Source organism: Chiloscyllium plagiosum, unplaced genomic scaffold, assembly GCF_037043375.1.
Source record: "Chiloscyllium plagiosum isolate Xiang-an unplaced genomic scaffold, Cpla_swu_hap1 HiC_scaffold_5, whole genome shotgun sequence".
In the NCBI taxonomy this organism is placed as follows: domain Eukaryota; kingdom Metazoa; phylum Chordata; class Chondrichthyes; order Orectolobiformes; family Hemiscylliidae; genus Chiloscyllium; species Chiloscyllium plagiosum.
In genome coordinates this window covers 29,297,197-29,538,734 of record NW_028270143.1, presented here as the reverse complement: position 1 = coordinate 29,538,734, position 241,538 = coordinate 29,297,197, and the positions used below count along the sequence as shown (strand labels likewise).

Sequence of the window (241,538 nt, the reverse complement as noted above, 5' to 3'; positions counted from 1 at the left end):
TTAGGACATTACCCCAAAGAACTCTTGAAGTGATATTCCTGTGGCTGAGACAATTGAACTCCAACAACCATAACAATTTCCTTTGTGCAAGTGTGGTTCCAACCAGTGAAGGGATTTCCACTTGACCACTACTGATACCAATCAATGCCTTGATGCCATTGTTGATCAAATGGTGTCTTTCTGTCAAGGGCAGTCACAATCACATATCCTCTTCACAGAATTTTTATGGTATGGGAGGGCATTCAACCCATTGTATGTGCACCACCTCTGAACATTTTGTGTCATCCTCCTGCCTCCTCCCAATAGCCATACACAATGTTTATTTAATCATCAAATGCCCTTTTGAAAACCTCAATTGAACTCTATGCACTTTCAGGCACTGCATTCCAGACCCCAACTACTCACTGAGGGGAAAAAGAGTTTTCTCTATTCACATTTGCTTCTTTTGCAAAGTACTTTCAATCTATGGCCTTGGTTCTTGATCCTCTTACAAGAAGCAATGATTTATCCTTATGTAGACTGCCCAGAGCCCTTGTGATTTAAAAAATATCTATTAGATCTACTCATGATCTTCTCCTCTCCAAGGAAAACAATCCCAACTTCTCCAGTCTATCCACAAAACTGCAGTTTCTCATGCCTGGAACCATTCTCATAGGTCTCTTCTGCACTGTCCAATGTGTCCACATCCTTGCTAAAGTGTGATACCCCAGAACTGTACTCAATATTCCAGATGAGGTCCTACATAAGTTCATGATAACCTTCTTGCTCTATGCCTCTGTTAATGAAGCCTGGAATATTGTAAGCTTTATTAACTGTTCTCTCCATCTGTCCTGCCCCTTTTAATGACTTACATATAAATACACCCAGGTCTCTTTCTTCCTGAACACCATTTAGAATAGTATCCTTTATTTTATACTGTTTCTCCATGATCATTGTACAAAAATGTGTGATGACAGTGTCTTATTATTTTGTGTGTTTAAGAAGAAACTGGATGCAAATGAAAAATAAAAGGTTTTAAATCGATGTTTGAAAGGGAGGCTGCAAATTTTGAAAGCAAGTAATCTGATACCCATGCCAAGCATCATGTTTAAGAACGTAATTGAAGTTTGAGTTTCTCACAATTCTGAGCAAAGGGGATGTACAAATGCAACTCTTGTTGGCAACACAAAGTTGATTGGTCTATGATCTATGGACTGGTGACCAGTTATTGATGACAGAGAACGTTTGCCTGTCACTAACTGTTAGACTGGTAACTAAACATTTTAGAACTTGAAACAAGTCACAGGCAGAAAGAGAAAGGTGTTCAGTTCTTTCCCAGCTTATTGGTCGTCTCTCTCTGTTCTCTGCAGTTAAAACTTACTGAAAATCTGAAGAAAACCAGTTTATCTTTCCTGTACCAGTTGTTGTAAACTAAGATTTTTAACTGATAAGTCAGAGACTTTTTATAAGCAGACTAGCCACCTTGCGTCTCTTACAAAGAGTGGTAAAAGAGACCAAAGAATGATGACTGGCCAGAAGAGTAATAAGGATCATCTTAGCAAGAGAACCTGAGAACAAAGACAACCAAGCTGTCTTTTCAGTTGTTCCCCAAAAGCCTTTTGTCCAATAACCTATTTTCCCTGTCCTTTTGTCTCTGTGTGTGTAATTGGAAGTTTATAAGGAGATTAGAGTTTTATTTAATAGTGTTCTATGCTAATGAGTTATGTTTACTTATAGCTGGAATCTAATTACTTATAACAAGTACCAATTCTTGACAAGTACAGAAACTGGGTCTGTGCTTTCTATAAACCCAAGTCTTAATGTTAGGTAAACTGGAGATCTTTCCATACTTGATAAAATGTTTTAACTTTTGTGACAACTCTGTAAATAACTGGACTTCATTTCCACCAGTGCTACACCAGTGAGTCATAACAAAGTTTGGGGCCTCATTGGGAAACAAAGGCAACAGATTTGGATCTGTTACTGGTAAATACTACAGGTGAAGGAACACATCGGGTTCTGTCCTGCACTCAAAGCTTGGCACTGCAATTGACAACAGACATTTTGTGGGTGGCAGAGATATTGCTGGAATACTTCAAGGAAATTTCAAAACCAAAGATGATTGTCTTGGTGGATAAACTGGAGACAGTATTGCCTAACAGCTAAAAAGGCCAGAAGTGAAGATAATTGAGGTGTTAGTATGGCATTTGAGTTTAAAGGAAATACAGAAGAGGCTGAGTACTTCAGATAGTGAAATATCAAAACCAGGTGATGTTCAGTTACAATTACAGCAGCAGATATATAAGAGAGAATGAACAAAACATTTAAATTTGTCTAGACCCAACCAAAATTTGAGGAAAAGGATGTGGAGTATTTTCATGTATTTTGAGAAAATAACCAGGCAAATGAGAACTGGACTTTGCTAATGCAGAGTAAGTTGGTAAGTAAAGCACTGGAAAATTATATTTTATTGTCAGATGAGGTTTCTCAGGATTATGATGCAGTGAAAAAATTATACTGGCTATTAAAGAATTAGTACCTGAGGAATATAGGCAAAGGTTATTGGGCGGCACAGTGGCTCAGTGGTTAGCACTGCTGCCGCACAGCACCAGGGTCCCAGGTTTGATTCCAGCCTTGGGTTACTGTGTGGAGTTTGCACATTCTCCCCGTGTCTGTGTGGGTTTCCTCCCACAGTCCAAAGATGTGCAGGTCAGATGAATTGGCCATGCTAAATTGCCCATAGTGTTACTCTTCGGAGGGTTGGTGTGGACTTGTTGGGTCGAAGGGCCTGTTTCCACACTGTAGGGAATCTAATCTAATTTAGGGAAGGAGTGTATTGAGTTTGAGGAGATTATGCCAAGTAATATTGACAGGTCGAGAAGAACATTAGAAAATGAAAACACACAAGAAGCCCTTAGAGATTATTCGACAAAAATTTAAAAACTCACAAATGTCCAAAATAAGAACTTATGTTGAGGATTGAAGGATTGCAGCTGCTAGACAGGGAGCAATTATGAGTTAATCCATAAACTAAATTATTTTGTCATCATCCTCGTAAATCTGAAAGGGATGGAAAATGGGAGCATGAAAGGAAGACTAATAGCCAAGGTAAAGAGAAGAGAGTCAGGAATGCCCTCTGGTCTCCTCCTCAGGTCAGGAAGGAAAGTACTAACAGTGGAGGTGAATTTCAAAAGCCAAGTGTTTCCATTGTAACAAGGAAGAACACATTAATTTAAAATGCTGGAAATTGAAAAAGAAAAACAGGGGGTTTACTGGAATGCGAATCCAAAAATGAATATCAGATGTAAAATGCCTTGATCAGTTTGTAGCTTTAACTACAAGTAAGCGATTGGAGGTAGGCATTGCTGTGAGTGTAAAAGTAGTACAAAGTGGAAGTGAATGAGATGAAGGGTTTTTAATCAACATTATCCCCCTTTTCTTCAAAATTAGCCTCCAAGCCCATAAATATTCTAAGAGAAACAGAGGTAATTCAAGCAGATGCGATTGAAGAATAAGGACAATTCAAAGAATGTATTTGGTATGTCTTCAATGCTCAGGAAGCCCATCTGGAATTAAGTAGTACAGATAACTCTCACTGAAGCTGAGGCTAAATGAGTTCCAGAGTGATATTAAACCTCAATACTGATAAAGAAGTGGAGACATTCTCATCGAACTGCAGAAGAAGAATAGATGGTTGTTCATCCAATAGTGGTACCACTTAGATACCATAAGATGATGTTGTGAATAGCACAAGAAGTTTCAATGGCAGGGTAGACACGAATACAGAAAATGCAGACATTGACAAACAAGTATTTTATATGGTCATGACTTTATAGAGACGTAGGGCAGTTCTGTAAAACATGTCATGCATTTCAGGTGGTAGAAAAACCTTAACCTGTAATTAGACTAGCACCTGTACCAATTTGTGAAGACCCACTGAATCAAGTGTTAGTGGGTTGTGTCAAGACACCTTATGTCCTCACATTCATGGATATGACAAAGGAATAACTGATGGGAACCAAGTTGAGGACAATTTCATTAGTGTAGTAGTGGAAAAGTTAAGGCAGTTCTTTAAGAGTTTTGGACTACCAACTGAGGTACAATCTGAGTGGGGTTCTAACTTGACATCTAAAGTCTTCCAGGAAATCAGTAGTTTGAGTGTATAACAATTGAGGTTGACTGCATATCATCCACAAACACCATGAGTTTTGGAGAAACAAAAGCAGACTCTCAAAACTACATTTGAGGCATAGAAATTGCTGAAGAAGCTCACCAGTTCTGACAAGATCTGTGGAGAGAAACAGAATTAATGTTTGAGTCCAGTGTGACTCTTCCACATTAGCTATGTTTATTTCAGATTTCCAACATCTGCAGTATTTTGTTTTTACAAGATTAAGGCATATTATCATGATAACTCATAACATTGGTAGAAAGGATTAGATTTCTTACCATTTTCCACAAGAGATTCCCCAAATGAATCCACTAGATTTAGGCCATTTGATTTGGTTTATGATACTGAGATTAGAGACCCATAAAAATTGATTCGGGAGAAGTTCTTGAATGAGAAGGATGCATCCTCAAAGTTGGGTAACATGTTCATGTTTTGACAAAAACTCTCAATTATGTATAGTAGCATAGGAACATTTAAAAGTTTCACAGGTAGAAATGAAACAATGAGCAGATAAACATTCAGCAACCAGAATGTTTCAAGTGGGTGATGAAGTATTGGTTTGTTGCTGTTATAAGTGAACCTCTGAAAGTGAAATTAAGTTGTGGGGAAAATCACCAGCCCTCGGGGTCAGAGTCAGGGTTCAACGACAGAGTTTATTGTACAAGGAAATACCGGTGATCGGGGGAGAGAAAGACACCAACAGCACAGTGGTCAGCTGCGAGTCCCCTCTCAACCTGGAGCACATGTCAAGATACTTATATTACAAAATGTATAAAATAGGTCAATGATGACGTTACTGTCTTTGTAACATAGTTTATTGTAAACATTGCAGAATCATTGAATGCCGTCATTATTAATTTTTAATCATTGTCAGTTTCAGCACAGACATTGTCAATTGCAGCACCTGCGCGGAAGTCCATTGCTGTAGTAAGTCGCTCTTCCTGAGAAGGACGATTATGCAGCCCTGGCTATCAGCACTTTGTATTGAGTCCTTTGACGGGCAGTATACATTATGCATGTGTATTCTCTCCCTCACCCGCCTTAAACTAATCAACTAAGTTGTGAGTGCATTGTGTTGGCATTCTGGTGACCCAGGCAGTATCTGTGTTTGCTCTGCTATCTTTCTCCATCTTGTGGTCCGGCAGCCATTTTGTGTGTCAAGTGGCTAACTTATGGCTCAGCAGCCATCTTGTGTATCCATGTGCCTAGTGTCACCCTGCCCCGTGCCATCTCCCACTTAAAAGTGATCCATATAAAGTAGCTGGAAGGTCTAGTAAAGTGACTTTTCTGACAAATACTGCTGATCAAAGGAAGAAGAAATAAGTTGGTTGCATAAATATGTTGAAATATTTATTATAGGGAAAGAATAAGGAGCAAGTGTGTCAGATGATAGTGATAAAAAATGACAGAAATAAGAGTGAGGTAGATTAGGTAGACAGTTTTTAAAGTGAAGTTCCTACATTTCAACTAGCTAACACAGAAATATTGTGATGGTTAGATACTGTGTTTTCAACTTTAGTGAAAGCTCAATTAAAGGATCTTAAGACTTCTGTTAAAGTTGAGTAATCTGTAGGTAACCTGGATGTACATTAGCTAGATTTTATGTGATGGAAGATCCACATGATTATGAACTCAGATATGAAATTATTTTTTACTACTTAACTGTTTTGGTTTGTAAAACAAGTTTTGAAATGTGAAATTTAATCTGTTGCCAACAAGTTACACTTTGCAGATGAAAATCTGTGCCTTACTACTTCAATATTAGAAAAGATGAGTTATCAATTATGGTATCATTACTCTTGGAAGACAATAATATATGCTTAGATGTTCTTCTCCCAAATGATTCAAGGGATACTTTGAGAAGTTATGAAAATATCTAATTATATTTCTCAATATTCTCAAGATGAATGTGAGATTTTCATCTCTACACTGATATAATCTTGGACAGATTATCTGCAGCAGGCAGTTCGGGGAGGATGAAGTCAAGTGTGTATTTCCCTCGTGTTCATTCCCTCATTGCCTATTGTAGACCTTTAGGACTCCATCAGTTTGATTTGTGGTGCTGCTACCAGGCTACTGTTCGCTGATGGATACCCTCAGTACTTCAAGCAATGCTCAAAATGGAGGAATACTGATTCAGCAGGTGAGGGCTTCCCTGCCTACGTTTAATGTGATGACTTGATGGCATGTGGAGGACTCCTAGGGCAACTTCCACATGACCGTACTCTGCTGCCATCTCTGCTGTGTCTATCTTGCCAGTGGGACAGGACATGGTAAGGGTGACTAGGTCATTGTCATACTTATGGAGTCATACCTTATAGACAATGTTAGGCTGTTGCTTGACTAGTGTATATGACAGCTCTCCAAATCTTGGCGTTAGCTCCCAGACATCAACAAGTAATTTGCAGAGTCAACAGGACAGTATTGCCTTTGTTGTTTCCAGTGCCGAGGTCGATGCTGGTTGTTGTCTGGTTTCATTCCTTGTTTGAGATTTTCTAGTGGTTGATAGAACTGAGTGGTTTGTTAGCCATTATTGTGGTCTTGCAGGCACATGTAGGCCAGGCCAGGTGAGGAAGGCAGATTTCAATTAGTGAACCAAATGCGTTGTTCCCAAGAATCCACAATGGTTGCAAAGTCATCATTCGAATTTTAATTTCAGATTTCAAATCTGCCATGATGAGATTTGAACCTGAGTTCTTAGAACACTTCCTGGCTCTCTGGATTCCTAGTCCAGCAATAATACTGTTACACCATCGCCTACCCTAGCAGTTCAATAAAGTTAGTGCAGAAAAGATTGCTTTTCTCAGCTTGTAATACAGAAGTCTATTCATGACTGGAATATTGATGGGACATTGTCTATTGTGTGCCAATTAAATCCGGATTCAACCCGATGAGTAGACAATGGAATGCATCGATACTGTTGTCATCGGATTGACACTAGCTGAAGAAAGCCAATATCACAAATCATAAGGACACCCCAATCAGTTAATCTGAGATACAAAGACTGGACATTTCCCACCCAGCACAGAAAAGGACCTTGCATCAAAAGCCACTTTAAGCATACAATAGGGACATATTCGTTTTAGCTGCAGTATTACATTTGTTCACTATAGGAGCTTGAACACCTCCATTTGGAAAGCGAGATGCTTGCTGTTTTTTGGGAATACATAATCAGGAACATCTGACCTTCATTTTCCTTTGGTGCAATTGAAAATCCTACAGGTCTACAACATGTCTTGACCAGAAATAAGAAATGACTTCTTTTTACACTTTCGATAACCAAATATATGCCACATCTTTAAAACTATTTATCTACATATGTAATTGGTATGACTGAAGTGTAGATGTTTGTTATACTTAGATTGCTGATCTTATGAAAAATAAATATTTCTCCTTTGATTTCATTTAAACCTACATGAAAGCCTATTTGTGAATATTCTTACGAGTCAAAGTACTCCAGGGGTTAGACCACACCTTCCAAAAGACATTTTTTTGCAGTCAGCTAAGAGGTGAGGAAAAGGAGAAATTATCCCAATCTCTTCCCTGTCCCTAATATTTTGTTATTCATTTAATGCTGATTGTACTTCAGAATAAAAGCAAGTTGTCATGTAAATTTTGTTTCAATACAACTATTTCTAAACAAATCGTAAACATTTAAATGAATGTGATAATACAAAATATGCAAGTAAATAATGTTACACGTACTCATTTTGCTGACAAGAATGACGTAAAACAAAAAACTTACCAAAACTGATTTTCCTGATTTTTACCCTAATTCAATATATGCACTAATCTCAGACAAGAGAGCATGCAGGTGATCCATTTGCTGTCCTTTTCTGATTTCATGTGCATTGCTATATCATAAAAATGCATATCAGACAATACAGATCCACTTTCCATGTTAAATATTAAGAGACACAAACGCAGTAATGTAAACTGACCCTTTTACAAATAACGTTTCCATTTCTGGGAATAGGTTGGCCACTGACATCCAATGTAAACCTACAGACTCCTACAATTCCCTGGAATATACATCCTCACACCCTGCTTTCTGGACTCCACTCCACTCCCTCAGTTTCTCCGTCATATCTAATCAGATGGTGTCACCTTCTGCAGTAGGGAGTTAAGAAATATCCACTTTTTTCCCTCAACTAACAACTCTCCACCGCTTTGGTTGACAAGGCTCTGAGTCTTGTCTGACCCATTTCCTGTACTTGTGTCCTCACCCCTTCTCTTCACTCCCACAACACCAATAATGTCCCTCTGGTCTTCACTTTCCACCCCACCAGCATCCACATCTAAAGGATCATGAGCTGTCATTTCTGCCACCTCAGCCAAATGCCACTAGTAGACAAATATTACCTTCCCTCCCTTGTCAGCACTTAGTCGTAAAGATATACAGCACGGAAACACATTTTGGTCCAACTCATCCATCCTGACCAGACATCCTAAATTAATCTAATCCCATTTGCCAACATTTGGCCCATATTCATTTAAACCCTTATTCACATATCTATCCAGATGCCTTTTCAATGTTATTGTACCAGCTTGTACCACTTCCTCTGACTGTTCATTCCATACATGCACCACCCTCTGTGTGAAAAAGTTGCCCCTTTTAAATCCTTCCCCCCACCACCTGTGCCCTCTAGCTTTGGACTCCACTACCCTGACTATTCACGATTCACTCATGATTCCATGAATCTCTATAAGGTCACTCCTCAGCCTCCGATGGGGGATGGAGATGTACAGGGACTGGATGTCCATGGTGAAAATAAGGCGTTGGGGACCGGGGAAGACCAGCCATGCCCTCCACCTGCTCCATGATTTTCGCTTCCCCGGTCCCCAACGCCTTATTTTCACCATGGTCATCCAGTCCCTGTACACCTCCATCCCCCATCACGAAGGACTCAAAGCCCTCCGCTTCTTTCTTTCCCACTGTACCGACCAGTACCCTTCCACTGACACCCTCCTTCGACTGACTGAACTGGTCCTCACCCTGAACAACTTCTCTTTCCAATCCTCCCACTTCCTCCAAACGAAAGGAGTAGCCATGGGCACCCGCATGGGCCCCAGCTATGCCTGCCTCTTCGTAGGATATGTGGAACAATCCATCTTCCGCAACTACACTGGCCCCACCCCCCACCTTTTCCTCCGCTACATCGATGACTGTATTGGCGCTGCCTCGTGCTCCCACGAGGAGGTTGAACAGTTCATCCACTTCACCAACACCTTCCACCCCGACCTCAAATTCACCTGGACAGTCTCAGATTCCTCCCTCCCCTTCCTCGACCTTTCTATTTCTATCTCAGGCGACCGAATCAACACGGACATCTACTACAAACCGATCGACTCCCACAGCTACCTGGACTACACCTCCTCCCATCCTGCCCCCTGTAAAAACGCCATCCCATTCTCCCAATTCCTTCGACTCCGCCACATCTGCTCCCAGGAGGACCAGTTCCAAAAACGCACAACCCAGATGGCCTCCTTCTTCAAGGACCGCAATTTCCCCCCAGACGTGGTCGACGATGCCCTCCACCGCATCTCTTCTACTTCCCGCTCCTCCGCCCTTGAGCCCCGCCCCTCCAACCGCCACCAGGACAGAACCCCACTGGTCCTCACCTACCACCCCACCAATCTCCACGTACAGCGCATCATCCGCCGTCATTTCCGCTACCTCCAAACGGACCCCACCACCAAGGATATATTTCCCTCCCCTCCCCTATCAGCATTCCGTAAAGACCACTCCCTCCGTGACTCCCTCGTCAGATCCACACCCCCCACCAACCCAACCTCCACTCCCGGCACCTTCCCCTGCAACCGCAGGAGGTGCAAGACTTGCGCCCACACCTCCCCCCTCACCTCCCTCCAAGGCCCCAAAGGAAACTTCCATATCCGCCACAGATTCACCTGCACCTCCACACACATCATCTATTGCATCCTCTGCACTCAATGTGGCCTCCTCTATATTGGGGAGACAGGCCGGCTACTTGCGGAGCGTTTCAGAGAACACCTCTGGGACACCCGGACCAACCAACCCAACCACCCTGTAGTTCAACATTTCAATTCCCCCTCCCACTCCACCAAGGATATGCAAGTCTTTGGACTCCTCCATCGTCAGACCACAACAAAACGACGGTTGGAGGAAGAACGCCTCATCGTCCGCCTAGGAACCCTCCAACCACAAGGGATGAACTCGGATTTCACCAGTTTCCTCATTTCCCCTCCCCCCACCCTGTCTCAGTCAAATCCATCGAATTCAGCACCGCCTTCCTAACCTGCAATCTTCTTCCCGACCTCTCCGCCCCCACCCCAGTCTGACCTATCACCCTCACCTTGACCTCTTTCCACCTATCACATTTCCGACGCCCCTACCCCTAGTCCCTCCTCCCTACCTTTTATCATAGCCTGCTGGACAAACTTTCCCCATTCCTGAAGAAGGGCTTATGCCCGAAACGTCGATTCTCCTGTTCCCTGGATGCTGCCTGACCTGCTGCGCTTTTCCAGCAACACATTTCCAGCTCTGATCTCCAGCATCTGCAGACCTCACTTTCTCCTGATGAAGGTGGGTGCCAAGGGGTGTGAAACTCCCAGGAGATACCTAACCCTTCATTTATGTGGACTATTGTTATTTCCTTTGGCAACAAAAGGGATTCCAATACTTGCTTTACCAATTCCTCATGAGCCAGTTCTTTACCCCATGGTGAAAATAAGGCGTTGGGGACCGGGGAAGACCAGCCATGCCCTCCACCTGCTCCATGATTTTTGCTTCCCCGGTCCCCAACGCCTTATTTTCACCATGGTCATCCAGTCCCTGTACACCTCCATCCCCCATCACGAAGGACTCAAAGCCCTCCGCTTCTTTCTTTCCCATCAGTCGCCTCTCCTGCCATATGTTCCCAAATGTGTGTGCCACCCCGAAGGCATTCTTAGAATCTGTGTATACAGTTCCTTCTTTGCCTTCCAAGGTCTTAAGGGCCCTTCCTAGTGCATAAAGTTTGCAAGTCTATGCCGACCAATCATTGGGTAGTCAACTAGCCTCAATAACACTCCCCCCATTCCATCCACTACCACATATCCATTGTGTCCTTTACCGTCAATCACTCTGGAGGACCCATCAATTAACAGTCTGGCCCCTGCATGTAGAGGGATATCTCTAAGGTCCATTCTTACTTTAGTCTGATATTTTATAATGTCGAGGCAGTCATGTTCTGGGTTTGAGGGAGCTCCATCCTCCCCTTTCCAGAGAAAGGTAGCTGGATTCAGACAAATGTCTGTGATCAATGTAAGGTCATTCCTCTCTATTAGAATTGCTTCGTAGTTTAGAATTCTAGAATCCGTAAGCCACCGCCCTGCTTTCTGATTTAATATGATCCGTACCTGTTGTGGGGTGCTGACTATTAAGGCTCCCCCAAAAGTAACTTTCTTCTACCAATAAGGTTGTTGCTGCCACTGCCTGCACACACTCTGGCCAGTAATGTAGCTTTCCATTCTTTAATTAACAATAAATTAATGCTGTCATGTTTTAAATTAGCTATGAATCAATATGATAGGTCACTGAAAGAGTGTGAAGGAATCCTGCCAATTAGTATTGAGTCAGGCTAATACAATTGATTTATTATAAATATTAATTATATAAATAAAATAATCATTATCTGTAATTCAGGGTGGAAATGCAACAAGTGACATTTTAGAAACTGTAATTGCGTAGTTCTGTTTATTTACCAGTCACTTGTGACTTCTCATTCTGTTTCTGTAATTGTTTTGCTCGAGCACATTCATTTTTAAAAACCACAACAGATTCCATAGGACCATTTGCAGTTAATTCAATCCCAATTTGGTGGCAGTATCTTACCATGAGCACAAAACTTCGTGCCTTTCATCACAAAACTGTCGCCATAATCCAATTAACTCTTTCGTTCCTGCTCCCATGTTACGTTGCCAGATCAATTGCTGAGCTGATTTGACCAACTGAACAGCTTTAGGGCCACCTAATGGCCATTCTTCTTCACCCAATGTTTTGTTTAAACCTTGATTTTTTTAAAAGAAATATTACAATACTTCTTGCTATAGCTTCAAATACCAATTTATCAATTTGTCTAACTTTAAAGCCTGTTTCTAAGTATACATTTTGGAATCTTACTTTTAAATATATATTTATATATTATAAATTCATTTATTCAGTATTTAATATTTAAAATGTAAAATGCATACAGTTCCCAACTTTGAAATCCACTATTATTATTCGGTTTTAGTCCCTCAATTTAAATTCAAAATTAGTTTTCTTAAGTAGTCCTGACCAGTCATTGCTCAATTACAATGCTATAGGTCATGAAATAAAAGGATTTGTCTATTCAAGTTAATAAAAAAACTTCGAATGCATGAATAATGGCCGAATCCAAGATCACAGATATTAACCATAGGATTGATTTATTACAATCTAATGTTGAACTGAAACTTCAACTGTCATTGAGGGAGGGAACTTTCTGAATAAAGCTATGGCTTAAAATTAAGTGAAAACAAATGAGTCTGAAACACAAAAAATGGTTATTATGTTGTTGTCCTCCGTATTAAGCTGATTTGAAATCGCTTTTATGTAAGGATAAAAGAGATGAGTTAGAAACTGATAGTAAGGCAGTCATGACCTGTAAAAAGAACAGGAATTAACATTTTATTTCATAATCACTGTAAAATCTTTAACCTTAAAAGAAATCATGTTAAATTTCCATAATAGAAATCAGATTCAAAACAGTCCCAGATCTCAAGCTCCACGGAACAAAGTACAAACATTCAATCACCAACAAACAAATGTGCATTCAAACCGAATCACAAAGGGTTAAACTTTGTATTAGCTATACAGCTTTTTTCTCTCTCTCTCTCACACACACACACTTTTTGAGCTTCCCGCAACAACAACACGCGAGGCTTTTCGCTCCACCCCTCTATCTTTTGAATTTTTTTCTGGTGTCTCCACCTCTGTCCTTGTCCCTGTCGACTGGACCCAACGAAAGGTCCTCCTTGTCCTCTACCCCTTCCTCTTTGTTCTACGTGCTGCCACCCTCCACTCCGGTTGCTAGTCACATGTTCAATTCTTTTCTTGACTACTTTGTCAACCGTGGCTACCATCATTTTGCCTTGTTTTTGCTTCTCATCCTCTCTCTTTACAAACACTTTCTGTGCCTCTCTTAAAAATTCATCAAGTGATTTCTCACTCCACCCATCTATTTTCTGAATTTTGTTTGGATGTCTGGCCATGATTTAGTTACGAAGTGTACCCTCAATAGCTACTAGTCCTTCCGACACAAAGCATAATCTGATCCCTCCTGACTGAAAGGCTGTTTTCTGTTGACATATAAATTCAAATATTTACAAACACAGTCTTTGTCCGACCTGTACTTTGGCCAGAAGACGGCAGGACGAAGAATGGATTCCTTTGTCCATACACAGCTACAATATTTAATCATCTTTTTCCTTTTTTTTCCCTTGTACAAGTATTATTTTTTGTGCAGATTCCTGAAGAAGGGCCTGTGCCCGAAACGTCGAATCTCCTGTTCCCTGGATGCTGCCTGACCTGCTGTGCTGTTCCAGCAATAAAGTTTCAACAAGTATTATTTTTCCAATTCCACAACATCCTGCCCAAAGGACTTTCTGGAGGTATGTTGTCAGGGATCCCGCCGCCATTTCCATTTTTTTTCCCCAGAGGCCCATATTGAGTACCTTCGTTAGACACTTATTAACTACTAGAACTCAATCCCAGCCACCAAGGTAGTACTTAAAAATCTCTTTTCCTACCTTGGTGCATGCACGGAGTTGCCTGGCTCCCTGTGCCTACTTACAATCTTTCGCCTGGTTCAGATAGACCCTCATCGGATTTCAATCAGTCAACCAGAAGGGGGAACAAACCACCGAGGAACACAGGACCGTTCTAAAAGGAACGGGATGCGCCTTCCCAGCCGTTGACGGTGCCCACCCCACTGGTGATGATGGATATCCCGGACGAGCCCCCACATTATGTAGGGCAGCACGGTGGCTAGCACTGCTGCCTCACAGCGCCAGAGTCTCGGGTTCAATTCCTGCCTCAGGCAACTGTTTGTGTGGAGTTTGCACATTCTCCCCGTGTCTGCGTGGGTTTCCTCCGGGTGCTCTGGTTTCCTCCCACATTCCAAAAATGTGCAGGTTAGGAGAATTGGCCATGCTAAATTGCCTGTAGTGTTAGGTGAAGGGGTAAATGTAGGGGAATGGGTCTGGGTGGGTTGCTCTTCGGAGGGTCGGTGTGTACTTGTTGGGCCGAAAGGCCTGCTTCCACACTGTAAGTAATCTAATCAAAACAAAACTCACATATTAATAAATTACAGTCCGAGTCAAATTCTGAAGCAGCGAATTTTATTGATATGAACTTGCAAGAACGGATGCCTAACGAGTAAGCATCCCGATCTAAGAGTTACATTCTGATTTATGCTGTTCAGCTGTATCTCGGTCCTCCCCTTTCACCCCATTGGTTACTTTTGCTGTAGCACGTAGCCTCTCACAAGCTCTAGCTTCACTCCACCTTTGTCTAGCTTCTCTCCGCCTGTTTACTTCTCCCATTACTCCAAGCCTGTCGCCCCTTACTCTTATTTATCTCATTCCTTATATGTGACTATTCTGGCATAGTTTGCTGTCTTCGTGCAATCATCCTGCCAAACTAAATTCCATCCGTTAGCCACATCCCTCCCGCGACTGGCACACTATTCTCCTGTTACTGGTACATCCTGCTACATGGTTGCTCTGCCCTATTAGTCATAGATAATTCTATCTGTTTTTGCTTCTTCTGTTTTCCTAGGCCTGGTACATCCTGCTGCACGGTTGCTCTGCCCTATTAGTCATTGATAATCCTACCTGTTTTCGCTTCTCACTGTTTAGCAGCCTAATTTTATAATGTAAGCTTTTGCAGAAGCAACACCTGTTCCCTTATTCTGCACAATTTTAATCCTATACCTTACAGGTACACTACATTGCAAGTATAATTTGTGGAGAATGAAAAACATAGCTTGAAATTCCATGTTCAGAGTTGCAAATCTACCAAATGAGTGTTTTCATTCTGGCCGTTCAAAAACCACTGTGCCTGTCTGCCAATGGATTGAGGATAAAAACAATGACTGCAGATGCTGGAAACCAGATTCTGGATCAGTGGTGCTGGAAGAGCACAGCAATTCAGGCAGCATCCGAGGACGGGTAAAAGCCCTTCATCAGGAATAAAGGCAGAGAGCCTGAAGCATGGAGAGATAAGCTAGAGGAGGGTGGGGGTGGGGAGAGAGTAGCATAGAGTACAATAGGTCAGTGGGGAAGGAGATGAAGGTGATAGGTCAGGAGGAGAGGGTGGAGTGGATAGGTGGAAAAGGAGCTGGGCAGGTCGGACAAGTCCGGACAAGTCAGGGGATCGAGTTGCTGGAGGTTAGAAGCTAGGATGAGGTGGGGGAAGGGGAAATGAGGAAACTGTTGAAATCCACATTGATGCCCTGGGGTTGAAGTGTTCCGAGGCGGAAGATGAGGCGTTCTTCCTCCAGGCGTCTGGTGGTGAGGGAGCGGCGGTGGAGGAGGCCCAGCACCTCCATATCCTCGGCAGAGTGGGAGGGGGAGTTGAAATGTTGGGCCACGGGGCAATTTGGTTGATTGGTGCGGGTGTCTCGGAGATGTTCCCTAAAGCGCTCTGCTAGGAGGTGCCCAGTCTCCCCAATGTAGAGGAGACCGCATCGGGAGCAACGGATACAATAGATGATATTAGTGGATGTGCAGGTAAAACTTTGATGGATGTGGAAGGCTCCTTTAGGGCCTTGGATGGAGGTGAGGGAGGAGGTGTGGGCACAGGTTTTACAGTTCCTGCGGTGGCAGGGGAAAGTGCCAAGATGGGAGGGTGGGTCGTAGGGGGGCGTGGACCTGACCAGGTAGTCACGGAGGGAACGGTCTTTGCGGAAGGCGGAGAGGGGTGGGGAGGGAAATATATCCCTGGTGGTGGGGTCTGTTTGGAGGTGGCGGAAATGTCGGCGGATGATTTGGTTTATGCGAAGGTTGGTAGGGTGGAAGGTGAGCACCAGGGGCGTTCTGTCCTTGTTGCGGTTGGAGGGGTTGGGTCTGAGGGCGGAGGTGCGGGATGTGGATGAGATGCGTTCGAGGGCATCTTTAACCACGTGGGAAGGGAAATTGCGGTCTCTAAAGAAGGAGGCCATCTGGTGTGTTCTATGGTGGAACCGCTCCTCCTGAGAGCAGATACGGCGGAGACGGAGGAATTCCTGATGAAGGGCTTTTGCCCGAAACGTCGATTTTGCCTGTCCTCGGATGCTGCCTGAATTGCTGTGCTCTTCCAGCACCACTGATCCAGAATGGATTGAGGATATCAGCCATCTCTGAACCAATCAAAACATAAGCGAAGAAAGTTATTAACAATGTCAAGGGACTAAGACAAACTACTATGTCTAATGCCTTGTAGTTTGCCTATAGGGTTCATCAATTATTCTGTATGCTATATATATCTGCGTACATCTTGCATTGGCAACCATCTTGTTTAACGATGTATCCTCTAAATCCCTATTTCGGAACTCTCGGTCTTCCATGTATCTTGTTTCTCCTCTTCAATGCTTCCTCTTGCCAACATTGGCTTAATCGAACAGAGGGGAAAAACAATACTGAATATGGATTTAACAAAAAAACTAAAGTACCAAATACATTTCGTTTTACGTCCTATAAAACGAATCTAGTCTCGACCTGTGTCTATCAGAATGCATAATTTATCCAGTTCTGGACGTCAGAATATTGGCAAAGCTTGAGAGCTGGAACCCAATGTCATTTTACTCCAATTAAATTCTGCTCACTTACTTTCACGTGTAATATTTTAGCCTTAATGCTGCAACCAGGGAAAGGCAAACAATCTGGAAAGGGCAATATAGGTGAAACAAATTGGGCGGGACGGTTAGCTGTTAACACGGCGCCGAGCCGCCTCCATTTTGCCTTTCATTGAGCGTCTTCCATTTCCCGCTCGTGGCCCTGAGGGTTCAAAAGAAAACCGACCGGGGAAAAGGAGCGTCACGCGGGACACTGAAAACAGGGCGGGCGTGAATAATTTTTAAAAACGCGTTCCAACATGCAAACTACATTTGCTGAAATCGGGCGGTACCCCTCTAATAGGGCTTGTTTTATAGTGCCAAAATGAAAAGCAATTTTAAGTTTTAAGACTAGGGCACGCGCTTGCTTCCATGGAGATGGACAGTTGGTCGGTGACGTCACAGAGGCCGGGCTCGAGCTCGAGCAGCGCCAGTGTCGCCGCCATATTGTCAGGAGAGAGCGGCAGAGGCATCAGACAGGGAAGGTTATTGCTCTCACATATACGCAAAGATATAGGTTAAACTTCCATAATTCATAGCAACAAAGATGAGTGACATTGACGAAACAGCCTACGAAGGGAGGGTGAGTGCAGCGAACTGTTTTTGGAATCTTTTTTTGAAAAGGGTTTCAGTAGTATTTTATGTAAGGGGGTGGGTGTGGTGGTTTTTATTTTATATCTACGTACTCATAAAACATTGAGGATTGAGGCTGCTGCGAACATGAGATTTAGGCCTAAAGTGGCGCCTTCAGTATGCGGGCGGGTGACTGTCGTCGATCAAAACCTTACTCACGAGCTTCAAGGCCAGAGTGGGAGGAGGGGAAAACTAGTTTGAGATAAATTGACAGCGTAAATAGAGCAGGCTGACCGTTTTAACTTTTTTTTTGCCCTCCCTTCCTAAAGTAATATACAGGTCACAAACTCGGTCACGCAGAGTAGCCTCCGATTGATAGGCAAAAGCGAGTTGTCCGGTCTCGCACTTGGCGATCTTTCGTCTGCGTCTCGATTGCTCTCTTTTCTTTTTAAAATTTCCCTCATCGGTGTCGGGACTTTGTTTTCGTTAATAACCGAGTTCTGTTTTTGGCCTTTTTTAAAAAAAAAACGTTTTTGAACATTCATTTAAATCGGGAGAACAAACCGCCTGGCCGCGTGCCAGCAATCGACGGGCCGCTCGCCCTCGAGCACCTTCCGGCGCGCGCCTTCCCGCCCGTCAGCTTACGCAGACTTCTCGGGCCGGCGCGCTCCAGTCGCCTGCTTCCGTGGACACTGTTCCCTCGGTTTCCTTTTTCTCTCTCTTCTCTTCCTTCCCCCCCCCCCATCACGCTTTCATTGTCCTGCGGTAGAGATTCTTTTCACCGCGCTTTTGCTCCGTTAGTTCAGAGCGAGAACTCATTCTCTTTCACCTCGCAATTCCCGAATTCCTCTGAAAGAGCAGTGATTATGCCTGAAACAGCTTTGAACTCGAGTTGCCTTGTCTTAATTCGTTGTAAAATATTGTAAGCCTCGTTCTGAAAAAATGCATTTAGTTTATTTTGGCTGTGGAACCTTTCTAGAGGAGAGTAAGCAAAATCTACCGTACACCATTTTGAAGTGGTCAAAATTAAAAAAAAAATCACACACCAGTTTATAGTACAGTAGGTTTATTTGGAAGCATTAGCTTTTGGAGCACTGCTCCTTCATCAGGTGTTTGTGAAGTGTTAAGTCGATAGGCAGATGCAGCAGTAAATTTTAAGGTGTATTATATATTGGTTTTCATTATAAAGAGGATTTGAGTTCAGATGTAGGGATTTCTCCCTGCAGTTCTGCAGGGTTTTGGTGAGGCCATACCTACAGTTTGGTCAACCTATGTGAGAGGATAAAATTGGGATAGAGGGAGCGCAGCAGAGGGTACTGGGGATGGCAGGATTGCACTGAGAAGAAATTAGTTGGTTTGACTGGGCCCAAATGCAGTCCAGTTTAGAAGGATGTGGGGATCTAATGGAACGTACAATATTCTAACAAGACAAGGTAGACTAGATACAGGAAGGGTGTTTTGCATGGTTAAAGTGAGGACTGCAGATGCTGGCTTTAGAGTAGAGTATGAGTATGGAAAAGCACAGCAGGTAAGGCAGCATCCGGAGAGCAGTAGAATTGATGTTTTGGGCAAAAGCCCTTCGGCAAGTCTAGAACCAGGGGTCAGAGTCTCGGGGACAGGGTTGACGAATTGAAGTGATAGGATATTTAAGCTAACATTTTATTTCTTTTTCGCTTTTCTTTCTGAGCCATTTTTATCTCCTCCACTTAAATTTTTTTTTCTAATCCTGTGAAGGTAGTGGTTTATCCTGGGTTAGAATTCCAATGGTATAGACTCACGATTTCCTTAGAATAGTCCAGTTTGATGTTGTCCTCCCTCATCCAACTATGGGCTTCAGTTTGTGATTTGCTACTTCAGGGACATTGCTATACAGTAGTTGGAATATAGTGCTAAGAAATGCAGCAGTATCTCTACAAGATAATTGGCTTTTGCAACGAAGATGTTTTATTTCATGTGAGTGTAGTGCTCTAGGAAATCATGGCTCAGGTCTGCAGTTCTTAAAAAGGAGTTGGATGCTAATGTTCTAGATGAATGTGGTGGCAGTGACCATTGAGATACCACAAAACCTCAGCGTTTCACTATAAATTCATACGGTATATCTTGTAAATAAAAGAATCAAAAACAAGATTTCAAAGTGTGATTAAACAGTGTGGAAAAACCAGGGGGACAGAATATTTAAACTTTTGCTACATCGTGGAAAGTGATTTGCATGTTCTGTACACCACTCAATGAAAGTAGGTAGGCAGATGCAACAATAAATTGGAAGGTAAATTATATATTGGTTTTCATTGCAAAGAGGATTTGAGTTCAGAAGTAGGGATTTCTTACTGCAGTTATGCAGGGGCTTGGTAAGACCACACCTGGAGTATTATGCAGCTTTGGTCTATCTATCTAAGAAAGGATATAGTTAGGATCAAGGCAGTGCAGCAGAGAATGTTGGGGATAGCGTGATTGCTCCGAGGAAAAATTAGCTAGTTTAACTGGGCTCGAATGTAGTCTAGTTTAGAAGGATGTGGGGATCTAATGGAAATTATAATAGTCTAACAGGACAGGATAAACTGCAAGAAGGATGTTTTGCATGGTTGGCAAGTCTTGAACCAGGTGTCACAGTCTCAGGGTGCAGAGTAGGCCATTTAGGACTGGGTTGACAAGTTTCTTCACTCAAATGGTAGTGAACCTATTGAATTCTCTTCCACTGAAGATTGAGGCAAAGTCGCTGAATTAATTCAAGAAAGAATCTTTAGATGTTAAAGGCATCAAGGGGTATGAGAAGAAAGTAGATATATGGCAATGTAGGGTGAATCAGCTATCATCACTCTAAATTTCCAGAGAGGGTTTGACGGGCCGAATGGTCTACTCCTGCGCCTAGTTTCTGTTTCTATGTTGAACTTTCTCTGAGTTTAACAGCACAAATCCAAAAACTTAACCTGGGACCATTCTGATCAATGTAGGCGGTACTCTACAAAATGGTGCGTTTACTTGTTGAATTATGCCCTCTGATATGTTAATTCTCATGGAAAATTTACAAAAGTCATTCTTGTTCAAGTTAAATTAATATGGGCTTCTTTCAATGTCTTTATTGTTTTATAAGATAGTTATTGACCTTATTAAAGCCAGTTTAGGCCTTGAAACATTTGCAAACTTACTGTTATCTCTTAAAAAGAGAATGGACTTGGAAATTCTAAAATGCACTTGAGTTACTTATTTCATTTATATTTTTCAGCTAGAAAGTTGGTCTTGAGACCTATCGGGCTCCTTCTGAAAAATGGGTTCAAAGTTGCCAATACATCATACTCTTATTCCTGGGATTGGCAGGGAACTGCAAGCTACTCTTGGTTTTAAACTAAACTAATATTGGGGATGCAGAGTTTAGATAATCATAGTTGAGAAAAGCTTTTGATTCTTGTTTTGTTCAATGATAGCATATCCATAAGCATAATTTTGTTTCAAGAGAAAACAATAGCTGGTATATTGTAACTTATTATCTAGTTTATGCACAAGGTGCTGATTTTACGATCTTCAGTATGACCAATCACATTTTAAAAAGATTTGAACTTTAAAGTAAATAAGATTTCAGCTTAGTTTTAGCTGAGAATGAAGCATTTATGTTTAAAACTTCAACTATATCAAATAACTGAACATTTTACTAAACATAATTTCCTTTGTAGGCAACTTTAAACTGTAGAAGTAAACAGTTTCTTGTTGTGTATCACATCACACTGTACGCAGAATTAGCTCTTTATGGCAAAAAGGTCACTTTTTTCATTTTGAATGGTTTGTTTCTTTCCCGTTTTCCTAATTGATTAACTTTTTAACCCCAGTGTTAGCTGAGGGCTACTAGCTGCATCCACCGTACACAAATCTTCCAACCTAATTTTAACTACTCAGACTCTGGTCCCTGTCTATATAATGAACAATAGAATTTTCTCTGCTTAAGCTGCCAGGGTGGCTAGTTCTTTTGCTGCCTATTTTTCAGTTGGCTACAGACCTCACGACTAAACTGCCAGCTACTGCGTGAGATATTTCTGAGCTTATTGAGAGGCGAGATGGCATGAATGTTTTATATATTAAGATATTAATAAGTAAAATGTTTGATTCCAACTAAGAAGTCAAGGGAAATTGGGAATCTACACTCCAGCCATTCAAAACTGTTCTCTAATGCCACGAGCTATGTATTAATGCATTGGTTGGAGATAATTTGACACGTTTGTTAATCTCGAGTCAAAGTGTGTGGTGTTGGAAAAGCACAGCCGGTCAGGCAGCATCTGATGAGCAGGAGAATCAGCATTTCAAGCAAAAACCCTTCATTGGGTCCTGATGAAGGGCTTATGCTCGAAACGTCGATTCTTATCCTCAGATGCTGCCTGACTGGCTGTGCTTTTCCAGCACCATGCTCTTTGACTCTGACCTCCAGCATCTGCAATCTTCACTATCTCCACGTTTGTTAACAACATGATACAGTTTCACTCATTTTTGTTACTGGAAGAATAGTAGAGAGGGATTTTTTTTGGAACTTAAATACAAATCCTTCCATCTCAAATATTGCCAATCCGTTAGATTTTTTTGATTAAAACTTTAACCTGAGTTCTAGAATTCTCTCTCAAACTATCTTCTCTAAAACACCTCCCAAAAAATACATGCGCATGTACATATTTAACCAGATTTTGTATGTTCTGTCCTCATATCCTAATAATGGGCTTTGTCATTTTTTGTCATATTCCTGATATTTTATTGTTAAATGGTACTATGTAAATATAGGCTCTTGGTAGCTGTGCTTACTTCTCATTAATATTAGGATACTTGTGCATTAAGGCAGAGAGTGTAAAAATGTATACATGCACCTAATATCTTTGCTGTTTCTTCCTTTCACCTGCAATTTTGTTTTCTTTCTGCTTGTTTGATCTTGTGACATTTGCCATGAACTGAGCTGTTGATCACTAGATCTGCTGTTGCTGGTCTTCCCACCTTACTACTCGTTTTGCTTGGAGATTTTTGAATACTTTTCAAAAAAAAAATTCTTCAGATTGGCATTACAAAAGTTCTTTCCATACTGTTGTTAGAAATTAATTTGAAGTGTAAATGGTAAGCATTGTCCTAACTCAACCATTGGCAAATCACTTAATATAAATTGCTACCCCAGTTAGAAAAACAAGTCATTATTCTTATAGAAAAGTTAGTTTGTATGTATTAAGAAAATAAGTTACAACTGGGCTACTGAAAAAGACTGCCTTCTAAATAAAAAAAAAGTACACTTTTCATAATAGTTTATACATTCTTCTTTGGCAAATGTCTTGTGCGATGAAAGTAAAGTTGGGGCATTTGGCTAATGTGTAACCAGTGCGTGCAAGCAAGCAAACTGAATTTTATGGCTAGATTGTACAGAGTGGTATGTTTACAAGGTTTAGTGTTTTTTTTGCTATAAAGTTCATACCGCAACATAAAAACTGATTTGTACACATATCTTGATATAAACTGAAAGATAAATTGGTGATCTCGTTTTGTGAAATGGGAGACAGCTAGCTGACTTAAGTCTTTAAATAGTCAAGTTAAACTTATGGATTTAAATCATGAGATGCAATGACCTTTGTTTCCATCCCCATAACTGATACTTTTAATTGACTTTTAAATTGTATTCCTTAAATGGGAATCTTGATTAGTATTTTAGGAAGCTTATTCTACTCTTGCAGTTTATGAAGTTGCATTGAATTGCGTGTAAAATCTTTAGGGGCTGTCTGCCATTGCAATCCTAGGAATCTCATAATGTTTGGGGCCTTAAATTGAAACACTGACCAGTCTACAGTAAATGAAATTTGGTCCCCAATTTGCTGGGGTTGTGGGAATGTCCATGCAACTGCATTAGTATGGTTTCTTACAATTAGTTGGGATAGAGAAGAAATTTCATCTTGTATCTAACCTGATTATACTTTGACTTGGAGGTCCTTGGTACTGTAATTTTAGCTGCAAAAGTTGACCAGGGTGGTGGTGGTGGTGGGGGGGGGGGGGGGCTGCAGAACTTTGTTGTGCCATTGGATCATAAATTCCCCCTAAAGTAACTAAATATCTGGGCTGGCATTTTGTGCGTGGTCAGCTATGTTCTATGTGCATAGTGATTGCAACTGGCATGTGTTTTCCAAGCAGTTTTATTTTGCATGAATCATTTTAGCCACCAACTACTGGTATACTTATATTCCTGGAAGCTGTTGAAAAGGATTAGTATTTGTTGGTTAATAATTTTTTTGTCTTGGACATTTAAAGAAAAGGTACTCGTTCTGAATCAGATTGAGAAGACACCCATGCCACCCCCAGTCTTAGTACTTTGCGGATTGCCAGCTAATGTTAAAACTTGGAATGGGAGCTGGAATTTAATACTTCACCTTAAAGTTAGAAAGGCATGATTTGCTTTTCTGTGATGAGGAGAGACAAATTAGTTTGAATGTGAGGCTGGGTTGCAGTGTTGTAACTATCTGAGCACCTGTTGTACCATGTTTGTTCATTAAGGATAATAGAATTCTTGTGTTCCTGGCAAAATTTAAATTAATTCCATCCATGCATTTTTAGGTTAGACATTTTTATGCAATACTTAGCTAATGGGGAAAATTCATATTCCAGAAAGTGTTTTAAATATCAAATCATCATGCTTTATGCCAGGCAGTACTGCACTTTAAAATTTTTCCACTTTTTGTTTGGAAGCGAAGAGGGGAAAAAAATAGAAAATCAAGGCTGATACTGGCATTTTCATTGTAGCATTTTTAAAAATTTTACATACTGAGTAAACTAAGTAAAACCACAGGAATAATATTTGATTCAGGCATTTTATCAAGGAATTTTTAAAATTAAAAATAATGGAATTATTCCACCTGCTGGTCTTTAGTTAGAAAGATGGTAGGCTGTAGTACAAATCCAGCAGATTGTAACCCCATGCTTCATCCTACTGAATGTTCTTTTTCCATTAAGGTTAATATTGAAGAAATGGAAGAGTATTTTCCAAGAATGTGGAAGAATAATCAAGATAACAGAAGGCTAATCACAAGTATTGCAGATCAGAAAATAAAATTTGAATGGGAAATGAACAGAAGATTGGTCAGATAGAAGAGCTTTTATAAGGCATTAATGAATTGTTTGAATTGGGAAGAATACACGGAGTATGAAAACTCTGAAAATGAAGAAATGAAGAAAATAGAAAGCAAGAGTGAACTAAAATTAAAAGAATCTGGAAAATTAAGAATCTGGAAAATTAAAAGAATCTGGAAGATTGAATGTGTCCTAGGTTAAGTAATGTATGGTTTATGTTCACGTGTCTGTATGCTCAAGTTTTAGCATAAAATGCATGATTATTTATGAAAGTTTCATAGAATGTTGGTGATTAGGTATATATGTAGGGAATGTGTATTCTTTAGGAATGTGCAGTACTTACTATGGGCTGAACTTGTTTTAGCAGGGGTCAAAGTGATATTAGTGAAGGATACCTAACCATTTTGGCCCTCTGCTACTTCCTCAGACAGTATCTGAATTATAGTTGGAACACTGCTAAGGTTTAACAATTCTATATTTTGTGTAGTTCAATAAATAACTTTGTTCTGTCGTGCCAGGAGTCACGTTCACCATCCAAATCTCCAAGCGGGAGTGCTGGCCGTGTAAAATCAGAAAGCCGCTCTGCATCTCGCAGCCCATCTAGGGCATCGAAACGTTCAGAATCCCGCTCCCGATCAAGGTCCAAGTCAAGGTAATTATTTATTTAGTGGATAGGTATGATATGCAGTTTGTCTAAAGTATGCATTTGGTCTGTGATACTACAGTAATAAAAAAGTCTTAGGTTGCTGTTTGACCAATATCTGTATGGCAGGAGTTTTTTTTATTAACTGTTGGTCCTAGTTTTTTGTTTCTGCTTTCCGTTTTTCATTTCCTGAGCCCATCTTTAATCAAGGCCTAAGCTGTCTCCCAGGCTAACAGCTGCATTTTTCTGCGTGCCAAATCCAAAATGCTATATGGTGCAGTCTGCCCAGTAATACTCACTGACTTTCATGGAAGGGTCAATGCATTTGTTTCACGCTGCAATGGAAGCCGACAAAAGAAAAAAAAAACTGATTTTGGCCAGTTATCTACCCTGTGGTGAATTTATTTCTTGATTATTGTTTCATTCCCTGTCTTGGAATACCTTTTTAGCATCTGATGAGTAATAATCTTAGAATCATGCTGTCTTCAAATGCCTGTTAGTTTTCCTGTTGCACTGGTACAATGCGGAGTATTTTGAATTGTGTTGGAATTGAACAGACTAGTTATTAGAATATTGCATTGCGTAAAAAAATCAGTATGGCCATTGTTAGCCAGGATGCAGGCTTACTACTGTCTACCGCCATATTATGAGATACTTTGAGGGACAGTTCTGTTTAAATTTGAGACAAAAGTTGAATATAATGTGTGTTTAGGTTAATGTAGTTTCTTCTGATTCTTGTGGTCAAGATTGGTCAGTACATTACAGGAGAGACGATATCTTTATTTTGCGATCTGCAACATAATGTTCTACCCAAGATATTAAATCTTGGACTTTAGAAATTAAACATACTGACCTTGCTTAGTGTCTGTTTTCCGGTGTGACAGAAGGATGGTAAACATGCCACCTCCATGGCTGTGTGATTGAGTTAACAATTTTTGGTTTGTACTCAGGTGGGTTAGCTTTGACCACTTGAAAGAAAATGTTCTAGAATTAATCACTGTTTAAATCTTTTATTAAAGCAAATGGAGCACAGGAATTCCATGATAGATTAACCTTAAATTTGCATGCTACATGTTTATGGAAGGTACTAATTAAGTGTTTTTGAAATGTTACCACTAGATCTCACTCAAGAAGACATTCGCATCGGCGTTATTCACGCTCCAGATCACGATCCCATTCACACCGAAGGCGATCTCGTAGTAGGTCTTACACACCCGATTATCGATCACGCAGAAGGAGCCGCAGTCACTCCCCAATGTCCAGCCGAAGGCGCCATGCAGGAAGTAGAGTAGGTTATAGCACTGCATATATAGTCTCACTTTATTCCTTCACAAATGGATATGACTTGTGAAGTTCTGAGAAATGGTAGCATGTTTGGAAGTAACTGTCATCAGTTGAGTTTTAAGCAAATTCTGTTTCGATCTGGATATGATCTACCAAACAGTTCCATTTCTTGGAAGTGTGATTTCACTGAATGCAAAACAGTTCTTGTGACTTTCTGGTGATTCACACAAGTGAGTGGTCATTTGTAGACAATTGTGTGCATCTATAGAATAAAAATGTAATTACTTTGCTAATGTATAAAATTCTGGGACATTAATGTAGCAAAAACTAAACTTGAAAGTGTTGTAATGCAGTAGCATTTAAATTTCTTGCATTGCAGTTTTTTTGGGATGTTCATCAACTGGTGGCCACTGTTAACTATGTCATCTTAACCCCTTGGATCTCATTTCATGAGCTGTCTAGGAGTTCAGTCCTTTAGCCGTAGTTGTGAAGTTTTCAATCTTGTCTAAGTTTATGAGCAGTATGCCACCTGATAGTGGAGCGTTCCACCTTTATGGGAGGGGGGAAAACTCATTCTGTCCCTCTTGTCCTACAGACGGGACATGTGTCAGCGAAACACGGAGCGTTGATAGTAGATGTGGAGAAGTCCGCTGCCAGGACTGCCCCATCGTCCCAGATGAAGGATGATTCCTGGAGGCGAACAGGATATGGGAAGAAAGAAGGGAAACTCGGTTCTCAAAACGTAAATTGAAAACTTACTTTCAAACAAGTTAATTGTTTCCAGATATCTAATGGATGTGTTGTGCATTCAGTCTCTTTACAGCAACATGTTCAATAAACTGTTGGAGATCTCACTATTCTGATCCTTAAAAATCCACAAGTGCATAAAATATCCATCAAGTTACAGCTTAGTAATCTGCTGTGTCCCTGTGCTGTCACTCCTTACCCATGTTGATCATGGGAATGTTTATAGGATCTTTGCAAAGAAGGAGGCTTTTCAGCCCACTGTTTGCTGTCATTCTATAAAAGCGTTTGACAAGGTTCCCCATGGGAGACCGATTAGCAAGGTTAGATCTCATGGAATACAGGGAGAACTAGCCATTTGGATACAGAACGGGCTCAAAGGTAGAATTAGAGGGTGGTGGTGGAGGGTTGTTTTTCCAGACTAGAGGCCTGTGACCAGTGGAGTGCCACAAGGATCGGTGCTGGGTCCTCTACTTTTTGTCACTTACATAAATGACTTGGATGTGAGCATAAGAGGTACAGTTAGTAAGTTTGCAGATGACACCAAAAGTGGAGGTGTAGTGGACAGCGAAGAGGGTTACCTCCGATTACAACAGGATCTTAACCAAATGGGCCAATGGGCTGAGAAGTGGCAGGTGGAGTTTAATTCAGATAAATGCGAGGTGCTGCATTTTGGGAAAGCAAATCTTAGCAGGACTTATACACTTCATGGTAAGGTCCGAGGGAGTGTTGCTGAACAAAGAGACCTTGGAGTGCAGGTTCACAGGTCATTGAAAGTGGAGTCGCAGGTAGATAGGATAGTGAAGAAGGCGTTTGGTATGCTTTCCTTTTATTGGTCAGAGTATTGAATACAGGAGTTGGGAGGTCATGTTGCGGCTGTACAGGACATTGGTTAGACCATTGTTGGAATATTGCATGCAATTCTGGTCTCCTTCCTATCGGAAAGATGTTGTGAAACATGGAAGGGATCAGAAAAGATTTACAAGGAAGATTTACCAGGGTTGGAAGATTTGAGCTATTGGGACAGGCTGAACAGGCTGGGGCTGTTTTCCCTGGAGTGTCAGAGGCTAATGGGTGACCTTACAGACGTTTACAAAATTATGGGGGGCATGGATAGGATAAATAGGCAATGTCTTTTCCCTGGGGTCAGGGAGTCCAGAACTAGAGGGCATAGGTTTAGGGTGAGAGGGAAAAGATATAAAAGAGACCTAAGGGGCAACTTTTTTATGCAGAGGATGGTATGGGTATGGAATGAGCTGCCAGAGAATGTGTTGGAGGCTGGTACAATTGCGACATTTAAGAGGCATTTGGATGGGTATATGAATAGGAAGGGCTTGGAGGGATATGGGCCGGGTGCTGGCAGGTGGGACTAGACTGGGTTGGGATATCTGGTCGGCATGGACAGGTTGGACCGAAGGGTCTGTTTTGCATGCTGTACATCTCTGACTCTATGGTCCGTTTCCCCCTGTATTTCCTGTTGTCCTATAAGTCTTTTTTTGAGATAATCTTTCTCTTGAGATAATCAAATCCCCTTTGAAAAGAATACTTTGCATCTACTCCACAATCTCAAACAGTGCATTCCAGATTCAGGCCTTATATTGTATAAAAGTTTTCCTCCTAATTTTGGTTCTTTACCAGGCTTGAATTAAGTCTGTAATTCTTGACCCTTCATCTGAAGGGGACAATATTTCCCCAAGTACTCTGTTCAGGTAGCTCATAATTTTGAAATGCCTTAAGTCTTCGCTAAGGAAAACAATGTTGAGGAAGAAGCTGACATAACAATGTCTCTGGATTGATAATCCAGAAACCCAGGCACCTGCTGACATTTGAATTCAATTTTTAAAAAAATCCACAATAAAAACTGGTATAGTGATAACCATTGTCATTTTCATAATTCATCTGATTCACTGATGTCCTTTTTATGGAAGGAAATCTGTTGTCCTTCTGGTTTGGCCTGCCTTTGACTCTAGATCTGTTGCAATGTGGTTGATTCTTCACTGCTGTTTTGTGAATTAGGGGTAAATAGCAAATGTTGACCTAGCCAGTGACACCCACATCCCATAAAGGAATTTTTTTTAAAAAACCCATCCCCTCAAGTCTCTCAACTCAATGCCGCTCATTGATCTGAGCCAAGAGCTCAGACCTAGTTCATAAGTCTGAGTGGCTTATTCCTGTGAAGTTCTTGAACCATATGACTGAGCTTGGAATTAACTTGTAACCTACCATTGTTGCTGCACTGTGAATTAACATAAATAACATTAGTCAATTTCTGTGTGGAATTACCCTTGCTCTTGCCTATTATGTAATTCTGCATGTTTACATTAGGTATCATCAGCTGCAGTTGATCATGCAGTTTTGATTCCTTCAGTCACTTGTGAATGACTTGCTCACAGTTAAGTGGGTGAGTCCCCAATCCAGCTGTCTTGCTGCTAAATGCTATAATTTTGTAAAGTTGTTTTTAGCCAATTCACTTATCAGTATTGTGGTAGAAAGCCCATTTATCCCACTTTCTCCCCCCCCCCCCCCCACCAAAGCCTAATCATAGATTACCTAAGTGACTAATACTGTGATGGAAGGGTAATACGTTAAAATCAGTCCAATTCTAGCCTGAATTTGATCTGCTTGTGGTTTGATGTGGCAGTATGGGAACCGTGGCAGGGCGAACCTAGACATACAGTTGTAGAGACACTGCACTGAAGAAACCTGGATTAGGGTGATATTGAATTTGTGGAGTGTGGTCATTGTATTCTGTTACCAAATTGATTGTTCAGACAGGACCAGTGATAGAACTTATTCAGGTATTTGAAATTAAAATTGGTATAGTTCTGTTCAAAATAAATTGCATTTGGCAACACAGGGTGGGGTTCTGTGATAGTAACCCTCACTGCCCTTGTTCTGTTGAATCTCCCCAAGTATTCATAATTTTCTGTGTAAACATTACATGGATACAGCTATCAGTACAAAAGTGTTGAAATTGCACCAGGAGATTGAAAGGTAGTAGTGTGGGGACTTTCACACCAATTTGGAACCAGTTGGGGGGAAAAGTAGATTTTGAAAATATTAACTTGTCACAGTGGGATTTAATTCCAAGTTGTTTTTCTGTGGATTAAGACATGTAGACAGCATATTGAACATATGCAACAGTTGTACTTGGCCCAAGTTGAAAGTTTGAAAATATTTCTGTTGAAGTTGGGATAGGCAATTTGAGCACTAACAGGTAATCTTTAAAGGTTTATTTTTAAAGCTTCAGGTTTCATGTACATAATTCCTTTAATGGAATATTTACTTTCTTCTGGGTTTTCAAGTGTGGTTTGTTGGCCAACCACGATGGAAGATTAGATTTTCATTAAATTAAAGGATAGGTATGACATTATTAAATGAGCATTGAGTGCTAATGTATTCATATAATCCTAAAATGATTCTCTTTACAGGTGACTTTATATGTAGTCGAACCTGATTTCTGGGAGATGAAATTTATTGAAATTGATCTTTGGAGGAATCAACATCACTAAATTCTTCAGAGCTATTCGTGCATTGTTTTTTCAGGCTAATCCAGATCCAAACACTTGCCTAGGTGTTTTTGGTCTTAGTTTGTACACCACTGAACGTGATCTTCGTGAAGTTTTCTCTCGGTATGGGCCATTGGCTGGAGTCAATGTTGTCTATGATCAAAGGACTGGTCGTTCACGGGGATTTGCGTTTGTTTACTTTGAAAGACTGGAGGATGCTAAAGAGGTAATCGGAAAGTTCTCCAATAACACATTAGTTTTTTGTTAGTGCTACTTTTATGGTACTACTGTCTTAATTTTCTCATGGTTGTTTCTTGATATGAAATTGCAAAGCAACTTCTATTGTATGTTTGAGAGTTGACTTGGCTTGCTTCAGTATGTTGTGTTTATGCACTAAGGCGCTGGGAACTTGGTGTTATTTGGATATAATTTTATTAGGTGGAGGCAAACTCAAACTAAAGTTTGGATTTTAAAATGTCTTTCTGCAGGCAATGGAGCGTGCAAATGGAATGGAACTGGATGGTAGACGAATTCGTGTTGATTATTCTATTACAAAGAGGCCCCACACTCCCACTCCTGGGATTTACATGGGACGACCTACTCAGTATGGATAAGCAGCTTCAGCCATTCTTTAAACGTTGTTTCAGCTTGTTTTATTTTTACTCATAGTTCCTTTTATTCCATATTAGCAGTAGTGGTGGAGGTGGTGGTGGAGGACGTCGCCGCGATTCTTACTATGATCGAGGTTATGATAAATATGATCGATATGATGACCGGGACTATGATTATCGATACAGGTAATGTATTTTACAATATATAAATTGTTGTAGAAGGTCAAATCATAAAGCCTAATGTGTAATGTTTTTGAAAGAAAGTGTTCTTGCAACCTCCTCTACATGTGTAGTTTAATCAATTCGTGGTGGGAAAACCATCTGTACATGTGATATAATTACTGGTATTAGTGATTGCTGGCACATTCTATTCCCGTGTCATGCGTGGAGCCTGATGGCATTTTTATTTATTCATTCATGGGGTAATGATGCTACAGGCCAGACCTAATTTGTTGCATGTGCCCAGTTCACCTTGAGAAGCTTGTGGTGAGCTGCTGCCTTGAACTGTAGTAAACTTTGGAGTGTAGGCATGGTGTTGTTAGAAGGGGTGCTCCAAGATTTTCACCTGGGGTTATGAAGGAGTGGCAATGTAGTTCTATATCAAGATGGTAGAACATGAACTTGTCGGTTACCCCCCCCCACACACACACACACTGTTTTTAAACAGGGATTGATGTTTGCACATACTAGTACTGTCTGTAGAATTTCAGCAGGATCTCAAACAGTGTCTGCACAGTTTCAGCAGTCTTTGCTTCTTCTGTAACCTAGAGTATATCCTGTCCAGGCAGGTTGACTCCTACTTGGAGATCTGTCAATCTTTTAAGAATCCCTAATGTCTTTTTGTCCTCTCTAATATCACTATTTTCTACTTTTACTCCTACGTAGGCAGCAGCCTCAACTCTTCTGAAACCGGATGCTAAATACTTGTTTCGTACCTCCGCTGTGCCTTGATGGGGTTGCTATTTGTTAATTTTCATACCAAATAATTTGACTCCTGAATGATGTATGTTAATGTGTGCAGACATTAGATAAATGAAACTTAAATGTTCAAATATCACAGAGTAAATCCCTCTCTTCCCCCACAGTGTTCCAGAGATACTATCTATACTGCAAATGTTAATAGATAAGTTTGATCACCAAAATGACTATTCTTTGATATGAGTGAAAATCATATACTGGAGCCATCCAGTAGACAAAGATTTCAATGTAGTACTGTAAACTTCAGTGTGATCATTCAGGAATTTTGTTTCTAAATTTTAGTGCCATAGCAGCTAAGTCTTCCAATCTGTTGTTTCATTATAGTAGACGACGATCACCATCACCCTACTACAGCAGAGGATACCGATCACGCTCGAGATCTCGATCCTATTCACCACGTAAGTACTAAAACAGCGTTAATTGCATTGCAGCTGACTTGAAAATATGTGGTAATGAATTGTATGTCGAATATTAAAAATAGATGCAGGGGTAGGTCATTTGGCACCTTTTAAACCTGCCCAGCCATTCGCAAGATCAAACCTGATCTGTTGCAAGCCTCAACGTCACTTTCGTGCCAGCTTGTCATAGTCCCCAAACTCCCTGATATCTTAAAAGTCTATCTATACTTGCTGTTTTTTACTTTTGTGATATAGCCTGAACACCGAGGTGAGAATTCCAAACATTCATTGTCTTCTAGGAGGGGAAATTCCTCTGTTTTAAATAGCTATCCCCTTATTTTGTCTCTAAGTGTTCCCTCTGATTTCTTATGCCTCTGAGACTCATGTTAGCAATGACTCCTGGAGCCAGAAGTTATTGCTGCGATCAATGTCAATTGCTGTGTCCATGCAAAGCTTAGAGGATTATAGGTCATGCATGTCCCGGGTTTGAGATTCTCGCACGAGTGTCTTCTCAACATCTACTCTATCAAGCCCCTCAGAACCTTGTATGTTTCAATAAGTCACCCATCATCCTTCTAATCCCTAATGAACAAAGACCAAATGGGTTAGCCATATTTGATGATGCGTTAATCCCTTCATCCTGTGAATCACCTGGTGAATCTCTTTGAAATCTCTTGAATGCTCGTGTATCCTTAAATACTAGACTAAGAAGGCATGGTCCTCCAAGTGTAGCTTTACCAACACCCTGTACAGTCGTAATAAGAATTTGCTATTTTCAATCTCCAACCCATCGCAATAAAGGCTGAAAGTCCATTAGCCTTTTGATTACTTCCTGCAACTGCATTCTAACTTTGTTTTTCATGTGCAACAACCTAAATCTGTCTGCATTCTTTTGGGGTGTCTCCATTTAATTTATTTGAAATAGTTAGCATTTTGATTCTTTGTGAAGTGCATGATATAACTCTTCACCATTAAACTCCCATCTACCAATTTTGTTTCCCCTCTCATTCAAACTATTTATCGCCTTGGAGGCTCCATATGTCCTCAACACAGTGTGTCCTATCACCTATTCTTAAACTTACCCCATTGGTGGTGACATTAGTATGATCAAGCAATTTTAACATTTTTTAAGGGCAGCCAGCAGGGCTGTGGGGGGAGTGGATCTCCTGGACATTAAAAATTATTAACACTTCTGTCCTGCGTGAGTGATTATGGTTAGATATCGAAACCACTCGGCAAAGTTCTCCCTTACTAGCTTGCTGGTCTTGGACACAATGAGGACAGTTAGGGAATATTGCCATAACCCAATAGTTATCAATACTGTTACTATTTGGCAAAGGGAAGGCAATATGACAAAACATCCTCTCTCACACCTATTGTGGGTAAGCCATGTTTTTAACCAGGGATGGTAGATTCAGGATTCAAACATTGGGCAGCTTAGGGCTGTGTCTTGCGTGGGTGATTTATTTGAGGGAGACACAATGATATCCTTTGACCAGTTAGCACAGAAATATGAGCTATCTAACAGGGACCTCTTTCAAGGTAGGGGGTTTCATTTTTTAAAATCTATGCTTTTGACCCCTACAAATCCGATATAAAGAGGAGGGTGCTCAGTGCTAAGAGTACACTTTCTGTCAGCACTTGATATCATCAGTTGGAGAGCGGCCCCTGAAATGAGTTTGTTCGACTCTGCCGGGCGTGGGAGAGAGAGCAGGGTAGCTGAGGTCTCCTCTGAAGCCTGGGGAAGATATTTGAGAAAACACAAGAAAGATATCAATTTGCAATTGGACCCATGCTTTACAGTTGAAGATTCTCTACAGGGTCCTCTTGGCTCTGGAGAAATTTAAACTGGGGTATCTTCATGTCCCAAGTGCAAGGTTGGTCTCTAGTCTTGTGGTGGGCATCAAACATACTGGAGCGCTATGGTGGGCGCAATTATGGGGATTTTGGGTGTAAGGGTGGAGAAGGGCCGGATCGCTCCTCTTCGTGGCCTGTCCAGTGTGTTCCCTAGAGATGTGTATAAAAAAATTTCAATATCCTCACTTTCTGTGCAAGAAAGAATATTGTTAAGTTGGGTATCTGAAAATCCCCTGGACCTGTCTGGTTGGCAGAAGATTGTTAAGGAGCATATCCCCTTGGATTTTCTCCCAAGTATGGTACACCACAAAACTGAGAATTTCTATTAAGACATGGCGATCCTTTTTGGAGTACCTGGACACAGATTTGCCTGCTAATGCTAATAAGGGCTTTTATATAGCCGTAACCGATGTGCTTTACGAGCCTAATATCCAGAGAGGGGGAACTGCAAATGTATGAATGTGAAAATTAATGCGCTTGATATTTGAAAGTTAGTATTTTGTTTGGCTGAGCTGTATTATTATTGCTTGTTATTTAAGTAGTTGGAGTTATATATTTTTAATATACATGTTTATACATTTGTATGAGGAGGTCTGTTTGGCTTTTTAACTGTTTTGGTGTTCTTTTGTATTTTGAATTGTATTGTTTTGGATGTAATAAAAATCTATTTTTTCAATAAGTATGTTTTTAAAAGTTACTAATGTAATTATAATTGGATGGTAATCAAATTACTTAATTCTACAATGTGTTCACTTTGCAGGTCGTTACTGACCAGACTTCTGCTTGCTGGACAACTGTCTGAAGATTTTTAATCACTGTGTTACAGTAACTTTTTTGGGAGGGTGGGGTGCAGAGGGAGGGGAGATGGGTGGGGTTTGGGTTAACATTTTGGTAGTTGTGCATGATAGTTTCTGTGCCTGTATACTGCTTTGGAAAGGCCATTCTAAAAGCTACTTGCTTGAACTGATTTATGTAGTTCATAACCTGATGTAAGGAAAGGACAGGGCTGGAATTTCATGGTAATCTCTTAATTACCAAGTACTGGTTGTTTTTGAACATGCAAATGCCAACAGTCATTAGTTTTGTGATGGTGTTTGATTTTTTTGTCATGGGGTTGTTTTTGCTGTTTGAAACTGTCCTAGAGTTCTGAGGTGTATTTTTTTTATTCAAAGAAAATCTGATGTAAACCTGGCAAAAAAAATCAGTATATGCATTTTACAAAATAACTATTAAAAATGTACAGAAAGGTAGTCAGTTGTGTCATGTCCTTCTGAAAGATTCTAAAAAGATTTTGCAAGTTTTGGAACCTATTGATTTAGATGAGTACAAGTGGAAAATTGACTTTCTGCATTGATTGAAAATGTGATGTGACAGAACTCTTTGTCTTCACAATTGTAAAGGATTACAAGGATTAAATTTTTTTTGTTTTTAGTTAATTGTGTATTTCTATATTTTGACCTGCAAGGTAGATCCTGCACATCAACCAACTGCTATAATGTACAACAGTTTAATAAAAATTAAAGATGCCTCGGAGGGCGATACTTGGGGTGTTTCATGAATTGCTGTTGGAATATCTGATTTGACTGTCAATAGTGGGAACAATTTCTTGAAATGATTTGTTTCTATTTGGAAAAGGAAATACCAACATTTCCTTTTGCTTACTTTTATAAACTTGCATACAAAAACCCGGCCACAAGTGTTTAATGCTCTGCTTTTAGACAGAAGATACCTCCAAGTCTCTGGTAACATAGAATCAAATGTAGGGATACATTGTCAACAAACTTCATGACATGTAGAGTTCCCATTTACATTGAGAGATCCTGTAACAGATCATTGTGTAAAGTTAATGTTTGCACATATGCTACCACAAACACTTAATACTCTCCAATTTTTGTAATCAACTCTTAAAAGTTTAGTGCACGTAGAAAGGGGAACAAAACAAATGGTGAAAAAGGGATCTGCTCAACAAAAGCTCGTGTTCAACTTCGCTTCTGAGTGGAGATTGTCTGGTGTATCTTTGTATGGAGAAGCAACACATACCCACTGTTAGATTTCACCAAGTGCACTCAATGGATTGTTTAGATATGCACTTACCCATACGTTAAAGCTTGACATTTTAAAAAAGACATGTAAAATCTGTCCTGTTTATACAGAAAATGTAAATTATTTCTTCAAACTTTTAGTTGATAAAGCACTAGTCTTATCACTCTAATTTCCCTGTACACTGCTGCAATGAAAATGTTTACTTCTCTTATGTTGGGGTGCAGGTTTATTCAATTTTTAGAAAATGTTCTGTAATGTAACATTGAGGGGGGACAGGGAAAGTAGTCTGTTGGCTGGTTTGTGATGCAGAATGACATCAATGACAGGTTCAAATGCCACACCAGCTAAGGTTGCCATGAAGGAATCACCATCTCAAATGTTCCCCTTACCTGAACTGTAAATGGAACTTGCATATTAAATAACCAGTTATCTCACCAATGAGAGAGCAGCCCTATGGTTTTGTAACACTGGTGACTTTACAATAAATGTGCAATTAGAACTGACTTTTGAAATCCCTATGTCAAGTTTCATACTGTGTACAATGTTGTGCTACAGAGTCTCTAATCTTGTTTCTAAATTGTGAACTTGCTTTCTAAATCCTTTAATGATTTAAGAGGGAATCACAGACTGATCTTCAGTGAAACTCAGCTGTTGATTAATGCTTGGAACCATATTTGAAAATAATGAACAGTGTGTGCATTCATCTTGCATTTTTGTATCCTTAACTTTTTTTTGTTTCGTTGTATCTTTTTCCCCCACTAGCAGCACCAGGTTTGTTCTCTTTTGAGTCGGACTTAATGCTGCCATGTATTTTCTTAATATGATTTACAACTGTAACTTTGGAATGTGCTAATTTTTATAATCAGCTCATACTTTTTTAAGGTTGTGTTTGCACGTGTATAGATTCGTTTTCAACTCTGTTACCGGATGTTTTTTCTCCTGGAATTTTCACCTGCTTTTGACCACACCCGTGGCTGGTCAGATGCTGTAATGCAGATAACAATTTGTTCAGCTCTTATCGAATTCTTAAAAATTGCACTGCCTCCATATGAGTAGGTTTCTTAAATAAACCAGTATTTTTGCATTTACCATTCTACTGATAAGCACTTTTCAGGTGTTCGTCACTCTGAATCGGTCTATAATATAAATGAGAATGAACCAGAACCTCCTACCACCTCTTAAGAATGTAAGCACAATTTTACTTCTATCCAGTTTACTGATCATTTTTCATTGTGCATTGTGCAATCAGTGACTCCCATATTTCCTTGATCATCACAACTTTATGGGATAAATGACACAATCTTGGGTATTTCTGTCTCATGTCTTTTAGGCTTGTCATGCTCAATCTTTCTTGGGTGGGGAGGTGTTAATTTTATGTTCCCACGTGATTACCTTTTATTCTCAGTGTTCAAATACATGAAGTAGTTTCAAGTTCTGATCACTGATACAAGCTGGCACAAGTCAGGAATTATTCTGCTGACAGACTTGTGTACAAAGGAAAGAATACTGAAATTTCTGCATTTTTGACTTGAGGGCACATACTGAAGGGAAGTTTATATAATACAAACTGGTAGGTATTCATTGTTTCAAGGTTCAAAGGATATGGTTGAGTCTTATCACTAAGTTCTTGACTATACAATATGTTTTACAAAGGAGGAAGTGCTGGATGTCTTGAAACTGGTGAAGGTGGATAAATCTCCAGGACCTGATCAGGTGTACTTGAGAACTCTGTGGGAAGCTAGAGAAGTGATTGCTGGGCCTCTCGCGGAGGTATTTGTATCATTGATAGTCACAGATGAGGTGCTGGAAGACAGGAGGTTGGCTAACGTGGTACCTCTGTTTAAGAAGGGTGGTAAGGACAAACCAGGGAACTATAGACCAGTAAGCCTGACATCGGTGGTGGGCACATTGTTGGAGGAAATCCTGAAGGACAGGTTGTACATGTATTTGGAAAGGCAAGGACTGATTAGGGATAGTCAACATGGTTTTGTGCGTGGGAAATCATGTCTCTCAAACTTGATTGAGTTTTTTGAGGAAGTAACAAAGAGGATTGATGAGGGCAGAGCAGTAAGATGTTCAACAAGGTTCCCCATGGGAGACTGATTAGCAAGGTTAGATCTCGTGGAATACAGGGAGAACTAGCCATTTGGATACAGAACTGGCTCAAAGGTAGAAGACAGCATGGTGGTGGAGGTTTGTTTTTCAGACTGGAGGCTTGTGACCAATGGAGTGCCACAAGGATCAGTGCTGGGTCCTCTACTTTTTGTCATTGAAATAAATGATTTGGATGTGAGCATAAGAGGTACAGTTAGTAAGTTTGCAGATGACACCAAAGTTGGAGGTGTAGTGGACAACGAAGAGGGTTACCTCAGATTATAACAGGATCTTGACCAGATGGGCCAAGAAGTGGCAGATGGAATTTAATTCAGATAAATGCGAGGTGGTGCATTTTGGGAAGGCAAATCTTAGCAGGACTTATACACTTAATGGTAAGGTCCAAGGGAGTGTTGCTGAACAAAGAGACCTTGGAGTGCAGGTTCATAGCTCCTTGAAAGTGGAGTCGCAGGTAGATAGGATAGTGAAGGCGGCGATTGGTATGCTTTGCTTTATTGGTCAGAGTATTGAGTACAGGAGTTGGGAGGTCATGTTGCGGCTGTACAGGACATTGGTTAGGCCACTGTTGGAATATTGCGTGCAATTCTGGTCTCCTTCCTACTGGAAAAATGTTGTGAAACTTGAAAGGGTTCAGAAAAGATCTACAAGGATGTTGCCAGGGTTGGAGGATTTGAGCTATAGGGAGAGGCTGAACAGGCTGGGACTGTTTTCCCTGGAGCGTCTGAGGCTGAGGAGTGACCTTATAGAGGTTTACAATATTATGAGGGGCATGGATTGGGTAAATAGGCAAAGTCAGGGAGTCCAGAGCTAGATATAAAAGAGACCTAAGGGCCAACTTTTTCACGGAGGGTGGTACGTGTCTGGAATGAGCTGCCAGAGGAAGTGGTGGAGGCTGGTACAATTGCGACAATTAAGAGGCATCTGGATGGGTATATGAATAGGAAGGGTTTGGAGGGATGTGGGCCGGGTGCTGGCAGGTGGGACGAGACTGGGTTGGGATATCTGGTCGGCATGGACAAGTTGGACCGATGGGTCTGTTTCCATGCTGTACATCTCTATGACTCTGTCTACAATGGAAGTGTTTCAAAGCAAATGACACGACTTTTGCTCTGAGTGAATGGATGAGGTTTGATTTTGTCAAAGAATATTCCAGCCACATTGGCTTTTATTGAAAGCAAGCTTCCTAATATGACCAGAATTTAGTGATTTAGCTATTTTCAATGAGAGAGGAGAAAAATACTTTTAAAACTAAACTGCCATAAGAGTGGGAATGTTACTGGTTTCTACCAAGATTAAAATTAATTTTTAAACTTATTCAAGATCCTAATTTACTGGTGCAATTTCAATATTCCATTGTTCAGAACAAAGATTTTTTTTATTTACTTCAGTGTACAAATGGAGACCAGAATTGAATGCAGTATTCCAAAAATGGCCAAATCAATGTCGTGTACAGCTGCAACAAACATCCCACCTCCTCAACTCCAATAAAAGCAAATATTCCAAACTCTCTTCACTACCTTGCCTACTTGCAGCTCCCAAGGAAATATGAGCCTACACCCTAATGTCTCTTTGTTCAGCAATACTCTCCAGGACATTACCATTAAGTGTGTAAGTACAGGCCTGATTTTCAGCAAAATGTATTACCTCACATTTATCTAGATTAAACTCCATCTGCCACTCCTTGGCCCATCAGCCCATGTGATCAAGGGTCCATTATACCCCGAGATAACCTTCATTGTCCATTACACCACAATTTTGGTAAAACCTGCAAAGTTACTAATCTTACCGTCTATATTCTCATCCAAATCATTTATATAAATGACAATCCTTGCAGCATACTACTGATCACAGGTATGGTGTCTGAGCACCTTGAAAATTTTCAGCTGATGAGAAAGAACCAACATGAGTTTGTAAAAGGTAAGTCATGCCTGTTGAATTTGATTGAGATTTTTGAAGTGATGATAAAAGAAGTGAATATTCGATTGGATGTTTTTAATATCGCCTTCAAGAAGGCATTTGATAAAGTACCTCTTGAAGTATTGTTTAAAAATATCATGGAATTGAATGTGAACACTTTATCTAATTGAGAAAAATTCACTTAGTAGACGGGAGACTTTGGACTGAACCTAATGGTTTTTTGGCTGAGTCCAAGACCTGTTAATTTTGATGGAGTGATTCTTGCCATGAGGCCAGTTGAGGTTTCTCACTATGTCTTACCAAAGCTACTATATCCATTAACATTCAGCTCTGAATGCAAGTATCACAATGCAAGTGTCCCATCTTACCATACACCATTTCCAGAATAACTCACCGGCTAATTCCAATTTACCGGCAACCCTTGGCCCCATGCTATTTTTAAAAGCCAACTGTGGACCCAGACAAAGACTGTCAGTCTATCACTGAGCCATACAGCTCCTGACATTTGCCCCTGTCATGGCAGACAGGCAAAATTGGGTTCTGGTGGTCCTGCTAGATAGGGTAGTGTACTGGCAGGACTTCCTCTTCTGTCAGGCCTGTTACAGGAGGCCATGATATAAACCCAGGATAAAGCATTCTCATTCATCTGGAGGAATGCACAGCACTGCAGGGAGAAGGAAAATGTCCTTCTCTAGTCTGTCCAAGGTAATGACATAATCTTCAATCTGATAGACCTCGATGAGTAGGGGCAATCTTCATCCTACTCTCGCTGTTGCTTGCATCATCTTCCTCATTTACCATTATTTACTCCAACCACTGAAACTAGTAGCCCTGCATGCCCCTGCACATTCTACTCACTTGTTCAGGCCACCTCCTCCCTTAACATAGTAAAAGCCGTGCCACGCACTTTTTGTCTTCTGTATTACCTGTGTCTCTCTCATATTCCATAAGGAGATCTGCCCACAAGAGGGCAGAATGAGTCAAGGTGGGCAGTGTGGGGAGGATCCTGACTGTACTGAGCAAGCTGTCCTGAGCAACCAGTCCTGGACTGGTTTCGCTCCTGACTTACCATGCGGGGGATCTCCTGTGCATGTTGGATGTCAATATCTGTGTATGTGGGTGTTGTGGCGACAAATGGATTTAAAAATCGGCAAATATGAGATCATTGACTTTGTAACCATGAAGTTATCAAAGTCTCAGTCATAGATTATAATAATGTAGAGATAAGAAAACCAGTTGAAACAAAACATTGTCCCAAAATTCAGTCAATTTTAGCACAACTGGCATTCTAAGGCAAAGTAGCGCATGCTCTGTCGTGCAAATGGCTTTATGGCAAGATCGTTTAAAACACAAATTATTTCAAACTGCATTAAAAAAAGTAGGCAGCAGATCATGGAAATTGTGGTGGATTCAATTGATTGAACCTGTAGTACTGATTCATAGCGATAAACACTGAGAATATTTTGAATTCTAAGCTATAGTATACAACAGTCTTTAATAAGTCTTCTGCTGTTGTTACCAGTTGTCAGGTACAAATAGAATGTAAAGTACAGATGCATTCACATCGATTTTTTTTTTGTATTCTTAAAACTATTCAGAATGGCACTGGATCGTGGCAACAGTGGGAAAGCTTTTCACTGTATTTTACTGTTTTTCTCACTGTAAAGTACACATGACAATAAATCATTCAAGTATGTCTGGTGGTTTTTAAAAAAAATATAACATATTGAATTACATTTCACCAGGGCAGATTTATCAGACGGAATGTGCAAATTTACTTTTGTGAATAATCCTAATAAAGTTTGTTTGCACATGGAAAACTTTAAGCATTTGCTCTGTTCATTCAAACTCCCATAGTTCTGGACAATCCTTCTTTACAAAGGTGTGATGACCACACTGAAGGCCTCTGCTATTCAAATGTTGCTCCTCTTCTCATTGATTTGCTTTAAGATTCTCATATAAGCATTAAAGTCACTGTGACCTTTTTTCGTTCTGTGCAATAGTTTCTTCAGTAGATTCCCATTTAACAAAAGATTGAGTCTTTTTGAAAGGTCTGTTGAAAGAGGATTACATGTCACATTCTTTAATTTGTCTATCTCCTTCAGATTACTTCAAGTAACATCCTAGTTGATGTATTTACTTTCAGGCAAACCGATATTGCCCAAGCTCAGCGTGCCATTAGTATGTGCACATTTATTCAATGTGACAACAAATATTACATGATCACAAAGAAAGTAGTTTTAAAGAAGGACTTCTATATACTGACCACAAAGTTGTTTTAAATCCAAATTATTTATTTTGAATAACATAGATTAATTTACAATTTCATTTTGCTGACTGCTGTATTTCACAATTTTCATTAAGTATGCAAGATCATGAATTGCATAAACTCCTAATTAAGGGATATGGGACAAATGCATATATATGTGGATTTACATTAGCTATGATTTTGTTGAATAACAAAGGAATTTCAAAGAGATAACCAACCTACTCCCAATCCTTGGACTTGAAATCCAATGGTGTTACCCCACGCAGGCTCCTGCTCGTAGCATAGAAAGTATAAAGCACACACTAGGGACACGGGTTCGATTCCACCCCTGGGTGACTGTCTATGTGGAGTTTGCACATTCTCCCTGTGTCTGCATTGGTTTCATCCGGCTGTCCAACTATGTGCAGATTAGATGGATTGGCCATGCTAAATTACCTATCGTGTGCAGGTTAGGTGGATAAGTCATGGGAAATGCAGGGTTACAGGGATAGGGTTGTGGGTTGGTGGGATGCTCTTCAGAACATCGGTGTGGATTTGATGGGCCAAACGGCCTGCTTTCAAGCTGTAGGGACTCCTATGATTACTTGTCAAAGTAGGCATGACATTGTGCACAGGGAGAAAGTGAGGAATGCAGATGCTGGAGATCAGAGTCAAAATCTGTGGTGTTGGAAAAGCACAGCTGGTCAGGCAGCATCCTGATGAAGAGCTTATGCTCTCAACTTTGACTCTTCTGCTCCTCGGATGCTATCTGACCGCCTGTGCTTTTCCAGTACCACACTTTTTGACTCTGACTTTGTGCACAATTTGTGCCAGAATGGCTAGTTTCATCCGAAACAGAAACATGACCCCACACTGAAAAATATGGCCTGACATCACAGGAGTGAGTAGTGTAAGGGAAGGTAAATACTATATGCAAATACAATTGCATTGAGGAACCTCAGAATCCAACATGCTCACAGGGAAGAATTTGGAACATTATTGCATTTTCTATGTTTAATTTAAAATGTTATTGAATGTGCTTTTACAAATGTTATGAATAAAGTGTATTTTGTGGGGGGAAAGCAAGCCACGTCTCATAGCTATGCTAGGGAGTAACAGTTTTGTCTGAAACGACATGGAGTTTCTTAATTCTGCTTATTTTTTTCAAAGCACTGTGTAGACATAAAATACCAGAGATTTTTACATCCAACAAAAAGTGGATTTGAAAAGAAGATGGTATAAAGAGTTATAGTGTTTTTACTCACAAAGTTTCCCGCTCCATACTATATATAAAACATTGAATTAGAAACAAACTTGCAATATAAAAATAACAATCTGGCCTCCTTTCATAGCGGGTTTCCCATTTTATGATTAAAATGCGCATGAAAACAACTCAGCACCTGCTCTCCTAATGACAACCAAAATGGCTGTGCTACAAGATAGTCTACTTATAAGAAATTGTGATTTTCATAGCCCTTATGAGCTGAAACATACAATTTAAATCATGATAAACAAGAGTATATGTCTCATGATAAGAATATATCATTATGTTACTATAACACCCAGATCACTGCAATAGGAACAACAGATGATTATCCCCATTTCACCCACTCAGCAGCCTGGTTGTTTGATCCGCACCTTGCCTGAGTTCAGAGCATCAACATTTTTATAGCAGCTCATGTGCCAGTCTCCCAGCTCCAACCCACCTAAAAGCTAATTTTGAGGAGGTGACACTATTGAAGAGAGGTCACATCCTTGCTGAAATTTCTTTTATTTCAGTGTCACAGTAATTGGCTGCTCCTCTCAGGTCGCAAGGTTGTTGATTGACCCTCAAGTATCGAGAGCCTGCCCACTATCCCTAATCAGACAGGCAGCCCTTCTCCATGCCATTTAAGGGGCATTCTGGTAATAATTCCAATAATTGAATGCTTCAGCATCCAGAAAAAGTCCTGATTTCTGTTTCTCCCCACCCCAGTATTGTGTAATATGGCAAACATGGTCATCAAGTGCCAATGACAAATCCTTTGTTGCCTGAGAAACAATATACCATTTTCTGCCATTCACTTTGTAATTTACAACAAAAACCAAGTTTTAAAACTTGTGAATGTGGAATACGAGTTCTCTCCATGTTTTTAACTAAAAGTTGACTTTTTTTGCAGCCTGTCTTCATTGGCAGTGCATTGGGACTAGGAGTTGGAATGTCATGTGGCTGTACAGGACATTGATGAGCTCACTTTGAGAAAACTGCTTTCATTTCTGGTCTCTCTACTATAGGAAAGACATTGTTAAACATGAAAGGGTTCAGAAAACGTTTACAAGGATGTTACTGAGATTCAAGTTATAGGAAGAGCCTATGCTGGAGGCAAATTAAATTGCGACTTTCGAAAGTCTACTGAATGAAAAACTTACAGGGCTCTGTGAGAGTGGGACTAGCTGAGCTACTCTTTCTTGGAGGTGGTTTATACATGACAGCCAAATGGTCTCCTTCTACGGTGTCATCATTTGATACTTTTATGGATGCCAACTCCATTCATTCATTTGTGGACATCAGCATGATGCAGAACCTGATGATTGATGTTGCATTTAAATTACAGCAAAAGCACATGATGTTGGAGTATTCAGTGAGAGTTCAGACTTGTATACATATCCAAACTGCTGACATCAGGACTGTGTATTAGAGTGCAAGGGATGCTTGGATATTTTCTTTTAAACATGTCCATGAGATGTAAGTATTGCCCATTTCCAATTGCCCTTGAGAAAGTGGTAGTGAGCCACTTTCTTGAATCACTGCAGTTCGTGCTGAGTAAGTTTACCTACATTATTGTTAGAAAGAGAAAATATTTGGCCCGGTTATACTTCCAAGTCAGGATGATTTTTGACTTACAAGGAAGGAACGTACAAGTGGTGATGTTCCTGTATATTGTCTTTCCTTCTCCATGTTGGTTTGCTTTGAAAGTGCTGTTAGAAAAAGCCCAAACCAGTTACTACAGTGTATCGTGTAAATGGTACATTGTACCATTACACCATTGTGTGGAAAAGGGAGTAAGTGTTTATAGAAGTGAATGAGGTACCAATCCTGGTCCTGGATGGTGTTAAGCTTCTCAAGTGTTATTTTAATTTAGATATATGGAGTATTCCATTACACCTGACTTGAGCATTGTAGCTGGAGGTAAGCTATGGGACCCTAGTCCTAATGAACACAAGATCCTGCTGAATATGGTCAGAACAGTTTCAGTAACTGTGTAATGGTTCTGAATGATGTGCAAGCATTGACAAATATCCCTACATTTGGCCTTGTGGTGGAAGAAAGGACATTTTTAAAGTAGCTGAAATGGCTGCACTATTTCAGGACAATACCTAGGGAGGAATGCCTGCAGTGATGTCTTTGGAGCAAGGTGCAGGCCGCCAGCAACACAACCATTTTCCCTTGTGCTAGATATGATTCCAACCCGTGGAGAGTATTTCCCCTGATTCCTACTGATCTCAGTTTTGCCAAACTCTAGGGCGGCACGGTGGCACAGTGGTTAGCACTGCTGCCTCACAGCGCCAGAGACCTGGGTTCAATACCCGACTCAGGCGACTGACTGTGTGGAGTTTGCACATTCTCCCCGTGTCTGCGTGGGTTTCCTCCGGGTGCTCCGGTTTCCTCCCACAGTCCAAAGATGTGCAGGTTAGGTGAATTGGCCATGCTAAATTGCCCGTGGTGTTAGGTAAGGGGTAAATGTAGGGGTATGGGTGGGTTGCGCTTCGGCGGGGTCGGTGTGGACTTGCTGGGCCGAAGGGCCTGTTTCCACACAGTAAGTAAGTAAAGAAGTAATCTAATCTACTTCATGTCAAGAACTCTTCCCTCTGGATTGTAGTCACACCCATGCTTGGACAAAGGCTGCAATGAGCTGTAAAGTTGAATGGCTTTGACTGAGTATTGATGATCAGGTTATCATTGAGTAAATGCTTGATATCATTGTCACAGCAGGCTATCAATCCGTTCTGCAGCGGATTACAAGGATTACAATGGGGCTATCCTGAAGGATTAGCAATGCATCTGAATTACTGTTGTCACTCAGGAAGCCTGTATGCATTCTGAAAAATCAGCTTTCCTGTACCCTGGCCATTTCCTCTTGGTTGATGGCACTGCCCACTGCTGAGTTGTTTAGCCCCAGGACATCATCTTAACGAGCCATCTGCAGTCTCCTCCACTTCAACTCAGCAGGCTTCTTCAAGTCATGCTGCATTTACTGGTTGACACTGCATAAAGGTAGTTGGGCATACAAGAAAAAAGAGGAGACAAATCCTAATGGAATACATGAAGATGGCAAGTTGACTTTTGTATAGAAATTGGCAAGGTAGCATTTACAAATTTGGTTTAGAATGTTTGCTTTATTTCTGTGGTCAGTTACTGAAGGGAAAATGAGGCATGGGAATGTTGGAGAAATACAGAATTAGATTTGTAGCAATCATATTACATCTCAGGACAGTGAAAAATTAATGATATCCTATAGGTAATAACAACCATGAAATTATCATTGATTGTTGTAAAAGAAAAGCTTCTGTTTCACAAAGTTCCTTTAATGACAGAAATCAGCTATCCTTACCCAGTCAGGTTACACGTTACTGCAGAGCCACAGCAACTTGGTTGACTCTTAACTATCCTCGGAAATGGCATAACAGCTCAAGGGCAATTAGAGTTACCAGAGATGCCTGCAACTCAAAAGTATAAAGGGAAAATTAACTGACTTTCATATTAAGTTTGGAGCAACATATTATTTAAGGCCAAGATAACAAGGCATGAAGAGGAACTACTTAAGGTTGTAGACACGATGCAAATAACAGCAGGAAGTATTTAAAAGCTACAAATTTAAATTTTCAACATAATTACATTTCATTAAGAAACAAAGACTCAGCAAGAAAGATCCCTCTGTGGTTTTTCAGAGAAGTTACTAATGAAAAAGATGAAGTTTGTAGTGTTGTCTCTAATATATTAAATGTGAAATGTAATAGTAAGCCAGAGGAAAGGAAACACATAATAACTCGCAAAGCTTGTCCAAACTGTAGTTATTGTAACAATGTCAGCAAGGTGGACCTCAGAGAATAGGAGTTCCCCAAGTGGACCAGATTAACAGCCCCAATCAGGGATCCCTGGCTGACAGATAAAAGGAGCAGTGTCAGACATTCTGACATTCAGAGCTGGCTCTGAGGGAGCTGGATCAGCGTCAAGGATTTTCCACATGTAATTGAAGGGTGATTTGTGACTGAAACTGGCTGCTGTCGAGTTATTTCAGTGGTGACAAATGTACAGCATGTTCCTGAAGAAACTCACTCGCAACGTCCATCTTTGAGTTGGGGGTAAGCATTTCTTAGACTTGTTCAATCCTGCCAAAGACTGGGTCCAGTTTGTGGAAACGTTTTACATTTTCTGCGCAAATGGTGTTGGGGCAGACATAAAGCAATAAGTAACTCTCTTGACAGTTTGTGGACCCGCAGCTTTTTCGGTTTTTAGGAGCCTAACTCTCCCTGAGGCACAAGATACTAAAACCTTTCAAGAGTTGACAGATTTAATTAAGGCATATTACAACTCCAAGCCTCCTCTAATTCTGAGATGCTATTGTTTTTACCCGGCAATTCGAGAACCAGGGGAATGCATATTGAGATATTTAACTAGGTTAAAATGATTGGCAAAGGTGTGTTACTTTGGTGAGATTAACGAGATGCTGAGACACCAGTTGGAATGTGGAATAAATGATGTAACCATGCAAAAGCGCCTACAAGCTGAAGCCCAACTAGACATCACACAGGCACTACAACTGGCTTTATCATTGAGAAAGGCAGCAAGTGAATCTAGAAGTTGCACGATATTCCAATGGAAGTAGACATCCTTGCCAGTCCAACTGAGCTTGGGGAACACAATTTGAGTGAATGCAATTGCATAGCCTCACTCAGGATATATCCTGTATAGATGGATCCTCGGTCAGCCCATGGCAAAATCCCAAAACAATGTCAAGTCATGCCCAAACAGTTAAAAATTTCTTAAGGATCCAGGTTGGCAAGCCAGGTGCAGCTGCAACTGGTGTGTCGACTCGAGACAGCAAAGGAGTCCCTGACCTAAACTGAGTAACAGAATTCATAGGCTGGTATACAGGACAGTGTACACCCTGGAAAGCCCACCTACACCTGGTTTGAAACAATTAGATTGCTTAGCAATATCCAAATCAGAACCAAACAAAGTAAACATCTGGTTAAATGATCAGCCAATTCTAACGCGGCCATTTCAGTGATCGGAGAGCTAGTCTTTAACAAAAGTCGCTGTGGACTCCAACCCTTATGTTGACACAAGATCTTGGCGAGACTGAGAACCTATATCGAGGAACCTTTACAAATTAAGGGTACAACTTCAGTTCCAGTCTCTCTTATGAGAAGCAGCTTGTTCAGTTACCACTGATTGTAGTAAAAGGCTCAGGACTAAGCTTGATGGGGTGGAATTGGTTGGCAGAGATTTACCTTGATTGGCTGAACATTTTTCAATTAGAAAACTATTGCCTGAATGAGTTCCTAATTAAATACCTGAACGTATTTCAGGAAGGTCTAGGGACTATCAAAAGATCCAAGGCCCCCTTGCATGTTGACTTGGAAGCATTTCCATGATTCTGTAAGGCCCACACCACCCACTGCCATTTACCTTATGGGCAAACGTAGAGGCAGGAATCAGGAGGCTGGAAAGCGAATGAATCATCAAATCAGTACAGTTTGTGAAATGGGCTGGGCCAGTCATATCAACTGCGAAACCTGGTTCACCCTTGTGGGGCTTTCAAACAAATGGTAAACAGTTTTTTGCAGCTGGATTAACACCCAATCCCTCACATAGAGGATTTATATGCAAAGCTGGTGCACGGGGTGAGGCTGTCTTTCATGAAGGTGGACATGAGCTATGTGTACTTGCAATTGCGGTTAGATGATGATACCAAGAAGTATGCTACAATTAATTCCCAGAAGGATTGTACCAATATACAAGGCTGCCACTTGTGCTATTGTCACCCTGTGCAATTTTTCAGTGGATGATGATGAATATTTTGCAAAGTCTACTCCAGGTTGCCATTTATCTAGATGTTGTACTAATAACAGGGAAGCCCAATAGGGAGCACTTGGAGAACTTGGACATGGTCCCTTGATGTTTCTCTTAGGCAGGTGTACACCTTAGAAAAGAAAAATGTATGTGTCACAAATCTCAAGTGACTTACTTGGGCTACAGAGTTATGTTACATTTATTGGAAGATAAAGTAAGAGTAATCAAAGATGTCCTAGATCCCACGTCTGTACCAAATCTTAGGTCTTTCCTTGGGCTGGTAAATTATTATGGAAAGTTCATACATAACCTGGCCTCCTTCCTGGCACCTTTGCATCAACTCCAAAAAAAAAAGGGCCAGCCTTGGAGATGGTCTCATAACCAAGTCATATTTTCAACGAAGTGAAAGCTCAGCTATCATCCTCTAAGGTGTTGGCGGACTACGATCTCAAGTGAGATCTGGTATTGCCATACGATGTCTTCCCATAAAGGATCAGGGGGTATTGGCTGATAGGTGGCCCATTGGAGAGGAATTCCCAATAGTGTTTGCATCCTGGACTATGGATAATGCAAAAATAGAGAAGGAGGGTTTGGTGGCCACACTTGGAGTCCAGAGTTTCCATCAATACCAATACATAAATTTGTAATAATAACAGCCCACAAACCCCTACTAGAACTACTTAAAGAGGTCAAGGCAGTCCCACCCACAGCTTCAGGCCAAATTCAATGGAGAGTTCTAATACTAAATGCATATAATTACAAGTTGGAACACCGTCCGAGATGCCAAGTAGCAAATGCGGATATATTGAACTGCTTTCCACTGGTGGTGCCACTGCTAGAAGACTCTGCAATGGTTTTAAATATTCTGGACATATTGTCAGCTATGACTGTTAGTATCAGACTTTGGACACAGAAAGATCCAATCCTGGTCAAACTGAAGCAGCTGGTGGTGATGGGGTAAACCAAAGGGCTGCCATATCCAGAACTGAAACCTTTTTGGACTTCGAGAGACCAGATTACATTAGAGGACAGCATGTTATTGTGAGGAGGGGGAGGACTGTCATGAACAAAGGTTGCTGCCAGATACTGGCTGAACTCCATCAGTGCCATCAAAATGAAGGTGTTGCAAGAAGTTACGTCTGGTGGCAGGGCTTGAATGCAGACATAGCTGTATTGGTGGGGATATGCCCAGATCACCATGGACAAAAAACTTATTGCCAGCTGCTCCCCCAAATTCATGAGAATGGCCAGGTAAACCCTGGAATTGGTTACATGACAACTACACAGGTCCTTTCATGGGCTCAATATTCTTAGTCACTGTAGACATCCACTCAAATTGGGCGTGCGTGGAATTCATTCATCAAACACAGCAACAATGATAGGAAAACTGCATGCATGTTTTACAATAGAAGGACTCCTGCAAGTGTTGGTCACAGGTAACGGGCCATTGTTTACCAGCAGGGATTTTGAGTATTTCTTAAAGTCGAATGGGATTTGATATATAAGGACAGCTCCATACTATCCATCATCCAATGGCCTGGCAGAAAGAGTTCAAACTTTGAAGATGGGCTTGAAGAAACAGCCTACAGCTTCATTAGATACCAAACTGTCTCAGTTCTTATTTGAGGACCACACCTCTCGCAACTACACGGATAGCTCCAGCAGAGTTGCTAATAGGTGAAGACTCTGCACCAGGGTAAATCTGACCTTTCCAGACCTGAAGGTGGTGGTTGGAGACCAGCATCAGGAACACCAATGCCAGACACCAAATTCCACCAAGCAAGAAAGACAGTTTACTTCAGGCGACGAAATCTGGTGTAGGAACCATGGGAATGGTCCTACATAGGTAAGAAGCTCGGTCAACACAAGTTCAGGTCCAGAGACATTTAAAGGTCTGGTGGTTGCAATGGTCCTGAACAACATAAAAGCTGCAAACGGTGCAGGAGCAAGACGTGCCCTGTTTCTCGGAACAGTCAGAAAGGCTGTTTGAACTTGTTGGCTCTCCCTTTATGTTAAACGTTGAAGAGAATATAAGATGGACATGACATATTTCCCTATATTGATGCCTTTGCCACAGAAGAGGAGAGTGAATTTCTCCCAAGATGCTCTAGGTGCAATAGGCGAGCTCCTGTGCATTATGCACTGCCTGTATCTGAGGCAAAGTCAGAGGAACATGACCTGATGCTAAAACATCTCAGGAGGCGCTGCAAGGAAAAGGACTGGCCTATGTCCTCAGACTCAGAGGGGGAGGGATTGCATCAAGATCAGCTGGGTGGAAATCATAGAAAATGAGCTCCTTGACGGAGCTGTTAATCTGATCCAATCAGGAGCCCTGGCTGACTCTCAGAGCTAGCTCTGTGGAAGTTAGGCCAGTGTCAAGGACTTTCCACATGCAAGTAAATGGTGACTTGGTGATGGGATATCAGCCTCTGTGGAGTTACTTCACAAACCATCGATTGAAATGGATAAAAATAGAATGAGCATTAACTCACCAGGAACATAAAATGATATAAGAGACTTTACGAGTACATAAAAGGCGAGAGAGTAGGTTAAGTAAATATTGATTCCTTCAAGGCAGAGACAAGAGAAGTTATCATTTGGAGGGAAGAAACAGTAAAGCAACTGAACAAATATTGTGTGTCTGCCTGTCTTCACAGTAGAAGACAAGAATTATACCCCAGCAGATAACCAAGGGAATCATGAAAGTTACAAATTTAAGTTAATTAATAGTAGCAGAGAAAAAATATTAAATAAACTTAAGGGACTAAATTTCCTAGGACATGATAGCTTGCACCTGAGGGTTCTGTAAAAGGTAATAAACACAGAAAGTACCGAAAAAACTCATCAGGTCCAGCATAATCTCTGGAAAGAGATAGAATTAATATTTCGAGCTCTATGATTCTTCCGTTCTGAAGAAGAGTAATTAGCTCAAAATGTTAACTCTGTTGTCCTTCTAAAGATGCGGCCAGACTTGCTGAGTTCCTGCAGCACGTTCAGTTTTTATCTTGGATTTCATGCATTCACAGCATTTTCTTTTATCTTCCATAATAGGTAGCTGCAGAAATGCCTTCTGAAGTATCTTAGATTGTAGAACAGTCTCAGCAAATTGAAAACTAGCAAATTTAACATTCCTATTCGAGAAAGGAGGAAGGCAGAAAGGAGATCTACAGGCCAATTAGCCTGACATCAGTGACAAGAACAAGCTGGTATCAACTATTAAGGAAGTCATCGCAGTACGTTTCAAAAATCATAGGATGATCATGAAAAGTCCACATGGTTTTACCGAAGTGAAATGATATTTGATGAATTTCTTAATCTGATGAATAAACCAATAGGTTAGGATTATGATCCAAGCTGATATTACCGGACAAGTCAGTTACCAGACTGAAATTTGGCTTGAACAATTACATTTGGGTTTTATTTAACAAGTTTTTTTTCCCCTACTGAAACACAAAAACGAAATGCTGCAGATTCTGTTTTAACAATAAAATGAGTTATAGAAAATATTATATAATTATACAAACTGGAATGAATAAAGCTATTTACAGGGGATCTCCGGTTTACGAATGTCTGACTTACAAATGCTTGTACTTAAGAATGTGATCTTGTACAGGGATATAATTTTAAACATTCAACTTTCAAACATTTTCTGTATTTACAAACAGATGCTTTACATTGTCTTGCATGGTGTTTCGACTTGTTTACAAATTGATTTGTAAACCTACTCCAGAATGGAACCCTTGTGCAACCCAGGGACTGCCTGTACGTAACACAATGTGAAAAATATTTAACACAGTAAAATACAATACCTAACACCATTACTTTACAGTACTCGAGCAGAAAGAATTCTCTTCTCTATCACATCTACTTAACTGTTTCTTTCAATTCCTATTTTTAAGAGTTTGAGAGCCTTTATCTTGATTAGAGTCATAGAATCATGAAGTCATACAGCATGGAAACAAATCCTTGGGTCCAACCAGTCCATGCTGAACATAATCCCAAATTAGACTAGTCCTACCTGCCTGCTCCTGGCCCACATCCCTCCTATTCATGTACCTATCCAAATATCTTTTAAGCACTGTAATTTTGCTCCCATCTACCACTTCCTCAGAAGTTCATTCCACATGCGAACCACCCTCTGTGTAAGTAATTTGCCCATGTCTTTTTAAAATCTCTCTCCTCTCAGCTTCATCTTGAAATCCTCCATCCTAGGAAAAAGACAACTACCACTAATTCTATCTATATCCCTTGTTATTTTATAAACTTCTATGAGATTGCCTCTCAACCTCCAGTGTAAAAAGTCCAAGTCTAGAGCCTTTCTTTAGAACTCAAACCTTCCATACAGTCACACAATTGAGCACAAAGCTTTCTTAGCTTCAAATAAACCCTTCAGCGTTCTCACCAAACAATTCTGGTCTGGTGTTTCCAACTAAAATCCTGAGCAAGCGGGAACCCATTTCCTGACTTTTCAGAACTACCTCTTTTCTACAGGAAGAACTGTTGCAAACTGCTTCAATAAGGATTTCTACAAACCAAAACCTGAAGCTTTCCAAATTATGGATTTCTCTCCCATATAAAAAAGGAAAATAATTTTCTCAGTTTAATAACTGAAAGCAAGTCTATATATAAATCATACAACTTATGTTATACCATACACAAAAGAAGAATGAAAATATGTGCTTACAGAGTCATAGAGATGTACAGCATGGAAAAGGCCCTTCGTTCCAACTCGTCCATGATGACCAAATTTCCTCACCTAGTCTAGTCCCATTTGCCACCACTTGACCCATATCCCTCTAAACCCTTCCTACTCATATACCCATCCAGATGTCTTGTAAATGCTGTAATTGTACCAGCCTCCACCACTTCCTCTGGCAGCTCATCCCATACATGTACCATTCTCTGCATGAAAAGGTTGCCCCCAGGTCCCTTTTTATATCTTTCCCCTCTCACTCTAAACCTATGCCCTCTAGTTCGAGACTCCCCCATTCCAGTGAAAAGATTTTGTCTATTTGCCCTATCCTTTGAGTAGCATTTTTGTGAGTTATCAAAAAATAACAACATTTTTACATCACATAAACTGCAGTAAGAAAAACATTAAAGACACAACGAATTACACAGTAATCATATTTTACCTGAGTCCACAGTCGCCATTGTCCTCAATGTTCTTCATATGTGCTCTCGATAAAACCTCCTCTATAGCATTTTCTTTTCTTGACTCTTGAATGAGTTTCAAGTTCTTTTCTTGAAATTTTACAAGAAAATCAAAGGGTTGTGGTTCATATAAACAAGTTTCACCCACATTGTTGGTGATATATACAGTAGTTCAAAGTACTATCATAATAACTTAGACTCAATGTCTCTTTCTCAACTGCTGAATATATTTGCTGGGATGCAGTTTCTTTGAAAATGTAACTGACAGACCATTCAATCCTCATCTTTTCATCTTGCAGCAAAACAGCCCCACCCAAAAGCACTAGCATTAGCAGATAGTTTGATTGGCTTCTCATAACTCAGCCATGTTGAGTTATCAGAATAGCTTTCAAGTTTACAAAGGCACTCATGCACACAAATCTAATCAATTGTTCTGCCTTTCTTCAACAAATTCATTAAAGGTGCAACATGATAATATTCTCATGAAGTTCAGGACAAATTTGCAATAAAAGTTTCATTTGTTGTTCCAGGCAATGGGAAAATCCAAAATAGCCCTTATTTTCACTTCTGTATGTGTTACCCGTTCCTGTCTCACAACGTGGCCCAAGTAAGACATTTTTACCTTGGTAAGTTCATTCTTAGCCAGATTTATAACCAGAATGTTCCTTTTTGATAGCTGATTAAACAGTTCAATCAAATGGTAAATGTTCTTCCCAAGTTTGGCTAACACCAAACTGTTAATGTTCCAATATAACTACATAATTCTTCAATATCATTATTGTTCAGTCATTAGAATATTAGTGCATTTTGTATCCCAACTGGCATGATTTGTATTGAAAAGGTCCACCTGATGATACACTAGCTGATATTTCCTTGGCTTTGTACGTTAACAAAACTTGTCAGTCTCTTCTTCGTAAGTTGTTTTTTTGTGACAAATTGTGCAGGTCCAATTTATGTAGTGCATTTCGTCATCACACAGTCCTTGTGAATTAAGTATTGACTTCATATTTAGAATACCCTCCAGTGTGTTGTGTGTCACTATCACTGTGCTAAACAGGATAGACTTTGAACTGACAGAGGAACTTAAGATTGGGTATCCATAAGGCGTTGTAAGCCATTAACAGTAGAATCATTCTCCTGCAATCTCATAACCCAGCATATCTTCCATTCAACAATTACTATCAAACCTGGTTCAATGGGGAGTGCAGGAGGGCATGTCAGATGTGCCACAAAGCATACTTAAAAATGAAATGTCAACCTGATGAAGCTTCCAAACAGGACTACTTGCATTCCAAACAGCATAAGCAGCAACTGATAGATAGATCCCTCAACCAACAAATCAGATAGATCTAAGTTCTGCAGTCTTGCCACATCCAGTCATAAATGGTGGTGGACAATTAAACAACTCACTGAAGTAGGAGGATCCACAAATGTCCCATCCTCAATGATGGAAGACCCCAGCACACCAGTGCAAAAGATAAGGCTGAAGCATTCACAGCAATCTTTAGCCAGAAGTGCCAAGTGGATGATCCATCCTGGTTTCCTTGAGTAGTCCCCAGCAGTACAGATACTGGTCTTCAAAAAAATTTGCTTTGCTCCACATCATGTAAAGAAAGGGTTGGAGGAACTGGATACCGTAAAGGCTATGGGCTCTGACAACATATCAGCGATAGTACTGAAGATGTACGCTCCAGAACTTGCTGCTCCCCTGGCCAAGCTGTTTTAATACAGCTTAGCATCTACACAACAAATGTAGAAAAATGCCCAGGTTTGTCCTGTACACAAAAAAGGACAAATCCAACCTGGCCAATTACCGCATAATCAATCTGATCTCATTCATCAGTAAAGATATTGACAGTGTCATCAACAGTGCTTATCAAACAGCACCTACTCAGCATAACCAGCTCAGTGATGTCCAGTTTGCATTCTGTCAGGGCCACTCAGCTCCTGACCTCATTACAGCCTTAGTTCAAACATGGTCAAAAGACCTAAATTCCAGAGGTGAGGTATGAGTGACAGCCCTTGATATCGAGGCTGCATTTGACAAAGTTTGAAGTCAAGGAGCCCTCACAAAACTAGAGTCGAAGTCAAACTCTCCAATGGTTAGAGTTATACCTGATGTATCCATAGATTATTGTGGTTGGAAGTCAGTCATCTCAGCTCCAGGACATCTCTGCAGGAGTTCCTTAAGGTAGTGTTCTAGGCCCAACCATCTTCAGCTGCTTTATCAATGACTTTACCTCCATCATAAGTTCAGAGGTGGGGATGTTTATCAATGACTGCACAATGTTCAGTACCATTCAAGCATCCTCAGATACTGAAGCAATCCATGTTCAAATGCAACAAGACCTCAACAATAATCAGGTTTGGGCTGACAAGTGGCAAGTAACATTCAGGCCACACAAATTTGAGATAGTGAGGGTTGCAGATGCTGGAAAGTCAGACTCAAAGTGTGGAGCTCGAAAAAGCACAGCAGGTCAAGCAGCATCAGAGGAGCAAGGGAGTTGACATTTCAGGTCAGAATCTTTCATCAGGATTGGTGAAAGTTTCCAACTTGAAACATTAACTCCCCTACTCCTCTGATGCTGCTTGACCTGCTATGCTTTTTCCGGCACCACACTATATCAAAGCCACACAAATGCCAAGCAACAAATATCTCCAGTAAGAGGTAATCTAACCATCGCCCTTAACATTCTGTTAACATTACAGAATCTCGTGCTCCCGCAAGGAGGTTGAGCAATTCATCAACTTCACCAACACATTCCACCCTGACCTTAAATTTACCTGGACCATCTCTGACACCTCCCTCCCCTTCCTGGACCTCTCCATCTCCATCAGTGACGACCGACTTGACACTGACATCTTCTACAAACCCACCGACTCCCACAGCTACCTGGATTACACCTCTTCCCACCCGACCTCTTGCAAAAATGCCATCCCGTATTCCCAATTCCTCCGCCTCTGCCGTATCTGCTCCCAGGAGGAGCGGTTCCACCATAGAACACACCAGATGGCCTCCTTCTTTAAAGACCGCAATTTCCCCTCCCACGTGTTTAAAGATGCCCTCCAACGCATCTCATCCACATCCCGCACCTCCGCCCTCAGACCCAACCCCTCCAACCGCAACAAGGACAGAACACCCCTGGTGCTCACCTTCCACCCTACCAACCTTCGCATAAACCAAATCATCCGCCGACATTTCCGCCACCTCCAAACAGACCCCGCCACCAGGGATATATTTCCCTCCCCACCCCTCTCCGCCTTCCGCAAAGACCGTTCCCTTCGTGAATACCTGGTCAGGTCCACGCCCCCCTACGACCCACCCTCCCATCCTGGCACTTTCCCCTGCCACCGCAGGAACTGTAAAACCTGCGCCCACACCTCCTCCCTCACCTCTATCCAAGGCCCCAAAGGAGCTTTCCACATCCATCAAAGTTTTACCTGCACATCCACTAATATCATCTATTGTATCCGTTGCTCCCGATGCGGTCTCCTCTACATTGGGGAGACTGGACGCCTCCTAGCAGAGCGCTTTAGGGAACATCTCCGAGACATCCGCACCAATCAACCACATCGCCCAGTGGCTCAACATTTCAACTCCCCCTCCCACTCTGCCGAGGATATGGAGATGCTGGGCCTCCTCCACCGCCGCTCCCTCACCACCAGACGCCTGGAGGAAGAACGCCTCATCTTCCGCCTCGGAACACTTCAACCCCAGGGCATCAATGTGGATTTCAACAGTTTCCTCATTTCCCCTTCCCCCACCTCATCCTAGCTTCTAACCTCCAGAAACTCGATCCCCTGACCTGTCCGGACTTGTCCGACCTGCCCAGCTCCTTTTCCACCTATCCACTCCACCCTCTCCTCCCTGACCTATCACCTTCATCTCCTTCCCCACTGACCTATTGTACTCTATGCCACTCTCTCCCCACCCCCACCCTCCTCTAGCTTATATCTCCACGCTTCAGGCTCTCTGCCTTTATTCCTGATGAAGGGCTTTTGCCCGAAACGTCGATTTTGCCTGTCCTCGGATGCTGCCTGAATTGCTGTGCTCTTCCAGCACCACTGATCCAGAATCTGGTTTCCAGCATCTGCAGTCATTGTTTTTACCCCATTACAGAATCTCCCACTATCAACATCCTGGGGCTTATCATTAACAAGAAACTCAGCTGGACTCATCATATAAACACAGTGGCTACAAGACAGATCAGAGGCTAGGCATACTGCAGCGAATAACTCACCTTCTGACTCTCCAAAGCCTGTCCAGCATCTGCAAGGCAGATGTCAGGAGTGTGATGATATACTTCCCACTTAGCCAGATGAGTACAGCTCCAAAAATACTCAAGAAGCTCGATACCATCCAGGACAGAGTAGCTCACTTGATTGGCACCATATCCACAAGCATCCACTAACTCTTCCATTGGCACTTAGTAGCAGCAATGTATAGGATGTAGCTACAGAAAGTACTGTAGAAATTCACCGAAGATCATAGACAACACCTCCCAAGTTCATAACCACTTCCATCCAGAAGGACAACGGCAGCAGATACATGAGAACACCACCACCTGCAAGTTCCACTCCAAGCCTTTTATCATCCTGACTTGAAAATATATCGCTGTTCCTTCACAGTTGCTGGGCCAAAATCCTGGAATTCCCTCCCCAGCAGAATTGTGGGTCTACTTACAGCAAACTGACTGAAGGAGTTAAAGAAGGCAGCTCACTAGCATCTTCTCAAGGGCAACTAGGGACAGGCAATAAATGCGCTGGCAAGGCAGTGATGCCTATGTCCCATGAATGAACAAATAAAAAAATTCCTTTCATCTTGGATTCAGATGCAAGTAGTACCATGTCAACCTTACAATCATCAATCTAGAATCTTTTTGACCTATTCAATTTCAGCACAATCATGATAGGCAAGCTCTGGCTATTTATGACTAGTTCAATAATGTTGTTGTCCATCATGAACTTCATCTCTTCACTCAATTGACCGATTCTCTTTGGATTGAATCTATTGTTTAATCGGTAGCATCTCTCACATTAACATCATGAACAGCTATATTTCCTAGGGTCAGCCCACAAATTGATTTATGGTTCTGTCATAGACTTTGTAAATTACTTCAATAGTTTCTGGAAGATAAAATACAATGCTATCTAACCTTTTAAGCAATTTTTTAATGCAATCTGATTGTTGGAGGATCAGCTCTGGAATCTTCAATTTCCAATTATTTCTCCAATTGTTCTGATATTTCTATTTCATTCCCCATTGCTTTCACTATAAGTATATTTTTTAATCCCTGACTATCGACTATGTTATTATCTATTTGACATGTTAACATGATAAACTCATGGATTCTTTTTTCAATCTTGAGTATTTATTACAAAAATAACATCAAGTTTCTTTTTGATTTGGTACTGTCCCGTATACCTTACTTTCCCCAAAAAACTGTCAACAGGAACACTTGGTATCCAACAACATTTTAGACTTTGATCATTTTATCTGCTCTAGTTTTCATTGTTTGTTGAACATACTTCAAATGCATGTGAGCCAATTCATATGCTTTGATCTATTTCTCTCTGGAATTTGAAACATAGGCTGAAAGCATAGTCTCTAAACTAATCATTTTTTCTTTAGATTAATTGTTCCTCTCGTCTCATGTCCATATGTCAGTTATAGAGTCATAAAGTCATAGAGATGTACAGCATGGAAACAGACCCGTCGGTCCAACCCGTCCATCCCAACCCAATCTAGTCCCACCTGCCAGCACCCGGCCCATATCCCTCCAAACCCTTCCTATTCATATATACATCCAAATGCCTCTTAAATGTTGCAATTGTACCAGCGTCTACCACATCCCCTGGCAGCTCATTCCATACACGTACTACCCTCTGCGTGAAAAAGTTTCCCCTCAGGTCTCTTTTATATCTTTCCCCTCTCACCCTAAACCTATGCCCTCTAGTTCTGGACTCCCTGACCCCAAGGAAAAGACTTTGTCTATTTATCCTATCCATGCCCCTCATAATTTTGTAAACCTCTATAAAGGTCACGCCTCAGCCACCGACGCTCCAGGGAAAACAGCCCTAGCCTATTCAGCCTCTCCCTGTAGCTCAGATCCTCCAACCCTGGCAACATCCTTGTAAATCTTTTCTGAACCCTTTCAAGTTTCACAACATCTTTCCGATAGGAAGGAGACCAGAATTGCACGCAACATTCCAACAGTGGCCTAACCAATGCCCTATACAGCCACAACATCACCTCCCAGGATCTGGACCAGATGGGCCAATGGGCTGAGAAATGGCCGATGGAGTTTAATTCAGATAAATGCGAAGTGCTGCATTTTGGGAAAGCAAATCTTAGCAGGACCTATACACTTAATGGTAAGGTCCTAGGGAGTGTTGCTGAACAAAGAGACCTTGGAGTGCAGGTTCATAGCTCCTTGAAAGTGGAGCTGCAGGTAGATAGGATAGTGAAGAAGGCGTTTGGTATGCTTTCCTTTATTGGTCAGAGTATTGAGTACAGGAGTTTACTGAAGTCCATATAGATCACATCTACTGCTCTGCCCTCATCAATCTTCTTTGTTACTTCTTCAAAAAAACTCTATCAAGTTTGTGAGACATGATTTCCCACGCACAAAGCCATGTTGACTATCCCGAATCAGTCCTTGCCTTTCCAAATACATGTAAAAGGATTAAATCCTGTGGACTTAATGAGTGTCCTTAATGGCAATCAGAATCAAGGAATTTCCTGAACCAAACCATTAGAATATTATCGAATCATACAGCACGGAAACAGATCCTTTGGTCCAACCAGTCCATTCTAGCCATAATTCCCAACTAAACCAGTCCAACCTGCCTCGCTTGGCCCATTTCCCTCCAACATATCTTTATTCATGTACTTATCCAAATATCTTTTAAATGTTATAACTGTACCCATATCCATCACTTCCTCTGGTAGCTCATTTCACACACAAACCACTTTATCTGTAACAAAATTGCTCCCAGGTCTTTTCTCCTCTCACCTTAAGAATATGCCCCCTAATCTTGAAGTTCCCCATCCGAGGGAAAAGACATTTTCATTCACTTTGTTTATGCACCTCATGATTTTATAAACCTCTAGAAGTTCAACCCTCAACCTCCTATGCTTCAATGAAAGAGGCCACAGCCTATCCTTATAACTCGAACCTTCCATTTCCAGCAACATCCTGATAAATCTCTTCTGAACCCTCTCCAATTTAATAATATCCTTGCTATAACAGGGTGACCAGAACTGGACACAGTACTCTACAACAGACCTCACCAACATCCTGTACAACCTCAACACAACGTCCCATCTCCTATACTCAAACGTCTGAGCAATGAAGGCAAACATGCTAAATGCCTTTTTAACCAGCCTGTCTACACATGATGCAAATTTCAATGAATTATGTACCTGAACCCCAAGGTCTGCCTGTTCTACAACATTACCCAAGGCCGTATATTTAACTATATAAAGTCCTACCACTGTTTTCATAGAATCTCTACAGTGTGGAAACAGGCCATGTGACCCTCTCCCCTACCCTACATTTCCTCTGACTAATGCACCTAGCCTACACATGCCTGAACACTATGGGCAATTTAGCATGGCCAATTCACCTAACCTGCACATCTTTGGGAGGAAACCGCAGCATCCGGAGAAAACCCATGCAGACACGGGGAGAACGTGAAAACTCCACACTTGTTTGACCAAAATGCAATACCTCGCATTTATCCAAATTAAACTCCATCTGCCATTCTTCAACCCATCGATCCAATTGATCAAGATCTCTATATAATCTTAGATAAGCTCCTTCACTGCCCACTACTCCACCAACCTTTGACAATAAGCCCTAATCACAGTATTGAAATGGACGGTGGCCCCATTGCAGCTCGAGACTGTGGGCAGTAAGAAGAATATATAAATTGTTTTATTCCCGAACTAGTCATCATTTCTTTGAAAATTTTGATCATAATATTTGAAACTTGATGATTGCATTGCTTTGACTAATTCAAACTTTGTTTAAAAAAGTTGAACTTTTCCACTACCGTTTTTTGTCACTTTACCTAAGGCACTGCATCCATAATTATTATTGATTCCCACTCTTGTTTTAGGTAGGGATCCAGCACAATCTATTGATTCAATAATTGGGAACAACCTAATTCTTCAACAGGTGGTATCGGAATTAAAGGCTTATTTTAAGTGGTTTAATTGACGGTTGGGGTTTTCCCACTACCTGATATTTTTGGCATGCCTGGCAAAATCTTTAAGTAATTCTGACCAACAAAATATCTAAATATTTTAGGTATTTGGAAAATCCAAGCGAAGTGAGCTGCTATTAAAATCTCATTATGATTTTCGGATGGAACTGAATTCAGATGGATCACTGGCTATTCTTCATCAGCTGGTATTTGAAGTAGTCTCCATTTCCTCATTAATATTCTATCCTTCAACTAATAACATTCAACCACTGACTATGATGTCTGGTATCATGCTTTCAATTCAGAATCAGTTTGTTGCATTTCTGTTAAAGAAGATGAACTAATCATCACATCAGCTTCATTTTCTCTACCTTTACCTTTTTCAATTAGATTTTCAAAAGACATTGCATCGATAACTAAGTTCTACTGTTCTTCCTCTCGAATTCTACAGGGTACTGAACTAGCCACAACATCGTCAGGAAACCATCCTGGATTTCCTCCAGCAGCATTTCAGTTCTTTTTACCTCCACTGGTTGTTCCACCACCAGGTCATTTTGCAAAATAATCAATTTCTTCTACAGGAATTTGTTTCACTACCCCCACTACAACATCTCCATTTAGTGGGTCACTCTTTAGTCCAATTCTTATAATGAGATTGGTTTGTAACCTTCAACTTCCAAGTAATATTTTTTCCTTGAAGGCCAATAATATCATCAGCAAGAATGACTTATTGACTTGCTTCAGTCTTTTAACTCCTTTGCTGGTTTTCCTCTTTGATTCAATGCATAAAGGAATATCTCCCCTTTTCAATATAAAATACTCAGAACATCCATTGATCTGACCCTGCTAATCAGTTTTGGGAAAGAATCTTTGAGACTCTCCTGAGTTATTTCATGGTAAGGACATGTGCTCTTTATACCATCTCAACAGTTTCCTTTACATTTCTGAAGAATTGTTAGATATTCCTACTACTGGATTGGTCTCCCAATCGCTTGCATTGATTAGTTTTTGATATGTACATTTTTATTAGCATTAGAGGCATGTTAACTTCTTTTTGTCACCTTTTGGTTATAACCATTCTCCTTTACTACTTTGGCATTGTTCCGTCTTTTCTCTAAAACTAGTACCTCTTGCATCCACAATTTTTTCTTTTTCATCATTCTTGTGGATTTCCTTATGAACATCTACCTAACTCCAAAGGTCAATGCAAGATATCATAATTATCTGCCAGAACTGCTGTTTCTCTGATCTTTAACACTTTATAATCATCTAAATGCATTTTAACTTTGCAAAAATGTGACATTTCAATTCTTCCATGATTATAATTTCCACACATTCTCAAAATATTTCTCTAGCTTTAGAGATTTAAACCACTGATCTCACACCATTTCTTTCCCACTTATAAATTTCACAAATTAGATTTCTTTCTTACAGGAGAACATGCTTAAGAAAATGGAGTAGGCAATTCAACTTCTCAAGTCTGCTCCAACATTTAATACAATCATGGCCGGATCTCAACTCTACTGTCCTGCTCGGTCTCTGTACCCCTTCAACACATTACTAAATAAAGGTATATATTTACTCAAAATCCTAGCATTTATCATACTCTGGGATAGCAAATTCCAGATTCAATCATAAACCTCAAGCATAAGCTCATAAACATTGAGAGGTCAAGCTGTTCCAGTGTAGCTACAACATTGGCATCCACCTGATAATGTGCAAAATTGCCCAGGTATATCCTGTACACAAAGATTAGAGTGAACCCAGCCATTTACCACTCTTTCAATGTATTCTCGATCATTAGTAAAGTGATAGCAGATATCAAACAGCATTTGTTTTTAGCAATGACCTGCTCACTGATGCTCAGTTTGTGTTCCACCAGAGCCACTAAGTTCTTGAACTAATTACAGCCTTGGTTCAACGTGAACAAAAGAGCTGAATTCCAGAGGTGAGGTCAAAGTGACTGCCCTCAACATCAAGGTCGCATTTGACCAAGTGTGGCATCAAGGAACTGTAACAAAACTCAAGACAATGGGAATCAAGGGGAAAATTGACTTTGAATAAAGTCATTCCTGAAGAAGGGCTTATGCCCAAAACGTCGATTCTCCTGTTCCTTGGATGCTGCCTGACCTGCTGCGTTTTTCCAGCAACACATTTTCAGCTCTGATCTCCAGCATCTGCAGTCCTCACTTCCTCCTCCTTTGAATGAAGTCATACCTTGCACAAAGGAAGATGGCTAAAGTTGTTAGCGGTCTGTTATCTCACTTCCAGGATTTCTCTGCAGGAATTCCTCAGGGTAGTGTCCTCAGCCCAATCATCTTCAGATGCTTTATCCATGATCTTCCCTTCATCGTAAGGTCAGATATGTGGATGTTCACTGATGATTACACAATGCTTAGTACCATTCAATACTGAAAAAATTCATATCCAAATTCCAAGTAACATACACACCACACAAATGTCAGGCAATGACCATCTCTAACAAGAGAGAATCTACAATTGTTTCTTGACATTCAATGGCATTCCCATTATTGAATCCTTCACTATCAACATTGATCATTGGTTCACAATTGGCCAGAAACTGAACTCAATGAGTAATACAAGTACCATGGCTACACGAGCAGGTCAGAGTCAAGGAATACTGCAGTGAGTAACTCACCTTCTGATTCTGCAAAGCCTGTCCACCATTTATAAACACATGATGAGTATGAGGGAATACTCCCCACTTGCCTGGATGGATGCAGCTCCAAAAACACTCAAGAAGTCTAGTGTTGTTGGAGATGCATACTATCCAGGATGAAGCAGTTCACTTGATTGGCACCATATCCACAAACATTCACTCCCTCCAAAACCAGCTCTCAGCAGTAGCAGTGTGCACCAACTACAAGGTGCATCACAGGAAGTTACCGAGGTTTCTTCAACAACAATGTCAAACCCCACAACTGCTACCATCTTAGGAAGACCAGGACAGAGGATGCATGGGTACACCACTCAACTGTCCTAACTTGGAAATACATTGCCGTTTCTTCAGTGAGCCTGGACCAAATTCTGGAACTGCCCAATGGGCATTGTGACTCCACCTACAGCACTCAGGCTCCAATGGTTAGCACTGCTGCCTCACAGTGCAAGGGAATCAGGTTCAATTCCAGCCTTGGTGACTGTCTATATGGAGTTTGCATGTTCTCCCATGTCTGCACGGGTTTCCATCGGATGCTCCAGTTTCTTTCTACAGTCCAAACATGTACAGGTTAGCTAGATTAGCTATGCTAAATTGCACAGAGTGTCCAGGGAGGTGCAGGCTGGGTGGGCTAGCTTTGGTAAATGAGAGATTACAGGGATAGGCTAGGGACTTGGGTCTGGGTGGGATGCTCTTTGGGAGTGTCATTGAGGATTCAATGGGCCAAGTGATCTCTTTCAGCACTGTATGGATTCTATGATTCTATAAGTCAGCTTATCACCACCTTCTCAAGGGCAACACAACCAATGAATCCCTAAAAATGTATATGTTTTGATATAGTCATCCCTTTCAACATTTCTCCGTCCCCATTTTGTAGATTTTATTATGTGTTTAGTGATCATTTTGCTGTTTTTGCATCATCCCCATTCACCACTATTCATGCTAGATTTTATGTGTTTTTAGTTTCATGGTGCTTTCTACCACTTTAGTTGTTGATATCTGCCTTTACTGGCAAGTAAAGCTCTTGCCTCAAAGAAAAATATACACTGTTTTATGTTAAATTCTTTTACAAATAACTCTCATTTATCTTGTATGATTTTACTCATTAGTAGATATGTCCAGTTTACTGAGGACCATCTCTGTCTCATTGCATTGAGATCCTATTCACTCAGACTTAAACTTAGTTCCTCTAGTTTGTGTAAGATAATAGGAAACTAGTTGTAAGGGATTCAATGAATGAGAAGACGGAATATATTCTTTTGTGAGCAGGATAGACAGCCCTAAATGAGATGGTATCTACCTAGTTACAAGGTGAGGACATCTCAAACTGGCTTGAGAGAATACTGATGAAGAATGGGTATGATATAGTCATTGATAACAATGCCAGTGGTCCTAATCCATTGCATCTCTTATATGCCAGCTCAGGTGGAATCTTGCTCTTGAAGATCTTGCTCAACATATTTCACCCGATCTTTTTCGGTCAGTTCATCTTTTTCCCATCTGGTAGTGTGAAATCAGCCTTCCTCAAATCTAGATGTTTGTAGCTGTTTTAATGTGATGTTGAACTTAATTATATTATGATTGCGATTAGATAAACGCTCATTCACTGTAATGCTGATAACTGCTTGATCACTAACAGTAAAATGGTGTTCCCATTTGAAGGTTCTATGATTTATTCTTCCAGTAAACAATCTTGAACACACCCAAGAGCTTACTATCTTCCTTATTTATGCTAGTTTGCTTACCATAACCTCTACAAAAATTAAAATTCATTACTACAGCCATTCTGCCTTCATTACATGTTTACTTAATATAAATCACCACTTCACTGCTGCTGAAGGAAAGCCTACATACAATGTGCATTATGTTTTTTTCCTTAACTACTTACAGATAATCACAGTCCTCTTGTAACGTCCTCTCGGATCAATGAACTGATGTCATCCTTAGTCATCAAGGTCCCTCCTCCCACAACCATTTTTCCTATAATCCCAGTAGGTCTTATAAACTGATAATCTTTAAATTAGATATCTTACAGTGTGGAAACAGGCCCTTCGGCCCAACAAGTCCACACCGACCCGCCGAAGTGCAACCCACCCAGACCCATTCCCCGACATTTATCTCTTCACCTAACACTACGGGCAATTTAGCATTGCCAATTCACCTAACCTGCACATTTTTGGTCTGTGGGAGGAAACCAGAGCACCCAGAGGAAACCCACGCAGACTCCAGAGAATGTGCAAACTCCACACAGTCAGTCGCCTGAGGCGGGAATTGAACCCGGGTCACCGTGCCGCCAACAATTTAGTTTCCAGGCCTTCAGTCTTGCAGTCATCTCTCAATGATGGCTACCATTTCATACCATCTACGTTTGAACTTCAGCAAGTCAGTCAACTTTTCATTACATTCTGCACATTCTTTTGGATAACAAATTCTAACCTATCATTCTGTACTACACAGTTTATTCACACATTCTTTATTTTTCTTCCTGGTTTATTTAATTTACATATTTTAGTTTTCCCTTTTCCAGTCGACTTGAAAGCACAATTTTTGACTAAACCTAACACTTTCTCTCTGCTTGTTTTGAAATATTCAGGTACCTTCTTTTCCCAGTACTGAAGCCAATGTTAGGAGAATGGACCCCTTTTTTGTTTTTTAAAACCACTAGGGTTTCAGCCATGTGTTCAGTTCCCCAAGTCAATTTGCATGCAACTCAGGTTAATAATAGATGATAACCCTCTAATCCTGTTCTTTAATTTACCTCTAAGTTCTTCATCCCCTCCAAAAAGAACCATTTTGCAATACAGTGTTCTGTTTTCGGTCTCAACATTGTTATCAATGACTAGATCATACACATTCTTCATCAGTATCCTCTCAAGCCAGTTTGAGATGTCCTCACCTTGTAACTAGGTAGATACCATCTCATAAAGGGCTGTCTATCCTGCTCATAAAAGAATATATTCCATCTTTGAATTCATTGAATCTCTTACAACTAGTATGTTTGACATCCTCTCTTCATCTTCTTTCTCTGCCTGGGCACAGCCTTCTGCTGCAGGGTGCTATGGTCAATATTCCAACAACCTTTATCCTTCGCCTCAAAAGGCAGCAAGTGCATTGTACCCACCGGACCTTAATCTACCTACCCTACCATTCCTTCTCATCTGGCTTCCCCTTCTTCTGTCCACCAGCAAACACATTCCATTCCTGTAATTAAGTAAGCAAAGTTCTGTATTGAGATTTCTCCCCTTCCTAGGAGCATTAGAGTGTCTCCAGCTCTCACTTAGCATGATTCTCAGCCAAATTTGAGACAGACAGGTTTTCTCTAGAAGGAGAAAGTGAGGTCTGCAGATGCTGGAGATCAAAGTTGAAACTTTATTGCTGGAACAGCACAGCAGGTCAGGCAGCATCCAGGGAACAGGTTCCTGAGGAAGGGCCTGTGCCCGAAACGTCGAATCTCCTGTCCCTGGATGCTGCCTGACCTGCTGTGCTGTTCCAGCAATAAAGTTTCAACTTTTCTCTAGAAGTCAGCACTGTCCAGAATCTCCCATATATTGCAGTTCCAACAAACTACTTTGCTAGCAAACTATTTCCTTTTACAATTTGTGATTCTATTGAAGAAAATGGCACCCTAAGTACTCTCTTGTCTCATGACAGAGTCCTTGTTTGGGATTTGTTTCTGAGTGACAAATGCTGCTCCCTGGAGTTCAAGTTTGCATGGTGGGATGGAATTAGGCCATATTGAAATTCTGGTAGGTGTGAACTGTTATCACCTTCTTTGTCTACATAATCAATGCTGACATTCTTTTATGATTTGGAGACACCAGTGTTGGACTGGAGTGTACAAAGTTAAAAATCACACAACACCAGGTTATAGTCCAACAGGTTTATTTGGAAGCACTAGCCTTCTGAGGGCTGCTCCTTCATTAGATCACCTGATAAAGGAGCAATGCTCCAAAAGCTAGTGCTTCCAAATAAACCTTTTGGACTGTAATCTGGTGTTGTGATTTTTGACATTTTTAATTCTCATGACTGCTTTTTTAAAAAAAAACATTCAAATCTTGTGAATCATAATTTTTATTGTAAAGAATAACTTTTGAATAATAATTTCTGAAGTGTCCCTGCCACCTTAGCCCATTTACATCCCACCCATCCTCTATCTTCATCTCCTGCAATTCCACCCCTGTCATTCTATGCTTCTCATGCCATGCCATTCTTTTCAGTCCTTTTATATCATCCTCATCCCATTATGGCCATGCATATTCTGCCCATAAATCCCATTCCTTTCAGCTCCAAGGTAGCAGGAACAAGAAGGTTAAACTTATTTTCATGGTCACCTTCACAGCCACTGACAATGTGCTTCTTGACCTGTTCTATTGTTGTGGGTGTAGATGGCAACTTTAATGTGGTAATCCTTGTTAAAGTGCAGATGTCTTAGACATTTTCTGATCAACCTATTCAGAGGTATTATTACATACCATTGGAGCATTTGGGTCTTGAATTTGGTGCTTAGAATACCACCACTGTATCACAAGACTCCTAAGTGCAGATGTCATGTACTTTTACAATAAGTTTCAGAGGAGTGAGTTCCTCTCTGAGTAGATAGGGCTCCTGATAAGAGTGCTTCTCATCTTCTTCCAGCTCTCATCTTCCTGTGTGCGTCCAATATTTGTAACATACTAGATATTATGGGAAATAGCTTTACTGCATCAACATCTAGAGCAATAGGCTTTTGGAAAATCCTTCAATTCCACAAAACTTCCATCAGAATCTGCCACCCTACAGCCTCTGGATGTTTTTGAAAATTTATGTAAGGCATCAAATACCGCTAGAATCATTGCTTCTTTCTGGCTATTGCTATCAGTAATAAATCTGCAAGTAGTCGCTGATTCCTTCAAATAATCCCAGTGAAGAGGCCATAGCTGCTACTAAACACACGTTTGGTTAGGCAAGCAATTGAGAAAGCAGGAGGTGGAACTTTGATGCCAAAGTGTTACCACTAGTTCTAAATCAGTGTTGCACTCAGATGCACGTCATGGTCTGCTTGCACTGCACATTTTTGATAGGCGTGCACTACTCAAGAGCTGGCCCATGCACAACTATCATGTCTAGTGGCTTTTTGCCTCTGAAATATATGCACATCCTACAGTCACCATTTTAAGCATGAAGGGTACTCAAAGTGTTTAAACAATAAGTGCTCCGAAGCCCAATTTTGTGCTGAATGATTCTTTTTTAAAAAGCAAAACTATTTCAATTGTTTCTCTGTCTAAATGCTCATAAATTTTAATAATTTCCTCAAGCCGATCACAAATTTGGTCTAAGGTTACATAAGAAAAATAGCGTACATAATGAAAATCAGAAAATGCCGGACATACTCAGCTCATCAGGCATCATGATCCAGGGGAGTGGGAGGGGGGGGGGTGGGGCGGAAACGTTAATATTTCAACATTGTCATTAAAGTTGAGATAACTTCTCTCTCCAAATGTGCTGGCAGCTGTGCTTAATAATTCAGGAAATTTTTTGTTTTGCTTCTTTTCCTCATATTCAGAAGCTTTTTAAATCATTAACAGAAGTGTTTGATGCTGTTAGTTGAGGATCATATCTAAGAGTGAAGTGTGATGCAAAATTCCCAGTTTTGTATTTCTGCCATTTCTTGAGCATCTTTTAACAACTCCCCACTTAAGGGGAAAAAAGCTTTCCAATTGTTTGCACAGTCAGTTGTCTAGCAGCCTCTTTTCTATTTATCTTTTGGCTAACCTAGCAAGCATTTTAAGAAAATAAAATGTTGTTAATATTTTTGCTTTGCTGTGTATTATGCACTGCTAATATATATTCCGAAAAAGATTTTACATCTTATTTGTCTTTGTACATAGCAAATTAACCATTCTGGCAACTTCTCACCATTCATCTATCTTTTGAATTTGAGCAGGGGGATGCAAGCTCTCTCTATCTCTCTCTCGATTAGAATACTTGTATCTTTCATAACTTATTGAACAAGATGATAAAAGAATGTAAGGTTTGATACAGCATTGTAAATTCAAGTCATCCAATTAGTCTCATAACTAGGTCAAAAGGTTAAGTTAGTTGGAACCTTTAGCATTTATATATTTTAGAATATTATCTATTGATGAATATTAAATTACATATTCATATAAATAAGGCTGTTGAAAAACATTTTTGATTTTTTTAACCTAAAGAAGCATTCCTGATTTAAATTGTCCTATTAGTGGCCATGTCTTCAGAGATCTTGGCTGTGAGCTCTGAAGCTCCTTCCTTGCACATCTTCACCTCCCCACCCTCCTTTAAAACAAATTTCTTTCACAAAACTTTCATTCATTTGCCTTAATATCTCTTTATGCAGCTTGTAAAACCTTGCTTTATAATACACTATTTGGAGGACAGTGCACAGTTAATGAGTAGGTGCGTTCAATTTAACCTTTCTCTCAGAGTCAATTGGAATAGTGCTCGATGGAAAATTCTTACAGCAATTGCCAGTAAACATGTGACAGTAGGTAAAGGGCATACAAAGATGCATATTAATTTCCATTTGCAATCTGAATAAAACTAGGACAATTAACTACCTTTCCCCTCACTAATAAGCATCTGAAGCCTTGAAGCATAATTTCCAAAATGTGATAACTTAAATTTAAGTAGCAACCATAATACAATATCTCAAACCACTTCACAGAAGCATTTGTAAACATTGTTTTGAGTCAGGTATTGCTAGAGGTGGTAACATATATAGTTTTTATGATGACAATTTAGTTAGAAACTCATCTGAGTGAAATGCAATAAAAAGGTTGTGAACAGTGCGACTCAGCTTCAGATATTTGCCGGGAAGGGGACAGAGTCACTGACTGGGAAACAGAGAACCGAGAAACGTGTTTTTGGATCTTCCCACTATTCTACAGGATGAAACTTACGTTCCTCCAATACAGAGTGCTATGCGGGCAGTATGATAACTTAGTGACAATGCAGAAGACAAGACAGATGGCAATGTCTCTATGAAAATCAAGACTGGCCTTTAGTTGACAACAAGTAGATGAGAAACAGGAGGGCACCAGAAGTAGTATGCAGTAACAAGAAGAAAGGCATTTCAGATGTAGGCAGATAAGAATTAAACCATTCCGTGCAGTTCCATTCAGCTAGATGACAGTGAAGAATATTGATAAATATCATATTCAACCATGTCAAACTCTGCAGACATGTCAAGGTGGGATAGTTAATTAGTTACATGGACGGCTTGTGACATTGACAAAAGCCATATTGATGGTAGGGCTTCGGCAGAGACCCAATGAAAGGATTTGAAGATAGAATCCTAAGAATAATAGTATGGGTGTGAGAGATGACTACATGTTCGAGAACTTTGAAGAGGAAAAAGAAGTTGGAGATGGCATGATAGTTTTCCAGAATGGTCGAACTAATGATTTCTTTTTAAGGAGAAGGGAAATGGTGGCAGATCTGAAGGAAAAAGGGAGCAGGAGAGAGAACCATTCATCTTATTTTTAAAATGTATTATAAACTCAAATGGGAATCAGATCAGCAGTTTGTATGAATAGGAATAAGGAAGCAGGAGATGGGTATAATGGACAAGATGAGCTGAGACTATGAGGGGAAAAAGCAGACACTAGGGGTGGGTTAAATCCAGGGCTAGGGAGAGCTCCAGAGGCAGTTTACTGATAGTTTAAATGTGAAAAGTACACATTAGATGCAAGTTACAAGATAGACAACAATTGTTGTTAACTACATTAAGTAAATATAAAACAATATATAAAAGTAAACAGAGATATGCTAGATAATAAGCAAATTGATTGTTAAATCCATACATTCTGATTAGTCCTCTACTTACAAATACATAATACAGACAGAGCATATATATCCAATAGGAGAAAGTGAGGACTGCAGATGCTGGATATCAGAGTCGAAAGTGTGGTGCTGGAAAAGCACAGCAGGTCAGGCAGCATCTGAAGAGCAGGAGAATAGACATTTTGGGAATAAGCCCATCATCAGGAATATATGTCCAATAGTCTGAAATCCAGACTGCAATATACTTGTGGATATTTAGGTATCAGAATTTTTTTTGTGCGTTGCGAATACAAACTTGATTTATCAACATGAATTGGTTTTCCACTTAAAGTTTGAAAGTTCCTCCTTGTACTATGATAGAAATCACAGGCTTCCATTTGAAACAGAATAGTCTCTCTATACCTAAGAGTACATTTTTTCTTTGTCATTAATGTTCTTAATCCAAGTACCTTTTGTTACTTCCATTTAATTTTTGAAACCCTTATACAGAATTCATCAATCCATCAGGAGTTAAGTATTGCTTCTCCAATCCCCAGTTTCTGTTCTTAATCTCAATATATGGTCAGCATTAGTGTAAACATATAAAATTATTAGACTATTAGATACTTGTATCTTCCTATTTTTAAATGTTATCATCAACTTCGTGGTCACTACTTTCTCTACAGGAACAAACCTGGGAACAATTTTTTTCATTTGATGTTTTCTCTCTCCTTTTCTCTTCATTTCTAGTTTAAATATTACAATTTTGGTAAATAAAATATCATCCAATTGATTAGTTCCAATTCCTTATTTAGGTGCAGTGCATCTGTTTCAATCTGCTGCGTATTCCCTGAAATGCATTACAATATCTAATGCATTTAATTATTTTTACATCTTTCTAATTATCCAACAAATCTTCACAGATGCTGCTAGACCTGAACTTTTCCAACAATTTGTTTTGTTACAGCACGCATTTTATTTTTCAGTTTAAGTCTGTCAACTTATTGCTTAGAGTATAGCACATAATCACAGAAATATTTTCTTCTAATTTCAGTACATTTCCACCATATAGTATTATCATTCTGTCATATTCTTATATAGGCATTCGTACATCCTGCAGCTTGTTAGAGAACAAAGCCATTACCAATTACTGAAGTATAAGATCAGACTTTTAGGAAAACTATAGTGTTTGTATGTGATAATTTTTCAACTTTTAAAAACTGTTGCAAGCGTGATTCCACTTTGATTTTAATGCCCACATTGTATGAAAAAAAAATTGAATGCTATTTTAAAAAATAAACTAAATTCCTGCATTTCTTGGTACATAGTGTCATACAGCACGGAAACAAACCCTTCAGTCCAACCGGCCCACTAAATCCCAAATTAAAATCCAATCCCAAACTAAACTAGTCCCACCTGTCTGTGCCTGGCCCATATCCCTCAAAACATTTCTTATCTAAAATGTCTTTTAAATGCTGTAGCTGTACCCAAATTCACCACTTCTTCTGGACATTAATACCACAAATTTTGCCAAACTTTTCTTGGTCTCTCCCATTCTCCTGAAACTTCAATCCCTCCTTGCATTGCTGGCTGCATTCTCACACCTTGACCACTAACCATTTTTCTAGTGAATAACTAGAAATGTGTTGGCAGGTAGCTCAACATGGTGGGCATCACTGCTGAATCCAATCTTACTCTGTCAAGATCAAAAATTTACAATCAAATTTTCTTTCCTATGCAGTAATTTTGAAGTCAATTGTAATGTTTATATTGCAAGATCATCTGAAACCAACTAAATTGGTACAAACTGGAGGTCAAGGGCAAGTTCCCTCTGGTCTACATTAATCAGTAAAACCATCAGCACACTTTATTTTGCAAAAAATATTAAAATTCCTTGATGCTATTTAATAGAGTATTTGATGGCCAAAATCTATTAGCATAAAGAAAATCAACATATTTAAGAATAAATAGATAATCATTTAAAGAAATATGGCTCGCTGAAGCCACTCCTCACCCACAGGTTTTCGGAGACTCAAGTGGAGGTAGAAATTGGTTATGGCTCATTAACGGGTGCATAATCAGCATTATGATGATGATGATGATGATGCAACCAACAGAGACCAGAGTCTGACCCACAAATGGGATTCAAGTTTTTAAAAAATTATTTGGACCTCTAAAGCCACCAGTTGCAGTTGAAGCAAATGAATGTTAGCCAAGTCCCGACAGGCTTGCAGTACCAATGGAGAAGGAACCATTACAATTGTGAAAGTCAGTCAAGCATCCTTGTTCTTCCTGATTCCACTGGGATAATTTTCCCTTTTTGTTTCAAAAACAAAACATATGGTGCACATAGGGACCCAACGGGAGCAGGCAAATTTCCCAAAAAGTTCTTAAAACAGGTGTGACCACCCTACCACAAAGTTTTCATTGTTGATACCATTTTTATGCCCCAAAACAGATACCAAGCTTCCCACTTATTGTCTTTGGGGGTGTTCAAAGGAAAATTTCAAAAGTAATCTATTCAAATTTGTGTAGCTACTTCCCTGAAGGCATTTACTTACAATAGAAACATTCTAAATTAAAAAAAAACAAAAAGACTGTGGATGCCAAAATCAGAAACAAAAACCGAAATTGCTAGAAAAGCTCAGCAGGTCTGGCAGCATCTGTTGTGAGGCAGGATCACTAGACCTGAAACTTTACCTCTGATTTCTCTCCACAGATGCTGCCGGACCTGCTAAGCTTTTCCAGTAATTTCTGATTTTGTTACTGGAAACATTCTGCTTCACGAGATTTAACCTTTAAGCCTCTTTCTTAGTTGGATAGTGATCAGCAATTTTGAACAAATTAATCAAAATTATTTGATTTGGATGGTGGTGCGTTCCAGACGTCAACTTGTATCGGAAGGAATACATTCTACTAATCTCTAGTTTTGTTAAATTGTATTAATTTCATAATTGACCTTTTATGTTATCATTTTACTTACAGCAATTCTGTTTCATTCTCAGCCATTTCTCCTGTGCTAACAAATTCAATTACTTCAAAATATTCTATCGAGAATCATACGTGATTGGTTTCAATACTTTGATGCAGTCATTTTGATTTTTTAATATTCAAAATGTCATGAAATATTCCATATATATGATATATTTTAACTCTAACGAATACAAAATGCCAGAGAAATTCAGCAGGTCTGGGAGCATGTGTGGACAGCATTAGAATTGAAGAGGCGGCATACCAAACTTGAAATGTTAACTATTTCTCCCCACACATGGTGCTGGATTTGCTGAGTTTCTCCAGAATTGTTTGTTTCAGATTTCCAGCAACAATGCCATTTGTTTTTATTCGATGATTTTAAGTGTTGAATCATGCAAAATTGAAATAATCTATTTAATTTACAGCTCTTGAATATATAACTAATTTATTAGTCTGAGAGCCATAAATTAAGTGAAACTTCAATGAATGGTCAATAATCATCACCTCTATTTTTTTTTGCAGCTTTGATGACAGATGCCAAATTATTTGTATGCATTCAATGGCTAACATTCATTAACTTACATGATATATTGTTCTGATCTGTAGTCGAAAGGTTCAAGCTCAGTACCATACTCTACATCATAGTTTAAGATAATTACCTACACATTTTAAGACAATTAGGGTGAGGTATCATTTTTTTGTATAATTAATTGATTCAAAACTATATTAACCTTCAACAAAAAGGGTGCAGTTATTAAACATACAATTTTTTTTCTACTTCCATTAAATTCACATCACAGCTTCCTCTCCAATAGTATAAGCAAAAGTTTAAAAGTTCCATACTAGTAATATAAAAACTAGTGACTCTCTCCTCCAGGCAACACCATCAAAAATGGATAAATTCCATCGATGTTAGTGAAATCCTATGTTATACAAAGCATTCCCAAGTTTGACTAAGAAATAAAAAAAGTGACGCAGTACTTATGAACAGGATTGATAGTTGGTGGAAGCGAAGAGAATAAAAAGGATGGAATTAGAACTATTGCTCTTATGGAGGATAGACGTCAATGTGGATCTGTTGGGTTAACTGGCCCCTTTTCCTAGCTGTTATTTCTATATAATTCACTGCATTAATTAACTGAATTTAAAGTCATTTGAGAAATTTTATTTTCCATCCTTCTGCATCAAAATGCAATTGCACTCCTTTCACAAGTTTAACCATGTTGTGGATATACAAACTAAGTTAGTTGGTAGATAAGCTTGCAATAGATACATTATATGCACAAGCTTACCATTTAAAGAAATAGATGTTATGGCTACACTTTTTAAAAAGAAAGCAATAATCTCAATTCAATTCTTGATAATTGCAGCAAATGAATATATAAATAAAATTGTCAAAATGAGGGGTGAAATCAGGTAAATGACTTGAGATTTTCAGAAATTACTCAAGCTGCCACAAATTCAAACAAAATTCATTTAAGTAGTAATCAAGTGTTTTACCCAAGTTATTCACAGTAGAAGTCATAAATACAACTTTTTAAATGTTCAGTTTTACATATTGTAGGATTAACTTTAGGAATGGTTTTCCTTGCAGACCAGACCAAAGTTCTTCAATAACTTTATAAATTTAAAGGTTTTGAATAATTTGCAAAATTAAGTGAATTTTTGATATTTTTAATACTAAAATGTTTACCTGTCTACTTTAAACATTCACAAACAATAAACAAAACTGCAAAATCCTTATTGTTCCAGCTTTCTTTTTACATAATCAAACCTTCAGAATGTTCTAGAGGATATCAAGTAATTACTTTAACAAAACTCATCTTTTTATCAAGTTGCAATCCAAAATTCAAACATTGTTTCAGCAAGTGTTAACTATTGGTTGAATTGAAGGGAAGTGTTTGATGTTTTGTAACTTGTAATGGACTGTTTGAAAGAATGGGGGAAGCGGATTCAAAAATAATTTTTAAAAGGGAACTGGATATGGAGCAGGGGGATCATAACTAATTGTATAACTCTAAAACAGCTACCACAGGCATGAAGGGCTGAAAGGCTTCCTATATAATTTTAATTAATTCTTAACATTAATTAAAATTGTGAACATTCTATACAAAATTGAAAGACAAGATCATTCTTAATTTTAAACAAATAATAGAAGGTAGTGTCATGGCACCTAATTGTTTTAACACGTGCTTTCCTTGACAATAGGTAATGATGTTTTTAAAACAAACATATAATAAACCCCTTCATCAAACGGTCTCATTTTAAAGAACCAAATATTTTGTCATCAATCTTTTTGATTTGAAGAAAAGTTATTATTGAAGTATTAACACCCAGCATGATACAAAACTGGCGTGGCAAACTTGAACCTGATCTCCGAAGTCATGTTTTATTGAAAAAATATTCAGCAGAAATAAAACTCTTTCCCACACAGGGGATGAGGAATAGCAAAAGGGAAGTTATTAGTAATGTTGGCTATCACCCGAAAGCTACCTTTAGGAGTCTTTGATGAAACTCCACATTTAACAGTATTTCAAATGCAGATGCAAATAGTGTCCAGTTAAAAGAGTCACATGCACCCTAAACAATCAAATGTACAGTTGAAATTTACCATCATAACAACTTGGAACTTAAGAAAAACATTAATCAAATACTTCAAAAAACACATGATAGTCGTGAAGACTCATGTCAATTGCTCATTCCCTTAGGAGGTGTTTTTAAACTGTTAAACTTGCTTTGTGCTCTTCATTAATGAAGCATCATCATTCTGGGTTTTCTGGCAATTATCTTCAAGACTGTTTTTCTTCCCTGCAGTCAGATTTCCTTTGTTAGGTCCTGCTAACCTGAACTTATCTTTGGGCATTATTTTCTATCTTTCTATATATATCTTGTAACATAAAAATCCCACTTATTTGTGCTATTACTTACCTCGTGCATATTTGGTCTCCCAGGAAGCCATTTTCCACCACCAGACTCATCCATATGTGGACATTGGCATTACTATTGCAACATTTCAACAGTTGCTACTGTCTCAGCATTTTCATATCAAGTATTGTTCACATTTTAAAAAAAGCTATGATAAAATGAATCATTCTAAATCAATATTTTGTTCTGCATTTGTTTTCAATTGTGTTGAAATAATTAACATTGATACAGATGAATGAAACTTGATAATCGGTTATTTTAGCTTTTCCAAACAAAAATAATTGAGAAATTAAAACAAAAAAAGACAATGGAGAATCACCAGAAATAAGTAGCATAGGAATGTGATCAAGTTGAAGAAAGTAAAATGAAAACAAAGAAACATATTTCAACAAAAACAAAAAACCTGACAGACATGGGAAAAAACCCAGCAATAAGTATTAAAAACAGAAATCAGGGAAGGGTTCAAAAGTAAATACATAAAGAATGGAATGAAAACACTACTTAAAAATTGACAATTCAAATAAAGGCACCAATTAAATGTCATTTTTTTAAAGAGATACTCACAGAAGAAAGCATGTTTTGGGTTTATTTGAAAGCTGTTTTAAAATTTAAAATCCATTTTCCTTCACCATGCGAAAATGAACAGAATTTCCTTCCTCTACCCCACATGATTTTCATAATGGAAAGGCATAATACATAAAGGTTGATTTTCTTTTTTGTTGGATAATCAGACTTTTCAGAATCTTGTAATGTCCATCAAGATTATTAATAAAGTAGATTTATTCAGTCTTAGGATTGAACAATATGGAATATCTCAATATTTATTTCATTTTACAAAAGAATTCAACTTCTGGCTGATGGCATAAGTTGTGTTTAGCATTTAACATTTTATCTCAAATTTTAAAATTGATGTCAAAATTCAGATTTACAAATGCCGTTGCATTAGAATCATCTTTATTCTCAGAATGTTGAAAGACTTCATATTTTGTGAATAGCTTGTGATCATAACATTTTCATATTTTGAATCATTAAAGTCAATGATTTCATATCCTGCTTTTAAGCATTAATATACTATTTTCTGTAAAATGCTACAGATAGATAAGATCATAGAGTCATACAGCCTGGAAATAGACCCTTTGGTCCAACCAGTCCACACCAACCATGTTCCCAAACTAAACTACTACCACCTTCCTGTGCTTGGCCCACATTCCTCCAAACCTTTCCTATTTATGCACTTAACCAAATGTCTTAAACGTTGTAACTGAACATGCATCTTCCACTTTCTCTGGAAGCTCATTCCACACAACCATTAAGTAAAAAAGCTAACATGCATGTCCTTTTTAAAATCTTTCTCGCTCACCTTAAAAATATGCCCTCTAGTTTTGAACTCCCACACCCTAGGTAAAAAGAGACATCATCCACCTTATCTATGCCCTTCATAATTTTATAAACTTCAATAAGGTCACCCCTCAACCTCCTATGCTCCGGTGAAAGAAGTCCCAGTCTTTCCAGTCTATTTTTATAACTCCAATCCTCCATTCCAGGCAACATCCTGGTAAATCTTTCAGAACCCTCCTATACCAGGGCAACGAGAACTGCACACAGTACTCCAGAAGAGGCCTCACCAACGTTCTGTCTAACTTCAACATGACATCTCAACTCCTATTCTCAAAAGGTCTGAGCAATGAAGATAATTGATTATTACAGACTATAATGTTCATTTTGATCTCTCAGCTCACACAGCTCAAAAGCACATATAAGCTGCCTTTCTTTTTAAAATTTATTAGAAACTTCCAGAATCTAGTTTATAGTGAGCAATTAAATAATTCAAGTTATGAATTATGAAGCAACTTAGCAAAAACATAAACTTAACTAGATAAACATTCTTGATTAAAGGTATGGTAAGGAAAGCAAAAGTCCCATTAGACAACAAAATAATTATCAGTTTTGGATAATGTTGATAAAATTGTTTTGGACTAAATGAAACCCCTATTTTTGATGACTCCAGTATACAAGGACATGACCCTTTGTTAATTCCATGTAGTAGTTTTAGTTTTAATTCTTAAAATAATTCAACAATCTAATTTGAACATTTAGACTTAAAACTAGTTCATGTAGTTAACAATGTACCAGTTGCATTGTGTTTACATGCCCAAACAATAATTTAGAATGTTATTTCACATTTTTAAAATAGTTTTTAATTGCATTCTTGTTTTATGTTTTTACAGAAAAAAGGAGGCATAAAGGAAAGGGAAAGGACATAATCTGGTTAAGAATATTCCAAATAGCTTTTAAATTACTTTTCCCATCAGATTCTTTGGGAACATTCCCTAATATTATGAGTTTTGTTTAAACTATTTTAATAATCTATTATTTGCTTTGCACTAAATATATTACTTGTTTCAATTGTAGTGAAAACAAATATGCCACAGTATACAATACTTTAAAATGACAAAATTAATTTTTGTATTGAATGTCTATAATCATGACTAAGCTACATTTTAATATATATTAATTAACCCATTATCAAAATTACCTTGGCTATAACAAATTTGTACAATATTGTTAAATCACAAATATAACTGTTTATAACTTGCAAATAGTTTGATAATTTTTTTAAGTTTCGATGTATATTTATCCTTGTGGAATAATGGTTTTACTCAATATTAAATAGTTTCAAAAAAGAGTTAAGGAATTGCATTTTTATTGTTAGTAGTGACTATAGTATTGACACAAAGAATGAAATGTGCAACGTGCAAAACTAAGTGAGATTTGTCCTCACGAAAAATAGGTTGATCAGTTCAACATTAAAAAAAACAAGTTTCAAGGATAATGAACAAAAACTCAAACCTTACAAGATTTTCAGAAGTTTTTATATGTTTATAAAGGTGGCATTGCTTTATATATTTTTTAAATCAGAAACTCTCTGTACTACTTCTCATGTTTTAGTTTGAAAACAAAATTTCAATGTATTTATTCAAAGTACTTTACCATTTTGAATTCATGTTTTCATATTAAAACATTAAAACAGTACATATAGGAATTTAAGATAATTGAAAAGTCAACATAAAGACTTTTCACCAAAACACCCAGTTGATATTTTACATTTTCATTTGAAAATGAAAAATTTATAGTACTAGTGAAAGTGCAATGTTATTAAGACTTTAGATTTGACATCAGTTTTTGATCATTTCAAAATGAACGACATTGACACCTCTGGTGTTTGAAACTGATTCAAGTAGAGTTGGATGATTATGGGGAATGCAAAGACAGCTTTAAGGAACAGTAGAAAGTTTGAACTTTGTTCTACTACAAAGATTTAAAACATTCACAACTATACTGGAACATATTAAGTTAGTTTTTCTATTCTGCCATCAAATAAGTTTCTATAATGTGTCAGATCTTGGATATAATAATTTGTTCATACTGGATTATTTTTCTAACAGACATTTTTTTGGATTTTTTAAAACAATGCAGCTCTTATAAAGTCCTACGTTCCAATTGCCCCTCCCCTATTTTGGATCTTCATTTGAAGTGGAGCTTCAGTGCTCTAATTGATCATTTTAAACATTGTAATCAAATTGAGTGGGTATTTTAATCTTTCAGTAAACTGGCAAAAAAATTTTGAAACGTTTTATTTACTTACACCACACTTTTCCCCAATGAGTCCAACTGGGACGGCATACCACACAATTAAAAATAAATGTTCAATTGAAACACCAATTTAACAATTTTTTTTTCCTTGGCAGGTCCGATTCGAAAACACATTAAATACGCAGCAAATACAATTTTAAAAGTAGTTTGTAACTCAATTACATCAATTAATACGGTTTAGGACAAAATGCAAATCCTTCACTTCAATCAACATACTTTAGCTTCCCGAAGATTGCTACAATTTTTCAGGAAAGATGATAGGCAAACGGAATATGCAATCGGAACAAAAGATTTCAGTCGCAGTTAACATAAACGAAATAGCACGATTGACTTCAATTTTGAATTTATTAAAACGTGCTAAACACGAGTATGCTACATATTATCTAGTCCATTAAAGTAGACAGCTAGAGTCATTAAGAATGATCGCAAGGCACAACTTCATTCACTAACGATTATTTTATTTTCATAACGAAACTACCCCCCCACCCCCCCACGCCGGGGGCAATCGTTAGCTGTGTCCGTAACGAGCAATGTAGCTTCGAATAATTTTGAATCGACAATACCGAACTTCTGACATACGCGTTTGCCAACAAAGGAAACGGGTTTGAATCTCGGATGTAGATTTTTGTCCATTCTGAACACTTCCGCCAATAAAGTTGTGCAATGTGAATTTGGTTGACTATTTTTCCTCCATTCGCAAAAAACGAAAACGTTCCTTTTTAAAGAAAAAAAACTGCACCAGCGACAGCTCAACACGAGTTATTTAAAAATAAAATTCTGATGCGCTTTTATTTTACAATTTAAAAAAAACTTACAAAACTCGCCTGCGGGCAAACATTAAACCAAACGACCTCTCAAAAAAAACCAAAGACCTGGAGTTCCAATATTTTATAAAGGTAACGTTGCCTCATGTGAACAATAGTGGAGTTGCCGAATAGAATAAGAAAACGGCGAAACTGCAATAACTTTCAAAAGATCACTTTCGACTAACATTTCAATGAGATAATGTAGTTACCCATTCAGTGGATCCCACCAAAATCAGGGGGCAAAAACGTCCTTTAATATTAAAAGAGTAACGTCTCCGTTATTAAAGAGCAGCCATTGCAACGTATCAGTTTTGGTGCGACCCGATTAGACATCTCCTGAACATGGTATCCTGACCACATTATTCAGCTTAAGCAGGGAGGGGACGCACAAGATGGGCAGATCACTGCGAAAATACACTCCCTCCCCCCTCGATTCACACAAGCAGCCCCAACCCCCATCGCTCAACAAGACCAATAAGTCGCATAACCATCACCACATTGGGGAACTGCAACAGTCAGGAGAATTTTCGCGCCATCGCCCTTGTAAATGGCAGCCTGATTTAAACCAATGAATGAAATTTGCAGGCAGAGAGGGAGAGAGAAAAAAAACTTGGTCAATGGTAGCGAGGCTGGAGACTCTTGATAGGATCCTAGACTCAGGCTGTGTGCGAATGAGAAGATGGAAAGTGGGAAGAGGGAAAAAAAAGGGAGAGCCCTCCAAACTACTATTATTCCACAATCAATATGTTTTTCAGATTCTTGAAGCACAGATTGTCCCTCCCTCCCTTTCTCTCCCAGAATCATTGAATAGCTGGCATTCCTCACGTGAGAAGTTGATGTATAGTTTGACCACGTGGCTCATTCAGCCGGAATATTCGGGGATTTTTTGGAGCTGCATTTTATTCAGAGGCGGTGCTAGTAGTAACGTAGTGTGACATTTTTACAGTCTGTTTGCGAAAGGGGTTTTGGGGGAAAGACAAAAAAATAGTTTTTTTTCCCTCTCTCCGCAGCCCGCCATTCTTGACTGCTAACGCTACTTCTAGAGATTTATTTCATCATTGATTCTCCTCAATCCCATCTTTGTATTCAAATCGACCGATTATTTCTCCAAAGGGGAAGATAAAGGTGGAAAGATCTTTGTCTTTTTTTTGCAGTTTTTAGCAACATGAACAAGCTGTATATTGGGAATCTTACCGAAAACGTAACCACTGTGGACTTGGAAAGTCTGTTCAAGGAATGGAAGATTCCCTTCACTGGACAGTTTCTGGTGAAATCTGGTTATGCATTTGTCGATTGCCCAGATGATAACTGTGCCATGAAGGCTATAGATACTCTGTCAGGTAAGCAAGTCAATCCCTTCTACTCCTAATATTAACTCAAGTTTTGAAGCGTAAACCTTGTTTCGTGAGAGGCCTAAGGCAGCTCCTTGCGCACCAGTTTCGCACAAACTGACTAGGGGGGCGAGCGAGAGGAGGCTGCTTATTCCCGAGTGTTTTGCAAATATCCATTCCCAGTATCCACCCCTAAATTGGACTTTCTTCTGACATTCGCAGAAGAAATCGAGTTTCTTTTTTTAATAGCCTTTAACCTAATCTAAACAATTTTTGGACACCCTCCACCCCCCCGCTCATTTATCCTTCTGAATCTGCACGCGGTCTTTTCTCACCCCCCCCCGAAATTGTCACATTTATAGCGTTCATTGGCTTGACAGTTACTGCACGGAGATGCATTCTGTACAGGATTCTTTATGATTTGCAAACTCTTTATTGAGCCAGTGCAATTGGACTGGGGTCGGAGAATTCGGCCCGTGTTGGTGTGTACCTTTTGTTGTTTAGAGTGTAGGCCTTTAACAACTCCCAGCGGCAGCTCAGAACCACCATTCAAATCAATGTGCACCAGGAAAGGAATATACGCTTCAATTCTTATACTTCTGTCGGAAATAAACACAAGCGAAAGCTCACCCATCCCCAAACTATTGACGGTATCAATTTTTTATTTTCGTTCGTTCCGTCCGCCGACGCGAACGCGTTTGTAGTCGGCCATACTGAGTCGCAAAAGTGTCCTTTAGGTCTCGACCACTAGAAAAATGGCAGAGAATTAGAGACCAGAACAATTGAGTTCACGTTTCTTAATTCATTTCAAATTATACTTGTTTACATCAGGTTTGTGACTACTGTTGACCGACTTCTTTATGCTTTTGCGCCGAACTTTGTTGTCGACACCATTCCGAGATTCTGTAACGTAGGTGCCCAGCAAGTGGTTTCAGCTACAAACCTAATGCTTAGGATCAAATGAAGATCGTTGAAAATAATTTCGGCCCAACGGTCAATTTTAAATGTTTGTAAGTGTTTAATACGCATTGTATTTTTGTGCTTTTGCTTCAGGTAAAGTGGAACTGCATGGAAAATCCATAGAAGTGGAGCACTCCGTTCCTAAACGACAAAGGTAAAAACTAGCTTTAAATCGTATCGGATTTCTTTCCCAATAGGTAGCATTAAACTACAACTCAATAATTAGCGATTATATCTATTTGTAATTAAGTTATCTAAATCGTACGAGTCTCTGGAATTCGTCTACTTAAGTTAGCAACTAATTATCGTTTGAATCTGGGATACTTTTTAATGACCTTTTTGTGCTTTTAGTTTGGTTTATAATTGAACTCTTGTATTTCTTTTATATATTACTGGAGTATTTGCCTTGAGAAGATACCAGAACTTGTTCTAGTTTTAAAATTAGATCTGGTGCAGTGTTTTTTTTTTGAGAAGTTTGGGCGTCAGCAGGAAATGATCTGAGATGCTTTGCATCATGCTAATCGACAAACACGTGAGAAGTTCTCAATTTAAGAGCTAACAAAAACGAAAATCACGATCCAACGTTTCCTGTGTTGTCCACGAAATGTAAGAGATCATTTGATGTGGCGGGGAATTATTTGCTATGTATTTAATGGTTCATGTAAACACTAACGTGCAATCGATTGTTCGTCAAGCTTAACAATTATTGTGCTGGACAATTATTCAAAAATATTGTTGCCTAAATATATAAATGTTAGACTATGTATATGGTGTTGTAGTGAAACATCAATATTTCACTCTGAGACTAATTTGACATTTCTAAAACAGGATTTAAAAGCTTTAGACAGCACTATCAACTGTTGGCTTTCAAAAAAAAGATCATTATTGGTTTGAACGTTCCATATGGATTTATCCAAGTCGAATTGTTTGTCATGGGATGCTTTTGTTATACTAAGTTACTGGTTTTGTTTTTGATCTATTTCCCACTGGCTGTTGAAGTTGCCTGTAGAAAGGGAACAAATTTTGAAGAAAGACTTTAAAATGAAACTGTTTTCATCCAGTCTTCAAAGTGTACCTCCATTCTTTGTGTTGAAGCTTTTAGTTCAATATAATTTGATTACGTGGAGTGTCATGATGTTACATCTTCAGGTCGCTGAAAATAGTACATTTTTGAGAGGCAGAAATGCTTGAAGGGCAAAAATTGTCGTGGGAGTTACTTTAGGTTACTTCCTGTGTATTGATTCTTCCCTTCACCCTTTCTTTCACTTAAGTTTGTTTGACCTCCATCTATACAACTTTTATTCCATGTGCTCTGCAGTTCATTAGTACAACCTGTCTTAAATTATTAGTCTTCAGCCCTCTTTCTTTGCAAATCAAAAAAAAATTTAAATATTTAATGTTCAGTAGGATTAAGATTTGAATCAAAAAGTTGAATGCATTTTGTAACTTCGCACCATGGCATTTAAAGCTGGATGTACCATGCATTTATAAGTTGCTCTACTTTTTAAAAGAAATCTGAAAATTTTCTCAGTAAAAGATTTTCCCTGTTTTAAAGCAAGTTATTAAAGAATGAAAAATAGAAATTTTACATCATATTGTTAATGTTCTTTAATCCCAGCTTTTGATCTTTCATAACTTCAAATTATTTTATAACTGCAAAGAGTGAATAGTTGTGTACCAAATTAGTTTCTCCATTCTTTTCATTCTTGCTTGCTGGGATTTTCATTTTAAAACTTCCATTTGGAACTTGAAGTTTAAGGGCATATTACCTTTGTTTTCTTAAAAAAAAAACTTTTTAAACGTGTATAAAAAATCTTATTACCAAGGTTTTGTTTTAGAAAATCCAGATCTGCAATATCAATTGACATTTTTGTTCTTAACATCACATCACTAATCAAAAGTTGGCACAAATTTTAAATCTAATTTAGAAAGCCATTGTTATACATAAACTTAAAAGCAGTAAATATTCTGAAACTTAGAATGTAATTCACCCCCTATCGAAAGCACAATTTTTGTTGTTTTCTAAACTCCATTTTCATTTTCCTTCATTGCTGGTGCTCAATTGAAATATTTTTGCACAGATATGACGGTGGAAGTATTATTCTGGCATAATCACCAATGTGACTCCTGTACATTACAAAAGGGTGCAGTGTGCAGTCTTGTTGAGGAGGCCATCTTGAGTTTCACATTGGAATATTATACTTTGAATCTTGATGCAAAGCTGGCTTTAAAATTGCCATCCTTTAGATCTTCCTAGTGCTTTATAAGTGAAAAGAAACCCAAAAATACTGGAGACATGGGGAAACAGACATCAAAGTATGTAGAATTCTAACATAGACTTCATGCTAAAAGTGAAAGTTTACATATATGTAAAGAGGCATGTATACTACTTTTTTTTGGCAAGTATAGTATATAGTTTTTATTGCATTAAGTTGACTTTCTACAAGTATTAAATGCTTAAATTAGACTGCAGTTACCTTTTGAACACTGTCTTCACACTCTGCTGTTTGTTCTGGAAGCATTGTTTTGTTCTGAATTGTACATCAGCAGTAACTTTATATTAGTGTGGTGCCTTTTAATGTAAAAATGCTCAAGCACTTTTAAAGGTATGAAAGGGACAAAAAGAAATCTAAAGGAGAGGATGGTGCATGTATGGAATGAATTGCCAGAGGAAGTGGAAGCTGGTACAATTACAACAGTTAAAATGCATCTGGATTGGGTAGATGAATAGGAAGGTTTAGTAGGATACGGGCCAAGTGCCAACAAATTGGACTAGATTATTTTTGGATATCTGGTCAGCATGGATGAGTTGGACTGAAGGGTCTGTTTCTCTGCTGTAAATCTTAATGACTCTACTGTGTTTGTAGTTTGCAAAACAACTTTGGTCTGTCCATGTTTCGCATTCTGTAACTACAATTTTATCAGTACTGCAGTACAATATAAGGGCCGTTGTTGAATCTGTATTATCCTTAGCAGTGTCCATGATGAAATTGGAACAATTATAACAAAACTTGTTGAAGTAGGTTAGAGAATTCATGTTTTTTTTTTAAAAAAAAGCTGGCATAGTGACTTGAAAACTCAGCCTTTTACAGGCCTTGAGGTCAAAACCAGTCTTGTTGACCTCAAACTCAATAGTGTGAGTTCCTTTTTTCCACCGTTTTGGAGCAATGGAGGAAAACTTTATCTTGACTAGTGGTGAATTTAAGGAAATAATTTTCAGTCCCATCTTAAATGTTAGTATCATTTTGTGGAAGGCAGGGTGATGGGCATGGAGAGGTTTTTAACTCAAAAGCATGTCCTCGACTAAATTTGAGAGGCAGTTGTATTGCACGTTTCAAATATGCTGAACTTCATCTCGATACATCAATCACTAGTCCAAAACTGATTTTAGTGCAACTTTAATTTTCTGCATGGTATTTATATAAATTCAGTGTTTTATGTTCAGCAGTATAGAAGTAACAGTTGTTCATCTTGAAAGAAATGTTGATTTGGTGTTTTTTGTTTTTTTTCAAAAGTTGAGCTAGTCTAGGTATACTGCTGAAATACTGTAATAGTTTATGTAAATTCCTTGTGACCATTATGTTTTGAGCGTAATAAGGTTGATCGGTTATTTAGCTTTTTCGGTGAGTTTTGCTTCTGAATTTTTTGAAATCTTGCTGACTTACCAGCAAACTGGGTGGGCTTCTGTACTGGTATGTGAATTCTGTGAGCTGTGTACTTAAGCTTTTCCCACACAAATATTCACGATGGTCCAAAATGAATGAGTGTACATACCTTTTAGTATCTTTGTTTTGTATGAGGTTTTTTTAAACCCTACCTTTATGGGAGTTTACTAGAATTGGTCAGCGATTCTCAAATTGTGGACGGGGGAGGGGGACAACTTGCTTTACTAATGACAATTGATTATATGTGACTTGTTTGTTTGTTTCACTCTGGTCTTCCTGCTCAGTTGATCAGTGCATAATGTGCGTTTTTTATCCAAGTGCCTGAGTCCTGTTTTCCTTCTGTTTCACATTGGGGGAAATTCAGTTTGAATTATCCAGTTGTTTTTCTCTTGTGACTTGGTGTGCATAGCTAAGCAGTTAGTAGCTTCCTTTATCCTGCTCACTTTGCCATGAGGTTTGGAGGCAACTGAGTGGGGTACTGCTTATCCATATTCTCCTCACGTAAAGAAAGGTCAAGAGGTGGTGTTAGTAAGGGTTTCCATAAAGTTGTGTTGAGGCCAGAGGACCAATCAGGACAAAGTGTGCTTAATTTGTTATTCAAAGTGAAATTCTTGGGCCTAGCAGTCACTGCATTCCAGCTCGCGTTGGAACGTTCAGAACTGATGTGGGTACGCCCACCATTGCAAAAGTGACCTTTGTACCTGCTGTGAAAGGCAGGTTGGGAATATGGTGCCATAGAGCACTTACTGAAGCGTTAAAAAGATGAAAGACTGCACACACTGTTATTGGAGAGGGTTTGGTCAAAGCTTACATGGTAGAAGAGTTGGGATATATAATAGGGGAGGGTTAAGCCCCTTTAGGACTTGTGTTTAAATATATGCTTGTTCTAACTCAATGTACAACCAAAGTCTGCATATTTGTCAGTTTTACAGGGTCTCTTCAAATCTGTACATTCAATAAAAGTTGTTAGAGGAAAAAGAACTGAATTATAAATTAAGGTTGCTTAAAATGAATTTCTAACTGAATTTAGCTAACAAGTTTTTGATGATATCAGAAATATTTGCCTCTTGTCTCTCTCTTCACATTCTTGGCTCAAACACTTGTCTTCAGCTAAATTTGTGAGGCACTCAATACCATATATTTCAAATAAGCTGAACTTCATTTCTATACATCAATCACTACTCCAAAATTGATTTTAGTAGCAGTGTTCCATAGGCTTTCTTGATATCACAGCAGCTGGTGTCCAGTGGACAATGTACATGTTCACAATCTGGTTTATGCAAACAGCCTGTTTGTTGTGCAATGAACAGTTTAGTTTTGGGGGATGGGTACAGATCTGACACTAGGGTTAAAATCTGTTGAGAATTTTTACAATTTCCATAAACAATAGGTGAACAAAACATTCTCTCAACTGGTGTTGTTTTCCTGGAGAGAAATTGTAAACACTTCCTCCCTTGTGCATCTTGGTGACAGAAGTTTGAGGGTCAAATTGATTCTGCTATGTGCAAAAGAAATAATTTTAATTGTTGTGAAATGGGTGTTCTTCCCTCTCTCTAGTGTTACTTCCTCCTTAATGTCAAACTATAATCAGTATAGCAGGTAGCCTTTGCATACTAAAATAGGCAGGCAGGAGGCTGGAAGAACACAGCAAGCCAGGCAGCATCAAGAGGTGGAGAAGTCAACGTTTCAGATGTAATCCTTCTTCAGGGCTGGGTGTGGTGGGGGCAGGATGATGAGGTGGGTTTAAGTGAAGACAGGTAGAGGGTATGACCTGGTTGGTCAGTGGGGAGGAATGAATCCGGTTGGAGGGAGGGGCTGGGAAGGGATTCAGGGGATAGGGATTCGGGGGATAGGGAGAGAGGTTGCTTGAAATTGGAGAACTCCATGTTGAGTCCTCCAGGCTGTAAGACACGTAGGTGGAAGATGAGGTGGTGTTCTTCCAATTTGCGTTGTGGTGCGTTTTGGCAATGGAAGAGGTCAAGGATGGTCATGTCAGAAAGGGAATGGTTGGATGAATTAAAATGGGTGGTGACTGGGAGGTCTGGTCAGTCCCTATGGGCCTGGCTGTGATGCTCAGTGAACTGTTCCCTAAGTTTATGTTCGGTTTTCCCAAAGGCGAGAAGTCCACACTGGGAACACCTGATGCAGTAAACCTAGGTCGGTAGAGAGGCAGATGAATATATGTCTCGCCTGGAAAGACTATTGGGGGGCCCTCGACAGAGGTGAGGGGAGTGGAGTACTGACAGATTTTCCGTCTTTCCCAATTGCAGGGGAAGGTGCCGGGGAGGGGTTGGCACAAACTAAGGTCTGTCGAAGGGAACAGTCCTTGCGGAAGGCACAGAGGGGTGGGGAGGGGGAAGAAGTTCTTGGTGATGGGGGGTCTGGTTGGAGTTGGTGCAAGTGTTTGAGAATGATGTGTTGGATGCAGAAACTGGTGGGGCTGTAGGTGAGAACCAGGGGGGCTCTGTCTTTGTCTTTGTGTTGGTTGGGGGGTGTGGAGTTGCGGTTAGAGCAGTGGAACAGGGAGTAAAGGTGGTGTGACAGAGGGCTGTCTGGACGACTGGGGAGGAAAAGGACATTGTACAAAGTAGCTGGACATCTGGGAAGCACGCGAGTGGAGGAATTGGGAGAATGCACTGGAGTTCTTGTAGGATACTGGGTGGGAGGTATAGTTACAGGAGAATGTACAGAAGCCTACACACACACACACGCTGGTTTCCTAACAGTTTCTACACTCCTTTGTTAGAATACTGAATGGACTCTCAAACTCTTAACATTTGTCTGTACCTGTGTTTTTGGTTTTTGGCACTGTTTACCTATTATTTACTATCTATGCTACTCAAATGTGATTTGTCTGTGTCGCTCGCAAGACAAAGCTTTTCACTGTACCTTGGTACATGTGACAATGAATTCAATTCCATTATGGGAATACGTAGGTTTGTAATAAATGTTCGTCTGGAGACTGTCGCCGGAAATGGTGAGGTCGAGAAAGGGGAAGGAGGTGTCCGAGATGGACCCAGTTGTAGACTGCTTTTGATTGTTGAATGTATTAGCAGGATGTCTGTGGTTTCTCCAGCTTTTACCTTTTTTTATTTTACGTGTTTTTGGGGTTAAAATTGTGGAAATTATTAAGTCATATAGCAAAAAGAACAATGTGTTGGTTGTGCAAATCAGAAGTAATCTGTAAGTTTGGTAAACCTTGCATCTGATTGAAGTGCAGCAATTTGCTAAATGTAGCAAAAATGGTGAGTGCAATCTGACAAGTTTGTTCAGTATAGTAACTCAAATACGTAGCAGCTTGTCATTGTATTTTAAGACCAGTTTCATTTTTCATGTTTTAATTTTTCAATCTATTGCTATCTGTTACAAATTTTCCATAGTTAAGTGTCTTTGAATTTTTAAACTGGTGAACAACAATGAGACTTGTTTTAGGTGTGTGTATCAGGCATTTCAACATTATGCACTTTTAACCATGTCTTGGATCTAATCAAAATTTATTTCTATTGATTAGGCAATAGAAATTGGATCTCACTTCTGTATCTAGTCTGACTATATGTGGAGAGTGATTGTGTGGACTTATGATTTAATTTTTCCTGAAACCCCTTTATTTAAGAAAAGAAGGGTCAAACATTTTTTTTGAGTAAATTTCTGTTTGTGCAAACTGCACTGGTACAACCCAATGTGATTTTTTTTCCACCATGTAAAAAGAGTATGACTCACACTTTTTCGTGACTCAAAGGTAGCTGTAGACATACTTTGAGAAGGTCCTTTTGAGTGACCGAGAAATTTTTTTTTATCAAAATGCAGGCAAAAGCAGATGTAAATTATCTTTTTCTGGGTACTATTGAACTTTGACTACAATAAGTACATTGCATTGTGATGCTGTGCAGAAATGAGGAAATGTCTGCTCTTAAAATAGCTTTGATCAGTGAAAGTTCTGTTTACAACTAACATGGAGTGGCTAGGTGCATCAATGGCTTACTGTTACAAATGTAGAAATGGCTAATCTGTTACTAACAGCAAGATGCCATGCCTTTTTTTGATTGCACAGACAATGTGAAAAGGCTAACATCATGATGAATTAGATTTTACTGTATTTCAATCAATGATAAATGGTCTAGAAACTATAAAGGTATCCAAATGTTTACATTGAGTATCTGGTAAATTTACTGTGGGAACTCACATGATCGTACTTCAGGTGAAGTGCAGTTACCAACAGACTTGTCAAAGTCTCACTTGTGTACTTAGTGCTGGAAATGTCTGGGAGATGAAAGAATATTTCTAACTATTTAAACAAATGTGGGGTGCAACATCTGTGATCACTTGATGGGATTGCATATCAATGTGGCTTGCATTTTCAATTCTCAAGACATTTTAAGATCAGTTAAAACCAACCATATCTGTTATGATGCTGACAATAAAAACACGTTAATGTATTTTCCTAATTGAATATCTTTTATAAAATGGTTAAACTAATGGTGCATTGCATAAAACTTTGTGATATTAAGTGGGTTTGAACTTAATTGCAAAGTTGAAAGGCAAAATTTAGCAAAAGTTAACGTCCGTAAGTTTTGAAGGTCTTAAAAGAAGTGGTTAGTGAGATAGTTGGGTGTATTGGTTTCAATTTTCCAAAATTCCTTTGATTTTTGGGATGGTTTCACTATATTGGAAAATAACAAATGTAAATACTTCCCTTCAAAGAGAAGCAAAGCTGGAAACTACAGGTCAGTTAGCTTCTCTTCTTTCATGAGAAAAGATTTGAAGGTATTTTAGCCAGGTAGTTAGGTAAACTCCAAAAATAATCTGGTAGAATTGCCATACTTTTGTGAAAGGAAAATTTGTTTGGGAGTTTTTTTCTGAGGAGGCACCATGTTCTTTGGATAGCAGGGAACTGATGGATGTACTATATTTGGATTTGCAGAAGGCAGTTGATAAGCTAGCATATCAAAAGTTATTGCAGTTTATGGTGTAGGAGAAAGCCTATTGGCATGGCTAGAAGACTGGCTAGCTTATGGAATGCAATAGGCGTAAATACATAATTTTCTAACTAGCAAGATGCAACGAGTAGTGCACCACAGGGATCATTGCAGGGGCCTCAACATTTTACAATTTAAAAAAATGGATTTTGAAGGAGCTAAAGGTATGGTGGCTAAGTTTGCTAATGTGATAAAGATGAATAGGAAAGTAAACAATTAGTACAGAACTTTGCTAAAAGGAGACACAAAGTTGAAGTCTTTTTTTTTGTCTTCAGCGTTTTAGTTTAGAAAAACAGATGGGGCTGGATGGGGTGGTGGGAGGTGGGCACGAATTCCTATAGTATGAGAAGTTAAGTGCATAAATTGGTGCCATTATTTCAAAACTATTTTTATGTCATAAGTGAATGCAAAATTAAAAGCTTCAACTTACTTTCATACACCTTTTACAAAAAGGAGACCGTTGTTACTTTAGGAGGCTTCAAAGGGAAGTAGGTTGTCAATGGAAAAATCAGCAAATAGAATATTCTGTTGGGAAGATGAGAAATACACTTTTTGACAGGAAGAACAAAGAAGCATATTACTGGGAGTCTTAATGCATGAATCACAAAAGGCTAATATGCAGGTACAGCAAGTAATTAGTAAAATTAGTAGAATATTTTTCAGTTATTAAAAGGGAAATTGAACACAAGTATGGAAGTTGTGATTAAGTTATATGCAGAATACTGAGACCACATCTGGAATATTGTGCAATATTGGTTTCCTTTTTTAAGAATGGAAACGTGTTGGAAGCATTTCAGAAGTTTAAGGTAATATCTGGAATTGGCAGGTTGGACAGGTTAGGCTTATCTACTGGAGTTTAGAGTAAGATGTGACTAGTTAGAAACAAAAGATGCAGAGTGATCTTGACAGAATGCAGAATCTAGGACTGGGGCACACCGTTTGGAACTCTTCCTCCAAAAAAATAGTGGCAGAACAGGCTTTAAATATTTTTGTGGCATAAGCAGATTTTTGATAACTTAATACAGTTAGGCAGGAATCTGGAGATTTCAGACCAGCTGTGACTTTAACCAGTGTTGGAGCAGCATAGAGGGGACAAGGGGCATAATTTTGCCCTTGATTCTTATGTTTGAGTTCATTTTATAACTGGCTCAGCATAGTGTTCTGAACATAGCTACTTTCTCTTAACCACTGAAAACTGTCTGGTTTCTTTTTGCTTTCCTTTCAGCAATTTATTTATACTGTGTGTGCAGTAAACAAGAGCAAAATTCTAAGGTTGTCGAGCTGGTTCACCTGTAATGTAATAGTTGGTGTTTAATCAAATTTGAAAAGATTATAATACCACCCTCAGTATTTAAAACTAGTAATGTAAAATGTCTTTGACTTTATTTGACTCATCTACTGTTTTTTCAAAACTTTTTTCCAGTCAAATAAGTATGAAGCATAGTTAAGTGGCATTATGTATCAATTACTGTACATTAAAAGTTTTCCCAAAAGGCTTCATTGGATTGTGTAGGTGCATTCAGAATTCAACTGTGTAATTTCTTGTGAAAAATTGATTTTTTTTTAAATGAATATAGAGGTTTTCAATTCAGTCTCTGAATGTAATGGCTGTTAACAAGAATCATACTATGTACAATTACTGTACTTTGAAATGTTTTGTACTTGAGAGGCATTTAAAAATGGGTGATATGGCTGTGGGTTAAAATACAGCAAATAATGAATCCTGCTAGGAAGTGATAATCTCTCAGACAATTTGGTTATAAACCAGATGTTTTGATTTACAAATATTTCCCTTAAATGGGGGCCAATTTACTAACTTCTGCCTATGCACAACCTTTGCTGGGAGTATACACAGTATACAGATTATCCAGACATTTTAAATGCCTAAAATATGTCAGTTTTTTAAGAAACGAAAACAAAAATTGCTGAAAACAAAGCTCAGCAGGTTTGGCAGTATCTGTGGTGAGAGAACAGAAATAACATTATAAGTCTAGTTATCCTTCTTCAGAATACAGGTCACTTGACGTCTGACGTTAACTCCACTTTATCACCACAGATGCTGCTAGACCTGAGTTTTTATTTGAGCAATCTCTGTTATTGGTTCTGATTTCCAACGCCTGCAAGTTTTTAAAAACTGTTTGAGTTGTTGTAATGTTTGCATACGAAGAGGAATTTTACAATGTTGCTTTAAAATTGACAATGCTGGATCTTAAAATAGATGCTTACTAAAACTATTTTGAAATTGTGTATCCATTTGAAGTTTTTGATTTGTGTAGCAAGAAAATCTCTGAAGCACTCAAAGGTATCGGTTTACATTTGACAAGTTGAATAAAACTTAACTAACTTTTCACTTTTAACTCTAGCATCAGGAAGTAAGATGCTTACTAGGTTTGAAAATTATTAAATTGAAGGCCATTATTTTAATTATCTATCTTGTAACTATGGAAGTAAACTGTGAACTTTGTTATTTTTTTTGTCTCTACTTTTTGAATTACAAAAATTTCAGGCAATATGCAGAATGTAGAAGGTAAAGTGAGATTATATAGGTGAATATTATAAGCCTGTCAGTTTTACACAGTCCTTAGTGCAGTTCCATTAGTAACACTTGTTGAGTCTTAAAACGTTACAAAAGGTGATTAGCTTCTTTCTTGAATTTGGATTTGTAGAGAATTCATCTGTACGTTCTAACTGTGAGAAATCATTTGAAGTTTACTTGCATTTTAAAAATTCTAAAATCACAATTTTGATTTTATTGCATAGGAATTGAATGTCAGTATATGCATGGTACTTATTTTTATCAAGCAATACCCTGATCAAGCTGACTGACAGTGGAAAAATAGTGTTGGTGTTAAAACCACCTTTTTGTCTTTTTGTCAAGTTTGTTCATGTGCACAATTTCTCCCTCTTTGCTGAAAAGTTTTGGTATTCCCTTCCCCAACCTTTTGCTCATTTTAGATCCTACAAGTTCATCTGAGCTTTTGGTTGACTGTCCTATTTCCTTGTGTGGCACATAAAGTTGAGGTTTTTCTTTAATAAACAGTTGTAACATTGATAACAAGTGCATCGTAAATATGCTGCTTTTTGTTTTTTTTTAAATGCCAGGGTATGATTGTACTAGGCAGCTTTTAATATGTCAATATTGTAAGAATTGATTGGCTATTTAAAGTAGAGGAATTTGAGTTGAACTTGATATTGCTCCTATCATATTTTCAACAACCGGTTGCCAAATGATTTTTGGGAGCTAGCTTGCTGACTTATTTCTCCTCTTTGAATTAGGGACATTGAGACTAATTGTAACACTTTCTTGTTTTTTAAAAAAACTACTACTCTGGCTATTTAGGCTACTGAAGTTCTCAACTTCTATAAAAATTGTTTGTTTGGTTTACTGACTTAATTAATTATTAATTTAAATTAATAAAATTTTACTCTAAACTTTAGTTCACTTTAACAGGTTAAATGAATCTGTTAAATTCTCAAGATGCTCCAAATTTAATTACTGATATTATACAGAAATGTTAACTAATTAGATTCGTCAATTCAAACTGCTCCTGAATGATGAATTTTTGAATTTAAAATGGCTGAATATATATTTTCTTTTAATGTAAAGATAGCTTTAAACTTTGGTGAAAAGTTGATTGTGTACCGATTTTATTAAATTCTTAGCAGAAACATACATGCAACACAGCTATAAATGCCTTGTTGAAGATTTAAAATTGAATACATTTGTATAAAAGGGTATTAATTTCTGTGCATGGTACAAATAAACTAGGCATTAAAAGATGGCTAGGAGAAAGTAAGGGCTGCGCAAACGGAGATCAGAGTTGAGAATGTGTGGTGCTGGAAAAGAACAACAGGTCAGGCAGCATCTGAGGAGCAGGAGAATTGACGTTTCCGGCTTAAGCCCTCCATCAGGGATGGACCCAGATGAAGTGCTTATGCCCGAAACGTCGATTCTCCTGCTCCATTAAAAGATGGCTTTCAATAATATGCCTTTGCTAAATGTTCAGGGTTTTTTGAACCCTGTATAAAAATAATATGCCAAAGTTACATTTTGTCAAGTTTTAGCTTGATCATGCTCATTTTGAAGTGCATTAATGTTTAAGTGTGCTATATAAATGTGTAGGTTTGCCAATGTAAAAAGTGTTGCATCTCAATCAAAATTTTAAAGTTTGCATTATAAATGTGATTTGCTATTGAAATGGGCAGGAACATCTTTTAATACCCTACACTGGTCCTTCTATAAGTTTGCCTTTTCAAAAAAATTTATTTTTGAAATTGTTAGTTTCTTGAAGGTTTCCCAAGTGTCTGTCACTCAACCTTGTCTTTTTTTCAATCCTATTACAATGTTTATCTGTAGTGGTGGGAGGTAGTTAGAAACATTGGTCAACTCACTTTGTGCCATTGCTAACTAACACACTGCCGCTTGCACTGCAAGTTGCATGTTAATAATGTTCTTTAATATTGTAAAACATCCATGTAACTTTACAGGTTTTTATCATGCAGAATTTGATGAAAACTGAATGTTTCCAAAGTCTAATTTCTCCACATTGGTGACATTCCTTTTGTGCATGTAGTAGTGGTGATTTAATCTTCCATGTTTATGTCAGTGAATCAATCTCCTATATCATATTTTGTAAATTGGATTATAGTTCTGCAAACTCTCCAGCCCATGCTATGGTGCCATGAACACATCCCAAGAGCTGTGCATCAGTGTAAATGGAATATTTGACTTTTTTTTCTTCTTGAGGATTAGAATGCAAAAAAGGAAGTGATAATTTTATTTTATTCTCCAAAACCCTGGTTTAACCATATTTTCAGTAATGTTCAGCATTTGGTGTCAAATACGACCGGGAATTTACAGAGATTGGCAAAAGATGCAGACAGCTGGTGAACAAGATTTATACAGTAATTAGTTACTAAATTCACTGGTTGAAAGTGCATTGGAAATAAAATCTGGAGTTGAGTCTAATGATGATTAATGATCATAAAACATCCTTTAGGGAAGGTTACTGCTGTTCTTACCTGGTCTGGTCCAAATGTGACTCCAGACCCATAGTAATTTGTTTTGACTTTATTAAACTGCCCTTTGAGTAACCAGGGATGGGCAATAATTATTAGTCTAGTTGAAGTGCACATCTTGTGAATGCATTGAAAATGAAAAGCTGCAATTGTGGCTTTGAAAGGGAATATGATAGTTATCTATGGAACAAGATTTGAATGAGGAAAAGTCAGATCATGGGATTAAAGTTGCTCTTGCAGTGAGCTATTATCAGTGCTGTGGGCTGAATGGCTTGCTTCTGTACTGTAACTGTTAGATAGTTTTGATATTCAGCTCAACTCAACTATGGTCTAACCTCCGTGGTGGAAGAGGCTTCAAGGATTGTGTGGCAATCTCCTGTTCTTATGACTGATTTCTTGTGGATTTCAACTTGTTTCACTGCAGCAAAGGTGGCAGAAGCAGTCTTGGCCATGCACTTGAACTCACAATTAATCACTTTACATAACACTGTTCAAAAGGATCTTTTGCAAGCATGGTCAAAGAGATTTCATTCACCTCTAAAACTGACCAAGAAGCCTACCCATTCTGAGGGGGGAAAAAAGTGAAAGTCCCTTGGGGCATTTTGTAAGTATGCTGTGGTCTTTTATTTTTCAGGTTTCTCCATTAAATTTAGCAATGTGTGAGAATCCTGATTTTTTTTTTTTTTTTTGATCACCCTCCCCCTCACTTGGCAGACTGAAGATTTCACCTGGGGTCTATTTAGCCTGTGAGAATCATCTATTTCCTCAACTATAATTTTGCGGGTTGTACCCAAGAAAATTGTCTCTACTCATTCCTTGTTACATAGTTGAACTTTTCACAGTTGACTTTTGAATGTATCCATTTTTTAACGCTAATGTAAATAATTTCCTTTTTTTTTCAAGAAAAATTGTCTATTATGATAAGAAAGCACTAGCAAGTATATCTCATCAAATTTCAAGTCAGTGTTTTAAAGTTGAAAGCAAACCAACCATGAAAAAAAAAGTGATTTATTTTACTTTGTTGGCTCAGTGATTAGCACTGCTGCCTCACAGCATCAGGGTCCCAGGTTTGATTCCAGCTTCGAGTGACTGTGCAAACTCCACATAGACTTTCTCCCAGTGTCCGCGTGGGTTTCCTTCGGGTGCTCCGGTTTCCTCCCACAGTCCAAAGATGTGCAGTCAGGTGAATTGGCCATGCTAAATTGCCCGTAGTGTTAGGTGCATTAGTCAGAGGGAAATGGGTCTGGGTGGGCTACTCTTCGGAGGGTTGGTGTGGACTGGTTGGGCCGAAGAGCCTGTTTCCACACTGTAGGGAATCTAATCTAATCTAAAATCGTTTGTGATTAACTTAGGCAAACTTGCAAGTTAGAAAGTCTAACACATTAGTTTTGTTCTTTCCAATGTGTGACAAATTGGTCTTAACTTGTATAAAATTTGACAAGTATGCAGATCCTTAATCTTCATTCAGATTGAATTTTTGTGATTTGCACAATCAGAAGTTTCAGTGCCAAATTGTTCCTAACAATTTCTGTTCTGCAGTTTCTGAACAAACCTGTTTGTTTGTAATTGGTGTAGATTTAAAACCATTTAATGGGCTGTTTTTTTTTTAGTTTCATGAAGTTGCAAATTAAAATATTCTGATCAAGAATATTTGATGGTTTCATATTAAATGTAAAACAAATTTGTTAAATTGGCCGGTTAGTCTGAATTTTTGAATTTGCTTAATTTGAATTTGAACATACTTGTATTGAATGCTTAATACTTGAAGTTGCTTGTGAATTGCTCAAGTCTGTGGGCTGAATTTGAACCAAATGCAGATCTGCGTCTTGGCCAATCGTAAAACTATAAGAAGGCAAGCAGGAAGTAGTGGGATCTACTGCATGTAACTTGATCAAACTTATGGAAACTTCAATTGAAATTTTACAAAATGTAAGTATTACAAGACTTTGTTTCTAAACCTTGCATAATTTGTTCTGTCTGATTTGAGATCTCTCAAAAAAAGAAGTTAAAGTACACCACAATTGAATATGATATGTTTGGCTGACTGTTCATAGCGGGGTTATTTTTTAAACTTCAAGGTGCTTAACATAAATATTAGGTACCAAGTTCAATAATTCAAAAACATTTTAAACTTAACAGTTGTTCCATTTCCAAGTTAAACAACCTATATAGAATTGGTTCCAACAGCTACAGCAATTATGTTGATTTAAATAGTATTTGGTAGAATATGCTTCTACTTTAAAGATCAAAAACTATTTTTGTATACTCCTTTCTCTACAGGGCAGGATATCAGTGCAAAGCGAGAAAAGGTAAATTTCCTTTCTCCATGGTGCTAAGTGCATTACAAATCTATTGACTAATTGAAATGGAGCATTTGGAGATCCTAAAACGTTCACTTAAATTCCTCCATCCACTATATTGACAAAAGAGTTTTACGCAGCTTTTTTGTGTTCGGTTTGGTATTTAAGCAATATGTACTGTCAATCTAATTTTAAGTATGATAACTATTCAGATCATATCCAGAAAAAAAACTTTGTACTAGGACTGTCTATTGAGAACAGATTTTTATCGTGGATGTAACATAGGCAGATTAGTAGATTAACTTCGGAGTCATTACTTCAATGTGTAATTATGCAGGCATCTCTTTTGGGAAGAGCAATAGAGAGGATGTGCACCAGTTTGCACAACCTTATTAAAATGACTCTTGGACAGAAAGATTTGAGGATTCATGAATGAAACATTAAATGTAGATTGGTACAACACTTTTTTAAAATCCAAGATATGTAAATTTATCTTTATAAGGGGCTAGAATACCTTTTTTTAAAAAAAAAATCATTATTCAATTCCATTTTCAGTTATGTCTTTGTGGTGGCTGGATTCCAAGGCAGTTTGAGGCATGTGAGAGCAATTCACAAATATGTTGCTCAAAGAGAAACTTTAATGGTCATTTAATTTTTAACTTTGCACTTTTCGGTCAAAACTACTTGTACGGATTTAACTTTGTATCCTGGGAGCAGAAAGAATAAAGACTATTGTTGAGAAAATCTTTATTTCTGGTGGGACATTCCATGCGTTTGCTCTGTTTAAAATGCATTTGGAAGTAAAATGTTTAGACTTCAGTAGTAAAGCAGACACTGTTTTGGAAAAAAATAAAGTTAGGGTGAAGAGCATGTGTATAGTGATTTATATATGTCCATTGCCATACAAATTGTTTTTGAAATATTGAACAGGCTGGATTTATTACAGGAAAAGATAAGACTTGTAGAAAATTTGGATATGGGATTTCAAATCTTTTATGAAGTGGTCCAGTAGAAGAGATATGGAAAAAAATGTTTCCACTTCTAGGGGAGTCCAGGCAATAGGAATAAGTAAGCTAACCACAAAGACCAAATAAATGAATTGCTTGTCAGCGAAGGACGTTAAACTTGTTTCCACGTTAAATAGTTGATAGCATTTGCAGTAGGAGAGGCTTGATGTATACAGAAGGGTGACTGGGATAGGGGCTAGCTAGGAAGAGGTATGAACCATTTGGCTCAGCTAGTTGGGCTAAGTAATCTAGTTCGGTCCTTTTTTTTTTTTTGGAATGTATGTCATTAAATTTGCAGTTGGTGGGAGAAAAACTTGTGATCTGGACTTCCTCAAAAGTGAGTAGTCTTTGGAATTGATGTGAGATACAGAAGACCGAATGCTGCTTAAAACTGTCACCCAGCTTTGGATGAGTGACGTGAAGAGTTGTGATCTCCGGATTATACAATAATACAATACAGCACAGGAACCGGCCCTTTTGGCTCACCAAGCCTGCGTCGATTCCTAGTCCTTTATTTAAACTGGCTCTGTTTGCTTTCCATTCATGTCTATCAAGATGTGCCTACTTCCACCACCTCCACTGGTAATGTGTTCCAGGCCACCCTCTGAAATTTTTACTCTGAGCTTTTGTCCTAGACATTCCCCCCCGAATCTCTGTGCTATTGCTGCCAAGGAAAAAAGCCTCTGACTGTCCACCCTATCTCTGCCTGTACCATAATTTTGTAGACCTTTAATCAGGGCTGCTCTTCAGCTTCTCTCTTTCCAGTGAAAACAATCTGAGTTTATCCAACCTCTCCTTGTAATTGAAACTCTCTGGATCAGCAACGTCACAGTAATCCCTTGCATCCTTTCCAAAGCATCCATGTGCTTCTTGTAGTGTGGTTGACCAAACAGTATGCAGTATTCTGAATGTGGCCTCTCTAAAATATTAGAGACAAAGAAGACTGCAGATTCTGGAATCCAAAGTAGACAGGTAGAGGCTGGAAGAACACAGCAAGCCAGGCAGCATCAGGAGGTGGAGATGATTAGTTTAGGGAATATAAAACAAGGGTCCCCAACTCTCGCCATAATTTATGGCGAGGCCGAACAGTTGGTTGTCCGTGGCACGCATTAATGTGAAGTCTCCTCTATTCAAGACATAACTTTTCCAAATTTAATAGGTGCTCTCGTCTCTAGTCATGGTGAATTAATTTACTGATGAAAAAATTAGGCCTGCTTTGTAGAAACAAATGATTGGGCTGAGCATGTAAGTAAAAGCACAATCCTGTGGTTGCTGGAAATTTGAAAGATAATTTGATAAGGAAGCAGCAAATGAAATGAACAGTCATTTTGATATGTCTTCATTATAGAAGATACAAAATATATCCCAGTCATAGTTTTGATTCACCAGCTTGGAGCAAGAGAGAAATGTGGTGAATTTACAAACGCCATGGAAGGGATTCTGCGCAAATGATCTGCCTGCAGCTCTATGTTCAGGTGGAATTTGTTTAAAGCATCTCAAAAGGTTGCTGCTCAGTTATTGGACTCATTGGTGTTAATTTTCTGAACTTTCCTAGATTCCGGAAAATTCCACCAGACTAGAAAGTAGCAAATGTAACTATTCTTCAAGAAGAGAGGGAGACACAAAACTGGACAGGTTGTTGCCTGTCAGAGGGCTAGGTATAATAATCTATCATTTAAGGGGTTTATGGCTGGACCTGTAGAAACCTTCAATGTAATTGGGAAGAGTCAGTACGGTTTTGTGAAATAGAAAGTATTTTATCATTTTGTTGGAATTATTTACAAGTTCTGAAAGATAGAAGGAAGCCTGTAGATTTACTGAAATGTGAAGAGATAGTGAGAAAAGAGGAATCTGAGGCTGATACAGTAGAGAAGAGGAGCAGGCTAAATTGTCAAGACAAGCAAGAGCATGGCAGAGAATGATGTGAGACTGATGAATTAAACTACAATAATCTCAATGCAAAAGGCCTGATAAATAAGGCAGATAAACTTTGGGCATGCTTGGGAATATGGGATTGGGACTTCATAGCTGTTACAGCTACTGCGGAAAGGTGGCTCAGGGATGGATATGACTGGCAGCTTTAATGAACCAGCATATAGATGTGATGAGGGATAGGGTGGGGGTGCGTTTTGGTTAGGGCTAACATTGCTATTGTACCCAAGTACAATATTCTGGCGAGTACATTCAGTAAAGTTAGTTATTTGGTGTAAGTGAGAAATAAGAAAGGCATGAGTGCTTTATTGGGGTCAAACTGGAGGTATCCCAAAGGTCAATGGGTAATTGAAAAGCATATATTTAAAGAGACCTCTGATATCTCTGAGTAATAGGGTTGTAACGGTAGAGGATTTTAGATTGGGTTTGCTGTGAGGAATTTTAACTATGTTCACAGCAGCACAGTGACTCAGTGGTGAGCACTGCTGCCTCACAACACCCGGTTCCCAGATTCGATTCCAGCCTCTGATGACTGTGTGGAGTTTGTACATTCTCCCCGTGTCTGCATCGGTTTCCTCTGGGTGCTCTGATTTTCCTCCCACAGTCCAAAGATGTGCAGGTCAGGTAAATTGGCCATGCTAAATTGCCCATAGTGTTAGGTGTATCAGTCAGAGGGAAATGGGACTGAGTGGATTACTCTTTTGGAGGGTCAATGTGGACTTGTTGGACCAAAGGGCCTGTTTCCACACTGTAGGGAATCTAATCTAACATTTTCTTACTCGCTATATAGGTGTGCCTACTAGAGAAGGAGCAAAACTTGACTTGCAATAAGGCAAGGCATGTGACAGGTGTCAGTGGGGGAGCACTTTGGGGCCAGTGACCATAATTCTATTTGTTTTAAAATAGTGATGGAAAAGTAAAGACCTGAATTAAAAAGTGAAGTTCTGAATTGGAGGAAAGACAATTTTGATGGTATTAGGCAAGAACTTTCATAAAATTGGGTGACTATTTGCAGATAAAGGAACGACTGAAAAGTGGGAAGCCTTTAAAAATAAGGTAATGAGAATTAGGGACAGTATGTTCCTGTTAGGTGAAGGGTAAGACTAGTAGCTGTTGTGAATACTGAGTGACCAGTCAACAAAAAAAGAGAAGGCATATGTTGGGTATAGTGAATCCTAAGAACCGTTTTAAGAGCAAATTTTGGCAGATGCTGGAATCTGTACTGAAAACAACAGATGCTGCAGATCATCAGAGCTCCGTCATCTCGACTCAAAATGTTGGCTTGCTCTCTCTCTTGTTTTTAGTCAAGAGTATGAGTGGTAGGAGCACACTCTAGGGAATTCAGGAGGGCAGAAAGAGATGGCTTTGGTGAATAGAGTTGTTAAGGAGAATCCAGAGATTCTATAAAGACATTAAGGACAAAAGAGTAATTAGGGAGACAATAGGTCCCTTTTAAAGAACAGCAAGGTTGCTGTATGTAGAAACACAGGAGATGGGGGAAGATCCTAAAGGAGTGTTTTGCATCAGTGTTTACTGTGGAGAAGGATATGGAAACTCGAGAACTTGGACAAGTAAATAGTGATATCTTGAAAAGTGTCCATATTAGAGGTGGAAGAGCTGGACATATGTTAAAATGCATAAAGATGAAGAAATCCCCAGGACCTGATCAGGTGTACTCCAGAACTTTATGGGAAGCTAAGCAAGTGATTGCTGAGAGATTTATATCACCGATAGCCACGGGTGAGCTGCCAGAACACTGGAGGTTGGCTAACGTGCCAATATTTAAGAAAGGTGGTAAGGAAAAAACTGAATTATAGACTGTGAGCCTGATTTCAGTGGTGGGTAAGTTGTTGGAGAGGTTTCTGGGGCCAGGGTTTACATGCGTTTGGAAAGGCAAGGATTGATTAGCCATGATTTGTTTGACTGGGTGGACAAAGGTTAAAAATCACACAACAGCTTTATAGTCCAACAGGTTTATTTGGAAGTACTGGCATTCGGAGCACTGCTCTTTCATCCGCTAACTAGTGGGACAAGATCATGAGACACAACTTATTGCAGTGCTCCAAAAGCTAGTACTTCCAAACAAACTTGTTGGACTATTACCTGGTGTTGTGATTTTTAACTTTATCATTAGGGATAGTCAGCGTGGATTTATGTGTGGGAAGTCCTATCTGACTGATTTGAGTTGTTTTTTTATTTGAATAATTGAACATAGAACAAAGAACATGGAAAGCAAGTGGTGGACGTTGTCTGTATAGACTTCAGCAAGGTGTTCAAGGTTTCGCATGATAGACTGGTTACATCACGTGGAATCCAGGGAGAACTAGCCATTTGTAAAAGAGAATTGGCTTTAAAGTAGGAGAGTCAGGAAGTGTGGTGATAGAAAAGCACAACAGGACAGGCAGCATCTGAGGAGCACAAGAGTTGATGTTTTTGGGCATTCCCTAACCTTCCTGATGAAGGGCTTATGCCTGAAACATCGATTCTCCTGCTCCTCTGATGCTTCCTGACTTGTGCTTTTCCAGTGCCACATGTTTAGACTCTGACTGTCTAGCATCTGCAGTCCTCACTTTCTCCTTTTTTAAAGTATGCGACAGAGGGTGGTGGTGGAGGGTTGCTTTTTGGACTGGCGGCCTCTGACCTGTGGTGTGCCATAAAGATTGGTGCTGGGTCCTCTGCTTTGTGTCTGTCTTTTTATGGTTAGCAGGATTTGTACACTTAACAGTAAGGTCCCGGGGAATGTTGCTGAACAATGAGACATCAGGGTGCAGGTTCATTGTCCCTTGAAAGTGGAGTCATATGTAGACAAGGTAGTGAAGAATGTGTTTGGTTTGCTTTCCTTTTATTGGTCCGAACATTGAGTATAAAGAGTTGGAAGGTCATGTTACGACTGTACAAGATATTGGTTAGGCCACATTTGGAATATTTTGTGCAGTTCTAGTCTACCTTCTACAGGAAGGATGTTGTGAAACTTGAGAGGGTTCAGAAAAGTTTTAAAAAAGATGTTGCCAGGGTTGGAGCTATTTTCCCATTCGAGGCTAAAGAGTGACCTTTTATAGAAGCTTATAAAATTGGGTGGGGATAAGGTGAATAGCCAGGCCTTTGCCTCAGGGTAGGGGAGTCCAAAACAGAGGAGAAAGATTTAAAAGGGAGCGCGGGGGTAATTACTTCATGCAGAGGGTGGTGTGTGTATGGAATGAGCTGCCAAAGGAAGTGATGGAGGCTGGTACAATTACAACATTTTAAAAGGTGTCTGGATGGGTGTATGAATAGGAAAGGTTTGGAGAGATATGGGCCAATGCTGGCAAATGGGACTAGACTAATTTAGGATATCTCTGTATGGATGCGTTTGGTTGAAGGGTCTGTTTCTTTGCTGTAATAACTCTGACTCTATGGCTTTTGTGACACGTTACCTCTGAACCAGGGTCTGTCTACCCCAGAGGTGTGTAAATTGAGCAAGTTGATTTGGAACATATCTATGAACATATTGGAGGCAGTTCGGAAAAAGTTTACCTGAGCTGGAATGAATGGGTCATCTTTGGAATGGTTGGTTTTGATCATCTTTTTTTGTTTTCACTGACATTTTAGAAGCTTGGGGGTTTACTTGATTGAAACATCAACTTATTGAAGTCTAGACTATAAAAGCCAATATGTTTGAAGTGGAAAGAGAATTTAAGGAGGAGTAACCATTGCGTTGGGCCTGCCTCAGCTGACCGACTGAAACATATCGGATGCCTTGTTATTTCGATTTGATAATTCTATTGCTCACCTAGTGGACCTCCAAACATTTGAAAACTTGAACTACTTCAAATTCTTTGCTTGAAGCTTAACTCTGGCCTCTTGAACATCTTTGAGAGAAAGTGAGTGCTGCAGATGCTGGAGGTCAGAGCTGAAAATGTATTGCTGGAAAAGCGCAGCAGGTCAGGCAGCATCCAAGGAACAGGAGAATTGGCTTATGCCCGAAACGTAGATTCTCCTGTTCCTTGGATGCTGCCTGACCTGCTGCGCTTTTCCAGCAACACATTTTCACCTCTTGAACATCTCCAATTTTTATTTGTTCCATGGTGTGGTGCTGAGGGCACAACCATCAGAGCTCTAAGCTTTAGAATTCCATCTCACTTGTTTTTTTCCCCTTTTTTAGAAAATAGATTTTTTTTAAAAATTAAAGCTCTTTAATTGACAAAGTATTGGACCTCTATCTCAGGATCTCCTAATGTGATGTTTACTTTGTTTACAATATCCTTGTGAAGTTCCTTTAATGTTTTGCAGCAATTTTATATTGGACTTGGAACACCCAACTTGGATTCATTGTGTTGGCTTTGCGTAATTGCCTAGAATTCACATCTACATTTCTTTTGGGTCTTCAAATGCAGGTACAGTCAAATTTGATGTTGATTTAAGGTTGCAGTATCGGCATCAGTTGGTCATTGTTTACTGCTGTGGAGGCTACTGCTAATTTTGTCTTTGCTTGTGTTTTTTTTTGTGATAACCTGAAAATTCTATTTTTCAAATTTTTATGCTGTTTGTTCTAAAGGCTCCCAATGAACAGTAGATACTTGGTCACTGAATATATTCAAGATTTGAATTTTTTCTTGCTACGAATGGAGTCAAGGGATGTGGGATTAGTGCAGAAAGGTGGCGTTGAGCTGGTAGATCACCTATCATCCAATGGAATAGGCTTAAAGAGTCAATTGGCTTACTCCTCTTTTATTCTTGTATTATATTACCTTAACTGTGCCTTCTCTTGAGAATTGTTTGTATCCGTTGAATGTCTTTGCTTTCAAATGAATAGAGATGAAATGTGAGGTTGAGGGATTCTTTAATCAAAATGCTGATGTGATTGTTTGCTTCCTGAAGTAGTTCGCATTTTACACCCCAGCTCCCTGCTACTCTTGTCCTATTTTCTATCATCTTCCATTTCACTCACCTTTATCAATATTCATATTTTGTATTGTAAATGCTGTTTCTTGTGTCTCATTTAATATCTCGTCAGCCATTTAACTGTGTTTTCTGCTAAAGCCATTTTCCAGGCCACTTAATTTACGTTTGTATCCCTTTTCTTACCTTTGTCTGTTTGCTTTAAATCTTTTTTGTTCTGTTATTATTCCTATGCCAGTAGTATTAGTTTGCCTGTAATCTCCATTGATGCTACATGTTCCAAATATCCAGAGTTTGTATTTCATTGACTTGTTACATGACTTTACCATTTAGATGGTTACCTCATTGCTGTACAGATGTATGCAGTTATCTTGATATTTTAGCAAATGTTCTGCTTTTAAATAACACAGCTAGTAAACTTTAACACGTCACAAACAAGTCAATCTAGCTATGTTTGCTTGTATATGAATGGCTGAGTTTTTTTAAGTGGTTTGCTATGTTTCTTGTATCACTCTGACCTAATGCATCCTCAAAATTTTACATCATTATCTGACTTGAGGGTTAAAAGCTTGTTTTTGCAGGGTTTTTCTCCCCAACTCCGATGTTAAACAATTGGATCACCTTCATGTCTCTTCCTGATTTAACTCCGAGGTTGGTCTTTCACTGCCCGGAATGAGATTCTATTTTTAAGGCTTGGATGCTGTAAATGAAATAAAATCAGAGTGATGGTGAAACTAAGCAGGTCTGGCATCATCTGTGGAGAGTGAAATAGTTAATAGTTAATGTTACAAGTCCAATTTGATTCTTTTGGAACTGTAAAGAGTTGAAAACCAGGCTTTCCACAGAGCTCTGGATCAACGAGATTAGGGAGCACAAATGTCATAGCCCAAAAGGGAATGTTAATGGTGGTAACCAGGTTTCTTTGCCTGACTTTGTCCTACCTACAGATTTAGGCACATCTGCAGCTGCATGTCAGTCACGTGATATCTTACTCTCTTTGTTTGAAAGAACACATCACAGCTACCTGATGAAGGAGCAGCACTCCGAAAGCTAGTACTTCCAAATAAACCTGTTGGACTAAACCTGGTGTTGTGGTTTTTTTAAACTTTGTCCACCCCAGCCCAACACTGGCACCTCCCCATCTTGTTTGCAAGAGGTTTCACTTTTATTTGAGGACATGGGCAAATGACAGCTTGTTAGAGTTGCCCTAACTTGTCTTCCAAACATTTTTGACGATAAGCAGCTGCCCAGACGTGTGGCCAGCAGATGTCAAAGTCCTATCCCTATACTTTTTACCAGAAGCAGTCATTGTCTGGTGTTATGAATCCCAGCAGATGTAATATGATTTTAAAGGGAAAAAATTCCCACTTCTCTTTGTTTAGAATTGGCATGTCAGCTAGATATAAAATGTTAGTTTACTCTTTCCAGCATTTTTTGCTTTCTGTTCAGATTCCAGCATCTGTCGTAATTTGTTCATAATCTTTAAGGGACTTACTCTTGATCTCACCACATTATGATGTGACCTAACACTCTCAATCTGATTCCATCTTATTCAGCTGTGTCCTCTTAGAACATAATATGCTGAGGGAAACATGTGACAGTACAACCAAATTGCCTAGTTTGAGACCAGACTTGCAAGTGTCTGCAACTTAGTAAAATGTGTAGTTACTAAGATGTAATTACAAGTTTATTTGAGTTCTTCAGTACTTTGTGATCCTCTTCTCATGTATTATAGCAACTAACCGGTATCTCAGCGTGGTAGTTGCAAACAGTCAGTGTTTCATGCCATATGACATTAGTCAGGGTGACGCACTCGTCAGCGTGTCAAATTATTTCCAATGATCTGTGATCGCTTTCCACAGTGAAAAGCCTACTAGATAAGTGCGTGAACACTAGAACAAGTGTTGAAATAATTGACTTACGTTAGACTTTTGGGACCAAATTTTGTTAGTTTATACCGTACACATGACATCCAGGCTGATGATCTGTCTTGGAACATAGTAGAGTTGGATACCAGTTTCTGTTGACTGTGCTTTGATTCGAACATTTGATAATGGCCCTTGTGCCATCCAATGGTACATCTTGATGAAGAGGTTCCTTTTAAGGTAATGCCTTGTTGGAAAAGGGTTTGGAATGTCTGGTGCTAAAACTTAACCTGCAGAAATGTCTCAGGTTTTTCTTTTATGTCTTGGGGGCTAGGCATATGTTCTACATCATTTGATTTTGTTTGACTTGAAATGGATCCCAGAACCTGAATGGGTAGAGCGAATTTACTTTCTATTTAAGACAAGTCCTTCAAAATTAGCTGCTATCACCAGTGAATGAGGACTTGGTCATGCTCATTTTTTGATATTGCACCATTAGGCAGAACCATCACCATTGTACAAAATTATTCTTGGATGTGCATATAATTCTATTCATGTATTGCTGAAACCGATCTTGACAAGGTAGTCTCTTACGCGGTATTTTTCAAATGATGTTCTGAAAAAAGTGACAACTTGATGTGACTTCAAAAAGTGAACCAACCACTATCCAGCTTGGAAAATAATTTTGGTTCTGATGAGTTTAATATTCAGTTCTATAACATGTTGGAGTTTTGTGTGAGCCCATTTTTAGAGAAGGTTAAAAATCACACAACATCAGGTTAGAGTTTAGAAGTTGGGAAGTCATGTTGCGGCTGTACAGGACATTGGTTAGGCCACTTTTGGAATATTGCATACGATTCTGGTCTCGTTGCTATTGAAAGTATGTTGTGAAACTTGAAAAGGTTCCGAAAAGATTTACAAGGATGTTGCCTGGGATGAAGGGTTTGAGCCAGAGGGAGAGGCTGAATAGGCTTAGGGCTGTTTTTCCCTCCAGTGTCAGAGACTGAGGGGTGACCTTACAGAGGGTTACAAAATTATGAGGGGCATGGATAGGGTAAATAGACAAAGTTAAAAATCACACAACACCAGGTTATAGTCCAACAGGTTTAATTGGAAGCACACTAGCTTTCGGAGCGACGCTCCATTAGGTGATTGTGATGAAGGAGCGTCGCTCTGAAAGCTAGTGTGCTTCCAATTAAACCTGTTGGACTATAACCTGGTGTTGTGTGATTGTTAACTTTGTACACCCCAGTCCAACACCGGCATCTCCAAATCGTAAATAGACAAGGTCTTTTCCCTGAGGTGTCAGAGTCCAGAACGAGAGGGCATAGGTTTAAGGTGTGAGGGCAAAGATATAAAGACCGAAAGGATGACTTTTTCACGCAGAGGGTGGTACGTGTGTGGAATGGGCTGTCAGAGGAAGTAAGTGGTGGAGGCTGGTACAATTACAGCATTCAAAAGGCATATAGATGGGTGTATGAACAGGAATGTTTTAGAGGGATATAGATTGGTTACTGGCAGGTGGGACTAAATTGGGTTGGGATGTCTGGTTGGCATGGACAAGTTGGACCGAAGGGTCTGTTTCTTTGCAGTACATTTCTATGACTCTCTATCACTGTATAGTCCAATAGGTTTATTTGGAAGCACGAGCTTTCCACGTACTGCTCCTTCATCAGGTGGTTGAAGGAGTGTCACTTTGAAAGCTAGTGCTTCCAAATAAACCTGCTGCACTATAAACTGGTGTTGGGTGATTTTTAACTTTGTTCACCCCAGTCCAACGTTGGCATCTCAAAATCGAACTTAAAATGACTAAACCGTTCTTTAAAGATTTAAGTATATCCTGATTGTGCCATTTCTCTTCAGAATTCGAAAAAACACAAGTGTTTGTGTTGATGGGCATGACAAATTTATGCCATGTCCAGTTTCTCTTTGTATTACAAGGCTGTGCTTGAAGCTGGTTAGTTAGTGGACTTGGTGCACTACCACCTTTTTCAAACTTTACATGGCATTGAAGCTATTTGGTACATTTGTTGCAAAGTTTGGACTAACTTGATGTTATTCTTTTGACCTGTTCTGCTACAATTGGTATCTTGTGAATGGTTACAATGTTCAGTTCTGTTGACACAAGATGTTATATTATTGCTGGTGCGCTTGTGTTCACCAGGCAAAATACATTTCCGTGGAGAAATGCCACAGCTAACATATGTGTACCAATGTAAGGAATAAATATTCCACTTATATATGCAGTCAATTTAACTGTTGTCTTTTTTTTCCCTGCATCATTTTGGTGGTTAATGGTACATATTCTTCAAGTAGGATATTTCTACAAGCTGTCTTGCTGACTTTAGTCTTGAATAAGTTTACCTATTTTCTTCAGACATGATATTAGCATCAGTCTCTAACTGAATTTTATCACTTTTTGATTCATTCAACATTCATGGGATGTAGCCTCATTGGCTTGGCCAGCACTTATTGCCCATCCCTAGTTGGTCTTAAGAAGTAATGGTTAGCTGTCTTACCGAACCTTAGAAGGTATGGTGTAAACACAACCACCGTGGAGAGTGTGAGGGGGAGTTTGATGCAACAACAATGAAGGAACCGTTGCAAGTCTGGATGATTGGCATGGAGAAAAACTTGCAGATGGTGGTGTTATCCTGTATCTGTTGCCTTTGTCCTTCTAAATGCTCATGGGTTTGGAGAGGTGACTTGGTGAATTTTTGCAGTATTTCTCATAGATAGTACTGAATTGCTACTTTGCATTGTGTATACATCTTATACTGTTGCAGTGTCACTGGAAAACTAATCTGCTTTCTTATTGTAAGCTCTTCCATTGAGCTGTCACCCTTTACAGTCCTGCTGCTGAACTAACGTATGCACGTGATTATGTAGAGCTCTATTGCACACTCAGATATTGCTGCCTGTATATGTTTTCTGTATTGTTGCATTCTATTGTAGCCTCTCATTATGTCTTGAGAACCAGATTTTCTTTTTGCACAGGTGAATCCAGCGTCCCTTTGCACTGAATAAAATTGCAAAGATAGAGTCATAGAGATGTACAGCATGGAAACAGACCCTTTCGTCCAACCCGTCCACGCTGACCAGATATCCCAACCCAAACTAGTCCCATCTGCCAGCACTCAGCCCATATCCCTCCAAATCTTTCCTATTCATATACCCATCCAAATGTCCCTTAAATATTGCAATTGTACCAGCCTCCACCACATCCTCTAGCAGCTCATTCCATACACGTACTATCCTCTATGTGAAAAGGTTGCCCCTTAGGTCTCTTTTCTATCTTTCCCCTCTCACCCTAAACCTATGCCCTCTAGTTCTGGACTCCCTGACCCCAGGGAAAAGACTTTGTCTATTTATCCTATCCATGCCCCTCATGATTTTCTAAACCTCTATAAGGTCACCCCTCAGCCTCTGACACTCCAGGGAAAACAGCCCCAGCCTGTTCAGTCTCTCCCTGTAGCTCAGATCCTCCAACCCTGGCAACATCCTTGTAAATCTTTCCTGAACCCTTTCAAGTTTCACAACTTTCCGATAGGAAGGAGACCAGAATTGCATGCAATATTCCAAAAGTGGTCTAACCAATGTCCTGTACAGCTGCAACATGACCTCCGAACTCCTGTACTCAATACTCTGACCAATAAAGGAAAGCATACCAAACGCCTTCTTCACTATCCTATCTACCTGCGACTCCACTTTGCATGAGCTGTGAACCTGCACTCCAAGGTCTCTTTGTTCAGTGACACTCCCTAGGATCTTACCATTAAGTGTATAAGTCCTGCTAAGATTTGCTTTCCCAAAATGCAGCACCTCGCATTTATCTGAATTAAACTCCATCTGCCACTTCTCAGCCCATTTGCCCATCTGGTCCAGATCCTGTTGTAATCTGAGGTAACCCTCTTCGCTGTCCACTATACCTCCAATTTTGGTGTCATCTGCAACCTTACTAACTGTACCTCTTATGCTCGCATCCAAATCATTTATGTAAATGCCAAAAAGTAGAGGGCCCAGCATCGATCCTTGTGGCACACCAGTGGTCACAGGCCTCCAGTCTGGAAAAACAACCCTCCACCACCACCACCCTCTGACTTCTACCTTTGAGCCAGTTCTGTAACCAAATGGCTAGTTCTCCCTGTGTTCCGTGAGATCTAACCTTGCTAATCAGTCTCCCATGGGGAACCTTGTTGAACGCCTTACTGAAGTCCATATAGATCACATCTACTGCTCTGCCCTCATCAATCTTCTTTGTTACTTCCTCAAAAAACTCAATCAAGTTTGTGAGACATGATTTCCCATGCACAAAGCCATGTTGACTATCCCTAATCAGTCCTTGCCTTTCCAAATACATGTACATCCTGTCCCTCAGGATTCCCTCCAACAACTTGTCCATCACTGAGGTCAGGCTCACAAGTCTATAGTTCCCTGGCTTGTCTTTACCACCCTTCTTAAACAGTGGCACCACATTTGCCAACCTCCAGTCTTCTGGCAACTCACCTGTGACTATCGATAATACAAATATCTCAGCAAGAGGCCCAGCAATCACTTCTCTACCTTCCCACAGAGTTCTCAGGTACACCTGATCAGGTCTTGGGGGATTTATCCACCTTTTAACTGTTTCAAGACATTCAGCACTTCCTCCTTTGTAGTCTGGACATTTTGCAAGATGTCACCATCTATTTCCCTACAGTCTATATCTTCCATATCCTTTTCCACAGTAAATACTGATGCAAAATATTCATTTAGTATCTCCCTCATTTTCTGTGGCTCCACACAAGGGCCGCCTTACTGACCTTTGAAGGGCCCTATTCTCTCCCTCGTTACTCTTTTGTCCTTAATATATTTGTAAAAACCCTTTGGATTCTCCTTAATTCTGTTTGCCAAAGCTATCTCATGTCCCCTTTTTGCCCTCCTGATTTCCCCCTTAAGTATACTCCTACTTTCTTTATACTCTTCTAAGGATTCTCTCGATCTTGAAACATTGAATAGTTTCAATATGGGTGCAATAGACTGCTTATCCTATACAGTTTGCTTTTTTTTTTGTTTTCTGACACCAAGTGCATCTACTGCTTGCCGATGCTCTCGATTGTGTGTGGCTACAATGGTTTCCTATTTTCTACTGTTCCTAAGCATGAGCTTCTGAAAACAAAAAACTCTTTTGCACGAAAAGATACGCATTATAACTATATAACCATTTGAACTTTCTAGTTAGGCAGCTAAGCCTTGGGGAAACTCTGTTCTTGCCTTTGTCAAAGCGCCTGCTGAGAAAATGATTTTAGTTTACATGATTTGGATTACTTAGTGTGGAAACAGGCCCTTCGGCCCAACAAGTCCACACCGACCCTCCGAAGAGCAACCCACCCAGACCCATTCCCCTACATTTACCCCTTCACCTAACACTACAGGCAATTTAGCACGGCGAATTCACCTAACCTGCACATTTTTTTTTGGACTGTGGGAGGAAACCGGAGGAAACCCACGCAGACACTGGGAGAATGTGCAAACTCCACACACAGTTGCCTGAGGTGGGAATTGAACCCAGGTCTCTGGCACTGTGAGGGCGGCACAGTGATTAGCACTGCTGCCTAACATCTAGGGCGATCAGCTGACATCTAGCCACAAGAATCAATTGAAGATGGTAAATTCCAAAATTTACTTCTCGGCAAAAGTGCTTTTCTGGCACATCCCATAACTTAGGGCCAGAAATCCCACTCTCAAGATGGCCTGAGGTGTTGAATGTGTGACTTCTAATTTCCAGTAGTAATGTTTTAAATTAACTAAATCTAAAAAGCATAGGCCTACCATTTTAAAAATCCTAAATTTTGTATAAGATGCCTGTGACATCATAGAATTCCTAGCAAAACACAGAATTTCCTTTGATTATCGCTGTATTTTGCAAATGCTATCAGTCTTGCTACTTTTAGGGTTAGTTTAATGTTGGGGTTGGTTTATGTCAGGATACTGGGTGGTTGGTTTGCGAAGCAGTGTGATGCCAACAGCATAGGTTCAGTTCCCCTTACTGGCCTGAGGTTACCGTGAAGGACACTTCTCAACTCTCCCCTTGCCTGAGGTGTGGAGGCCTTCAGGTTAAATAGACATAATTCGACCCTTTCTTATGAGATCTCTCAATCTCGCTCTTGCTATCGCTCTCTCTCGCTCTCATTACAATTCCAGGAGGACTTGTACCCCTATAACCAGGCGTCTGACTTGATTGCCCAAAGTTGACAATTTTTTTTGTCTTTTTTACTGTAAATTACTACGATACTCTTTCAGCTTTTCAATAAGCTCACCATCCTTATTGCATAAATATTTATTCTTTGTTATCAATCAACCCTCTATGCCAGTTAAACTCCTTCTTCCACCCCCCCCCCACACCTGTTTGCACAAATTCTTGTTATTTGTTGATGTGCAGATTAAATAGCAGAGATTCAGTTTACTTGAAAATCTCAGACAGATTTATTTAACAGCTCAGATTACAACTTGCCTATTCCGAACTCCGTATGCATCGCTCTCTTCCTCATCCTCCTCAGAATAGTCTGTTGGGTAGCCCAGTGTAGTTGATCTCTACTTGAATCATATTTTTTTCCCTTTGCATATTAACGTATCTATTACTGAAAGCAAAACGCCTTTTTGTAGGTGGCCTCCATTTAAAGTGCATGTGTCCATTGATCGAAGGCAAGCTGCCTAAGCCATTCAAATGCCAGGTATGTCTGATTAGGTGGATTCTTGAGGGTACAGAAACCTAAAGCCTGTCTTGTTTCTCTGCAACAGCAGCGTCCATTGTTTTACTGCTGTGCTAACTACTGACAAGATGTGAAGATGCCCATCTGTTCCTTTTGAGGATTAAACTTGAGTACTTCAGCCCATAAGTCTGTATTTGATGGCTGCTTTATCAGGATTATATTTTCTTAGCTTGTGCTACCTCAGTTTGAGCTCCTTTTCTCTTTTTGTTTCTTTCCATTCTTGCTCCTAGAAACCTCTTTCCTCTTTTTGACACCATTCTCGTTCTTACCTTGATGTTGCAATTTTTAATTTCTGTTCTCCAGTCCTTGATTTCCGCTGCGTTTGTAACTTGTCATCGGTTTTGTAATTTGTTACTCTGGGTGTAATTACACTTCCAAGTGTCTTGGTACCTTTTTTAAAAAAAATTATTCCAAGGACAATGATTTTAGTTCTGTCTTTGTTTTTTTAAAAAAATGTCTTTATGGGACCATTAACATCAAAATGTGGAGAATTTTAGCACTTATTTCACACTGCAGGTAAAATCTTTTTGCAGCTTCTTTTTGATGAGCTTTTTGAAGTAACAATTTTTTTTTTCTTCTGCTCAATCCTCTCATTTTTACCTGTGGGAGCTTCTGGCCAAGAAACCAAATTTGTTACAACTGAGGAGAGGTGAAACAGCTCCCCTTCAAATGCTGTTGGTTTGCAACAATCTTTTATGACATGCAGTTGAATCATATTTCAATTAAAATTCAGAATCCAATCGTGAGGCTTTCATGAGTGCAAGATTTCTTTACCTACTAATTCTGAGAAAATAATGCAACACCAAACCGTCTCAGATACAAAGGGTAATGTAGTTTTTGTGTTGGGAAGAGAGTCTTCCATTCCTTTCTATAAGAAATCATTTTTCTCTTCTCCCAAAAGCTGTTCAGCTCCATATACAATGTATTCATATGTTCTTGTATCTGGCTTGATTGCTTTATAAAGCTGAATAATCTGCAGGTGACTAAAATTTCTAAAAAGCTGCAACTGTACAATAAATGGAAGACCCCAGATTTTTTCCTGTGACTGACCTGAGTTTCATTACCTTTTGATTTAAATGTTATTTTAGTTTCCATTTGATATTTTTATCTTGCACTGTTTTCATCAACCTGGCAGCCATCTTAAGTTTTTTTTTGTCTTCTTTTTAAAATCCCTCTTGTCCATGAAAGACTAGATCAAGATCAAATGATCCAAGTTGAAAATTGATAGTCCATACTTTATTGCTATTATGACAATGCAGCTTCTAAATTAAACAGATCTGCTGTCAACAATGACAACCTTTCATTATAACCATGGCATAAAGATTTTGAATACGTATTATGCTGCTGTAAAATGTGGACCGAACTACATATATATCCCCCTAGTCTAATTATCTCACTTTTACTGGAGATTTTCTTTGTTTCCTGTATGCGGTTATGGTGCCCCATATGAAATCCATGTGTCTTTCTATCCTTCACAAATCAGACAATATTTCAGTGGTTGACTGCCACATTTATGTTTTATTGTAGAAGTGCCCGTTTTAGTTTCCCCATTTTTTGTTTTTGGGAACCAGAAATAGCAGAGAGCAACAGAAATGGTATGAGGGGACAGATATGCAGTCAATAAATGTCACATTAATGTGGCAGTGACCAGATTGAAGAAATTAAGAGTTAAAAAGAATGTAATGTGTTAAAAAGGAGAATCAGAAAGGTGGTGGTAAGCTGTTTTCTTGAACTGTTTCAATCTAGTTGGTGTAGTTCAATTCAATATCATTATGGAGTTCTCGGGTTTTGACCCTATGAAACTGAGAAAAACAGCAATATATTTCCACGTTGGAAGGGTGTGCCTCTTGGAGGGGAACTTGCAGGTGGTTGTCTTCCCATGTATTGGCTGCCCTTGTGATTCTAGACTGTTGGTGATGGATTTGGAAGGTGATGGCTCAGGTCTTTGAAATTCTTCGGTGCATTTTATAGATATTAGCAGCAGTGTGCACTAAATGTTAGTGGCGAAGGGAACGAATGTTTGTAAATGTAACTAACTGTACTTCTGTCTGTCCATGCTGCCAGACCGGAGTTTCACCAGCACCTTTTGTTTCAAACCTCCAGCATTTGCGGTTCTACTTTTTATTATTACATTTGTATGTTTGTTGGTGTAGTTTGTAATTGAGTTGCAGGCACAGATTGTTACTTTTGAGCCGTGTTATTTTACAATGTAAACACAATCAAGACCAGGTGCTGATGAAAAAAGGTGAAAGAGGTGTTGTAATCAAATAGGTTGTCATAGTGTTTATTAGATGGTTCAGTACCAAATATCTCTGGTTTGATTTGAGGAAGAGCGACTGTTTTATACTGGGTGCTCTAGAAATCGAAAGATTGGGAAGGAGATGAACAAATTACAACAATGTGTATCAAAAGAATATAAAGATAATTGAAGTCTTCTAATTTTATTACTACTTATAGACTGGGAAAAATAATCCCTGAAAGAATGATCAGTGTGCCTCCCTCCAGTCCAATAAAAAAGAAAACATGACCAAATGGATTGTCACAGTAGAAAATCATCTAATAGTCGCCACAACTTAGCACTAATTGGATTTAAAATAATTTTGGAAATAAACCAGAAACTAGCAAAAGTAAAAATACACACTTGCTCACTTCACTTCTGCTTTTACAAGTGCCGGTGCAATGGATTGAGGGAAAGTTTTTAATTCCAGATTAAAGGTGGAATGGAGCAATTTGAGTATTATAAAAGAGCAATTTGGCCCAAATTGGGCATATTCCATTTGAAGGAAAAGATTTATGAAGAAAATAAGTTAAATATTGGAGAGAGCAGAATCTCATTCATTAATAACTAGGAAGATTATAAATTGTACAGGCAGGCTTTGGAAAGGTGGTTATGGAGACCAATGCAAGAAGATTAGCAGGTAACATTTAACGAGTGTTGAGAAGAATTTGTAGCTCAGGTTGAGGTTTTGGATGTAGGTTTGCTCGATGAGTTGAAAGGTTCATTTCCAGACATTTCGTTACCTTACTAGGTAACATCTTCAGTGGACCTCATGCGAATCAATGCTAAAAAGTCCTGCTTTCTATGTATATGTTTGGGTTTCTTTGGGTTGGTGATTATGTCATTTCCTGTGTCACTTCCTGTGGTGAAGTCACTTCCTGTTCCTTTTCTCAGGGGTGGTAGATGGAGTCTGACTCTGTTTATGTTGATAGAGTTCCGGTTGGAATGCCATGCTTCTAGGAATTCTTGTGCCTGTCTTTATTTGTTTTGTCCTAGGATGGATGTATTGTCCCAGTCGAAGTGGTGTCCTTCCTCTTCGGTATGTGAGGATACTAGTAAGAGAGGGTCATGTCTTTTTGTGGCTAGTTGGGGTTAATGTATCCTGGTGACTAGTTTTCTGCCTGTTCCTACATGAACCCCAACTAGCCACAAAAAGACATGACCCCCCCCTCTCACTGGTATCCTCACATACGGATGAGGAAGGACACCACTTCAACTGGGACAACACATCTGTCCTTGGACAAGCAAACAAAGACATGCACGAGAATTCCTAGAAGCATGGCATTCCAACCGGAACTCTATCAACATAAACAGAGTCAGACTCCATCTACCAACCCTGAGAAAAGGAACAGGAAGTGACTTCACCACAGGAAATGACATCACTAACGCAAACATAAATAGAAAGCAGGAATTTTCAGCATTGCTTTGCCTGAGGTCCAATGAAGATGTTACCTAGTAAGGTAACAAAACGTCTGGAAATGAACCTTTTTCAGCTCAGTGAACAAACCGACATCCAAAAGGTAACATTTAATATGTTTAAAGAGTGCACCCCAAAATGCATTGACAGTATAAATTTATAACCAAGTTGGGAGCACTGAATCCTCTTTTTCTCTAGTCCCACCATTTCATGGGTCACAAAATAAATTTAACTATTTTACCCATTTCTCCAATGACCCAAACATGTACTTTATTAAATGAAAGGATCCATCAACCAGGTTCAATAAAAAAAACAAAATTAATGATTTATGAAGCAGATTGGTTTAACAAAGATACAAACCTTGATAATACATTATTATAAAATGGAAAATATTGCAAACCTCCCAAAATGGCCTAGAACAAATGTGTGAGCTCACATCAAAAGGAAAACCTAATCTGATTTCTCTGCCACTTGGATGAACATACTAGCTTTGGCCAATAAATGTTTGTTGAAGGCAAAAGTAGTGAAATTTGAGATGTCCAAGTTTAACTTTTGGTCCACGTCCTGGTGCATGAAGGTGGATGTTGCTGAATATGGAAAGAAAATTGAGGAAAATGCCTTTTATAAAAGCTTGTTGCAAAAGCATCTGAATCAAAGTTCCAGGTACAACACAGGTTGCAAAACTCTTTTATCAGAAATATGAGGGCTGAGTTTGGAAGCTTTGCTTGGGTAGTTTGGACACCAACTAATCAATTGAAAACCAAAACAATCTCCGATGGCTATAAGCACTGTTCAGCAGATAGACTAAAACTTAATCAGATGTACTCCAGAAAACCAGTCCAGCAATTGGCTGACACCATGTGATTTTTCAATCTTATTTCCTTAAAATTCCAATAGACCTTTCATAGACCTTCCTTAAAACAAAAAAGGGGGTTTATCTCCACACACTTGAAATCAATTTTTCACAGCCCTTTAAATAGTCTAGAACTAAAAGATGATTAAATATGAAACCTTCAGAACAAAGTGTTTTGCTCGGAGAAATGGTTAGACCTATTAAGGACTCATAGGAAAATTTCAAGTACAGTAGAGAACTGGGCTAGTGAATTGAGTACTTTTGGAAACGTTTGTTTCCTTTGATGAAGATCGATGCAATTTGCGGGAATTGTGATTTTATTTTTTGTGTAAAATCACCTGTCACACCAGTGATGTCCTGAGAGGACATCAAAATTTTGGAATTTTCTCAGGCTGCGCTTTCATGGACAGCGATCCTGATTCAGTGACACTAGTCAAGTGTTCCAGGATGGGGCATAGTGGAGTATTGTGAAATGCAGTGCATTTAGGCTGTCTGTCTGCATTAATGTAACCTACAACAGGGTGGGTTTGGCAGCTGCTGACCCAAGCAGCAGTAACTGGTTTGTCTGTCTCTTCTGGAAGTGCTAGAAAGAGGTTATTGGACTTTTCCCTGTTGACCTCTGGATCCTGGACTCTGGCGATAATATCAAAAAAAACAAGCCATAATCACAGTCCTATTTTTACTGAAGGGTTCCAGTCTCTGATTAAATTCAAAAATTTCTCTCTGGCTTAGTGTACTTAACACATCAGTCTCAGTACCTTTAGCAAAGAGAGGAAATAACTTAGTTTGTGAAAAATTTTTCAAACCTTTTCCGGAATTAATTTCTGAGGCGAGAGATGTTCGGCTCAAAATGAGTATAACAGGCAAGCTGGAAATAGAAATAAATTTTGATAGGGTTATGATTTTTTTAAAATAACTAACTTTTTCCTTTCCAAAGAAGTAACATTGGCATCTGTTTAATCTGGCTGACAGTAGACTTGGGCAACCATTTAAACCAAAGATTCGAATGTAAGGAATATTTGTCTTGTTTTCCCCCTCCTCTCTCTCACGTTTCTTCCCCCCCCCCACACCATTTCTTTGAATTTAATTTTCTTGAAGACCTATTTAATTAAAAAAACCTTTTTATTTTTTGTAAGTGGACTGAAATGGGCAAAGGACGAGTTTAAAGCCAAGGATTGCCCTTTTTATAAGTCAGTTACCTAACACTCGCTGTAAATGCTAGTTCAAGGCCTGTAGAAAACCTAGTTTCAGATGAGCTGGAGCAGGGGGGCTGTGTATGAATGCAGATTTGGCCAGCAGCAAGTAGCTGATTGGTTGGTTGTAAAATAGGAACCAGTTGTTAATGCTACAAGCCTCTTGCCTGCTAACAATGTGACTGGTTCCCAGGTCACAATAGCATGCAGGTGTGTATGTTCAGGGCAAACTCCTTAAAGGAAGGGAGCTGCCTTTTCTCTGCAGTGAATAGTATCTTAAGCTTGAAGAAAGCTACTTTGTTTCCCCTTATCAGTTGCAATAAGCTTGACTTTTTAATTGGTAAGTGTCCTTTGCTATACATGAGAACCTGTTATCCTGCGCCTCCAGTAGGGAGTACCTCGAAGGAAGAAGCAGGGTTGTGCTCTGCAAAAGGACCATTTTAGCAAACCCCTGTGTGCTGAAACTATTGAACTGCCTCCCAGTCTTTTTCCCTCTGCCCATAACACCTATTTTTTTTATTACACATTTTGTCTATCTACCTATCTCTGTAGAGAGGGAGGTTTCATATGGATTAGAGGTTAAACTGGTAGAGTGGATTGTTGATGGCTCATAATTGTTTATCTGTATTGAGAATATATTTATTTGTGATAGAGCTTCTTAAGTACAGGAACTTGGTCACTTTAACCTGGGTCTAAAAGACTGTAGATCAGGAAATTCTGGGTACTTTTTATAAATATTTAACTGTGACTATTTGGGACACAGTAAGGCTTGTTTTTTTTTCAGCACTCTGCTCCAATGTGACACAATGATCTCTCCTGATATTTACAGCTGCGATCTTTGCCATAGCTTTTCTTAGTGCGTGGGTGATCTCTGTTCAATCTTGATTTCTCACTGCAATTATTTATGACTTCAATCCCTTCTTTCCCACTGATCTCTTTTCATTTGAAATAATGTTCTGTTCATTTATTTAAATCTGTTGCAATGTTCACTTTGTTTTGGTTAATAACAAAAACTTTTGCCACAACTTGAACTACTCCTCCTGGAAATTTTGTTTTCTCTCCATTCATCAAAATTGTCAATAGATGACTGCTGGAGAACTGGCTACTGTGTCTATAGTTGGTGGTCCTGAACACTGTTTTAAGTGGAGAAAGTGAGGAATGCATATGCTGGAGGTCAGAGTAGAGTGTGTGGTGCTGGAAAAGCACAGCAGGTCAGGCAGCATTAGAGGAGCAGGAGAATCCTGATGAAGGGCTTATGTCTAAAATGTCTATTCTCCTACTCTGATGCTGCCTGTCGGCTGTGCTTTTCTAGCACCACACTCCTGCATGCTTCTAGGTGCACACTTTGTATTTTCTTGGATGCTTTTAAATTAATTCTCACACAAAAGGCCAATTTTGGTGGTAAGAATTTTCAAAAGCTGATTTGGGGGCAGATGTTTGCAGGTAAAGGGACGGCTGGAAAATGGGAAGCCTTCAGACAGGAGATAACAAGAATCCAGAGAAAGTATATTCCTGTCAGGGTGAAAGGAAAGGCTGGTAGGTAAAGGGAATGCTGGATGACTAAAGAAATTGAGGGTTTGGTTAAGAAAAAGAAGCAAGCATATGTCAGGTATAAACAGGATAGATGGACTGAATCCTTAGAATATAAAGGAAGTAGGAGTATACTTGAGGGAAATCAGGAGGGCAAAAAGGGGACATGAGGTAGCTTTGGCAAATAGAATTAAGGAGAATCCAAGGGGTTTTTACAAATACATTAAGGACAAGAGTAACTAGAGAGAGAATAGGGCCCCTCAAAGATCAGCAAGGTGGCCTTTGTGTGGAGTTGTAGAAAATGGAGATACTAAACATGTATTTTACATCAGTATTTACTGTGGATATAGACTGTAGGGAAATAGATGGTGACATCTTGCAAAATGTCCATATTACAGAGGAGGAAGTGCTGAATGTCTTGAAACACACAAAGGTGGATAAATTCCCCAAGACCTGATCAGGTGTACCTTAGAACTCTGTGGAAAGCTAGATACATGATTGCCGGGCCACTTGCTGAGATATTTATCATCAACAGTCACAGGTGAGGTGCCGGAAGACTGGAGATTGGCTAATGTGGTGCCACTGTTAAAGAAGGGTGGTAAGGACAAGCCAGGGAACTATAGACCGGTGAGCCTGATGTCGGTGGTGGGCAAGTTGTTGGAGGGAATCCTGAGGGACAGGATGTACATCTATTTGGAAATGCAAAGACTGATTAGGGATAGTCAACATGGCTTTGTGCATTGGAAATCATATCTCATAAACTTGATTGAGTTTTTTGAGGAAGTAACGAATAGGATTGATGAGGGCAGAGTGGTAGATGTGATCTACATGGACTTCAGTAAGGCGTTTGACAAGGTTCCCCATGGGAGACTGATTAGCAAAGTTAGATCACACGGAATACAGGGAGATCTAACCATTTGGATACAGAACTGGCTCAAAGGTAGAAGTCAGAGGGTGGTGGTGGTGGTGGAGGGTTGTTTTTCAGACTGGAGGCCTGTGACCAGTGGAGTGCCACAAGAATTGGTACTGTGTCCTCTATATACAGTTAGTAAGTTTGCAGATGACATCAAAATTTGAGATGTAGTGGACAGCGAAGAGGGGTTATCTCAGATTACAACAGGATCTTGACCAGATGGGCCACTGAGATGAGAAGTGGCAGATGGAGTTTAATTCCGATAAATGTGAAGTGCTGCATTTTTGGGAAGGCAAATCTTAGCAGGACTTTAATGGTAATGTCCAAAGGAGTGAACAAAGAGACCTTGGAATGCTCATAGCTCCTTGAAAGTGGAGTTGCAGGTAAATAGGATAGTGAAGAAGGCATTTGGTATGCTTTCCTTTATTGGTCAGAGTATTGAGTACAGGAGTTGGGAGGTCATGTTGCGTCTGTACAGGACATTGGTTAGGCCACTGTGGGAATATTGCGTGCAATTCTGGTCTCCTTATTGGAAAGATGTTGTGAAACTTGAAAGGGTTCAGAAAAGATTTACAAGGATGTTGCCAGGGTTGGAGGACTTGAGCTATAGGGAGAGGCTGAACAGGCTGTGGCTGTTTTCCCTGGAGCATTGGAAACTGAGGGGTGACCTTTATAGAGGTTTACAAAATTGAGGGGCATGGATGCGGTAAATAGACAAAGCCTTTTCCCTGGGGTCAGGGAGTCCAGAACTAGAGGGCATAGGTTTAGGGTGAGAGGAGAAAGTGAGGTCTGCAGATGCTGGAGATCAAAGTTGAAACTTTATTGCTGGAACAGCACAGCAGGTCAGGCAGCATCCAGGGAACAGGAGATTCGACGTTTCGGGCACAGATTCCTGAAGAAGGGCCTGTGCCCGAAACGTCGAATCTCCTGTTCCCTGGATGCTGCCTGACCTGCTGTGCTGTTCCAGCAATAAAGTTTCAACTTAGGGTGAGAGGAGAAAGGTATAAAAGAGACCTAAAGGATGACTTTTTCCCCAGAGGGTGGTACGTGTGTGGAATGAGCTGCCAGAGGAAGTGGTGGAGGCTGGTACAATTGCAACATTTAAGGGGCTTTGGATGAGTATATGAATAGGAAGGGTTTGGAGGGATATGGGCCAGGTGCTGGGAGGTGGAACTAGATTGAGTTGGGACATTCGGTCGGTATGGAGTGGGACCAACGGGTCCGTTTCCATGCTGTACATCTGTTACTCTATGACTCTAATTGACGTATTAGTTTGCATTGTCGATTCTTGCTTCCTGACTCCCCAAAGACTGTCCATTGTCTACTAATGCTCCCCACTTACTTGGATGAGTGCAACTCCAATATTCAAGTAGCTTGATGCCAACCATGACAAAACCTTCATGATTGGCACCACATTCACAAATGTTTGCTCCCTTCATCGCCAACACTTGTAGATTGGACACACTGATGCTAACAAGATGCTCTGGGGAAATTCATCAAAACTCCTTGGCCATCACTTTTCAAACCCACCACCTATGTAGTCTAGAAGGGTGAGGGCAGCTGATACCTGGGAAGATGATCACCTGCAAGTTCCTTCCAAGCCACTTCCCTTTCTGATGTGGAAATATATTACCATTTCTTCAGAATTGCTGAGTCAAAATGCTCGAACACCCTAGTGATATTGAATCCACCTGCACCAGCTAGATTGCAGCAGTTCAAGAAAGCAGCTTACCACTACCTGAAGGGAAACTAGGAATGGGCAAAAGGAAATGATGGCTCAGCCAATGACAGCAGCATTCATTTAGTGAAAAAAGACACCATTTCAGAATGGAGGAAAGCAATCTTTTAAGCAGTTCACTTTTTCAATAAGTTTTTTTTATTTTTTAAATTTATTCATTTTGTGGAATTTGGGCATTGCTGACTGGCCAGTATTTAACCTCCTTGAGGAGGTGATGGTGAGCTGCCTTCCTAAACCGCTGCAGTCCATCTGTTGTGGGTTGACCCACAATACCATTAGGGATGCAATTCCAGGGTTTTGACTGAGCGATAATGAAGGAACAGCAATATATTTCCAAGTCAGGATAGTGAATGGGTTGGAGGGGAACTTTGAAGGTGGTAGTATTCCCAGAAAACTGCTACCCTCTTCCTTCTAGATGAAAGTGGTCATGGGTTTGGAAGGTGCTGTCTGAGGATCTTGGAATTTCTGCTGTGCATCTTGTTCATAGTCGTACTGTACACACTGCTGCTCCTGAGTGGCACTGCATTCACTCCCTCCACCACTGACAATCAAGTGGGTGCTTTGTCCTGACTGGTGTCAAGTTCCTTGAGTGTAGTTGGGACTACGCAGGCAAGTGGGGAGTATTCTGTCCCACTCCTGCCTTGTGCCTTGTAGATGGCCGACAAGCTTTGGGAGTCAGGTGGTGAGTTACTTCAGTATTCCTAGCTTCTGACCTGTTCTTGTAGTCACTGCGTTTTATGTGGTGAGTCCAGTTGAGTTTCTGATCAATGATACATCCCCAGGATGTTGTACTGAGGGATTAATTGATGGTAACACCCTTTGAATGTCAAGGGGTGGTGGTTAGTCTGTCTCTTATTGGTGATGAGCATAGCCCAGCATTTTTGTTTGGCGTGAATCTTACTTGCCACTATGTCACCCCAAACCTGGATATTGTCCAGATCTTGTTGCAGTTGGGCAGGGACTGCATCAGTATCTGAGGAGTCGTGAATGGCGCTGAACATTGTGCAATCATCAGCAAACATCTCCACTTCTGACCTTCTATGATGGAGGGAAGGCTGTTGAAGCAGTTGAAGATGGTTGGGCCTAGGACACTACCCTGAGGAACTCCTGCAGAAATATGCTGGAACCGAGGTGACTGACATCCAACCACCATATCATCTTTCTATGTGTCAGGTACAACAGTAGCTACTGGAGTTTTCTCCCGATACTCATTGATTCCAGTTTTGGTAGGGGCTCGTTGATTCCACACACAATTGAACGTAGCCTTGATGTCAAGGTCTGTCACCTTGCCCACCCCTCTGGAATTTTGCTGTTTAGTCCATGTTTGAATCAAGACTGTACTGATGTCAGGAGCTGAGGGCCCTGGCCGAATCCAAACTGGGTGTCACTGAGCAGGTGCTAATGTCCTTCAGGGAAGGAAATCTGCCATTCTCGCCTTGTCTGGCCTACATGTGACTCTAGACCCACAGCAGTGTGGTTTACATTCATTTACTGTTTGAAATAGCCTAGCAAGCCATTCACATGTACCAATTGCTATAAAGTTTCTAAGAAATGAAACCAGATGGATCACCAGGAATTGACCTCTGCATCAGAAAAGGCAACGCCTGAAACAGCCCTCTCGAGGCTGCAAAATCATCCTCACTAGTATCTAGGGACTAGTGCCAAAGTTAGGAGAGCTATCTTGCAGACTAGTCGATTAATCGCCTGACATAGTTATACTCATGGAATCATAGAATGAAAGGTATGTCGCAGGTGACACCATTACCATCCCTGGATATGTCCTTTCTCACTGGCAGGACAGGCACAGCAGAGGTGGCGGCACAGTGGTATACGTTCTGGAGGGAGTTGTTCAGGGAGATCTCAACACTGTCTCCAGACCCCATGAAGTCTGCTGTCTTCAGGTTAAAGATAGGCAAGGAGACCTCCTGAATACCACGTACCGTCCTCCCACAGCTGATGATTCGGTACTTCTCCATGTTAAACTACACTTTGGAGGAAGCACCTGAGGATGGCAAGGGCATAAAATGTACTGTGGGTGGGAGATTTCAATGCCCACCACCCAAGAGTGGTTGGGTGGCAGCACTACAGATCAAGCTGGTTGATCCATTAAAAGATATAATTGCTCAACCGGGTCTGCGGCAGGCAACAGGAGAACCAATGAGAGTAAAAATGCTTGGCATCATCCTTACCAATCTACCAGCTGCAGGTGCATCTGTCCATGACCGTATTGGTAAGAGCAATCATCTCTCAGTCCTTGCAGAGACAAAGTCCCGTCTTCACGTTAAGAATAGTGTCCATTGTGTTTCATGGCATTATCAACATGCTAAATGGGACAGACTTTGAATAGATTGGGCAACTCAACTGGGCATTTGTGAGCTGCTGCGGGCCATCAACAGCAGCAGAGTTGTACTCTAACACAATCTGTAACCTTGTGACCCTGCATATCCCCCACTTAAATATGACCATCAAACCAGGGGATCAACTCTGGCTCAATGGAGAGTGCAGGAGTGCATGTCAGGAGCAGCACCAGGCATACCTGAATAGGTGTCAACCTGGTGAAGCCATCAAACAACATAAACAGCAATTGATAGAGCTAAGTGATTCCACAGCCAGCAGATCAGATCTAAGCTCTGCAGTCCTGCCACATCAGTTGTGATTGGTTGACAACTCTCTGAAGGAGGAGGCTCCACAGATATCCCCACCCTCAATGATGGAAGAGCCCAGCACATCAATGCAAAATGTAAGATTGAAGCTTTCGCAGCAATCTTCAGCCAGAAGTGCTGAGTACATGATCCACCTCTGCCTCTTCCAGTGGTCCCCAGCATTACAGATACCAGTACTCAGCCAGTTTAATTCACTCCATTTGATGTCAAGAAACAGTTGGAGGCACTGGATACTGCAACGGCTACGGGCTCTGACAGCATTCCAGCAATAGTACTGAAGGCATGTGCTCCAGAGCTTGCTGCTCCCCTAGCCAAGCTATTCCAGTATAGTTACAACACTGGCATCTACCCAAAAATGTGGAAAATCACTCGTGTCCTGTAGAAAAGACAAGACCAATCTAATCTGACCAATCACCGCCCCATCAGTCTTCTCTGAATCATCAGTAAAGTGCTCATCAACAGTGCTAGCAGCACCTGCTCAGCAATAACCTGTTCAATGATGACCAGTTTGGGTTCTGCCAGGGTCATTCAGTTACATTTAAGTAATAGTCATAGCTGCCACAGACATAGTGGACTGAATGGCCCTCAAGATTACTTTTGACTTTTTCCACTTATTAATAATTTGAGCCAGAAACTTACTAATTGTATTATATTTGCCTGTTCTTGTACTTAGATGACAGAATGGCTTCAGGATAGTTATGTAGTTCAGGATTGGATGGGCAGACCAGATTTGTTGCTTTCTCTAAAGAACTTTAATGAATCTATCTTAGTACTGAGAGAGACTTGGTGAGCAAACCACCAGATCTACTAACTAGGGATAAGTGATTAACGAAATATGACCCATGTCTACTGTGAGAATCTTCAGAGGATTTCAGATTTTTTTTTATTTGTAAAGCAGTTTTGGATGGAGTATCATTTTTGATCTGTCCCCATCAATTTCAACAATATTTTCCTTACAATACATTGGCATATTTAATATTTTATGATTTGTTGAATGAAATAAAAGAATTTGCAAACTGTTGATATTTCACAGTTGGCTCCAGGATCTTTTGAGGTAGAGTTGGCATAATGGGTTAAATTAAGAAAAAGCAAAGGACTGCACAGCCTGGAAATATGAAATAAAAGTAGGTTCTGGAAATATTCAGGAGATTTGCATCTGTGGAGAAAACATGCAAGTTGACCCCTCTGTGATTTCTTCATCTGGACAGAAGAATGTTACAGATGGTTTACACTGAGAGGTTTTGCTCACCTTTTTGCAAAGCATTTTAATAATAGTGTGGCGCACAGTAGGAAATGCAATAGTGGCAATAGCTAAAACAACAGGTATTTTGTGGATGGGAAGGTAACTAGATATAGACAAACTGACAAAGCAAGCTCCAGTGTCCTAGGGACCTGATATGAATGAAATGTGTATTGACACCAAGGATGATGAGCAGCATACTGACAAAGGAGCTGCTAACGTTAAGCAACAGCCACCATATATCACTCCCAATTTCATTGTCATTTTGAAAATGTAGTAATAGTTTATGGTTTGAAAGTCAACGTTATGATTTAGATTATTGCAAAGTGGCCAATAGAAAGATCGATGCTATTCCCTAAACTTGATTTGAAGTTTAATGGAACAGGGTAGAATGCAGAAATAAAGAAATAGAAGGAGAGAGAGAGACCTGAAGTGGAGTTTGAATAAAGAATCGAGAGAATTGAAATGGCAAGAGATTAGGATCTTTGGCATCCTGCCTAGAGACAGAATTGAATTGTTTGGCACAGTCAGCAGTTTGTTTAAATCTGTTTTATCTTGAAGGTGAGCTGGAGAGGGTTTAGAAGAGATTTACGAAGATCTTGCCAGGAATCGTGGCTTTGAGTGATAAGGACAGGCTATGACTACTTTCACTGGAGACAAAAGTTACGGATGTTAGAATCCAAAGTAGAACAGGTCATGCCTACCACCTTAATTCCCCTATCACCACCTCAGCATTCCTCCCTACCCCCATCTCCAAACCTGAAGAAGGGTTATATCTAAAATGTCAGACTTCTCCACTTCCTGATGCTGCCTGGCATGCTGTGCTTTTCCAGCTTTCTTTTCTACTACTTTCATTAGAGCATTGGATATTGAGAGGTGACCCTTTTATAGAGGTTTATAAAATAATGAGGGGTATAGATAAAGTGAATGGGTGTCTTTCCCTCAGATGGGAGGTTTCCAAGGCTAGGGGCATATTTTTAAGGTGAGAGGAAAAAGATTTAAAAAAGATGAGGGGCACTTTTGTCAGCGGGTGGTTTGTGTGTGGAATTAACTTTTCAGAGGAAATGGATGTAGGTACAGTTAGAACATTTAAAAGGGGCATTTGGATAAGTACACAATAAAGACAAGTTTAGAGGGATATGGGCCAAGCACAGGCAGGTGGGACTAGTTTAGTTTGGGATTCTGGTTGGACTGGAGTGTCTGTTTCTATACTGTGTGACTCTGATTCAATTCCTCTGCCATTTCCTGCTTCCCTATTATTTCCCTTGCATCATTGCCTAAGGGATCTCCATATATTTCATTTCATTTCATTTTTTGGTTTTCTTAAAAGATATTTAATGAAGCTCTTACTGTCTGTTTTTAAACAACTCATCTTCAGCTTTTTTTTGTCTTTTAAAGTTTTCCCAATCCTTTGGTTTACCATTAGTCTTTTCCACATTGAATGTTTCTTCTTTCAAACTGGTACTACCTTTTAAGTTCTTTTTTCGTTAACCATGATCAGTTATCATTCTTCCTCAAGTCTATCTTCTCGCATGCTGTTTTCTTTGTTTCTCATTATTTCTATGGCATTATTTGGAGATTCTGGTGTTGGACTGGGGTGTACAAAGTTAAAAGTCACGCAATACCAGGTTATAGTCCAACAGACTTAATTGGAAGCACTAGCTTTCGGAGTGCTGCTCTTTCAGGTGGTTGTGATTTTTAATCTTTTCCATTGATCTTTCACAGTTCTTTCCAGCCAACTCTACCCTATCCCTAATGAAAATACTTTTCTTTTGTTGAGTACAGCTGTTTCAGATCCAAGTTCCTCATTCTCAGACTGAATGTTAAATTTAACAACATTTATGGTCAATGTTTCCTAAGAGACCTTTTGTCATCCTGTTCCCCCATCAGTCTAAGCAAAACATTCAGACACAGTATAGTTTTACCTCCTTCATCTTTATTCTGGGCCCTGGAGGGAGAGATTGATTGATTGATTGATTGATTGATTGCACAGAGACATGAGTTCACGGTTTTCTCTGGAATAGCAGTTTCTTAATGCATTATGTAGTCATTTTATAGGGAGGAGCATCCAGATACGGCAACATATTGATTGGGTGACCGTTACAATCCGCAAGCATTAACAGTAAAGATTAAGCCATCTGCTGTTACACAATGAATGTTTGTTTTTAACCTTAACTGGCTTCGCATAATGAATACTTTGTTAACTGAACCTTACATACTGAATGCTTCCAATCTTGTTAAATGGCTCTACATAATGAATGTTTTTCCACCTTGTTAACCCATTATCCTTGCCTCCAGCACCTCATTCTTAACTGCAAGTTCTTATCTGATGCATGCTCAGCTGAACTTCTTGTTTCACAAAACTCAAAACTTTACTCTTTCCCCTACACACGTTCTCACTCTTACTCTTTGGGGTCATTTATTAAACCTGCCACATTAACAGATCCAAAAAAGCCTGATCCATAGATGGAACCACAGCATGTTTGTTCCAGAAACTCTCCTGAATATACTCTGACTTCTTTCTCATGGCTACTTCTCCTATTTTGATTTTTTTTTTAAATTTTACATGAAGAGTGAAGTCATCCGTGATTAGTGTGATTGCACATAAAAAGAGTAGTCATGTCCCTCTCCTGTCCTTTGATTTTTGACAAGACCAGTTGGCTCTGCAAAGTTTTTTTTTACCTCGACAAAGAGGAAAAGGAGCTGATATGACTACTCCACTCCGATTGTGAATTTGATGCAGAGTGGAGTCCATTAAATCCTGAAGGAAATCCTTTATATCTCATGTGCAAAGGGTTTGTGTTTGGGTGTTTGTTCACCAAGGACTCAATTCTTGAGGAGCCCAACAAAGGATATTTGAGAGAGTTGGGTCTCATGAACATCCCTAGCAACACTATCTACTTGGACATGAGTGTCGTTAAAACTAAACTGAAATGCGCAAGTTGCTGGGTTTGTATGTTTATTGTGAGAATCGGTACTTGTTCATTGGGGCAGGTATGTATCACCATTAGAGTTGCAAAGGACCATTGGTTCCTTGAGTGGTATGTTGGCTATCATTGTCAAATGACCTCATGGTCACCGCAGGATCTGCATAACAATTGCAATGCATAGTCTTTATAAATGTAAGTAAATTCTTCTTGTTTATGTGGAAAACTTGCTCAAAACTGTAGTAGTTCGCCCAACTGTTTGGCTAGTTCAGAAATAAGTGGTCATAAGATGAACAGAAAGTGACATTAATTATGCCATGGTGTGGGCAGCACATGCAGTCTTTGACTTCCACTGACCTTGTCTGGTAAAGTGCTTCCATTATTATGGATGGGCATTTGCTGGCTTTCTGGGAATCCATCTGGAATCTTCTAGAAGTCCCTGTAATGCAGTTATTTTCCCCTCCCCAAAATCTTAACATAGACCAAGACAATTATTACTTATGTGGCATCCTTTTACTTTAAGTTGACCTGTTTTGATGGCCTGGATAAACCACAATTTTGCATTTGAAAATAGCTGAATTCACCCCGTTGATTTTACCAGAATTCGGTTGATTTCCTTTTCTTGTTTTGGTGTTTGTTCGATTGATTGATTGATTTGATATAGTGAATTAACCAATGGGTGTGTCCAAAGTTCAGGAAGTTAATCACATTATTTCTAAATGTTTCACTTGTATTCCCCAGTGCTCTTCAACTTGCTCTGCTTGAGCAGTTTTCCATTCCACGCAATATCTGATTTCATTGCTAGGATCACCAATATGGAAAATAGTAAACTCATTGACAGCATTTTGGGGATGTTAAGAATAGTGACATTCTTAGTCTTGATATTTTCCACTTTGTTTTGATCATTCCCACAGTGTTTCTATATTCCCTCATTTACTGAGGAGGCATCTACAGAAAGTTGATCTTTCTCTTTTTTTTTCCAGATATTGACTTACTGTACTCTAGTGTAACTTTGTGAATCAACAACAGTCCAATTAACTGCATAATGCTTTAAAGTACTTGCTTCAAGGGATAACATGCTGTGGTGTTTTAATTGTTTTTTAAACTGAACTTTCAAAATAATACATTTAACTAGAACCTTCCTTTGCATTCATTAATACTACCACCTAACCCTTTTTGCAACCCAACATGTAGGATAGTCTCTACTTTTTGTGTTTTGCAATTCTTTCCGTAGCATTTTATTAAATTTTTTTTTTTAATCGTGGTACATCCTCATTAACATGATTCCCCAAGAGTTTGCATTTGCTTGGGCATTCTGATTTTTATCCCAAATAAATTCCAGTATTAGGTTCTTTTAGGAAAATAATTGCAATTGACGCATTTTAATAAATAGCATGTATGTGAATCTTCCAGATGATGCTCTAAAATTGCACTGCACATTAAGGTTTTTGAACATAATTTCAAGGGTGAGAATATTCTAAATCAATTAGAATCTCTATTTTTCCTTTTATTTTACTTAGAATGCAACCTCGTTTTTCTCTTCCTTTATATACCTTCCTTAGCACAACTTTCAGTCAACCACAGCCCAAGTTGAGACTTTTTTAAAACTCATATTGCAAAAGGCTGAATTGGCTTCAAATTCAATGTTTCCTTAGAATGAAACACCATAACACCCATTGCAGATACAAATGTTAAATTTTGAGCCATCTTGGAGCAGAATAAGGTAAAAGTTCTGTAAGCTTTGGTATTTAGGTTGGTACATTGATACGTGCCTTGATAGATAAACATTTTATGTTGCGTTATATATTCATATGTTGCACTTGTAGAGGTACCTATCCTAAACTGGTATCATCAAATTGCACTTTGACTCAGTCAGTTGCAGATAAATCATGAAATTAGGTTAGTCTATAAAACAGATTGCTACAGGATTACATTTGGTAAGAATCCTTTCGTTAAATAGCAATGTTGGTGTGTAACTCTTTTACCTTCAATGTAAGTATCATTGATAATTGTTCAACTTTTGTGGCTGGATTATAATTGCGTAGAAAAAATGGAGAAGTTGGAAGTTTTTTGCGGTTTGAAAAATTTAAATGGTGAAAATGTGCCCTTTTCTCAATCATGAGCATAACTCATTCAAGTGATGCATTACTGTATCTGTAATTTAATGATTTTTAAACTTCTGCCTCAAATTAGATTGCATTGGAGTTCTTAGTTCAGGGGTAAATGTGAATTCATACCTGTAGGTTGGCAGAACCCTTGATGATTGCAAATAATGGCAGCATATATTGTAATTTTGAAGTAACTAATTTCATGTATTTTGCACTCCTTTTTTTGTGTTAATTTGAGTGATCACTTAAGATTTTCAGTTCACTACTTTCACTTTTTCTCTATTCTTTAATGTCTCCAAATATTTTCATCTGTGCTGAGTGTTATGGGTAAAACTACATATGCTGAAAATGTGTTACTGGAACAGCGCAGCAGGTCAGGCAGCATCCAGGGAACAGGAGAATCGACGTTTCGGGCATAAGCCCTTCTTCAGGAATGAGGAAAGTGTGTCCAGCAGGCTAAGATAAAAGGTAGGGAGGAGGGACTTGGGGGAGGGGCGTTGGAAATGCGATAGGTGGAAAGAGGTCAAGGTGAGGGTGATAGGTCAGAGTGGGGTGGGGACGGAGAGGTCAGGAAGAAGATTGCAGGTTAGGAAGGCGGTGCTGCTGAGTTCACTGCCTTCCTAACCTGCAATCTTCTTCCTGATCTCTCTGCCCCCACCCCACTCTGACCTATCACCCTCACCTTGACCTCCTTCCACCTATCGCATTTCCGACGCCCCTCCCCCAAGTCCCTCCTCCCTACCTTTTATCTTAGCCTGCTGGACACACTTTCCTCATTCCTGAAGAAGGGCTTATGCCCGAAACGTCGATTCTCCTGTTCCCTGGATGCTGCGTGACCTTCTGCGCTGTTCCAGCAACACATTTTCAGCTCTGATCTCCAGCATCTGCAGACCTCACTTTCTCCTAAAACTACATATAGATTGTTTAATTATTGGGTTTCATAGATTTTGATATTCCAGTAACCAAATGAAGAATATGGAGAAACTTTTTGAATCCTGGTGTTGCAGTCTACTTTGGACATCTGTATTTAATGAGGCATCGTCTTAAACAGTGACATGGTGCATTCAAGTTACAGTAGGGGCAAGGAAGCATTCACTTTAAGTCCTTAAACACTATTCGTTTTGAAAATTTAACTATGAAAGGGGTAGAAAGAACTAACCCCTGTCTTGCTCTATTTCTAAAATTATCTATCTTTCTCTCCACAGGAGTCGAAAACTTCAAATCAGGAACATACCCCCTCACTTGCAGTGGGAGGTAAGTATTCCCATACTACTTGGTAAACGGTGTAAGAAGTGACTCTTTAGTTTCTTATTCTGTCTGCCTTAGTGAGAGAGTTTCATGAAATAAGGATACTTAGGGATTTAAAGGGAGGTCATGTTGCACCAACTTGAATTTTTTAGAAATAAATCAGGAGTGAAGTACAATCATTTCTCCGTATCCATGAAGTGACTTCCTGAAACGTCCAGCAAGTGATGAATTATCCTGAGACCATGACCTTTGCCTATTATTTCTGGATTAAAATAATAGCCACTCAAACATCTGAAATCAAGTTAATAGAATAAAACATGAAAAATAATTATTTATTGTAACTGACCAGTTTTAAAGGTGACAAGTTCTGCATTCCAGGCCGAGGCATTGATGGGGGAGGTTATGGTGATTACTGGGTGTGGGAGGGGGAGAACGGTGCAGATGTATCTCCCTCCCAGCCACTTACCCTTGATGGTATGCCTTGTTCCTTTTACCTCCATCTGATGGATGTCCTGAAGGATTTCCTCAACCTGTTCATCCTCCCAAGCACCTATGTCCTGACTCGCGGAGGTTTCGGGGAAGAGCTACATAGCGCGATTGCTGTGTAAATAAAATTTGGTCGTGAATAGGTGATTTTATTTTTACCCATAGATTTTGAGTGGCTACTTTTTTTTTTTTGGCACCGGTTCGTGATTTCCCAAATATGTAGGAATGACTCGGTATGTGGCAAATTGCCTGGCCCAAGAAACATGAAACAAGGAGGATCTCAACTTTGATTACATTAGCATTTTCCATCATTGGTTTTGTTGGAAGTTGATTAGTGTGATATGCTTGCTGCCTGGCCAAAGTCACAATTGCTGTTTGGGTGGGTAAGAAAGTGGTATTGTTGGAAACTGCAGTTGTATTGCCTGTGGGACCTTGAAACATTGTTACAGGAAAGCTTAGCAAGGAATGGGAATGAAACCAGAGGAGACTGTGTAGGCATTTGTGTGCAGCCAGAAGAAACGTTTTTAAAATAGTCTAATTCTCTGGTTCAGGCATCCTGTTCCTTGCCTAATTTCAGGAAATCCATAATATGGTTTGGGAACTATATTGGAATTGTACCCCCAAGCCCCGCCCTTCCTTCATCATAGCTTCTCCAGCTGCAGTATTCCTGTGAGCCAATGAGTGGGCTTGAAATACTCATTGGTGAGTAGGGCAATACACTTATTCTGTAGCTGAACATTAGGCTTTCAAAAACATTCCACATTAGATATTAATTGGTATGTCACAAAATAGGAAATGAAAAATGGCAGAGGATGAAATTTGAGTTCTAAAAATGAGAAATTGGGTAGTGATCAAACTGAGAGTTTGATAACTGATCCTTCAGGATGGTTTGATTTTTTTTTTTAATGACTTGCTCGCTTGAGTGAGAATATAGTGAGTGAAAGCTCCAACTAAAAGTATGATGCCAAGGAAGGTACAGTGTAAATAATACTGTCAAATAACCAGAGAGTTTTTGGAACCATTTGGAATAGTGTGTGGCAGCTGCCATTCCATAGGAAGCAAATAATTCTGAGTGTATGGATTTGGAGTATGGAGCACTTTAATCTTTGTAACACTTTTAGCATTTATTGTCTAACTCAAATCCTGGGTTGGCTGTTTGTAGCTGAGCGACTGGCTTGTAGGGCCACCTCAGAAGATCTTAAAAGAAAGAAGGTTCTCTTACTCTGAACTGTATGGGAATGATACTTACCCCTTGCGTAAGGGGTATCAGTGAAGTAGTTGAGTTTCTAAGGTAATCTGATATTGTAACTAAATTGTAACACATTTGAATATTATTTCCAGATTTTCTTTTCAAACTCTCTTGTTGGGTTTTCAAACTGCGGTGAAGCCTGGTCAGTCTGTCCATGTCCGAATATATTTATTGTTGTTTATAACAAACAATTCACTATCTTCCCATTGATTTGAGAAAGGAAGCTTGCGATTGTGGATAGATTTGTGTAACTTGCACATTGATGATAATTACTTTTTTAAAAGCTGAGGTTTTGGGGCAGCGGGGGAGACAAGGGGCATGCTGCCATTTAGAGGTTTGTCAAACATTCCTCTGAGTAGAGGGTTCTGTAATGGTGACCTCCAAAGGAAAGTAGCATTGTTCTTGAGAAGAATAATAAGATTTCAGATAAAAAGTTTGAGTGCAGTAATGAGTACAAAAGTTTTGATTTGATTAAATTTTCAATGAGTTCAAATACCAAGGGCATAAGTTAGAAATTATGAAATTATCTGACAGTGTAGGAATTTCTCATGCAAAAGAAATGTTAAGAATTGAGTTTAGGAGGCTGTTTATTGAAGTACATTTTAAGTAGTATTAAGTTGAGGAAAGGCATTGGTTTGTTCAGTATTATCACCTGCTTTGATCATTGGACAGGGAAATTTGAAAACTACAGTGGAGTCATGCAGGTAAGACTGGATAATCATAAATTTAGTTGTACAGAAAGTTAATTTTGATATTAAAACTGAATTCATGAAATGATGATCTTGTAGCCCAGCCTGAGGAAGATTAATGTTGTATCAGACTTTTGTGATGAAGACAAAATTTCAGCCTTGTGAAATAGGAAAAAACCTTGTTAAAGTGGTGTGCAATATACAGAATTGAAAGCAGAGTTCTTTCAAACTTCACACAACTTGAATTGTCTGCTTTGTTGGAGAATTAGAATAAAGAAATTCAAGATGTGCATTAAGATCTTTACAGATTTGTAGAATAGTGCCTCTCTGACATGGGTTTAGCATGCAATGCTAAACCCCCCACAATATTGAGATCTAGAAGTGCATTAGCTTTGCGTTTCTTTATCATGTGACCCAGAAATTTAGCAGCACATTGTGATGGTTTGCAAAACTCAGTTCTGTTGGAATTTTATTAAATTGGACAGGAGCTGTATTCTGAAAAGGGATTTTTTTTTGTATATTGACTATTAATGTTTCTGTAGGACTTTGCATGCCAAAATAACTTTCTGCAGTATTCGAGAATGCCCTGATACAGATTAGGGAGGCTCTCAAATGTGTTTTCCTTTTCTGATTGGTGCGATTGAGTGGAACTGTTCATTTTTGAATGACCTATCCTGCATCAAACACCAGTTACTTATCACTTTTTTTAAAAAAAGTAAATACCACTTTTTAAGTTGAATTGCACTGATTAGATAATGCCTGCTGTTTTTGGTGGTATGGGAGCAAGATCACCGCTTACCTGCTACAAATAAAAGAAGTCCTGTTTTTATTTGATATGCATACACACAGACAAATATGCACCAATCATTTGCATGTTTGCTTCTGCACTTTAAGCTTATGGTTCCCCTTTATATTTGTGTGCATTGTTCTGTAAGTGCACTTGGGCATGTCTTCCTTTATGTGAATGTTTGTTTTTTTTTTTGCTCGACCCACCCTAGTCTGAGAGCATTCTAATTCCTGCTCATAAAACTTTGTATTGAGGTAAGATTTTGTCATCTTCAGATTTTCCTAAGATTATTCTATTGAAATCTAAAGGGAGTAATGCTTTACGTTTATTATCTGTATGTTGGCATGGTCACATTTTAGGGGCCATCCCTAATTGTCCAATGACTGTAGTGGTGGACAGTCTCTTTGAATTGCTTTGGTGTCTGTGTTAATGGTTCTTGCACGGTAATGTTTGCTAATACAGTTGAGATGAGAGTGGTGCTGGAGAAGCACAGCAGTTCAGGCAGCATCCGAGGTCTTCTACTCGGATGCTGCTTGAACTGCTGTGCTTTTCCAGCACCACTCTAATCTAATCTAAACTCTGGTTTCCAGCATCTGTAGTCATTGTTTTTCCCATGTTTGCTAATATACTACTGTCCTGGATGACATGTCCCAAAAGTTCATGGTTTCTGAATTGGAAATGATGACATTCTATTCACAACATTGCTCTTAACTTTTGATAAATCATTGGAAGCTTGGTAAATTGCTGTACTGCACTATATATGTCCTGTGTTACATAATGTGGCTTTAGTGAGCTATTGGTGAAGGGATGCGAAGCCCACTGTTAGAATTTTGATCAAGTAGATCACACTCTCTCCTAAGTAGTATCAAGGTTCCAAATTCTTTTGTTAGCTGTAAAATGATTTGAAACATGCTTTTTTTATAATAAAAGATTATACATAATTTTTGGATTTTATATCTTTTGGATATGACTAGGTGAGCCAGTCATTGCAATATCCTTAGCCGTCATGAACACCGTGGCTGAGATCATGTAGGTATTTCACTTCTTCAAAATGCCTTTTGTCGATAAAGGCTTAAACTAGCCAAATGATTGGGCTTTGATTTAATTATAGGCTTGTACCTTTTGATATACATGTAACTGTTGCCCCTGGTCCTGTTCTAAGTTTTTTGAATGAACCTGTTTGCATTTGTGTAGCGCAGGGAGTTGAATCTGGATCTTAAGCCAAAACATTGTTCTTCTCCCATCCTCCTGTTCTCCTTCCCCATCCACCCTCAAGGTGGTCTTGCAGGTTGACATTGTTGTGTTATTGAGGAATGGATGTAAATAATGGAATTAATATTAAGAGGGAAAAGGGAAAGTAATTCAAGCAGCTGACTCTGTGCGTGTGTGTTTCTGTCATGAAGTCTTAGCCTCTACCTAGCCACAGGCATATGACTTTAGCCATGATGGGCTTTCCCTTGAGCCCTAATTTATTTCTATCAGCTGTCATAATAGGATTTGAAACTGTTCTTAGAATGTTAGCCTAGGCCTCTGGATAGCTTACTCAAGTTATTTGTGCCTGTATGCAATCACATCTTAAATTGTATAGAGTCAAAAGCTTGTCTTACCATTCTTGGTATCAAGCTAATCTGAAGTTTTGATACCACCATTAAAAATCCTTTTTAGGGTTTATTCTTGTCTCTTTTATAACTTGACTTTTGTCCGAAACGCCGATTTTCCTGCTTCTTGGATGCTTTTACAGCACCACTAATCTAATCCCTGGTGAGCCAGTGATACTACTGTTCCACTTCTTGTTTTTTTTTCAATTATTACTAAGCTGTCATAAGAGATGTACAGCATAGAAACAGACCCTTCGGTCCAACCCGCCCATGCCGACCAGATATCCCAACCCAATCTAGTCCCACCTGCCAGCACCCGGCCCATATCCCTCCAACCCCTTCTTATTCATATACCCATCCAAATGCCTCTTAAATGTTGCAATTGTACCAGCCTCCACCATTTCCTTTGGCAGCTCATTCCATACACGTACCAAAGTTGAAACTTTATTGCTGGAACAGCACAGCAGGTCAGGCAGCATCCAGGGAACAGGAGATTCGACGTTTCGGGCACAGGCCCTTCTTCAGGAATAGATGTCCTGTGTTACATAATGTGGTTTTAGTGAGCTATTGGTGAAGGGATGCGAAGCCCACTGTTAGAATTTTGATCAAGTAGATCACACTCTCTCCTAAGTAGTATCAAGGTTCCAAATTCTTTTGTTAGCTGTAAAATGATTTGAAACATGCTTTTTAGCCTAGGCTAACATTCTAAGAACAGTTTCAAATCCTATTATGACAGCTGATAGAAATAAATTATGGCTCAAGGGAAAGCCCATCATGGCTAAAGTCATATGCCTGTGGCTAGGTAGAGGCTAAGACTTCATGACAGAAACACACACGCACAGAGTCAGCTGCTTGAATTACTTTCCCTTTTCCCTCTTAATATTAATTCCATTATTTACATCCATTCCTCAAGAAGGGCCTGTGCCCGAAACGTCGAATCTCCTGTTCCCTGGATGCTGCCTGACCTGCTGTGCTGTTCCAGCAATAAAGTTTCAACTTTGATCTCCAGCATCTGCAGACCTCACTTTCTCCTCCATACACGTACCACCCTCTGCGTGAAAAAGTTGCCCTGTAGGTCTCTTTTTATATCTTTCCCCTCTCACCCTAAACCTATGCCCTCTAGTTCTGGACTCCCCGGTCCCAGGGAAAAGACTTTGTCTATTTATCCTATCCATGCCCCTCATGATTTTGTAAACCTCTATAAGGTCACCCCTCAGCCTCCGACGGTCCAGGGAAAACAGCCCCAGCCTGTTCAGCCTCTCCCTCTTGCTCAACTTCTACAACCCTGGCAACATCCTTGTAAATCTTTTCTGAACCCTTTCAAGTGTCACAACATCTTTCTGACAGGAGACCAGAATAGCACACACTATTCCAACAGTGGCCTAACCAATGTCCTGTACAGCTGCAACATGACCTCCCAACTCCTGTACTCAATACTCTGACCAACAAAGGAAAGCATACCAAACACTGTCTTCACTGTCCTATCTACCTGCGACTCCACTTTCAAGGAGCTATGAACCTGCACTCCAAGGTCTCTTGGCTCGAAACCACACGGTTTTGAAAAGATTGAAGCCACAATCTAAGTGTTTGAAATCACAGTTGCACATGCCTGAACACTTGTTTCACTTCTACGTTCCAAAGCCATTGAGATTGCGGTGTCCTGTCTGCAAAGCCGCACCAGGATCATTTTTCTTGAATGTGTGAATGGGGTGATTTGCTATTAATTAGCAATGCATCAATTATCAGGAAACTCAACAAGGGGAAGGCAAGTCATTTTGGATGTAATCAAATGAGCAGTGGAAGATAATGAAAGTAATTTAGCAGGGCATCTAATCCTCTAAACTATACAGCTTGAATCCACTACTGTATATCACAAATGTACTTGGTGTAACAGGCCATTGGAATGAGGGGGGATATGTGGCATCTTTAGGCAGCTACTTTCTCAGTAGTCTGGGACAAGCAAATGTAGTGCTGAAGAAGTAAGATCCCATGTACAGATCTCTGTCCATGCAATTGACAGGTTTTGGACCCTATTTTTTTTTTCTCTCTTGCTCTCAATGTGTAAGCCTAGTGACTAAACTTCAAGAGCTCTATTTCCTTTTGTAAATGGCTTAATATGCCCTTCCACTCAGTCTGCGCGTGTGTGTGTAAAATTGAAGTATGTCATTATCTAAGACCAGATTAAGTACAATAAATATTGTATTTTTGAAGACTCAAAGAAACCTGTCTGAGTCACCATAAGCGAACAGTTAAATACACACTGAATAGGTCAGCATATCATTTTCCAGAAAGGCAAAAGACTGTCAAATTCCAGCTTTCCTGCACCCCTCACAGGGGTTTGTCCAGGATTAGACACATTTCGAAGTACTTTTTATATTTAAACAAGTCCCCCTTTTAGGTTTTATTGTGATTTTCAGTGCTACGATACTTTAATGCCTGTATCTGAGATCAGTACCTTAATAGAACAGCATGAGGTAACATAGGAAGGACTTTTCTCAATCCTTCAAAATTTTTAAGTGTAGTTTGGCATTTCGAGGTGTCTGTCCAAAAACTAGGAAATCAAAGTCTTACTCATGAGGCCAACATTTTTTCCATTTGAACTCTGGTGACTGGCATGTAACTTGAAAAAGGCTAGTATTGGGTTACAACTGGAGCAGCAAAGATGGACGTGAGCAAGGATTTCAAGCCAAAAAATAAGTCCAGGTGAAACATGTGATTTTTGCCAGACCATAAGTTTAATCTTCCAGCTGTAAGCATGATATTAGAAACTTAAAGACAGACACAAAGTCACCCAACTTTTGGCTCATAATGACCAACCCCAGTTTTCATGTTCCATATTGAATCGATATAGCAAATCTGAAAAACCCAACCTGTTATAGTCTATGATTGCTTGAGGAATGTGAACTATCTCATTTCTCCTGCCTCAATAACAAGGCATCTATGGCAATTGCCTGAGGTATTCAGTGCTTGGATAGACCAGTCAAGGCTTGCACAGAGGGATCCTGGTTTAAGATTGTTGATGATCAACTGCTTGATAAATTATGGTTGAAATATACCATCCTATTTGAATTACTGGAGTTATCACAATTCAGTTTGTTTTAAACTGAGGTATTCTTACCAGAATTTTACAAGCAGCTGAGAAGCTCAGTAAGTTCACACTCACTCTGCACAACTTGTAGGCTGGGCCCTGTTTGACTTGCTCTACGTGTAGCTGGCATATTTTAAAAAAAAATTAATTGCAGAGTTTGCCTTCTAGAGGGAATAAACCAATACGCTCTTTGTTTCCAATTTAAATGATGTAGAGTATCCAAATCAGTCTGGAATGATCTGAGTCACTCAACTGCAAAGTTTGTACTTTAATGGGCTCTAATTTCACCAATCTGTATTAGGCCTATATCCCCCTCAACTCTTCCTATTCAAATATCCATGCAGATACCTTTTTACATGTTGCAATTGTACCAGCTTCCACTGGCAGTTCATTCCACATGCAAATCACCCTCAGCATGAAAATGTTGCCCTTCTGGTCTCTTTTTTTTAAATGTTTCCCTTTTTTATCTTAAGCCTATGCTGTAAACTGTAGGGAAAATGCCTTGGCTATTCACCCTTTCCATGCCCCTCAAGATTTTATAAATCTGTGTATTTGGTCACCCTTTGGTCTCCACTTCAGGGAAAACTCTGGCCTATTCAGCCTCCTTTCCAAAATAATGGGAAAATCCCATCAGTTTTATTCTCTATTTGGATTGAGATGATGGAAAATATCCTGTTTTCTGTTCCCTTTCTAAAGACCAATCTTTAAAGGATCAAACTCTCCGAAACCAGGTGAGCTGCTGTCACAGAATGTGACTGAATTAACTCTCGGACACCTCCAAAGTAAGTTGGCATCTTATTTTTTTTTTAACAGGCTAGGGAAAGCTGGAAGGGCTGTGGGTTAGGGAGAAGGCTTGCAGATTTAAAAATGAAGCAATTTGAATAATAAAGCCAGCAGGGGTATGCTGGTGTTTTCTTTGTGACAGGTCTGGTCATCTGAAAGCTAATTGTTGGCAAGCTTTGTTTCGCACTGGGCAGAGTTCTACTTTGCAGCTACGAGCTGGGGAAGTTCTTGAAACCCTATGCTTGACAACATTCGGTAAAGACCAAGGAGGTTAACAGAAAACCAGTGAACTTTTAAAACTCAAGATGGTGTCATAAAATGTATGGAGGGCTCAAAGTGACACCAGCAAAAAGTTTATAAACCACACAATGAATTCAAGAGTTTGAAAAGCATGCCCCAGAGATTAGGATGGCAGAAAGCCTTCCAAGACTTAAATACGGGCCAAAATATTTCTCCAATGTGAATGCAGAATTGAGAGGTTTGACAGAGTACCGCAGAAGCTGAATATCTGCCTACAGGCAGTAATGACATAGGATGTGGGGTTGATGGGTGAAAATCTGTTTACTTGATAAACGGAGGGTAATATATCCTAAACAAACACTTGTGAAAAACACAGAAACTAGAAGTGCAACTGGTGTGGAATTGCCTACTGGAAATGACCTGGTTGGGTTTTAAATTGAAATCTAATTGAACTCAGCCGATACACTTCAGAACCTATTGAGGCCAACAAAGAGGAGGACAACCCAAATGCTTTGTAAGGGCTTGAACAGTGCATCGTTCACTGTCACTCCAGAAATCAAGCCTGTCCATGTACCAGAAATTAAACCCATTGTTTGTGGGCATGCCAATTAAGGGTTAAGAACTTGGCAACGTGGGTGTACTGTCTGTAACAAATATTTGTATAGTACAAATTTGGAAGCCAAGACGTCTTTTCCGCAGTAGCCTGTGAAATTTGATCTTCTCAGACTCTAGTATTATATCTGAATTTCCACTCAATCCAAAATTCACAACTGGCTATAGATCTGATGTTAAAGTATCTCTAGCACTACCACTAGTTGTTGGTGAAAGCCCAGACATCATTTGATACTCAAAAGGCATTGAGAAGGACAAAGACCAGGTGGTACCAGATTTCCAAAATCACTGCAACTGCCCCTAACACTAAGCAATTAAATTACATTTGTGTCTCATTCAAAGAGTTGAGAAATTCAACTTTGCACAAATACAGCTATGCTCTGCTTCATATTTAATGAAAGTCTGAAGTGTGCATTTATGGTTTTTAAAACTACTTTTATAATGAATTGCCAACACTGCAGCATGATTACCTGTCCTTCTCCTCCTATTCTACTTCATCTACCCAGCACATCTACACCAGTGTAGTCTCTCCTTACCATTCATACAGCATAGACTTTTAAAATTAAATGTTAGGTTTCAAATAATATATTAAAATGAATCTCCATTCAGATGGGTGGGGGGCTAGGTATGATATTCAGAATAAAACAGGATGTTCTCAATGTTATGGGCCAACATTGCTTCAATCTGCATGAGCAAAAAATTGCGTTGTCTGTCCAACTTCAAGCTCAAATTAGCATCATAAATGTTTACATTGCAGGACGTGGTAATTTGGCCATTTGTGCCTTAGATTAGGTGCTTGAAAGAGCTGTTCAATTTTGTCCCACACTTTACTGTTTTCCCTGTAACAATTCCAAATTAGTTAGGGTATCCCCTACTGTGAGGTTGCAGATTGTGTTGGAGCCTGATTCTGTTTCTGCTGATGGCTCACAGTGCATCACAGCTGCCCAGTCTTGAGTAGTTAGACCTGTTGAATGTGTATGAGGGCAGTTAAGAGTCAACCATGTTGCTGTTGGTCTGTAAGTGCATGTTAGGTCAGACCAGTAAGGATGGTAGCTTCCTTTCACAAAGGGCTTTCGTGAACCACAGTACAATATTGTCAATAGCTGACAATCGTTAATAATTTCATGATAATTATTCGACTGTAGTTGCATTTTTAAAAAAACATTTTTATCATCTACCAGCGGGGTCCCTAGAACATTACTGAAGTCTCTGGATTACAGTCAATACCCTTTATTGCACCTCCCTCAATTTGTTTTTTAAAAGCTCCATATTGCACCGCTTAAAGAGGAGGACATGTATCCCGTCCAACTGAATCCAACATGTTCCCACCTTTTTCTATCCTCGCCCATTCGCTTCCTTCTCACGATGCCAATGGGTACATCTTAGTCTTCACTTGCCACCAAAAGACTTTAAGCTTTTGGCTATCACCAAAATCTGTTGCACCCCTCCTTTCCCTTGGTCCACATTCTGCAGATACTGTTCCCTCAGGGTGCTCAGGTCCACTCCTCCTCCTTACCCAACATCTCCCCACCTCTTATGGCAGCTTCCTATGGAATTGCAGTAGATGCAACACTTCTCTGTTTACTACTTCCCTCCTCAATATGCAAGGTCCTGTGCCCCTAGTCCTGCTGTATGCATTACTCTCTGCACAGTCAGCTCAACTATTCACCTTCCTTGTTAACACCCTTTCCAGCACTTGTCTCTCTTTATCAACTATCCCTATTGCTAATCTGCTCTCTTTGACCTCGCTCACTTCTAGGACCAGAGCGCATAGTCTCAGAACGGAGGGGGTCAATTTAAGACTGAGATAAGGAATTTCTTCTCTGACAGGAGAGTCTTTGGAAATTCTTGCGGCAGAGCGCTGTAAGGCAAGAGTTCTTGTGTATATTTATTTATAGGGGAGGCAATGGCCCAGTGGTGTTGTCAATGGATTGTTAATCCAGAGACCCCGGTAATGTTCTCGGGAACCAGGTTGAATCCTGCCATGGCGGATTATAAGACTTGAATTTAATGAAGATCTGGAATTAATACTGTAATGATCATGAATCCATTGTTAATTGTAGTTTTGCTTTAAAACCTAATTCACTGATGTCCTTTTAGAGAAAGAAATCTGCCATCCTTACCCTGGTCTGGCCTTCATGCGACTCCGAACCCATTGCAATGTGGTTGACTTGTAACTACCTGCTATTCAACTAGGAATGGGCAATAAATGCTGGTCCAGCCAGCGATGCCATCATCCCATGAATGATTTTGTTTTTTTAATTTTTAAGGCTGAGATTCTTGATCACTTGGGGATTCAAGAATTATGGGCAAATGCAAGGAAGTGGATGTGATGGATGTCAGCTCAGTCATGAACCTGTTGAGGAATAATGTTCTTGTTTCTGGTCTTGTGGTGGACTGGTGATGGCAGGTTAAACTGCCAATTTGTTAGCTTATTCCAATTAGTTTGTGGTGGTTGATTTGATTATATCTGAAATGTTGATAAATGTAATTACAAATGAACTCTGTCACTAGAGGAAGCAATCATCTCCTATCATATTTGCAACTAACTGTGTGAATTACAGTGCAGTTTGATTTAATTACACACTGTGCAAATGGTTCAGCTGAGAATATGTGCTTATTGCATTGATTTATGATGTAACCCAACTTTTAGTATGTATGAGAATAGTTTCAAAGGTAGATATGGAAAGAGGAATTAATTTGGAAAGGCTGGGGAAAATATTCCTTCCTGCAATGTTGCGCATCTGGAAACCAGTGATTCAATGTGGCTGCTGGTGTAAAGCCACCAAAATGTAAAATGACCTAATAGCTCCATTTGAACTTTCTCTCTCTCCCTTCCTTCCCCTCCCATTTTTTTTAGTCCTTCTTTTCTTGATTCTTTTCTTCTCTTCACCTCCAATTTTGTTCTAGTTAAGTGTCAATCTGAAGTTCTAAAACCCAGATTGTCGAATAGAACATTTTGCTTTTACACTGTTGCCAATTCATTTCAGGAATGGAAATAGTTTTCTTCCTCACGTCATTGAGGATTTCCCTTCATTCCAGGATAGTGGCTATAAATAGATATTGTATGAATTGCCAAAAACTTTGCTAAACATTCTGGGTTCTTGACAGATAGTAAACTTAACTCTGCTTCCATTCCACAGTTATTGTCGTCTTTTTAAACTGTCTACCTCCTTAATGTTTGAACCTTGATGCCTTGCACAATAGTTAGCTTGTAATATGTTAGTCCCTTAGTTCAAGCAATATGATCCTTTTTATGCTCGTTTCTTTTTTTTTAAATATCTATGCTTTTAAAAAGGACTGATCTTTAGCACAGTTTAGGTCACTATATCCTGAATCATGACTTGGGGCCACTGATTGAAATGTGTGCTAATTAGGGAGGAAAAATGTTTTAAACTGTGGCTATGGTTCTTGAAGGCCAAAGTTTGGGCTTCACGAGACAGGCCGCTTTTGGAAAATATTTGCATTATTGTTGTTGAATACACTATGCCGTTTTGGGAATGTTGCTTGTTTCGAACTGTTTTAAGAGGAAAAAATAGTTGATTTTGGTTTCTTATTTTTGTCCAGCAGTTTTTGTGACCTTAGGGTCACTTGGCCAGTGAACTACTTTTTCGGTGTAATCCCTGTTGTAGTAATAAAATTGTGACAGTTACTGGACAAATACTAAAGTTGCACAAATACCAATGTCCCAAAAATAGGAACATCTCATTACATAAGGAATAGAAGGAGGAGGAGATCATTTGACCCCTCTAGTCTGACTACCATTCAGTAAGGTCATGGCTGATCTGTCCCAGGCCTCCACTCTTGATGGCTACCCCATCAAGGCTCCACTCAGCCTGTATGTTTCAATAAGGTCATCCCTCATTCTTCTAAACTTACCTGGCAGTTCTTGATAACTTCTCCATCCTAGGAATCTGCCGACAGTCTTTTTTTCAAATTGTGTCCACTGTCGGTACATTCTTCTTTAACTAGAAAGTCCAACATGGTTTTCTAGATGTGGCCTCACTAAACCTTTTTGTATGGTTGTAACAAGACTTCCTAAGACCGGAGATATAGGAGTAGAATTAGACCATTTGGCCCATCAATCTTGATTGAACTTTTGAAAGTATAAAAATATTTACTTACTCAGCTAGCCTGGTAGTGTTTTTAGAGCAGTAAGCCTGGGCTCTTTTCTGGGTCTGTAGAATGTTGAGGTGCAAAGATGGCCTTTAGTAGAGTGTGCTCTTCCTGTCGGCTGTGGGAGATTAGGGAGAGTTTCCATGTTGCTGATGGATTCTGTCTGCTGATGGATTAAGTGTTTAGTTGTGAATCTTATTGGATCACATGGATCGGTTGGAGTGGCAGTTAGAGGCAATGAGGAATTTACATGTCCCTCCCTGCAACTGCCGTCCATCACACCCTGTAGCTCCTGTATCTTTGGTTTAATCAGGTAGATGGGTGACCTCCAGAAAAGGTAGGAGAGGGAAGCACGTAGTGCAGGAGTCTCCAGTGGCTATCCCCATCTCAACCAAGCAGGCTGTTTTGGAAAATGGAGGGGTGATGGACTCTCTGCGCAATGTAGCACTGACAGGCATATTTCTGGTACCAGCACTGTCTTTTAGTGTAATGAGGGGTATGTCAGGTTCTGAGCAATCTACTTGTGATAGGGAGCTCTGGTCAGAGGTACAGACAGACATTTCTATGGCTAACGGCAAGACATCAGAATGGTGTGTAGCCTTTTTGGAGCCAAGATGAAGGATGTCTTGGAGAAGATGCAGAATATTTCAAAGGGGAGAGGGACCAGCAGGAGGTTGTACACATTTGGAACTAACAGCATAGGACAAAAGGATGAAATTCTGCAGCGAGAATATAGGAAGTTGGGCAGGTATTTATAAAGGAGGCAGTAATATCTGGATTACTTCCTGTGCTATGAGCTAGTGAAGGCAGGAATAGGAAGTTAAGAGCAGATGACTGTATGGCTGAGGAGCTGGTGCATTGGATCACTGGAATTTCTTCTGGGGTAGAGGTGACCTGTACAAGAAGGATGGATTGTACCTGAATTGGAAGGGGACTAATACACTAGCTAGGGAGATTTGCTAGAGCTGCTCTGGAGGATTTTAAACTAGGAAGGTGGGGGTTGTTGGTGGGACTGAAGGAGATAGTGTGGTAATAGATCAGTCTGAGATTGGTACAGTTGGGAAAGGGACTTAGGGCAGGGCAGGCAGGAACAAAGAATGAGGGGAAACTGCTAAACTGCATTTGTTTCCATGCAAGAGGCCTAACAGGTAAGGCCAATGAACTCAAGGCATCGTTGGGAACATGGGACTGGGATTCCATACAAATTGGAGACGTGGCTCAGGGATGGACAGGACTGGCATCCAAGGTATCGAGCGGATAGAAAGGGTAGCAAGAGAGGATGGAAAGTGGGGTTTCTGAGAAAGAATAACATTCTAGCTATATTTCAGGAGGATATTCCTGGGAATACATTCAGGGACATTATTTGGTTGGAACTGAGAAATAAGAAAGGGGTGCTCACCTGATTGGGATTGTACAATCTACTTTCCCCAATAGTCAGCGGGAAATTGAGAAACATATATTTATTAGAGTCATAGAGATGTACAGCATAGAAACAGACCCTTTGGTCCAACCTATCCATGCCGACCAGATATCCCAACCCAATCTAGTCCCACCTGCCAGCACCTGGCCCATATCCCTCCAAACCCTTCCTATTCATATACCCATCCAAATGTCTCTTAAATGTTGCAATTGTACCAGCCTCCTCCACATCCTCTGGCAGCTCATTCCATACACGTACTACCCTCTGCGTGGAAAAAGTTGCCCCGTAGGTCTCTTTTATATCTTTCCCCTCTCACCCTAAACCTATGCCCTCTAGTTCTGGACTCCCCGGTCCCAGGGAAAAGACTTTGTCTATTCATCCTATCCATGCCCCTCATAATTTTGTAAATCTCTATAAGGTCACCCCTCAGCCTCCGACGCTCCAGGCAAAACAGCCCCAGCCTGTTCAGCCTCTCCCTCTTGCTCAACTTCTACAACCCTGGCAACATCCTTGTAAATCTTTTCTGAACCCTTTCAAGTTTCACAACATCTTTCCGATAGCAAGGAGACCAGAATTGCATGCAATCTTCCAACAGTGGCCTAACCAATGTCCTGTACAGCCGCAACATGACCTCCCAACTCCTGTACTCAATACCCTAAAAATAATAGGGGTGGTTATGGTGGGGATTTTAACTTTCCAAACATTGACTGGGGCTGCCATATTGTTAAGGGTTTAGATGGAGAGGAATTTAAGTGTGTACAAGACAATTTTCTGATTCAGTATGTGGATTTGCCTACCAGAGAAGGAGCAAAGCTTCACCTACTCTTGGCAAATAAGGCAGGGCAGGTGACTGGGGTGTCATTGGGGGAGCACTTTGGAGCCGTGACCATAATTCTATTAGTTTTTAAATAGCGATGGAAAAGGAAAGACCAGATCTAAAAGTTAAAATTATAAATGGAGGAAGGCTAATTTTGACTGTATTGGGCAAGAACTTTTGAAAGTTGATTGGGGCAGGTGTTCGTGGGTAAAGGGACAGCTGGAAAATGGGAAGCCTTTGAAAATGAGATAAGAAGAGTCTAGAGAAAATATGTTCCTGTTGAGATGAAGAGCAAGGCTGGTGGGTGTAGGAAATGCTGGATGACTCGAGAAATTGAGGCTCTGGTCAAAAAGCCATATGTCAGGTACAGAGAGTAGCAATCTGTGAATCCTAGGAGTATAAAGGCAGAGGAGTATTTGAGAGAAATCAAGAAGGCATAAAGGGGACCTGAGAGTTTTGGCAAATAGGGTTAAGGAGAATCCAAAGAAATCCTACAATACATTAAGGACAAAAGAGTAATTGGGGAGAGAATAGGGCCCCTTTAAAGATCAGCAAGGCCAACCATCTGTGGAACTGCAGGAGATTGGGGAGATACTAAACAAATACTTTGCAACAATGATTACTGTGGAGAAGGATATAGAAGATAGACAATGTGAGATTTAAATAGTAACAGCTTGAAAAATGTCTACTACAGAGAGGGAGGTGCTGGATGTCTTAAAAGGTGAATGAATGCCCATGACCTGAGCAGATGTTTCCTGGAACGCTGGGATGCTAGGGAAGTGATTGCTGGGCCCTTTGCTGACATACTTTAGAGTCTTAGATGGACAGCACCGAAACAGACCCTTCAGTCCAATTCGTCCATGCTGACCACATCTCCTAAATAAATCTAGTTCCATTTGCCAGCAATAGGCCCATATCCCTCCAAACCCTTCCTATTCCTCTACACATCCAGATGCCTTTTTAAATTGTACTAGCTTCCACCACTTCCTCTGGCAGCTCATTCCATATACACACACACACACACACACACACACACACACACACACACACACACACACACACACACCACCCTTTGCATGAAAACGTTGCCCCTTAGGTTGCTTTTAAACCTTCCCCTCACCTTAAATTTCTACCCTGTAGTTTTGTACTCCACCATCCAAGGGAAAAGGCCTTGTCGATTTACCCTATCTATGCCCCTCATGGTTTTGTAAGCCTCTATAAAGTCATTCCTCATACTGACACTGTAGGGAAAATGGCCCCAGTCTATTCAGCATCTTCACTTAGTTCGATTTACCCTATCCATGCCCCTCATGGTTTTGTAAGCCTCTATAAAGTCATTCCTCATACTGACACTGTAGGGAAAATGGCCCCAGTCTATTCAGCATCTTCACTTAGTTCAAACCCTCCAATCCTGGCTGCATCCTTGTAAACCTTTTCTGAACTCTTTCTAGTTTCACGATAGCCTTCATATACCAGGGAGGCCAGAATTGAACATACTATTCTAAACGCTGCCTAACCACAACATGACTTCCTATTCTCCATGCACTGAACAACAAAGGTAAGCATACTAAATGCTGCCTTCACTATCTTATCGACCTGCAACTGTACTTTCAAGGAGCTATGTACCTGCACTCCAAGGTCTCTTTGTTCAGCAACAGTCCCCAGAACCTTACCATTAAGTGTATAAGTGCTGCCCTGATTTACCTTTCCAAAATGCAACACCTCACATGTATCTAAATTAAACTTGGCCCATCTGATCAAGATCCCTTTGTACTCTGGGGCAACCTTTGCTATCCACAACACCTCCAAATTTAGTGTCATTTACAAATTTACTAACTATATGTTCGCAGCCAAATCATTATATAAATGACAAAAAGCAGTGAACTCAGCACCGATCATTGTGGCATACCACTGGTCATAGGCCTCCAGTCTGAAAAGCAGTCCTCCACCACTATCCTCTGTCTTCTACCTTTTGAGCCAATTCTGTATCCAAAAAGCTATTTCTCCCTGTATTCCATGTGATCTAACTTTACTAACCAGTCTGCCCTGAGGAACCTTGTCGCACACCTTACTGAAGTCCAATATAGATCATATCCACTGTTCTGCCCCCCTCAATCCTTCATAATCCTGACTGTTTTCTGTGCATTAACCAATCCTCCGTCCAATCTAATAAATTTACCCCAGTACTATGCATTCCTATCTTGCACAATAGCATGTAGTGTGACATCTTATTGATTTGTCTTCTGAAAATCTGAAAACAATATCAGCCGGCTCCCCTTTATGAACTCTGCTTGTCATGTCTTCAGAAATCTACCAAATTTATCAAAGCGTGACTTCCCTTTAACAAAATCATGTTGTCTGTTTGATTGCATTAATATTTTCCAAATATCCTGCTATCTCTTCCTTTATTTGGAGATGCCGGTGTTGGACTGGGGTGTACAAAGTTACAAATTCTGTGTCTTAGAATTGTGCACTCCACAACCACCTGGTGAAGGAGCAGTGCTCCGAAAGCTATTCTTCCAATTAAACCTGTTGGCCTATAAACTGGTTTTGTGTGATTTGTAACTTTGATGGACTGAAACATTTCAGCCTGCTTGAACACTCCCTAAACCCAATGAGTTCTGGAATATATTGTCCAGTGCTTCTAATGCAGCCACTTCCTTTTAAAACCCTCGGGTTCTGGTGACCTGTCTTCCTTTATTCCCATTCGTTTGTCAAATACTTTGCTTCTCATGTTAGAGACTGTTAAAAGATCTTATTCTCATTAGCACCTTGCTTATCTGTTTTGTAGTGACCTCCACCATGCAACTGATGGAAAATATTGGATTAGTTATCTGCCATTTTACTATCTATTTCCATGTTGTATCTCCCAAGTGCCCCACATTCACTTTCTCAGTTTTCCTTCAGTAAACCCAATAGAAGTTCTTGCTAATTTACTCTTTTTATAATCCGTTTTCTCCCTCTAGTGGCTGCTAGCATAAAAATTCTCATTCTTTGCCATTTTGATTACCTTGCTTTTGGATTGGAGATGGTCCTTTTTTTACCAACAACAGGTGGTTCATCTCTCAGCAGGTTCTCCTTTTAGACCAGAATAACACTTTGCTGAGATTGAAGTATGTGCCAAAATGTTTGGCACTGCTCATGTGCTGATCTATCCTTTTTTTTTTGTCTATATTTTCCCAAACACACTTTCAGACAATTCTTTTCATACTTTGTAATTGCCCTTTATTTAAGTTGAGAGCTCTCTGACTTGAGAGACCCAAGTTTCTCTCCCTCAAGTTAACTTGGAAGATTCTACAATGTTGTCATCACTACCCTCTAGAGAATCCTTAACTCAGCTCCTAATCCTACCCTATTACACTTATTGGATGTAAAAATTGCCTGTTCCTTTGTTCATTTTGAAGCAGTGGTAGTGACAAATGGAAGGAACATCACTTTTTTAGCAACAGGTGCTAATGTAGCAGCTGAGTCTCCACTGTGTTGGCATTTGTCCAATCTTTGCTCTGTGCAAGCCACCTAGAATATTTGCTGGGTTTTTGCTTGCAAATTCTGACTTACAATTTGTGGTTAGGTAGCTATAAAGATATTAAAACTTTCAAGAGCCCTGATGTTGACTTGAAAAACTGAAATGAGGTAAATTGCAAAACCAAAAGAGTTCTTCAATTGCAAGACCTTTTGTTTTCAAACCAGTTCATATGGCAGGTGTTTATTTTAATCTTTATTAAAATTGATGTTGTGAAATTACACTACATGTCTGATGGTTCATTTATCTGCCAGCACTTCAAACATTTAAACTTGCACATGAAATGGCAAAACTGTTGCCTTTGAAGCAGTTTTATCATAGATGTCTTTAAACCAACTCCAGGTGTTTTGCAGCTAGTATTAATCGCATCCAAAAATGTGTTGCCTCTGTCCTAACTTGCACCAAACTTACTTTTGTTGGGTTGGGGGAGATGAGAGACTGGAAGCATTAAAGCCAGAGAGGAATTTGAAAACTAGGATGGAAATTTTCAATTCATCTTCTCCTTAACAACCAGGACCTATTGTAGATCAATAATGCAGGAGTGATGAGTAAATGGGACTTGGTGCTAGCATTCAATAACTTTAAAAGTCTGAATTTCAAACTTGTGAATAACCAGTGGTGGAGGAACTTGTTTTGGGGGAAGTTGATGAGAGATTTTAATGTAACTGATTTGAGTCCAACTTTTTTTTGTGTATAGAAGCTGAAGAGAGTGGTCTGAATGTCACTTGCAGTGTGGGCCATGACTGCACAGTTCTGAGTCAGGAAACCTGATGAAGGGCTTTTGCCCAAAATGTCGATTTTCCTGCTCCTTGGGTGCTGTCTGACCTGCTGTGCTTTTCCAGCACCACTCTGATCTAAACTCAGAGAGTTTCCAGCATCTGCAGTCCTCACTTTAGCCTACACCGTTCTCAGCATGTGAATGGATAGTCCATAAATAGATAGGCTAGATGAGGGTTCAAAAAACAAATTTGGCCTCAAAGGACATCAAACACCTGGTAAAATTCAATTATTGGAGTAACCAGTGAGAAAGTTGCCATCCCATGTGGGAGTGACAGGAACAACTGCTCCAGTAACGTGCATCCTCTCTTGGGTTTGCTGTAACTCCGTAGTGAGTCAAACTGTGTGGGCAGTGCATTAGCATGAGTGACTGAGACTGTAATGCACCAAAATATTGTATCTTTAAACCTGTAAGTAAACTGATTGATTTATGATTGAAATACACGCTTGCTGTCATGCATTCACACCCTCTTGCTCTTTTTTTGGGCAGGTTCATGAAATATGTTGAGGTAAAAAGATTTATTTAAGAAATAGATAAATAAGGTTTGTCACAAAGGTAAGAAATGTTGGACATTAAGTGCTGTAGATGAAAATTCAGTAAATGTCTTGTCTTGTAATTGTCATTTAATGAGGTGCTCTGCAAGTGACGAAAGAAAAGTGAGATGCAAGGTGTAGAAGTGTGACTAGGATCTTGATGATACATTGCATATATCTCCAGTGGAAATGTTGGATTATTGATGGGTCTAATTCTTTTTTTCTTGTTTGTGAGCAAGCATTTGGTTTCTTAGTCAATGTATGCATGCATAGTTTATCTGTTCTATCAAACTTCTGTCTGTGTACTTAAAACCATAGAATTGTAGAATGTCTATAGTTAGAAGCAGGCCATTCACCCTATGCTACTTTCTCCCCATCTCCACCCTCCTCTAGCTTATCTCTCTACGCTCCACTCACTGCCTTTATTCCTGATGAAGGGCTTTTGCCCGAAACGTCGATTTTGAAGCTCCTTGGATGCTGCCTGAACTGCTGTGCTCTTCCAGCGCCACTAATCCATTCACCCTGTTGAGTCCATACCATGTCCATCACTGCATGCCCTAACAAGTTAAAAATGGGTTATTATGTTACATGTGGTATCAGGTTCACCCATAGATGGTGCTATTGGTTTCAAATTTTTAACAATAAACTTAGAGGTACCACACCACATCAGATTTTGGCTGCAGACTCCTCTTCAACATGACCGGGGAGGGGTGGGTGGGTGAAGACCACTCGGAAGAAATTAACCCAGTCAAGTCTGAAAGGAAGTCTCTTTCTGCTTGAAGCTACTCCTGATGCATGATCTGCTGTCATGATGTGCCACACTCCTCTGTCTTGGCAGCATTCTCTACCTATCCATACATGTACCTCATTTGCCGAAAGGCTAACATTCTTCTTCTGTGTCTAGATTGTCTCCTGTTTCTGCTGCCCTTCACTCTGCTGTCTTGATTTATTTTTGGACATTCACAGCACTGATCAGATGGGCCTAGATGCTGACATTTTACATCCTAAAATTTGTTTTTGAATTCCTTTCTATCTTACAAATTTCAAGAGCCCTCTCTCTTTTTTTTTTGGCTTATCGAGTTTCTAGCATATGTTCAAGCATCCGTATTTCAAAGGTCTCTTCAGATCTATACCTGTTGCCCAGGTTCCTGAGGTGTACAGGAAATTGTAAATAATTTAGCATCTTATGACTGTTTGTCTTTTAATAGGTTTGGGTTTTCTTAACAAAATTACTACTGGCTATCTCTCTCATCCTCCTCACCTCTGCATCACATCTGTCATCTTGTTATCTTTTATCCTAAATACTTTAGTCAAGTGTGACATCATTCAGTTCAATCTCCATTTAAGTTTCTTGTAATATACTCCTTCTAACTGCCATGGTTGTCCTCTTTGGTATTTATACTTAATCCATATTCTAAACTTGCATTTTTTTCTTGATCGACGATATTTGGTAGGGTCCCTTTACATTCTGATGGAGCTGTCCGAGAGACATTCGACCAGACACGGTAAAAGCAGGAAGGATGTTTCCAATGATCGGGGTATCCAGAACCAGCGATCTCTAAGAATATGGGGTACATTTATCGGACTGAGATGAGGAGAGATTTCTTCACTCAGAAAATTATGAACCTGTGGAAATCTCTGCCGCTGAAAGCAGTTGAGGCCAAGATGTGTTCTCAAGGAAGTGTCCGATCTAGTTCATAGGGCGAAAGGAATCTAAGTACAGAGGAACCTCGATTATTCGGCATTCGATTAACCGAGTTTTGGATTATCCGAACAAGGTCCCGATGCTTGGCTAACTGTTATCTGGCATTCGATTAACTGAACAAAATGCTCCCTGCCCATGTCCTTTAGATAATCGAGGTTCCTGTCTATGTGGGAAGAAAGATAGTCATACAGCATAGAAATAGACCCTTCAGCCTAACCAGTTTTCCTAAATTGAACTAGTCCCATTTGTCTGTGTTTGGCCCATATCCATCTAAGCCTTTCCAATTCATGTACCTGCCTAAATGTCTTAAATTTTGTAATCGTACTCTCCTTTACCACTTCCTCTCGCAATTTGTTCCATACACGCACCAAAAGTTGCCCTCTGGTCTGTGTTTTTTACTCTTTCCCATCTCACCTTAAACCTATACCCTCTAGTTTTGGACTCCCCTGCCTTGTGGAAAAGACCTTGGCTATTCACCCTATCAATGCCCCTCATTATTTTATAAACCTCTATAGAATTAACCCTCCCTCTCCTACAGCGCAGGGGAAAACAGTCCTGGCCAATCCAACCTTTCCTTATAGCTCCAACCCTCCAGTTCAAAAGCATCCTTTTTGTATAGCAGGTGAAACAATATACTCAACTGGATGATGAGCCATGATATTGAGTGGCAGAGCAAGCTTCAAGGCCTGAATGGCCTACTCATGTTCCTATGTTCTACGTTTCTGTTCTGCGTGTAGAGTGGATGTTGAAGGTAGTAGAGGGGCTGTTTCATCCTGGATGATCTCAAGACTCTTGTGTTGTTAATGGAATCCTTGACTGGTCGAGTGTTTCACAATCCTGACTTGTGCCTTTTGATGGTAGACATCTTTTCAGGACCCTGAAGGAGAGTTACTCACTGCAGGGTTTCTAGTCTCTGGTGTAACTCTTGAACACTGAACAAACTCTTTGAGTCTGCTGCACCATTCATTAAGATTATGGCTGATACAATCTTTCATGCCCTTTACTAATCAAGAATCTGCTACCTGCTGTTGTAATCACTATTTATCTGGTAGTTCAGTTTCTGGTTCATGCTAGCCCACAAAGTTAATTAAATGAGGGGTTCAGCAATGGTGGTGAGATTGAATGTTAAAGGACACTGATTTGATGCTCGTGTTAACGTGGTCATTGCCTCGCACTTGTGTAATGTAAATTTGGCTTGCCAATTATCAGCCGCAGCCTACGTGTTGTACGAATCTCTTTTATTTGTGCATGGACTCCTTTAGTATCCAAGGAGTCAAAGGTGCTGGATGTTGTACACTTTTCTGTGAATGTCCCCACTGCTAATGGAGAGCAGGTCATTAGAGTAGTTGAAGGCAATACGACTCAGGATAGTATCCTGAGGAACTTTGGCTGAGATGACAGACCTCCAAAAACTGTAACCATCTTCCTTTTCTACTTGGATATGCCTCCAACCATTGGAGAGCCCACCTCCTTCCTTTTGACTCCGTGTTGCTAGGACATCTTGATGCCATACTTGGGAAAAAAAATGCAGCTTTGATGTCAAGGGTAGTCATCCTTGCCTGCCTTCTTGACTACAAATATTTTGTTCGCATTTGGACTGGAGCTGGACTGAGGTGGCTGTCAGTAAGAACTCTATTGCTGAGTACCAGTTTGTAGCATTGTCAGTAATACCTTGCATTAATTTTGAGTCCTCTAATGTGGTGATAACTAACTGGGTTGAATTTGTTTTTTTTTTCATAGACAGGCATACTGGACAATTTTCCACACTTGCTGTGTTGTAACAGTACTGGAACTACTTGGCTAGGGTTATGTCTAACTCTGTAGCAGAAGTCTTCAGTTCTGTTGCTAGAATATTGTTAGAACCCATGTGCACCTATCGGTGTTTTCAGATGTTTCTTGATTTCAATGCATGTCATTCTGCTATAACATGACAAGTTGTGTTCCCTGCAACCCCATGCTCTAGAAAATGGCGCTATGTAAAACCACTATAGAAAATCGCTTTACTTGTTCAGTAGAAGGTTCACGTTATTCCAAACATTGTCTGTAATTCCTTAATTGTGTTTTAGCCGATTTGCATTGATGAAACGCATGTTATACAGTGACCTGTACAGTGAATTGAATTGGCTGATAGCTGCGTCTGTAATGCTGCAGACCATGGATGCTGAGATGAGTCACCCAGTTGGCTTGCCTGAAGATGTTTGTAAATGCTCAGTTTGCTTGGACGTGCAGAGCTCCTCTGTTATTGAGGATGGAATAATTTATGGATCTGCAGTGACTTATTTAATTGTCTGTCACCATTGATGTATGTGAAGCAGTGCTACAGACCTTTTTGGTCTGATGCTGGTTATACGCTCAACTACTCTCAACTAGCCTGTAACTAGCCTGTAAAAAGCCCCTTGCATTGTTGTATTGCTTAGCATGCAAGTAATCCTATTCCGTTGCTTCCCCAGACTGACATCACCTTAAGTTTGCTGGGTGTTGGTCCCAGCAATGCCCTTTGGCACTGTACATTAAGCGAGAGTTGATTTCCTGGCTTGTTGGTAATGACCCTATGGACAATATGGTGAGCCATGAAATTAGGATTGTAGTTGAATGTTTTCAGCTGCTTATTACTCACAATATTTTGAGTGCCCACTTTTGAGTTTAGATCTGTTTGAAATCTATCTCCTTCAGCACATTGGAAGTGCGACATGCTGTGGTGATTACCGGATAATGATCTTCCCTCAGCTAAGTAATCAGTACTCCTCCAGACTGAGTAACTCATGGAGGAAGCACGGAGGGTGACAAAGGTGCAAAATGTATTCTGGGTGGGGGATTTCAATGGCCACCACTAAGACTGGCTCACCAGCAGCACAACTAATCAAGCTGGTCGGGTCCGAAAGAACATAATTGGCCTGGACTGATTCTGCAACAAGTGGCAAGTGAACCTTTTGGCGAAAACATATATTTGACCACCACGCAGTCCTTGGGGAGGCAAAGTCCTGGCTGCATATTTGAGAATCTCCATTGTGCCATACAACACGATCACTGTTAAATGGGGCAAATTTCAAACAAATCTAGCAACTCCAGGTTGGGCATCCATGAGGTGCTCTCGGCTATCGGCAATATACAGTGCTCCAAATAAGGCCAACTGAAGTCTTATACAGCTGCAACATGACTTGCCAGCTTTTATATTGAATGCCCTGACTGATGAAGGCAAACATGCTGTACACCGCCTTTTCGCATCTTATCCACTTGTGTTGCCACTTTCAGGGAGCTGTGGAATGCACTCCAAGTTCCTTCTGTGTATAAATGCTTCTAAGGGTCCTGCAATTAGTTGTGCATTTTCCTCTTGCATTTGATCTCCCAAAAAATGCTTCACCTCATACTTGTTGAGGTCAAACTTCATCTGCCATTTCTCCACCCAATTTTCCAACTGATCAGTATCCTGTAAAGAGGACTTCTCATTGTTGATAGGACTGTTTCTGCCATTGTCATTGCCAAGTGGTCTTATTTCATTTCGTTGTCAAGTCTTCATAGCAATTTGATACAATAGTGGCTTGAGTCATTATTGAGTGAGTCATTAGTGAGTCATTATTAAGTCCCATGATACAAAAAATCAGGAAGTAATTGGGGTGCAGGATGAAGTGAGCAAGTGGAAGATGAAATTTATTGTAGAGAATTGTGAACTGACCTCCGTTTGGTAAGAAGAATGACAAGGTGCAATATAAAATAAAGGGTGAAATTTTATATCTGTGCTAGAGCAGAAAGACTGGGGTATTTGTGCACAAAAATCATTTGTGACTGCTCAGGTTTAGCAAGTGGTTAATAAATAACACACAATCCTTAGCTCTACAAACTAGGTATAGAGCAAAATCTGTATAAAACGTTTATTTAGACTCTGTGATCTGTACCGCACACATGAAGACGTTAGTTAGATTAGATTACTTAGTGTGGAAACAGGCCCTTTGGCCCAACAAGTCCACACCGAAGCGCGACCCATCCAGACCCATTCCTCCTACATTTACCCCATTCACCTAACACTACGGGCAATTTAGCATAGCCAATTCACCTAACCTGCACATTTTTGGACTGTGGGAGGAAACCGGAGCACCCGGAGAAAACCCACGCAGACACTGGGAGAATGTGCAAACTCCACACACAGTTGCCCGAGGTGGGAATTGAACCTGGGTCTCTGGCACTGTGAGGCAGCAGTGCTAACCACAGTGCCACCATGCCGCCCAAAAGGATGTAGATAAGGATCATACATATGGTTTGGGTTGAGGAATAAATGCATTTTGAGCTGTGTCTGGATTCTAAACAGATTCCACGTTCTGGAGTCCATCTGCAAGTTGATTTTGTATGCCACTTGCAACACTGAAGGAACACAGATTCCTGAAGAAGGGCTAATGCCCGAAATGTCGATTCTCCTGTTCCCTAGATGCTGCCTGACCTGCTGCGCTTTTCCAGCAACACATTTCCATCACTTGCAACACTATGCAGGACAATGTAAAGCAGCCATACAGGAAACATTCAAATCTCCGGTCATTTAAAGTTACATCTCCATAAACGATAGCATTTGTTGATGTTAGGGAGTAGACTCCCTATAGTGGAGAAACCTGGAAGGTATGGTAGCATCTGTGGATAGAGAAATTTATGTTGAAGTTTCAAGTTTGTTATGACTCTTCAGAACCCATTCAATTCCAGAACTTTAGTTTCTCTGGCAGAAGTCTCCGCTTCCAGTTTTTATTTCAGATTTCCAGTATCTTCAATAGTTTGCTTTTGTGCAAGAGTGAGGGATTTCCATTACATGATTAGACTTGAGAAGCTGGTGCTGTTCTCCTTGGAGAATGGATAGTTGAGAGGAGAGGTGGTGAAAGTATTAGAAAAAGTATCGTTACATATGTAGTCAGAGTAGATGGTAGGAAACTGTTACTAGTGGTAGAAGGTTCAAGAACTGGATAATAGATTTAAGGCCATCTATAAAAGAAGCCATAGTAATATATGGAGAAGCAATTTTGTAGTGAATGGCTCAGATCGAAAATGCGTTGGTTGAGTGTGATGTCAGTGTCAATCTGTCATGGAATTCTGTCTCCAGAAAGTGCTTGGTTCCTTTTGAGCATCTAACTTGCCCCTCAGCCATTTCCAGCATCTGCATTTGAACCCAAATAAATCATCAGATGCTTTTACAATCAGTAGGTGATATGCTTCTAGAATGCTTCTAGAGTTCGAGGGACGAACAGCACAAATGTAAGATTGTGAACCTCATCGCCAAAAGGCGTAACAGGGCAGAACATAAGAAAATGGATTAAAGGCATTTTTGGCTTTCTGTTTCTGCTTCTCGTCTTCCCTTTTCACATTCACTTTGTGTCTCACATAACAGTTCTTCCATCTGTCTTTCACTCCATCCATCTAATTTCTGTAATTTCTTTTATATGTCCGGCCATGATTCAGTTATAAACTGGACCTTTAAGAGTCCCTGTGCTATCTGATTGTCGGGATCCATTCCCGAATACTTCCTGGTGGCCTCCTCGAGCCATTTAAGAAATGCAAAAGGGGTTTCATCCTTCTCTTGTTGTACTTCAAAGGCCTTAACAAAGTTTTGTGATCTAGGTGCCACCTCTTTAATTCCTAATATTACCATTTCTCGTAGATCCCGCATTGACTCCCTATATCTTCTGTCATTATTTTCCCAATGAGGGTCAACATTTGGGAATTTCAGTTCTGCTGGGGCCCCTTCTTCCCCAACTGGGTGCTTCTTTTCCCATTCCTATAAAGCCGCTCTCCTAATCATACCTCATTCTTCCCCTGAAAATAACGTTCCTAAAATTGCCATCAGTTCTCCCCAGGTATATAAATTAGGCCCTAGGAATTGTTCTAATTATTTGGCTAGTCCAACCGGATCCTCTATTAAACTTTTCATTTCCTTTTTTAAAGACCCTAACTTCACTGCTAGTTAAGGGAGCGTTTACATATCTGATTGTACCTTCCCCAATCGGAACCTCTCGTAAGGGACATAATTTTATATTTTCCATTATCTCTGCCCCTCCTTTACGTGTGGTGGCTCGAGTGATTCTGGGCCCCCTAGGTTCTGCATCTTTTAGTTCAGAGTCCACTCCCCTTTCTGTGTCTGGACTCGGTTCTACTTCGGGAGCTGTAGGCTCGTTCCGGGGAGTAGTATATGGGGGCAGCAAACACGTTAAGGGATCCCATTGTGGCTTCCCTTTTTTATTCTTTTTTTCCCCTGATTCCTCCGTATTCATGGGACATAAGTTTACTCCCGCGCTTCCTATCCAACAAGCCGCACATTCTGACTCTTCTTGACTGTATGTTTATTTCTGCTTGATGTATATATTTAGATCTTGGCACAGCCAATCTTCTTCGGACCCATATTTGGGCCAAAAGAAAATACCAGGCGCCTTAATACTTTCTCTAGTCCGAACCAAACAACAATAGTTTATCATTTTAGCCTTATCTTTCTCCCGCATCCGGGAGTTGTGTTCCCAATTACCCAACATTTTCCCCAAAGGACTGTCGGGTGAAATATATTCCCCTTTACCTTTATTTACAGATTTCAAAGTTTGTGCGAAGATTTGTAGCTCGGGTGCTCGTGGTTCTGTTTGCCAAGCTGGAAGTTTTTGTTGCAAAGGTTTTGTCCCCTGGCTAGACGACATCATCAGTGCTTGGGAGCCTCCTGCGAAGCGCTTCTTTGATGTTTCCTCCGGTGTTTATAGTGGTCTGTCCCTGCCGCTTCCGGTTGTCAGTTTCAGCTGTCCGCTGTAGTGGTTGGTATATTGGGTCCAGGTCGATGTGTTTGTTGATGGAGTTTGTGGATGAATGCCATGCCTCTGGGAATTCCCTGGCTGTTCTCTGTCTGGCTTGCCTATGATAGTAGTGTTGTCCCAGTCAAATTCATGTTGCTTGTTGTCTGCGTGTGTGGCTACTAAGGATAGCTGGTCGTGTCGTTTCGTGGCTAGTTGATGTTCATGTATGCGGATTGTTAGCTGTCTTCCTGTTTGTCCTATATAGTGTTTTGTGTAGTCCTTGCATGGTATTTTGTACACTACATTAGTTTTGCTCATGTTGGGTATCGGGTCCTTCGTTCTGGTGAGGAGTTGTCTGAGCGTGGCTGTTGGTTTGTGTAATATCACGCAAGGACTGCACAAAACACTATATAGGACAAACAGGAAGACAGCTAACAATCTGCATACACGAACATCAACTAGCCATGAAACGACACGACCAGCTATCCTTAGTAGCCACACACGCAGACAACAAGCAACATGAATTCGACTGGGACAACACTACTATCATAGGGCAAGCCAGACAGAGAACAGCCAGGGAATTCCTAGAGGCATGGCATTCATCCACAAACTCCATCAACAAACACATCGACCTGGACCCAATATACCAACCACTACAGCGGACAGCTGAAACTGACAACCGGAAGCGGCAGGGACAGACCACTATAAACACCGGAGGAAACATCAAAGAAGCGCTTCGCAGGAGGCTCCCAAGCACTGATGATGTCGCCTAGCCAGGGGACGAAACGTTTGCAATAAAAACTTCCAGCTCGGCGAACAGAACCACAGTTATTTACAGATCGATCATTACACGGGCAACTCCCCTATGCCTCCCATTGTTGCTAATTTAATTAATCTTATCGAGGTCTGGTGTCGCCTTCTTCCACACCCCCTTCAGGGTCCTGACGAGACACCTTACTCATCCGATTAATCTGACCAATTATATGCCTTTTTTTTTTTGAGACTTCAACTTATCTCCATAAATCACTTTTATGTAAGGATAAAAGAGATTAGTTAGAAACTGATAGTAAGGCAGTCATGACCTGTAAAAAGAACAGGAGTTAACATTATTTCATAGTCTGTAAAATCCTTAACCTTTAAAATAAATCATGTTAAAATTTTCATAGTAGAAATCAGATTCAAAACAGTCCTGGATCTCAAGCTCCAGGGAACAAAGCACAAACATTCAATCACCAACAAATAAATGTGCATTCAAACCAAATCACAAAGGGTTAAACTTTCTACTTGCTGTATAGTTCTCGCTCTCTCGCTCCCTCACTCCCCTCTAGCTTTTGAATATTTGTCTGGATGTCTGGCCATAAATTATTTACGAAGTGCACCCTCAGTAGCCCTTCAGCTACTAGCCCTTCTGACACTTCCTGTTTTCCATTCACATATGCTTAATTTTATATATCGCCAATTCCCCGTACTTTCGTACGTCCCGACCACCAAGGCAATACTTAAAGGTCTCTCTTACCTTGGTCTGTGCACAGTTACCTGGTCATTTCGGTGCGCCCCGTCCCACGGCAATTCCTGCAGCAAATACCGCTGCCCCCGGTCGCCCGGATATAACCTTTTTAAGACCTTTCCCTACCCGGGTCTTGTGCACGAGAGTTGCCTGACCGAACCCGCTGCGTCTGCCCGCCTTGTTTCCAGGGTGTCCCAGTCCGGATCGTACTCGCCTAAACCGTGAACGACAAGGGAGTCGAAGATCACCGAAATCGCGAGGTACACCTCCTCCATCGTCCCAAGAGTGTTGAGCGGTCGGAGTTTTGGATCCCGGAACGAGGCCCCCAATTGTGAGAAACAGAACTCACTCACAAATCAATCAGCCTGAGACAAAGCCTTGGAAACAATTTATTACAGCCTTGCAAGTACCAGACGCTTCTGCAATCAAGCAGAAATGCGTGCGTATCAAAACATGTAAACTTTCTTTGTTCAGTTTGCAAGTTGTTGAATCACGCCTCCCTTTTCTCATTGGTCTAATCTCATCCTATCAAAGCCGGTTACCTCACTTGTTTTTTTTTCTCTCTAGTTATTTTCTTATCTGGCCATCCTGTTGTCCTTTTATGTCTGCATTCTTTGTTCCTTGGAGAAAGTGAGGACTGCAGATGCTGGAGATCAGAGCTGAAAATGTGTTGCTGGAAAAGCGCAGCAGGTCAAGCAGCTCCAAGGAACAGAAAAATCGATGTTTCGGGCATGAAGAAGGGCTCATGCCCAAAACGTCGATTCTTTGTTCCTTGTTTGTTACAGCTTGCTCTTTTATCCAGTTTCTGTTATCATACTATAAGCTTTATTGTGAAATGTCCCTGCTGCTTCTTTTATGGTCAGCTCAAACCTTCATAGTTATTTCCTAGCTTAAAAAGCTATTTTTTTTTTTAAAAGACCCCCTATATTCATAAAAGTCTTAGCCTTAAGTATGCTACATGCTACAAGAATTCCGCGACCGTTTGTATAATGTCCCACCCCCCTACCTGCAGAAATTACATTTCTAACCTCCCACAAAGTTTGCATCAGCCATGTTACAATTGCAACTGATTATCTTTACTTTGTTGACGATATTAGCATACTCTGGGCTGTACTTGCTAAACAATTGTGGAATCGCATCCAACAATTGGTGTTTTATTGACTATTTTGTAAGCATACAGTTTGTAATTTGCCTCTTATGAGCATCCAAAGGAACATCAAGTTTTATTCAATTAGCCAGTCGATGGGCTATATATCAGATTTCAATCCTGCACTGAAGCTCAAATTACGTTCCTCGGTTTTGTGATGCACAGAAAATAATTCCAGGCTGTTAGCATCCTATTGGTGGAAAAACTCAATAGATTGCCATAGGACAGTGACTTATTTCCACTGGTGAGAAGTGACATTCATTCATATACAGGGATCCATTTTGTGCAAACAAGTGTGCCATCCTGTGCCTCCTCTTCAATTATCTTGAAGTGGAAGGAGCCTATTACATGTGTTAGCAATATACATTTATACATTGATTAGCTGTAACAATGCCATGGAGAAAGCAGAGTTGATGCACCAATCAGCTCCCTTTTCTTCAGTGCTATGAACTGTAGTGAGCATTTGAAATTTGACATCCCTGTCCTGATGAATGCAGGACAAAGCTATGGCGACATCGCTTTTCAGCAATATTTAAAGCATTTTCTCTTTTGCTAAGAAAATTACAAAGACTGTCTGTCTGTCACAAGTTCCGTAATCTAGTTTGTCCTTTGCAATGGATTTGCTAAATTTAAGTAAGACTGCCGCATTTGTGTTTCATGAAGGATACTTCAATTTTGAATTCAGTTGAAGAAAACAGCTGAGTATATTCACCTCCCCTGTCGTTTTTTTTTGTTCTAGGTGTTGGATAGTTTGTTAGCTCAATATGGTTCAGTCGAGAACTGCGAACAAGGTATGCAACTGGAAAAATATTTTTGCTGTTTATAGATCGATATTTACCGGTCAACTGTTCCAATTTTACAAAAAAAGTCACTTATGCTTTTTGTTCTGTAGTAAACACCGAAACAGAGACAGCAGTAGTAAATGTGACATACTCTACCAAGGAACATGCGAGGCAGTGAGTATTTAATCAACCTTTTTTTTTTCATGATTATTTTAATTGTGGAAATATTAGTGCCAAGAGTTTTGTGACCATCTTGGTGCACCACTTAAGGACTCACTCTAACAAATACTTTTTTCCTCAAGATTAATGAGAGTTTTTCCTTCCCATCTCTCCATTTTTCAATATCGTGGTTATAAATGTTCAGTACTTCAGTATTACTGACCAAAGTTGCATGCATTTGAAGTTTTGTTTACATTTTATTCGCTTGGGGGAGCGGTGAAAATGGGTGTCACTGGCTCAGCTAGCATTTATTGCCCTTTTTTTTTTTGTTTTCCTCGAGAAGGTTGATGGTGAGCTGCCGCCTTGTATCACTGCAGTTTACGTGCTGTAGGCAGACACTGAAGGAATGGTGATGTATTTCCACGCCTGGATTGTGAGTGACTTGGATATTTCCACCTTGTACTCATCAGGACAGAATCGCAAGAACATCACATCTCTTCATATTACATGAGAAAATGATGCTGATTTTGGTTGGCAAGTTGACTCTGATAGAGGTGTTGGCACTGAGATCGCACTGGGGAATGGTTCACGACTATATACTTTTCAGAATTAGAATCCCTACAGTGTGCAAACAGGTCCTTGAGCCCAACAAGTCCATACCAACCCTCCAAAGAGTAACCCACCCAGACCCATTTCCCTACCCTATATTTAACACTGACTAATGCACCTAACTTACACATCCCTATGGGCAATTTAATACGGCCAGATCAGCTAACCTGCACATCCTTGGACTGTGGGAGGAAACTGGAGCACCTGGAGAAAACCCACGCAGACACAGGGAGAATGTGCAAACTCCACGCACAGTCGCCCGAGGCTGGAATTGAGCCCAGGTCCCTGGCGCTATGAAGCAACAATGCTAACCACTGAGCCACCATGCTGCCCCCTGAAGTTGTTTAATTTCAAACCAGGCAACTCAACTGTAGCCACAGCAAGGCCATAAGGGAGTTTTTCAGCAGTACTCCAAATTTTGTTGGCATTTTGGGTTGTGCAATGCAAAAGTAAAATACTTTCAGATACTGGAAATCAGAACTAGTCAGAATATTATGTGGAAACTCTGGTCAGGTGACCATTGTAGCAGGGGAACCATTTTTTTTTCAGGTTGGTGACATTTTATCAACATTGAAAGAAGTTAGAAATGCAGCAGTTCTTTAAACCGGTAATAAGAAGAAAATAAGAGCCTGTGACATGGTGGAAGCAATAAAAGGAATGATAGAGCAGAGCAAATAATGGCAGTAACAGACCAGCAAAGAAACAAAATTTCCTCTAGAAGACCGATAAACTACAACACCAGAGCTACTGCAAGCATATGCTGTCTCAACAAAATTTGAGCAGTGGTAAAGATCAGGTGGTGGGGCATTAATTGGTTAGTGTGTACACACGTGCTCCCATATTCTGTAGCAGGTAGTTTTTTAACATGATGGTTGCATTCCTATGCAACCCCGCAATATAGAAAAATCACTGCTTTAGTAACAGTGCTTAAAGTGTTGGTGATGTAATCACATTACAGTCAGCGCACGTTTTGAAACTTCGTGCTTTAGAAGCAGTATCCCAAATTTGTGAATCGCCTTACAGCAAATTTGCGTTAGTGAAATGCTTGTTATAGCAGAGTGACCTGTACTTGTCTTCTGACTGCACATGTTTTACTGCAGTGGAAGTCCACTTTAACAAAGTTCAACATACCACAAAGTCACTTGTAGCATGGAAATGTTCCAAAAAGAGGCAAGGTCTTTGTTTTGCTAGTTAAAAATAGAAGAATTTGATTTCTTAATCCAACTATAACGTGGCATTACTTTTCAGACACTAATATTGAAGTGAAAATGAATTTGCTTTGTACTTTAACATCTCTTCTAGAGTTTTTCTTCCTCATTTTAAGATCCCTTTTACCACCTTCACCTAAAAGCACTTCTGCCAGATGACTAATTCTTCTGTTCCAACCAGCATCATTGTGACAAATTCATACATACACCTGATACTACAAAAGTATTACAGCTTACAACTTGGATTTGATATTGTGTTGCTAAGGATCACCGGTTTAAAGACATTTCTTAAAAGTTGCAATGTCTGCCTCACATTTTGCAAAGATGTATTCAAGGTATTCCTTCAAGTGAAGTCAGTCTGCAATTTGCTGCTTGCATGTTTCTGGGTCAGGCCTAGAAGGATGCAGTCGTTAGTTGTTTTTAATGTGAGCCTTGCTGATGTTTATTGCTTAGCTGTCTTTGTCAAGCTGATGGTAAGTGCCACTAGACTGTTGCAGGCCGTTTTGTGTAGTTACATTGATAGTAATGTTAGCAATTTTGTCTAGAATAATGAGCTTGTGTATGGCTAGTTAATCTGTCTCTTACAAGACAAAGACTGGATATTAAATTTACATAAAGGCCATTCCGCTAAAATGCGGCAGTTGCGTTCCTTTGTGACCTCACTCTATAGAAAATCATGCTATGGAAAACTGCTACAGAAACTCTCAATATGGCAGATCGGTATAGGAAATTGTTGTACCTGTTCAGAAAGTTGACGTTATCGAAACAACATACACAATTCATCAATTGTATTTGCTCTGACAAAACGTGCGTTATACCAGAACAACCGATGTTAGTGGATTATCCTTTCCAAAACTCCACTAACTGTTTGCTGTACTAATTGAAAGTCCATCAGGAAATGAAGATGTTCCCTACATTCTCCTTAAACTTCCAAGTGAAAAAAAACTTTTAACTAAATTCTATTTATTGTGCGTCCTGTGTGTATAAAATATAAACAGGCAGTTAACTATCAAAAACAAAATTCTGAACATAACGAGAAGGCGAAGGCTGAGGAATGGCTTAATTAAAAAGTCAGATTGGAGGTGTTCTTATTGACTCAGTGATGGTGTCCCTACTTCTGAGTCAAGGGCCCGAGTTTAAAGTACCACCTGCTCCAGTGTGTTTAATAATGCCTTGAACAAGTTGTTTAGAAAATATTTAGAAACCAGCTTGGAAAGAAACGTGATTGTTTTTGCAGTGCAGGATTTTTTTTTTCCCTCAACGCGTGAGCAACATTGAATTATGAGACTTCAACTATGTTTGTTTTTTCTGGTTTCTAACAATCTGCTCTAGGTAAATAGTTCATGATGGTAAGTTATACTTACCAATTGGATTGGGGAAAAAATGGTTTGGGATCTTGATTGGATTGGAGAGAGTGGGGTGGGGAATAAAGACCAGGATAGTTTGTTTTACTTTTGTGATTCCGATTCAAAATCGGACAGGTTTGACTCTGCGCTTTCTGTATAAGTGAAGGGATACTGTATTCTCTCTCTCAATTGGTAGAACAGAACATAATCAATACTAAGAGACTGAGTCAAAACTTTTTGGTCTAAATTCATCAGGGCTAGGACATAAACTAAACTTTGGAACAGCACCAATAGATGTGAGAAATAGGTGCTGAGTGGTTGGAATGAAGTTGTAGCTGAATCTGTTAATCAGTTAGCTAATCTCCGATCAGGCAGGTAGGCTGATTTTGGTCAGGACGTTGCCACTGGGAATTCCGGGGTAGGCAGTCGTCTTAAACATTTCTCAATGAAAAAGGCACAATATATGCATAAACTCTCTCTCCCTACAAAGCTTTCGGTCCCATGTATATTATGTACCTATACACACAGAGACACGCACACCAAAGTAAGACCAAGTGATGTCTTGAGATGCTCAGGATGTAGGATAGACATCCCAAAACATTGGAAAGCTCACCATTGTTAATAATAAGAGGTGGACCTGAAGGTAAAGTGTGTGTGGAAACACCAAGATGGCTGGAACAACGTTAGAAGTGGCAGGCTGAAATAATTGCCAAAACTGCAGGTCACCTTCTATACGAATTTTGATCCAGTAGAGTATCCCCACTCCTGGTACAAAACATAGGAAGGATGTATTGGCTTCGGGGTGAGGGCGAACTGCCTAAATTTAATTGTGCATAGACTCTATGGCTTAAGCTATGAAAAGAGGTTAAAGAAACAAGGGTTGTATAACTTGGAATTCAGAAAGTTGGGGTGAGACCATGGAATCTCTCAAGGTATGAGGGGGAGCATTTTAAGTAGATTTGGAGAAGCTTATATCCTCTTTTAAGGGAGTGTTGGAATAATGGGTATAAACCGTGAAAACATGTGACTTTAAGTTCAGGAGTGAAATTAGTCTTTTATGCACCAAGTTTATTACCATTTGCAGACTTTTAGATGTTTGAAATGTAAAGAAATATATCATTTTTGAATTTAGGTTGGGGAAATGGGGTAAAAGTGTGTATTTAGTGTTATGTTGCAGATCAGCCATAACTTCGTTGAAGGGTAGAACAGGCTTTTGAGGCGAAATGATCAACTCCTGTGACCATGTTATAATAACAAAAATTGCATTATGATATTGGCAAGCTTTAGTTTTGATAAATGGTCACTGATCTGAATTCTTCCAAATATCAATGATCTTGTTCAGTGTTTTCTGATTTCCAGCATAAGTGTTTTGAGTTGGAGGTTGTTTTTTTGGATTATATTGCAATTTTCTTAATCTTAATAAACCCTTGTTTATTAATGGAAAGCAAAGTGCATGTACATCTAGTGATGAGTATAAATGTTGTTTTCTTTAATAGGGCAATTGAAAAACTTAACGGTTACATGTTAGAGAATTGTTCACTAAAAGTAACCTACATCCCTGATGAGATGGCTGGTCAACAGAGTTCACAGCAACCTACTTCACAAACACGGCGTGGTTTTGGTCAACGAGGTCTACCTCGGCAAGGGTCTCCTAATGGTACAGTTAGACCAAAACAGCAACAGTCTGATGTTCCTTTGCGAATCATGGTTCCTACTCAGTTTGTAGGTGCTATCATTGGGAAGGAGGGAGCAACAATCCGGAATATCACAAAACAAACACAGTCAAAGTAGGTATAACATTTGCAAATTTTAATGCGAAGAGCATAATCACTTGGTTTCATTATTAAGATTGTATGCTTTATTCTGAGCTGGCTTGGGTAAGCGGGCAAATTATCAAAGCAGCTGTTAAATTCAATGAGCTGTGATTACTTTAGGTACAAATTACAAGTTGGATGCAAGTGCCAAATTTGTACATTACCTTGATTCCCTCAAACTTGAGGGAGTAAAAAGGTTGACAAGAAAGGAATTTGATGCCTTGATGCTTATGATTCCTTAGAGAGCAATATACTTTGTATATAGATCATAGACCAGTACAGTGCTGGAATAGGCCCTTTGGCCCATGACGTTATGCCAAATTAAATTAATCACTTCTGCCTGCCCTTGGTCCATAACCCTCCATACCTTGCACATCTAAGTGCTTATCCAAAAGTCTCTTAAATGCCCCTATTGTTTTATCCTCCCCCCACCCCCGAGCAGCGCATTACAGACTTCTACCACTCTCTGCGGGGGGAAAAAAGTTGTCACCTCACTTTTCTTTTTGAACTCTCTCTCTTCCCCCACCCCCATCTTTTAAATGTGTGCCCCCAAGTTTTAAACATTTCAATTCTAGTGGAGGGGTAAAGACTCTGACTGTCAATCGTATCTATGCATCTCATAATTTTATAGACTTCTATCCGGTCTCCCCTCAGCCTCCAGTGCTCCAGAGAAAACAACCCAAGGTTTTTCTAGCCTATCCTTATAGCTCATACCCTTTAATCCAGGCAGCATCCTCGTAAACCTCTTCTGCACCCTCCCCAAACTCCATATGCTTCCTGTAATGTGGAGACCAAAATTGAACAGAATACTCGTGTGGTGGAAACAAAGTCTTTTTAATTCAAACTTTCAGTTAATAACAAAGGGTGACGATTTCATATTTTAAACATTAACCATAACAGTTCATCAAAAGCTCTATTAACTGAACAGGTTCTATAGGCAGGTTCCACCTTAAGCCACCAAATGAAAAACCCCTCCTTATTCTTGGTCCAACTGGAAAAAAGTCTAGTTTTTAGGTAAACTTTAAATAGTCCTTCATGAACTTATTCAATTTTCCCAGAATCAATCCAAAATGATTAGCTTCCAACTATTTATTCCAGTTATTTTTTCTATCTGTCAACTAGCAATCTTCGAACTGTCTTCTACAATGAAGTATTTTTTTTTGGAGGTATTCCCTCTACCCCAAACTAGGTGATTCCTCTCATCTGGGTTTTACTCTAAGAGTTTGGTCTTTTGAATCCAATCATATCCAGTTGCACTATATTGTATCATCGATAGTCACCGGTGAAGTGCGGAAGACTGGAGGTTGGTTAATGTGGTGCCACTTTTTTTTTTAAAAAAAAAATTGGTGGTAAGGAAAAGCCAGGGAATTATAGATTGATGAGCCTGACATCAGCGGTGGACAGGTTGCTCAAGGGAATCCTGAGAGACAGGATTTACATGTATTTGGAATGGCAAGGACTGATTAGGGATAGATTAGAGTGGTGCTGGAAAAGCGCAGCAGATCAGGCAGCATCCGAAGAGCAGGAAAAAATCAACGTTTCGGGCAAAAACTCTTCAGGAAAGTTTTAGGAATAGTCAACATGGCTTTGTGCGTGGGAAATCATGTCTCACAAACTTAATTGAGTTTTTTTGAAGAAGTGTCAAATAGGATTGATGAGGGCAGTATGGTAGACGTGATCTAAATGGACTTTAATAAGGCATTCAACAAATTTCCTTGTGGAAGACTGGTTAGCAAGGTTGGATCTTGTGGAATACAAGGAGAACTAACTATTTGGATACAGAACTGGCTCAAAGGTAGAAGACTGAGGGTTGCTTTTGAGATTGGAGGCCTGTGACCAGTGGTGTGCCACAAGGATCAGTGCTAGGTCCACTTCTTTTCATCACTAATATAAATGATTTTGATGTGAACGTAGGTTGTATAGTCATAAGTTTGCAGATTATCCCAAAATTGGAGGTGTAGTGGATAGTGAAAAAGGTTACCTCAGAGTATAACGGGATCTTGATCAGATGGGCCAATGGGCTGAGGAGTGGCAGGTGGAGATTATTTTAGATAAATGTGAGGTACTGCATTTTGGAAAGGCAAACCAGGGCAGGACTTGTACACTTTATGGTCAAGTCCTGTGGCATGTTGCTGAACAAAGAAACTTTGAAGTACAGGCTCATAGCTACTTGGAAGTGAACCGTAGATTTGGTAGTGAAGAAGGCATTTGATATGCCTTCCTTTATTGATCAGAGTATTGAGTACAGGAGTTGGGAGGTCATGCTGCAGCTGAAAGACATTGGCCAAGCCACTTTTGGAATATTGTATGAAATTCTGGTCTTCCTCCTATCAGAAAGATGTTGTGAACCTAGAAAGGGTTCAGAAAAGATTTACAAGGATGTTGCCAGGATTGGAAGGTTTCGGCTATAGGAAGAGGCTGAACAGGCTGGGGCTGTTTTTCCCTGGAGCGTCGGAGACTGAGGGGTGACCTTATTGAAGTTTGCAAAATCATGAGGGGCATGGATAGGGTAAATAGACAATGTATTTCCCTGGTGTGGGGGAGTCCAGAACTAGAGGGCATAGGTTTAGGGTGAGGGGAAAAAATTTTGAGAGCTAAGGGGCAAGGGTGGGGTGCATATGGAATGAGCTGCCAGAGGAGGTGGTGGGGAGGCTGGTAGAATTACAACATTTAAAAGACAACTGGATGGGTATATGAGTAGGAAGGGTGTGGAGGGATAGAGGCTAAATGCTGGCAAATGGGAGTGGATTAGGATAGGATATTTGGTCAGCGTGGATGAGTTGGACCGAAGATATCTGGATAGGTATATGAATAGGAAGGGTTTGGAGAGATATGGGCCGGGTGCTGGCAGGTGGGACTAGATTGGGTTAAAATATCTGGTCGGCATTGACAAGTTGGAAAGAAGGGTCCGTTTCTGTGCTGTACATCTCTTATGACTCTGACTGTAAATGAGATTAGATTAAATTAGATTCCCTACAGTGTGGAAACAAGCCCTTCGGCCCAACCAGTCCACACTGACCCATTTCCCTCTGACTAATGCACCTAACACTATAGGCAATTTAGCATGGCCAATTCACCTGTCCTGCACATCTTTGGATTGTGGGAGGAAACCAGAGCACCCGGAGGAAACCCACGCAGACACTGGGAGAAAGTACAAACTCCACACATGGTCGCCCGAGGTTGGAATCGAACCTGGGACCCAGGTGCTGTGAGGCAGCAGTGCTAACCACTGAGCCACCGTATTTGCTATTTTCAAAAACTGAACTCTAAGGTGGTTGATTAGGTTGGTTTGAAATGCAGATTCATGCCCATTGACTTAGATTCAGTTCCCAGATAAAATCACGTTACCACAAAGGACTCTCCTCCAGAGCCTCACCCATCACCTGAGAAATGGTGAAACTTGAGTTAAATAACCCCCAGTGTTTGCGTTCTATTGAGAGAGCAGCCCTGGGGTCTGGAAGGATTATGGGAATTTTATCTCTGTAAGAAGCACAACTATGCAACCTGTCATACTCAACACTATTTCTGCAACAACTTCCACTGTTAATGATGCATGGGCTGCTATAATGATCTCCAATCAGAAACGCCTTTCACATTCATCCCATAAAACAACCTAAACCTCCCTTTCACATCCAGCAATAATAACAGGCAGACTTGAGTAGCTAACAGTCTCTCTTTCTTTTACCTCCAACTTAAAAATTTCTTGAAACCTTTAAAAATTATCACCTTTCTAGTTGCATAAAAACATTGTGATATAAGCATGAACAAGAATTTCAACAGCTGACCATATGCGGGAGTTTTATTTATTTGCTTGAGGTGGGAGCATCACTGACTGGGCCAGCATGTATTGCTCATCCCTAGTTGTCCTCAAGATGGCAATGGTGAGCTGCTGTCTTGAACACTTGCAATCCATTTGGTAGTCACTCATTAGGATGTGAGTTCAGGATTTTGATTCAGTGACATTGGTGGAACAGCAATATAGTTCCAAGGCAGGATGATTTGTTTGCAGGGGACCTTTCTGGTAATGGTGCTCCCATGTTCTGCTTCCCTTATCCTTGTAGGTGACAGTGGTCATGAGTCTGAAGGCGAAACCAAACTTCAGGGCCACCTATTCACCTTTGTGAAGAGATATTTAAGCAAACAAAAAGTTGTATTACAAAAGCAATCTTTCAATTCCCACATAAGTTCGATCTTGATATTTGAGTGTTTGTTTTTAATCTGTAACATTGATCTGCAATAAGATTGAGAAAGGCTTATTATATGACCATGTCAGAATCTACACCAGACATTTTTTGTCTGGATTGAAATAAGTGTCTCTTCTCCTCTTCCTGCCTCCCATGCAAAGTCCTTGAATTAACAAAAGATATAATTACTCATACTTTAGTTATTTATGGACAACAAAATGTTGTTAATGCAACATATTTAAATAGTTTACTTAAATTTTGAATTGTTAATGCCTGACCTGCTGTGCTTTTGCAGCATCTGCAGTACTCACTTTCACCTGGTTGATTTTCTGTGGCAGACTCTTTCAGATGTTTTGCTTTGTCTATTTAGCAGATGTCTGTCTCTGCCCCTCTTCAGAATATCCAGTCGATATAGGTGGATTGGCACTCTCCTCATTTCTTTATCTTAGTACTGATTTGTAACTTTTTTTTAAACTGGCAAATTTGATCCCAACACCTGTTTTGGAAATATGAAACGCAGCTGAAATCAACACTTTGTCAACCATTGTGCAGAACAGAGAAAATTGTACCATACCCTGTCAGTGTACTATTGTTATGGCTTTTGACCGTGGGGTGTCAGATCCTGGGTCTGGCATTGGGGAAGAGGAGTGGAATAATGTGGTGGAAGTCGTCTGGTATGTTGTGCAGGTTCTTTTTAGGAATCTTGGGAGGTCCCAGTCAACAAGGCAAGAAAACTAGGTTTTCAATTGTGTCTAATGCTTTTACTGGATAGTTATTAACTTAGAATCTTCCAAATTCTCTGACACTAAGCTGCTTTCTTCAGAAGGGGAATTACCCATTGGAATCATCAGTTGCACAGACAATTCCCCTGAAATGTGCACTTTACTCAAACAAAGCAGAACAAAGAGTAATGAGTACTTTTTACTTCCTGCTTTGTTGTCTAAAAACAGAACGGAGATAATTTTAGTGTGATGCACTTGGTTCTCCAGTCACTAGAGCAAAACAAAAGGACTTTTCCAATAGTTGGTCAATAAATTATCTACCACTTGTCTTAATTTAGATGCTTATTTTTATTTTCCTTCTGGTTAAGTGATGCAGAATATTCTGCTGTCCTTTTTAAAGCTGTGGATTTCAACATTTTCAGGTTGAGCCCAACCCGATTGTGTTGGAGAAATTTCAAGCCTTGTTCTCCAAATCACCTATTCTACAGTACCCAGCAATGAAGGCCATTATCCAGGCTGGGGAATCGGCATAGATCCTTCAAAAGGGGGAAGACACTATTTCTTGGATTTTTTTTAAATAGAGTTTATGTCCACGAATAGGAAGGGTTTGGAGGGATATGGGCCGGGTGCTGGTAGGTGGGACTAGGTTGGGTTGGGATATCTGGTCTCCATGGACGGGTTAGACCGAAGGGTCTGTTGTCCATGCTGTACATCTCTATGACCCTCCAGAAATGTATTTTGCTACTTAGGATTGAATATTCACTTTATGTTGCTCATACCTAATATTCACCTCCTTTTATAAACAGTTACTAGATACTACTTATTCTTAAATAACATAGACGTGGCGCCTTTTGTGTTTAGGATTGATATTCATCGCAAAGATAATGCAGGTGCTGCTGAGAAACCAATAAGTATTCATTCAACACCAGAGGGGTGTTCGGCTGCTTGCAAGATGATTATGGAAATCATGCAGAAAGAAGCTCAGGATACAAAGTTGTACGTACATCAAATACCATTTTTAATTAACATTGAGCAATTTTCGTTTGTACCTGCTAAATGGACAGGGGTTTTTAACATTGCCAGGGCATCCTGCCTTTGTTTCAAAAATGGTATCTTTTGAAGCAATTGGCACATTGGGAACTGCAGCATTCTGCAGTCCATTTGGTGACTGTCACAGTCGGGTATTAAAAATTTACAGCTCTTCCCTAAATTGAGTGTTGTCTGCATATCAGAATGATGCCGCCGCGTGCCCCCCCCACCCCCCACCAAGCCAAATTCAACCCCACTTTAAATCTAAACTGTGAACTTCCACTTTTCTAAGTACAAATATTTCCAGAATCTATGCAAGTTATTTGCGGTTCGGTTTTTGTTGTTTAAATCATTTCTATCCCAGATCCTTTGATTTGGCCTTCTGTATTAAAGCCATAAATAAATTATCAGTTACCTTTCTCTTCACCCAAAGCTTCCACTCCAGAGTCTTTATGGTAACCCTGTACTGTAAAGCCAATTATGGCAAATTTTTTAGCTGAGACAGCTAAGTCTCCTGGCAGCCAGGGACCTTCTGGGTAAATGCAGCATTCTTTACACTGTTGTACAGACCCAATGAGCCCCAAAGACAGCAGTAATAATTTGTGTGTCAATAGCTATCATGTGGCATTGCCCTGAAGATTAAGAATGAATGCTGGATGCTTTTGTTCATAATTATGCCAGTTAAGCAAATTGCCATTTGTAAAAGTTGAAAGCTGGGACTAAATCTCATATTTACCTAATTGCAGCACAGAAGAAATACCTTTAAAAATTCTAGCACATAACAACTTTGTTGGACGACTCATTGGGAAAGAAGGAAGAAACCTGAAAAAAATTGAACAAGATACTGACACTAAAATCACAATTTCTCCGTAAGTTTTGGAACTCTGGATTTCAGTTTTCTATGCATTGCCTTGATGATGATCCTTCAACAAAATATAAAATGCTTATGTTGGTTCTGCAGGTTGCAAGACTTGACTCTTTATAATCCAGAAAGAACCATTACAATAAAAAGCAGTATTGAAGCATCTTCCAAAGCTGAAGAAGAAATTATGAAGAAAATTAGAGAATCTTATGATAATGATATGGCTGCTATGAATGTAAGTAATCCAGCAATTGTTTAGTATAAATGTAATGCTCTTATTCCAGATTAGTTGTTATCATTTTGGACATTTTGATGATTCTCTTTTGGGTAATTTCTATAAGTGTCCTTTGTTCCAAAATCTGCCTTTTTCTTAGGTTTATGCTAAGTTTTATGTGGTGTGAGGATTAGTCAATTTTGCATAATTCAGCAATCTGTTAGTTGAATTTTGAAAATCTTGTTCTTATTCCATATATTCAAAAATCAAACTTTAAAAAATTTTAGACTAAAAAACACACCTTTGCCCTTGTACCTAAGTGTGGCTACGATTGACATCTGTTTATATTTATTTTGGTGGAAAAATGTTCTATGCATAAAACCTTTAGTTTCTTAATCATCAAGCTCGATACAATTGTTTTCTAGTGCAAACAGCCAAATATTTTATACTCATTCCAGGCCCTCCTTGTGCAGTAACAATTGGGCTTCAAACTATGGGCTTTCCCCATTGAACTTTGTTGCAAATTGGCTCAGGTGAAGTTAAAGTCATAGTCATAATAGCACAGAGACCCATTGAATCTGCACTGGCCTATCTGTATTAATCCCACTTTTCAGCACTTGGCACATAACCTTGAATGCTATCAAAGAAAATTGTCCTGGTGTGTGCTGCCTCCAGAAAACAACAGAATAAATTTACATTGACCGGTTGCTGTTGTACTTAAGTGCCTTTGAATAGTGATACAAGTCAATAATAGTACCATCAAGTGACATCGATCTCTGAAAACAAGTCGTTGGTGTTGGTTTTCATTCCAGCACAGCCACTTTGGCTGCAGACTTCATTGCCATTTTTTCATCCAGGTGTGAATGCCAACTGGTTAATAGTGGAGAGGCAAGTGTAGGTGTATGATAGAAAGCATGGCACAGAGAGTGTTTATAAACCTGTGGGCGTTGTGAAAACATGCCAACAACTGAAATCCTACCTGCCAGAGGAGATGGCTGTGAGGATAAGCCAATTATAATGGCCCTATGGCATACTGCAACACTTCTGCACAGCAGTGTTCCCAGCTCAATTTTCTTCAGTTGTGACAACAATAACCTTCCACCTGTTATACAGTCAGAAGACATGCAGGTGACTGAGAATTATTATTCTGCTCCATTGTTAAATCCTGCAACAATGACAGTGTATCTGTACCAGACTACAGCAGGACCTGGGCAACATCCAGACTTGAACAAGTGACAAATGACATTTACGTTGCATAAATGGCAGATATTAACCAGTAACTAGGGATCAGCTACCGTAGCCTGACCTTCAACTTTCCCTTGCTGTAAACAGGCATAGATTGCATCATTATTGGGAATTTGTGAATTTAACAGTCCCATTTCTGACATGATGATGGCTGGAAGGGTGGTCACTGAAACAGCTGAGATGTTATTTTGCCAATGTCGCAGGGCTTCAGAAATCTGCGTACTTTGACACCAAACACTCTGAAGTTCCCAATTGACTCACATTTGACCTCCACTTTGTTTGAGCTACCCATGGTCCCATCTTGGTCTGATTCTAATGAAGGAAGTTACTTCCACCTCTTTATCATTCAGTGATTTTGCTTGGGTCTGGATTAGGATTGAGGCCTAGAATTGAGTAGTTCCATCAGAACTTGAGTTAAGATTTAGTGAATAGGATAATTATAGATGAAAACATATACATACTTTGTGTGCAGGGTAGAATTTCAAAGTTTGCAAGCATGCAAATCTTGGAAGTTTTGTGAACTTGGAACAAGATAGTAAAGAACTTCAAAAAGGCATGCAGCTTGGCGGATTGGGCAGGCAAGTGACTGAAATTTAATGCAAAGTCTGAAGTGCTTATTTTTCTAGGAACACTAACAATATAACGTGGATTCCCTTTAGAATTGTACATTAAGGGATCTGGGTGTGTATGTGACTAAGTCATGCAAGGTGGTAGAAAGTTAATAAACCATACAGCATCTTGGTCTTTTATCAATAGAATCTAAAAGTGAGGAAATAGTTTAAATCTACATGATACATCATTGTTGCCTGAACTGAAACTTTACATCCAGTTCTGAGTGGCTCGCTTCCAGCAATGTCTGTCTGAAGATTATTAGGATGGGTGCAGATGGGATTTGCGAAAATAGTTCCAAAGATGATGAACTTTAGCTACGAAGAAAGATTGGCAAAATTGGGGCTGTTTTCCTTGGAGAAGAGAAAATGAGAGGATATTTGACAAAAGTATTCATTTATCATGGTGATCTGGGCAAAGTGGTTGGCAGAAATATTGTTCCCATTCGGTAGAACGATTGGGAACCAGAGAAAACTGGTTTTTAAGGTAATTGGCAAAATAAAGCAATAGTGAGATGGGGAAAATGTCTTCAGGCAGTGTATGGCTTACATCAAAAATACACTCCAAGTGTGATGGAAGCAGGATCTAATAAAGTATTCATGAGGAATTCGATAATTACATGTATGGGAAGAATATGCAGACCACTGGGAAGAATGCAGGGGAGTTGCGCTAAGCGAATTGCTCCTTCGGCAAGCCAACATCAACACCTAAGGGATGAATTGTTATTTCATGCTGTAACCATTGTGTGAATAAGTATCCATGAAATTAACAAAGTGACTTTTCTACATTTAATTGTCTATATTTGACACTTGGAGATAGATGAAGTGAGCATTCTATATTACTCCACTAAACGCACTAACTATACCCTTCACTATTTAATTTGTGAGACATTATTTTCAACATTGTTGCTGCACCCCTTTTCCCCTCATCTGTCCTTTTCTGAATATTCCTGTGGTGTGCAACCTTTGATTTCCTATTGCGCACAATAGTGTTCTTTCCTACCATAATAGGTCCCCAAAATTGCATTTCTGCTTCTAAATTGTTTTGCTCCATCTTCTATTTCTCTTCTTACTGTTACTTTTTTTTCCAAAGAAGAGGTAATTATGGTTTTATTTCAGAACTTCCATGTTCTGACAGCTTTTTTGGATGTTAAACCTGTGCACTGTCATTGTTAACATGGGTGCAGTTGTGGATGTAGGTTTGCTCGCTGAGCTGAAAGGTTCATTTCCAGGCGTTTCACTACCCTACTAGGTAACATCTTCAGTGGGCCTCAGGTGAAGCAATGCTGAAAATTCCTGCTTTCTATTTGTGTTTGGGTTTCTTTGGGATGGTGATGTAATTTCCTGTGGTGAAGTCATTCCCTGTTCCTTTTCTCAGGGGGTGGTAGATGGGGGTCTAATTTGATGTGTTTGTTGATGGAGTTCCAGTTGGAATGTCCTCCCTCTAGGAATTCTCATGCGTGTCGTTGGCCAACAGCAGCTGTGATCTGTAAAACAGGAAGAGTGGCATTGAGCTTGCTCTTACTACCTTGATAGACCTAGTTAAGACTTTTTGGTATCTATTACTGTACGAAATTAAATGGTCTACCAAAACATCTTGATCAGTAACAGTTCCAGTATGTTGAGGAAATCATTACATTACATTTTTATGGTTGTTACTGTTGGTTGAGCCTGATTTTCATGCTAATAATTATTCACATTCCTTTTACAGTATGTGCTTCATTTCCTTGCAAGTACTGAAATGGGTACTTTATGCCCTAGCTACCCAAAGAGAAATGTGTCACAATTGCAAACATTCTATATTAATGTATGGTTATAAAATCCAAAAGTGATGTTCATTGCATTGAATGCATAATTCTGAATATGGTGGATTCTCAGTACATGATCTGAAGGATTCTGGGTAGACTTGATGATATTGACATCCATTGACCTTAATTAAAAGAAAAATGTTCTGCTGCTCTTGCATTTTCTACTTGAAAGGTGCTTTATAAATAAGAGTTATCCTCAACGAAGACAATTAAAAATTTAATTGTGTGACTTTTCTTTCTTACACAAAAATCCTTTGGTATTTTTAAGAAAAGCAAATAATTTTTGGTTAAAGCATTTATGCAAAAATGTTTTAATTTTGCAGCTTCAAGCACATTTAATCCCTGGTCTAAACCTGAAAGCCTTAGGCTTGTTTCCACAATCTTCACCTGTTCTGCCACAACCTTCTGTGCCCCCTGCTTATACTCCATTTGGGGTAAGTGCTTAAAGATGCCCAAAGCATTTGTTTTCATAGGCTATTGCTTAATATGTTTGAATAAAGTGTTGAACTTCCAGGTGTCACTCAAGTTTTTACAGCTTCCTAGGATGGTTCAGTGATTTGGGCTCTTGCTCTTCTATTTTTTTTGTGGTAATATATTACACCATTGCTGTAAGATCTTTATTTCTGGAAGGTACGTTTAAATTGTTGTTTAATTTTAAAGAAGTTCTTTTTAAATTGATCAAAACAACCAATATATACAGTATTGTTTATATTAATCAATTTAAAGAACTATTGGCTGTTTAATGTATAGAAGTCTACACTTTTACATTGATGTAATGCTATTCACTAATCCTTGAATAGTGATGAAGGGAATCTGGGGCAGGAAAATATTTGTAACTACTAAGAATTAGCATAGACGCATTGAGCAATTAGCCTGATTCTGCTCTGTTGTTTGGCTTAATTACGATTGCTACTATTTATTTCAAACCGTAATGCCCTGGGTCAAGACTTAATTCACCTGATCTGCAAAGCCCTAAAGCAATTAAAATATCTTTGGTTCTTTAAATTGGTGTATTTGATCTTTTGTGAGAGTTGGCATTCAAGCCAGCGCAGATAAGTTTGCAGTTTATTTATGGGGCCTTTTTTGCCTCATATGCTAAATAGAATTTGAAACAAATGCATGAACCTAAGAAAATATTCCAGTCTTAAATGACCTGAGGTGAGTCTTGAATGACTTATTTTTTAAGGTATTGAAATAATTATTTAGTGTTCGATGAAGATGCATAGTATGTTTGAGATTTGTCAAAATACAGGTGAAAGTGTGCATTTGCTATACACATATACTGTACTCCCAATGAATCATTAATGGAGAAATATAGAAACAGGTGAAAGTTCTGTTATCCTTTTTAATCTAAATATGAATCTTGTGTATATTTAGATGTAGGCGTTCATTTAATATTAAAGGTTGCAGTTTTACCATTGTTATGGAATATGGATAGATGTTAATCTTTGTGTGCCATTTGTCATTTTATCAGGTCAGTCATTTTTGAAGTTTTGTGACTTTATTGTAAAAGAAGCAGTTGCCTTTGCTGGCAAATTCCCACAAATAACAATGGGATAAGAGGGCAACTGCAAAACTGTTTTCTATTTGTAGAATTGAGGAGAAAGAGGCATAGGAGTTTAGAAAAAAAAAATGTTGAAGGTGATGTTTCAGCTGTAGTATGGAGAACTTATTGAAAAAGAATGTGTGTCTTTAAAGCAGTCTACCAGGGTAAGCCACTTACTGAATATCTTTTGAGCAAATTGTTTATCTATTCTTTAATGATCCACAATTTCCTTTGGATAAATCTGGAAAGATGGTGATCAAGAGGAGGAATCTAAACTTGTGCTTCTGTCAAAGTAATAGAGCTGAGGCCAATTGCTTTCCTCCCACTATGTAGCTGCATACATTTTAATAGATGAGGATAATTTATCACAAACATTTTTACTTTCATTTAAAACTTCATTTTGGAATTTGGTTGCTCAGAAAACAGTTATAAGCATATTGATTTAATTTCAGTTGAAGGTAGAGTTTTTTAACGTAGAACGTGTAATATTAGCAATGAGGTGTGATCACAATGTACAATTGCAGTGAATATAAGTTTGTACCAGACTATTTTCTATGTGTTGTGTACACAACAGGTGACTAAGTGTAATCTGGTGAAGCCAGATTACATGACAGGAGATCATGTAACATCTGCACACAACACTATGTATGCAATTGGGAAATTATTAAGCTAACTTTGCTGCTTTCTAAATGACTGCAAATTTTGAATTCAACTTGGAAAATACCAAAGTAGAATTGGAGCATGTATCAAAGCAGCCTAAAGAACTAGGAGGTGCAAAATGGTGTTGAAAAACTTTTTCCTGCACTTGGCGCACACTCAGTTGAGTATGACAAGACCACATAATGCATTTCAGTAAAATGGCTGAAGTTTAATAAACATTTTAACAATTTTGCTAAGTTTTTTTTACGTAAAAGGTTGCAGGTGTACATGTTACTCTTCAGCATAAGGAAAGCAATGTAACTTGGAGACTACCAACTTCTCATGCATAATTTCTTGAACTCCCAGTGCACGATGACAAACATACCTTTTTAAGATGCTAGTTCTAATCTCAACCATAGCCTTTGACTTGTAGAACAAAGAACAATACAGCACAGGAACACACTCTTTTTTTTCCCCACCAATCCTGTGATGCCTGTCTAAACTAAAGACTCTTGCTTTCTTGAAAGAAATGCTTTCACTGATCCAAGAAGCCGTTTATCATAGAGCTAAGTAGGTAACAAGCTATTAAAGACTCATGGTATTGGTTATAAAGTGAAATTTATTTGTCTGACTGTGGAATATCCTGACACTTTTTTTTACTCATTGTGTTTTCAGCCTTTTCTTTACTCTTAGCCTGTGTTTCTGGATGCTGATCATGACCATTCTTCTGAGCCATTATCTCTCTCTCTCTCTCCCTTGATTTCCAGCATGCCAATTTTTGGAGAGATCTGGTATTTGATTTTGTGAACCTAAACATGTGCCTTTCACTTATTTCTTGGGCTAGCCACTTGTCTTGCGCTATGCTATGCTATCCTTTCATTCTTAAGTTGTGGTGACAGCTACCTCTTCGGTGCTCATGTTCTGGAGTATACCTTCCAAATAACCCCGGCACCACCAGTCAGGAGGGCATCGGGGAGAAGACCAGTGAAAACGGAGAGAAGATCTGCAAAATAAGCTGAAGGCAAGTGGGGGTAATAGTAAAGAACTTTGCAGTGCCTGTAAATTGTGCGTGACTCCTATTGGAATTCCAACTCCACTTTGGGAAATCTTGGTACAGAGCAATTGGGGCTTCCCAAATACTTGGGTCATCTGTTGGAGAGACTCTTTTTTAGTGCTTTGTGTGCTATTGGATGATGATTGATTGTGATGGTCCATTTACTGTAATTCGTGTGCATCATGTGACTACTTTGCACTATTGCCCTCTGATTAGTTAGACAATTTGTTCTGTTGGCTTAAACACAATCATACTTACCCATGCCTACCTCAAACCCATTGGTACCTTATCTGTCAAGCTTAAGAAATATTTTGATATGTTGCTTTAAGTGCTTTCTTGAAGTAACATGAAACTTAATCCAATGAGCTCCTCCCCATTCTGATTCACTTGCGCAATTTTGTAATCTTCAGTTACCATCAACACACATCTCCATTATTGGAAACAATTTATTTTTTTGAAATAAATTTCACTTTTATACTAAACGTTTTCAGGTGGCTTGTGCATAATTCAGGTTTTTTTACTGTATGGCCAAATTATATGGTATCTACTCCACTATTAATGCTTATGTCTATGATCTTGCTATCTGAATCCACTTGGTTAAAATGTTAGAGACTATGGAGATTACTAGAGTACCTACTTAGAAGTAACAAATGGCAATTTTTTTTTTGTCCCATTATATAGAATGCATTAAATGAAAGAGTTGGAGTTGGACCATTTGATCCTTGGACCCATTTTGCTATTCAATAAACGGGTGACCTTTTAACCAGCTTCTGCACAATCTTTGAAAGGCTTAATGCTCAACAATCTATTAACCTCTGCTTTGAATGTGTGCAGTGACTTGATTATTCACTGCACCGAGTACAGAATTCCAAAGGCTTTCAACCATTTATTGAGTGGAGAACTCTTTTCTTTTTTTCCCACCCCAATTCTGAATGGCATACCTTTTTAAACCAGAGACTGATGCTATGCTCCAGATTCTCCAGCCAGGAGAAATCTGTCTCTGAACTGTCAAGGTGCTCGAGAATTCTATGTTTCAGTAATGTGTGAATAATCTAAACTCCTGGAGAATATAGACCTAATCTATTCCGTCTTTCTCCTGGCGGACAGCACTCTCATCCCAGGGAGCAGACAGTAAATCTTCATTGCACATCGTTGAGGGCAAGTATATTTTTCTTTCTGTAGGGAGATCAAAGCTTCTCAATGCTTTGTGTGACCTTGCCTATGCCTTGTGCGATTATAGTAAAAATTATTTATTCTTGAATGTTGATTCCTTCATAACAAAAGGGCAACTTGTCTTCCTAATTGACTGTTATTTCTGTATGTTAATATTCCCAATTTAAGGAAACCCTGGTCCTTCTGAGTGCATGCCCTAGTCTCTCACCATTCATAAGTTATGCCCTTGCTACTTTGTATTCCATCTGTATTATTTTGTTCTCTCATCCAAATCCTTTCTATCTTTTTCACAATCCGTATAATTTAAAATTCTGAGAGCACAATTTTGTTGATATTTTCGATCAAATCTTAACAAATTTAGTCAAATGTGATTTTTGTTTTATACCTCTCTTTATTTATACAATTAAATACAGTGCCCAGTAACTACATCCTTAATGTATTCTAGTGTTTTACCTTCTATTGTGGTAGGAAATTATTGGTAAACTTCCTTCCTTACACTATTTTGAAAAAGCAAGGTCACATGTTAGCTTGCAGATCTTGAGAATTCTGGCAGATCAACGTGTCACGGTCACTGAGCCCCTCGCCAATACCAACAATGTGTGGACTCGGACTGGCTCAACAACTGATCTGGTTTTCCTTGAGTTACAGCCATGTACTGCAGATATGGTTGTCCAGTTTCATAGTGCCCCTAGAAACACACTCCTGCTCTTTCATGACAATTTAATGTTTACATGTGCATTTGAGGTTTTCATTTAACTACAGTTCTTTTAACAGCCTAAATTTATATCTAAATGTTAAAATAACTTTGGAAAATACGGTATTGCTACATTTAACAATTTGTTAAATATGCTTTCATGACTGTCCATCTCTGTATGCTGATGGGAGTTGTCAGTAAACCATTTTGTAGCCCATTCATCCTGAGGTTATTTTAGTTTTTAGGTTACTTGGAGTTTCACCAAAAATCTTTGTAAAGTTTGACTGTACCTCTAGTGAGCGTTGTTTTTTATTATTTAGCTTTTGTGGTCTAAACTAAATATTTTCATTTATGCTTGCTATATTGTTTCAAATCTTTGGGCTTATTCCCTCTTCAATTGGATTTATAATGTTGAACCAGATATCCAAATCAGCACAATGATTCTGGTTGAGCTCCTGTTAACCCAGTAACAAAGTTAAAACTTCATCCTCTATTTTCTCCTAAATTTTGGTTTGAACTGTTGGTGTCCTTGGCTGATTTTTACATCAAGGGGTAAACCTAGGCTGCTTTGCATACTATTAATAGTTTGACATCTTGCCAATTGTGACGTGAGCCAAGCTCCACCAGCATTGGTGTAGCTTATTGTTGTGGTTCACGAGTCAAATTTAACCCAATTTTTTTAAAAAATATTTTTTCATCTACCACTCTCCTCACTAGTCCGTGACCCCAATCTAAATCAGAATAACAATATTAAGTTCCATGCATTTCATATCCTTCATAGGCCTTTGTTGTATCTTGGTAATTTCCAATTTGTGATAGGGCCAGCAATTTATGGTGTGCACTCTTAAAATGTTGAAATGTTTGGTTTAGGCAATGGCTTTTGATAAACCACATCTGGTTGCTGCAACACTGATTCATTGAATGCTGTTATTTGATTGGCAAATCTTAATTACTCACATAGCAATTTAATGTATTATTTAATTGATGACTCCTTCAGAAATCATCCTGAAGAACCTTGAAATATAGCCTTTTCAAGGATATTGCCAGGATTAGAGGATTTGAGCTACAGGAAGAGGCTGAATAAGCTGGGGCTGTTTTTTTTTCCCTGGAGCATCTGAGGCAGAGGGGTGTCCTTTTTATAAAGGCTTATTAAATCATGATGGACATGGATAGGGTAATTAGATAAACGTCTTTTCCCTGGGGTGGGGGAGTCCAGAATAGAGGGTAGAGGTTTAGGGTGAGGGGGGGAAAATTTTAAAAGGGACCTAAGGGGCAACTTTTTCATGGAGAGGGTGGTACGTGTGTAGAATGAGCTGCCAGAGGAAGTAGTGGAGGCTGATACAGTTACAACATTTAAAAGGCATCTGGATGGGTTTATGAATAGGAAGGGTTTAGAGGGATGTGTGTCATGTGCTAGCAAATGGGACTCGATTAGGTTTGGATATCTGGCTGGCATGGACGAGTTGGACCAAAGGGTCTGTTCTTGTACTATACATATCTCTGACTCTACACATTAAATTTAATCACTCAATCCTTTACTTTTCAACCATAATTTTATTTTTTTTTTCAGTTTATGACTTATCTAAATGTACTGTGTATCAGTTTGTTATACTTTTCCATTTATTAATGTCTTGTCATGTCAGGAATTGCATGAATTAGTTTATTCATTATATCTATTGGAATGACATGAGAAGCACTCAAGTGCAGGGTTTGATGGCCACACCATTCTGGTTATTATGCATATTCAGCATTTTAGCTGATTTTTTTTTTTAGATTTGAGGGAAACCACCAAATAAAGCAAGATGCCTTTTTTTTATTCCCCCTTGACAGGTAGTTTTCAGCTTTCTTTGCCCTTCTATATTCCGATAAAATAGGGAGTTTTGAGAGCTGTTGTTGTAAAAGTACAACCTTAAAAAGTAATTCAAGTAATAGCCAGTTGTAAGTATAATCTGGAATGTGTTATGTAATATATAAAAACCATTAATATGGAAAGTCTTATGTGCAATTGAACGTTTACTCTCTCCAAATTTGTTAGCTGATGAAATTTCAGGAGTAGTTTAAGTAAATGTTAGTTTTAAAGTTTAACTACTCATTTTGAAACTTCATTAATTACATTTAAGATCCTACAGCGCTCTATTGTAGCTGAGATTAACACTTGTATTGATACAACAATAGTTTGTGCTCAGTATATGTGAATAATGCAGTGCATAGCTTTGTATCAACAGCATGTGATTCCATTTTCACTTGTGGTAAATGAAACTTCTACCTGGTTTTAGTTTGATATTAACTGCAATTTACCACCTGAAATTTAAAAATGCTCATCATTATTTTGGTAATGACATGCCTCTAATAAGAGTTTGTGGTATGCAGTACACCTACAATATTTGAACCTCAATTTGTTGACCTAGTCTTTCAGCATGGTTGAACAATTTGTTTATAATCGGCATGTTTTGCCCTAAATTGGTAGACAATATAAAATTTTGAGCACAGAATACATTCTCACAACTTAAGTTTGTATAATTTGTGCCAGTTGAAAACCATTACAGTCGAAGTTGACTCCTTTTGAGACTAGATTGGTTGGTTCTTTATGGTGCAAGAACACAACTTTTTATTTTAAAAGATGTTGTACCTTAAGACATATGGTTCTATTTCAGTTATGAAGATATTTTAGTTTTAGAAGTAGTTTACTCTCAGGTGTATTGACATTGCCTCAGCATTTATTTTTTGTAATAAATGCCTTTTTCAGCCATTCTAATCAAATTGTACCTAGTTACTTAAGACGGCGTGAGTTTTCGGGGTGGGGTTCTTGGGTTTTTTTAAATGTTTTGCTTTTTGATTGAACTGGTTCATTTAGTCAGGTAGATGAGTTTGAAAAGGTGGAACCACTTTCAAAATCAACACTATTTATTTGTATTTTATGTGAAAGCTACCCCATTATCTGTTTTGTTTTTTTATTATCTACTTTTTCCTATAAAATGCAACATGTACTGTATTTTTGTGTACAAAATTACATAATGTCCATACTTTGTTTCATTTTGGCTGTTCACCTTTTTTATGATAAATGCGAACGTGTAATATTTCTGTTTCGTATCTTCACTGTTCTCCATTTGGCATCTGCAATGGAAAGCTGAACTGAAATTCAGAGCAGAAACTGAAGTTACATAAATGCCCATTTTCTTTGTGATTTAGAGCTATCCAAATTTCTGTGATGTGTATGAGGTATCGAGCATTGCTTCAGGGGGCCAGCAACTAGCTGTAAGTGACTATTTTTAGTCTGGTATGCACAGCACCATTTGCCTGACCTGCTTTCCTGCTGAAGATGTAGTAAAAATAATTCTGTCTTCGCAAAGAATGAAAAATAAGCTGAATAAATGGGACTGATTTTGGTGTAATAGCTTTATTGAAGATGTAGTGGTGGTGGAAAAAATCTGGCATTCACAATTTTTTTAATGTTTAACCTGCACAGCTTTGCTTTGGTAACCCTAATTACATTGGTCATGCTAAGATTATCCTAAAACAACATGCAAAGCAATTATCTGAACTGATCTGTATATAATTGCTAGATGTTAATAACTGGGTGGGTGAAAGCAAACATATCTAGCCAGATAGAGGCTACCGGAGAGCACCATCTTACTAATGGTACGTTTTTGCACCGAACAGCTGTTCTGTTTGCACCATAACTTGGGCATAAAAGCTGCTAACTGTGGGACAGGATGTGAGGGATCTCAATGAGTGGTGGGTTGAGCAGTGTTTTACCACAAGTTTAAACATGTTTATTTCTCAAATTGGGAGGCGATTCTGTGTCTAAACAGATGCTCAAAGAGAAATACAGAAAGAAGTTGGACAGTGAGTAAACTCCATAATTTGTCATTAAATTAGTGGTTAATTAGCACCATGTTATCAAATATCACCATTGTTAAAATAGACTTTCTCTTTTAGTCACGAGATTTGATATTCTGTGGCTACTTTAATTGACAATAGCGTTAAAATCTAAAATGCTGATATAATTCAGGATACTATGTTTGTAAAACCAGACTGCAGAATGACCTAGATTGAGCAGCAAATTCTGAAGATTGGCAACACCGTATTTTTCGTAACCCTTTAACTTGCATGCTACTTTGTGCATGTAAAAGTAATGTGCATCATCAGTGCATCAGTTTTATAGCCCATGTAATAGTTGAGCCAACAAAACATTTTATTTTGAAGACACCAAGTAGTCAACATTACATTGTTCACATGTGCCTTTTGTGGACTGCTACAGCTTATGGATTACCCAGCTAATGAATTTCCACATTATGTCAAAGGGTACCTCATACACGAGGTCTTCCAATTAAGACTTCAAGAATTAATTGGAAAACAGTAACTTGTATCAGTCACACAAAATGACTTTGGTTATATTTGCTGCCATGTTTGAAGCAGTTTTGCCTATCTCAAACAATTATCTTGAATTTCTAACAATCAAAAACATTGTACTGGAAAAATGTGCATTTTGTTAAATTATTTCGTCGTCTATATGGTCATTACAATTCACTTAAACTGGGGTTTAAAGCAGCAAATTCAAAGTAATCATGTGATGCTTCAGTATGAATCAAAGCATAAACAATATGACTCTGCTTTTAATAACCTAAAGAGCATTATTGGGGTTTTGGCTGAGATCTCTAGAATTTCTGAAAGAATCTTAAAGCTACATTTCTAAATTGTGAAGGCATATTTGTCACAACTCCAAATTCATTTCTTGAACTGTAATCAGTTCCTCTTGGTAATACTCTTTTTTTTAAATTGGTAAAACTGCTATATTCAGTCAGACTTTGGACTTTTTATTACTTTTTATGTAGAAATAGTGCAAGTATTTAAAATGTGTGAGGTAAATGATTGCATTGTTTACATGATCATTTATATCAAGCTTAACTATTAATTTTCTTCCCTATTTAATTTTCCAAGTTCCTCCAAAGTCAAACTGTTTGTCATTTCAAACAACCATATGTAAGAGCTTTCCTAAAATATAACCTTTTTTGAAATTCAGAGTTGTCCAATTTTACCTATTTTGTTTGCACATGGAGCTGGAATCTAATTCAGTTTGTTATAGTTTTGCATTACCTTTTAAAGAAATGTCAGAGATAGGAGGGTGGGGATCCTTTTTTTTTGTTAACCTGGTACTTTGAGACAGACATCGTAAGGCATCAATACAGCAATATGGCAATGTAATTTAGTCTTGTAAAGTAGACACACGCAACAGCTGATTTTCATAGCAAGGTCTCATATCAGCAAGTTAATGGTCAAAATAATTTGTTTCTGGTGGTTTTTGTTTAGGGATAAATGTCAATGAGGGCATTTGAAAGAAATCGCTGTACTAATTGATTAGTGCTGTAGGCTCTTTTAAACCCATCTGAGAGTACAAACTCCTGTCATTCGCTGTGAAATATGTTTACAAACCCCAGAGTACTAGTTTGCCACCAGACCTGGAGCTGACGAATCAACACGCTTTACTGAAAGTGCCAAACTTCCAGAAAGGATGGCAGTGCACTTTAAACACATCCTCAATTGGTCTTTTTTTTTTGTCAATGTACAGTATGTGACAGGTTGCTACGAATTGCTCTTTTGATGAACCTACTGTGCTGTTGGAACTAATAAACACACAGTTCCAGGAGTTGTTGCTTTCCCAACTGAGACCCTAGAAAGTTTGAGGTCAGTATCTGGTCAAGAGGTGCACAAGTTTTTTTTTGGAGGGGTGGAAGCAAGGACCTATCCTGCAATGATGCAAATATGCCTGTTGTACAAGAAGTAAATGAGCTGATCTTTTAGACCCAATCCTCTGTCACAATCAGAATCTTCATTTAAAACAAAAATGTAATGGGGAACCTGACAATATGGAATTCTGAGAAAGAAGGCAAAAAGGAAATAAAAGTAGTAACAGGGTAAGAATGCAAAGAGACTAGGAGCCAATATAAAACATGAACCCAAAAGTCTTCCATAGGCACGTGAAAAGTAAAAGGCTGGTGAAAAGAATAGTAGTAGGGTGAACTAGGGACTGAAAAGGGTGTTTATGGATGGAGGCAGAGGGCATAATTGAGGTATGAATTGCATACTTAGCATCTGCCTTTACAAAGGGAGAAAAAGGAAGTAATTTGGACAATAGAACTGTTTAAAATCAACAAGGAAGAAGTATTAGGCTGTCAATACGTTAGTGAAATTTTACACCCTTATTCAAAAAGCATTTGACTGCTAGCTAGTGTAACCTGATGGGAAGCAGTAGTTCAAGACAAAATTAGTGGTACTTGGGCTGACATGAGTGAAATTTATGTTTAATTAATTTACTGGAGCTTTTTTTAAGTGGTAATAAAAGCAGAGTAATGCAGATAATTCCAAAGATGTTTGGTACAGTGCCATGTGTTGAGATTATGTGCCAAGTTATAGAGTCATAGAGATGTACAGGGTTAGGATATCTGATATAGATCATGGAATAGAAAAGAACAGTATAACATGAATCTGTGGTTATCTGAGTGACAGGAAAAAGTAAGGGGTGATTTGCTTTTTGGCTAAAGAGGGTTCAGAGTGGAGTTTCCAAAAGGTTTTGGGACTTTTTTTTGTGCCCTGTATGCCAAGGTCCACGACATTGATATCAATCAATATCAAAGTTTGTAAATGATATCAAACTGTGAAGTGGCTGCTGTTAGAACTTCAGAAAGATTATAGACTGCTTTATGAAAATGAAATGTGATGGAAATCGATCAATTTGCATGTTTTGATTCAATTTCTAAGTTCTACAAGAAGCTAATCTAGGTATACTGCACACGGTCTAACCAAACATAAGTGGTGCAGCCTCCTTCAAAAGCAAGTGCATATCAAAGGCAATGTGAAAGTAAGAACAGGAATCCAGAGCCTGTAAATTGTGCAAAATTCCATCTGTGGTATGTGATCATATTTGCAGCAGAATCTACCTTTGGCAGTCAACCATGTACTCTCCACCAAATATCCCACATGAAGTTGATCATCTTCACCTCAAAAGATGAACAAAAAGAGATACAAGGGATCTTTTGTATCTATTTGAGATCAGATGGGAATGAAATTTAACATCTTTTAATAGTTTCTAATAATTGAAACTCGGTTGTGCTGCTTTGTCTGGACAGGCAGCCAGTAACCACCTTAACCTGGAATTCCTCACTTTTTCAAGATCTTCTAAATCTCAGCCTTTTGTTTTTAAAATATATATTTCATTACCTCTTACTTTCCATAACCACTACACTAGCTTTAACTAATTCACTGTGGTGGTGTTTCAAGTGTGTAACAGTTTGAAACTCCAAACTGCCTGTTGGAGGATTCTTTTGAAATAAAAAATCTGTTCAGTAGTAAATTTACAATTTCATGTGTACTTCCTAAGTTTGTCTTAAATCAATGTACACTTTATTTTCTTAAATGTGTTGTCCTGAATTAATTCTTCACACATTTGCAGCTTTTTTAATGGAAAACGAATATCTTCATGCAGAACTAGTCTGCACATTTCGCAATGATGTAAGGGCATTGGATTTGCATTTTCCAAAATGTTACACCACATATAGGTAGTTCTGCAATAATGCCATATTTGTGTTCCCATGCAATGCCATGTAAAAGAACTAATGTGGCCTATGGTGAAAACAGGGTAAGGGTGAACCACCAAAAATATATCAGTAAAAATTAAAACACAAATGTAGTTGTGCAATTGTTTGTGCTAGGCTAAGTAAATTTTGATCTGTTGTAATTGACATGTTGCATGGTACTGTACAGTGCGATTCATCAGAATCTTTGGTTACACTCAATTGGCATCTGTACTAGGCTGCACTACATTCTAGCCAGTCTTCTGATCCCATCCATTGGTAACACTGCAGAGGTCAGATCACAGAATGAAACCTGCCTTGATAGATCAAGGGCTGAATCTTAACTTCTTTTGCTAAGTCAGTTTTGTCAGAGGATTTCACATAGTGATGCCTGGGGGCATCTATCACCTTATTTTACAAAACCTGCCTGATTTATTACCTACCCCACCTTTTGGTGCCCCCTCGCACATTCTAGCATTATCATACCATGTGCCATTTCCAAAATAACTCATCACTTTCTGGATATCCCAGAATTGGCCAGCATTCATGGTGCAGTACCATCTGTTTAAATACAAAAAAAAATACTGTGCACCTAGACAAGAGCTGCCCTGCATGGTTCCTGACATTGGCCCTGGATGTAGCAAACAATGGAAAATTTGTGCCACTCTTTGTGGGCAAGGACTTGGCGATGCTGCGGATGGGGATGGGGTGAAGTGGAGGCAGGACATCCTTTTCTCCCTGGCCAACAGATGAATCCATCCTACTGGAACCATGCCAAGGTGGACCAGGGTTAGCTTCCAGGCCAGTGCAGTCTCAACCATCTGAAGGAATGCACAGAATGTAGGAAGAAGATCAATTACCTTCTGCACTCTGCTAGTGAAGTTGCTACCATCTTCTGAATACCTCACACTCTGCTACTGTACGCACAATTTCCTGCAACATCTTCCCCACTCGCACTCCTCCTGGCTAACATCTGACCCTGACTAAGTCTGAATCTCTCCTGTGCTGCATACTCACCCCCTCAGGACATTTCCACACGTGCACCAAAAGTAACAGTGTGCCACCCACCTTTCTCTCCCTTGCGCACTATGTACAGAGTTACCTGATTTGACCACATCCAAGCCCCAGTACTGGTGGTTTTTTGCAGTTGGTTACCATAGTGATTAGTCATTGAAACAGATTCACATGAATCTGCAGATATTCTTTAACATCTAAACTTTTTTTAAACAGAGGGGGAAAAAAGTCTTGATACAAACAACAAAGCCAAGTTTCAAACTGCTCCTTAATACTGCCCTTTTACTGTTGGTCAATTCCAGTGAAATTTCACTCTTATCTCAACTTTAAATTTTTAAATTAACAGATTGCTCCCAGCTTCTTGGCCTCAGGCTGTAGAGACATTTTCACAATGCTTTTCCAAGTCCGCCAACATAAACATTTCACAATACCTTTCACGAAGCACTTCATGAGAGAGCGCATGTACACCTGAACCTGAGGGGCACCAGTATCCTTGGGGGGAGGTTTGCTAGTGTCTTTTGGGGGGGGGGTTTAAAACTAACTCTGCAGAGGCATGGGAACGTGGATTGTAGCTTTAGGGTGCAGGACCTGGAGTGTAGGGAGGTTAGGAGCATGGCATCAATCTCAAAGAAGGGTGCCTGTAAACAGGAAAGTGGCTTGAAATGTGTATACTTCAATGCAAGAAGTATACGAAATAAGGTAGGTGAACTTGCAGTGTGGGTTGGTACCTGGGATTTCGATGTTGTGGCTATTACGGAGACATGGGTAGAACAGGGACAGAATTGGCTGCTGCAGGTTCCAGGGTTTAAATGTTTTAGCAGGGTCAGAGGTGGGGGTAAAAGAGGGGGAGGTGTGGCATCGCTTGTCAAAGATAGTATTACAGCGGTGGAAAGGACGATGGATGAAGACTCTCCATCTGAGGTAGTTTGGGCTGAGGTTAGGAATAGGAAAGGTGAGGTCACCCTGTTAGGAGTTTTCTACAGGCCTCCTAATAGTCCTAGAGATGTAGAAGAAAGGATTGCGAGGATGATTCAGGAGAAGAGTGAAAGTAATAGGGTGGTTGTTATGGGGGACTTTAACTTTCCAGATATTGACTGGGAAAGCTATAGCTCGAGTTCGTTAGATAGGTCGGTGTTTGTCCAATGTGTGCAGGAGGGTTTCCTGACACAATATGTAGACAGGCCAACAAGAGGTGAGGCCATACTGGATTTGGTTCTGGGTAACGAAACAGGCCAGGTGTTAGAATTGGAGGTAGGTGAGCACTTTGGGGACTGTGACCACAATTCGGTGACTTTTACTCTAGTGATGGAGAGGGATAAGTGTGCACTGCAGGGCAAGAGTTATAGCTGGGGGCAGGGAAATTATGATGCGGTGAGGCACGACTTAGGATGCTTGGCTTGGAAAAGTAGGCTTCAAGGGAAGGGCGCAATTGATATGTGGAGCTTTTTCAAGGAGCAACTATTGAGTGTCCTTGATAAGTATGTACCTGTCAGGCAGGGAGGAAAGGGTCGTGTGAGGGAGCCGTGGCTTAATAAGGAATTGGAATCCCTTGTTAAAGGGAAGAGGGCAGCCTATGTAAAGATGAGGCGTGAAGGTTCAATTGGGGCGATTGAGAGTTATGATAGCCAGGAAGGATCTGAAGAGAGAGCTAAGAGCAGCAAGGAGGGGACATGAAAAGTCCTTAGTTGGTAGGATTAGGGAAAACCCAAAGGTTCTATAGGTATGTCAGGAATAAAAGAATGACTAGGGTAGGAATAGGTCCAGTCAAGGATAGTGGGAAGTTGCGTGTGGAGGCTGAAGAGATTGGGGAGACACTGAATGAATACTTTTCGTCAGTATTCACTCAGGAACAGGACATTGTTGCCGATGTGAATACTGAGTCACAATTAATAAGAATGGACGGCTTTGAGGTATGTAGGGAAGAGGTGTTGGAAATTCTGGAAAGGGTGAAAATAGATAAGCCAACTGGGCCTGATGGCATTTATCCTAGAATTCTCTGGGAAGCAAGGGAGGAGATTGCAGAGCCATTGGCCTTGATTTTTATGTCCTCGTTGTCTACAGGAATAGTGCCAGAAGACTGGAAGATAGCAAATGTGGTTCCCTTGTTCAAGAAGGGGAGTAGGGATAACCCTAGTAACTATAGGCCGGTGAGTCTCACTTCTGTTGTGGGCAAAGTCTTAGAGAGAATTGTAAGGGATAGGATTTATGAACATCTGGATAGGAATAATGTGATCAAGGATAGTCAGCATGGTTTTGTGAAGGCCAGGTCGTGCCTCACAAACTTTATTGAATTCTTTGAGAAGGTGACTAAGGAGTTGGATGAGGGTAAAGCAGTAGATGTGGTGTGTATGGATTTTAGTAAGGTGCTTGATAAGGTTCCCCATGGTAGGCTACTTCAAAAAATACGGAGGTATGGCATTGAGGGGGAGTTGGAGGTTTGGATTAGGAATTGGCTGGCTGGAAGAAGACAGAGGGTAGTAGTTGATGGCAAAGGTTCATCTTGGAGTGCTGTTACTAGCGGTGTTCCGCAAGGATCTGTTTTGGGACCATTGCTGTTTGTCATTTTTATAAATGACCTGGAGGAGGGGCTAGAAGGTTGGGTGAGCAAGTTTTGCGGATGATACGAAAGTCGGTGGAGTTGTTGACAGTGAGGAAGGATGTCAGGTTACAGCGGGATATAGATAAGCTGCAGAGCTGGGCAGAAAGGTGGAAAATGGAGTTCAATGTAGGTAAGTGTGAGGTGATTCACTTTGGTAAGAGTAACAAGAAGATGGGGTACTGGGCTAATGGTCGGATACTTGGTAGTGTGGATGAGCAGAGGGATCTTGGTGTCCATGTACACAGATCTCTGAAAGTTGCCACCCAGGTAAATAGTGCGGTGAAGAAGGCATATGGCGTACTGGCTTTTATTGGTAGAGGAATGGAGTTCCGGAGTCCTGAAGTCATGTTGCAATTGTATAAGACTCTGGTGCGGCCGCATCTGGAGTATTATGTGCAGTTTTGGTCGCCATACTATAGGAAGGATGTGGAGGCATTGGAACGGGTGCAGAGGAGGTTTACCAGGATGTTGCCTGGTATGGTAGGAAGATCGTATGAGGAAAGGCTGAGGCACTTGGGGCTGTTCTCATTGGAGAAAAGAAGGTTTAGGGGTGACTTGATAGACGGTGTACAAGATGATTAGGGGTTTATATAGGGTTGACCTTGAGAACCTTTTTCCACGTGTGGAGTCAGCTATTACGAGGGGGCATAGCTTTAAATTAAGGGGTGGTAGGTATAGGACAGATGTTAGGGGTAGATTCGTTACTCAGCGAGTCGGGAGTTCATGGAATGCCCTGCCAGTAGCAGTGGTAGACTCTCCCTCTTTATGGGCATTTAAACGGGCATTGGATAGGCATATGGAGGATAGTGGGCTAGTGTTATCCTCGGCGCAACATCGAGGGCCAAAGGGCCTGTACTGCGCTGTATTTTTCTATGTTCTATGAGCTGACTGATATGATGCTGACAGAGTCCAGTGCCGGGGATAACAACAAACAGAAGTTTGCTTTATGCAAAAACGTCGACAATTCACAAATCATGTTACAGTCAAATTGCATTTAATAAACACGTATTGTAGGTGAACTACCTGTAATTCATTCAGTTTCAATGCAATTTCAATTAAAATATCTTAGAATTCCCTATCTATTGGAATTGTGGAAGCATTAATTGTCCCCAAGGTCTGAAGGGCTGTAAGGAGAAGTCTAGTTGTCCATCCCAAGTTGTGCTGAGGTGGTAATTAGGTCATCTCCAGGATTTTGAAGATGATGGAAAAGCTAATTGTTTCTAAAACCCTATGAACATTTTTAGTGAATATGTAATAGAATAAAAAGTTAAAATGCTTACTCCCAATGCATTTTGCATTAACAGTGAAGAAATTTTACGAGCTGTCTCTTCACTTGAACCAGTGAAGATAAAAGATCTGGGATGGGTTTTGTTCCTCAACTTGTATCCATTCTTGTGCATGGTTGCAAAAGTTCTATAATGCCTTATATGGTGAGTTCCTAGCTTTGTATTGATAATCAGTTCTACTGAGGGCCTACTAAAGTTTAATTCAAAAGCTGAATAAAAGGCATCATTCTGGATTGACCTACAATTGTTTTAGCATGGATAGTGTGAGGAAATAATTTTAAAGCAGCATCACTTGTCTTAAGTTTCAGTAGATCTGGGATTTAATGGACTTTTAATTCATTTCTAAGCATTAGCTTATGCATCTGACATAATCTTGAAGCACTAAGTGGGGAAAAAAGTTCTCCCATTCACTTCATAGTTAACCAACATCTGTCTTTTTTTTAGGCAAGAGAAAGAAAACCGGTTTGCATTTGAATGTTTACAGTCAGCTAAACTATTTAAGTGTACTCACTACTTATTGTGTTGGCATTGTAAAGTTAATTAAAGCTATACAGCATCTAAATCTGCCTAATTTAATTTGGATGCCATGTGTCCATTATTTGACAATTTGAAGTTATTTTTTAAAAAGACTGTTAACCATGCGGGTAGCATGGTGGCTCAGTGGTTAGCACTGCTACCTCACAGTGCCAAGGACCTGGGTTCAATTCCACCCTCTGGCAACTGTCTGTGCAGAATTTGCACATTCTCCTCGTGTCTGCATGAGTTTCCTTTGGGTGCTCTTGTTTCCTCCCACAATCCAAAGATGTGCAGGTTAGGTGGATTGGCCATGGGAAATGCAAGGTTACAGGGATATGTTGGGTGGAGGTGGGGGTGCGTGGGTCTGGGTGAGATGCTCTTTGGAGGGTTGGTCTGACCTTTGATGTTTGGTCGAATGGTTGGCTCCCACACCGCAGAGGTCCTATGATTTTATGCTATTCATTTTTGATTTTTGTATGGCCATGTTTCATTCTGAAGTTAGATGGTGGTATAGGAAGAGAGAAATTCTTCAAAGACTGATGAAAGGAAGAATAAGCACTTTCTTGGAGGTGAATTAATCTTCAAGGGCAAGTCATTTTTTTAGAACTTTTCTCAGCAATAGTTTGGAGGACTAAAGGTCTATACTTCTGGCTTTTGATTAGACTGGCTTTCTCTTGCTGATGCAATCAGATACTGTTTTATCACATATGTATCTGTTGGCAACTAGTTCTGTATAAAAGTTAAGCAATTGGATTCCACACTAAGTAGTAGGACATGCTTTTAGGATTTTAATGCTTTTGGCTCAGAAATAATACAGAACAAGTTTGCCAACTCAGTGGTAGCAGAAGGGATAAAACAAACTACAAATAATAAGATTAATTGGTTCTTGGCTAGCACTGAGACTAGGGGAAACGTTTGTGCAATATGCTCTGAAGTATGTGTTTCGACTGTCATGTCATATGTTGATAATGACTTTCTCTATATACTAATTGCAGCAGCAGTCAGAATCAGAAACAGTTCATGTCTTCATCCCTGCCCTGGCTGTAGGTGCAATTATTGGCAAGAAAGGGCAACACATCAAACAACTCTCTCGCTATGCAGAAGCTTCCATTAAGGTAACTTTTTATTTGTATTCTAATTGGTATTTGTTTTAACAAACAACTTTAACAATGGGGAGACAAAAGCAAAGCGTTGTCGATGCTGGAAACCTAAAATAAAATTTAAAATGCTCAGCACATATGGCAGTATCTGTGGAGAAAGAATTAACATAAAGGGCTTCTCAACCTGAAATAGAACTCCTGTTTCTCTCCACAGATGCTGCTTAACCTTCTGAGCATTTCCAGCACCTCCTTGCATTTAAGTGAAGATATTTAACAATGCAATTGCAATACTCTGGCAATGTTTGCAGAATATTTTTGAGTTTAGTGCTTAATTTGATATACAGAGGAGATTTTCTTGCACATTCACCCACCTTATCTACTATGTCCCTTGCTCTCTGTGGTGCTCTCTACATCGGGAGACAGGGCACCAAGTTGGAACATCTCTGGGACACGAACTAAATAACCCCACCGCCCAGTGGTTGACCACTTCAACTCTCCCCCCCCCCCCCCCCCCCCCCCCCCCCTCCCACTACCCCAAAGGCGTGCAAGTCCTGGGCTTCTTCCACTGTCAATCCAAGCCACTCAATAACTAAAGGAGGAATGCCTCATCTTTGCCTTGGGACCCTTCAACCACGTGGCATCAACATTGACTTCACCAGTTTCCAAACCACCCCTCCCGATCCCAAGTCCAACTCTCCCGATCCCAAGTCCAACTCTCCCGATCCCAAGTCCAACTCTCCCGATCCCAAGTCCAACTCTCCCGATCCCAAGTCCAACTCTCCCGATCCCAAGTCCAACTCTCCCGATCCACCCACATCATCTACTGCATCCGCTGCAGCCGGTGTGGCCTCCTCTATATTGGGGAGACAGGCCGCCTACTTGCGGAGCGATTCAGAGCACCTCTGGGCCACCCGGACGAACCAACCCAACCACCCTGTAGCACAGCATTTCAACTCCCCCTCCCACTCCACCGAGGATATGCAGGTCATTGGACTCATCCACCGCCAAACCACAACAACGCGACGGTCGGAGGAGGAGCGTCTTATCTTCCGACTGGGAACCCTCCAACCACAGGGGATGAACTTGGACTTCACTAGTTTCTTCATCCCCCCTCCCCCCACCTTGTCTCAGCCGAATCCCTCCAGCCCGGCACCGCCTTCCTGACCTGCAGTCTTCTTCTTGACCTGCAGTCTTCTTCTTGACCTCTCCGCCTCCATCCTACTCCGACCTATCACCCTCACCTTGACCTCTTTCCACCTATCACATTTCCAACGCCCCTCCTCCAAGTCCCTCCTCCCTACCTTTTATCTTCTCCTGCTGAACACTCTCTGCTCATTCCTGAAGAAGGGCCTGTGCCCGAAACGTCGAATCTCCTGTTCCCTGGATGCTGCCTGACCTGCTGTGCTGTTCCAGCAATAAAGTTTCAACTTTGATCTCCAGCATCTGCAGACCTCACTTTCTCCCCAACTCTCCCGATCCCAAGTCCAACTCTCCCGATCCCAAGTCCAACTCTCCCGATCCCAAGTCCAACTCTCCCGATCCCAAGTCCAACTCTCCCGATCCCAAGTCCAACTCTCCCGATCCCAAGTCCAACTCTCCCGATCCCAAGTCCAACTCTCCCGATCCCAAGTCCAACTCTCCCGATCCCAAGTCCAACTCTCCCGATCCCAAGTCCAACTCTCCCGATCCCAAGTCCAACTCTCCCGATCCCAAGTCCAACTCTCCCGATCCCAAGTCCAACTCTCCCGATCCCAAGTCCAACTCTCCCGATCCCAAGTCCAACTCTCCCGATCCCAAGTCCAACTCTCCCGATCCCAAGTCCAACTCTCCACCGCCCTCTTGATCTGTCCTACCTGTTCATCTTCATTTCCCACCTATCCACTGCAGCCACCCAACCTATCACAATTACCCCCACCTGTGTCCACCTATCACCTTCCCAGTTACCACCCCCCCCCAGCTGCCCCCCACCCCAAACTCTTCCCCATTTATCTCTCAGACCCCTACAGTCTTCAAATTCCTGATGAGGGGCTTGTGCCCGCAATGTCGACTCTCCTGCTTCTCAGGTGTTGACTGACCGACTGTGCTTTTCCAGCACCACACTCTTTGACTTTGACTCTGACTCCAGCATCTGCAGTCCTCACTTTCTCCTGCTTAATTTGATATACAAGTGTTTCATACTTTTGACAGTCTACCCATGTTCTTTTTTTTAATGTAACCTCCAACTGTTGTTGCCCTGCTCCATCACTTTATCTGGTCATCCATCTTTACTTCGCTTATTGACATTTACATGGTGGCCATATTAATTTTGCTTGTTTAGAATGTTCACTGATTGGACCCTTAAGGCTTTTCTGATTTTCTTCACTCCACTACTGACAGTTGGACATTCTGTAACCATGGCCTTAAATTTTAAATTCTCTCTCAACTTTTCTACTTATCTATCATCTTTTAGGTTACCAATTAAAATCTTAGATTAAACATTTAATCAGCTGTGCCCAATATCTCTTTACATATCTTGGTATGAAATTTTATTTGAAGATGGTTCCTGTGAAGCACCTTGGGGTGTTTTACTACATTTAAAGGTGTTGAGAGCAAGTTGTGACCAGTTTGAAAAATTAAAATATTTTATTGCTGGATAACACTTAAAATAGAGTTGCTTTGTTTGGACCCTATTTTTGAGCATTCACCATCATTTACTACATGCACGGCGATGTACCTGTATGGTAAGAATGAGGAGTTAATAACTTCAGTGACTAATTATAAAAGCAATTGAACAAATTTTATCAAGTAAATCATTCCATGTTAAAATGTAAAATGTCTATCAATGCTGGAATTATGTTTCTTCCACAAATAAAATGGCTTGTTATAGGGTGATTAGTAATTGCCTTAATCAACATAATGATCTGTTACAGAGTTGTTTTTCAGGCCAAAATACTTTCCCAAGTCAGTTCTCCAAATTTCGTGGCCAGTACTTATTGTGCTCCTAAATAGCAGCATAGCTGTTGATGTTTGAATTCTGTTTTTCCTCATTTGTGGGAATAAAGAAGGAAGAACGTGCTATCTTCTTCAAAGAAGAATTGGTCCACAATCTCAGCAATTATACATGCAGTTAAATGCAAAAACCAGGAAGTTACTGTTTGGGATTTCTCTGCTCCTCTAAACATTGCATGATATCAATAACTTGCTGACGGACACATCACTGAAATACAGAAGTGCTGAATTAGAATACTTGTGTGATAGATATTCAGTAAGCTGACCAGGAAAGTGGTGTAGCTTGTCAATTCAAATGTGAGTGAATTTCTAACCTCTTTTCTGCCAAATAAACCATCTGCCCTGAAATTTGACATGTACTAGTGTGGAATTTCGTTCCATCAGCTTTATAATTATCTGAGATTTTCAATTGAATTAACTATCTAACTTAAATTTTTTGGTTCAGACCCTCCATACCTCCTCATGGATGCTTCATTCTGATTAAGGCGAAATACCATTTCTTGCCCTGTTCACACTGGTCCTAGAACCCTGTAGAAAATATTGTACAGTTTTAACTTGCATTACGATTTAGTATGATTTGAAACAGCCTATGGAATATGAGTGAGTTTAACAAATGGTTAGTACTGTTTATTCACTGCTGACTGGAAATGTCCAGGCAATTGTTGTGCGGCACGGTGGCACAGTGGTTAGCACTGCTGCTTCACAGCGCCAGAGACCCCGGTTCAATTCCCGCCTCAGGCGACTGTGTGGAGTTTGCACATTCTCCCCCGTGTCTGCGTGGGTTTCCTCCGGGTGCTCCGGTTTCCTCCCACAATCCAAAAATGTGGGGTAAATGCAGGAGAATGGGTCTGGGTGGGTTACACTTCGGCAGGTCGGTGTGGACTTGTTGGGCCGAAGGACCTGTTTCCACACTAAGTAATCTAATCTAAAAATCTGGTATATCATCAACATTCTCTAATTGGGATGCTGCATCGTCTGTACCTAAGTCACAATGTATACAGAAGAACCTCTATTATCTGAATGAGATGGGTGAGTGTTATTTTCGTTTGAATAATCAATTATTCAGTTAATCTATTTAAATACCTTTTCCTCTGGAGCTCAGAGTTTTTTAAGTCCGCTCCCCGTTCAGGAGACGAGGCAGCAGCGCACCGCGCGTGGGACCCAGCCCCCCCAACCCCCTGTCCGACACCAACCCCCTGGCCAATCCCCCTCTCTGGGGCAGCTGGACTGGACATCACCAATGAGACTGCTGCTGCCTTTTATGGGGTGAGTCTCCAAATAGCGCGCGCACACAGCCACACGCGCGCACATTCAACTTTTTACTGCAACTTTGAGCAGGTTCCACCTTTGCCCTGTGCAGGACAATGTTGGAGGGATTATGTGGGGGGTGGGTTCAGGGTACACCCCTGTGTAGAATTATGGGAAGCAAGAGAGGGCGGGCACTCCCATCATTTGGAGATGGTGCCTGTTTAATCATTGTAAACAAAAGACGCGATCAGTGTTGGAAACACATCTTTGATGTAATGTTTCTGTCGGGATCTTGAGATCTCCTTCGGATAATCCGATATTCAGATAATTGATATTTGGATAATTGAGGTACCTCTGTAAGGTACTTCTGCTGCCACAGTCATGGTGGTAGAGGGAATGAAAGATTTAAGGTTGTGGGTGAGGTTCTGCTCATGACCATGTTTTTCCTTTTCTGATGGCAAGTTCAAGTGTTGCTGGAGCTGTGCATGAAGTGTAAGTCATTATATCTTTGACTTGCACCTTGCAGATGGTGGGCAGGTTTTGGAGAGTTAGAAAGGAGTTACACTCCCAGATTTCCTAGCCTCTGAACTGCTCTTGGAGCCAAAACTATTTATTCATCCATGTCATGTGATTATTTTGTGGCGAGTAATTACTGCCTGTCCCTAATTGCCTTCAAGAAGGTGTGAGCTGCTTTTTAAACTATTGTAGCCCTTTCAGTCTAGGGCCACTTACTGTGCTATTAGGTGGGACTTCCAGGATTTTGTGCCATTTGAGAAGGAAAGGATCTTGCTGGTGGTGGTGTTCCCATGCGTCAGCTACCATTATCTTTCTAGATGGTACGGGTCACGGTTTGGAGTGTTCTGTTTTGGCAGTAAGTTACTGCAGTTCATCTTACAGATGATGCACACTGCAGTAACTGTGCTGGAAGTGAATTTTGGAAGTAAGGGAATGGTTTTGGCATGGAGCTGCACAGGCAAGTGAAGAGTATTCCATCACACTTCTGACTTGTGCATTGCAACATGGATCAGCATTGGGACGTCTGGATGTGAGCTACTCGCCAGAATTCCTAAATCCTCACCTGTTCTTGTAGCCACAATATTTATATGGCTGGTCCCATTTAGTTTCTGGACCTTAATGGATCGGCCTAGTCCATAACCATGAGCAGATCCTGGAGTGATGTCTTTGGGGTATGTTCATTGACCTTCAATACCTACAAATGTTATCCCTCATGATAGTTATGATTCCAGCCAGCATTTGTATAATGATGTTCTGCCTATGTTTGGGCAAGACTAATTGTCAGGGGCTGAGTGGCCCTAACAGAGCCCACACTGAACACAGTGAGCAGGTGCTTTTGCATGCGCCTCTTGATAGCCGTGTCAGTGACTCCTTCCATTACATTACCACCAATAGCGAATAGACTGAAAGGTTGCAATTGCCAGGTTGGCTTTGTCCTTGTTTTGTGGACAAGATGTACTGGGACAAATTTTCACTCTGTCAATATAATACTTTTGCAGTTACACTGGAAGAGCTTACCTAGAGGTGTAGCTAAGGGTGTGGCTAGTTCTGGAGCGTAGGTCTTCAGTACTCGAATGTTGTCACAAACCATAGCCTTGGCAGTATCCATTGCCTTTAAGCAATTTGATTGTTATCAAGAAATTGGTCAAGACAGATGGATCATCCACTTGATGGTACTTAAGTCTTTTGCACTGATGTATGCTGGGCTATCCCATCATTTTGAGGATGAGGTTATTTGTAGAATTTCCTCCTGTTCATTTTCATTGTCCACCACCATTCATGACTGGCTATAATTGGACTGTAAATCTTAAAATTGATCCATTTAGCTGTATTTGTTGCATTCAAGTAGTTGTTATTTCTAGTGCCTTGGTTGATACTTGCTGATATGACCAGTTTCTTTCTTCCCTTGGTTAGATACAACTGAGTTAACTGCCCTCAGAAATAGCCAAGTAAATGTCGAGCCACGTTGCTGTGGATCTGACATCACATGACTCCTGGTCAATATGTAGGTCAGACCAGGCAAGGAAAGCAGGTTTCCTTCCCTAAAGGACATGAGTGAATTGGCAATGATTTGTTGTCTTTGTTGGATTACTTTTTTTTAATGCAGATTGTTGACTTCAAATTTTCCCATCTGCCACTGTGAAACAGGAGTTTTCATGCAAGTCTGGATGTCTGAATTTGCTAGTCCAGTGATATTACTATTACACCACTCTCTCTTCTATGACTGATCCAGCATGAATGCTGATGGCACCGGATTCAGTGATGGCAGTGCTACTGGCCTCCAATGGAGTTGCTTAGAATCTCTCTTGACTGTGATGATTATTGTTTAACTTGAGGTGTGAATGTTTCTCACCACCTTATCACAAGATTATCCACATATTATTGCATGTGGAAACAGACTGCTTTGTGGAGGAAAGATAATTTGCAGGGTAAATACCATGAAAAATTGAAGTGAGAGTGAAGTAATTTTTGTATTGGTTGATTCAGCTTTGTGTGATCATTATTTAGTTTAAGGTGCTATTGGGATTTGTTTTGCAGATTGCTCCTGCAGAAAGTCCAGATGCTAAACAGCGAATGGTGATCATCACAGGGCAGCCTGAAGCTCAGTTTAAGGTGAATATTTCTGAAATTCAACGTTTACTCTGCAAAAATATAAATCCGTACCAAGAAGGTTTGGTTTTGCATCAGATTATCTTCTGAACTGTATCTAATTTTAAGTCCGTTTTCAGAACTTGTAATCCATGCATCGTGCACAAACTAAGTATTTATTAATTTTAAAGTTAGTATTAACCAGTGGTGGGGAGAGATTCTAACATGCCTGGCAGTCAAAAGAAAGTCTTAAATTATTGTTTTATTGAATATTCAAGATCTTGGTGTGCAATTTGAAACACGACATTTCAAATGTTGCTAACCTACGCATATGTTAATTGATCTGAGCCCTCCAGCATTATATAATATTGTGGCATTCATAATGATATTAATTCACAAACTGTGTCTCGGGTGAATTTAATGGAGCTGGGCTATGATCAAGCACTTTATTAAAAGCAAATAACTGCAGATGCTGGAAATCTGAAACACACACAGGATGCTAGAGAAACTCATCAGGTCTAGCAGCATTCATGGAGAAACAGTTAACAATTTGAGTCCAGTATGCCTCTTCAGAATAGAGATCATACAATCCCTACAGTGTGGAAACAAGCCATTTGGACCAACAAGTCCACACTGATCCTCCACAGAGTAACACCTCCACACCCATTCACATAGGGGTAAACGTAACTAATGCACCTAACCTACACGTTAATGAATAGAAGTCTATTCTGAAGAGGCTATTCTGGGCTCAATGTTAAATCGGTTTCTCTCTCCACAAATGCTGCCAGACCTGATGAGTTTCTCTAGCATTGCCTGTTAATGATAAAGAATTGATTAATACCATTGTTGTGACTTTATACAGTCATGCTGAACTCTTAGCAAATTGATGTTGCATTCATGATGTCCTAAACAACTGGCTATAATAGTTTTCTCTTGTTTTTTAAAATAAGAAAAATATAATTTCTGCTCCTTAGTGGCATATGCTTCAGCTAGAGCATATTTTGGCACATACCCTGATTCAAATTTTGACTTAAATATGCTGACTGGTGGACTAAATTTTCCATCAGTGATCATTTTGATTAATGGATCTTTTACATTTTAAAGTTCTGCAAGAACTTTTTAAATGGAAAATGAAGCCCAATTCCTAAATGGGAATAGTTATATTTGGAAAATGTTTCATCTTTCAGGCTCAAGGAAGAATCTATAATAAACTTAAAGAGGAAAACTTCTTTGGACCCAAAGAAGAAGTTAAGTTAGAGACTCATATCAAAGTGCCATCCCATGCTGCTGGTAGAGTTATTGGGAAAGGAGGTAAAACGGTGAGTACCAAATGTAATGGTCTCTGTAATTTGGCTTGTGGACTAAATTTACTTTTTTCATTTTCTGCAGTCTGAGATGTAAATAAGGATATGCCATTTACCTGCCCCATCTGCAAACTTTTAAATGTAATTCAGTGAAGCCCACTGTTTGATGTTAGCTGCAAATTTTAGCATCATACCTTCCTTACTCCAAATGCTTTTCTTGAAAATCCATGCTGACTGATTTTGAATATCTCTAATATTTTCTTACCTTGTATTTTAGCAAAGTCTCTGCTTTTCTTTTCCTCCCAGTGGCACTGGAGTAATTGTTCTTCAGGTCTTTGATTAGTTTAATCCCTATTCATAAAAATTGCACTCCCCTGGAAGTTGTCCTGCTGAATTTCATAAATGTGCAATTGTTTTTATGCACATTTCACATTTGGGATTCTTACTGTTGGACCATTTATTTAAAATATTTCAAATGTGTATTTTTTTTAAAAAGGTAAATGAACTACAAAACCTGACAAGTGCAGAGGTGGTAGTACCACGTGATCAAACTCCAGATGAAAATGATCAGGTTATTGTGAAAATAACTGGTCACTTCTTTGCAAGTCAGGTAATGCCTTTGTCAGCATTAACTTGCACCTTGTTAAAGATTAATGATTTGAAATGTTGTTGATAAAATGTTTATCTTTGAGTAAAAATGTTGCTCTGTACACCGGAAACTGCAAGTGGCGTAAGATAGTGTCTCACTTTCTATGTTTTATGGTGTAGGTCTCTCAGTTGGAACATGTTATGGTGTGATACTTTTACCAGTTTATTTCTAACATCACCTAGAGATGTTTCGCCCAGCCTGACTATTTTACCTGTCATTAATCTCAGTAGTTGACGGCAGAGGAGTTATTCTGAAGTGTGGATGGAGCTGAATGAATTTTCTTTCCCCCAATCATAAGCAGGTTTATATTCAGAAATTACTGATAATTTGGTGAGTTATTGCTTAAATGTGCACCAAAGGTCAGGCAAAGAGGATAAAAATGCGAAATCTGTTTGAAAAAGTTTTGAATGTTAAGTTTAAATGTCATCCCTACTCCTGATTTGATCTTGTAGAAAATTCACATAGATTACATTACATTACATTACATTACAGTGTGGAAACAGGCCCTTCGGCCCAACAAGTCCACACCGACCCGCCGAAGCGCAACCCACCCATACCCCTACATTTACCCCTTACCTAACACTAGGGGCAATTTAGCATGGCCAATTCACCTAACCTGCACATCTTTGGACTGTGGGAGGAAACCGGAGCACCCGGAGGAAACCCACGCAGACACTGGGAGAACGTGCAAACTCCACAGTCAGTCGCCTGAGTCGGGAATAGAACCCGGGTCTCCGGCACTGTGAGGAAACAGTGCTAACCACTGTGCCACCGTGCCGCCCCTGTTTGATGTGTACATTGATGACTGTCCAGTGTCAACATGCTCAATGGGTAGCATTCTTACCTCTAAGTTAGATGTGGGAAGTTGCACCAATCTGTGCTGGCACCAGGAATTATGAATTGTTTACTGTACTATCAGAGGTGTTGGCTTTTAGAGGAGATGATAGTCTGTGATCTTATCTGAAACCTCTGGTAGATGTTAAAAAGAGGTGTTAGAAACAGAAGTAGGTCATTTTAATCTGACAAGCTTTATCCACCATTCAAACAGATGATAAATGATCATCTTCCATTACTCCATTCCTCTCCTCCTCCCTCACCACCACCACCCCAACAAAAAAAAAGCTATCCCATATTTCTTAGTAGTATCCAGACCTAGGTTTTTTAGTTTGACTGATACCACATATCAGACTATTTTTTACAAAACGGATTTAACTTTGTGATTGACCCTAAAACACAAATCATTAATGCCACTGTGGAAATTGTTTTCCAAAACACATCTTCCCTTGTCCTCTGGGCTGGAGAATTCCAAAGATTGATCATTGACGGAGTGAATATATTCCTCCGTCTCTCTTCAATCACAGGCTGTTTATTCAGTGACCGTGTTTTCTGGTTCTAGACTTATCAGTTGGTGGAAATACCTTTTATCCATACAGGTCTTTCTGCTATAAAGTGCTTTTTGTTAATGCAAATTTTGGGGGGGGGGGGGGGGGGGTCACTGTTTCTAAAGTGCAAACTTTTAAAGTGCGTGTTAGTTATAATGCAATTCCAGCCCCATTAGTTTAAATGGTGCTGCTGTTATTCAACTTCTAATAACACCTGGGTTGCATGAGAACAGACCTACTGCGTTATAGCAGAACCGACTATCTATCCTGTCCACTGCAAGAGTTTTTCACATGTTTAAATGGATCATCTCTCATTCTTAACCTCCTGGAAAGGATCAGGCCCAGTTTGATTAATTTCTCCTAGTATGACAATCTTGCCTTCTGAATATTCATTGCACTCCCTCTATGGCATCCTTCCTTAGACCAAGAAATTGAAACTGTACATGTTATTGTCAGGTGTCACTTCCTTTATGCTCTACACAATGGCAGCAAGACCGTTTTGCTCCCATGCTGTAATCCCCTTGCCATGAAGGCCAACATGCCTTTGCCTTCCTAATTGTTTGCTGTACCCGCATGCTAGCTTTTAGTACATCATGGACAAGGTCACCCAGGTAATTTTGAACACAGCATTTCACAATGTCTCACCATTTAAGAAGTGCTGCACCTTTTTTGTTTTTTTTCTCTACCAAGTGGATAACATTCTAAATTTTTTCGCATTTATATTCTAACTGCCACTTTTTAACCCATTCACTTCACCTGTCCAAGCACCAAAGAAACTACCTTGTATCATCCTTTCCTAGTTTTATCAACTTGGAAATATTACATTTACCCCTCACCTGCTCTTGTAGCCAGTTCTTAGATGTTACCATTGACCAGAATTGAACTTAATTAAATATATGAAGTGGGGGGGGGAATTCAAGATGGTGGTGACCCAGTAGGTCTGCCCTGTAGACCTCTGCACCAGAACCCAAAGTGGAGCACTCACCCCCTCTTTATTATCTAATGTGATAGAAATAATTACTTTTGACCCCCTAGAACTGTCCTGTTAGTCATATTCCTAATGATTTTAAACTAAAGGGAAGCGATCATGAGGATCGCAACAAGCAGGGGCCCCACACCAACGGATGCACCCCTGGCTGCAGCGTTGATCTCCGCGATCACCCCAGGGGACTTGCCTGTGGAACAGAGCCTGATCTCAGAGTTTCACAAACTCGGAGAGAAGATTGATTCATCAATGGAAGAGACTTGTGCCAGGCTCGAATCGATCTCAGTCATGCTGCAGAAGCATGACCAGGAGATCCAGTGTCTCGGGCAGCATGTCGGGGAGGCGGAGCAACGGGCCGTGGCCTCTGAAACCGCAGTGGAATCCTTGGCGGGTCGGGTCCAGGCCTTAGAATGGTGGGTACGGGCCTTGGAGGAGCAGGTCAATGACCTCAAATCAAGATCGTCGAAAGAATGTCCACCTGGTGGGGCTTCCTGTACGGGAGGGGGAAGGTCAGCTCGTCAGCTTCTTGGAACAATGACTCCCGCAGGTTTTGAAGCTGGAAGTAGGCAAGGTAGGGCGGATATGAGTCAAGCAGGCCCACCAAGTTGCAGTGCGCAGGCCCAGATCGGACCAGCATCCCCACCTGGTCCTAGTGAGAATGCAGTTTTATAGAGATAAACAAATAATGCTGGAAGCCTCTAGAGCACTGGGGAAGGATCCCCAGGCTATGGTAGATAAAGGATCATGAATTATCCTTTTCCAAGACTTTTCTCTCCAATCGTGATTCGTAAGTGGAAGGCCTTCGACGAGGTAAAAAGGCAGCTGAGGGAGTTGAATATCCAGTATTCTGTTAGATATCCAGCAATATTACGTTTTAGACACAGAGGGTCAGTGTTCAATTTTGACTCATTGGAAAAGGCAAAGAACTTCTTGGATGCTTTAAAATAGACCGACTGGCGTGAATAATATAGACAATTATGTTTATTTTGTTTTTTTTTCTCTGTAATTTGCCTGATTTACCTGGTTGTCGGGGGATGGTTTTGTTTAGTTTTAAATGTCAGGATCATAATTGTTTCCTTATTTCTTCCCTTTCTCCTCTCCCTTCCCATCATCCTTAGTTTCCCTGTTTATTTTCTAATTATTTCCTTTTATTCTTTTCTGGTGTGGGGTGGGGGGCTGGTGGTTGGAGGAAGCGAGGTGTGGTTATGTATTTTTGTTCTACCAGGAGTGCCTAGGATTACAGTAATGGAGGGGGTGGGTGGAGTGTCCACTTTTAACTTTCTTGTTATAAGATTTTGTATTATTTTTCTTTCTTGTCTGGAGTGGGGGCTTGGCTTCAGTGAGAAGGAGTCATGGGGGGGGTAAATGATAGGTATGAGTGCTCCCTGTGGACAAGGGGGAAAGTCTCCTTTCATTTGTGTTATATGTTGGTATGTTGTAGAAGTAGCTGTTAGAAGTTTTTGATTTTGGTAGTTTTGTAAGTTTTAGATGAACTGTTTATGGTTTTCACTCAGCGCATTGTGTGGGGTTCTTTCTCCCGGGGGGGGGGGGGGTCACTGTTTCGGACGGTTGTGGCTAGCCATTCATTTAAATGACGCACAGAGTCATTAACCAATTAAGAGAAAAAAGATACTGTCAAGCCTTAGAAAAGAGAGGGTTGATGTAGCCTTGCTGCAAGAAACACATTTAACAGTTAAGGAGCATTTGAAGTTCCATTAGGGAGGGTTCAGCCAGGTGTTTTTCTCACCCTTTAATTCGAGAGGTTGAGGAGTTGCTATTCTCCTCTAGAAGAACCCCCCCCTTTAAACGTTTGGCCAAATCAAGGACGAGTGTGGGTGATTTATATAATTCTTAAAGCTTTAATACATGGAGAGGAATATGGGATTTTGAATGTATACTGCCCCCGAGTGCAACCCCATAAATTTTTAACGGATGCATTTTCCAGGTTGATGACCCTTTGGGCGTGTCATACAATTTTAGGGGGAGACTTTAATCATCTTATTGACCCCAAAGTGGACAGGATGCAGAGGGGTATTGCAGGTATGTCCCCACAATCCAGCATTTGGACCTGAACAGAGAGCTGGGATTGGTGGACACCTTTTGTTTCCCTAATCCACATAAGCGCTATACTAGAATTGACATGTTTTTTTGTCCCATTGACCTTTTTGAATTCGGTGCTGCCTTGCAGAATAGAGAACATAGCTGTTTCTGACCATGCAGCAGTGTACATGGAGGTCAAGGCTGGTGGTAATGGGACAGGCTCCCGGCAATGATGCATGGACTCTTTCCTCCTGAAAGATAGCAAGTTTATAGAGTACTTTTCACGGGAATTCAAAATCTTTTGGGATATTAATTTGGATACGGCCAGTAATCCATTGCTGCTTTGGGAGACTGCCAAGGCTTATGCACTGAGTTTTATTGTTCCTTACTTTGTGACCCGGAAGTGGCAGAGGGGAGAAGAGCAACGTTTGCTTGAGGCTCGCCTGAAGGCAGCTGAGACAGCATACTTTGACTGACTGTCTGTAACCAAATTGCAGCAGATTACAGCCCTTGGGGCTACTTCGAATGCTGCGCTCACCCAGACAAAAGAGATTATTTGAGTACGGTGATAAACTGGGTAGATATCTAGTGTACCTGGCCAGAAAGAAGAATGTCCCCCAGTCTATCACATCCATTAGAGTGTGTGCTGGTACTCTTAATTGCAAAGCCAAAAAAATTAATGCAGCGTTTGGGAAGTTTTACTTTGAGCTGTACTGGTTGGAAGGCTGTGAGGACAGATTGATGAAGATGGAATCCTTTTTAAAGACCCTGGACCTTCTGGGTGTAACTTCAAAGCAGGGTCCTTTGAATGCCCCCCTGACAATTCAGGAAATACAGGAAGTGGTGAGGCTGCACCAGAGTGGTAAAGCTCTTGATCCAGGCAGATTTCAAGGAGTTTATAGATAAGATGGCGGGCCACTCCTGGATATGTACAATTACTCATATCGTCAGGACTGCCTCCCATCTTCTTTGAGAGAAGCAAATATTTCTCTTGTTCTTAAGAAAGGAAAAGCTCCAGAGGATTGCAATTCGTACAGGCCTGTATCATTACCGAATGTGGATTTCAAAATCAAATTTCAAAATGCTGGTGTTAAGGAGGATCAGACAGGTTTTATCAAGGGTCATAGGTCTACCAACAATATTAGAAGAGTACTAAATATCGTCCAAGTATGCCAGCAAAGATACATTCCAGGTTTGGTAGTCTCCATGAATGCAGACACTTGACCAGGTGGAGTGGCTATACCTTTATGTCCTGGAATGGTTTAGTCTTGGAGGGGTTTTTGCCAAGTGGGTGGTGGTGTTATATAGTGACCCGAAAGCAGCAGTTCTCACTAATGGTATGCGGTCACGTAGTTTTAGTGTCAGCAGAGGCTGCCAACAAGGGTGCCCTCTCTCTCCACTATTATTTACATTGCTGATTGAGCCGCAGCGGAGGGCATCCGAAGGGATCCCAACATAATTGCCCTGGAGCTAGGGTCAGGCAGGTATAAAATTACCCTCTATGCAGATGACTTTCTTCCTTTCTTACCTGATTCAATGACATCTGTGCCCCGTTTAATACAAGTGATTAATCTATTTGGCTTGTTTCAGGATATAAAACTGTCTGTACAGAGTTTGCACAGGGATTCTCCCTGTGTCTGCGTGGGTTTCCTCCGGGTGCTCCGGCTTCCTCCCACAGTCCAAAGATGTGCAGGTCAGGTGAATTGCCCATGCTAAATTGCCCATACTCTTGGATCAATAGTCAGAGGTGGGGGGTGGTGGGTTGCTTTTCGGAGGGTCGGTGTGGACTTGTTGGGCCAAAGGGCCTGTTTCCACACTGTAGGGAATCTAATCTTAAAAAAAAACTAATTTCATGAAGATGGAGGCCATGCCTGTGGGGGGACCTTACTAGTATATCCAACTTTTGGGATGGAATCCGTTTCCCTTTCCGGTGGTCACAGGGAGGTTTCCTGTATTTAGGCATTTTTATCATCCTGGTCTTCAATCAATTATATAAAAGCTAATTTGTGCAGTGCCTAGAGAAGATAAGGCAGGACCTTCGGCGTTCGGAGGCTCTTCCGATATCTTGGTTGGGAAGAAAAGCTCTGGTTAAAATGAATTTTCTTCCTTGCTTATTATATCCCATGTGAATGCTCCTTTTGATGCTGCCTAGACAAGCACTACAAAAGCTTTATACTTGGCTCGGGTTTTTTATCTGGTGCCACAGGCAGCCGCTTATTAAGCTGGATGAATTGCAGCTCCTGCAGGGGAAGGGAGGTTTGGATTTCCCGGACTTTAAGAAATATCACTTGAGTTCTCTACTATCCTATGTGACTGACTGGGCCTGCCAGGACCTGCGATCGATCTGGTTGGACATTGAGGCCTCCCAGGCAAAATCCCTCCTCATCAATTGTTTATGAAAAGATGAGGACTGTTATGGACCATTGCAGAAACTCCACTGTCCTTAACGCAGATAAAGCATGGAGAATGATGCAGCAAGGTGATGGCAACTTACCAAAACCTTCGCCTTTCACATCCATAGTGGGAATGTTGGGATTCTGGCTCGGATCAGTGGACTCTGGCTTTAAATGCTGGGAGTCTAGCGGAACCTCCTGTTTAGGTGATTTATTTGATGGGAGGTCATGATGATGTCTTTCAAGCAGCTGAGTCAGAAATTTGAGCTACCTGAGAAAGACCTCTTTTGTTACTTTCAGGTTAGGGACTTCATACAAAGACTACATTGATGATTAGTCCCAATAAGTCGGTTATGATTAGATTACTTTTTTAGATTAGATTACTTAGTGTGGAAACAGGCCCTTCGGCCCAACAAGTCCACACCAACCCGCGGAAGCGCAATCCACCCATTCCCCTACATTTACCTCTTTTACCTAACACTACGGGCAATTTAGCATGGCCAATTCACCTGACCTGCACATCTTTGGACTGTGGGAGGAAACCGGAGCACCCGGAGGAAACCCACGCGGGTACGAGGAGAATGTGCAAACTCCACACAGTCAGTGGCCTGAATCGGGAATTGAACCCGGGTCTCTGGCACTGTAAGGCAGCAGCTCTAACCACTGTGCCACCGTGCTGGTTATGGAGAGTGCACTCTCTTGGTTAGCACTCGCTATTACTAATGCTCCCAATGGTGGGGAGCTTCGGTGGGATTGCACTGTGTGGTAACTTAATTGAATATAATTTAAGTTACCTTGGTATAACTTGGTTTAATTTTATTTTGTTTGTTTGTTTTTCTTTAGTTATTTATTGAATTGTAGTTGTTTGTAAGGTTTTTCTCTCTCATTTCAGCGATTTTGTGGAGTAGTAGTTTGTTTCCTGTTATTGTCACTATTATCACACTATTTTGTAGAGATTTTGTAAAAAAAACTTAATCCTTTTTCTCAATAAAAATTATTACCAAAAAATGAAGTGAAGAAAATTGTGTGGCTGTGGAAGAAAGAGGTGGAGGTTATCACTAACTGGATAGCTCCGCGCAGATAGGTTTGGCCAAATTACCCTACTTTGCAGGAAGTTTTTGATTTGTAACCTTTTTGGTTTGATATATAGATTAGATTCCCTATAGTATGGAAATAGGCCACTTGGCCCAACAAATCCACACTGACCCTCCGAAGAGTAACTCACCCAGACCCATTCCCCTACCCTATATTTACCCTGATTAATGCACCCAACACTGGGCAATTTAGCATGGCCAATTCACCTAACCTGCACATCTTTGGACTGTGGGAGGAAACCGGAGCACCTGGAGGAAACCCACGCAGACCCAGGGACAATGTGCAAACTCCACGCAGACAGTCACCCAAGGCTGGAATCTAACCTTGATCCCAAGCACTGAGGCAGCAATGCTAACCGTCTGAGCCACCGTGCCCTATGACTTGAGGATTAATCTATTTTATTTATGTTCCAAAAAGTGAAATTATTGGTTATGTAGAGAAGGTGCTAGAGGCCTTTTTTATATTTACAATATTTCTATATTTGTACCCAGTTTACAGATCTTTTAGCCATTTGTCTGTCTTTCATTTTTACTAATACCTTGTGAAGTGAGATTTCAACACTTGCATGTTCCACTTTGATTAAATGAGGCTTGAATGCAATGTAAATAAGATTTGTGAAAGTTTCTTAAAATTAACTGACCTCTCTTTTTTTGAAATGTAGCTTGCTCAACGAAAAATTCAAGAAATTTTGTCCCAAGTAAGAAGACAACAACAGAAATCAGTGCAGAGTGGACAGCCCCAACCACGAAGAAAGTAAAAGGTTCAGGATCTGCAATTACCACAGAGACAGATGCCAGACCAAAGAGAGAGAGACTGTGTAATCATGGGCAGTTAAACCTGTCACTGATAAAGAAGCAAATGTTCCATCTTCCCAGTCACCTTTTATTGAGGACTAGGCAACCTATGAACTCTGTCTTTGTGTGAATGTATTCTTCAGGCATTCAAAAAGAAACCTTGTGAAACCCAGCTTTAAATAAGGCCCTTTCACTTCCCTTCTTTTGTTCGAATTCAAAACTCTATATATTGCCTTGTTAGCTTTCCCAAAATTCTTAGACCTGTTGGGTTTAATGAAGCTTTCTCTTCTGATTTTTCACTGGTTACAAAAAGGCATTGCTCTTATAGTTCGAATCATTATAAAACCCTTAAGTTTTTTTTGGGGAGGGGCTAGGGGAGTTGGCAAGATTGAGGCATCTGTCCCAACATGCAAAATGGCTTTTTTAAATTGGGTTGTTTTACAAAGATTACTAGAACACTGCCATTAGAACCTAAGGGAAGTGTTGAATGGTGTTGGCCAGGGCATGAATTGATTATGCATTTTACTAAACTACCTCAGGCATTTAGTACCTCAATTGTTCCTTTTTTCTGCTTATTTTGTATACTTTATAAAAGTAATAGTCAAGCATTTTATTTTTTTAAAAAAAAAAGTAAAATTTGATCAGCTAAAAGCCAGGAGCAGTACAGAGAAAAGTATCGATGTAAATGTGTTGCTTCTAGCTGCTGGCTGATGGGAGTATTCAATAAATGATGCTTGCCTCAGTTTTCCTGAGGTCCACAACACCATCATTTGATCAAAATTCTGTGAATGTTTGAGACGCCGAATGATGCCAATATATACTAATAGCAGCAATGCCATTTTTTTTCTTTTTAAGATATGATGAAAGTGTTTATTTCCTATTTTTGATTGATGGTACTTTTGGGAACAAAACAAGGAAGTGATGGCAAGAGGCTGGGGTTGGGGAAAGAGACTGCAAAATGGAGTAGCTTTTAGTATAACTGGGTATTTTAAATGCATGGACCCTTGGTGCCTTTGACCATCACTGCATCTTGATGCATAATAACAGTCTATTTGGATCTGGCCATTTTGATCAGAGCAAGCTTCATCTTCCGTTACTGGTAGAGCTATTAGATCTGTCCAGGTACACTGGCAGTCTTTGCTAGAGTGGACTCTGAATTTATTGAACTACACATTTGATCATATAATTGTGGGAGAAAAGTCAATGCTGCTTGCTCATTCTAAAGTTGTTGAAGCTAAGAGAGTTTACATATGCAGCTACTGTAGTGGGCTACACAAAGCCATGGGGGGAGGCTGTTAGCTTCAACACTCTCTTTCCTCTGAGCTTAATCCGTTTATGCACATCTACAGATAACCAGTACAGCAATAAATGCATTAATGGCCAAATTGACAGCCACAAAATAGTTTGATCCTTCTCCCACTCCCACCAAATGTAGTCTGACTAGAATAAGCTAAAGCAACTAATTTGTGGTAAAGTTGAAATGCTCCAGTCAACTTCCTGAGTGCACCCAATTTCCAGCTACCTCAGTGCTTTAAATGAAGGCAGTGCACATTTAGTGCATAAACACTGCTGTGTGTGGTCTGAGCAGAGCCATGCTATTACCTCTGAACCTTTTTGTGATTTTTCTTTGTGCATGAGATGATCGTTATCATCATGCTGCACTGAAATAGAGGGGCACAACTTGGCAAAACCATTTATTTCATCAATTTTTGATCTACCTCTTAGATACATTTGAATTAGAGGCATTTCTGCATAGGATAGGTTGATATTTTCCCAAAGATCATTTTTTGTACAGATTAGACAATTAAAAATGGTCTGGTGTGTTTTTGCCTACATATATTCATTACTAATCAAAACTTCTCAAAGCTTATGTTGTAGCTTTAGCAAAATGGATTAATTCTCATTCTTTTGGCAGAGTGACTTCTCCATATAGTGATAGAAATGTTTTCTTACATTGATTAAAATAACAGAATTACAGGAGGTCATTTAATAGCTTAAATGAATTGACGTGAGGCTGAAAGGTCAGAGCCCACTTTTTGTTGCAAGTAACATTGATTGATTGATTTACCATGGTTTTTGGTTTAATTGCTGCATTTTCACTTCCTGATCTGCTGCTGTATCATTAATTTTCTGATCTATATAACAAGATTGGTAATTTGGAAATACTGGCATTTAGTAGAAGGTAGTTCTGTAAAAGAAGTGAAACCAGCAAAAATAACTTTGCTCACTTCTCATTTTTTTCATCTAAATACTGTGCCCCTAATGCAGCCCCATTTGTCAAATGCCTCTGTTTGAAATAAAATAATTTAGCTCCTATGTGATTATGTATGTTTCAAGGTATTAAGCAAAATCGTACATGTTGCAAGTTGAAGTATAACAGGATGATTTCATTCCTGTGGCTTGCACTTGTGTGTATAAACACATTGCACAAAGTTTCTTGTATAATGCCTTGGTAATGAATATACATTCAATTCTCACTTCATTCCATATGAAAAATCAATCATCAAAATTCTGAAAACCTTTTGTTTCTAAGACTAGCCGGTTTTAAATGAACTTCCCTCTGCTTTCTTTGAAGTGTCACTTCCAAGACCATTTTGTGTCTTGCAAAAACACATACATGCAAAAAAATCAGTTTTTCTGTTTTTTTTTAACAATGTGAAATTCTATTTAGAAATTTTATGCACCATTTTTGAAATTGTGAAATTGTAAAATTTTAAAATTCATTCCAATTAAGGGAGAACTGACTGCACGCTTTTAAGAAACAGCAATGTCAACTAATGTTTCAATGGTTCAATAAATTAATTCTGTTTGATTTTTACACAGTAGAGGGTACTCCAATATGTTCCCTCTAGTTACTCAGAGCAGGTCCACTGCATGTCATCCAGCACTAACCTTCCATACCTTACAGCTGTTATTCAGATGGTACCCAGTAACTTTTAGATCACAGTGAACTGGTATTCATAATTTATCTGCAGCACCCAAAAATCTTACTGTGCTAGAGTTGTGGCGATGCATGTTTTTTTAAATCTGCCTATGTTTCTTTTCCAATACTATCACTGCCCATGTCAAATGCAATTTTTTTGCAATGTTAGGTAAGTGTCTGACATGCTATCCCCTTTACTAACTATTGTACATGTCAAATTTCATGTTAAAAGGACAAAAAACATTTTAGCCTTTTATTTGTAACAGAAGCTTCAGCTCATTTTGATATAATTCAGTGTTATATAAATTGCTGTCTAACTTCAAAGGTTCAAATATGTGGCTTATGCATTACAGTTTCTGGTATACAATAAATACATTCAACACCAGAAAATTTTGTAAAGCATATCCAACTAAAATGCTGCTACATTGATTTAGTTTGCAAAATGTAGTCAGTTCAACTTTTTATAAATCAATGCATGATCCAAATGTCAACAGCTTGTGTGTAGTTCTTACAAGCTGGACTTCATTTCAATAGACCTACTTTCTCTACCTTACACCAGTTAGACCAATCCTGTTGCCTCCAACTAATTTCCATTACTCATTCATTACTGTGGATGAGTTTGAATTCACACAAATACTGGTTCAATGCTGTGAATCCCTTCAAGACAATCTTCTGAAATCGCTGCTGTCTTCATCTGGGTTGTCAGTTGGTCCATATATAAAATCTCTTGGTAGAGTTTCTGGAGGTATCATATTAAATTGATCATCATAGGAACGCAAAGTCCATAGCTTCTCCAGTTCATAAACGTCCCTGGTTTCGGGTAACATGAAATGTACTACTATGTTACCTTGGGAGGGAAGAAACAAAACATTTTACAGCAACACCAAAAAGCAAATGCCCACTTAAAATCGTGCTTGTATTTTATCAATGGTATTCTTCAGCCGCGATGGTTAAAAAAGAATTTTGATCCAATCACATTTCCCAGAATTTTATAAATATTGTCTTCTGGTTGAATTTCAAGTCTAAAACCAAAGTTAGTATCATTAGGCTATTTTATATGCATTAAAACTTTGTCCAAAGTTGGACAATCCAATTGGACTACCTGGGAAGAACAAGTAGACACATGGGATTAATTTTGAAAGCTTCCTGGTCAGACTAAGTATCAGATGGTATTGACCGCACATATTTTATGCATGTAATTTGGAATGAAGCCAAACATGTAACTCATCTGCTTTATAAACTGCAATTGACCATACTGAATCCCTTCAGCACAATTATTAGAATTATTTCCAGGTACCAATTATGCTCAGCCGAGAAGATGCTTTGAGCCTGTGGCAGTCATGGATCATTTTTGATTCCTTACAGGAAGGTAAAAAAAGTACTGCCTCTTGTCCACACACAAGCATTATTCTACAATTCTGCCCTGTCGCATATCAGCATCCAAATTAAGTACACTGTATTGATTTAAAAAAACAAATGCTGGAAGTATTCAGATCTGTGCAAAGAAAAACAAAAGTATCTTTGACCAAATTAACATTCCATGTGTTTTTTCTTGCTGCTGCATGGACCATGAGGTTCATGTGCAACAGTGGTTTCCAGAAGCCATATATTGTCATGTATCTTCCTAGTTCACCCCCAGCTAAGAGAATGTTGGATCAACTTTCACAGAACTAATGAACTGAAACATTAACTCTGTCTTCATTGGTGTGACATGTATTTTGATTTTTTTTTTTAAAATCAGGCTGCCAATTTCCACCGTATGTGCTCATTTAGTTAAAATGTTTACAGATTTTTATGGAACTCACCAAAATCAATGCACTTCCAATCATCTGTAACTTTCCCTTCAATGTGGGCATGAGCATTCTGCTGTTTCTTTAACTGTTTATACTGCAGGATAAAACATTTACAGTTCAGTAGTTTCACAGACTTTAGCATAGCCAGGGTGATACAAATTTAGCAAAATTAAATATAATCTCAAGAGCCGCTTGGGGCAAACTCTTACATGTGGAAACAATTATGCTTACCTAAGTTGACTGCACTTCAAATCAATCAGGGTGTGTGAATGTGTTGAAATATTTTTTGCATTTTAGGTTTTTTTTTGTGTTTGCACCCTTTGTCTCCTATCATTGGAATTAATGGCTTTGTGGTCCTATTGCTTGACCTAATCCAAAAATCTCAGGTAATTTTCTGGGGACCCAAGTTCAAATTCCTACCAAACTAATTAGTAAATATCTAATTAGAGTCTGCTGGAAACCATTGTCAATTGTTGGGAAAACCCCATCTGGTTTCCTAATGGCCTTCTCGGGAAGGAAATCTGCCATTCTCACCTGCTCTGGCCTAATGTGACTCCAGACCAATAGCCCTGTGGTTGACTTCCACTGCCCTATGAAATCACCTAGCAAAGCACTCAGTTTTCACAATCACTACAAAGAAATGAAACCAGACAGACTGCCTGCTATTGATCTAGAAAATGACAATGGCAAAATAGCCCTCTGAGCCCTGCAGTAGATTAGATTAGATTACTTAGAGTGTGGAAACAGGCCCTTCGCCCCAACAAGTCCACACCGACCCGCCAAAGCGCAACCCACCCATTCCCCTACATTTACCCCTTTACCTAACACTACGGGCAATTTAGCATAGCCAATTCACCTGACCTGCACATCTTTGTGACTGTGGGAGGAAACCGGAGCACCCGGAGGAAACCCACGCAGACACGGGGAGAATGTGCAAACTCCACACAGTCAGTCGCCTGAGTCGGGAATAGAACCCGGGTCTCTGGCGCTGTGAGGCAGCAGTGCTAACCACTGTGCTGCAGTAGCACCACAGTCTTGGTCAGATTGTAAAAGGGGCATTTAAATTGACTTTTGTTTGCAGCAAGTGTTGAGGGAAAAACCGACCTGACTTCATCCTCACAAATCTACCTGCTGACGTTGCATATGACCATGACAGTAGTGATAATGGGAGAGTCCTTGTGGAGATGAAGTCCCACCTTCACGTTGAGAATACCATCTTGTTCTGTGACACTGTCATTGTGTTAAATGGAACAGACTTCGAACAGATATAGCAACTCAGGACTGGGCATTAATAAGGTAGTATGGGCTATCAGTAACAGCAGAATCTCTTTCCAGACAAAATGTGCAACCTCATGACCTGGTGTACCCCCTCCACTCGACTATTGGCATCAAGTCAGGAATTAACTCTAGTTCTCAAAGGGCATACCAATGGCGCAAAGCATACATAAAAGTGAGATGTCAAGTTAGTGAGACTATAAAACAGGACTGCTTGCACATCAAACATCATGTGATGGATCTAAGCAATTCCACAATCAGATCAAAAGTCCTACTCAATCAAGTTGTGAATAGTGATGGATGAGTTAAACACCTCACTGGAGGAAAAGGTTCCACAAATATTCACATTCACAATAACCCGAGCATCTTGGTGCAAAAGATAAGGCTGAAGCATTCACAAAAATATTCAGCCGGAAGTGTCTAATGGATGATCCATCTCTGCCTCCTCCAGACGTCCCCAGCATTACAAATGGCAGTCGTCAGCCAATTTGATTCAACAAAATAAAGAATAGGTTGAAGGCACTGAATATTTGAAAGGCTCTGGGACCTGATAACATTCTTCCAATAGTACTGAAGACTTGTATTCTAAAACTTGCCGCAACCTTAGCCAAGGTGTTTCAGTCCAGCACCTACCCACCAATGTAGAAAATTAAATCAAGTATGTCCTATACAAGTAGGACAAATCCAATCTAACAAACTACCACCACCTCATCCATTTACTCTTGATCATCAGTATAGTGATGGAAGGTGCCAACAGTGCTTTTAAGCAGCCCCTACTTCGTAATAACCTACTTTCACCCTGATGCTCAGTTTGAGGTGTAGTCTGCTGGACCACTCTGCTCTTGACCTCATTACACTGCTTTGGTTCAAACATGGACAAAAGGGCAGAATTCCAGAGGTGAAGGGAGAGTGACAGCCCTTGACATCAAGGCCACATTGACTGAATGTGGCATCAAGAAACCCTAGGAAAACTAGTCAATAGGAATCAGAGGGGAACCTCTCTGGTTTAAATCATAGCTGGCATGTAAGAAGATGGTTGTGGTTGGAGGGCAGTCAGCTCAGCTCAAAGTTTCTCTCTTCTAGGGGTTCCGCATGGTAGTGTCCTTGGCCCAACCAACAACAGCTATTTCATCCATGACCTTCCCTCCATCATAAGGTCAGAGGTGGGAAGTTGACCAATGATTATACAATGTTCAGCAGCATTCATGACTCCTCAGTGAATTAATCCATGTCCAAATGCAGCAAGACCTGGATAATACTTAGTATTTGCCAGCCCAAGCTTGACAAATACCAAGTAACGTTCAGGCCACATATGCAGACAATAATCATCACCAATAAGAGAATTTAACCATTGCCCTTTGAACTCAATGGGGATTTCCATCACTGAATTCCCACTACCAACATTCTGGGAGTTACCTCGGACCAGAAACTGAAATGGACAGTGGCAACAAACACTGGTCAGGGGCTAGAAATACTGTAGTCATTCACCTTCTGCCTCTCTCAGAGCCTGTTCTCCTGTCTATGCGGCACAAGTCAAAAGTGTGATGGAATATTCCCTGGATGACTGCAGCTCCCACAACACTCAGGAACCTTGGCGCCATCTAGGACAAAGTAGCCTGCTTGATTGGTACCACAACTACAAACATTGTCATTCCACCACTGATGCTCAGTAGCAATAGCATGTTCCATCTACAAGATGCACTAACGAATTTCACAATGGCTCCTTTATAGAGCACCTTCTATCCCACAACCAATTCCATCTAGAAGGACAGGGGCAGCTGATAAATGGTAACACCATTACTTACTAGTTCCTCTCCAAGCCACTCACCATCCTGACTTTGAAATATATTATTGTTCTTTCACTGTTGCTGGGTCAAAGTCCTGGAATTCATTGCTTAACAGCAGTGTTTGGTCTACCTATAACACACAGACTCAGTGGTTCAAGGTGGCAGCTCACTACCACCTTCTCCAGGGCAGCTAGGGTTGTATAGTAAATGCTGGTATAACCAATGATGCCCAGTCTAAGCAAATAAAAAAAAACCTAAGTTGAATTCTCTTTAATTTCCACTGTTCCACGAAGTTCATGTAAGCTTGAAGAACAGCACTGTTTTCTTATGTACTTTACAACCTCCCAGACACTCCTCAACAGATAACCACCTCTTCCAACCACCACATTTTTCCCCTGAAGTCAGCCGTTAGTCATGATTCTGCTCATTCATTTACATTTCTGTTAGACCCATACTTTGTTTCTTTACTTGTCCCATTGCCTTCCCTTTTTGCCTTGCACCATCGTCGCTTATTTCTTGCTGACAATGCATCAAGTGAACTCTCAACAAGAAATGGACATCGGGAAAGTAGATCTGAATTGCTTTTTCAAAGCCTAATCTTTAGGTATATATGAAATAACTGACTGACCTACTTGTTTTCCGGACTAATCATCAACTTCCCTGCACCATCACCGTATCTCTTGAAGGTCAAACTTTACAAGTTAATAGTGAGTAGATCCTTGAGGAGACTCCTGCACTACCAACCTGATTCTTGTGGACTGCCTAACAATCACCCATCCCTTTCTTCCTATATGCTGAGCCTGCAGAGTAACTAACTCTGACCATGCTACCCACATTGCTCTTGGCCTCATGGATGTGCTAAAATGACTGCGGTCACTGCTCTAGTTCTGATACCTGGAACTCCAAATTTTGGCAGCAATGACACTCCTGCACATGGTCCAATAACATCCACAATTTCCAAAGCTAGTACATGATTATGCACGTTACATGCAACCAAGCTGCCCTGCATTGCTTTTCATTTGTTAACTTTATTTCGCTTTGGTTTATTTACATTAAACTTCCCTTCACCTTAAAACTTACTACCAATAAATGTAATGAATACTTAATGCACCTTCATAGTTTCAATAGAGAAGACCACTATTTACCCATCTTGGGATAATTTCTTAAGTGCACATAATTTGTTATTCACCAGCCTAGGTCTCACTCAGATACAGCCTCCTGACTTTGGCTTCATATTCTAAAGCCTGTTGAGGTTCTTGTTTCAATGTTCGCATAATAATAAAATATTGAATGGATATACCCATCTACATTTTATAAATTTAGGTGCAAGTATTTCACAAGTTATTCCTAGAAAATACAAGCTGTTGGAATTTAATGAGAAATTGTCATAGCTTTGTTGAAAAATAAGACAGGAGTGGAAGTAAGGCCATTCAGCCCATCGAGTCTACTCCGCCATTCCATCAGGGCTGATGGGCATTTCAACTCCACTTACCCGCTTTCTCCCCGTAGCCCTTAATTCCTTGTGACATCAAGAATTTATCAATCTCTGCCTTGAAGACATTTAGCGTCCCGGCCTCCACTGCACTCTGCGGCAATGAATTCCACAGGCACACCACTCTCTGGCTGAAGAAATGTCTCCGCATTTGTGTTCTGAATTTACCCCTTCTAATTCTAAGGCTGCGTCCACGGGTCCTAGTCTCCTCGCCTAACGGAAACAATTTCCTAGCGTCCACCCTTTCCAAGCCATGTATTATCTTGTAAGTTTCTAATAGATCTCCCTTTAATCTTCTAAACTCCAATTAATACAATCCCAGGATCCTCAGCCGTTCCTCGTATGTTAGACCTACCATTCCAGGGATCATCCGTGTGAATCTCCGCTGGACACTGGGCTCAAGTGCCAATATGTCCTTCCTGAGGTGTGGGGACCAAAACTGGACACAGTACTCCAAATGGGGCCTAACCAGTGCTTTATAAAGTCTCAGTAGCACAACAGTGCTTTTATATTCCAAGTCTCTTGAGATAAATGACAACATTGCATTCGCTTTCTTAATCACGGACTCAACCTGCATGTTTACCTTTAGAGAATCCTCGACTAGCACTCCCAGATCCCTTTATACTTTGGCTTTATGAACTTTCTCACTGTTTGGAAAGTAGTCCATGCTTGTATTCTTTTTTCCAAAGTGCAAGACCTCGCATTTGCTCACATTGGGCGGCACGGTGGCACAGTGGTTAGCACTGCTGCCTCACAGAGACCCGGGTTCAATTCCCGCCTCAGGCGATTGACTGTGTGGAGTTTGCACGTTCTCCCCGTGTCTACGTGGGTTTCCTCCGGGTGCTCCGGTTTCCTCCCACAGTCCAAAGATGTGCAGGTCAGGTGAATTGGCTATGCTAAATTGCCCGTAGTGTTAGGAAAGGGGTAAATGTAGGGGCATGGGTGGGTTACGCTTCGGCGGGTCGGTGTGGACTTGTTGGGCCGAAGGGCCTGTTTCCACTCTGTAATGTAATGTAATGTAATCTAATCTAATTGAATTCCATCAGCCATTTCCTGGACCACTCTCCCAAACTGACTAGATCCTTCTGCAGCCTCCCCACTTCCTCACTACTACCTGCCTGTCCACCTAACTTCGTATCATCGGCAAACTTTGCTAGAATGCCCCCAGTCCCTTCATCCAGATTATTAATATATAACGTGAACAGCTGCGGCCCCAACACTGAACCCTGCGGGACACCACTTGTCACCGGCTGCCATTCTGAAAAAGAACCTTTTATCCCAACTCTCTGCCTTCTTTCAGACAGCCAATCCTCAATCCATACCAGTAGCTCACCTCGAACCCCATGGGCCCTCACCTTGCTCAGCAGCCTCCCATGTGGCACCTTATCAAAGGCCTTTTGGAAGTCTAGATAGACCATATCCACTGGTTTCCCTGGTCTAACCTACTTGTCACCTCTTCAAAGAATTCCAACAGGTTTGTCAGGCACGACCTCCCCTTACTAAATTCATGTTGACTTGTTCTAATCCGACTGCTCTTCCAAGAATTTAGAAACCTCATCCTTAATGATGGATTCTAGAATTTTACCAACAACCGAGGTTAGGCTAATTGGCCTATAATTTGCCATGAGGAGAAAGTGAGGTCTGCAGATGCTGGAGATCAGAGATGGAAATGTGTTGCTGGAAAAGCACAGCAGGTCAGGCAGCATCTAGGGAACAGGAGAATCGACGTTTCGGGCATTAGCCCTTCTTTCCTGAAGAAGGGCTAATGCCCGAAACGTCGATTCTCCTGTTCCCTAGATGCTGCCTGACCTGCTGCGCTTTTCCAGCAACACATTTCCATCTATAATTTTCCATCTTTTGTCTTGATCCTTTCTTGAACAAGGGGGTTACAACAGCGATATTCCAATCATCCGGGACTTTCTCTGACTCCAGTGACTTTTGAAAGATCTCAAAATATTTCAGGCATTCCTTTGGTTCATTATTCCCCTGCTGAAGTCCAGCAACAGAAAACTGTTCCTATTATGGGATGTGTGATCCACGATTCTTTTATTTCATTCATTGTTCAGTTGTTTGGAATCTGAAGCCACCTATTTTAGTCCCCTGTTACAAAGCAATAATGTGGTTGAGGTGAAGCAAGAATGTGGTTGAGGTGAAGCAAGAATGCAAAGCTAAAGCCAATGCATTAACATATTTTAAAAACTTCTTCAAAAATGGCAACTTTGCAAGTCTCCTCAATTCAGCCAAAAATAAACAAACAAACAAACAAACAAACAAACAAACAATCTCCCTACTCCTTTTTTTGAAATTTGAACATTCAATATTGTCTGAAGCATTGCCAGTGAACTCTCTCTTCAAATGGGCTGGTTCTTTAAACTGAGTTTGGGGAAATGGGATTTAATCACTGCAATCAAGTTTATTGAGAACAATTTTAGTTTCCATTAAGTTTATTGAAATGAAATATTCCTCAGCACCACAATTTAATTTGTCAAAACACACTGGTCTTCACTTCTGTACTCGACTACAGGTTGTTCTGTTATAATGCACATTTCGTTAATACGAATTTGCTATAATACAATTAATGAATTGAAGACACCGTTTCTATAGAATGAACTTTTAAAGCATGCATTGGTTATAACACTATTCCAGCCACATTAGTTTAAATGGTGCTGCTGTTACACACCTTTCTTATAACACTGGGTTGCACAAGACGGAACTATCCCGTTAAAGCAGAACAGACAGTACTGGAAGCTCTACAACCTTTTCCCCAAGCTGTTATGACAAACTTGATTATATAGTGTTTTTTTCCCAAAAAAAAATCATCCTTTCCATTTTTAATATTTTTACAAATTTACTAAGCAGTCAACCAACACAGAATCTGGGAGTTTTTTCCTGGTTTCCATAACTTAATAAAATGAGTAAGATAAAACTCAAACCATATACAACACCACCTCCAAAGTACATTTAATCTACCATAAAAATCACAAATGGTAAAACTTTGTTTGAAAGATCAAACTTATATTATTGTTCAGACATACACATGACAGTCTTGATCATTCACATTTATTCTAATCCTAGAATTCTGATTAGAGAGAATTTGTTATACAACAGAAGATTAATTTTAATGGTACATTTTCTACAAGTGAAATGTCATCTGCAAAATATTGTTTTGAAGAGCTAAATCTAAATTATTGTTCATGAAGAAGTTAGTTATTAGGTTTACCTTTGGGTCCACTGCAATAAGCTGAATCTTACAGAAAGTGACATTTCCAAATCAAAATATAAGTTTATGTTGTGGGCATGAGACGTAGATTCTAATAAGCCAAATAGTAACAATTCACAATACCACTTACCACTTTAATTGCATATTGTGCCATGGCTTGCAAATGTCTTGCAGAAGTTCCACTCACAATAACAAAATAATCGGTGTACTTTATTTCCTTGGGCAGTTTAATGACACATAGGTCCTTCGCATTCTCCTGACGTAACAAAGCCACCAAAACATCAATGTTAAAAACTGGCTGATGAATAAAGCCTAATGGAAGGAAGCAGAGTGCACATGTTTAGGTTCGCTTTCCTGGAAATAGTAAGTAGAAATTCCTTGGTCCACTTTTGCTTTCACAAGTTACAGTAATTAAATTGATGAACTACTATTGAAAGCTGCTTTTAAGGCCAACACCATCATGCACTTAAGGGCTAATTCAATCCAAAGCATCAGCGTAGCAACTGCCTGAACAGACTAGACCAAAAAGAGGCACAATTCTGACCTAGAACTATAGGATAAAACCAAATTATGTTTGGTTCAGGTTTCTTCCCTTGTAATTGTGTTTCAACTCATCACAAAGCAGCCAGCCAAACGGGGCATTGGTTGGTGCTCTGATGCATATCTGTAAGGTGAATGCCTCCTGGTACGTATCCATGCTGCCAGTGCTGCTGAATCCCTATGGCACTGAAATGGCACAAGATACCTGAATCGAACAAGTATTATTCTACAGGATAAAATATCAGCCAAAATCAGCAAGTCTGCTGACCACGAAGATGGAGCAAAGCCAAACTACCCCCAACTCTGTATTGGCAATGACAGACTGCCTACTTCTATCTCTCGTTCATTTTCTGTCTCAGGCTTTATTGCTTAAAATTCTCATATGCTCATCGTTACCAGATGTGATTAATTCAACATCATCCCTGCTCCAGTTTCTGTTAACATCTAAAGCGCAAACTACTTTCATTCTAATCTGCAGCAAGTCCTATTTATCCTCGTTGTCTCTCAGTCCCAAATTTCTCATCCTTGTATTCAGATTCCTTTGTGCCCTCATTGGCTTACTGTCTATAAATTCCTTGATTTATGATCCTCCTCGAACTCAACATAGAAAATAGGAGCATGAATCAGCCATAAGGCCCTTCAAGTCTGTTCTGTCTGTTTGACTGACAATTGCTTATCATCGAACTCTATACACTTTGATCCCTTTAGTCATACAGCACAGAAGCAAGTCTTTTAGCCCACCACATTTATGCTGACCAACAAATACCAAACTACAGTAATCCCGTTTACCTGCAATTGGTCCAGTCTACCGTGCTCTGACATCTTAATTACACATTCAGATGCCATTTAAATGCTGAGAGAATACCTCCTTCCACCACCCTGTCAGGCGGTGTTCCATATTTCTACCACCCTCAGTGAAAAGAAAATGTTTCCTTTGATGTCCCCTAAACCACTTACTGCTCAATTTAAACTTCTGTCCTATCGTAGACACATTTGCCATGAGGAAAAGATTTGCATGACCTACCCCGCCCATGCCCCTTAATTTTATATGCCTCAATCAAAACACACACACACACCCCCGCCACCCCACCACTGCTGGGAAAACAAACCCAGCCTATTCAAACTAAAAACTATATCTAACTCCTTGAAAACATTCACTATTTTGGCATCGACAGGGTTACCACTTTGGCATTGAAGAAAGTTCTGCTCATCCAAGTCCTAAATGGCCTTCAGCATATTTAAGACTGTGAGCCCTGGTTCTGGAGTCCCCTGTTCCCAGTCTATTACTGTAAGACGTTTCTTCCTGTCATGGTCACTCATCCATCCCACTACCTTTCCCCTATCATTTACAGCTGGTGGCTACTTGGATCTTGACTTCTGGAATTCACGGTCTCAGCCTCTCCATCTTTATGATGCTTCACACCCTTTGATCCAACTTTCAATCACCTCTTCTAATGTGTTCTTTGTGGTCACCAAATCAATGTTTGTCTGATTAAGCTTGAATGATGCTTTGCAGAATTTAAGATATAAATGCAAATTGTTGCTGTTGCTACTGTCCATTTTTTCATTGTGCTTCCTTTTTTGTCTCATGCTTATATTGGTCATTCTCTTTAACCGACTGTTCCACGCTTAAGCATTTTCATAGTCAAAACCATTTGTCAATGGTTTGTATTTTATTCATTTCCCTCTTCTGTTACTTTACAAACAATTCTTTTGTAAGTAAACTTTTTTTATGTAGAGTAAAACAAAACCACTCATGCTAACTCCATAAAAGTGTACAAGTTGTGACATACAGAAAGGACAAAACAATTTCAACGATAATTCAAACTTAAGTTGTATATGACGCTGTGTGTTATAGCAGTATCAAACCATTTTGAACTATGATTTATTTATGCTATGTCCAATTAACTGTTTCTATCACAGGTAATTAACAAGCTTACATTTGAGGTTTCTTTACACAAGGAACTTGGATACATTGAACACTCACAATTTTACAGCAAGTATTAAAACAGGAGAAAGTGAGGGCTGCAGTTCCTGGAGATCAGAGTTGAGAGAGTGATGCTGGAAAAGCACAGCAGGTCAGGTAGCATCGGAGGGTCAGGTTTTGCAACCTTTCACATCAGACTCTTAAATCTGAATTTAAACAGTTTTGTTGATTGAAAGCAAAAATTTAAATGGGACCTAAGGGACATTTTTCATGCACAGGGTGGTGCATGTTTGGAATGAGCTGACAGAGGAAGTACTGTAGCAACAAATTACTGTAAATGCTGAAATCTACTGAAACAAAAAAAAATGCTGGAAATTACAGTTCGTCAGGCAGCGTCCGTGGAGAGACAGCAAGCGAACGCTTCCAGTCTAAATGACTCTTCATCAGAGCTCTGAAGAGTCATCTAGACTCGAAAAGTTAGCTTGCTCTTTCTCCATGGAGGCCTGTCCGCTGTGATTTCCAGCAATTTTTTTTTGCTGCCAGAGAAAGTGGAGGCTGGTACAATCACAACATTTAAAAGGCACCTGAACGCGTACATGAGTAGGAAGGGGCTTAGAGGGAAATGGGACTAGATTAATTTAGGATGTACGGTCAGCATTGACGAGTTGGACCGAAGGGTGTGTTTCCTTGCTGGCTTGAGTTTAGCGCGTTCAAGCCGCCTGAGACTGATCAGTCAGTGCTCGAACAGCTAACAGCCGTCTCTGCACTCCTCCGTGCTGTCTTAACGAGCTCCCTGTAACCGTGCTGGCTCGTCACGATAACGATACGCTTGATAACTTGCGCAGTTTTACCAGGCTCCGCGGCCGCGCTGCAGCTCCTCCGGGCGTCTCGCGCCAGCCGAGCCCTGGGATCGGGGTGAAGCGGCGCGCGCTGTCCCAGATCTCGGGCTGCCCGCAGCCCGCTCCGTGTAACAGCGCGAGCGTGTGCAGCCAGAGTCAGGAGCATCCCCCTCATGGCCCATGCAACCTGCAAGGTGATCCTGAAAGCGACAGAAACTCTCCACTATCGGCACCGCAGGAAGTGTAACACAGCCGACAGGAAACACCCGGACGCCGGAAATTCAATCCGACTGGCGAGCAGCGGCAGCAGCTACAGTTCCCGCGCGAATCGCGAACGCTTAAAATAACCGCCACCATCGCGAGAGACCTGTAAGAGCGAAATGTGGAGCAAGTGGTAAAACCATATAACTGGAGTTAATTTAAGAACGACGCACCTAATGCAGGTGTCTTAAGAACTATTGCTTACAGAAATTATTAGCGAGTTTCGCATTTTATTGTCCATTCCGATAAAAAAAATCAAGTTGGTGATGATAAGCCAGAACTTTCTGTGTGCCTTACGAAGGCAGTTAAAAGTTAACCACATTGTCATTCATCTGGACTTACATCCATGCTAGACTGGTGATTATGTTAAAAAGTTTTATGTGAAAATCAGATCACACCATTTTGATTTTAAATTATCTTGTCAATGTATCACATTCTTCCATTAGTTTAATATATACTAGCCATGTAGATTTATCCATGGGAAGTTCCCTAGTTGGAAATGTAATGTCCTTCAATACAAGGAGTGCCTATTTGCATAATTGCATTTGTAAGGACAGTGCATGTGTGATTTGCTGTCGGCTTGGCCTCACCAATGTACTTGCCTCTGGTCACCCTTGCCTGCGGCGTATCAGATGGGCAACATTGGCCGAGTCATACAAGTGCCTGCCATGCATATGGTACATTAGCGAAACCAAGCAGATGCTACAACAATGGATGACTGGACATCACACAACAAACTCCAGACAGGGATGTTCTCTCCCAGTCGGGGAACACTTCAGTGGTCAGGGGTATTCGGCCTGAGATCTTCGGGTGACTATCCTCCAAGGCAGATTTCAGGATACGCAACAACGCAGAGTGGCCAAGCAGAGGCTGATAGCCAAGTTCGGTACAAATGAAGATGGCCTCTTGGGTTCATGTCCCACTACAGGTGACCCCACTACACTATACACTCTTACACACGAGCACACATACACACACTCTTACATACTCACACACTCATACATATGCTGTTTCTCAGGCACACATACCCCACACTCATGTCAATGCGCACACCCTCATAGGCGGCAGCATGGTTAGCACTGTTAAATACAACTCTCACAGCACCACAGTCCCAGGTTTGAGTCCAACTTCGGGTGACTGTGTGGAGTTTGCACATTCTCCCCGTGTCTGCGTGGATTTCCTCTGTGTGCTCCGGTTTCCTCCCACAGTCCAAAGATGTGCAGGTTAGGTGAAGAATTGGCCATGCTTAAAATTGTCAATAAGGTGCATTAGTTAGAGGGAAAAGGGGTGGGTGACTCTTCAGATGGCCGGTGTGGACCTGTTGGGCTGAAAGGCCTGTTTCCACACTGTAGAGAATCTAATCTAATCA

At 40.0% G+C, this 241,538-nt stretch overlaps 3 protein-coding genes and 1 long non-coding RNA gene across 10 annotated transcripts; 2 read left to right on the top strand and 2 right to left on the bottom strand.

The window, feature by feature from the left end:
- The first annotated feature begins 17,433 nt into the window (after positions 1-17,433).
- Positions 17,434-36,214, top strand: tra2a (transformer 2 alpha homolog). 3 transcript variants are annotated; one of them, XM_043689723.2, is made up of 9 exons: positions 17,434-17,590; positions 25,170-25,303; positions 26,414-26,582; positions 27,174-27,320; positions 30,869-31,057; positions 31,320-31,435; positions 31,524-31,628; positions 32,745-32,818; positions 35,436-36,214. In XM_043689723.2, exons 1-9 carry the CDS (start codon positions 17,555-17,557, stop codon positions 35,444-35,446), a joined length of 981 nt encoding a protein of 326 aa, XP_043545658.1. In that variant the 5' UTR covers positions 17,434-17,554; the 3' UTR covers positions 35,447-36,214. The 3 variants fall into 3 exon arrangements, with proteins under 3 accessions (XP_043545658.1, XP_043545654.1, XP_043545656.1); XM_043689719.2 differs by having other exon boundaries at positions 31,521-31,628; XM_043689721.2 differs by lacking the exon at positions 35,436-36,214 and having other exon boundaries at positions 31,521-31,628; positions 32,745-32,829.
- Positions 36,215-53,434: 17,220 nt separating this feature from the next.
- Positions 53,435-84,523, bottom strand: LOC122549757 (uncharacterized). The gene is made up of 3 exons (XR_006311654.2): positions 84,444-84,523; positions 55,191-55,299; positions 53,435-53,815 (listed from the first exon to the last, which is right to left on the bottom strand). It is a non-coding gene; the product is annotated as an uncharacterized LOC122549757 (long non-coding RNA).
- Positions 84,524-84,992: 469 nt separating this feature from the next.
- On the top strand, positions 84,993-226,428 carry igf2bp3 (insulin-like growth factor 2 mRNA binding protein 3). Of its 5 annotated transcripts, none has more exons than XM_043689713.2 (16): positions 84,993-85,574; positions 86,619-86,679; positions 138,985-139,033; positions 171,588-171,639; positions 171,741-171,804; positions 176,449-176,739; positions 182,534-182,668; positions 183,448-183,570; positions 183,663-183,798; positions 187,762-187,872; positions 195,734-195,799; positions 206,529-206,645; positions 213,420-213,494; positions 214,658-214,789; positions 215,271-215,384; positions 223,980-226,428. In XM_043689713.2, the coding sequence occupies exons 1-16, from the start codon at positions 85,400-85,402 to the stop codon at positions 224,073-224,075; spliced, it is 1,797 nt and encodes a 598-aa protein (XP_043545648.1). In that variant the 5' UTR covers positions 84,993-85,399; the 3' UTR covers positions 224,076-226,428. The 5 variants fall into 5 exon arrangements, with proteins under 5 accessions (XP_043545648.1, XP_043545647.1, XP_087843177.1 ...); XM_043689712.2 differs by having other exon boundaries at positions 206,526-206,645; XM_043689715.2 differs by lacking the exon at positions 195,734-195,799 and having other exon boundaries at positions 84,994-85,574.
- An 846-nt stretch (positions 226,429-227,274) lies between these two features.
- malsu1 (mitochondrial assembly of ribosomal large subunit 1) lies at positions 227,275-240,149 on the bottom strand. The gene is made up of 4 exons (XM_043689718.2): positions 239,921-240,149; positions 236,733-236,914; positions 228,841-228,922; positions 227,275-227,882 (listed from the first exon to the last, which is right to left on the bottom strand). The coding sequence occupies exons 1-4, from the start codon at positions 240,081-240,083 to the stop codon at positions 227,695-227,697; spliced, it is 615 nt and encodes a 204-aa protein (XP_043545653.1). The 5' UTR covers positions 240,084-240,149; the 3' UTR covers positions 227,275-227,694.
- Between the last annotated feature and the right edge of the window lie 1,389 nt (positions 240,150-241,538).

Excerpts from the sequence above, each read along its gene's own strand:
- tra2a (XM_043689719.2), top strand. The coding sequence starts at position 17,555 with ATGAGTGACATTGACGAAACAGCCTACGAAGGGAGG. Across the intron at positions 26,583-27,173 it reads GGCGCCATGCAGGAAGTAGA|ACGGGACATGTGTCAGCGAA; the intron begins GTAGGTTATAGC and ends CTTGTCCTACAG. Across the intron at positions 31,058-31,319 it reads GACTGGAGGATGCTAAAGAG|GCAATGGAGCGTGCAAATGG; the intron begins GTAATCGGAAAG and ends GTCTTTCTGCAG.
- igf2bp3 (XM_043689712.2), top strand. The coding sequence starts at position 85,400 with ATGAACAAGCTGTATATTGGGAATCTTACCGAAAACGTAACCACTGTG. Across the intron at positions 85,575-86,618 it reads GGCTATAGATACTCTGTCAG|GTAAAGTGGAACTGCATGGA; the intron begins GTAAGCAAGTCA and ends CTTTTGCTTCAG. Across the intron at positions 213,495-214,657 it reads AGCCTGAAGCTCAGTTTAAG|GCTCAAGGAAGAATCTATAA; the intron begins GTGAATATTTCT and ends TTCATCTTTCAG.
- malsu1 (XM_043689718.2), bottom strand. The coding sequence starts at position 240,083 with ATGAGGGGGATGCTCCTGACTCTGGCTGCACACGCTCGCGCTGTTACA. Across the intron at positions 236,915-239,920 it reads CAGCGCGGCCGCGGAGCCTG|GCTTTATTCATCAGCCAGTT; the intron begins GTAAAACTGCGC and ends TCCTTCCATTAG. Across the intron at positions 228,923-236,732 it reads CACAATATGCAATTAAAGTG|TATAAACAGTTAAAGAAACA; the intron begins GTAAGTGGTATT and ends TTTATCCTGCAG.